Source organism: Scomber scombrus, chromosome 20, assembly GCF_963691925.1.
Source record: "Scomber scombrus chromosome 20, fScoSco1.1, whole genome shotgun sequence".
NCBI classification, from domain to species: domain Eukaryota; kingdom Metazoa; phylum Chordata; class Actinopteri; order Scombriformes; family Scombridae; genus Scomber; species Scomber scombrus.
In genome coordinates this window covers 16,097,585-16,348,716 of record NC_084989.1, presented here as the reverse complement: position 1 = coordinate 16,348,716, position 251,132 = coordinate 16,097,585, and the positions used below count along the sequence as shown (strand labels likewise).

At 38.8% G+C, this 251,132-nt stretch overlaps 6 protein-coding genes across 6 annotated transcripts; 5 read left to right on the top strand and 1 right to left on the bottom strand.

Moving 5' to 3' along the window:
• Positions 1-29,744: 29,744 nt before the first annotated feature.
• On the top strand, positions 29,745-30,601 carry LOC134002117 (programmed cell death 1 ligand 1-like). The gene is made up of 2 exons (XM_062441399.1): positions 29,745-29,979; positions 30,303-30,601. The coding sequence occupies exons 1-2, from the start codon at positions 29,745-29,747 to the stop codon at positions 30,599-30,601; spliced, it is 534 nt and encodes a 177-aa protein (XP_062297383.1).
• Positions 30,602-37,401: 6,800 nt separating this feature from the next.
• si:ch73-174h16.4 (leucine-rich repeat-containing protein 14) lies at positions 37,402-41,665 on the top strand. Its single transcript, XM_062441626.1, has 3 exons — positions 37,402-37,967; positions 38,847-39,707; positions 39,974-41,665. Exons 1-3 carry the CDS (start codon positions 37,690-37,692, stop codon positions 40,539-40,541), a joined length of 1,707 nt encoding a protein of 568 aa, XP_062297610.1. The 5' UTR covers positions 37,402-37,689; the 3' UTR covers positions 40,542-41,665.
• Positions 41,666-50,114: 8,449 nt separating this feature from the next.
• On the bottom strand, positions 50,115-57,229 carry dync2i1 (dynein 2 intermediate chain 1). The gene is given in 21 exon segments (XM_062441531.1): positions 50,115-50,342; positions 50,690-50,821; positions 50,929-51,028; positions 51,334-51,394; positions 51,474-51,525; positions 51,634-51,695; positions 51,849-51,962; positions 52,467-52,629; positions 52,907-53,079; positions 53,267-53,396; positions 53,485-53,772; positions 53,891-54,020; positions 54,175-54,277; positions 54,376-54,607; positions 54,929-54,979; positions 55,413-55,478; positions 55,587-55,799; positions 55,911-55,978; positions 56,070-56,763; positions 56,852-56,905; positions 57,143-57,229. Coding segments are annotated over 21 exon segments (3,129 nt in total). The 5' UTR covers positions 57,158-57,229.
• Positions 57,230-58,233: 1,004 nt separating this feature from the next.
• Positions 58,234-88,152, top strand: esyt2b (extended synaptotagmin-like protein 2b). The gene is made up of 23 exons (XM_062441541.1): positions 58,234-58,641; positions 62,224-62,265; positions 62,860-62,994; positions 63,268-63,344; positions 64,622-64,694; positions 69,135-69,224; positions 71,959-72,014; positions 76,117-76,237; positions 77,247-77,423; positions 77,573-77,655; positions 78,115-78,163; positions 78,862-78,951; positions 79,080-79,175; positions 79,816-79,917; positions 81,848-81,922; positions 82,970-83,056; positions 83,171-83,320; positions 85,725-86,077; positions 86,415-86,513; positions 86,791-86,922; positions 87,710-87,815; positions 87,924-87,973; positions 88,083-88,152. Exons 1-23 carry the CDS (start codon positions 58,234-58,236, stop codon positions 88,150-88,152), a joined length of 2,721 nt encoding a protein of 906 aa, XP_062297525.1.
• A 2,376-nt stretch (positions 88,153-90,528) lies between these two features.
• On the top strand, positions 90,529-100,780 carry ncapg2 (non-SMC condensin II complex, subunit G2). The gene is made up of 27 exons (XM_062441684.1): positions 90,529-90,584; positions 90,751-90,872; positions 91,785-91,976; positions 92,100-92,214; positions 92,308-92,465; positions 92,639-92,773; positions 92,899-92,993; positions 93,071-93,227; positions 93,316-93,408; positions 93,503-93,628; positions 93,786-93,965; positions 94,189-94,341; positions 94,625-94,847; positions 94,974-95,071; positions 95,261-95,431; positions 95,534-95,604; positions 95,724-95,877; positions 95,992-96,165; positions 97,155-97,271; positions 97,830-97,979; positions 98,996-99,095; positions 99,417-99,622; positions 99,755-99,889; positions 100,046-100,149; positions 100,288-100,388; positions 100,487-100,586; positions 100,704-100,780. Exons 2-27 carry the CDS (start codon positions 90,795-90,797, stop codon positions 100,753-100,755), a joined length of 3,438 nt encoding a protein of 1,145 aa, XP_062297668.1. The 5' UTR covers positions 90,529-90,584; positions 90,751-90,794; the 3' UTR covers positions 100,756-100,780.
• A 2,018-nt stretch (positions 100,781-102,798) lies between these two features.
• On the top strand, positions 102,799-226,869 carry ptprn2 (protein tyrosine phosphatase receptor type N2). The gene is made up of 22 exons (XM_062441614.1): positions 102,799-102,883; positions 118,080-118,130; positions 128,540-128,653; positions 136,481-136,734; positions 138,399-138,852; positions 139,001-139,303; positions 139,576-139,616; positions 140,177-140,607; positions 143,939-144,025; positions 149,950-150,029; positions 178,103-178,167; positions 201,068-201,283; positions 203,660-203,863; positions 209,135-209,282; positions 210,447-210,520; positions 214,293-214,370; positions 217,266-217,385; positions 218,389-218,555; positions 220,806-220,859; positions 221,935-221,999; positions 224,253-224,326; positions 226,798-226,869. The coding sequence occupies exons 1-22, from the start codon at positions 102,799-102,801 to the stop codon at positions 226,867-226,869; spliced, it is 3,237 nt and encodes a 1,078-aa protein (XP_062297598.1).
• The last annotated feature ends 24,263 nt before the right edge of the window (positions 226,870-251,132 follow it).

Sequence of the window (251,132 nt, the reverse complement as noted above, 5' to 3'; positions counted from 1 at the left end):
CCCCCGCCTTTGGAACTCTCTCCCACCAGACATTTGCACTTCGGACTCTGTTTCCACCTTTAAATCCCGCCTGAAAACGCACCTATTCAGAGTGGCATACTCTGTCTCACACTAACTATGCAATCATGTTCTTGCTTATTTGTTGCACTGATGCACTTTATAGTCACATTCATATTTATTTCTTTATCTTTGCACTAAAATTTACCTGATTTTATTGTTTGATGTACTGTTGTCGTGTTTTTGTGCCTTGTAAGGTGTCCTTGAGTGCTTTGAAAGGCGCCTTTAAATAAAATGCATTATTATTATTATTATTATTATTATTATTATTATTATTATTATTATTATTATTATTATTATTATTATTATTATTATTATGTGTGACTATCAATGATAGCTTTTTTTAGGAATAAAATTCAATCGCTGCACATCTGCTACATGTACAATTATATTATTTACTTCTTTTTAGTACATTTCTTAATTTTGAACGTGTTTTGGGCCAGTTGTTGTTGATTGGGGCAGCCAAGTAATTTGACGTATTTGAACAATTTTTTAAAAAGTAACGTAATAGTTACTTTTCCTGGTAATTAATTACTTTGACATTGATGTAATTCAGGTACTAACTCAGTTACTTTTTTGGAGAAGTAATGAGTAACTATAATTAATTACTTTATCAAAGTAACTTGCCCAACACTGTACCCTATACATATGAGTATATATAGTAAATTATTTCTTTCAGGTCAGTTTCATGGCTAAGGAGCAACTCAGCCTAAGCCTGATAATTAGCCTGGTCCAGACCAGGTCAGTTTGCCAGCATAAATTGCTGTGGTAACAGAGCTTGAACTACGCTGAGCTTGCTTTATGGAACCGGAACTGCTGGAAAATGAGCCAGACTAATGAAATAAGCCTGGTTTATTTGGTAATCCTGCTTTATGGAACAGGGGCCAGATATTTCCCTCAGGTGTTGATAAAGAGCACAAACAGAGCTAAAAGAGAGTAAATATTGGACTTACATTCAGCAGGTGGACAGAAACACCACTCCAAATGAATGATAATGTTACTCCATAACTTTGCCAACAAGGTCAGCATATCAGTTGAAAACGTGATAAGTCAAACTTTTTTTTCTTCTGACATAAATGGTAAAAAAAAAAAAAAACAGTTAGCTTGTTGCAGGTTTAAGGAATATGTTGGTAGTATTTTATATTTATCTTGTATGACTATGTTACAGTGTCCAGTATCAATACTCTGAAACTCCACCTTTATCACACACACACACACACACTCACACTCACACAGACACATACAGTACACTCCTAAAAGTAGCTCTGGGTTTAGCCAATCATTGCTCTGTTACTGGTGCATGTGTGTGTCACTCCCTCTGACTCTGAAGTGTTTTTTCATTCCAGTACACAGAACATTTTTGACAGGAAATGTTAACGTAGAATGCTTGGGGTTAATTATGCCGTGTTTTTGGTGGCCATGACCTTTCTGTTGACCCCTGCCAGGGGAGGTGAGTCTGATCTTTTTCTAGTCTAAAAATAGATCCAATATTTTTAAACTTACTGTCATGGTTTCTTTTAGAGACAGCATGAATACCAGGATCATTTATTTTAAAGGGCAAATCCACCAAACATCACCAGAAAACATGTTTTCTTATGTACCTCAGTGACATTCAGATAGTTTCAGTGTTTTAAGGATTCAGATTTGATCTTTTTAGCCAACACAACAAAACTATAGTTGTGACCTAAATTTATTTTGTGGCACTCAAAGCTTTGAAAAGTAACTTTAAAGAAATAAAAGCTTATGTTAAGATTTGGCACTAAACAAATGAAAATGACATGTACTGTACAAGACAAGTCAACCATCAAAAATGTGTCCAAGCTTTTTATAACCTTGTAGTGTACAGTTAACCCTATTCATTGTAAAATGTATTCTAACTATCAAAGAACACTAAGCTAATCATTTAACAATGAGTCCTGAGTCACACTGAACTTTAGTCAGGTGTCCAAGTCCATATGTTCAATCAGAAAAACAAACTTTGATTTAAAGTGGAACATATTTACTTTTATGTAAAGTGGTGAAACAGTTGTATGGATGAAGTAGAAAAAGATGTAGAGCTTGTTGTTATAACTTGCAAAACCTGTTGGGATGCATTGCTATGAGTGATTAAACGAAAGATAAATGCTTTCGTTTTTTGTTTTTACATTCCTAAAGTTGTACGTGACGTGTTACTAAGAATATCTGATGCCCTGTAATGGGAATATGAATGTTTGAATCCATCTGAAGGTTGTTGAAATAATTTTGGCCAGAAAACGTGGTGGATGGACAGTCATTGCCACACAGACATTAGAATGACTCTAAAAATGAACCTTCACCCTTCACATCCCAATGACTGTTATGATTTTGCCAACCTTTGACTTTTGTGTTACTTTCTACATTTTCCAATTTCTAAGCTACTCTAATATATATTTTTATTTTAACAGTAGATCAAATTAAAATGTATAATGTGAGCGGGGACCCTCCAAAAGAGCATTTTCACCAACTCTGCAGCTTTAAGGAACATTTTATCCTATGTTAGCTACAGTTTATTTTTTCCATGTGACACACACATGGTTCTCAGCAAAAATAGACAGTGAAAATGATCTGTTTATACAAACATCATTATACAAACTACCAGTAACACTACACCTTTCAACCTACAACCTGACCACATGCTGCTTAACCTTATTCTGTCTCAGCTAAATACACTATCACCCATAAAGTTGGAATAATTTAGTTTTCAGACAGAATCCTCTGTTTAATCCTATTTAAAATTTCATTGTGATATGTTTGGAAGAGATTGATTAATAAAGTTTTGAGAAGACATACACTTTATCTGTCAAGAACGAATCACATTTCATGGAAAGAGGTAAAAAAATATTTTATTCCAACTTTATGGGCGACAGTGTATATCAAAGTCAAACTAAAATATAGGTGCTGCAGCAGCAATGCTAGCTGCGTCGATACCAAAAGCATGCAAGCCGCAGCAGTTCAGCAACGATTACGCACCACTGTGGTAGAGGTAGGCTGAGTGGCCCAAATATCAGCTGGTAGCAGCCCTAAGTTATTGCTCTGTTGTTATGCAAATGATACACAGTTATACATGTCAGTACAAGACAATGACTCTCATGTCTCCACTGTCCTCAGCTTGATTTCTTGCATCTTGCATTTAGGTCCACGACACACAGTTATCTTCAGCTCAATGATCTAAAAGTCAGATCTGTTCAATTCAGTTGTGTCTGTATAAAACTTTTATTGTGACTTATATGGTCAAAGAAGTTCAGATCAGACCTTTACAGTAAGCACACTTGAATTAAACTGTTTTCCCTGAACTGAGCTTTGATGGATGTCTCATTTAATGTTGCTTTTCAGATCATGAGGTCACCTGTTCTTTCATGGGAAGCTGCATCTTGCCATGCAAATTTCAAGCTGGTGCTGACGTCGTCATCCACTGGATTCAGGTGACAGGAAATGCTCCGGTCCACTCTTACTACCACAACCAAGACCAGCTCTCACACCAGAACCTGCACTTCAAAGACAGGACATCGCTGTTCAAGAACGAAATCTCCACAGGAAACGCCTCGCTCCAGCTGAGAGGGGTGGAGGTTCGAGACGGTGGCAAATACAAGTGTTACACCAGCACCATCTCTGGCAACAAGGAGTCATTTATCATCCTAAACGTCAATGGTATGGAAACTTAAATTATTTCCAGTAACACTATTAGCAGTGCATTTCATCATATTAGAATTAAGTGTAATCGACCAATTGTTCATTACAAATGAATGATAATGTTTGTCTGTAACTGCTGGATATGGAAATAATCAACTGTTTGATACCAAATACAAAATATCAATTTAAAAGTGTCAGTGTTGTGTTTGCTACTCGTCTAAGCTGAAAACAAACAAGTAGCAGTAACTGTGATCAGTAAGCAGTAAAATAAAGTTGAACGAACAAGAACTTATGAGTGTGTACGTATGAGTGAGTAACTTAAAAAAAAATCCCACAGTGATTCACTCATTTAGTTAGAATCAGTGTTTTTTCAGATGTGGATCACACTTAGTGGCATATGAATGAACACTACAAAAACTAAAGAGCAGAGAACACTTTCTTAGGGAAGCAGGAAGCAAGTATATTTTTAATATTATATATATATATATATATATATATATATATATATATATATATATATATATATAAGTTTTTATTAGTTATATTATTAGTTTATATTAAGTTTGCATTGTTAAATCTGTGAAAATACACACACATTTCTTCTTTTGCTTCCTCATATTTTAGTGAGTTGAGCTCTCTCAGATACAGCACACAGACATCTGGCTGACAACATTTCAGTCTCAGGAAGTTAATTTTGAAATATTCAAGGCTGTATGAATGAAGGTCATGCAGTAGATAAGAACACACAATAATCCTAGTGTCCATTTTGGAAGAAACGTACAGTGCTGATAGCAAGAAATACAATATAATAAAATGTAATTTGTGGTGAAAAATGTGAGACTATAAAGGTTCAGAGGCTTGAGAAAGTTGTGAGTTTCTTAAAAAGTTAATAGACTTTTGGTACTTTCTACCTGTTTGTCAGTACCTCTTAAATCCATTTGTTAGTGGTAATGAACCAAACCTTTTTTTTTTAAACTGAAATTAAGTTATATTTTTCTGTAAATTAATGTTTTTATTTCTCCTGCTACAATCAAACAAAATATATAAAGTTGGAACATTTCTCATAAAAATAAAGATCAAAATAAAGAAGATAAATGTTACATTTCTGCTTTGTCTGGAGAAACACAGTTTATGAACATAGTAGTTAAGTGATAATCACGGCTGAACAAAGAGCACCAAACTTTTACTTAAATGACTTTATGTGAAGAATGCATCTTTTGATGTTGAAAGTATCTTTCTGTACTCTCATTTGTGGGGTCAAAATAACTATTTAATAAAGTTAATTTAATTAAGTTAATTAATCAAAATACTTGAGGAATGATAGATTATCCTGCAATAAAAACTTTTGGTAGTGTGAATTTCCTAAACCTAATGTTCAGTTCTCCTACTTTACCACTTTAGAATCATGTTCCTGTAAATTGAATCATCTCTTTTTTTTCTCCTTTTTACAGCTCCAGTCCATGTAGTCAACATTCAGCAGGTAGAAAATAAGATCACCTGCAGTTCAGATGGGATCTACCCTAAGCCTGAACTCACCTGGTCCATCAGTCCTGATTCTGTCGTGACTCCCGAGAACAAAACTGATGTCCAGGAGGCTGAGAAGCAACTCTACAACATCAAAAGTTCTCGGACGCTTTTAGACAATGCTGGTGATTTCACTTCTATCTGCACTGTCAGCACTCAGAGAAGCGGCAGGAAAGCCACTCTGAGCACAAAGAGTAAGTATCTGTTTGTATGAAAACAGTTTTGATAGATGGCACAAAAACTATGTTTACACTGTATTACACTGTAATCTCGTCTTTGTAATCTCCTATTATTTATATACTTTTGTGATGCCAGATGTTAAATATGTCAAAGTTCCAAAACTTGAGGTGAATGTATGTGTGTAGAAATGCTGTCTGGTCAAAAGTCTAGGCTTCAGTCTGCTCTGAATGCTCCATTTGCAAAGTTCTCTCATATCTTGGATCAGATTTCAACTCAATCATGCAAGGATGTTTTTGAGAAATTTATAAAATACTTAAGTGGAAATCTGCATGATACGTCCTCTTAAAGAGTCTTGCTGAAGGACAATTAAGTATGTAGGCTGGAGGAGCTGGAGATTGCAACATCAGCTGCCTCTTTGTTACACATAGAATTATTTACAACGCCAGATGCCAAAGTCTGAAATGTGTCTAATCCGTTACTTGGGTTCCACCAATGAATCAGGTTAATTACCGTCTATTATTATTCTATTATTATTATTGCAGTTTTATTTTTAAAATTTTGTCTTTTGTATGTTGTTTCAATTTAGCTGAAAAAAGTGAGGACACTAAAATCACCTGCACTGCTCTAAGCACTCCATGGACGGACCTCGTCTGGACATTCAACCACAGTCAAATCATCCTGACTCAGAACGGGTCCAACAACCAATACACAGTTTTGGAGGAGTGGGAGTCACGGGTGAAGGATGTTTCTCAGTCAGGTGACCTCACACTAAAAGACTTGTCTTCAAAAGACGACGGGACATACACGTGTAAACTTAGTAATTCTGATGAGACACGCATAAAAAACATCATTCTGACGATTAAAGGTAAGATCAAGTCAACTTATAGAATATCTATCTGAGCTAAAACTGTTTATATATGCAATTTAAACTATTCACATAAAATCACTGTTTTAATATTTGGATATGGTTTGGACTCTTTCTATACTAAACCATGACGGAAGCTTAGCAAAATTATTCAATACAATCAAGTGCATCATTAAAACATACAACTATAGAAATACATGACAGGAATCACACACTGTACTTTCAATAGACATGTTGCATGCCTATCTAATTTGCTGACTTATTTGCCAAATCATAATATAGGGGACAACATGAATCACAAATAATGTAGTTTTAAAAACTCCTGTGTGCTTTATAGAGTATAATCTTGATGTTCACATTGAGAGGTACAGACTGGGAATAATGTCCTGGTGTATATGTAGCAGATTAACTGACCACGAGATAATGATGTGAAATTTTGCCACAACCTGACCGTAATTACAAGTTTGTGTTCACATCTTCATCTTAAGTTGAGGAAGACCATCTCTGATTGAAATGATTTCAACCGGCATTTTGATGCTACAGTAGTAGTCAATGTACTTGTTGAAGTTTGGTTGGTTGACAGTTTAATTCACTGACTTTCTTTCTGCTACAGAAATTCATTCAGGAAAAATTGTTGGAGGTGTGATTGGAGGAGTAATTGGATTGGCTGCAGTAGTATGCCTGATAGTTTTCTGTAGACGTACAAAGGTAAAATAATAATTTTATAATAATTTAAAACATTTAGACCTTAAAGAAAGGGTCTGACATGACTGCAAATTTGTTTTCTCTATTGAACACAGGATAGTATAATATAACACAACAGAGTCGTGACCTGAAACTTCAAACTGGCCAAAGGTAAATATATCTTATGTATTTAATATAATTAAATGACCAATATGTAATATGTTTACAGAGAGAATAAGGACACATGCTAAGATGAAATATTGTCTTCTGTGTAATTCAGCCAACTGTCCATTCAACCTGATCATCCTCCTGGCACATAATTTTAACACATCGCATGCCACAAGCAAGTAATGCGATGTTAAGAGGTCGTGGTCATTTCATGTATTTCTGTGATATCCAGTTGATATCTATTTTTGGAGAAGATGTCTTTTTTTTCCATTTTGGGGTCAGGTTGATCGGACTAGAAGCAATGAAATAAAGATAAGACAAAAAATAAATGTATTTATGTTTGATGCCATATTTTATCCTCATCTGCAGAAGTTATTTATAATTAAGAAGAAGAATTATTTCTTGTGATTTTAAACTTCATGTGTTTAAGGACTTTAAATTATTTTCCATTTTGTTTGCAGGCAGAAAGAACAAGAAAATAGTGAACACATGAAGAGGAAATGAAAAGAAAGCTCTCCACCGGGATTGAAGGATTAAATGACTCAGATGCACTAACACATGCTTTGGGTCATCTGCAGTCAGGAAAAGATGATTTTACTTGTTTCTTCTTCACTGGAAAATCCAAATGGATTAATGAAGGATACTCAGCACTTTGACCGCAAAGCTCTGCACCACACAGTACAGTTTCTACAGTGCTTTGAAGGGCTATGAAGTACACTATGCTGTTCCTCCTCTACCTCATCTCCTGGTGCTCCACGCTCAGACAAAAAGATGATATTAAAGAAGGAAAAAAACAAAACAAAAAACAGACCAATAAAGTGACTGTCACAACCTAACTCGTGAGCCATGACAAATATGGCAATGAGGAAGTATATTTTTATCCATTTATTTGAGCTTTTTAAGTGTGCCAAAGTTCTGGTTTGCCAATAAAAAGTACAAATTAGATGAGTATGGTCTTAAAGGAAAGTTGCACAGTTTTTCGAGTGAGGTATTCCTCGCTGTAATCGCTCCTCCTGTTCATACTGGTCATTAAAAGATCCCCTTCAAAAGTCCTTTAAATGTAAGTGATGGGGGCCAAAATCCACAGTGTGTCCACACAGTCATTTAGAGCAAAAATGCATTTAAAAGTTGAGTTATTAATATCATGTATATTTGCCACATTTACAGTCTGTTTAGCACCAAATCTCCTCATTGTGTTTCCTCTGACAGTGTGTCCCTGTTGAGCTGTTGTGGAAGTATAGTAACAAAAAGAGGAAGAGACAACTGAAGCTTCTTATTAGCTTCAGATAAACTTTTAAATACATTTTTGCACATAAGGAGGCTTCTGGATTTTGTCCCTCATTACTTACATTGTAAGTTCATTATGAAAGGATCTTCTAATGGTCAGTATGAACAGGAGGAATGATTACAGCTAGAAAAACATGGGTCATACTTAATTTTACAAAAACTAATAAGATGTAATTACACTTACTTTTAATCAAATTAGACAAAAACTTGATGATAAAAACTTTGATTTATTGCATTGCACTAAACAAGAAGGTTGTGGTGCTGTTTTTTTTTACACTGTACATGGTTTTGATTGTTGTTGTTATTTCTCTCTTAGGTACAGATGGATAACTTGTAATTGTATGTATGTACGTAATTATTTTTATCAATTGTATTGAAAATATTCGGTTCCACTACAGCCCTTTCAGAACTGCTATGATTAGTCTATAAACACACAATTAATCAGTTCATAATCGATTGATTCTTTAGTGAGTAATTTTTAACTGTTTTATGACATTTTACAGAACAAACATTAATAATTATTAGGTAACAAAAAAAACAACCTGAAGCTAAACAATGAGACTGTCATTGTTTAGCTTCAGGTTGTTGTTTTTTTGCACTATACATAAAAATAAACCAGCAAGTATCTGAGCCTTGTGTTTGCTTGAGCAGCAGGATGATTTTAACATAATATTGTTTACAGTTGCAAGAAATAAATCAGACTACGAGCCACTTTACACAAGTCTGGGTATTAAAACAAACCTGTTGTTTAACTGATCAAGCCTGTCACACCTTTGATGACACCCAGCAGTGATTTCAGTGAGTTCAGGTCTGCGTGACTGCAGCGAGGTCGCAACATCGACCACTGGAGGTAAAAGCAGAACAAATAGCATCGAAAGAGCAGCTAGAGATGTTTAATGAATTGTAAAAGAACAACAACTTTTGATTAATATTGAATTGAGTATTTTAATAAATTATTTTTAATAAATTATGTGTAAAGTCTTCTTTGTGTTTAATATAAAGGATTTGTATAATTCATGAAAAGATTTGATCCTCTATTAGGATAAAATGTTGTCAGTCAGCTGAAGTAAAAACTGGAGCTGTGAGGCCGTCACACAATAATTGTTAAAATAAAATGTCATATTGTGAGAGAGAAACTGAAGCTTTTACTCTTTGTGTGTTTCAAATATTGTATTTCAAATCTTTACCGATACTTCAGTCCAAGAGTATTTTCACAACTTCTCAATCACAGTTTTCACACCCTTTTCTCAGTGTTTAGTAAGGGTGTGTTCATTTCCAGTAAATACAACTGATTCATTTTGACTCATCGTCATGCGGCTCTTATCAATGAGAACCAAATGTAGTCTCAGGGATCCCTATCATATAAGATTTAGTCATTCTGTAAGTGTCTGTACTGTAGATTAGTAGAGTAACAGTGAAGAGTGTGCAGCCTACAAACAGAATAACCCTTCCTATACATGATTGGGCTAATTTCTAGTTAATATAATAATAGTTCATTTAAAATATTCTTAAGTTTTCTGGGGAACCCCTGGAACCTAATCAAAGACCCTTGAGGGTCATATTGAAAACTGTTATGGAGAATGTATTTGTCAATGGTTAACTCATCAGTGTACAAAGTGCACAGGAATCCAGTCCCATCTGTGGGTGTATGGAGTCATATCCTTAAAGGTAACTCCTGCATTCTCCAAAACATCACAGACAGTTGCCTTCACTGTCTCAAGTAGAGAGGCAGTACGTCTTTCTGCTAAGATGATATTGTGGCTTTTAGTGTGGACTCAAGGCCCATGCTTGAACCTAAATATGGGAAATTCCCTAAGAAGAACCACTGTTGTAGCCCACTGTAGTGACAAAATCCTGAATATACAACATGGAGATAGAGTTGTAATTTTTTTTTAAAACAACACACAGAAGCAACATGAAACAAACCAGAAAAACTACATAAAAATAAACAATCCTGATTAAATGTGGGGCAGTAGGAAACTTCCCTCTAGCACCATCATGTGGTCAACACTTGTCATGTTTTCAGAAATACTGTCACTGACTGTTGCTTCATAGATTTTCTTATGATAATGTCTATTCTATGTTTGAACCTATCTTCTATTTTTTGATATTGAGTTTATTTTGTTTGTTTTTGCATTGTTGTGTTTCATTGTTGTGTTTTTGTCTCTTTAAAAACAAGACCTCTCGAGGTTTTCATCCTGATTTGTTTTCTTTAATTTTTTTTTACACACAGTATCTATGAAGGAAACTGCTTTAGCTTATTAACATGAACAACTCATCAGGACTGTAACTCACTAAATGTTCTTGCTTCAGACAATCCGGGTCGATTGTCTGAAGCAAGAACATTTAGTGAGTTACAGTACCTGTGAAACACTGTGCAATACCACATAATTAATCTATCTATGCCTTTATTGGTGACTGAACAATAAACAATACACTATGCTGATTAAAATTAACCGAAGTCACGTAATCTACACACAGGATACTTGCTATCCAAAGAGGAGACCAGTCTGACTGTCTGCACAAAGCCAAGAATATCCCCTCCAGCCTTATTAAAGTGGTGCAGATCTCAGCCAACCTCAGTAGGCAGAATGATGAACCACTCTGAAATAGACAAGTCCTGACTTACTGCTCCCAGGATAGAAAATGAACACAGATATTTCCCCCACTGTCTCTTCTGTGGCTTTATAGGCCTTAATTGTATTCACTGTCTGTGATACCAGAGGATATAGAGGGAGTTTTTCTAATATATGTCTTGGGTGTTATTTTGAAGATTACTGTTTCATTAAGTGGGTATTATGGTGTAAACAGGTTTTTGATTGGCAAGTGTCTCAGCCTGTCATGCCAACATTTAAACAGGGAGACGTACACTTCACATGTTATTATCTGATTACGGTGACAACAGTAGCAGACAGACCAGCTACAGTAGCACCCTTTGCCTCACGAAAAACAAGGAAGAGAATATCTGACAGGTGCAACTTCTTTATTTCATTCAGCACCGTGAAACTAAACAACACAACACAAATACAAGCCTTTAATAACAACAGTTGTCACTTACTCAAATGATTTAAAATTATTTAAATTTAAATTTAAACAAACCTCACAATAGTCATTTCGTTTTCTCAAATACAAATATGACTGTACTCTAGCCTAAAATAATAAAAGCAATACAAAACACATAGCATTGAATAGAGGTTTTTTTTTTTAAAGAAAAAAAGATCTTCCCTATTCAACTTTTCTAATTAACAAAATAAGCCCCGCACAAAATATCCATCAAAGGCATCTCACAAATACGATTTCAATTATTCAAAGAAAATAATTTTCACACCTCGCTCTGCTAACCAAGTGTGCAAACTCAAACACCGGTTACCGGTCTGATAAAGCAGCAACAGGATTTATCTGCTAAACGGTAAGCACGAAGATACATTGTACATATAAACAAAACTAATTTAAGACACCTGTGATTGTCATGCAGGGTCCAGGGCTTGCCACTTCATAGCTATTCCAGCATGTAAATACACAGCTTCCAGAGGCAGCCTGTAACCACCCATGAATCACAGCTCTCACTGAATTACACTCCCATTTCATTTTTTTTTTTTCTAGTACAATACAACATAAACGGGTATCAGAGGAAGTTAAACAGCAGAATGGCTGGAGTCAAATGTGTCGTGTTTTTAATGGTCGTCAACTTTCTTTGGAGTCTCGTCAGAGGAGGTGAGTGAGGCATTCACAGCCTGATTTTATTATAGTTCAGATATGTTTAAACTTGGTGTATTGTACTGTATGTATTGTATGTCATAGTGTATGAAAACAGATCTACATTCAAATTTACATTAAAAGGTTAAAAAAAAAGTCCAGAAAGCTTGTTGTAATAGGCTCTACTCTTTGTAAACTTAACTGTAACGTAACTGTTTGTTATTGATTGTTAATAACGTGTGTATCTTCTGACATATGCAAATGTATCTGTACAAAAGACAAAACATTTGACATTTGTGACCATTTTCAGCTGAAGCTTGTTTTGTGTAACACAGATTTTACCGAGTAAAGTTAACACAACTTTGTACTGGTGATATATCAACCCAAACCAAAATGATTTTTAGCCTGTAGCCAGTCGGGCAGATTTGTTGTTATGTGCCAATGTTTGTCCCAAAACAGTGAAGGAGAACTAAACACGACTACTCTATTCTACCACTCAGTGAAAACTATCGGAAGTAGATTGTTTTTAGATAGATAGATAGATCTGCCGTTGAGAAACAGTAAACTGTCATTGCACCGGGGCGAAAGCAGAAATCTCAATATGTTGGCACATACAGTAAAACTGACACTATACGCACATCTTCAAGAGTTAGTCAGATTACACATGAATACAACAGACTCATAATGCAATTGCATGAATTTTAAGCTTTGTGTATCTGACCAATAAACTACTTGAGTTAGTCAGACTAGAAGAATGCAGCTTGTGCGTTGCGTCTACAGCTGTCTTTTAATTCAGGTTAAAGGTCGAGTGGTAATCTTCAAATGGAGGTTTTTGTTGGGTAAAAACTAAATCTTTTAACATTTCTGCAAACCGTAAAATTCTGTTTTATTTCTTAATTTTAATATGTTTTCAGTGTCTTCTGTTATCAATTATTTTATGTTTTCGTATAAAGTTAATTAATATAAGAACTTTTATAAGAACAAATATTAGTACTAATATGTGTGATTAATTATTAATTATCATTCATTATTATTTGTATTAATGTGTTAATGCTACTTGTAATTAACACATTAATAATTTATATTAAATATGCATATTGGTGTACATATGTATGGTGTGTATCTCTTGGTTTTTCATGCGAGATATAAATACATGCAGGCTTTGATGACAAAAAGTGTATTTGCAATTTAATTCCGTTTTACACTTTAAAGATAGTTCTTAGATTATTTTCATTATTACAAGTAGTATATCTGGAAGTAGTGTTATCACATTTATTTAGATGTTAAACTTTGCTTTAAGATAAACACATTTATGTTTAAGTAACTGTTGTTTCCGTGTCTCATCTGTTTTATTAAAAATCACAGTCCATAATCCACAAAGATGATTTCACACAATCAGAATTTCAAACTGACCGGTTGACAGGCTTCTTGATACATTTGATACATTGATTTCAGGAAGAAGAATGTTTATTATGTTTATTCATTTATTTATTTTTACTTTCCATTATGGACAAAAAGCTCACATAGATTTAGCTGCTGTGTCTTCTGGACTGAACCTCTATGTTTTCCTGATGTGTTGCAGATACTGAGGTGTCCTGTATTGTCATGGAAAGCTGCGTCTTACCGTGCAGTTTCCGGGGTGGAGATGAAGTAATAATCCACTGGGTGAACGCGACAGCAGTAAACACTAAAGAAAGTGTACATTCATACTACAGCGACGCAGACCAGCTCACACACCAGGACCAGCGCTTCAGAGGCAGGACTTCTCTGTTCAGGGATCAGATCTCCAGAGGAAACACCTCGCTTCAGCTGACAGAGGTGGAGGTTCAGGACGAGGGCAGATACAAATGCTACACCAGCACCATAAGTGGATACGAGGAGTCATTTATAAACCTCAGAGTGGACGGTATGAGAAACACACTGTAATACAGGACATTTTTTCAATTGTCAGTCTCAAAGTTTTTGTGACAAACATGATGTTGATTTTAAAGACAAAAGTTTGAAAACAGCATAACAAAGTTAGATGGCAGTTTGTTTTTATCACAGAGTAAGGCTGGATGGAGGGTTATGTACATATACGAATACATATGTTTCTTTCAGTTGATGTACATCATTGAAAATGTTAGTTACTTTTTTAATCTCCCACATGACCACTTCAAATGTACTCGTATATATAAAGTTTAAATAAAAAATTTAAATATCATTTGCAGCTCCAGTACGTAAAGTCAACTTTCAGCAGGTAGAAAACAGGATCACCTGCAGCTCAGATGGGATCTACCCTGAGACAAAGATCACCTGGTCCACCAACCCTCCATCCAGTCTGACTCTCCACAAAACAACTGAAGTCCAGCGGACTGAGCAGCAGCTATACAACATCAGCAGCTCTCTGACTCTCTCAGACAACGTGACTGATCTGGACTACATCTGTACCATCAGCACTCGCACAAACAGCAGGAGAGCCTCTTTGATTAAACAGAGTAAGTATTATGAAAAAGACCTGCAGCCATAATGCAACACTCAAGAAAAACAGTCAAAATGTACTAAATTGAATTGTTACAAATCTACTCTAGCTCTTTTTAAGCTTACATGTCACTAGTTGTTCCTGATTGTTAATAATATGTATATCCTCTGTAGTTCTGAATGTCATTTTGTACAACAAACATTACATGTGTCAAAGTTATAAGGTAAACCTTGTTTTAAGGTCAAAACAACCCATGTACATCAAAATATTACTTGATTACTTTTTCATGTTTGCATTTTTTCATTTTAGCTTCTATGAATGGTGCCAGCAGTGAAACAACAATCCCCTGCACTTCCTCCAACATTTCCCTAACAACTCTGATCTGGAGATTCAACGGTCAGACCATCCTGACCCAAACTGGGTCCAACATTCCGTACAATGCTTCAGAAGAGTGGATCCAGCAGGTGAAGGATGTGTCCAAGACAGGCAGTCTCACACTAAAGGGCTTGTCTTCAAAACATGACGGGACATATACATGTGAACTCAGTAATGCTGAGGAGACATACATAACAAACACCTTTCTGAAGGTTATAGAAGGTAAGATCATGTCAAGCAATTAAGTAATAACAGTAATTAATAAATCAATTAATAAAATGGGTACTGGTTGTTGAGAGAACATGGATTAAAACACAAGTGATGACTCTGTATGAGCAGTAAATATTAACATAAGCAGTCAAGTCGTAATATATACAGTATAATAAAAACCAGCAGGGATTCAATAAGGAGGTCATCATTTGGCAAAGCACAAAACACAAATATTTTTTTCCTGACTTAAAGTTGTAATACATGACATTCAGCCACTAGATGTCACAGTGTAGCACCAATGTGTTCCAGGCCTGCCCATAAATTAGTGATCATAGAGAAACTTTCAGCAGGTGAATGTGAAAACTGGAAGTAGACAATTGCATGAGAAATATCATGAACAACAACAAAGTAGTACCACAATGAGCAACGTGATGAAATGTTAAAGGGGCTCACATGTTGAGACTCATTATTCTGTATCATAACTTTATGATTCAATACTGTAATTGAAAGGATTGCAAAAATGTGTTAATAGAAAATATATGTAATGACTTTTATCTGGAAACAATGAAAACATTTTAATACATGTCACATGTGAACATTTGATGCAACAATGTTTGTCACTGCACTTGTGGAAGTTTGGTTTGTAGAAAGTTCAATTAACACCCTTTCTCTGTTTCAGACTCTTCAACTAATGGTCCAGTAATTGTAGGTGTGGTGGTTGCAGTGGTTTTTTGCATAGTAGTAGCAGTAGTCCTTGTATGGTGGAAACAGAACCGAGAACAACCCAACAATGACCAACCGTAAGTATATCCTCTGTACTGAATACAAAAATATTGTCATTTAGTTTCATTACTAAGGTCATGTCAAGTCACATGTCTTCACATCATTTTACATTTTAACATGATGTAATTCATTTATGCAATCAATAACTTTGCACATGTATGAGTGTATGACTGATGATTTGTGATGCAAATTGTATTTATTATTTATATCATGTTCTGCTCATTCATTGCACTGGTTTTATTGTTTTTATTAATTAGACAAGAAATATTCCTGCCCTTTGTGCAATTACAAGAAGAAGAAACTTTTATTTGTGCAGTTTTTTTTCTTAGATTTACAAACTGCTTAGCAAAAAACAGGAAAGAATTAAAAATGAATCAGTTGACCGTTGTGATGATGATGATTCAAACTGAAGACAAATATATTAGAGATTATTATAGGTTTGGTTATTTTAGGTTTTATCTTGGCGTGTCTCATCACTGAATTTTATTCTATTTTGTTTTCAGTCCACCAGAGAGGATTCCATTCAGAGGAAATAAAGACTAATACATATCCAGCTGCTCAGTTGATATGAAGCCTCCAGTCACACGCTGCACTGAAGTGTGACTGTATTAAATGAACATGAACGACCTGAGACATGAATGTAAAAAAGTATTATATATTATGCCAGGTTCCCCCTGGGACCCGGTCTTTATGGGTCAGTCCTGTGGTGTGTGTTTGTGTGTTGCCTTGTATGAGTGGAGCTGAGGTGCCATTGAGTACTTTCTGGGAACATTTGGGCAGTGCCTGACATGAACCAAGCTTTGTTTGTTTTGCATTACCCTTTTTACCTCACATTAGTCAGCTCATTCACATAGTTTCAAAAATCACTGATACTGATTTTTCACATTTCATTGCATTTCATTTTGTTACTTATTTTAATAGCCAGTCATAGCAACAGGAAGTGGATACTCTGGATAAAGAGACATGAAGACAAACGAAGGGACAAACCCCTCCTCTGGGGAATGAAGGATTAATTAATACACTGTTTCACTTGAGGGGAGTTCGGCTCATGCAGTACAGCAGGCCTGTTCCTCCTCTACCTCATGTCCTGATACTCCACTCAGACAAAACAGTAGAGTGACAAGAAACACAAGTTAGGTAAGAAGACGACATAAAGCTAGAAACTAAATGTTTGTAGGTGTTTTTCTTAGGTGTTAAGAAATATAAATGAAGGCTAAATATATATTTTTTGCAGCTAAATCATCAAAATTGTATTAAAGGGTCAGACATTTAACTTACACATTGTTGTTTGTTTTCTTGTTTATGAGTGTCATTGAGTATGTTTCATTTTTGTAATTGTTTATGTGTTTCTGTCCTCATTTGTTTGTTGTTGCTGTGATTTTAACTTGTCTGCCCTGTGCTGTTTGTGTGATTGATTTTTTTTAATGTTGCTTTGATAACCTATTTTTCATTATGTAAAGCTGATGATTTTGTATATGTGGAAGGTACTGTACAAGTAAATGTACTTACGTATTCCTTGCATGTCTCACACAATAAAACCTCAATAAACTTCAGCTGATTCATACCAGCTCTAATAGAAGACAATACATTACCCTGGTTTTAAATCTCCTCACTGGATATTGGTGCACCTTAACTAAAAGTTCCATAACAATTTTGATAAAAGCATCAATGCATCTACAGTAATGGAGTGTGTCTATTGGTTCATAATTCTTCAAACAAGGAAACACAGTTACCAATCTGTGGGGTTAGGGAGTCAGACAGTTATATTCTCTGACTTTGGGTACCATAGCAATGCTGTGCCAGTGCCACCATTATCAAAGTGACTCCTGCATTCCCCAAAACACCACAGACAGTTGCCTTCACTGTCTCAAGGAGAGTGTGGCCTTTACTAGTTCCAGATCTTAAGGGTCAACTAAAGATGGAAAATTCCCTAACACATGTCATATAATGAAATGTTATGTTTTCTTACGGAAGCTTATTACTGCCATACCAGAAAAAGAAAAAAAGGATCAGTGTAACATTATAAATGTGATACTTATTACATTATACCGTGAAACTCATATTTAAATAAGGAAACAGAATATGACTCATTTTCATAGTTTCATTAAGTTATACTTCATGCTTATAGGCTTCATTTTTCACATAAGTGTAATACAGTTAGACCAGGTTTGGCTCTGAACTAGATGTCACAAAGCATACTAGTAGACCATCACCTTAAACTCAAATTTTCAGTGAACTCGGCAAAACTTTCCTCCTCCAGCAGATGAAAGTGAAAACAAACGGACCACTTTGCTCAGGGAAGCTCAAGCAACAAAGTGAACAAGAAGTAAAACACACTTTTTAGTGGAGGGAGACTTTAAGGTAATGGTGAAACAACAAAATACAATCCTGGAAGCAGCCCAGGCACCAGAATGAAATGTTGGCATTGTACGTTTCTGCAAACCACAGATACCTCGAATCTCTACATTTAAATATCAACATTTCTACAATATGTAGAGAAAATGATGTAGTTCTGATCACATCTATCTGAGCTTGCTTTCTTTTTTGGAAGGAGGTGGTTGCTAAAGCAGTAGAGATCACAGTTCAAGACAACCTCAAGACCACTGCTTGAAATCCAGTTGGAGCTACATATTAATGCATGTTGAGATTTATCATACACCAAAACACCACAAAGCAGATTGATAACTTTGCAGAGTTGTACAATTCTGCCTGTGAGTATTACAAAGTGGCAGCTGTTTTATCTTTTTTTGTGATGATTGTGACATAAACAGCAGAAACACAGTGTTCATGTTACAAAGTAAACTAACAGGAATGTGTTTGCTGAATGATGTTGCATTGCATTGAAGCAAAAATCAAACCTAGTTCATCATCTGAGCTCTCTGCATTGGCATCCACCCTGCGTCACCATACAGCCTCCATTCAAACGAATGGGGCGGCTCTTTCATGCAGAGCTGATGATTGTCTGAATGCAGCTTTAATTCAAACAAATTCAGAAATCTGAAAAACTACAATCTCTTAAGATTGTATCTAGAAACATGGGATAAGTACTCTCATTGGTTCCCAAATGACTGAGTCCGACTCCCAACTGTGTATTAATTCTGCCCTCATATACGACTGAATTGAAACACTCTGATGAAGTGTTTTTCTATTGTGAGTCGAATTAACAAGTGAAATGTTAGTACTTTGTACTCCTTGACTATAACATTTTAGATCTGCCACCAACCATCCTCAGGGTGTCTTGATAAACAATGAATCAATTTAAAAAAACTTGCAAATAAAAAAACAACACACAGAAGCAACATGAAACGCATCAGAAAAACTACATAAAAGTAGACAATCCTGAATAAATATGGGGCAGTAGGAAACACTTTTTCTAGCACCATCATGTGGTCAAAATGACAATTTGTCAAATACTTTGTTTCATGATCAACGTGCAGACCTCATTGAATTCTACCCAGACTCATATGTGCTTGTACAGCCTTATCACGACCGCTGCATATCCCAACCTCAGTAGACAGAATGATGAAGTCCTGACCTACTGCTCCCAGGACAGAAAATGACCAGATAATGACCCGTGGAACACAAATATTTCCCCCAACAGTCTCTTCTGTGGCTTTATAGGCCTTTATTTTATACACTGCCTGTGATACCAACAAGCAGCTAAAGGTTATATAGGGAGTTCCTTCTTCTAATTCTTTCATTAAGTGTTGGTATTTAAATAGTTAAGTATTATAGTTTGTAAACAGGATTTTGATTGGCAAGTGTCTCAGCCTGTCTCACCCACATTTAAACAGGGAGCCAAATACTTCAGATAGCTCACATATTATTATCTGATTATAGTGGCAACAGTAGCAGACAGACCAGTTGGCACTGTGACACTCCCACATCCATTTGTTTTCCTAGTACAGTGCAACATTAATGGGTATCAGAGGAAGTTTAAATACAAGATGGCTGGAGTCAAGTGTGTTGTGTTTTTAATGGTCATCAACTTTCTATGGAGTCTCAGTGGAGGAGGTGAGTGAGGCATTCACAGCTTGATATTATTTCACCTTAACCATAAATCACAGATATGTTTAAACTTTGTATATTGTACTGTATGTATTGTATGTCATAGTGTATGAAAACAGATTTACATTAAAACTTAAAAGGTCCAAAAAAGTACAAAAAGCTTGTTATAATCTCTACTCTTTGTAAACGTACATGTCACTGGTTTGTTATTGATTGTTAATTACCTGTGTACCTTTTGAGTGTCGTGCAAATGTATCTGTACAAGAAACAAAACATTTGACATAGATAGATAGATAGATAGATAGATATATAGATAGATAGATAGATAGATAGATAGATAGATAGATAGATAGATAGATAGATAGATAGATAGATAGATAGATAGATAGATAGATAGATAGATAGATAGATAGATAGATAGATAGATAGATAGATAGATAGATAGATAGATAGATAGATAGATAGATAGATAGATAGATAGATAGATAGAAATGTAAGTAATGAATACAACAAGCTCAGACTGTAATGCTTTGTTTGAAGTGTCTAATATCTAAAAATACATTCAAGAAATACAGATGTCTTTAATTCAGGTCAAAGGTCAAGTTGTAACCTTCAAATGGAGGTTTTTGTTGGGTAAATAATCTTGGATTAAGAAGTGAGTTACATTAAATTAAATCTATTGGAGGATAAGAAGAAAATATGGAGAGTTTTAACTAATCCTGCAGAACCTGCCAGGCTGCACAAACCCACACAGTGAAACCTGAACACTTTCGTTTCCACTTCATTTAAAAAGCGTAAACAATGTAGTCGAGCCTGTAGTACAACCTGAAGCTGCAGGTAGTTGTTTGGTGAAACTTGTATCATTCTCATCTCACAGCATTTTAACATTTCTGCCAACCTTAAAATCCTGTTTTATAATATGATTTCATTGTATACAAATAAGGGTACTTACAGGTCTTCAAATCAGCAAGACCTAGTGTTATTATCCAATTGTATTTTTTAGGATTGTCTCTTAACTTACCAAGAGTGTATTTGCAATTTAATTCAGTTTTACACTTACACAAAGATAGTACTTATATTATTGTACTATTATAAGTAGTATATCTGGTAGCAGTGTTACCAGATTGTATTTAATTATTGAACTTTGCTTTAAGATAAACATATTTATGTTTATGTAACTGTTGTTTCCATGTCTCATCTGTTTTATTAAAAGTCACAGTCCATAATCCACAAAGATGATTTCACCAAAATTTCAAATTGACGGACTGACAGGCTTTTTGATACATTTGATACATTAATTTCAGAAAGAAAAATACATTTTTTATTTTTATTTTCTATTATGGTCAAAAAACTCACATGGATTTAGCTGCTGTTTACTCTGAACTGACCCTTGCTGGATGTCTGTTTTCCTGATGTGTTACAGATACTGTGTCCTGTATTTTCATGGAAAGCTGCGTCTTACCGTGCAGTTTCCAGGCCGGAGATGACATCATCATCCACTGGTTGAAAGTGACAGAAGTGAACACTGAAGAAAAAGGACATTCATACTACACCAACACAGACTAGCTCACACACCAGGTCCAGCGCTTCAGAGGCAGGACTTCTCTGTTCAGGGATCAGATCTCCAGAGGAAACGCATCGCTCAAGCTGACAGAGGTGGAGGTTCAGGACGAGGGCAGATACAAATGCTACACCAGCACCATAAGTGGATACGAGGAGTCATTTATAAACCTCAGAGTAGACGGTATGAGAAACACACTGTAATACAGGAAATTGTTTCTAATTTTTTTAAATTGTCTATATTTGCAATCTGCATATATTCACTCAAGTGCCGAGATTGTTTCAAATTGGTGAATGTTTTAACTATTTTTAGTTTCCTCTAAAGCTAGTATGAGCAGTGATACACAAAACCTGTAGAACATCAAGCTTATGGAGTTCAGCAGATATAAATGTTTCCCTCAGTCTGTGTACAGCATTGAAAACATCTCCAGTTACTATATCACTTCAAATGCATTTTTATATGAAATAAACTTTTTTTTAAATGATTATTATAATTTGCAGTTCCAGTGCATGAAGTCAAGTTTCAGAAGGTAGAAAACAGGATCATCTGTGGCTCAGATGGGATCTACCCTGAGCCTGAGCTCACCTGGTCCATCAACCCATCATCCAGTCTGACTCTCCAGAGCACAACTAAAGTCCAGCGGACTGAGCAGCAGCTCTACAACATCAGCAGCTCTCTGATGCTCTCAGACAACGTGACTGATCTGGACTACATCTGTACCGTCAGCACTCGCACAAACAGTAGGAGAGCCTCTTTGATTAGACAGAGTAAGTATTATGAACAAGACCTGCAGTCATAATGCAACTCCATGTGGTGGCTTAAACAGCAGCTATTGTTATGGAGATTTCCTTAGTTAAGGGTGAGAGAGAAAATCATGAGTCCAGTAAACAAATTTAAATTACAAACTAGTATTTTAATATATATATTGTACAAGATGAGTTCAGGACACAGTACACGTATGGCATTGTACAGAGAACAGAACTGCCTGTATAAAGAAACAGAACCAAAGTTATAATTTCTTTTGGGCTCATCCCACACTTCTCTGAGAATCAGCCCATTCTTCTAAGACATAACAAGGCCTCACAGGTGGTGTCTTATCAGTGCCTTAGTGGGAGCCCAGTCCACAGCACTTTCACACACACTATGAGAGAGATACACAAGGACATGCTAACAAGGCCTAACACAGGTTAACAGAATACTAAAATGCATATGTATATAATGAATATTATTTCTCTACTACACTATAAAACTTTCATAGTGCTAATAATATAAATTAGTTTTTCTGCTAATACACTCAAAATAAAATTGATTACATTTGATAGTTACAAATCTAATCTAGCTCTTTTTAAGCTTACATGTCACTATTTGTCTCTGATTGATAATAGTATGTCCCCTGCAGTTCTGAATGTCAAATGCATGTTGTTTGGTAAAACAAAGAGTACATGCCTCAAAGTTTAAGGTAAAACTTGAGCTTGTTGTGTCTTAATCTTTGTCAAAACAATCCATGTGCATCAAAATATTACTTGATTACTTTTTCATATTTGCATTTTTTCATTTTAGCTTCTATGAATGATGCCATCAGTGAAATAACAATCCCCTGCACTTCCTCCAACATTTCCCTAACAACTCTGATCTGGAGATTCAACTCCAATCAGACCATCCTGACCCAAACTGGGTCCAACATCCCGTACAAAGCTTCAGAAAAGTGGATCCAGCAGGTGAAGGATGTGTCCAAGACAGGCAGTCTCACACTAAAGGGCTTGTCTTCGAAACATGACGGGACATACACATGTGAACTCAATAATGCTGAGGAGACATACATAACAAACACCTTTCTGAAGGTTATAGAAGGTAAGGAAATAATAATACCAGTAATTAATAAATCAATTCACAATATGGATTCTGGTTGTTGAGAGAACATGGATTAAAACACAAGTGATGACTCAACATAAGCAGTCAAGTCGTAATATATACAGTAAAAAAAACCCAGCAGGGATTCAATAAATACAGTGTGATTGTCTTTTCCTGACTTGTTGTAATACATGATATTCAGCCACTAGATGTCTCAGTGTAGCACTAACGTGATCCATGCCTGCCTATGAATCAGATTTTCAGTGAACACAAAGAAACTTTCAGCAGATGAATGTGAAAACTCTGCATATACGTCATTCTGCACAGAGACTGCAGAAACAAGAAGAAAAGAAAAACAGATTTTTGAGTGGAGGGGTACATTAAGTTAGTAGGTAAGAAATGACTAGAAGTAGACATGAGAAATGTGATTAACAATAAGAAAGTAGTGCCACAATGAGTAATGTGCTGAAAGGGGTTCAAGTGTTGAGGCGTTCCTTTTAAAATGTGTGATAATGCTCTTTCCAAGGAGGAAAATGATCAGTTTGAGCCACACATATAGTCTGATGTGTCATGCCGACAAAATAAGTAAAAGGACAGTCTCACTAATTAAACCTTTTATCTCTCCTCACTTTTTTTCATTGGCAAAGAACAATGAAAAGCATAAACTATACTGTAGGCAGCAGACGCCAACCATCTCTGTCACTGGTTAAAATGACAGACATGACTATCAGTAGATCAGATCAGCTTTGGCTAATTAACATTAAATCTATGATCAAATAAAAAGTATGGCTTTTAATGTGCTCTTTGCAGCTGCTGTCTGTATTCAGACAAACTGTGAGTGAAAACACTCAACTCTCCATATCATCACTCACTGTATGGCCACCAAATAAGGGATATGATTCAGATTAAATTAGTCGATTAAATCCTGTATTTAATATTGAAAAGATTTCATAAAATGTATTGATGGAAAAAAGATGTAATGACTTTTACCTGGAAAAAAGAAAACATTTTAATACATGTCACACATCAACATTTGATGCAATACTGTTTGTCATTGCACTTGTGGAAGTTTGGTTTGTAGAAGGTTCAATTAACACACTTTCTCTGTTTCAGACAGTTCAACCAGCTTGATTGGAACTATACTCGGGGTCGTTGTACCCATTTTGTGTGTAGCAGGTGTTGGTTTGGGAGTTTACTGTAGAAATCGAAGGATCACACAGGACGGACAGATGCATCAGGCAGACAGCGACTCACAGAATCAACAAAAACCCGATAGTGTCTCAGAGGTGTCTCGGTAAGTATATTCTGTATATGAAACAAAAACTCTGACCTGTGACTGTGTTTAAGGAGAATCATGTCATTTAATTTTATTACTGAGGTCATGTCTAGTTACATTTCATTACATCATTTTAGGGTTTAACATGCTGTAATTCATTCGATCAATAACTTTTGCACATGTGACAGTATGACAGTATTAATGCAACTTTTCTTAACAAAGTTTTTAAAAAGTGCATAACATAAAAAAGGAAAGAATTAACAAATAGCAGATTCAGACAAATAAAACCAAACAATGAAAAAATATAATATGACAAGAGTTGGATGATATAACAGCAACACATTAAATATTTATAAATTCTTATCTTAAAAGAATGTTTAATATATCCATTAAGCTTTACATTTATTTCCCAGCTCAAAAGATGTTTCATTCGACACAGTTGTGATGATGATTCAATGTAGGTTTGATCTGGACATGTCTAATAAATTAATTTTATTCTATTTTATTTTTAGTCCACACGAGGAGATTCCATTGAGAGAAAATGAAGGACAATAAAGATGAAGGAAAACTTATCCAACTGCTCCGTTGACATGAAGCTTTGGGTCACACGGTGCTGCTCTGAAGTGTGACTTTATTCAACCTATGTGAACAACTTGAGACATGAATGTAAAAATGTATTATATATTTTAATATTTAGTTATATTGGAGAGAGACCCATAAAGATGGGGTCCCACTGGTCAGTCAGGTCAGTCCTGTGTTTGTGTGTTTCCTTGTATGAGTGGACCTGAGGTGCCATCTGGCCAGTGTCCCAGAACTTCCTTAAGCCCGCCTGCCTTGCTGCCAGTTTTCTGATCTCTTTCCCATTAACCAAGCCTTGTTGGTTCAGCACATTCACACACTTTCAAACATCACTGATACTGATTTTCATATTTCATTGCATTTAATGTTCTTACTAAACAGTCATAACAACAGGAAGTGGATACTTTACTTTTAAATGATGCACTGTTTCTACACTGCAATTAACTTTTATTTATTTATTTATTTTATTTTTATTTTTATTTTTATTTTTATTTTTATTTTTATTTTTATTTTTATTTTTATTTTTATTTTTATTTTTATTTTTATTTTTATTTTTATTTTTATTTTTATTTTTATTTTTATTTTTATTTTTATTTGGGGGTGGGAACCTCCAGCTCATGCAGTACAGCAGGACTGCCCCTCCTCTACCCCGTGCCCATGGAGTGACACAAATTATTTCAATCAGGTTTTCTTGAACTGCATTCAACAGAAATGGCTCTTGGTAAAGTTAGTGATGACAGTGCAGATAATGACAAATGCGTATTATTAGTGTTATTTGACCTCAGTTCTGCTTTTGTTACTGTAGATCATGGTATTCTACTAAATAGGTTAAACCAGCTCGATACTTCTGGGTCTGCCTTGGGTTCGTTCACATCCTATCTTACTGATAGGAGCTTTTCATCAGACACAGCACCTCTGTCATGTGGTGTCCCTCAGGGTTCTATACTGGGTCTCTTCATATGCTACCTCTTGGATAGATTACTAGTCGTTTTAGAGGCATATCTTATCATTTTTATGCTGATGATATTCAGTTTTATTTCTTTTTTAAATCTGAAGAAAATAACTAATAGTTCATTGTATATGAATATTTGGTTGTCATCAAGATTTGGATGGTTGAAAATTACTTAGTTAAATGCAAATAAGACAGAGGCTCTTATAATTGCTCAAGAAAATGTTCTTCCAAATATAAAGCAGTATATAAGGGATCGTTCAGCTTAACCTTCGAAATGTAGGTGTCTTCTTTGAATCAGTGTCCCTGGATAATCATGCCAACCAGTTTATGTGCTCATATTTTTTTTCCAATTGAGGAACATTGCTAAATTAAGAACTGTTGTGACCAAGGTTGAGATGAAGATGATTATTTGGACTTTTCATTTAGATTATTGTAATGCTTCTTTTATCTCATTAAATCAAACTTCTCTGAGATCACACATATCAGGTTTCTCTCTGCACTGGCTCTCAATAAAAAATTGCATCGACTTTAAAATACTGAAGCTAACCTATAGAGCATTACATGGTCAAACCTCTCAGTATACTGCTGACCTCCTTCTCCCTTAACAAAAAAATCCTGCCTATGCCTTAAACCAACTACAAAACTCAGGGTTAAAGCTAAGGCTTTTTTCTGAATAGTGGCTGCACTTTATTCATTGCTTTTTCTTTTTTGCATACGCTCTCGTCTGCGTCTTGGAATTTTTGTAATTGTTTATGTGTTTCTGTCCTCATTTGTTTGTTGTTGATGTGATTTTAACTTGTCTGCCCTGTGCTATTTGTGTGATTGATATTTTTAAGGTTGCCTTTAATAACCTATTTTTTGTCATGATTTTGTATATGTTGAAGGTGCCATACATATGAACTTTACTTGCTTATTCCTTGCATGCCTCACAAAACAACACCTCAATAAACTTCAGTTGATTCAAACAAGCCTCACTGGCTATTGGTGCACCTTAACAAAAATATATATAACAATTTTGATAAAAGCATATAATTTGGTACACTCATAGCCAGAAATTTAAAAAAAATCCAGATATTAGGCCAACCCTTTTTCCAGTGGCAGGAGACAAGTTCATAGCTGGACTTTCTTGCATCTGTATGTCCAGAAATGTTCATACTGTAGTAACCCTTTAGATGTCTTTGACCTTCTACACAGTGAAGGTGGTTCTGGTGTGTCTGCTCTCTTAACAGGCTCCTCTGGGGCAGCCTTTGTTGGAGGGATTGACCCTAAATTGTCCTTTGGTTGGCATTTGGAACTAGAAAGAGTTTTTGATACCTAGTAGGCCTTGAAAGTGCAGCAAGGCTACAGCCTGAGGAGACACATGCACATTCAGGGATCTCTGCATTAAAGGGGCTGTGAAACTGTATCAAACTTTGTTGATTGCAGGAAAAAGACTGTGTGGGCTGTCCACCCAAAGCTCACACATGCCCTGTTGAAACTATGTCACTCCCCAGATAACCATAGAAGGACAGAGAAATGTATTGTCCTGCTTGTTAGATTTAAAATCTAGTGGATAGTGATAGACTGCATGTATTAAAGAGAAACCCATAGAGCATAATAAATAAATACAACGTCACACCTTTTATTAAGACTAGATATTAGATGAAGTCTAAGATTAACTTATGTCTGTTGCTTCAACCATCCTCTTCTGTTTTTGTGTAAATCGAATTATATTTCAGAAAATTAAGAAAGAAACAAATAGTCAGCCATTATTTGCTTTACTTGTCAACTACATGATTTTTGTTCCTTTACCTTCTTATCCAGAAACTGTATATATGGTATAAACCTCCTCTGTATAGGCCTTTATACACAGTTTGTGCAGGTGACGTTAGAGAAGGTAAAAAGTAAATTACAGTTATTCTAATGTTCTATGATTTTGAAAATTACTGTCCAATTGAATGAATGTTAATGATCATAAACTAGAAATGATTGACTGTTACAGCCAGACTGAAACAGGGTGCAAAGGTGGATTTCTTTCCTTTTCAGCACTATGCATGATATCAACAGAGGAAGTTTAAAAGCAGGATGGCTGCAGTCAAGTGTGTCGTGTTTTTAATGGTTGTCAACTTTCTTGGGAGTCTCGTCAGAGGAGGTGAGTGAGGCGTTCACAGCCTGATCTTATTCTAATTTAAACATAAATCACAAATATGCTTAAACTTGGCATATTGTACTGTATGTATCGTGTATCATAGTGAGTGAAAACAGATCTACATTAAAATGTAAAAAGTACAAAAAAGCTTGTTATAATCTACTCTAGTCTTTGTAAAAGTATATGTCACTGTTTGCTATTGATTATTAATACCTTGTGTATCTTCTGAGTGTCATATGCACATTTATTTGTACAAAAAACTAAAGATTTGACACGTGACAGATTTTAGCTGAAGCTTGTTGTCTAACACTGGGTGAAAATCACAGATTTAACTGAGTTAAGTTAAGACAATCTTGTACTGGTGCTATATTGACCCAAACCAAAATCATTTTTAGTCTGTTCAGGCAGTTTTATTACCAATGTGCAAAGAAAACACATTGTTTGTGTTACTCAGTGAAAACTGTAGGAAGTAGGTTGTTTGAGGAGATAGAGTCTGCTGTTTGAGTAACATAAACTGTCATTGTACAGGAGTGAAGGCAGAAATCCTAAAAAGAAAAAGGTCTGAATATATTGGCACATACAATAAAACAGAAACTATACGTACAGCTAAATACCTTCTACTGTATCTTGTTTATATCACCTTCAGCATGAACGAGTCACTCACTGTACCTTGAACTCTAAACGTCAGACAAGCATGCCTCTGATCCTTTATCTTTTATTCCTTAATCTTACCAGGTGTAAGATGATCTCAAAGTTCCTAAAGTACATTTTACAGCACATTGCATTTTATGCTTTGTGTATGTGACCAATTAAGTTCTTGAGTTATCATTATTTTATGTGTTTGCATTAATTAACTTATATTAAAATAAATATTTGTATTATTAACAAATGAATGGCGTATATTAAATATATGTGTATGACAAAATATGTGTATCTTGTTTATTCATGGGAGACACAAATATATGCAGGCTTTGAAAACAATTTGCTTCAGTTTTACACTTTGAAGAGATTATTATTAAGTAGTATATCTGGTAGTAGTGTTACCAGATTTGCTTAAGTTGTTAAACTTTGCTTTTAGACAAAAACATGTTTAAGTAATTGTGGATTATGGAGTGTGCCTTTTAATAAAAAGATGACAAACAAAAACAACAAAGATGATTTCACACATACTAAAAACAGGCTTCTTGATACATTAAGTGCACAAAAAAGAAGAACATGGGTTTTTTTTTAATTTGTTTAGTTTAGTATAGTTTTTTGTTTTACTTATTCATTTGTTATTATTTTGTATTGTTATTTAGCAATTAGCTGCTGTTTTCTCTGGACCCAACCTTGCTGAATGTCTGTTTTTCTAATGTGTCACAGATACAGAGGTGTCCTGTATTTTCATGGAAAGCTGCATCTTACCGTGCAGTTTCCCAGTTGGAGATGGATTGGTCATCCATTGGCTGAGCATGACAGCAGTTAACAATAGAGAAAGTGTACACTCATACTACAGGACCAAAAACTGGCTCACTCACCAGGACCAGCGCTTCAGAGGCAGGACTTCTCTGTTCAGGGATCAGATCTCCAGAGGAAACGCATCGCTCCAGCTGACAGAGGTGGAGGTTCGGGACGAGGGCAGATACAAGTGCTACGCCAGCACTAGGACTGGATACAATGAGTCATTTATAAATCTCAGAGTGAACGGTATGAAAAACACACTGTAATCAAGAAAATTGTTTTGTAGTTTTTTCAATTTTTCTATATTTGCAGTTCATTCATTCAACATTGAACATATTTCTATCAAATTGAATACATTTCTGTATAAAATAATATCTGTTTTGTGGTTTAAAGCTAGTATGAGCAGTGATACACAAAACCTGCAGAACATCAAGCTTATGGAGTACAGCAGATATAAATGTTTCCCTCAGTCTATGTACAGCATTGAAAACATCACCAGTTACTATATCACTTCAAATGCATTTTTATATGAAATAAACTTTTTTTTAAATGATTATTATAATTTGCAGTTCCAGTGCATGAAGTCAAGTTTCAGAAGGTAGAAAACAGGATCATCTGTAGCTCAGATGGGATCTACCCTGAGCCTGAGCTCACCTGGTCCATCAACCCATCATCCAGTCTGACTCTCCAGAGCACAACTAAAGTCCAGCGGACTGAGCAGCAGCTCTACAACATCAGCAGCTCTCTGATGCTCTCAGACAACGTGACTGATCTGGACTACATCTGTACCGTCAGCACTCGCACAAACAGCAGGAGAGCCTCTTTGATTAGACAGAGTAAGTATTATGAAAAAGACCTGCAGCCATAATTCAACTCCATGTGGTGGCTTAATACAACTTATTTTTTTAACATAAATAAATAAGTTTAATAAAACATATACTGGATGTTGAGAGAAGCTGCTAACATGGATTAAGACATGAGTATGAGTGACAACTGTGTGAAAAAGAAAACATATCTAACATCTAACATAACCAGTATGAATGTTTCTATAAAAGCACAGCAGGAATACAATTAGGAGGACATCATTCACACAAAAGACAAGTATGACAAAATAGTCAAAGGTTTTAGACATTTTTTAATTGAAATTCATATATTTAATGTCTCAATGTGCAAACAATTGGAGATTATATATATATATAATGAAATATTTTTGTCTCATAAGTATCTGTTAAGAAATTACAATAAAATGAATCTTTCTTTGTTTCAGAGAGTTCAAAATTTTCAGTTTGGGTTGTTGGAGCCATTTTGTGTGTAGTTGTTGGCGTGGGAGTATATATAGTATACTGGAATAAGGTGAGAAAGGACAGACAGACGAACCAGGCAGAAAAAGGAGCCCCACAGACAAAAGGAGCGCCCGACGGTGTCTCACAGTAAGTACATATTCTCTGTATTGAATACAAAAACACTGCTGCACTGTAATGAACTTTGAGCTGTGATTGTGTTTAAGGAGAATAATGTCATTTAGTTGTATTACTGAAGTCATGTCTGGTTACATTTCCTCACATAATTTTAGGGTTTAACATGCTGTAATTCATTTATTCAATAACTCTTGCATGCAACTTTTAGCAACTTTTGCTAAAATTGAGCTACGCAAAAATATAGACTGGCAAGAGTTGGATGATACAACAGCAACATATTAAATATTCATAAATTATTTCCTTAAAAAAGTATTTTATTAATCCTTTAAGTGGTTCAGTTCAATTTTAGCTTTAAATACATTTCTCAGCTTACAAGATGAATCGACAAAGTTGGTGATTAAAACTGAAGACAAATATATTAGAGATTATTTTAGGTTAGGTTAACGTAGGTTTGATGTTGATGTGTCTCATCGCTGAATTTGTTGAATTTCGTTTGCAGGTCATCAAAGCATGGAGATGAAGGAATATAGATTGAACTGCTCCATTGACAAGAAGATTCTAGTCACACAATGCTGCTCTGAAGTGAGACTGTAAATAAATGTGAACAAACTGAGACATGAATGTAAAAATGTACAGGATGTGGAAACTCTGGACAAAGAGACGTGAAGACAAATGAAAGGACAAACCTCTCCACTGGGGACTGAAGGGTTAAATGATGTCCTGTTTCTACACTACAATTAGCTTTTCAAGGAGACTCCGGCTCATGTAGCACAGCATGCTCTTCCTCCTCCTACCTCATGTCCTGATGCTCCACTTGGACAAAATGGTACAGAAGAAATAACAACAAACTCAAACTGACAGACACTGTTGGCCAGACAATGAACTCATCAGCCAGAGATTACATGTTTGGAGTTCTTATTGCAGTGGCTAAATTATTTAAAAAAAAAATTCCTTCCTTGTGTACATTTAAAAAAAAAAAAAAAAACATATTTAAAGTACCCGGATTGGTTTCTTGATTGAAATACAGTTTTTTATTCGATTGGCCTGAAGTTACAAGACCATATACCATCCATCTGTGTACTGTAGATGCCCCATCATTTGACACATTTGAATGTACATGGTTATCTTTTGTAATTTTATTTTTTAGATTTTTATATATTTTTTCCTGCTTCATACAACCCTGTGTAATGTTGTTTGTAATGTGTTTGATGATGACCCTGGTGAAGGCCACAAACTGAAATGCGTTGGTCTGACAATGAAGTTGTATATATACTACAAGTGTTGCTGGAGCTTTGACCTTTTTCTGTTTTGGAAACTTGAAACATAATAATGTAATTTATTTTCCATTTGACGGCCCCTGCCTGGCCTACCTTAAGCGTATTGATGCTGGTGTGATTTTGTGTTATTATTATATTATTTTATGTTCATTAGGGTGTCTGATTGTGAAAAACTACAAAATGTGCATTTTCACCTGCCAAAAATTGATTGTAGGCCACATACAGTTACTGAATGATTATTTCTGCCTAAATAGGACTTGATCTCATTCATAAGCTTCATAATATAAAGATCTGAGCTCACAGGACAGCTTGGAATTCTTTTAAAGGACCATTACAACACAAAATGGGCTTTTCCACCTGCCAAAAATTGATTACGGCCATTAATTTGATACTGAAAAGTGTTTTCTTGCTCAAAATTACTTCCTATTACTCAACAGAGCAATATTTAGCTCATTATAGATTAACCTGTACTTTGTACCCTCTGGAAATGGTGTAAAGGGCCAATGCTACGCATAAAATGCATTTTTTTACTTGCCAAAAATTGATCCCTGCCCTTAATTTGATTCTGAAAGAGTTTTTCTGCCTCAAAATGACTTCATATCACTTACCACAGTAATATGAAGTAATTTTGAGCAAGAAAACACTTTTCAGTATCAAATTAATGGCCGTAATCAATTTTTGGCAGGTGGAAAAGCCCATTTTGTGTTGTAATGGTCCTTTAAAAGAGTTCCAAACTGTCCTGTGAGCTCTAGTGTTTATATTATGAAGCTCAAGAATGAGATCAAGTCCTATTTAGGCAGAAATAACCATTCAGTAAATGCATTTGGCCTCCAATCATTTTTTTGGCAGGTGAAAACTGTTTGTTATTTTAATAGTAGGCATAAACAATAATATTAGATATACAAAACACATCCAAACATGGGAAGCAAATACTACGTAGGGCCCAGATCAGATAAAAAACAATGCAGAGTCACGAGGATCATTGCAAAAGTGATCATTTCTTTATTGAAAACACACCCATAAATCAAACATACTGTAGAGACATGTCTATCACGTAATTGCCATGCCTTATTTCGCTACAAACTACACTTCTTTTGGCCACAGTTGTGATAATGTGTGATAATTGTTTGTATATGCATATTATGACCGTTTAATCAAAAGGAAATTAGACGTTTTATAGCGCTACCGCTCAACGGGCTGCTGTGTGCGCTCCCGTGGACACAAATCAGATTCTGGCAGACGATCACTTTTTGGCACGACACCTGTCCAAGGCATAAGCGAACTAAGCAGCTGCTTAGGGCCCCGTGACCACTAGGGGGCCCCCAAGAGCAACTAATTAAAAAAAGTAAAGTAATACTTGTTTTTCTCCCATGTGTGAGTGGTGATGATTCATGTATTATCAAATGTACGTTCTTGTACAAAAAAACCCCAACAATAGTATGTTAGCAGAGAGGCAGTAGGAAACTACTTCCTACTGCCTCTCTGCTTGAAATGTCAGAGCTCCGACAGTAACGTGTGCAGTGCGCAATGAGCATCCAGGAGCTAGGAGCAGGTGAATAATGTTGTAAAAAAGGATCTACCCTTCAGGGCCAGAAAAAAAGAAAAAGGAAGAGGAGGAAAACAACAAGATAAAGGTATGTCTTGGTAATGTAACATTTGGTGTCAAGGAGAGTTTGAAAAGTTTCCTCAAATTAGGAAAGTCCCTAATCATTGTTGACATTTTGTTCCAACTACGTTAGCCTATAATATCAAATTAGCTAGCTAACGTTTTTGTGTTTGTGTAATACTTTGAATAAGTTGATTCTCAGTTTTATTCTGGGCCGTTTTTTGGCATCAAAACAACGTTTTTGATAACAACGTTTGATAGCAAATGTTTAATAACTAACGTTAATTACAAACGCGGTGACGTTTGCTAGCAATATGGTTTTGCATTAATGAATTAACTTAGTTAACTTATAGTTTGAGGTATGTTGTTTGCAATTGTTTGCTGCAGAGCACAGTAATTTATGTGAGTAAATAAACATATTCCTTTTACATCAACTCCCTATTATGCTCATACGTTATATAAATCTTCCCCAAAGTATTTTGCAGGAGGCACTGACTCAGGGGCAATCCACCTCCTCAGGAGCAGAATCAGATGATCGAAAAACTGTCACCATATATATTTAATTTCTAGTCAAATTATCTCATTAACATGTAATAATATAAGATATAATCATATGACAAGGGACATGTTTTTAGACAAATGCATATTATTTCAAAACTTCTCAAGCAATTTTCAGTTGTTCCACTGGCAGTTTGTTTTCTTATTACAAGCTATAGCTGTACTTTTTTATTTAGAAAATAAGCAGCATAATTTTCAAGTGTAATATGACTATAACATGGCTAGCTTTTTATGTTGTTGTTTTTCATCTTAGGTCCATCTCTATCCTCTGCTCCATCCACTGTGCCCACTGTCCTCTCTGCAACCTCAGCTGTACCTGGTAAGTTAACAATAAAACAGCCTTTATAATTGCTCAGTGTACTGCAGAATATTCTGAGATGAATACTTTTGTCCAAAAATATTAATTTAATTTCCCTAGAGGTCGTTCATCTTTGGTCATCGAGACTGATGTTTCATCTACTTCTCCAGCATCCAGTTTGCAGCAGGGATCAGCAGCTCCGCCAGTAGACCCAGCTGAGTGTCCCTCTTTCCTGTCAGACTACTTTATATTTTATTTATAAACCATTTGTGTTTCCCTGTTTCGGGTGCCTCTGTCGATTTACATCATTATTTAAGTATTTGTCTGATATTTTTTTAATTTATTTTATTTAATACTGTCTGTTTTGTACATTTGCTGTTGCAGTTTCTTTAAAACAAAAAATAAAAAATCAGATTGTGTTTACAGTAAATGATTGGTTTATTTTGTTACTTTTAGTTGGCCTAGATGACATTTGGTATCCCACTTAGTACTATATCACTTTGAATATTAAGTGTAAATCAACCCCAGGCTGCTCTTGTAGCTGAATTTACTACCATTTCAGATTAAAAACCATAGATGGGTAAAACATGCCGGGCTCCTCTTTGAGGTTTTATGTATTGATTCTCTGTGTGGCCAGTAGGGGGAGTTGCTGACTTTGCCAAATATTAATTGAAAGATTTTTCTGTAAATTTGCAAATCTGGTGTCTGCTTCCATGGCATTAATCACTGTGGATTACAATCTAACTACAACAAAAAGTTCTCACATTTAGTGTATGCGTAATGACAGAGTAGAATAAGTAGAATATGTTTATAGTAGGTGTGTGAATGATCAATAATCATTATTATTGGCAGTAATAGAGGGCCCCAAAATCAAATTTTGCTTAGGGCCCCATGGAGGCTTGGGCCGGCCCTGATAACCAGCATAGTCCTAATGTTGTCAGTCAAAGCATAATAACCATGCTGAAATCTGCTGTAGGTTAAGGTTTGTTCCGCTAAACTTGGCAGCGTTGACAGTGTCTGATAAGTTGGGTTAAACCCCATGTTCACATTGTTGCATAAGTCAACAGCACTTCCTAGTATTGCCTCCCTAAATAGATGCACCATCAGGAAGGATGCAGAGCTCGGTTCTTAGTATTGTAAAGCTTCGAATATGCAGATTATCTACAGAGCGTTACTGGGTGTAAAAAAAAAAAAAAAAAAAGATGAATAAAAGTTTTATACAGAAAAATATATGAAGTGGAGAATAAAATAACACAAACTAAAGGCTGTAATGAATGAAATAGTTAAATAAATGTCTTGCAAAGCTTACAGGAGTTGTTTTGTTTGTACATGCAGATATAGGAAAGGTGTATTGTTTAATAAGCTACATTTTTCCAGAATTATGTAAAGTGAGGGTAGATATGATTAGTAAATAATCGTGACTTTTTACTTGTTATGTATGCAGACAAAGACCAAAATAAATGTACCAGCATTTCTCTGAGCTCCCCACAAAAAGTGTAATTTATATGCTTGTAACAGGAAATACTACATAAACAATGACAAAGACATTAACAGTAAAATAAATATCGATAGATGATTATAATAATAGATTTTACATATATTCTTTTTGTTTTGAAGAAGTTTAAAATTAAATCACGAAGGAACAGAAAAATAATGTCGACATCTTTGTGAATAAAAAAACAGATAGGTTAGATAAGTTCTTGAGCCATTTTTTCTAACTAGTAATGTTTATATAAGATGTATGTTTGATATTTGTGATGTTTTTGGTGTATTTTGTAGTGTGGAATGTGGCTTTTGTATTTTTTTCCTGTGCACTTTATTGAATCACAAAGTTTGTCAGCCTATTGGTGTGCATGAAGTGTGTGTGTGTGTGTGTTCAATTTTTTAAGCATTCAGACCTGTCAATTGAAACAGTGGTCACTCACCAGGTAGGATCGAAACATTATCATTATTAAACCTTTGTGGCTTAGTGCAAGTGTGCAGTGGTTAACTTTTTTCATTTCATATGATAGAAATGACAACAAACATTTAATTTTTGCAAAAAGTACAGTTAGTATCTTATTTAAGCCCATTTCCATCAATGTGATGAAAAAAAAGCCCATGTCAATATAATGAGAAACTATCTCAAAATGACTTATCTCAAAATAATGATTTATGATCTCAAAGTAATGACTTAGTAACGCAAAGTAATGACTTAGTAACGCAAAGTAATGACTTAGTATCTCAAAATAATAACTTAGTATCTCCAAAATAAAGTCTTTATTTTGAGAAGGTTTCTCATGACAATGACTTGCATATTTCTTTCATCACATTGGTGGAAATGGGTTTCCATAGGATCTACATAAACAAAAACATTAGTGGCAATTCCCAAGTTGTATTCTTATTAATATTCTCAATTAAGTGATTTCAAAGACATTTTGTGAAGGACCCACTCTGCTTTAAAAAACTCTACACTCGTGACGTTACCCCAATACGTGCTACGTCACGGGCGTGCGTCAGTCTAAAATGTAAACACAGGAGCAGCTTCCTCAGTTTGTTGGTTAGCTCCCACCAAGTGCCAGCGTTTAATGTTTCAACCGCGAAAGGTTTCCAGGCGTCGCCACGTTGACTATCAGTTTTAATTACAATCCAAGCGGTATCAGACGGTGTGATAAACTCTTTTTTTAAGCTTTACAACAACGCATCGAGTTGCTACCATAAAGCTAATCTGGGCTATAGCTAATAACACTCAGATGTGTTGAGTTACTGTGCGGAGGAGTTAGACGCGGCATCACCTCGGCTATTGAACTACACGCTTCAATGGTGCTTTCTTTGGTGAGCCTGTGTGCCAGGGAGGTGGTGAGTGACCACAGCTCATCGCCCTGCTGGCTGAGGTGGGTGCCCAGGGAACTGTACAGACCACTGCTGGAGGCCTCCTTCACCAGCAGCAGACCGCTGGCTGTGGGCGAGCTGGTGCAGAGATGGCCTGAACGCATCCTGCGTGTCGGAGGACGAAGGAAACGGGGGCAAAAATCCCCAAACCGACTCTGCATCCAGGCTCTGTTACTCGCAGTTGTCAGAGGACTCTCGGATCAAGGGTGAGGAGTAGTTTAGCTATCTGTTGTCCTTTTGTTGTTTGTGTTTTATAATCACAATCAGACTTATTCGCCAAGTAGCAAGTACAAGGAACTCAATGTGGTCAAAATATCAACAGGAAAAGTGTATTAACAGAATGTACAGTTTATGTTCATTTAATGAAAAAAATCAAATCTATATACAGGGTTGGGAAGGTTACTTTAGAAATGTAATAGGTTACAGATTACTAGTTACCTTATTTGAAGTAGTAATGTAACTAGTTTGATTACTTAATTAAAGTAATGTAACTTATTTGATTACTTTTTGACTACTTTTCTAACGGATGTTTTCAGCTGTTAGGGTAAGCTTACCCATTAAGCCCACCAAAGTTCGGGTGTTTTTCATGGATACTGACATGATTTATAAGGGAGATCATTTCTTATAAAGCCAAATCTATCTCTCATTTGAAAATGTATTTATTAGTTCATGTAGATTTTGGAATATAAAATCAAGATATTTAATGAAAATAGTCAGAAGTCTAGCATGGGCTTTATTGCTACTGTGACACCATTTAAGCCCATGTGTTCTCCAAATAAGCCCACTTCATGATTTTATTTACATAATATTAAAACAATATATTGATGTTAAAGAAATAATAACAGCAATATGTGTATTCAGTTACACGTTACAATTAAAAAAAAAAAAAGCAAATCTTAAAGGTCTGACTTCAGATGTAACCCCCTTTGGTATGTTTACACACTGTTACTGTCCTTGTTAAAGATAGCTACTGCCTGAGGAGAGAGGCTGTGGAGGTGGCGGTTAATCCTGGTTCTTGCTGCTTTCAGTCTGTTTTCCTCTGAGAAGGAGGTTTGTAACATCTCAGGCCTATTTCTCTTTCCTAGGTGTGCACTGCAAGCTCTGGACCTCTCTGGACTGCAAGGAGACGAGGGAGGGATGGGAGACCCGATGGGTGGCTGGTCTCTGACTGTAGCTCTCTGCACCATGGTTGTCCAGGCCAGAGCTGGAGCACAGAGGGCACAGAGGAGAGAAGGAGAGCGGGATAGGAAAAGGATTTCGGCTCTGGAGAGAGAAAAAGATGTGAAAAGAGAGAGAGGGGATAGGAAGAGGGGAAAGGAACCAAATGGCGAAGAGGCAAACACAGACAATAGGGAGCTGGTCGTAAGTGACAGGGAGAGGATGCAATCATCTGGGGTTCTTAGTGAGGAGGAGTTGATTAAAGGAGTAAGGAGGAGGATGGAGGTAGAGAGGAAAAGAGGGAGCATAGTGATGGGTGTAGCAGGCAGCAGAAAGGACAGTGAAGAAAAAGATGTGGATAGTGATGTGTTGGTGCATGTGAGAGCCGATCTTTTTGTCAACGCTCGCTCTTGGGAGCGTGTCCGCGCGGCTCTGACCACAGCGGGACCCCTCAAGCTTCAGTGCAGGTACCTCCGCGTGGAGGAGATTTCAGTTTCAAGCATCAAGAGCCTGCTAGAGCTTCTACCTCAGCAGGGTCTTCTGGGGATCGATATTCGCTACAGCAGTCTCGGGGTGGCTGGTTTGGCTGAGCTGCTGCCTATGATCTCTACCTTCCCTGCACTGAACTCCCTCCGCCTGCACTACTGTAATTTGGATTTTCGCAGAGACCACCCTGGCCAAGAAGAGGCATTGAGGGACCTGTCACAGGGTTTGACACAGCTGCAACAACTGCAACGGCTCAGTCTCACTGCACTCCGCTTACCTGGACAACTTCGTGTGATACTCAGGTACAGCATTAAATCCCCATTACATGAAGACTACGTTAAACTCTGTACCACTCTTACTCATTTTCTCCTGGTTCTGATATATGAAGCCAGTACCAATAAGTTGCTGTTGGTCGTAAAAACAGAAAATTTGGAGATGCCACCATATTTAAAATTACGAGTTTAAAGACAGAACGCTAACAATCAGACAATCAGCATTTAAAATTAAAACTTGAATTGAATATTAATTATAACTTAAATATTCTTCCTGTTCTTGTATTTCATTACAGCTCACTGCCTCAGCCTCTAGAGATACTGGAGCTGCCGTATTTGAGCCTGAGTCCAGCCGACCTTGCCTATCTGTCCGGCAGCCATCATGCTTCCACGCTGCAGCAGCTGGATCTGAGTGAAAACCGTCTGGATGAAATCACCCTGCCCTCTATTCGCCGCCTCCTCTCCCAGGCCTCTAGCAGCCTGCAGCACCTCACTTTGAGTGGCTGTGGCCTGACTGACGGCCTGCTGGGGCTCTTGCTGCCTTCACTGGGGATGTGCTCGTCCCTCAAGAGCTTAGCTTTCGCCCTGAATCCGCTCTCCATGGCTGGCCTCTTGGACCTGTTGAGGACAGCAGTGAGAATGCCCTCCCTCCGACATTTGCTGTATCCCAACCCCCTGGAGGACTACCAACCGGGCCTTCCTGTCCTGCCCTCTAGCGCCCAACTCTTAGACTGGCCGCTGGATGAAGCCACAGACCTCAACACAACGAGCAGCCAGCTCAACAAGGTGCTGCTGGACAGCGGACGCTCTGACCTCTTCCTGACCTGTGACCTGCTCAATTATGATAAAGACTTGTTGGACTAGAGCAGAGGCCAAAACAATGACACAGGTGCTTCGTGAGTTTGCTCATGGACAAAGAGCAGAGCAATGTTCTTTAGCCTGACAGTCAAATTCTGATGCTAAATATGGTGTATTCTTTTAAAAATACTTATCCTTTTTTTGTTAGTTTTTTACCTTTTCTTTATCACCATCCGTCTCATGAAATTATTTTTTTATTTATGCTTTTTCTTTTAAAAACGTGAATGAAACAAGACAGCAAGGCAGTACTCTACAATACAGACATCAGCCAAAACTGATATGATGAACTGATAAACCAATATCCCGTTACTGTGGCATTACGGAAAAGAAAAGATCATTGGGTCACCAAATTGACGGGTTTGTTCTTGGTGGGAGCATGTTATCAGCAGAAAATGGATTTCAAAGTTTGGCTTAGTGGGCTGATAGAAGAGCACAAGATAAGGTTTCTTCCTTTTTTTGGAATACGGGAATCTGCAGTTTTTAAGATTTATTGGTCTCACACTTACACTCAGACCACATAACCTCTACTTTTTGGCAAAGACAATACAGGAATTCAACACTCCAATCAAAAGGTGCCAAACTACAATAACTTCACTTGATGACTGTATGAATTAAACTTCTGCACATGAATCACTTCTGGTTTTGTACCAAAAACGAGTTCATGCTTTATAATCAGTTTAGTAAGTTAGTAAGTTAGTTGGGAAGTTATAGTCTACTTTTCTATACACGAGGCAATTATCCAAATATCTGCTAGGCTACTGCGTGTGCGTACTGCACAGTAACCATTGCTGCAGTATGTTTGACTTTATAATGAATGTTTGCTTAATATTTGTACAAGTTTCCTTAAATAGGAACTGATTGTTACTGCAAAATATTTAGGTTAATCTGACTTCTGTACCAAATGACTGCGTTTTTTTTTTTCCACTGAGTAATGTAATAATGTTCATGCTGTTTTATATAACAAATTTGTCATGCTATATTTCTTCAATATTTGTTTAAAATGGTCAGGATTGTGATTTTTGTATTCATTCAGCTTGTTTACTGAATCCTACGTATCACTAACATCAGGAAATGAATGTACCAAATCACCCTTGTACCACATGAATGCATTTATATGCTGTGAGTCACGCAATAAATCAATCCTAAAGGCGAAGTCTTCAGAGTCATTTTAATGATCAAAAATGGGAATGTTAAGGCAACAGAAGGTAAAAGGCATCATCTGTAGTACTCCACATAAGACTGCTGTTGAATGAAGAAGCGGTGCGGTAAGGCCTTCAGCCAGTCCTCTGAGCAGATGTGAAAGGGGTACAGAGTGACTCGGGGTAACGGCAAAGAAATGAAGTTGGGAAAGTGCATGAGAAAGGGCCGACTTCGCAGGGGAGGCAAAATTATACCTACAAGACATAAATATATTTGACCTTATAAAACATATTTATTCCACAAGCAAACTGATATATAATTAGTAGTCTTTGCCAAACGTGAAGTGAAATCTTACCCGAGGATCTGCGTATCCTGGCCATGCTGTAAGTCTCTCCTAGACGAAGGATTGGCTGGTAGCTACTACACAAATAGACACAACAGTAAAAGATTTGTAGCATCTACTGTATACAGAAGAAACTTATATATAAGACTTTCACATACCAGTCATATAAGGGCAGAAGCACTGTGTTTTTCTTTCCGGTGGGTGCAACACATCGGGCCTTTTTGAACTTCTCTTTTTGGACACAGCAGAAGTAATTCAGCACGTCCGCAATGGTGAAGGTTGAGGACTCACATGTTGCTTCACACCTGAGGGGCCGATCCTGGTTATGTCCCTGGTGGCATGGTGGTGAGAGAGCAAAGAGAGAGTGGAGACCAAAGGGAAAGCAGTTAATCACTTACAGTAGAAAGTCAAAACCAGTCAACAACACTGCCTGTGACAAGCTGTCATGTACTCATATTTACAGGAGTTAATGTCACAGTAAAGGACATCAGATAGCGGGAAAGCCTCTCAGTTTTCAACACCTGTTCCAACTTTTTGTCACAATCAAAAATACCCTAATGGATGGTGATAATGAATAGGGAATATGTTTTTTCCAGATGTTAAACAAAACATTAAGATTGAGAGATTAGGAATTCATTGATTACTTTGTATTTGGAGGTCCATAACTTCAGCCAACAATCTGCTTTGCCATGGAGGCCCTTCCAGATGTTAGACTTGTCCTGCAGCTTGGAGTCCCAGCTCTCCAGCTCTGGCCACAGCCACTCCTCAGCTTCATCCACACCTAATGCCGTAAGCATGCGCAGGATTGTTTTTCTATTGATGAGAAAATACAATGAGACAAACTTCCAGTTACACTAAAGAAGTGCTGGTATCGTCAATAACTGTTATTTTGACATTGACAGACTCACTGGAGACGTAGTTCTTTATAGGCCAGGAGAGTCAGAAGCTTCATCACAAGACTGTGGCTGATAGATGTTAGGTTCACCAACAGATTCAACATTTCACAAAGTGTGGCCCGCTCCATAGGTGACTTAAACACACAAGGAAAAAAATAGGTCACAACATACTCTAATACAGCATCTTTTAGAATAAACTGACAATCTTGGACATACGTTACCATGTTAGGTCTCGCAAATTTTGGCACCAGGTCAATGATGCTTTGGTAAAGCTTGTCTGTTGGTATGAGACCCTGGCTGTGCAATGTCTGCAGCGCAGCAAGGATCTTAGTCTTGGATGGAGCACTGGAGGTCTTTAGATACTGGAGAAGTTGCAAGGAGAAATCCTCTGGAGACAGGCTGCTTGGGACACTCTACACATACACACACATATAAAAACATTAAGATGAAACCTAACCACTGTGTATTATGGTGAACTGCAGATATAATTGTCACAGGTTACCTTATTATCAGGGTAGAAATCTTTAAACCAGCCCGCCTCTGAAAACTGTTTGAGGAACGCCGGGACCTCAGGGGTTATTGGAGGACGAGGAGGTGGAGTAGGAGTAGGAGGCTTTAGGATGGGTTTAGGTTTCTCTTTGGGAAGAATAATCTCCTGAGGCTACAGGGACAAGTTACATGAAAGTGCAGATGTACGCATATATAACTGCACACATATTACGTCTTCTTTTGTCTTGTGTGAAATTAAAACAATACATGATCTTACCTCTTCCTCCTTCTCCACTATGACAGGTTTCTCTGGGATAACTTCAACTTCAACTTCAACCACTAACACAGGCCGTGGCTTGACTTTTATCGGGGTCTTTGGTTTGGAGTGTATTACTGGAACTTTTTTCTCCTGCGGTGGTGGAGACTGACTGACTTGTATATTTTCACATTCTTGTTCCTAGACAATAGGAGACACATGCAAAGTAATAAGAGAAAGCAAGAATACAACATGAAATGGTATTTATAACACTGCATTTTTCGAACTGAGAGGCACTGATTTGCTTATTATGCTGACACACTTTACCTCGCACTTCTTTTCCACTTTAACTGGAATGTTCAATTTAGGGATGACGACCTCTAATGCAGGTGGTTTGCATGTAGGTGGTTTGCTGGGCTCCTTACGGTATGGTTTAGGAACAAATGGCAGTTTATTTATGTCAAATGTGTCCTCCAACTCAACCTGAAAAAACATAGCAACATACCATGATTGATATGGCTCCCTCTCTGACAGATAAAATGTGCAAAATTCATATGTAAAATAGTTGATTTCTGAAAGCTGAGGTAGAATTTTAAGCACATTCCTAAATGCAGATCATCATTTAAGATATGTGCAGATTTTTGGACAACAAAGCTTTTACATTAATGTTGTGTCTCCAGAAATGTGTTTCCTATAAGAAAAGAAAAATAAGTTTATGGAGTGGTAGGAACCTGAACATTGGGAGGCAGCCGATATATTATTTTCATGTAGCAATCAAAGGCTTCTCTCCTGGTTTCTTTTGTACTGGCAGGCTTTTCTTTTTTGCACTTTACTGTGCCAAGTAGGAGTGATGTGAGATCCATGTTGGAGGTCACTACGCTCTCATCCTCCTAGAACGAGACAAACAGAAAGATATTCACATAGCTGTTGAGGTACATTTTTCAGTGTGTCAATGATGTGCTGTTTCACACACCTTCTCTCTGCTGATGTCTTCAGTCATTAATAGATTGCTGGCAACTGCTTCCTCTTCCTCATCTGTGTCTCTGCAAGCAGTCCTGTTTGTACCGATACTGTTCAGAGCTTATTAAGTCACGACTATGGTTTATTCTTTGCAAGTAATATGAATTAATCTTACTTTCTTTTATTGTCTTTCTCTTCATTCTTGAGGATAGGAATGTTAGGAAGAGGCTCGGCACTGTAGGTGTAAAGCAGCTGTAAATGTAAAATGAGAACATTTTGTTTACATTTTGCAGCTTCAATAAATGTTCCAACCAACCATCCATACATCCATCGGCCACACAGACAACTGACAAGCCACCCTGTCGAACTGACTAAGTCACCATTTGTTGGTAGTAGTGTGGCAGAAATTTTGCACAGCTCATCCTGTACAGGTCCCCTCTGATGCCCAGGAACATTTCTGCTCCAAACCCGCTGTAAGCCACACACTCGGGCATTGCATTCAGCTGGAACGTCCTGGAAGGGTCACAAAAAGAGAATTACACTATTTGCACATACTATATATATCACATTATACTGGACGTGCCCTGAAGGGCTACTTTTGACATCTGTAGTAGACAGCAACACTGCCAGTAAAAAGTACTGTCTGTATAAACTATTACATACTGTACATATATACACTGTGTAAATTATTCAATTATCAGTACACTTAATTCTAAAATCGATGAACAGTGAGAACAATCTATCTATCTATCTATCTATCTATCTATCTATCTATCTATCTATCTATCTATCTATCTATCTATCTATCTATCTATCTATCTATCTATCTATCTATCTATCTATCTATCTATCTATCTATCTATCAAGCTCCAACCTGATGAGGCGATTCTCCTCGTTCCACATTCGCACTGTCCTATCTACACTGCTGGACACAAACACCTCCAGATCTGGACACACACACAGTCCTGCAAGAAAACACACAAAGAGTTCACTCACACACATGAAAACAACACATCATCATCCACAGCAGATAATCAGTTCATGTTGGATACAAACACTGTAGCTAGTTGTCTCTCAGACCTGTGATGTGATCTAAATGTCCTTCCCTGGGCGGTTGCTCAGTCCAGCTCTGGTTGAGCAGGTTGAAGTGTGTCAGGCTGTAGGTGCCATTGTCTGGCTCTTGAAATGTCAGGGCCAGCTGGGGCCCCAGTGCTGCCAGGTAGAATTGAGGCTGGCCACAGTGCACGCTCTGTTGTTTGCTGAGACACTCCTCGACGTAGGGGTTCACCTTCCACACTGTCACTGTCCAGTCTTCACCTTGGGGATGTGTGTGTGGATAAAGTTAAATGAACACTGACATGCATAAAAAGCCATACATTTACACTGGAACATACCTGAGGAGAGTAGGCAACCATTCTCAGGGTATACCTTCAGTGTGGTGACTCTCTGGCCACTGTGTGCTGGTGTTCTGTACAATACCTTCCCGTCATCCAGTTTCAGAACACTCACACAGCCTCCACTTTGGCCAAGGATTATCAAAAACCTGTCTCAAGTGCAGAAATACAATTAAATTCACTGACACACCATGCAATATTTACTTTGAAATGTACTGAAAACTGAAAAAAAGCACACTTATTCTTGGCATCGTCTGGAGCTGCCTTGTTTCTGTGACTGAATCCTCTTTTCTCCTGCAAACTCCTCCACTCATCGAGGGCTCCCTCTGTTTCAGCCACATTACTGTAGAGCACCAGGCAGCAAGCCAGACCAGGGACTGGCAGATTCTGGGCATCAATTTGTGTCACATTGTCCCTCCGCTGCCAGGGGCCCTTGCCTCTCCCCCGCCACTCTTGCATCAATGTTATTGGATTAGTTAGTGTGTTGCCTTGGAGCACTGTACCTGCCTCAGTCAGGACCAACAGAATCTCTTTGTGCAGGCAGTAGTCAGCACACAAAATCCTCTGCTCTGTCTTGAAAGAAGTTAACACTGCTCCTGTTTCTGCAGCCACCAGAGCGATATCACTGTCACCGCTGACACAGAGGACTCGTGTAGGGAAAGGAGCAGGGAAGTGTGAGACACAGATTTGCCTCAATAGGACTCCTTTATCACTTCCCAGTTTACAGTGGAGGTAATACAAGCTTCTGATGTTCCAGAAGTCCAATCCCTGCTTAGAGAAGGAGAAGAAGGTGTCTCCCTTTCTAGTGCCGCCAATGCTCAGTGGAGGGTTGTTCTGCTCTGTGTGTACACATTCGACCACATCCTCCTTCTCCAAATCCCAGCAACGAATTGTGCAATCCACAGAGGCCGATAGCAGCATTTTTAATTCAGAGCAGTAGTACAGTGAGTTCACCACACCTGGACACCAAAAAGAAACAGAAATCAGAAAAAAATCAACATTGACATTAATGTGGACAGGAATATGGAGTACTATTACCATTATGCCCTACAAAAGCCACGCGTAAATCCCAGTTTGGACCCCAGACTCTGATGGACAGCTCTTGAGATGCAATGATCAAATAGTCCAAGTGAGAGCAATACACCATTGCAGTAATATCCCTGCAAAATGCAATTTGTTAATGCTCAAATATTTAAATTCCACCACTCACAATCTGAAAAGTAACATCCTTTATTAATTATATCACATGCACCATTACACACACCTTGAGGAAAGATCCTCCTTGTGCTCCAAAACCTTCCCTGCATCAAGATCCACCACTGTCACGACTCGCCCACTCACAACGAAGGCTCTGTGTGGTCTGTCAGATCGAGGGGTAGCCAGGGCCATTTGAGTGAAGGTGCTGTGCTGCAGCCCCTCTGTTATCTTCACCTTACACCTCATGAGCATCACCGACCACACACACACGTTCCCCACACCTGCTGTCACCAGATCTGTAGAGTGCGCCGCAGCCTGACACACGCGTATGTCCAGGGCATCATAAGCAGTATCAAGGGGGCCTAAATCCTTATCCAGAAATGTGAAGACTGGCCCCGGGCCCCAGCCCACCAGACAGCCACACACTTTTGTAGCGGTCAGGCCCATGAATGAGAAACGTGCTGAGTGGAGTAAAGGAGTCTGCTTGTGGCCATCAGCTTTGTAGAGGCAGACTGTGTTGTCTGTGTGAAGGCTAATGAATGCTGCTGTTGACTCAGAGTACATCATGTAACGAACAGGGCTGCCACAAGAGAAATGCTGAAAGCGGTGGAAGCCGTGAGTGAACACATGCTGCTTGCTCTTGTGTATTACCTAAAGAGAGACAGACCATGAGAGCACACAGTATGAGAATTCTGAAAGTGCACAGAGCTGATCAGCATATAATCAACTACAGCCACAACTTTACTTTGCCTGTAGCTTCCTTCAGTTCACAGCTGAGCGAATTCGGTTTTCCAAGCTTCCTCCCATTTGATGTCCCACTCCCTTGAGACGGCAGCCTCAGGGTGAGACTGGGTAGGAGTACTGTAGTTGTTCTGCTCTCTTCTCTTGGCATCAACATATCCACAAATTCCTACAAAGGACTCGGCTGCATCCACTGACCTTTTTGCAATGAAAATGTGCCCTTTGCTTGTGGCTGCTGTATGTTACATTTACTTGTCCATGGCACTATGGAAAAAACAACAACAACAACAACAAAATGTAACAACAGGTGCCTATACAATTAAATGTATTGTTACAAAGCACTCTCAATCTGAAGACAAATTATATATGACTGCATGGTGGTTGTTTCATGTTATTTTTTGGCTGCTTTAAACATATTTAAAAAGTATCTTAATAAAAGCAAGGATGAAATCTAAGCTAAGCTAATTAATAGCTGAAAAGTTTCATGTAATAATAATAAGACAACTAAATCACTCACCTTTTAGCTACTTCTTGGGCTAACAATACGCATACTTAAGTAAATCACTACTATGAAGATTTATACTGCAGGTATCAGTCTAAAACTGAGTTAAACTTTCTGTTTACCTTCCATTAACTAGTAGCTATTAAGCCCGGATGCAGCAGCTGGTCTATATTTTATATAAAGAAAGGTAATTTAGCTAAAAACATTGAACTAAGCTAACATAAAGTTTAGTTTTCTCAGCTGTAGCGTCGTAGAAGTCAGTCACGGCTTTGTTGCCTGGTAACGGGTTGCTAGGCTATATCCATGGCTGCAGGTCGCACAAGATTTACTTCAAGCTGCACAATGGTGTCTCTGAAAGTCTTTTCTCACTTTATTTTAAATGAAATTACATTTTAAAAAGTGTATCTGTGCTTCAAAACAGGATCGTAGGTATCCTTGAGTCAGTGCTCTAGGAATTTGGGGGTTTTAGGTGTGGGGGCTCTTAAAACCACTTAACTGGTTATAAAATACAATATTTTATTGGCTGATTATAATATATATTTCACACTCGAAACATTACATTTTGACGATGACTACAAGGTTGATAATAAAATATTTGTATTCCTGACAGTGTGCATGTACTGTATGTTCAGTGAAATGTGTCTTCAAATTATTTATTATAAACTTTTTCGTTCATGTTTCATTAATACTCAACTAAAACATAAAAACAATAAACAGCTGAGGACAAAGCAGAGACCTTCATATTTGGTTAATAAAAGTTATAGACAATATAACTTAACCGTAGACTCACTAAATCAAATTCCAAATAATCAAAACATGTTGAGACTTTACTTTGTGTATCAGATCTGGGGCAGGACACTATTTCTAAAATCCTGGCTATGGCCCTGGTTAAACATACTGTAAACTTGGTTAGGTATGTTGTTTTAAAACTTGTATAATTGATATTTAACAATTCAGAAATGTATGCAAAATCAACACAAGTGAAAAGTGAAACTGATTAAATTTAACAACATAATGACAAATATGCTCAGTTTATTATATAAAAATTGCTAACACTGTATAAATATATCTAATTTGTCAAAAAGTATACATATTTACATCTCACACATCTACATTTATTTACTTATTACAAACTATTTATGCTTGGTATTAAAAGTATTGTGGCCCCTTTGGTATTTAGCCATGTTCTTGAGATATGAATGCCATGTGTTATCAAATTAGAAGATAAATGAGAAAAACAACAACACATAAACATTAAATATAACATAGAAATTGACAGACATCATTAGACTTTCACAAAAAACGATTCATAAATTGATCTTGATGCTCATCGAGAGTTTAAATACACTTTAAATTTGGAGATTAGATACATTTTGGAGATAACAGTCTAAATGCTTTTAGAAGGCCTCAGTCATCATTCTCTCCAACTTTTCCTCTTCTGCAGAACTTGGTACAGTAAAAGTCCTTGTGAAATACTGCATTTCTATTTTTCCTGACTCATGTGCCAGTGCTATTCCTGAATATTGTTGTCCTGAGTCTCCAAACACAGCCATGGCTGTCACCCTAAGAAAGGAAAAGAAAATGTATGCCACATATGAATAAAACTATGTTAAAAAGTATTAAATAGTAAAGATAAATTCATCATTCATTTGTGTCTTGTGTCACCTGTCGGTTATCACCCTTTCAGTGACCACAGGCTCGGTGTCATTTTTCAGCAGGTCCCATATGTGGAGGTTAGAAGTCGCATCCAGCACACAGAAGACTGTCGGCCTGGTTTGGGCCCACTGCAGTGAGACCACCGGTTCACCAGCCGTGCCGTTCTTCCACTCGGCCACAGGTTGCTCGCGGCTGACCGCATGTAGCCTGATGCTGCCATCTCCACAACCCACCTGCCACAGAGGAAAAATTGGACTCAATACACGTATTACCTTTTACATTTATGGTGCATTGTGTATTTTCATGTTTTTATTCCATCTATATATGGTTTTATCAGTGTGTTGTGTTGAATGTTATCCTGTCTGTCCTGCACTATGAGCTTACAGAGGCAAGTTCCTGACATTTATTGTACTGGCAATGACATTTAACTCAAATAACATTACTGCAATGGATCATATTTAAAGCACCCTGAGAAACACCAGCAGTTTCTGTACCTTTGTGCATTAAATCCTGGCAGGATACTGCTTGTGTAGGAAGATAACACAAAAATAATTTTAATGTCAAAAAGCTGCACTCTCACCAGGAAAAAGTCTTGGCTGAAGGGAGAGAAATGAATTGCGCTGACATCAGCAGGTCGGGCTCCAACCTCCTGAAAGCTGTAGAACTTCGGAGGAGCCTTCAAACCGTGACTGGTTCCATGATTGACCAGACCCTAGGACAGAAATGATATTAGCATTAGCATTTTTTAGACATTTAGGGTGTGTAATTGTTTGAAAAACAAAAAAGCACCATACTGTGGGAGAAAAATAATATCCTCACCATATTGGTGCCAATAAAGAAATGATTGGAGTCAGTTGGGAGGAATTTTAAATGAAGTGTCTGTAACGGCCCTGTTTTCACTGCATCTCGTGGGGAGACCCTGAGAGGCAGAGCAGAATCAGGAGAGGGAGAAAACGCCAAAACCAAGATGTCAAAGGTTACAAATTTCCCATCCAAAAACAAACCAACCGGTGGAACATGACACTGCATTACATTTACACCGCACACATATGTTTCCCATCGAATGTTGAGGTGACAAAAACAACAGCGCATGGTATATAACACACAAGATCCTATGACCATGACAGAGCAGCTGTGTTCCATCAGGCAAAGACATTGTGAGGTATTTTGAGCCCACTTGCTGGCAGTGATGGATGATCATCGTAAGCTGTTTATCAATCTCACCTCTCAGCAGTGACAAGGGAGGCGCTGTGAAGCAACTTTACTTTGCCACCGGGTCTGAGCCCTGCAAGAGAGAAAGATGTGTGAGAAAGACGAGCATGTTCCTGGAAAAGGAGTGTTCTCAAACATGACTGCTGACTTACCAAGATCTGTTTGAGAGCCTGCTTCGTTGGTTTTTGGGAGCTCCACCACCACCTAAAGGACACAGATAGAAAATCATGCAAATCCATTATGGCATAACTTTGCTATTTGTGTAGAGAAAAAAAAAATCTAGAATCAGCTTATTTTAAAAATCCAACCTACCCAGAAATTTAAAACCCCGCTTTCATCCAGAGAAGCCAGCTGGAATGACAAACCTGAGGACTCTGGATTTTGAAACAAGAATAACCATAAACCACAACCATAAATTCAAAACCAACTGTGAACTGTAAATTGATACAGCACATTTATACACAAGATCTTCAATTGAAGTGTTAACCATCAATCAAAGTGTTAACTATCCCTATACCATTCCATACCTTCCTCAGATGCCAGAAGTAGGACCTCTGGCCTCAGCCTTCCTGCTATTGCGGAGGGTACAACTTCCACAGACGTGACAGATGAGAAATGGCCAGAGCCGACCATCACCGCATCTATGTTGACAAGGTGACAACGAAGAAGATATCAGCACACACTCATTCATCACTGCTCTTATATAAGAAGAACGACCTCTGAACTTTAAGAGAGGGAAGATATGTGAGGTAAATAAGGATGTTTGCTACTTATTGCCTGCAGATATTCATGAAGAGGGGAGAATGCAACAAACAACAAGACTGTGTGAAAGATCAAGGTGCTTTATAATCTCAAAGACAGATAAAAAACATATGTAAACACATGCTTGGTGCAGAGTTGTGGAAATCAGCATGACAGATGACATGGTATATTTTCAGGTAAATCAGCGCATTCTTCATATAACGTTTAAACTTGATGTATAACAGAAGAGAATGCAGAGAAAAGGCACACAAAGTGTCATATAAAATAATTGAATTGGAACAGCTTCGCCTGGACAGAAATCATTCAGTGGTATTATCCTCAAAATCTCCCAACCAGTCTGAGAACAAATTAAATTCTGATGTAGCCTGTCATCTGTCACACACCAGTGGAGAATGTAGGCTGTCTGAAGGTCCACTCCTCATCCCCTATCTTCAGGTGGTAGTGATTACGAGCATGCTCCCTCAGGTCCCACAACACCACAGAGCCAACTGAAGTGCCTGCAAACACCAATATGGCCTTTCCAGGGCTGAAACAGCAACACTGCACCTGAGACAGAGAGCACCAAAAGGAATGACTGTCTGAATTTTTGTAAATGATAAAGATGAAGTAACTTTGTTCTCACTGGCTGTTATTGTCAATTTTATTCTTTATTCAATTTTTGTTTAAAATGTTAATATTTGACTATGTTTTATTTATATCATGAACTATGAGTTCTACTATGAGTATTACAATGTAATTTTCTTTGAAGCAATACATCAATTTCAGTGTCTTTACATTATTAAATATCCATTAAACCCATTTTGCTAGAACTTGAAAATATCACCTCAGATTCATAAACAAGGATCTTCTGAGGTCTGGACGGCTCCCAAATGTTCCAGATGCAGATGAGGGTACAACTGTCGAGACGAACAGCGCTGGGCTTAATTGTAGGCTTGTGGACTGACATCATGGTGTGTCCCTGGACCTGAGAGAAGTGCACCAGGCTGATTTGGCGACCTGCAATTGACGAAAAATTTTAAAAGTGGAGGAACCCGTTAGAAGGATTTTCTGAGTAGTGAAGTCGCATGCACGTACTGGTTTAAACAGCATATTCAGAGCAACAATTGCTATAGTTAGATGAGAATACAGTGGTTTGGACAATAATTAATGTAAGTGCAAAATGAATTTCTTCCCGGTTGTGTACCATAAAGAAAAGGCAACTTAGTGTTCAGCTGTAGGCTTCCATCACTGAAAGACAGTGTGTCCTTTTGAGTCCTCGGCTTCCTCAGGGATTTCCTCTCAGCTTCATCCTCTTCCAAAAGTACAACCATGACCTTTGAGCCACAACAGACAATAGGAGTCAGAACAGGTGGCAGCCCCACAAAAGACATGCAGAAAGTCAACATTGATGAAAAAGATAACCTGTGAGGCTGATAGAAGAAATGCTGTCAGGCGCTGTGAATCAAAATTCATTTCACTGACGGTTTTGTCTCGTGTTTCATAAGACAGGTTTGGATCTGTAAAATCATGGGACACGTCATTGTTGAAATCTGCATACAGACACTATTGGTCACAGAATGCACTTGGTGTTTTCTTACCGCCACATGCTCCATTGTGCTCGGGAGGATGCTGCGTCCACTTCTCACACACTTCTATCTCCTCTGTCTGGATGTCTCGGTCTGTATTATCTTCATTACACTGAACATAAGCCTGAACAGAAAAAAAAATTCTCATGTTATTTAAACAAAGACTACAGCTAAGAAAAGATCATTGTGTTTTAATTGTATTTCATAATTTGGTTTGAACTGATCACACTATGAACACTGACCTGTTTGGTGTTTGCAGTGCCAAAGTTTCTAATATACATGTCATATTCATTAACAGGTGGCAGATCCAAAAGGGAGACTGTCATTGAGAAATCCAGATCAATTAAGCGTAGTAGCTCTGTGCTGCGTTTCCTGTAATCAGGAAAGACACAAAAGATTATGTACTGTAGCCTGTATTACACTACTTTTCTAAAATGATTACCCAGCAAACATGCTCTAATCCATTTCATGTTTCCAATATGAATTGTTCCACTACAAGATTCAATTCTAAATGCTGTTAACCTACTTTTGTTTTGAGGCAACTTTCTTGCTGACTTCACGCTGCTTTGCTGCCACAAAGTCAATAAACTTCCCACGCGGGGAGCTTCTTCTCTGGTTCTTTTCAGCACCTGTAAACAGTACAAATAGAAGAAGCATTATGTCCCTTAACAGCATTAACTGATTTTCTATCAAGCCTATATGAAATAACAGAGGGTACAAACTCTACCTCTGGACCATTTTGCCCTGTCTTCCTCCTCTCTGCTCATACTTTCTCTGGACTGAGCTGTTCCAATTCGTTCATTCTCTTCATCCATGGCTCTCCGAATTGCCTTAATCTCCTCTTTTCTTTGTGGTGTAAGTTCCTCAATCTCTTCTCCCACCTCTGGATGATCTGGCTCCTCCTGCTCCTCACCTTCATTTGCACTCTCATCCATCTCCTCAAAATCGTCCTCATAATCCTTTGAACAGAGAAATCACATCTGTTATTTATTACATACAATATGATTGCAAACTTTCCCATTGTGGGACTAATAAAGCATGATCATATCTTATTTTAACACAAAATAACAAACAGTTGAAAATGATATTTCACACAAAGTTCACGTTATGAAAGCTCTAAATACTCACAGCTTTCTTGGAAGGTAAATCGATTACAGCATGCAAAAGTAACATAAACATAAATAAACGTTAAATCAAAAGAATGTAAACAACATATTTGTTTTATTAACTAACAGAAAAAGGACCACAGCGTGTATAATTAGAGAGCTGTATTATTTTACCTCAAAGTCATCTTCATATTCCTGGTCTGCCAAATGTTCATCATTGACAACCTGCAAATATTATTGAAATGTAGGAAATACTTAAGTTAAGCATGCAGATACTTCTTGAGTTGGTGCTGCACTCTAGTGGAGTTCATGCTGAACATAGAGGAAAAAGACTGAGCTTGACATGCAGTACACAACAAACAAAGAGATAGACTTCCCCAAAACTGAAATAAAAACAAGCTTGAATTTTATTTTTAAACTTTTTTTGTCTAAAGCAGCTGCAGCAGGAGCTGAAACATGCTTAGCTTTCACACAAGCAGAGGAAAGTGTAGCAAGGAGACCAAACTCTGCATTGTAACTGGCATGATGTTAAATTGTCTGCCAGTTATCAATGAGAATAAGAAAAAGCACATCGCCAAGCAAAGAAAAAAAGAGTCTACTGAAACGCAAAAATGGATTTGTTAGTTAGGTTTCACAGTAACCAAATTTAACATCTTACAGGCTCTTCTGTGTCTCCTACATCTATCGCACTAGCTATCCAGTGCTCAGATAGCATGTCTACGTCCTGGATCACAAAAAAATGAAAGTCATACATTTCCATAATAGAAATATCAACAGACAGTAATGGACAAGTGTTGCAAAGGCTGTAAAGGGAAGTTATGGTTCTACTAACATGTGTTTTCATCGTCTTCGTTTCATGGCTTTTGTCGGAGGATGATTTGTTGGAGCTGGTCCTGTCTCTGTGATTTCTCTCTGGGTCTTCATCCTGTCTGTGCCTTCTCTCTTTGTGTTTGTCCCCTTCTGCTAGCTGATGCCTGACCTCTTCATCTAACCCCTTCAAGGCCTGATGCCCCCTGGAGTCACTGTCACGCATCCGTTTTTCATCCTAGAAAAATCCACGTGAGAAATGCCACATGAGAAATACAACTGCAAAACACACACATTTATCCCAAATATCCCCAAAATGCAAGCATTATTACTGCAGATGCTTACTTACATGATATCCTCTCTCTCTGTGTCTCCTTTCTCTATCTTCTTTATGTTTTCTATGCTCTTCTTTGGATGCTGAAATCAGAAATATTGAAATTATGACTCCAAGTGGAAGCTGTTATCCTGCGAATATGGAAAGCAAGAATATAGGAAGCTGTTGCATTACCTCTTTCCTCCTTCAGCTCTGAATGCTTTCTATCTTCATGTCTCTCTCGTCTTTCTTTGTCATTCCTCGTTACTTCATATTCATCTTTGTATCTGTCTCTTTCCCGATGTTGATCTCTGCGCTCTCTGTCGGGCTTTTCTACCCGATGTCTTTCACCTTCTCCACTCTCTTCATGTCTCCTTCTCTCCCTCTCAGTCCTGTGTTCTCTGTCCCGTTCTTCTCTCCTTCTTTCCTTGTCTCTATCTTCTCTCCTTTTATTCCTGTACTCCTCGCTGTGTCTCTGTCCATCCCTATCCCTATTCTTCTCTTTATCCCTGTCCCTTTCCTTATCTCTTTCCCTCTCATGCTTTTCCTCTTTATCCCGCCGCCTGTCTCTGTTCTCTCTGGAATCATAACTGTATTTGTTTGCATCTTCCAATCTCTCTCTTTCCCTTCTTTTTTCTCTATCCTCTCTTCTATCCCTTTCCTTATCACCTCTCCTGTCACGTGAGCCCTCTTTCCTGCGGTCTATATATCTGTCTTTTTCCTCTTCACCTCGTCTATCTCTTGTACTCTCCCTTTCCCCATGCTCGCCCCTCTCCCTTCTGGACTCCCTCTCTGGGTCCCTACGGTGTCTCTCTGTGGATTCTCCACCCCGGTGCTTTCTCCCAGTCTCATCTCGCCTCCTGTCATAGTCATCACCATGTCCTTCCTCCTAAAAAAATAAAAAAAATCAGTGGTATTATTTTCTGTGTGTGATAGAAATCCATCCACTCACTGCTTTTGTGAACTAAAAAACTCACCCTAAGATGTCTTCTCAGGTCAGCTGGTTTCCATGTGTCTTCCTTTGTTATTTTCTAGATAAACAGATGTGTCTAAGTTCACTGAATGGCCATTATAACGTACATTCAAAGACAACATAAATATATATTTATGACAAAAGACTAACCCCTCCGAAAGTCAGGAAAGCAACCTTCATTTGCTATGATAACGTTTTACAACTAACTGTTACCACCACGACACGACATTTCCTACGGACAAAACATCCCTAAGCTTTAGTCAGCATGCGGTAAAGATAAAGCCGAAACACTTACTTTATCACTGTACATGGTCTCATTTGATTTTCTTGTAATTTGGAAGTTTTTCAACAGCAGAAAACGAGCTTATACTCCTGTTGTGACGCCGCCATCATGGCAAATCTCTAGTGCGCAGGCGCAGTTAGCTGAAACCAAGGAGAGCGCGTCACTTCGGCTTGACAACAGGCGTACTAACCGATTAGCAGAGCAATCTGTGGTATCAACAGCCAGTTGCCGTGGCAACCGTATATAGCGATAAATATATGTACTCTTTTATTAATATTAATTGTCTCGTTTTACACAATTACAGCGACTAAAACAAATGAGTTAGCAATTTAGTTTTGAGGTTCACTCTGACGTCTTCTATGTATAAAACCTTGTTGTCTGTTGATCGATGTCTCTGTGCTCGTCACTTTAACGTCAATAATAGCTTGTGATAAAACTATAAAACTTATAAATTCAAAATCACTCTAGTGGTAATTTTCGATTTTTTGCAATGTTTTCTAATGAAAGTGCTTTGACGTTAACCTAATCACATTGAAATCTCTTCTAAAGACTGGATGTTTTGCTGTTTTTATTTTATTTGTTTTGTTTGTTTCTTTTTCTCTGCATTGCTTTTATTGATTGTGTTTTAATTAATTCTGTATGCTTTTATTGTTATAATTGTCGTTGATTTTGTAAAGCTTCTTTGAGTATTAAAGCGCTCTATAAAATGTATTATTATTATTATTAGGCAATTATTATTGTCATTATTATTATTATAGCTTACTGTGTGCAGCTCAATTAAGATGTGCTTAGCAGTAGTGAGCAGTAGATGGCGGTATTTTTTACTTTTTTGTTAATGGCTGCACTGGGAGCGCAGTGTTCAGGGTCCCCGTGCACTGGAAATGATCATTCCCAACCTGTGTACAGACAGTGTGAGTGGAGGTGTGGACTGGACTGTCTCTGAACACTAATTCATTCAAGGGAATGCAGTCCGCAGCTATTGGCGTAAACTGAAGTGGTCAATGCCAGCGACTCCTCTGAAGGCGATGGGCTGGTGTGCAGGTGAGCCAACGTGAGAATATCCGCGTTTTCCAATTTGCAGACGGACTCCGGGGCTCAGAGACATGTCCAGAGACAGCATGACAGCTGTACGAGGAGCCCATTCACACAACGCGAGCCCCACAGCGCCCAAGGAGAACGGACACACGGCGCCGATCCCCGCTCCACCCTGCGACAGCTTCACCCATCCCTCAGCGGGGAACACACCCGATGACACCCCGGTGTCCGCGACCAGCGAGCTGACCCACACCTGGGTGCACTTCGCTAAAACATTTGTGCTCATTTTCCCCATTTATGCACTGGGATATTTTGAGTTCAGCTTCAGCTGGCTGTTGATTGGACTTGTTGTGTTTTTCTGGTGGAGGAGAAACACAGGAGGGAAGTACAGTCGACTGAGCCGAGCACTGGCTTTCTTTGACCAAGAGGAGAGAAGTGTCAAGCAAAGTCTTACGACCTCTGATTTGCCATCATGGGTAAGACAAAAATACAGGTGATGAAATAATGTACTGAGCTGTTTCTTTGAAGTGCATGTGGTGTATTTTCGTAAACAATATTTTTGAGTTTCCAGGAAAACAGTCAGCTGACAAGAGCAGGAGTTGAGCTGTAAAGCTGTGATGGAGCAGCTGTCCCCCCACCAGCAGTGACATTAGACCGAGCCCCAGTCTAAATACAGCAGGGTACAATGGTAAACCAGACACCACGCTGGAAAGGAAACATGCCCACAGGGTCCCTGTTATTTTGGGATCCAGACTGCTATCTCTCCTGTAGTAATTCACTCTGTTACTTTGTCTCAGTAAAAGTGTTAGATAACACTGGGGTTCTTGACTTTCTCCCTGTCAGGGTTAGCAGTTTAGTGGTTAGAGTTTTGTTGGGAATCCCCTGAAGCCTCCTCAAGGATCCTCAGAAAGCCCCAGTGTGAAAATCATTAACATAACTTGGACTGTATCTTATCAAGTGCTATCCAAACACATAATATGTCTCAGATGAACATCAAATTGAGGCATTCTGCCATTTGATTGTTTTATATCCAAAGACAAGATTTGTGAGTCTATATGACTAAATAATAACGCTTTAAGAGTCTGCGGGCACACGTGTCTTTTGAAGACGGTGTGTAAAACAGTGTTATTCATTTTGTTAACTGGTGTCTGGGGGAGTCTGATGATGGCAGGAAGAAGGGGAAACAATCCAGAGTGGGTCGGCTTCTTTTTAGTGTGTAATAACTCATACTGTTATTTTCCTTAATGAATGTTATACAGGGCTGATATAGTAGTCGTATTCTATATCCATTGATTCAGCTTTAGGCTACCTGCAGGCTCATGCATCATAACATATCCATAACTTTAGACTGACATAAACTTACTTTAGAATTTATCTCCTGTTGTAAAACTAACAGAGCAATTTAGAGATTTCTGTTTGCTAAAGCATCTTTATAGGGCAGATATGTTTTCTCGGGTTGGATTTGGGGATCAGTGAGAAAACAAATTAGACAGTATTGAACCGAGTTCTACCCAAGCACAAAATACAACTTAACTGAATTGCAAACCGGATCCGAGAGTCACAGCTCAACCAGTTTGTAGTGTCTACAATCTATATCATGTTTCGAGAACAGTTAAAGACCAGTTCTGCTGACACATGCCTGAGAATGCATTGAGGCCATTAAACAGGGATGGAGGAGTGAGATGGGGCACAGTGAGAGCATCCAAGCACATACAGTATATGCGACCCTTGATCATACCTGGGCAAGTCAAATTACACCTTCCAGGGCTTTACAGTAATTGATTAACATGCTCCAGACTGACGAGCTGAGCACATCTCAATGCATTAATACTGTGCTGTGATACGAGGTGGCTCTTAAATCTGAGCAAGAGCCAGTTTCTCCCCACTAGACAGAACTGAATCTTAATTGAGATGGCATTGCTTTCTCCAAACCCTTTTTAGCGGAGTGGCCCCATTCCCAAACGTCTATCACTAAAATGCACTCCTCCTTACTCCAGTTTATATCCTCAGCTGTATTCATCCAGGGTGAGTCATTTTTTGGCTGGTGTTGCAGCTTTTAACACTGCAAGTAACATGCTTGGTTTAATGTCACATGGGCAAACAGCAGCAAAGACCAGAAACTCAGCTCAAGTTCAGTTGCCTGATAGGTGTGCTATTTATAGGAAATCTAGTAGACCTTTAGTAGATGCTCTTGTGTCAGCGTGACTTATAAGAGGTAAGCATTATGTGGGTGACACCAATAGGAGATAAAACTGTTCTGTATATGTCAGCTGAATCTAATAGCTTGTCTTCTGTATCCTGAATGTGGTGCTTTTTTGTATCTTTTCGGGACCCCTAAATAAGATGTCTCATCAATTATTTAATGTGTAATTAATAACAGGTTTGTATTTTGACTTTGTGCTCAGGTTCTGAGCATCTCCTAGACCCTGTGTTTTAATTTTTGGCAGTTTAAATCCATGAAGAAAAACATTAGATGTCTTTTAAGTCAATTACACTTTCAAGATATAAACCCTGATGACTTTTCAGTTTACACCAACTCAGCCTCTGTCGAGTCCCCTCTGCCAGCGCTCAAAAACACATGTCCCTGATTCAATTAACTATTGCTTCACCCAGATTTTCTGAATAAGGTCTTTGTGTCAGGTGTAATAATGAAGCCTTGCCAGTGCCTCTTCAAAGGATTGTATTATTTCCACCTCCTAACAAAACAGCATGCCTGAATCTGTCATTATAGACCAGAACTTTCTGTTCCCCGCCTTCTTGTCACTGCTTTATCCAACTTTGACGTAAACGCTGGATAAGCACTTATGCTGCCGCCATGAGGAATAGTGCTATTCATTGTAGCTGTCGCACCGTATTTCATATCTCACCAGCACTCTGGCCAGTAGCATCAGTTCATCTTGCTCTTCATCTTGCTATTGCGATTAGGGAATAAACACCTTAGATTCAGTGTGATGGAGCTTCTTTTAGCCATGGCAAAGTGGTTTATCTGTTATTTATAAAGATGGTGTGTGCATCGTTGCACACCTTTGTGCACAATAGGCATTTCTTTTACCCTATGTTAAATCAATGTCTTATTTACTCTGGTCTTTCAAGAAGATTAGTCAAACTGGCTCAGGCTCAAAGCACAGATGCAGTATGGAAATGTGAGACTCAGTAAGGCCTTGTGCAGGATTAAGTGCTATTAAATACAGTATTGGATTTTCTTTTGATGCTTCGTATAATTACACATGCACAGTATTATGGTATTCTTAATTCTGTTTTCTAATTCACCTCTAAATCTAACACATTATCTATCTATAATGTTGGTGTTGGTCTTTTAACACAAACAGCTTAAATGCACTTTTCACTATGAGGGAAGAGATGTGTTCTAAGGTTTGCAGTGATTACAGTATATTCATCTCACACCAGCACAAAAGATGATAAAAGAAAGGCCATACAATCCACCCACTCCTGAAGTACAAATGAAAACTGGGGGTAACTTGACACTGGCAAATCAAAAAGTCCCAGCATCAAGCTCTCATGCATTTTCTCAATTAATTGTTCGGTCTACATATCAGGAAATAGTGGAAAAAATGTCTATCTCAATTACCTAGACCCCAAGGTAATGTCATCAAATGTCTAGTTTTATCCGAACAGCAATTCACAACCCAAATATATTTAATTTTCTACAATGTCAGTCAAGGAAAAGCAGCAAATTCTCACATTTGAAAACATTTACATTTAGACATTTGGCAGACGATTTTGTCCAAAGCCAAAGGCAAGATGAGGTTGGGGAAGCTGGATTAAGGGGTTGCTTGTCATTTTTGCTTGAAAAATTAGCTAAAGGATAAATGGTTATCAAAATAATAGATTCATCGCCTAATTGTTATAGCTCTAAATTTAATATTGAAAAACCCCATAATTGTCAAACAAGTCATGCTCACTTCATTTAAAAGTCAGGTTTTCAGTGGTACAAATCTGTCCCTTGAGCTGAATGTGGATTCTGCCTTCAAAACATTGTATTAGCAGGTTTATTGAGACCAACCAAGAGATTATCTGCTCTGTTTTCTCCATTGTAGGTCCATTTCCCAGATGTGGAGCGAGTGGAGTGGCTAAACAAGGTAACGAATTGAGCGGCTGTCTCTTGCATTTGTTTGCTTGAGTGAAGCCGGCCCTCCTGCTTTGTGCAAACCCAGAGTAAATGGGATGTCTGTCGATCTTCTGCACTCTCCCCTTCCCACTGGGCCAGTGAATGTTGCCACACTGTACACTGCAGCACATTGGACTTAACATGCAGCCCTGGTTATATGGCACTGTGAAATGCATTAACCCCAGTGAATCCCCATGGCAACAACCTGGATGTAAATTTAAAAAAAAAAGCACTCATGAATATACATTAAAATGATCTAGATGCAGCCATCAAAATTTCATTTGTTGGTGTCCCTGCTTGATGTGTATGACGCTGACAAGACTCCTAAATAGAATTACAGTTTGAATAATTTAAAGTAACTATATCATTCACTATATGAGCCATTTATCTGAATGAGGTAGCAAGAACAGCCTAAAGATCAAGTTAATCTAATGAACATAATATCCCACAATGTCGCACAGCATATACATGTCTTTTTAGGATTAAAATGTGATGGAGAAAAGACTCAATTTTTAAATTTTGTCCAATCAAGTTCATTCCCTATTTTCTCCCTCTACCCTGTCAGACGGTGAAACAGATGTGGCCCTACATCTGCCAATTCGTGGAGAAACTGTTCCGCGAGACAATCGAGCCAGCGGTGAAGGAGTCCAACGCCCATCTCAGCACCTTCTGCTTCAGCAAGATCGACATCGGAGACAAAGTGAGTGTCACTCAGAGTTCAGGCGTGCTTCTCAGACTGATCATGCTGTGTTGCAGCAGTGACACAACAGGCCTTTAGCAGCAGGTGCCATTGGGACATACATGCATGTCACTGACACATGTGGGCATGCTTGTTTTAAATAGTTTCCATGTAGGGGTCAGGAGAGGGTTGACCTTGTGCTAACCACGTGGAGGTTGGGAAGGGTGTTGGTGTAATATTGATTGGCTGGAGTGTTGCAGTGGTCATAATGGTTTTCCTTCCATTGCGGTGTAGCCACTGAGGGTCAACGGGGTCAAGGTTTACACAGAGAATGTGGATAAGCGTCAGATCATCATGGACCTACAGATCAGGTGAGTCAATCAGATCTGTTCACATCTTTATTCTTTTAAATTTGCAGCTTCTTTCAGTTTCACAGACCTTGAAAATTCTTAAAGGATTGCCGGTGTGAGAGAAATAAAGTAATACAGTTAAAGTTGTAATCCTTAAAGATCCTCTGCAGACATGGATCAAGAAGACATAAAAATACTCCTTCTTCCTCATTAAAAATTCCTATGAATATACAAATAAATCTATTTCAGAAGTTGCTGGACATAAGATGTCTCCTACTTCACTGTAAAGTCCATTCTCAATGTATTTACACTCGAGGTTTCAAGCTTCCACATCACACTTGTGTAAGTTATATACTCGATGACCGCCATGATTGGCTCCAAACTGGTTGTGATGTCACAAATCATGCTTGGAGGTCCACCCCTTAAAATCTGATTTTTGACTCTCCACTTTCAGCAGATGAATGTGAAAACAACCTTCCAACGTTAAACTCTGCACATACATCATTCTGCACAGTAGAATAAACATCCAACTCAGGAACAAAAACAAGTTGAAATTTTTGTCCTGATTGATTTGGTGACACCTTTGGTTGTTTATGGTAATATGGGAAAGGTTCTAACAGTCAGTATGAACAGGAGGAATTATTATGGCAAGGAAAGCATATTTCAGTGTTCATTTGGGCACATGACAGCTGTAAGACTCGAAAAATTGTGAATCTTTCCTTTAACATTATAGCAAATACGCTTTTAACTGAATACAACTGTGTACAGTGCAGACAAACACACGTGTTGTTTTGTGAAAGAAGTCAGCCAGTAAATTACCTCTTACATCCCGCCATGAGCATCAATCAGCAACGCTGGATTACCTGCTGCATCGTTTCCTGTTAATCCCTAGTGTGTAGCTAGGCAATTTGAATTCAGTGTGGCCACTAATGGAAACTACAGTATGGAGAGGTGAGGCTGACCATGAAAAACAGGGTTTGATTTCCTCAACATCTTAAGAATTCTAATGCTACAGTCCCGGAAAATAACAGGCTTTTAAAAATCTAAATATAACTCATTGAGCTCAATAACTTCAGTCATGTCACATTTTTACAAGTAAAACACTCAGCAGGAGTTTCAAAAACAACACCATGAAGTGAATTAATAAAACATGGGAATCTGCATGAGGTCTAAATTTCACCAGTGTCATGTCCTATTCCATCTATCCATTTGAGACTGAAAGGGAAAAAAAGTGAAAGAACCTTCCTGGTACCATCCTGATACAGGATTTTTACCAGACATACTGTTGTTTGTTTCAGCTTTGTAGGCAATACGGAGATTGACGTGGACATCAAACGCTACTACTGCAAAGCTGGTATCAAGAGCATCCAGGTGAGGAAACTCCTTTTCTAGAATAGAATAGAATTTTAGAAGATAATGGAATTGATTAGAATAGAATGGAATTCATTAGAATAGAATGGAATTGATTAGAATAGAATGGATTGGAATGGAATTGATTAGAATAGAATGGATTGGAATGGAATTGATTAGAATAGAATGGAATGGATTAGAATAGAATGTATAGGAATAGAATGGGGAATAGAAAATAATAGAATCGAAAACATAATTCCTAAAAAATCCTAAAACATAATTTAATATTACACACACATACACGCAAACACCTACCCGTACAGATAAATAAAATTAATAAAAGAATGAATTAAAAAAGCAATATAAATAGAAGTAGCATATCAAAACTACTAGTGTACTTTGTACCAGATGCTTTTGCATCTTCTACAAATATTATCAAACCTAATATACAGATATTAACAGTTATTATTGCGCATTTCCTCATTGTAAGGAAATGCTATTCTGGTTGTTAGTCCTGTGCTGTTATGATGATGTTGGGGTGTAGTGGTGGTGGTCGTTTTTGTGGGGTTCAGTTCAGTGATAGCTCTTTGGGCTAAAAAGCTGTTTCTGAGCCTGGAAGTATGGGTTTTTTAAGCTCTGTTGCACCTTCCAGAGGACAGCAGAGAGAAGAGATGATGACAGGGTTGAGTTGCATCCTTCAGAATTCTGCTGGCTCTGTGGAAACAGTGTAATCTGAAGGTGTCTAACAGTGAGGGCAGGGGAAGTCCAAAATAAAGTGACTCAGTGACTTGAGGTAAAGGTCTGCGCTGTCGGCTCTAATTTGAGAGGCTTCTCCAGTGCTGGATGAACAGTCACAGAATAACTTTCTTCTGTGTATAGCTGATAGAAAAATTTAATACAAGACTGAGGCAAAGACCAAGTTCAAAAGTCAAGTTACTTTTAATTCTTGCAAGAAGGAGCAGATCAACAATACACAACCATCCCCGATGGGTCATATAGAAAAATGCTCACCAGGGCAGTCCTGACGAGCCGGTTTTATACTTAACAAAAGTAACAAATCATTCTTGTAAACAATGTTATCAGGGCACCAGGTGCTGGGCTGTTTCTTCTCTGGACCCTCCCGTTCCTTCTCTCCGCGACCTTCACATACTCTTAGTCAAAACAGTTCACAAACACAGGCTTGGAAATTTACTGCTTCTTAACCTTTTAACTTGTGGCCTTTACTCTGTTAATCCTTTAAAAGCAAGAGTGTAGGACAGGCACTTTCAATCTTTATTACATGTCATAAAAATAGTCACGCTAATCATTCTAAACACCTTAAAAGTACGATCAATCAATATAAGACATTAGTATTACTGGTTATAGAGACATAAAATGAATAAGACATTTGTATTTTCCCATCAATAGCATATAAGAACATGATGCTTAAGATATCTGGACAGTAGCCCTTTCCTTTTCAGGTGAAAGTTATTTCTGTGCAGTGACTTTTAAATGTGAACATACAGAAAGCCTCAAAGTCTTATCTTCAGTGGCGAGAAATGTGTGCACTCATACTGATGATGATGCATAAGTACAAGCACAACGACAGAATAATAATGTGTTGTATTTGTAAACAGACATTATGAAATGCTGCACAAGACTGGTTCTCCACTTTTTTTGGGCTTGAAAAATGAAATGAAGCAGTATTTACTTGTGACCTGTTTGTTACAGACATCAGTTAAACCAACAAGTGATTTACTCCTCTCAGATTGTCCTTGCAGGAATGTGTATTGTTATTACTTCCCCATCCCATTTATTGACCCCTCAGATTTATTATGCAGGTTTATTATGAGGTTATATAGGTTATTTTATAAGGTTGTGTTTTGTTTTACTTCTCTACAGAACTGTTAAGGTGATAAAATAGTACAGAGAGGTAAAAGTAAGAGTGTAGATAAGGTATAAGACTTTACCTTACGTTATAATGATGTTTAATCTGAAATATTAACATAATTTAAAAAAAAATAGCTTATTTATATATGACACTTAAAAAGATTTCCTTTCTCTGTAGTGCCTGAATCTGTGCTTTGTTGTTCTTATATGTCCTTGACCCCTTTGTGTGTTGCCGCAGTGGAACGCGGCAGGCAGAAAAAACAATCAGTGTGCTTCCTTGGAGACCGAGTGCTGTTAAGTCTTTCCTCTGGAGACGTTTGTTTCTCCCTGCCCCTATTATGTAACTCAGGCAGACCTACATATCTCTCCAGCTCATTATCATCCGCTAATACATTAGTCCCATCGCTCCTTGAGGTGGTTTACATTACACAGAGCAGGTGCGTTTGACTCAATGATAACACTGAGATTACTGATGGCTTTGTGAAGAGTAGGGTTCAACGCTGGCTGATATCTTTTATTTAGCAAACTGTCATGTGGTACCATCACTGTGATAGAGGTCCTCTTTGCTACAGCTATTGTAAATAACAGGTTTGTTAAATCTGTCAATAAATGACAGATTTACACATACAATCATTTTTAGCTATGCTAGTGGTCGGTCAGTCAACCATGACAGCTGCTGAATGTATCGCCATGCAATTTGGTACAGACATTTCTTGTTCCCAGATGATGAATCATAGTAACATACATACATTCTTCATTTATTCTAGGGAAATGAAAATGCCACAGCAGTCACCCGACATTAATCAAATCAAATCAAAAGTAAAGAGGCAAAAAAGGCAAAAGAAACACATGTAATTAAAGGGTAATTTATATGCATTCAAATATAAATATGAAGATATTATGAATACAACAAATGTTACACATTAATACTACAAACGAATGCATAAATTATATACACTCAAATGTAGATGTGACTGTAAATGTCTCTAAAACTATTGAATAGGTTGCAATAGAATTTGGTAATTACCTATGAATTTAAGCATTATTCATTTAGGGACATTAACAGTTTAAAGTTTTAATTTGTTCAATACTTTGATTAATGACCAAAAACCTGCTAAACTAACACTTTGGGCTTAGTGCTTTTATCAAGTTTTACCTATTGCGCTAAACTAAGATGATAAACATGGTAAACACTATACTGTACTGTATGTGCTAAACATCAGCATGTTCAGCATTGCCATTGGGTATAAGTGTGTTAGTATGCTGATGTCAGCGTTTGACTCAAATCCCAGCAGTGCCTATCTCTTTATACATCCATTGTGTCTAAATGGTGATTAAAGCCAGACAGAGCTGCTAGCATGACTGTAGCGTCTTACTCTTGTTCTTTTATAATTGAATCCATATTTTAAGCTCTGTCTATCTTGGTGTTTGCCTGGTAGCCAGTTGCTGATACTATCATCCTTCAAGACACATTTAAGATGAAATCTTCAGATGTGCTCATTGTTAAGTGCTAATTAGTGTTAGACTAAGTAAACATGGTCAACATTATACCTGCTAAATGTTTTATTGTTTATCAGTGTTTTACTGTTTTATCACTTTGTAAAACACTTTGACTTACTTCTGTACTATACTGTGCTTTATAAATAAAGTTGACTTGATTAAACATCAGCATGTTAGCATTAAGCTCAAATTACAGCTGAGGCTTAATGGCAGCCTCACAGCATGGCTATAGACTCTTAGTCTTGTTCTTTTATAAGTGAATCAATTATTTAAGATCTAATCATTCTTGTGTTTGACTGTGGGTCACCTTCCTCATTAAGACATTATTATTTCTGAAGACAGTTAAGTCAATACTGCAATAAATATACAATGTACCACTATTTTCTAAAGCTAGAAACAAGAAAAATGACACACGATGGAACTTCTTGTGCAAATTCTTGCACCCAAATGAAATGTGAAGGCTGTCATTGTCCAAGGACCAGATTTTATCTTGCAGATGACAAACTGAAGGATCATTTTTTTCCTCTTTTTTTATTTTCAGTGTAATAATGTTTTTAAAAAATCACTAATTGAACTTTCCTTGGCCCCAGAAATAATTCAAGATGTTAAAATTATTGTGGTGGCAATAAAAGCTCCATCCAAACACTAAAAGAGTTTTATTAATATTGTCACATCAGATGCTATTCTACAAGCTACATTCAGGATCCACTTACATTTATTCCTGAAAATACAAATATAGCTTTAAAATTAATGCATTGGTGCTAGAATTTAAACATCCTATGATGCCTGGTTTGGATTAGAGCAGCTGGTAAGATCCACATGACAGGTCTAAAGCATATAATCCTTGTAATTGTCATAATATGTTATGGAGAAGGTGGAGGATGACACAGGCAGGTGTGAAGTCAGGCTGCGATCGAGTTTCCAACCTGTCATGTGCTACAGCAAACAGCTCCACCGCTAAGGAATGTCAAGGGCCAGCAGGGTGTGAGCTCCGTTTAGCTCTCTCTTTTTGTACTGAAGTGTGTATGTGTATGTGTGTGTGTGTGTGTGTGTGTGTGTGTGTGTTAATGTGTTCCTCTTTTGTTTCCATAGATCCACGGTGTGTTGAGAGTGGTGATGGAACCGTTGCTGGGCGATATGCCTCTTGTTGGAGCTCTGTCTCTGTTCTTCCTCAAGAAACCAGTAAGTCCAGATAATATGACATTGATGAATTCAATTAAACCTGTTTAATAAAGAAGGTATCTCCTTAATCTTTTTCAGCATGGTGCAGCACAATACCTTCTCAGCTCTGTGCTGTTATTTGACCTGATATTTGAAAAGAAAACCTTTACACTTTATGATTTCTTTCTCTTGTTCTCTGTAGCTGCTTGCTATTTTTGGCAAGGCTGGCCTCATTCAGTGAATATCACAAATGCCAGTGTCTGTCCTGATTATCTGTTGTCCAGCAGTTTGGTTCTCAGTGTATTTTATATCCTCAATAAATGTTGTAATATGCTAATAATGCACAACATAAAATGAACAGGTTTCTGATTTCAGGCTGGATTTTAAATGATGATAGCTTTAGTTAGATAATGATTTTCTTACATTTCACAGTGTCAAAATCCTGTTTAATTTCAGTCTGCTCTTTAATTGCATACATCACTTTACATCATTTGCGTTTAACATTTCCACTTGCTTGCATATCCAATATTTCCAGTGCACACATCAATCTCCCCCTCAACCCCTGTGCAGAGCCACTGCTGCACAGTTAAAAAATATTTGACCGATTTATACTAAATGGGAGGACCCAGTGGAACCATAGCAGCGCTTTAAATAGCTGCAGATCAAGCCAGCCCTACTTGTGCAGATTTCTGTACCCTAGGCACTCAGTTAAAGCTCAAGGTGGATATACTGGGAGGCTGAAGGGTGAAGGCAGCAGCTCAGTTTGTAAATCTTGGTGTTGTCCCACACACACACACACACACACACACACACACACACACACACACACACACACACTTATCCATCTCGATAGCTCACTCTTGCTTGTAGATGAAGGATTTTATATTAGTAAACTGAAGGAGAGCGAAAATAAATTGCAAAAGCAATTTTGTTCAAAACATTTTTTTAAAAACCCAAACAAAAATGAATGACATTATGTACCCTGAACAAATAACTCATCGTTCTTCTCACAGTGCATCATAAAAGGCCTGATCCTGAGTGCCAAATGAAATAGAAACATTTCCAGACCATAAGAGGTCTTGGCCATGTCAGGCTGTACTGAATGATCACATCAATATGACTCAGAGCAGCGTAGTATAAATAACAAAGATGCATCACATTCTGCAGTGAGACCTCTAAAGAGATTTTATTGCTCTGTCTAACAAACACTTCATGAATTGACTTATGAAACAACATAATTCCAAAAGTGGAGAGTATCTATTTTCACTGGTTATAGGCTACTGTGATATAATGAGTCTTTACATTGTTTCCTAATGAATCTATAGATAAAGCTATTTTTCTTTAATCAATTAATCTTTAGGCTGTAAATTGTTCAAAATAAGTTCCCATAGTCATAACTGATTGATGTCACTCTCATGTCTGTCCATTAAATATGACTGGAAACAGCTAGCGCAACTAAGATAAGCAGTGGCAGTAGCTTCATATTTATCATGACATCAATCTTTAATTATGACTCTAGAAACTAATTAGTCATAATATTTGACATTTTATAGCCTAAAGATCAATTTATTAATCGTTTTTTAAGATTAACTATTTATCAAATGTATCATCAGTTAGTTTTTGTTTGGCTGATTGATTTAGTGAGCTTTAGTTGCAACTGGCTATTTTCTTAGAGAACCAAATACAACAAGAGTCTTTTAGCCACCGAAGTGAATGGTAGTACAGGCAGGAGTGTGTTCACCATGTTCCCACGACACACAGACAGCTAGCCACGTAATTCACAGCCCTGCAGTGCTCCTCTCTTCTTTGCAGCGATCAGTGCATCTGCTGCATTGTGAGCAACTCAGGGAGGAAAGTAGGGTGGGAACAGCTCATTAAGAAAACGCATCGAGACCAGGTCCCTCAGCTTGGAGGCAGAAACAGATCAAAGGAAACTGAGAGGCAGTGTCAGTCTGCCTGTATCTCAGGTCTCAGCTGACATCTCTTTGACTTATTGTCTTTTATCATGTCTTCCTTGATCCAAATTTCACATCTCAGGTGCCAGTTTTTTTAAATCAGAAACAGAAAGAAGCAGGTGTATAATTGTTTCAGTTTTTTAAGTCATTAATGTTTTTTGTAAAGACTGCTACTTAAGAAGAAAATAAAAAAAGCAGATTGCATATGACCTCATTAAAACCTGAAAACTAATGAGATCCTAGAGGGCAGTTGCTGCTTTTATAAATATTTCAGTAAGCCAGGTGTTTTTGTCTTTTCCATGCATGGATCTGTGTTTTCAGTCCTCTTGCTGTGGCTCATAAACGGTTGCTAAATGGGACAAACTGAAATGGAAAAAATAAAAACATAAAAAACAATGAACATACACATCTGATGCCACAATGTTTATTCTTTTTATATACAGTATTAGAACTGGTGTGCAGTCTAAAGCCTTTATTAAAGTGACATAACCTCCAGCTGGATAAGTCACATTTTTTCTTATATAATTAATAGTGCATATAAACATACAGTAGGTACGGTAGTGCTTTGTATTTCAAATGGACCATAACTGTAGTTAGTTACCCACAAAACTTTTGATTTATTTTTGTTTTGCTGCAACTTGTGTCAGACTCTGTGTCTCTGCTGTTATTAATCTACACTGTTTGTTGGCCAGAAAACAAGTAGCCAAGTGGTAAGTGTGGCTCAGGGGGCATGAAACAATACAGCCATTCTTACATTCTGAATAACTGGTATGCTCTCCCTTTCTTTTTCTTCTTTTTAGCTTCTAGACATTAACTGGACAGGCCTCACCAACATTCTGGACATTCCTGGTCTCAAGTAAGTCAGTCTAAAACTTGCTTGTCTTGCTGCTTGTGAAGATGTCTTTGTCTGTAAGAGAGGAAAGTAAATGAAAGTTGAGATTGCAGCTAGATTTGCAGTGTTTAGTTGCAGGAAACTGGACACACGTCTACTGTTCTTCTGATCTATATATATACTCATCTTACAGTACTGTATAACTGTGACTGTGATGTGACATGCTATGGACGGATGCGTCTTTTTTCCTGTGAATCACTTTGCAAGTAAGCTAGCAATAATGTAAGCACACATTTCTGTGAATAGCCAGATTAAGATAATGATCTAACTGGACAGAAACAGGTCATAGCAGGAAATGTTCCTGTTCACTGTTTGTGGACTGTTTCTCATCTCATTCTTTCCTATCTTGTCTCGCTAATATTAAATGTCTTTCCCCTCTGAGCTGTGTGAGACGAGCAGAGAGGAAGTGGATGTCTATTAAGAGTCGCTAACAGCCCGACACATCTACTCACTGCTTTCTCAAGCGGTTCATGCATCATTTACACCCCTAAATAAAGTGACGCATGTACTGTATGCTGCATGTGATTTTCCTGGATTACAGCTGCTTGTTATATACCCTGGTGATGTGGACAGACATGTTGACACAGGCGGAGCTCAGTGGCCGGTGTCTTTTTGCCCTTCTGTTGGGTCTTCAGTGGGGGGTGAAATGGATCCACGTAGCTTGTGCAATGCAATATGTGTGTGTGGGTGTGTTGGTGAGGGTTGGGGGTGGGGGGCACGTGACAAGAATGGTTAGCTGGTGGTGTATGAGAGCCCCAGATGGTGAAATCATAGTGGCAGCTACAGAGTTCCTGGCAGTGTCAGACAGACAGTGTCAGCTGCCTGCTTGAGGGTTTGCCCAGTGTGTCGCTCTTAAACCCTGTTGTTATTATTACTTTTTTTATTATTATTGTTATTATGCAACAAATGTCTTACTCTTACTAATTGAAGTTGGTTTTTAGAATAGGAATCAAAACAGGACTGAGTCTACAGCCATGCTAGCCGCTCTGTGAGGCTTTACATACACATAAGTTATGCATGTATTTTGTCATTAATAATACAGTAATGGTTGTATATTGTATATGGTTGTAAATGAAGGGATCACCACAGTGATTACAATTTATCTTTAGGCGGGCATGGATGTCTGTACCAAACTATATGGCGATCAGTCCAGTTGTTGTTGAGATATTTAACTCAAAACCACAATATCAACCTCATGGTGGCGCTAAAGGAAAAGTTAGGGGATCATCAAGAGTATTAGGGCTCCTTGTCTAGATCATGAATCTATCCACCAGATGTCGAGATATTTGAGCTGCTGGTAGTCCTAGTGCTGTGTAAAATCTTGTGGCAATCCATCAAATAGTTGTTAAGATATTTCTGTCTGGACCCACCAACACTGTCACCATGCCACTAGTGTTGTTAAAAACATTGTGTATCAAACAGTGATGGAAATTTGTCTTAGACAGAGCACATGAGTGAGTAAAAAAGAGTGTCATACTGCACGTTGTATGGTATCACTGTGCATGCGCAGTCAGCAGTGCTGCCATAAAATAATTAAACAATGTACTTTCATTAGCATGCATGCACAGACACAAGCAGGTACATGGCAGCGTCTCATTTGTTATGCCAGGGGAACAACAGAAACGCAGCAATAAGCACTGGTGCAGCAGGGATCCCTTTACGCTCTCAGTCCTCAGCTGGAGAGTAGCTCTGCCCGTGATCAGCCCCCCTCTAGAGAATCATGATGTCTCTTATCGGCTCACGGAGAAGAGCTGTAGCCTGCCGTTTCATTGGAAGATAAACTGAGGATTGATCAAATGACTGTTTCCCCTGGCTCCAGAGAAACACAGCCAGTTGTATTGAGTTTATTTCATTGGAGTTTTTGTCAACCCTCTGTGCTGCTTCAGTATTGCTTAACAGTTTATTTTTTAAAGCAATTTAACTTGTTTTGCAGGACAGTGCTGAAGGAAATTGTGTAATAAAGTTATGGCCTCTTTTACTTTTTTCAGATTTCTGAGGAGATTTTGACATATTAACAAAGTTACCTTTATTTCAGGTTGCATTGTTGTAATTAACTGCAGGTATTTATAAAATTGCACTTAGTTTGGGATTTGGCAACTGATTCACAACTGATTCTGTAATCTTGATCATTATCTATTAAATAAAGCCAATTTAGCACCACTGTTTGCTATGAAATGTCTAATAGCTGCTAGCAATTGATTAATTACTGACATTTTGGTGGTTTGACATTTGGAAATTAATTAGAATTTAAATTCTTTCACAAATTGATGCCTGGTTTTTAAAAAAAAAAAGAAGAAGAAGAAAAACAGGTTTACACATTAAGATCATGTTCGGTGAATGAGCTGCTTTCAGCCTTAAGGATCAGATTATATTTAGCCTGTATTTGTGAGGATCAGGAGTGCTATGCTGGATGTGTAGAGCCGTTGTGAGCATAGTAATTATGTGAATAAAAGTCAAAATCAACTACAGAAACAGTGAAGTTGAAAAAACAGTTTCAGAGATCAAAGGCTCTTAACCTTACAGCATTTATACATTGCAGTGTACATTGTAAGGCCTCAATTTCATATCTTTTTCATATTTTTAGAGCCAGAAGTGACCATATTTGGACAAAGGGGTGGAGCTGACCCTAGCTGCTAGCTTCTAGTTTGGTTAGCATGGTTAACACAGTACATTTACACTCTATGGTTAACTTTGATAATGCTAATGGTAATGCTAATTTACACTTGTGGAAAATAGGCTTAAAACCAGTGAAGCTAAATGTACTTACCAGAGAAACTGAACAGTCGACTCTAGAGGCTTCATTAATACAAACAAGACTTTTTTAGTTGACCAAAATGTTACAATTAACTTTCATGAACTGAAAACACTGCCTATACTCTGTGACTCTAGAGTTATGGCATGGTTATGTTACATTATCAACATTGTCGTGATGGTAGCGACTTGTCAATCAAAAGGTAGTCACACCCTAAAGCATACCCTGCTTTATCGTCTGTTGTACTCTGTTGTAAATGGAAACATAACTTACAAAATAACATCATGCTGTATTGAAGAAGGCTTGAAACTAGCGAGTGAGACCATTTTCTCATAGACTTCCATAGATTCAGATTTATTTTTGCCACCAGTGAGATGCCCCTTGCTGGCCATTACAGAGAATGCAGGTTTAAGGCACTTACTGTAGGCATTGGTTTTACTTATCAGATCGGGAGCTACCTGCTTTTTTGGAAGTAAATATTCTTGTTTTGGGCTGAGACTCTCAGCGACTATTAAGTTATCTGAAAGCATCCTGGGCCTAATTCAACAAGACATACAGGATGGGAGTTCTCTTTATTTGTAACATCAATTACATGTGGGCTTTCAGGGCTGCTTTACGTTGCTACATTGGTGGGCAACTAGAAGGCACAGGGGAAAGGTACATCTGCTCTTGTATAATGCTAAATGTCCAATTTATTAGGCTACCTAATCAACCAACTATGTTGTTGTATCTCACATGGTGACATCAGTGTTTTCTGCAGCTCATTTTAAATGAGTTAATTTTTTTAATTTAGCCTGTGTGTTTTAGAGTCCAAATTTCAAGAACACTTCCCAGGAGTAACTCAGAAGGTTTTATTAGAGATATGTAATACACACTATGGTGTATGGACAGTTGTTCTGTAATCACAGCTGTTTGTCTTTAAGAGACAACCTGAGCAGTAACACAATTTTTTGCAATTCCATTTTTTCTAATCATGATTTGACTGCAATTTTACAACTGTTCTGCAGCAGCTGAATCATGGTGGTTATGCCATTCGCTACCCTCAGTGTTATTGATGTCACGCAGCATTGAATCATTAGTGGATCAGATAGACATTCAGAGGTTTGGCTAGCAGCAGCAACATGCTTGAATTGACTCCAATTTTCCAACTATCTTCAACATGTGAAGCAGAAATGTACTAAGCTGAGATTAAAGGAGAATATTTATAACCCAAGGGCACCCTTACTGTCGTTTAAATAATTCATTGCTTCATTCTGTTTATCGTCCTTTTCCCCTTTCTCTCAACCCCATCCTCCCTTCTTCCTGTCCCTACAGTGGCTTCTCTGACAGTCTGATTCAAGACGTTATCTACAGTTATTTGGTATTACCCAACCGTATCACTATCCCACTGGTTGGGGATATGGAACTGGCCCAACTACGCTTCCCCATGCCAAAGGTACCAGCGCAGCTTGAAACCACATCAATTACAACATGAACTGGTTTAATACGCGTCTTCAAACTGAATGCTTTATAGTCAGTAGATGAATGTCTGTGATAGTCACACGTCTCATGGGATGTTGTGTGAGATGTGTTTCACAATTCTGTTTGTAATAAAATCAAGTAGTAAACAGGGTTTTATAAAAGGAGAATGAAACAGAAACAACCAAAGCTGCTTTCAAGGGTTTGTGTCTTGTACTGATAAACTTGTTTCTCTGCAAGCAGCAACTTTGTTAAGGTTTTACTGCTTTGTTTATATTTAATTATATTTTAGGTTACATGTATTGTATAGATAGAAACTCCTTACTCAAAGTGATATGGAGTGACATTAGTTGATTGATTGATTAGCAGATTGGAAGAAAATGTATCAACAATCTCTTATCTCTGTTTTGTATCACTGTAATTTCAATGCATTTGAGTTTTAAACTGTTGGTCAGATAAAACTGATGACTGAAAATCAACAGATCAATTTAGAAAAATTGATATTTGCAGCCCTGGCTGAAAGCACTGTTTACGTAAACGCACACAGCCTGGTTTTTGACTGTGTCATAGTCTGGTCAAGAAAAAGTTTTTAAAAAGGAAAGTGGAAGTTGTTTGATTAAATGTTCTCTACTTCCAGTTTGCATGCAAACAAATATTGACACACACATTCACATTTTATTATGATGTACAACACGTATTACCATAGAGATTGCATTTTGCATTTCTTTGTCCTGCAATCATTAAATTAAATTAAATGACTACTATAGGAAATCCAATAAAATGTGAATAAAATATGCAGTCAATACAAATATTTTGTTACGCACTAGCTCTGGGAAGAAGCCACAGGTTTCTCTTGCAGTGACTAGTAAATAACAAGTAGTCACATCTCATCTCATCTACTCTAAGTCCACTGTGGCCTTGAAGTGTCAAACACTGCTATGTCAGAGCTGATCCCCCTTAACACTCTGATCTGCCTGTCTTCACAGGGAGTCCTGAGGATTCATTTCTTGGAGGCTCAGGATCTGGAAGGGAAAGATAAATTTCTCGGTGGGCTGATCAAGGGAAAATCTGACCCCTATGGCATCCTGCAGATCGGCAACCAACTGTTCCAGAGCAAAACGGTCAAAGAGAGCCTCCATCCCAAATGGAATGAAGTTTACGAGGTGACACGTTTGGGGATGCCTATGGGGGGTTTGAATGTTTACAACACTAGCATTGTAAATAATGAAAATTAGTCAGTCTCATTAACAAAGGTATGTGCCTATTGATTGGCCTGTTTGAACAAGCATCAATATGTCCATGTCTTCATCAGGCATTGGTGTATGAGCACTCAGGTCAACACCTTGAGATTGAACTGTTTGATGAGGATCCAGACAAGGATGATTTCCTGGGGAGGTGAGCCTTTCTCATTTCCTGCTCTGCTCTGATCTTATCACACAAACAACTTCTGTTTTACCTCAGCAGTGTGACTGATAGTTTGGAACAAGCTTTTTATGAAACTGGCAAGCTACGTATACACATTAATCTCAAACTGCAGGGATCTGGTTTGGTATTGCATATTGTATCTTAGACACAATGTTAAAACCTGGGGAAATGATGTGAAGAAAATGATCTGAGCTAATAGACATCAGTTGAAGTGAAGAGAAGGTTGTATCTCATATTTCTGAGCCCAAGGGTGAAGTCCATTGATTTTGTCCCAAGGCTGTAACACTACAGCTCCACGCTGACACCACACAGCAGCCGGTCAATAACTGGACCCCCTCTGATCAGATTAATTGGTGTGATTTCTCTGCTTGTTGTTTGCTGACTAAATTTGGGTAATTAATTTGGGTAATTAATTGTCATTATTGGCAGCCTGATGATAGACATGACTGAGCTGCACAAAGAACAAAAGGTTGATGAGGTAAGACATATGTATGCTTATTACCTTTATCCATTTAATTAGACGTTTATACATGACATATCATGAAGGATTACTTCAACAATATTGAGAAATGGCCTTATTTGTGTTCTTGTTAAGAGTTAGATGAGGAGATTGATTACAGGGGGATTGATTACACAATAAATATTAACATATTTAATTAAAGTATCAACTACATCAAAACACTAAAAAACAGACTTTTATAGGGTTTTATAGCTTTTCTGTTTCTACTGTAAGTAACAATTGCCATAATTATTTTAAAGTTTATCAGGTGAAATGTGTCATTGCTGCTGTGGTCAATAACACCAAATAAAATGAAATAAAGAATGATAGATCCTGTAATTCACCTAGGCACATACATCCTGCCAAAAGCTTTCACAATGTGAACAGTCCCAAAATAAATGAGTGGCAGCTTTATTTGAGTCCATAGCTGCTTATTTACAGTATAGTCATGAGATAAGTATTGATCTTCTCATGTAACTATCACCAAGACAGTGAGTAAGCATTTTTCCAAAAATGTCTAACTATTCCTTTAAAACAAATTGTATCTAGGCTACTCTTTTAGGGCTTTCAGATCCTACAGGTTTTTGAAATCATTTTTTAAAGTCACTAATTGCAAAAATTAGTAATTAGCCCTTAATGACTCAACTTAACCTTAATGTTTTGGCATGTTGTTGCAGTGGTTTGACCTGGAGGAGGCTCCAACTGGGAAACTTCACTTAAAACTCGAGTGGCTGTCTCTGCTCTCTACTCCCACAAAGCTGGATCAGGTACATGACTAAAAAATAAGAACCACAAAAGCAATAACAATGTTTATGTACTGGCTGTTGTCAGCGGAGGTTTGATACTTTTCAGTCATGTTTTCTGACTGGTCTTGGTATCTCTTCTGTCCAATCAGGTACTGCGGAGCGTGCGTGCAGACAGAAGCCTGGCCAATGATGGGCTATCGTCAGCGCTGCTGGTGGTGTATCTGGATTCAGCAAAGAACCTGCCAGTAGGATACTGCAATGTTTACTTAATAAATGATGCTGGCAATGCTATTGTTCTGTTGCTAAAATATAGCATCAAGGAGGCTTCTTTTTTTCCAGCCAAAGCATACACACCACATTAAGCAACACTCTGAACCAGTTTTGAAAGAGATGCCAGTGCAGCACTCTTCTTTAAATGTTCTTATTATTGGTTCAGTGTGCAGCAATGCTCCACTTGTCTGTTACCATAAGGCTTAATGCTTTGTGACACTTGAATGACTCCTTCAATTTGCTTTCCATGTTTTTTGAAATTTGAAACTAATAGCCATGGCAGGTTTTTTTTTTATTATCCAAAATTATGCGTATTACTCAAAACCTGGCCATGAAAAACATAACTTTACATTATGGATTCAGCCTACAGCTCCACGTGAGTCAACATGTCAGCAAGTTGTATGACATAAATCATACTGCTCGGAAACTCTGTCTTACAAACAAAAAGATGTTGAGCCTCCAGAATTCAGAAGCCCAGTAATACATATAAAGATGCTAGAGTTCTCCACTCTAACTTCAAACATCTAAATTCAGTTACAATATGATAGTTGTCTTTTTAGCCATCTCAGTCATAACTCCACCTTCTTCCCTTCATTGTCTCTCCTGTTTACCAAGAGCGTCTTCACAGGCAGCTTAGGCTGTGGAAACTTAAGTGAGAGGAGAGCATCTGGCCTAGTCTTTTGTGAGAGCAATGCCTCAGAGTATAAGACAATATGTGTGAGTCCACCTGAATTTTGCATCCTGAAAGTGTTAGCATTAGCAGTGTGCAATGATGTGGGTTGAACAGTAACAGGAGCCTTTAAATCCTGCATCTTAAAGCATGACAGGTGTGCACGGTTTCATCGTAATGACTAATGAAATTTATTCAGAGTGCATAATAACCATTAACATGAAGAAGACACTTCAAAACAGAGGACTCAACCAAGCAAGCAGCAGTATGGTAGAATATATATTCAGTAAAAAGGGCTTGCTGGCAGAGCTCATCATAATCTCTGCCAGTATTAGTGAGCCAATTAGTGTGTAACTGTACAGAGACCGATAGACTGGCTTGTTAAAAAAGTTGCAGTGTCTCAAACCAGTTCCCTGTAGGAAATTCTCTCATTATCCTGATTTGTGTTTTCATTGCTAGCTCCCTGTAGTGGCTGCAATAGCAGCTTTTTTTGCTAATTTTATGGTTCATTTCATTCATGTATCGGTACATACTTTAATTCCATTTTTCTGGGTTTTTCTCTTGCCTCACAACCATACTGAATCACTCACGTTCTACTAACTGTGGGTGTGATTTTCTCCCCCAAATCTCCTTGTGGTTGAAAGAGCAACCTGTCAGATTTCACCTATGATGGGTTGAAGCAAGTCTCAGTCTTTAAGGCCCTGAAGGTAAAGTGGGAAAAATGGATTTGCATGTACAGATCACACCACGTGTCCCAAGTGCACCATCCAACATCATGTGTTTGTGCTGGATATTAAACAAGCAGAGTGACCTGGGTTTTTAAAAGAATGTGCATGGAGATGGATTCTGTCTTGGATTGTGCTGTACACTTTTTTCTTATTATTTTTGTAATGATAAAGTAATTTTTCACGTTCCTGAACTCGTGATCTTGCATGCAAGTCTAATATTGTGAAAGAAAAGATGTTGCCGCTCTTTCAGCATTCATATTGAAATAGAAATTGTCATTCTTGTGCCAATCCAATAATCCCCACATACACTTGTTTTTGGCATTGCAATATAATTGAGCACAAGGTTTTTCAACAGAAAACCTACTGAGCAACGCAGTTTGGGGAGCCAGCCACATATTGCCTCTGTGTAACCTGATCAGGAAGCTTAACATGACTAACTTATGATCAGAATCTCAGGACAAGGAACTTAGAAAATTATCAAAAAACACAAAATTCTACAATACCCACCCATGCCTTGCGGCCACCCCAGGTGCAGATGTGAAATTAAATCAAGTTAGTTTTATTTAAATAGCTCACGATCACAGATTAGTTTCAGAGGACTTGACACTCTCCATTCACTGATTTTAGATAAGAAAAAATGTATATACTTTATATAAATGTAATTAATATATGGATGAAAAAATCGATTATTAATTTAAATATATATTATGAAGAAAAGAAATAACAAACATATTATTCATATGAAAACTGGGGTTTATTCTGTCAAGCAACTTCTCAGATCAAGTCATAGCTTATTAACATGTGAGATTATGTTTATCAGTCTGCATGCACAATGTGCAGTTTAATACTGTTGAGAAACACAGTAGCTGTTAAATTTAAGCACCATCCTCGAGAGAAAAGATGGGTTAACGATTAAGCCCTCAGCTTGTAGATACAGAGTGTAGGGTATTATTATTCTGTAAGGAATACTGAATAATACTAGCTGTCACAATCCAGCATGCTAAAATTAGAGTGCAGAGGAGACAAAGCTTGGCAGTCTCCTTGGTAGCCTCTCTGCCTGCAGCCCTGCTTGTCAAAACGTATCTTCCCTTCTGAACTACAGACTTTCTCACCATTGTGTGCCGAATACAGACTCTCAAGTAACTAATTATTCAAATTTGGGTGTAATTACTGTGTGTTGACATTTGTGCATTGTGTGTAACAAAGTCCAGAGAATTATCTATCGCCCTTCTCCCTGTTTCTTTAATAGTCTGCAAAGAAGAGCAGCAGTGAGCCCAGTCCTTATGTCCAATTGACAGTTGGACACAAAACACTTGAGAGTAAGGTGAGTCATAAGTATCCACTAGTGGGTGTATGTTGGCTGATTTTGTCCTGGCCTTATTTTCCTAAAATTATGCATCAATTTGTGATTTAAGATTTAATTCTGTAAATGAAGAAAAATATTACCTTTTGCAAAAGTGACCGGCAGAAACCTACAACCCAAAGACATTAGCAGACAATTGGGATGTTCCCTGATAGGCCGGCACTGCAGCCATCTTCAATTCTTGCTTTATGTCTTCAGTCTGGTCTTACTTAAGACTTAAGAGAAACAGTATATGTTCAGGCCCAAGTCCTGTGTCCTTGCATCATTTTGTTTAATTATGCTCCATCATTGCTTAGGTAGCTGGAGTCCTTATTTAAATACAGCAAATGAAATCTTGGATAAAACACTAGCGTAGTGTTCTGTCATAGAGCAGAGCAGATGGTCACACTGAGCCTGATAGCATCCTGCTACACATCACAAACGCCAGAGACTCTGAGCATCAACCCACATTAGCTTTCCTGCCAACGTCTCCTTCTTATCTAACTTACAAGCATGAACACGTGTCCTGTCCTGTATCTGAGCTTGTTGAATGAGCCACCAGACAAACATTCACAGAGGAAAAGTGCACCGCTAATGTCATTTAGCAGGCTAGATAGCCAAATAGTCGCTCAGTTGCAGCACATTAAACATACCATATGTTAACATACCTGAAAATGTGACTTCGGACCCGTTAGATGCTAGTTTGGTCAGCTAATGTCAATTAAACAAACCTCTGATAGAAAGGAGCATTTCTGATATTTGCTAAGAAGGTGTAAATAGCCATCTTGTGCAATATTAAATATATACTGTCTGTCTGAAGTGATAAACACATCAAGACATATGCTAATCTTGAATTAATAGTATTATTGTCCATAGTAGTTGTATTTTATTGATGATGTTAGGATTCTAAGCTGAAAAAGAAAACGACACCAATGTACAGATTTCTCCAGGAGAAGAATGTGTTAATTAACTACTTTCAAGTGTTTTTTAATTACCAACTGACAAACGACTACCTGTCTACTCATAAAGATCCGATACAAGACCAAGGAGCCAATGTGGGAAGATTCTTTCTCATTCCTTGTTCACAATCCCAGGAGGCAGGAGCTGGAGGTGGAGGTAACGACCTATTAAAGATTTCCCCTCATAACATCTATTTTTTATACGTTTATGCACTAAATGGTGCAAGTAGCTGACATGTCCTAAAAGCAGACCTTCTTTCTCCATACACAGGTGAAAGATGACAAGCGGAAATGCACCCTGGGTAATCTGATGGTGCCTTTGAGCAGCCTGTTGGCGGAGGAGGACATGACGCTGACTCAGTGCTTTCCTCTCAAGAACTCCGGACCCAGCTCCACCATCAAACTTAAGATGGCCCTGAGGGTAAAATGGACTACATCATTTCTCACTGGTCCTGTATGCTATTAGTTATATAACGGTTATTCATTTCACGCTTAGAAACAGGAATAGATGTTGAAAACCTGCTGATTCAAACAGAAAAGCTGTTTATTGAACGATATGGTGCATCTGAATTGATCTTGTATAGCAAAGAAAGTATTGCAATGTCAGCAATTAACAAAAAATGTATGATAACTGTAACATTTAATTTAAATGTTAACGTTTGCTAAGCCCCAACCCTGTTAGTTATTGCTGCTATTTACATGTGCACTTACATCCTGGAAATGATTAGATTTTTGGAGTATCCTGGTTATGTTTTGCACATAAAAACACCTCATCCCAGTTTTGAAGACCTTGAGGCTTTCTGGAGTACTCCAGTAGAAACCAGGATATTGTTGCACGTAAACACCTTTTCAGCGGACACATTTTAAAAAATGAAAATCTTATAAAAGGGGTTTGAAATATGCCCTTGATGGTTACATCCATTATATTTTGTTAAAAGACTGAGACTAAACATGCACGTCCTTGGCAAAAAGTCTGATTCTTCAACAGCTGATAAATTCCATGTAGACATGGAAATAAATGAATAAAGAAAGAAAGAAAGAAAGAAAGAAAGAAAGAAAGAAAGAGTTAGCTCCCATACATCTTCATGTATCCAGTGTGTTTTCACTTTTAATATGGAGAAAAGGCAATAATTTTACAGATTTTAAAGGTGCATTGTGTACAATTTAGTGATGTCTTGTGGGACAGACTTGGCAGGAATGGAATATAATATTCATGAATGTTTAATGAATGTTTTAATAAGTCTGAAATCTCCTGATAATAAGAATTGTTGTTTTACTAACACTATTTAGCTTTTGACTGTATAAAACATCTCTTTGTGACCATCTCGTTTGAACAACGCATTTCAGTGCTACAAATTTATTTTGACAAAGATAATAGTTTACCTACTAACTAATAGCCAGTATTTTATGAAGCTTTAGAGCAGACACAGAACAATGAACATACATGACAACAATAGTAGGTATAAGCAAATCACATATACCATACAGAATGACATAAGAGAAGAAAAAGAAAAAAACCCCAACAAAAACAAAAGTATTGCAACATTATATTGGACCTTACATGGACAGTTCTTAGAAAGTTCACAGTTTAGAAATTACACATGAATCAGGGAATATACAGCTAAGGCAATGAAACTAACAATAGCAAAGGACAACAAGCTAACACTAATTTATTTTGAATTACTTGTGTGTTATAGTGAGGGGCTGCATGTAGTAGGTAGAGTTAAATATGAATAAAAACATACTGTACTAGAAAGGATCATTAAGAACACTTATTGTTAAAATGGAAGACAGAAGCTGCTTACATTACCGTATCACACATGGTGGAAATACTACACAGTGAATCTGCTAATAGGGAACATAACCTGTATTTAATGATGTGTAACACTCAGTAACTACGTTGTTGTAAACAGACAAACATGTTTAAAGGTTGAGCAGATTAACACATTGTTTAAACTATTTCTTACACCTTTTACACAATGCTTTTGGTTGTAGACATGCAATAAAAAATATATTTCCTCTGCCCCATGCTCCATGCTCCATCATGTGGAGAAATCCGCAGCAGGCTCCTATCTACTGTGCCTGGTTACAGTTGCTAAGATATGATTAGACAATCGATTTTCGGGGGAAGGGTTTAGAGAACAACCAAGTGGGCTGTATTTTTGTATTTTTGGGAAGTTAAAATGTATATTTTTTAACACTAATTTATGTGGTATGCTAATAGTGACATTTATTTTCATACCATGATCATTTCAACTACTCTAAAATCAATAAACTAAAAAAAAAAAAGAGTACACCAGAGCAAGTAAATTGCATTGCTCCTAACGACTCTGAAACAAATTGCATCATTGTTATTGAATCAAACCTTATCCAATAACAAAACGTGTGCAGCTGTATCAAAATATTGACCTGTTCTGAAATCGTTTTTAAATTTGATCACAAACAACCTATCAAGATTCATCATGGATATTCAAAGAGGGGAAAGGTTACACAGGCTCATATCAGAGTGGGGATCTTTGTAAAAAGATAGATAGCACCATAAAGACAAATTTGATCAAGGTGACATAAAACACCACAATGTTTCTTTCAAATGAGCAAGTTTAAGACCGCTTTACAAGAAAGGATTAGTTAGTTTGAATATAAAGTTTTTATAACAAATCAAAGGTTGTGTATTTCACAAACAAACTAAACAAATCCCCTTTTTTTTAAAACACCTAATTTTTCATTTGCACAACTAGGTGAAGAAGGTATTTTGCTTTAATAAAGCACAATAACTTGAGCTGTCATTTATTATCCAGTAACGTCCCTCTCCTGTCTTGCTGTAGATCCTGTCCCTGGAGAAGCAGGGATCCTCAGACCAGCCCTCCTCCGTCCGGGTCAGGAAGTCCAGTGTGCCGCAGTCAGCCACTGCCCCCTCCCTGAGAGCGTCGATATCAGAATCCCCGCTGCCTTCGCCCACACCCCCGCCACCTATAGACGCCTCCACTCTCACCCTCCAACAAAGAGACGGCGAGCCGTACTCGGCCAGCCCTCTCCGCAGTATCTCCAACCTGAGCTCCTGCATCACCAGCTCCCAGAAACACCTGTCTCATAAGGAGTCCACACCCAGCCTGGCCTCGGATATCTCCTTGCCCTTCGCCACCTTGGAGCTTCAGCAGAGGCTACGACAGCTGCAGAAGTAAGTGGCAGATATATGATTATTTTTATATTTGCTTCCCACCTACTCTTCCTGTCTCAGTTGATGTATTGCTCACCATTTCTTAATTACTTCCCCTACTTCTGAGTTTCCTTTCCTCTCATTTCAGGGACCTTATTGTTTCTTCCTCCATTTAAATTCTGCTCTTGCATCTGATACATTTGCATCTTTAATTTCGACTATTTATCTCAATAAATATTTTATCAGTCTGCCTGTCAAGCCGTGTCCATCTATCCTCCTCTCATCGACATACATGTGCGGTATAACTTCTGCCGCAGCCTCTAAGAAGTGACACTGACTGACTCTGGCTTGTTTATAGTGGCTCGGCCCCCAGCCAATACCCCCTGGGCGAGGTCCAGCTGACTGTTCGACACAGCTCGCAGAGAAACAAACTCATTGTGGTGGTGCACGCCTGCCGGTGAGATACACAGCTGCCATCATCCACTGCATTTTAATGTTTTTTTTGCTGTGAAAGATACATTAGAAAAAGTCTTGTTCCACACACATTTGTCTATGTTTTTTTTTTTTTTTGGCTCAAGTCTCTGTCATTAATTGTAATTTGTGGCCAGAGATTCTTTAGTATGCAGATCCTCTTGCTTCCTGTGAAACAGTTCAAAGTGAATAGGCACCAGTAACATAAGCAACATGTGCCTGGCAACATGTGAGTGAAACTATTTTGTCCTGTGTGTCCTCAGTAACTTGATAGCCTTCACCAAAGATGGCTCAGATCCCTTCATCCGTCTCTATTTGCTGCCTGACAAGAGTCGGACGGGGAGAAGGAAGACCGGCACAATAAAACGGACCCTGAATCCTGTTTATGATCAAACGTTAGTGCAGATATTATTAGTATCTGATGCTTGAAATGCCAGTCAGTGTCATGTTTATAATCTACTATGGTTTATAGGTGCTTAATGTGCCAACCTTTAATTTAACCTAATTGTTATATCATTATCATAGTAATGTGATAGCTGACTCTTTTAGCAGTCCTTTGGAGTTATTTGTATGGCTAGTTTTCATTATTCCCTGGGTTTTCTTGGATCAATCTGGAGCCAAATTAAGGTAGAATGATGTCTCATGTTTTAAAAGTTAGTAAGGGCGTGTGCATAAATGAACATTGACAGGTTTTTCTTGCTGTATCATTTCTCCTGTTCATACTGATTATTAGAAAACATAATCTGCTGTCCTCGTTTTGAGCAAAAATGTATTTAAAAGTTTATGTGAAGGTAGTGACTTCATTTGTCTGAGTTTGTCAAATAAAATCTTCCACAGTTTTTCTGTTCAGTTACAGTGAAAGGATTGAACAAAATGAGGGAATTTAGCACTTAAAAGACTGTAATGGTGAAAGATGTCTACTCATTTGGAAGGCTGAAGCTTCATATTAGCTCCAGATAAACTTTGAAATACATTTTACAGAAGGAAAGCTGATTTTGTTCTCTATCACTTAAATTGAAAGTGTATCATGAGGGGATCTTCTAATGGATAGTATGAACAGGAGGAATGATAATGGCAAGAAAAACGTGTGCCAATGTTTAGAATTGTTGAGAATTTGAATTTGACTAATTCTTCCATCGTAGATCTGAATCATAAAATGTGTTTTCATGTGTGTGTTTGTAGGTTTGAATTTAGTGTATCTATGGTGGAGCTCCACAGGAGAACTCTGGATGTAGCAGTGAAGAATGGAGGGAGCATCCTGTCCAAACACAAAGGGCTCTTGGGAAAGGTAACTGTTTTGTTTCTGGCTGAGTATTTTCCAATGTCAACTCCAGTCTCAAGTACTCTATCGATTTAAAGACTGAAGTTCCTCTTTGCTTTTTGTTCAAAATTGCAGGTGCTGGTAGATTTAAGTGGAGATGATATATCAAAAGGATGGACACAATGGTAAACCTGCAATTCCTCTTTGCTCTTTGCGTTGTTTAATGATTTCTGGAGAGGGGGGACGCCACGTTTTAGTGCTTAAATATACATATTTTGTCATTTTCTCTTACAGGTATGATCTGAGTGAAGATGGTTTGTCGTCTCAGTGCATGAGAAGTATTCAAGACCCCCTCCTCACATAGTGACACCACCTCTGCTGTAATATAGTGATCTTGTTAATCTGAGGGCACATCATTCTGTTGTATTCATGTACATTTGTCATATAGTTTACAGCAGTAATTTCAGCATGTTTTTTCAAACATTTCCTTTCATTTCATTAATGATCATGATCATGATTGGAAGATATTGTAACATATTGTAATTGTAATAAAACACACCAACTGCCTTGTCTCTGTTTTCAGTGTTTTATGTAAATATCAAGTTGGTAGTTACACTAATTTGCAGGGGTTTTCATGGTATTATGTTTCCTTAAAGGAACTTATATTGATATTCTGTCAGAACTGTTATTGCTTTCTGTCAAGTTTGTTAAAATGTGACAGATTCTGTTTTGTCATCTGAGAAAAATTTTACCAAAGGGGCAGATAAAATCACAAGAGTAGACTTAAGTAGCAGTTTTGACTTTGATATTTATGTTGTCATGCGGTGTTATTTGACTGTTTACCTCTTATTGTTCCTTATGCTCAGTTACAAACATGGAATGCACATATGCAAAGAATAAAATGATTGCTCTGTATATTTTAGGAGGACTTTGTGCAATATTGGTTGTTCTGAACATTGGCTCAGATACTGAAGACCTTGGACACATTTTAGGGCTATGAATAAGTGCTGTGTAACATGAACAATGTAAAGGATAATTGAATAAGGGTTCAAACTAAATGTGAGTTGAAAAAGTTGAATAATGTGAACTGACACAAGAATTATTGCATTTTATGAGCAGGGGCTCTCAGAATGTGTTGTTAAGAGGACACAGCTTGTACATGTTTTCCCAAGCAGTTATAACTGTTGGAGCTTTTAAGTACTTTTCTTGTTATCTATCCTGTGCCTTAAAAAAACTCACTATGTAATTTTGCCTTCATAATGTTATAATTTTGAATGACAAGATGCCTCTTCTTGGCTTTTGATGAATAAATGGTTTCTCTTGTGAAAATTGTCTGGCTTGTTTTTAAAATGAGTCGCTGTGTCCAGTAACAAAGGATGAACTGATAGTTTATAATTTATAAGTCTGTCTTAATTAAGGTGTTCATACTCACTAAAAAGACTAACGTTGTAAGATACCTTTGACTCATGTGGATGACTGAAGCTTCACATTAGCTTCAGATAAACCTTTAAATACATTTTTGCTCAGCAGCACTGTGGATTTTAGTCCCCATTGCCTACATAAGTTAAATAAGAAGGGATCTTCTAATGGCCAGTATGAACAGGAGGAATGATTATCGCAAGAAAAAACTATTTCAATGTTGATTTGGGCATGTGACTGTTGTTTTAAGAGAGTATTGAAAAAGTGTTAATCTATTCTTTGGATAACTTTGGACGAAATATTATAATATGATATGTGCATACGTAGATGGTTGTGTGTAGTAGATAACAATCCTCCTATTTGACCTTGCAATATGATTTCCCTGAAGTATTTAAGTGATAAGAGAGATTTCCTAATGAAATCACGTGTGCAACTAACCAATGTTGGGGAGTTTAATTACAAAATAATTATAACTATAGCTAATCCTTTACAGTTACTGAGAAAAAAAATGTGGAATTAAATTACAGTTACTTATGAAAATATTGATTATTACAAAGGGGGTTGAATCTGAAGTCAGACCTTTAAGATTTTTCTCAGGAGGGTTTTTTCCTCGTTTTTTCCTTGTTTTTAGATATTTAACATTTTACAGGATACATATATGTTTTTAATTCTCTGAAATCAATTTTCTTTTTTTTCTTTTTTTTTTTTGATATTTTGTAAATAAATCCTGACTTGGTCTTATTTGGTACACAGATGGGCTTAAATGGTGTCACAGTACCAATTAAGTCCCTGTCAGACTTTTGACTTAAAAAAATATTTTTTCTTATTCTTCTTATTATACATATTTTGAACTAATGAATATATTTTCAAATGAGGTGATGAATCTTGATTTATAGGAATGATCTCCCTTATCAATCATGTCAGTATCCTTGAAAAACACATGAACTTTTGAGATTTTGGTGGGCTTAATGTGTACACTTACCTCAGCAGTTGAAAACATTCATTAGAAAACTAGAAAAATAATCAAAAAGTAATAAAATGTAATAAGTTACAGTATTTCGATTAAGTAATTGAAGCAGTTACATTACTTATCACATATTTTAAATAAGGTAATTAGTCATCTATAACCTATTACATTTCCAAAGTAACCTTCCCAACCATGGATACAACCACGGTGTTGAGATTCCACAGAGGCTACACACTACGCTGTAGTTTGTCGCCATCAAGTGGCAGAAGATGAAAACTACAAATATACGTAGGCGTCCAAGTTGACGCACTACGTCATGACGCAGCCTATCCAAATTTGCGCGGGTTTACTGTTGTTATGGCACCGCTGTCACTCGGCTCCTACTAGTTCGCGAAATTATATATAAAAAGGTAACAACGGGAGCATTTTTTGCACATTTTCATATTTTTAATGATTACAAGGCTTTGTACTACTCGAACCAACCGACAGAGGTGGATTAATGTTTATTAATAACACTTTTAACACATGCATTTTTTGTCAGCTACACTAACACTAAACTAAACTTAACAATTGCAGGTTTTTCTGGAAATCTTCACATCGCCTCTGAAAAAACTGAAAACATGTCAAAGCGTGAGGCGTTTTTAAATGCCGCCTGTAAAGAAAATGTGGAGGACTTCCTCCGTTTTATCCAGCTTCATGTAAGTAACTTCTCACAAAGTAAACCTAACACCTAACTTTATCAGGAAACATCTCACACCCTTCAGAAATAAAGATGCAGGATTCATCTAATGTTTTTCATATGTCATTTATACCTTTTGAATATATTGTGGCTCTAAATAATAATAATGATGTCTGAATGTTACATATTGTCAAAGTTACTGCAGTAAATGTTGTCTCAAAAATGTGCATTTGTCACACAGCTGTAGGTAAAGTAGTTAAAATAACCAACATCTGGCAACGGTTGCTTTTATAATGTATCTATTTTATATTTATTTATTATTTCGCATTAGCATTAATCTGACTTTTCAGTATTTGGTTGAGTAAGTTTATAAATACAAACACTAATGCAACCATATCACAAAGTTATCGTTTGATTTACTTACTCTGGCATGAAAATAAAGCATTTAATTAATTAATTATGTAAGGCTGCAACTAACGATTGCTCTCATTAATATATATGTGGATTATTTTCTTGATTGATTGTTTGAACTATAAAACATCAAAAAATAGTACAAAAAAAGGACATAGTTTCCCAAACCCTAAGATACAACCTAAAATATATTTCTTTCTGACCAATAATTCACAACCAAAACGTACTTAGTCAGTTTACTATCATAAATAACTAAAGAAGCGAAAAATATTCTTATATAATAAGCTGGAACCAGAAAATTAATCCACACAATTAATCCATTATTGAAATAGTTGTTGATTTATTTTCTGTCCATCGACTAATCGTTGCAGCTCTAGAAATACAGAGAGACAAGCAAAATTGTGCATTTGTTAGGTACTTTATTTAATAACTAGTTATCACAAGTGAATTTGTAGCTTTCAGAAGTGCTCTGTGTGCAGTCTGTCTCAAATTCACTCCTGTCTCCTATGTTGCTGAGCAGAAGGACAAAACTGAGCCTTTCGATGTGGAGGAGGTGGTGCAGGAGATGCCCAGGAACCAGAGAGGGGCTCTGTGGGAGAAACTAGCCTTACTCCTTCAGGACGTCCTGCTGGAGTTACCTCCTGATCGCTGGGAGCAGGGAGCGGAGGAGGGCAGGGAGGAGGGCATGGAAGTAGAGTCAAATGCAGACCCTGTGAGTTGACCAGTAGTCATATTTAGACTATGTACATGGAAAAAAAACCAAGTGCTTTCAAATTTGTGTTTGTTGTTGTGCTATAGGATATTATTATTCTAAACATACTTACTTTTCCTTCAGAAACATGTCATGGCTGTTGTGGACGGCGTGACACTAGTGGCTATAGTGTCTATAAAGGTCCTAGAAGATGGTGACACCTACAAAGCTCTTCTGGAAATTGCCAATCAGCTTCATGGTGAGTGTACTTGCCAATTTTTTTTCTCTCTGTTAAATTAATGTCAGTTTTAAAATGACTGATGTCTGATTTCTTGTTGCATCTTTCCCTCAGACGTTCTGGCGTCGCTGCCTGTCTCAGAGGCTCCTCTGCACATCCATATTCATGCACTCTTTGAATCCTGGTGGAAAAAAGGACTGCAGGAGAGAGAAAAGTTTGGTCGCTCTGCTTTTCTCATCTCTCTGCAGAAGAGCTTCATTTTGAAGAAACCAGTCAGTATATGAACTCAGTTATATGTCAAATCAATCAATACTGTGACGCTTACTGTGGCTATATGGTTATATTTTCATTGTTAAGCTCTGTTTTTAATTCTAGTAGTTTTGTTGAATTATTTATATAATTGTAACACATTCTCATCGTGTCTCTCTGTTGTATATGTTGTCAGGGTGCTGAGATTCAAAGAGTTTGGAATCTCCATGATGTGCTTTTGAGTCTGGACTACACATCAGAGGACAACAAGCAGATAATCGACTTGTTGCTTCAATGCTTTCACCGTCCTACTTACTTTAGAAGCGACGATGTGAGTAGAGTGATATCCAGAAGCTGTGTGTGTGTGTTTGCATAAGTCACTGTGTGGTTTTTTTGCACTTATTGTTTTTTCTTTGTCTTCAAGCTGTCAGCTTCATAATGTGTATATTGTTGCAGGGAAAGCGATTCCTGGTGTTTCTTTTCAGCTGGAATGTCAACTTCATCTGGGTTATTCATGGCACCATCAAAAATCAGCTGGAGTTCACCAGCAAGTAAGCCTTTTTCACTCTAATGAACATTAGTCACTTTTATTTTTCATATTACTGACTGTTAATTTGTTTCGTTACAGGACCATGACAGCTAATATTACGGAGGTGTACTTCAGAGCATGGAAGAAGGCGAGCGGGGAATTCTTGGAGACGATTGAGAGCTCATGTATACAGGATTTTATGCAGAATGCAATCTTGCTCCAAAGAGCATCTCCTGTCCACACCAAAGTCAGACAGGTAGACTTATTATGACTTATGTGGCTTCAGCTGCTCAGAGTTTCTACAGTGTATGTTTATTCTCTGATCTCCTTATGTTCATTTGCAGATTGTGAGCTATTTCCACACAAGGAAGGGCTGCAATCAAGTGGACAAGATGCTCTATAACCTCTACAAGCCCATTCTTTGGAAAGCTCTGAGTGTATGCATACGGATTTATTTTTGAATGTCATACTTAATTTGTATTTAGGTACTTTCTCTATATTGTCTAATGTTTTCCCGCTTGGTTTCCCCAGGCTCCTAACTTTGAGGTTCGTGCCAATGCCACTTTGCTTTTCACTGAGGCCTTCCCCATCCATGACCCGGAGCAAAACATTCAGCATATAGATGAGACCATTCAAATGCAGCTCGACAAAGCAATGGTGAGAACTGTTAACATTTTTTCAATCAGTTTTTGTTTTGCTTTTGATAAATTGATTGGCAACAATAATCTAAAATCATCTGTTATGTTGTTATCTATGTGCTTAATAATGGTCCAAATATGGGCCACACTAACAACCACCTGTCTGTCATCATCAGGCCCTTCTGGATGACCCTCACCCCACTGTGCGCTCCAATGCTATCCTTGGGGTCTGTAAGATCATGGCCAAGTGCTGGGAACTCCTCCCTCCAATAGTCATCACAGACTTCATGAAGAAGGTAATGATGGAGTTAGCGTTTGACTCCAGCTCCCCGGATGTCCGTTGCTCAGTCTTCAAGGTGAGCATAGCAGTTTCTCTCTTTTTCCTGGCAAGCTATGCTATCCAGGATGCATTGTGAGCTGCAAGTATGTTTTTAAAAAACTGGCAGTATGATATAGGAATTAAAATAATCACATTCTTGTCCAAAGATTTTGTGCTGCCAAATGGAATCAGGTTCTTGTCACTGCAGAGTGAATAAGCATTAATAAGATGACTTGGAGTTTGTATAATGTTTTCCTCAGTGTCTGAACATCGTCCTGGACAACGCTCTCAGCTATCCACTATTGGAAAAACTCCTACCTTCCGTGAAGAACAGCCTTCATGACACCTCAGAGAAAGTCCGCACAGCTTTCCTTGATATGCTTATTAAAGTGAAAGCAGTTCGTGCTGCCAAGGTACGTGTAGGTTTTTTTTTTTTCATGTTATCCATTTGTTAAAAAGTCAACAGGCTAGTGCTGATTTTATATGTGTGTTATCGAAATGTTTTCTTGAATATAAGAAATAAAATTCAGCAGATTACTGTGCAAATTATTCAGTGACATGCAGTATTTACAAGTTAAGACGCATTTTAGTTTCTGGTACAAATCCAGGTGTAATTTGACCAAATGACACAGACACAAACCAGATACAAGACATGATTTTTCTCCTCATCCTCCCTCCTTGTGAACCACTCCCCAGTTTTGGGACATTTGCAACATGGACCACCTGCTGGCTCGCCTGGCTATTGACTCCCAGTCAGTCTCCAAGCGAATTGTCAATCTGCTCTTCAAGTCCTTCCTCCCTGTCAACGAGTCAGAGAAAGAGTGGTGCTGTAGGTGCATCACCCTCATTCAGATGAACCCCATGGCTGCCAGAAAGTTCTACCAGTTTGCCAATAAACACACAGCCCCCACTAACATCAGTAAGTGCTCTGTAATCCTCATTAAAAATTAGCCAGGAATTAGTAGAAATGCACAGATGTTAACTACTCTAAATGTAATGTCCATATGTAATTTAAAAACTAAGTCATGTTTTTCTCATCTTCCAGTAAAGCTGATGTTGGCCATTCGGCGCGTTCTGAACAACTGCATCCAGAGTGACTGCGATGTGTCCGATCTTAATGAAAGCAACAAGGAGAACAGCGCTGTAAGAGAAAAACTATTTAACATGCATATCAAAAACAACCATAGTTATTTATTTGTTAATCTAAGCCTCTCTTGTTTCTCAATCTAATAAGATATGAAAGTATGTTGACAGTTAAGTGAAGTAAGTTCATTTTATGTACAGTTTCTGTCTGAGTTTTTGGAGATCCATTGTGGACTTTGATCTCTGCAGGCTGAAAATGTTCTGTTGGGAAAAGACATGGCCGTCGTGTCGAGTCTACTGGAGATCGTGGTCATCCTGTGGAGAAGTGTCGAGAAGGCCTTGAAAAACAACGAGGAGGCCCAGAAGTACACGTTTGCCAAGTTTGGCAATGTAATGTCCAAATATTTCAGCACCTTTCAGGTACATCAACCTCCATATGATGTGGTGTTTTTTACTGTGATTCTTTCATGAGATGGTTTTGTCCATTTTTAACTGTAAGACCTTGTTGATTTGTTTTGGTAGGTTGAGCGATGCACCGTCGCACTCATACAGCTGGCCTCATTTATGCCTCCAAGTGCAGTTCTAACATTCAGGTGAGCAATAATGCCTCATTTGTCTTACTCTTGCTGTTTGTGTCCATCTGTTTTGGTAAACTTTTACACCCATCCTGCTTTTCTCTGTTGCTGACTTTCTTGTCTAACCTGTTTCCCAGCTGTGGCGTCTTGTCCAGGCTGAGGAAGATGGAATCAGGAGCTCTGCCAACACAATACACCCAGCTGTTGGAGTGCATGTGCAGCTGGGGCCAGGCTGCTAACATCCTCGAGCTCATCACTGAGTGGCTCACTGAGGCCCTGCCCAAACAAGGGGTCAGTCTGTGCAACCAAAAATAAAAAAAACCCAACAAACTGGAGTTAGACTTGAGAGGTTGAAAATGTATCCAGTTGTTTCTCTTAGTAAATTCATCTTCCTGTCATCTTCAGGACAAGACGGACACCAGTCGAAAGGTGCGTATCCAGGAGACGACGGAGGCCAAACCAGACCTGGCACTGGCTTACTTGGATTATGTGTTAAGCCACACATCATTGCGGGAGAAAGTGCTGGCTCTCGGTCCGGGTCCACTGAAGCAGCTCCATACAGTTCTCGGAAACTGGAAGGTGTGTTGGATGTATATCATTTCAATATTGCTGAGTCATATTTTTATTGAAAAAATAGAGCAAGTTTACAACAGCTTACATTTTGTTCATATTTTGGAAGTTTCTCTTTTTCTTTTACACACAAAACAAAAAAGGAGATAAAGGAATAAGACTCAGTCCCAATTTAGGTAACCGTAGTTGCTGAAATATCGTACATATAATACAGCAGAATACTAAAGTAAGACGAAGGCAAAGACAGGCAAGCAGATCTGTGCTTTTTTTGTATGGAAAATATCAAATCGTTTTATACTTTATACAAAGGCGGGAGAGACTGTAAAAAGGAACCACAGTAAGTCACATTTCTGTGCATTCACATTGTAAAAGGAGAAGGGACAAACTGTTCAGGCAACGGTGGTATCAGTGTACTAGAACAGCCTGTTACACACAGAAGTTTTATGTCAGTCAGAGAAAGAGTCAAAAAATTAGATCATATTTAAGGGTCTAAATTTAAAGTAATTCCATCCATTACTTGGAAAGTCTTTGTAGCATTTGAAATAATCTTTAGAAGGGTTCACATTTTGAGGAGAACTTACTGACTGATCCTCTAATTTTGTATTTTATCTTCCACATCTTAGAGAACAACATGACCTCCTGCAACCTGCTTCTTGGTTGTCAATTTAATGTAATTCTTCAGTGGGCGAGCAGTGAATTAAAGGCAATAATACGTGATTGGTTGCAATTTGTGGGGCAGGTTTTCATTTAGAATGCCAGATAAAACTACCAGGAGGGCAACATAACAGATCAATGTCGAGGATGTCTGTATGTGATTTGAAAACATTCATCCAAAAGCTTTGAAGCAGAGACCTGAGTCAAAACAAACATGAAACACACACCAGTCTGTGTATCCCTGCTTGAATACATTTAGCATGAGTACATGCAGAAGATAGCCAGTATTTGAGATGAGCATGTTTCCCCAGACAGATATTTTTGTGTGATATTTGTCTCAACAGTCGGTGCTGTATATTCATCTCAACTCCACCTCAGAAGATCCTAAAAGTCCCAGTGTGGAGGTTGCACTGAAAGCCTTCATGTACCACGGCCGCCTCGGTGCACACCTGCAACATAATGTGAGTCCATCTGCATTTTTCTTTCATTGTTTCCTTTATCTTTCCCTCTTATTTCACTTTTTTAAAATGTATCCAGGGCATGCTGGTGTTTTCCATCAATGCTTAGCTTTGTATTGTAATTAATAAGGGTGGGAATCAGCAGATGCTCCATGATACGATATTATCACGATACAATATTATTGCGATTTTAAATATATTGCCATATTCTGTGATATATTGCAATTCATTATTGCATTTTGTCACCTGCAAATTATGTCCCCAAAGGAAAAAAAACTTCCATTTTAATTTGCAAATTTCTATGATACATGTATATCGATACAATATTGTCATGGAAAATATCGCAATACTATGCTGTATCGATTTTTTCCCCCACCACTAGTAATTAATAGTGTTCACATCTGTAATCTGTTGAGAGCAAAGACAGTCTTTATTTAGTTTTTGCTACACATATTTTCAAAACTAGTAACCCGAGTCCGGGTGGTATAATTTGTTTTGTGTGTCCAAATTTAAACATTTTTCCTTAAACTACAAAAAGAAAATTCTACTATTTGCTTCTAGTCGTCTGAAGGCCGTGACTACATGCTCTCTACGGAACATGTGGCAGCGTGGGTCGCTGAGAGGGTGCTGCCCTTCTTGGCAAAAAGTACTGACGGAGACGCCGAGGATTCGCAAGAGAAGACGCAACCACTGGCCGCGCAAATAGCTGAGGTGAACTCTCCTACTGATGACTTATGTAACACAGCCTACATCTCATGAGCTCATATCAACATTCTCTGATTGAGCCCATCGAGATGAGCGTTGGATGTATTATATGTACATTTTCAGCAATGACAGATCACATTAAGTGAGGTGAAAATGGCTGGCTGGATTTGCAGTAAACACCAGTGTCTCATTTGGGTAAATAGAGACAAATCTCTGTAGTCTCTCGTGATTTCAGCTCAAAATTGTATGTTTGCAGCTCTACCTGAAAGTGCATTTTATGTTTTGATCAAGTGCATGAATGTTTGATCATGATGCTCTCAGTGTTGAAGCCTGTTGATGCCAAACGTAATCGCAGGTGTCAGGCGAATTGTGCGGATAGATTATATTTGAGTGCATCTGGATTTTTCCAAAAATATTTCTGCTGTAAGATCATTTATGCATGTCGTAAAGTCGGTCCAAGCAAGATGATTTATCTGCAGGCAAATCTAGGCTTTTGGCAAATTAAATCACATCTCCTTTTTAATAAATTGCCTGTTCAGATCTGTGTCTTGTACTTGCAAAAGCTAATTTTCAGCTTGACACACCCTGTACCGAGGCTATCGATGAAAATACACAGTTCAGTTGTTATCCAGAACATTAAGTTTTGTGGAGCCTTTTTAGCCTCCCGCTTTCAGGACTTTCAGTTCTGCTCGGTAAATTTAGACTCCTCCATAGATTGTTCTGCTCATACTGCCACACTCAAATGGGCTTATTTCCCTATTTGTGCAATTACTCTCCAGCCTGTCACCACACGGCTGCTGCAAACAGATACTGGAAACACTCCCTGTGTTTGTGTCAGTACTCTCCTCATCAGCTTTTACGACATACCAGTTACTTTACACAAAAAAACGAAAAGATATCTATTTCCAATAAGACTGGGCATTACCACAATTTGTGCACTTTTGTTGATTTTAATGTGTCCTTTTTTTTTTCTTGGGTCTGAAATGTTCTCTCTGCAATGTGTTGGGGATGCATTTTATCAGAGCTTCCTGACTGTATGCAGAGATGTTTTGCTCGTGGGTTTGGGTGACGAGGCGTTCAAGGGTCAAATCCTCCACCTGTGCTCGCTCATCCTCCTTTCAGGTAAGTGTTTCAAACAGTGCTTTCAATCTAACAATTATTTTCTCGGTTAATTGTTTTGTCTGAAAATGTCAATAACATGAAAAATGGCTGTTTCAGTTTCCCACAACCCAAAGGTAACTTCTTTAAATGTATTTTTTCGATTATCAAAATAGTTTCTAATCAACTACATTTAAGGGAGAGGAAGTAATTTGAAATAGCTGTAAAAAAAAAAACAACACTTTTTAAATGAATTTTACAGAAACATGCAAAGTAGTCCTGTTGAATCATGTTGCTTTACTTGACCTGAGGCCTTTAGGTCATAGAACGTGTTTTCCTTTGCAGAGGCCGGCTATCTGTGTATTCCCACGCTCCTGCCGATTTTGAAGGAGGTGGCAGAGAGTTACACACCTGACGACGACAACAAACAGGCTGAGGAAGGCCAGGAGGATGCAACCACCGTCATTCTGGGTGTGGTGTCCAACATCTTCCAGAAGATTATAGAGCTCTTAGCTCGCCGACTGAGGAAGGAACCAGAGGAGGGGAAACTGGTATGCAGACATTTTTATTGATCTACATCAACTTTGCTTGTTTATAACTTTCCTTGATAATGGACTTTTAGTTTATATACGGCTGTTTTCTTACCCTTTTTTTGTTGTCCTGTGTTATCTTCCTCTACTTAGCTGTGTCAGTCAGCTATCCCCGGCCTGTCAGAATTCCTCCAAGTGGCACAAGCCTGGAAAGTATCCCCTCTCAGCGGGGTCTACTCTACACTTTTTGCCATCATTATCGTGGAGAAGAGACACATGATCCAGAAGGTGAGCTGAAAAAGTTATGAAAAAGACACAAGATTTGTCTTTTACCAGTATCCCGCCATGCCCTGGACATGCTAAGGGACTTGATTGATTACATTTTTGAGTAATTTTGACTAGTTAAGTAAATGATTAATGCTGCTGTGCTGTGGTTCTCTTAAGATTACCCATCCTGTAGAGGTGATCACCCCTGACTCGGTGGAGGAGATGCCTCCTTTGTCCAGTGTCCTGCTTTCTGTCATCCTCAAATCACCTTCTGTTACCAGGTAAATCCCTTTTTAATATGGGCCAAAGTCAAACTGGGTCAACTGAAGAAAGCTGCCATCTTTTGTACTCATTTTAAAATGGTTGGCTTATTCACTTCCTCGCCTATCCTCACCTTTTAATTAACATGTTTATTTTAGAGCTTTTTTGACAGAGGTCTGCTCATCTTTGAACTCCGAGGCCATCAGCAGTCTGACTGAACTGGCTGCCGTGCTGCACGTCTTGGCTGTTGTCAGACACAGTAAGTTTACAAGATGAGAATTTGAGTTAAAGCAGACCAGAAAAAAGACTAAGGAAGATTGCTGATAAAGACACATTAACGTTTTAATGTTTTTGTAGCGGGGCAGTCTAAAGCAGGCTTGAAGAGTGCAGCCATATCTGTCCAGCAGCACCTTCACAAACACGCCGTCAGATCTGTAGACAGCGAAGACATCCAGAGGTAGGCGGAGGGAAATGAGATGGTGGAGATAATCTGTAGATAAATAAACAGTGAATTGTAAAGCGGTGTTTGGTTTGTGAACTGTAACGACTTAATACTTTATCCTTTTCTCCACAGGGTTGTTTATGAATCCTCTGTGAAGACCTTGAATGAAATTTTGGATTTATAAGTTTTCTTCTTTTAGAAAAGAAAATAAAATGGGGCTAGGACATTTGTAGTTTTTGCTCTACATTACAATTTGCTCTACATTACAATTACACAATATATTTTTCATCTTCACTTTAAAAAAAAAAAAAGTGCTGATCTGCTACCATGTATTTCCAGACCGGCCCCACTCATCTGTGTTTATTTATTTCTTGATGACATCATTGCTGAAGCCTTATGTGACCAGCTTCTCGCAATTTTTTAAGCCCCTTCTTATGAAATGCATATATTTTTTCATGTTTCAGTATCTTTGTTTTTCTATCTGTTGATCTGTCAGCTGTGGCGTTGCGGTGAGCTAATAAGAATAAAACATACTGTATCAATCAACATGAACGTGAACGTTTATTTCCTATATGACACTTTTTCATCATTTTATGTCAGAATTAGGAGATTGTTGGTTATTTCACATGAGAGATTTCTGTATTTTAGTTGTTTTCTCTGTTTCCTCTCTGATGTGATGTACTTCTGAGCACCTATCAGGATTTAGCACATTTTTACTTAAAACTTTGATTGTCGTACACTGATGATAAATATTTCACAATTTGGAGACAAACTTAACATGTGACACCAAGCTTTCAGTGGCTTTTATTTAATTTATCTCCAAATGTTTAGATGGATTGCTATTCTTATTTTAACTTTTACTACAATTAGTCTTTTTTTTTTTGGTTTCTTTTTTGTGAAGGCATTGGCTTGGAGGCACTTGCACTCTAAAAATCAATTCAATAGTTTTAAAGGGGCAGTTATGAGTTTATTGAGACTTTATAATGATTTATGTATTTTTGTGGCTAATGGTATCAGTCATATATTTATTAAATGTCCTTTTGCTTCGATGTGTCGCTCATTAATCTAAATTTGGAAAAGTGTTTTTTTATCTTTTTGCTTTATCACTTTTCATGTTGTCTTTATTCAGTAGTTCTTTCTCATCCATCCATCCTTCCACCCATTCTTCCATCTGTCCATCTTTCTCTCCTTCCATCTACCATCCATTCATCCATCTATCAATTCTTTCACCCAGTCATCCATCCATCTATCCCTCCACCTATTCATTTTTGTCCATCCATCCATTCACCCATCTATCCATCCACCCATACATCCATCCATCCCTCCATCAGTGCCTCCTTCCCACCATCAATCTATCCCCACATCCATACATCCATTCACCCATGTTATCTCTCCATTCATCAAACCCTCCCTCCATCTATCTAGCCCTCCACCCATTCATTCATCCATTCATCATCTCTCCCTCCATCCACCCATTCACCCATCTATTCATCCTTTAACCCAGTCATCCATCCATCCCTCCATCAATGCCTCCCTTCCACCATCCATCTATCCCCACATCCATACATCCATTCACTCATGTTATCTCTCCATTCATCGAACCCTCCCTCCATCTATCTAGCCCTCCACCCGTTCATTCGTCCATCCATCATCTCTCCCTCCATCCACCCATTCACCCATCTATTCATCCTTTAACCCAGTCATCCATCCATCCATCTATCCCTCCACCCATTTATACATTTCTCCCTCCATCCATCCATTCACCCATCTATCCATCCTTTAACCCAGTCATCCATCCACCTAGCCCTCCACCCATTTATTCCTCTCCATCCACCCACCATCCATTCACGCATCTGTCCATCCTTCGACCCATACTTCTATCTCTCCCTCCCTCCATCCATCCCTCCATCAAAAGCGCTGTTGCATGCTGCGCGCGTCCCTCCTCACCATGTGTGTGTTTGACGTCAGAAACTTAGGAGGGGCTCCTCGGTGAAGCTGGTCGCTGTTTGTGGTGCTGAAACAACCTCTATGTTGTGTGCCGTTTAGCGAAAATACCTTTTGTACCTTCTTTTTTTCCTCTCGCTGAGCTGCATTTCTCCTCGCCTCTCCTTCGACTCCAACATGCCTCTTTAGTGTCACATCTCATCCTAGCAGCTCACACCTGAGTTGGCATTAAACATGCTGTTTTAGCGGTAGGTGTGCGATGGATTAGTAGTTCAGTCCAGGCATGGATCCACGGTGGTGTCCCGTCCTCTTCTCTGCATTGGCTGTCAGCCTCTGCTCCTCACCTGCCGTCGCTGACAGAAAATTTGGTAAGCTGACCTGGTTTTGTTATTATTTTTCTTCATAATAGCTTCAGCTTTTTTCGGTTTATTGCGTTTCAGGCTCTGTCCGTGGTGCTAAAGCCACCTGACTGTCTCGGTTTGTCTCGCTCCAATCAATCACCAATAATATTTGCAAAAGTTGAGAAAATGCCTCTATTGAGCCTGATATTGTAGCATTTGCAAATACTCACAGCTTTCTTGCAATGTACAAAACTTATGTTTAATAGTTTGGTGTGACAGGTTGAAATCAAAAAATCTCCTACAGTACATGAAATGTTACATAATCTATCAGGCCCAGTGGATAACATGTGAGACTTGTTTGGCATGATACTGCTAGGCTTATTTAAAAAACAAAACACACAACCATGTAATTAACACAGAGTAACAATTACAACAAAAAAGAAGGCCAACAATACAAGCCAGCTTGATACAAGCACAACTGTAATAATGCACTAAATGTCATATGGGTTTAGTGGCTTCTGTGCTCACGAGAATTCCCCTTAAGGAGCATGCAATTTTAAATCTAGTTAAATATTTAATAATATCTCATATCTCCTCAGGAAAGGGCATCTTTCATATATCCCTGTTTCATTTTTATATTTTCATTATCCTTGATTTGCTCCTCCAGCCATGTCTCAGACACTACACTGTCATTTTCATGGCACATGTCCAAAGTATGATATATTACCGAAGCCATCAGGCTGCTTGTGTCCCTTTTGGTTAAAACAGAATACGCAGATTGGAGGATGTTTATAGACTCATCGGACTGTTTCCTCACTTTGCCCGCCTGCTATTTACACCTCTAATCACACCCACCGATCCAGCATCAGCAGCCAGAGCATCATGACGGAATCAACTTTATTATGAGCAAAGACGCATATATAGGTCTCAAGGCTGGCACTCCTGCTCAGTGATGATTCATAGAGGCATCGAAACTGCATCATATTCTGTATATTTAGAACAGGAGAGGGTCCATCCTTTTTTTATTTTTTCTAAATACTGTGTAATCTGTACGTAAACACCATCCAGCACACAGTTATTTTATTCTTTTATTAGATGAGTCTTTGCTTTTGCAGGTTATTAGATTGGCAACAAATAATATAGGAACTTGCCATTTGCTGCAAGTTGGTTAATTTATGCTTTAGAGTACTTGTGAATGAGTCTGTGCTTATTCGCCGAGTGCGTTTCTCATTGAATTCTCAGTATGTTTTTCTCTCTGTGTGTGCAAGAGGTCTCCATTGTCAGAGTGTGGCTGGGAGTTAGAGATGGTTATTGTTTTTAATGAGTCCCACTGCGGATTACGCTGTGTCATTGGAAAGCTTTGGATCAAGGTGATGTTGGCTGCCTATATATATCTATACATGCAGTATAATAAACTGCATGTGCATATGTGTGTGTATATATATATGGGTGGGTGTGTTTGTGTGGGAGAGACAGAAAGAGAGTGCGTGCTGTGCGTGGGTGTGTGCGTCCTCCACGTCTGAGAGTACATGAAATCCAGACGGGGTTTGAAAAAAATTAATCTGCTGCTGCACGCTCTGATTATAGAATTAAGTGCTGTAAAATGTTAGGAGTGGTGCAGATTTGATCCTGTGCATGAGACTAAAAACATTAACTTTTCAAATTCATACAAAGTAGTGTCAACTGTATGGAAATTGCTGGAGCACTTAATGCACAACCTCATAATGAGTTCACAGAATTTGACTTTTTAAAGCATGAGGTCTTATGAATACAAACAGCAAAATTACAGATAACAATTACTTATAAGAGAAGCTCTTCTATAGTGTAATTTACATCTTCCTTGCATGGGTTACATTCACCCAAGCCCTTAGAGGATGATATAAACAGCAATAAAACACTAAGACATGCTGTTTAGCCACCTTGATCCCATCTTGACGTCTGAGCGGTCTCCTCCAGGATGAGGCTCTGGTCTTCCAGAGAACAGCCAGAGGTCATGGACTGGTTAACATAATGTACTTTTCCTGTGTTTCTCCATTGAGGTGACTCTCTATTCAGCTTCCAGTCCGCTGCCTTCAAGCAATTCATGCTTGAGAGTTAATCCAAGGTTGTTATTGGCACCAGTGGAGGGCTTTTGACAAACTTTACAACACTGTTGTATATTAATTACATCATAAATGACACCCTGGGAGGCTTCTAAAAGAGAAACAAGTTGGGATTTTATTGCGGATTGGCATCTTAGATTCAGACATCCTAAGTAATCTTTATTTTAGGAGTGAAGATAGGTATATTCCGTGTTTACAGTCAAGAATAGCTTAATTTGAATAATGAGTTCATTGACTACTGAGGGAAGTCCCATCAGTGGAAAATGTGCAGAAATTGATTGTGTTGCCTCACAATCAGCTCACGTGTTGCTACAATGCCTCTTGTTGAGATTCTGCTCAGCATCTCGTTTCTGTTTGCAGTGGTTCGCCAGTGTCCTGCATCCCAATAACAACCACTGAAAATCCCATATTAACTAGACAGTGGTCCTGCAGCCGCAAGGTCATTTTTTGTTAGCATGAAAAATGTATTCTCTGCATCTTTTTCTGAAGAGACTCTGAATCACTTAAATAGAGAAATATTAAAACGAAGGCAAGATTGAATGAAATACAAACATACACCAAAGCGTTAGCCCTATTCTGACGATGCTTTCAGATATCTAGCAGGTACATGGAGATCAGACTGAGTGAGGAGTTTCACATTTCAAAAAAGTGAGAAAGCATGAAAAAAAAATCACTAGTTAATCACAGCTTATCAGTTGTATCCACCTTTAATGCCTTGTGTTGTATTTGCAATGAACTCTCTGTCCATTTTACAGAGCTAACGGTCCTTTATATCCAAGCAAATGAGTGTTACAGTATGTATTGATGGACTGAGATATGAGTCAGGGGTCGCTTATCTCGGGCATGTACATGTAGACATTCTCCTTCGAGGCTGTGCTGCTGGATCTTTTCATTACGGCTGGCTATCAGCAGCCATCGCCTAATATACCCAGACAAGTTAGATTTGATTCATAGGCTGCTGAGCTCTATCTATTTCGCCATGGGCCTATGTCATCCCATAGATATCAGGACTGAGTGGTGATATCAAATATCTTATAGTGGTTGTAAATCATCTGGGAGGATTGTAATGTGCTGTATTTACTACAGCGTGGATGGGTATGGTATATATATCCATGTGAGGCCGCGCAGCTTGCTTCATTGGAAGTGGTTTGTTTTCATTCTGTATGTTTGTGTTGTCTTATTATTTCCTGCGTTGCTAGGACACTCCATGGATCTCCCGAGGGAACAGTTATTATAAACGTGGTTTATCCTGGGAGCAAACATACCTCACAGAAAACATTACACTGAGCTTTTTCAACCATTTTAAGTAAATTAAAATACATTTTTATGAAATGAAGGAAATAAAAAAGGGAAAATACAACTCTCTTTCTAATCCAAGATAAATAAATCATGAATAAGTCTCATATTTTGTCTTTTGATGCCATTACAACAGCATTAATATGGAGTATATGACAGCTAGAGGCTTTCTGAGGCTGCTCCGAGTGACAATGCCAACATTCACTTTCCTTTAGCTCTGGTTTTGGTCTATCGCCTCCTGAGGGAAATATCTGGCACTTAAGCAGCTAAATGCTCCACTATGTTCACCAGATAGTTACCAACCGTGCTTGTTTGCTGTTTGGTGCTGAGCAGGTAGTGCACAGCAGGTTTTTGGAGCTTTTTCTCTGAAAACAGCTGCCTGCTTCAGCCAGAAATGACACTGTGAACTGTGACAGTGAACTGAAACAGTAAAGTTGCGGCTAGAAAGCTAAACAATGAGCCGGAACTCACTATAAAGCTCCATAAAGCTGGTGGGAGCTGCAGTCAGGTGATAATCCTCATCGCTATAAATGACATCATTTGATACATTATTGTTATAAAAACTAACAATTATAGCTGCTTTAAGGGATCACCAAACTTGTTACAATTCATCCAAAGTTCCATGGCAAATTCATCTAAAAATTGAGATGATTACCTGAAAAACAAAATTGCCAACCTCATGGTGGCGCTAGAGGAAAAGTCAGGGGATTACCAAAGTCAGTGCTATTCATCTTCTAGAGACCACAAACATTTCTACAAAATTTCATGGCAATCCTTCGAGTAGTTTTTGAGATATTTATATCTGAATCAAAGCACTGTACTGAATGACTAATACACCAACATTGCTGCTAGTGTTGCTAAAAACCTTCAATCAGCTGTCATAACACATAATACATTAATCTAGACATCATATCAGTATGCTTTCACAGCCAACACCAGCACTGCACTCCTCACAGTGGCTCATATTAGATTTTGAAAAAAAAAAAAATTTTCTGAATAATGAAAACTCCATTTCCAAAACGCTGCCTGTGATTGCCGCCTGAAACCAAATCATAATTAAAATGAAAATTGAACCAAGGATAATAGGACTGCCAAAACTAATATAACCCTGCAGTGATGTGTCTCACAATCTCAGTCAAGGTTCTGATCTCTCAGGATGTCTGAGTCATCTCAGCTGAACTGGTTAAGGGTCAGCTTCAGTTCAGACTTTATTGACACTTTGTATATGGAGCCTTTTTAGAATTCACTAAAGGCTTTAACTCATCCAGTAAATGACAAACCATTTATTGGATGAAGTTTTATTGTAGCCTACAATACATTTCTTCTTTGCACATTGGCTGTGTGTGCAGGATGGCTAAATGAACATTTGGTGTGTTATTTGGAAAGCCTGTTTTTCTAAATTAATAATCTCAACAGCTGCAGCATTCAATATGAGCATAATTGATCTTACATTAAGCGTTTCTGCGATCATCTGTTGTTGAATGTAATATATGCCCATTGATTCAATATGAGCCTAATGGATCTAACATTAAGATTTTTACTATCATCTGTTGTTAAATACATGCCTATTGATTCCAAGTAATAAACAGCAAACAGTTACTACTGAAGAGCTGCACCGATCCAACATACAGCTGCTGAAATTGTGTTTTGGGGGGTTCAGGAAGTCAAACTGATAAACCATTCATTGCAGTTTTTTTTATTTTTTTTTAGTTAATTTCAAAGTTGCTGCCTTCAAAGTGTAAGCACAGCATTTCAGGAAAAAAACGACACAAAGCAGGCTGTATATCCCTGGCTTGGGATGTAGCCACGGCTGGTGTGATAACAGGCGGAGTGCGATGTTTCTTTGACTCAACAGATGCTCGGAGGAGTGTGTTGGCTTTGAGTGGTTATTGAGACAAGGGAGTGGGAGCAAAGCGGCTGGCTGCGCGTCTGTGTCTTCTCTGAGAAATGTCAGCGGCTCTTGAGAGGAAGGAAGTCAGAATTGTGTCAAACAGACGTGTCAGGGCAATCCATCTTGTTATTCTCTTTGCAGCTTTGGTTCAGGGTGAAACCAGAAGACATTCTAGGTCAAGGAGGAAGTGTGCCACCAGAGAGGCAAGGAAGGTTATGTTACAAATTTACTGTGAAGGACTGCTCTTCTTTTACACTCTAAAATTAAATTACATTTCAATAGAATCTTTTTAATCTTTTGAGACTTGTGAGGTGTTAAAATATGACGTATTCACACTACTATGTTGGCAAAACTGTTTCCTCACTTGCATCTTTGTCTGTGCCTCAAAGGAGAAAGTGCAAAGAGCATCCTTCTTATTGTACTTTCTCACCTCGCCATATATGTGAACTGTTGAGCCTTGTGACACAGAGAGTGTGAAAACATCCCCAGGTATTAAAAGGAAGTATTGGATGGCTTTGTTATACCTTTTCACAAGCATTTCATCTGGTTCAAATTAAATGGTGTCAGTGAAGGGGTCAGTCTGAAGGTGACCCCTGTGTTGCAGAGCCAAGATTTATAATGAGGACAATAACACAGTAATGAGGATTCTGAAGGAAGCAAGTTAAGCAGAGGAATAAATCTATAGTATCTCAGCTGTGATTAAAGCAGTGATGTGTCTGCTTCGTCTTAGGGTGATGCTGATTAATACTCCAAACCATTTTTCAGTGCAGCAGGGAAACGAAGGCAAGACAAGGGTAACGCAAGTGAGAGACATTTCTAGATGCAGTTGCAAACCTGAAGGGGGGATATTTTGACAAATTGACATGACTATTGTGAGGTACAATTGTGACATTTTTCCACCACATTTGGCTGTAATCCATCAACATTTATTTGTTTTGCAGCTCCTCACACCAAGCTGTAATTAAACAGGATGTTTGCAGCATTATTATATGACAATACTGCTAGACCCTTCCCCATCCCTTATTTTTTCCTGCTGTAACATTAAATTGGTGAACAGCTCAGCATGGCTTGTTGAAAAGGTGCAATTTCATCACATCAGTTGGTTAAGCTGTTCCAGAAATGTCTTCTCTAAACCACTGAGGAGCACCAGCTTCATGTTTTAATGAACTTTTTAAGCTGCACTAATCAATATTTTGGATCAAATGACTGTGGGTCCGAGGTGAAAGGTCTTGCGTGTAGTGATGAACCATCAGATAGTTATCACCCAACTCTGCAGTTCAGTACTCCTAGGCTATATGGAGTTTTTTTTAGCATCTTTCAGCTCATTATCTTGTTTTAAATCAGTCTAGCTTTTTTTCATCAACCACATTTGAGCAGAAAACACACTCATAAACCCACTGTATGCTAACTGCTTAGTACTATACTGCAGACCGGCAATTGGTGACAGTAGCTGGCCATGATAAAGGAGCTTTTATCAGTTTAACAGACAGATTTGTCCCTCAGGAGTTCGTGGAAAACAACATTAAGCTAAAAGGAGAGCACATTTTTGACTTCAAAATGATACTGATATTCATCAGGTGGCCAGAAACATGAATCGAAATTCATGCTAATATTACTCTGTCTGTGGCAACATATTCAACATGTTAACTTTATATGGTATATATGTTAATGCTGTATTTTCAATTTGTTCCACTGCCTCAATGTGTCCACAAAGCTCAACTAATGCAGGTTTCTGTAACTGCAAAATCTATCCCAAGACTACACAATATTCTATCATTTTCTGTAATGCCTCCTTTGTACGATGTATTTAGTACTGTAACTACTCTTTAGTTTACCCTAATAAATGATTACCATTTGTCAGAAAAATACTTAAATCAAGTAAGTTAATATGAATGCAGACGCTTGATTTGATAGAGTTGATGACTGGTGTTGACCCCATTGATTAGATGGATGTCCAAGGATAGAGTCCTATAAATAGCAGCCAAATGACCCCCCCACCCCCACCCCCACCCCCATTCCCCCAAGGGAGCCACAGATGAGGCCTTGAGATGGGATGGAGATGGGATGATGGAGGGCAATGACAGCAGAGAGAGACAAAACTGGTAAGGTGGTTTAGATGTTTTTGAGCCAAGATGATCATTGGAAGATAGGAAAGTCCTCTCACAGAACCAGGTTAAATGGATGGAAAGGATGATATTTGAAAGATGGAGCTGAGGGCGCTGATGAAATAGGCTGACAGTTGTCTTCCTGTTTGAATACTGAACAAAAATCTCAGTAGACTATAAAGTCAATACTTTTCCAGACATCCAGTTATGTAGATTTTAAAAAAGGATGAGGGAAGAATTGGGTTGAAGATTAACAATTGTGCCAGTTAGAGTTTGGACAGATTTAATCAGCTGAACAGAAGGTCTTTATACATGCAATGGTGGATGACTTTAATGGTAAGAACCCCCCATAAATCTCATTCAGCATGAACCAGCCATATATAAAAAATATATATACTTCATGAAAACAGGTGCGATTTGATCCTATAGATTTGTGTTATCTCCTTCACTGACTGAAGCCACAAAAAATACCCTTCTCTTAGTGATGAGAGGTTGTCTAAGTGGGTGAAAAATGTGGATACCAAAAATTGGGCCTTGATCTGCGTGGAAAAACTCCCTACTTATCTTATGACAGCTCTTTATGCAGCCCTTCAGTTCAGCCTTTGTTTGAAACAGGTCGTTTTATCTACAGGCAGTAGCAGTAGGACTTCACTTCTTTTTCTGGTTTGTTTCTGAAAACGAAAACAAAGGCTGCGTAACTGATGGCCATTTGTAGGCATGCATGAACAATCTGAAGTCATCATGAGGACGAAGTAGAGGTAACATCGCAAATAAAGCCTTCAGAGCAGGTTGAAGCCCTGACTGTTGACTTGCAGGAAGCATTTTTCATACATTGACCTTAAGTTTTGGGACTGTGACGATGTTTTACGAAGTCACAAAAACATGATATTATCCCCTTTAGTACAATGCAACTCCTCAGGTGGTACAGCTGAAAAGTTTCATTTGGAGCTATGAAAGTACCAAGACTGTAGTGCTGTGATGACCTGCTTCAAATGAACAAGGTTCAACTCGTACTCATAAGAGTTAAACCTTTACTTCATCTGAATGACTGAGATTTCCTTTGAGGCCAGGTTGTGTTGGTTCACTGTGAACTCCTCGGCAAATGAGATGGAGGACTCTTAGCTGTTTTACTTGCTCAGTTTCTGCACTTCAACACCCAATCACACCTCAGAAGAGGAGAGAAAATCAAATGTCTGAATCATTCAGTGTGGGTCAGGGAAAAAGGTCAAGCCGGCCTATTTCTGGGTCCTCTGTTGCCGCAGCGATGCTGCCATCTTTAATTCATGGCTGCTGTCGCCTGGAGCTGGCAGCTGAGTGACTGAGAGTGACCTGTCTGTCTGGGAATTTGAGAGAAATTCTCTTGAAAGTCAGTGGGAAATGTGTTTTGTTACACTCTTCTGGATGTCAGGTGGTTTCACGTCAGGTTACCTCTTCAATCAAAGTGACATCCAAGCCCCTTATCTCCCTCCTCCTACCTCCGCCTAATTATTTAGGTAGTTAAATAACTGTAGATTTATTCTCCAATGTGAAAGAGACATTGTACTGATGGTATTTTTGTACATTTATATAGCGCCTTTCAATCTTAACGGTCAAAGCGCTTTCCAATTTTTGCCTCTAATTCACACACACATGACCTAACCATCAGGAGCAACCTGGGGTTCAGTGTCTTGCTTAATGGCACTTTGACACATGGATAGGAAGAGCCGCAGTCGAACCACCAACCCTGCGGTTAGTGGACGACCTGCTCTACTTCCTGAGCCACAGCCACCCCTTGTGCCCCCTTGTGGTGTAAAAACAAATTGTTCACAGTGTGATTCACCACAGGAAAAAAAAAAAAGTTTGCTCATGAAATATAGATGCACAGAGTGTCATAGTATTATCCAAACAACTGTTTTAACACAGTCTTGTCATGTGGAGTATGACAATGTTGTGGATAATGATAACTCACCACAGCTGAATTGCTGACATGTGACACGCAGCTTCTGACAAGAACAGACCTTCCAAAGAAAGGCTTGGGGCTTGGAGCCATCTTTAATTTTAGCAAGAGAATGCCTTAATGACACAAGCTGTTTGAATCTGCGGACATGGTGTCAAGCTGATGCTAATTTGCTTGCAGGTGATGTTCTTCTGTGCTGTCCCTGCTCCAGCCAACACTCTCTTTTCAATTCACTTGCACTTTTATTGCTGCTGCCATGCTGCACTGTTCTAAAATGGCTTTTTTGGCTGACAGTACAGGTGTTCGTGTGTGTGTGTGTGTGTGTGTGTGTGTGTGTGCAAGTAAAAATGAGTCCGGTGTCCTTGGTTGAAGCCTATAATTATAATAAAAGATATGTTGGTGGCCCCAGAGAGTGAATGAAATATGTCCTAAACTGCAGCAGGCTATGGGAGTGGCTGTCCTCACTGCCAGATTCCCAGCATCCTCCTTGGCCCTTCAGACATCACAGATGGTATCCCGGCACCGGTCAACCACCTGTGAAGGCAAGCGTACGTTCAAATCGCTGACTTCCTGTTCGGCCTTGGGTTTGGCCTCGTAGGGATACGTTTAACGTTCCCGGCAAGGTCAGCTCAGTCTCGGCCAAATGCTTGAGACGCAGTTCCTCCACACATGCTCAGAGATCTGTAATAATTGTCTTATTTGAATGCACATAATGACACAGATGAAGATTAGTTTGGAAATTAATTTGATTGTATTATTTTCTGATGAGAATTTCTCAGTCATTCTTATGTAATTGCTTTCCTTCAAATGACCTTAAATGAGCTTTCCTGATTTCATGCCCAGCTGAGTTTTTATCTGAAGGTGAATTGTGAAGGTGAACTTTGTATTTGTGTGTTGCTCCTTGTTTACCTATACAGAAGAGGCACTCAATGCCTGTAAAAGCAGTTAGTTGTAATAAGGCAGGCAGAGGGGAATCACGGGACAGTGTCTCTCTGCTACACAGAGGTGGAGGACATAGATAATTCCCTTTTCTGCATGCTAACATCAGATCCAGGAAGAGCTTTTACGCAAAACCTATTAAATATTGCATGTACTATCTTGTAATATGTTTAAGAACTGTGAACTGACTCACAGCCTCCACTGACCTCCTGGATTCTCCTTGCACACTGTATTCGTAAATTAGGTCACACAGTGTCTATTTTCAGGGGGGAAGCTTCTGCACATTTAGAGCACCTGTAGTTCTCTCTACTGTGTAGTGCTGCTGTTAATGATTATTTTCATAATTGATTCACGTGGCAATTATTTTAAGGATTAATTAATTGTTTATACTGTGAAAGATCACAATTTCCCTGAGCTCAACGTGGCATCTAGAAATCCAAAAGAGCCAAGAATATTCAATTTACAATGATATGAATTGTCATGTATTGTCATTGTAGTGTTTTATAAACCATGAATTAAATAAATTTTAAAAAATAAAGATAATGTTAAGCAGTTTGAGGTTTGTAAATAAGTTACAATATCAGAAAATAAAACATTTGCATTTGTTTAAGTCATAAACAAAGTAAAAATAAAGTAAATCATCTCCGTCGATCCTCTGAATCCCACTGAGGCTCCACTTGACTGACAGTCAGTTTCTAGTTGATGAGCTACAGAGACTAATCTGTGATGAGGTTGATATGGCAACAGAGCATCGTCACTCAATAGCAAGCGTAGCGCTTTTTTGGAAAGGTCATTTTGTTCGTGAAATTATCTTGTACGCCTGGAGTTACAATAGACTCTGGCCATTTTTTGTCAGGATGCTTCATTAAGATATAGCCAGGACACCTTTTTTCCCCCCACCTGCTTTCTTCCTCAGCTATGAGTCGCATCCTTTTTTTTCCGCCTGAGGTTATCAGCATCATCCACTGTGATTGCATTTTAATTAAAAGGCACCATTTTAATCATCTCTGGCATGGTGTCGGAGAAAGGGGGTGCGGCGTTATCAGTCCTATGTCCCTGCCTATCACACACACACGCGCAGACACGCAATGTCTGACAAACCATGCTCGGCTGGATGCTTCATTAAATGGAAGGTTGTAATTAATATTGAGAGCTGACAAGGCCTCCCAGAGAACCCAATGAATTAAGCAGGGAAGTGATGAGGAGGTAAAGTTGAATGGACTGACACTAATTGCACAGCGGTGAGATGCATGGTCAAGAGGGATTGTGTGGCTCCTCCATCTCCAAGTGACTCCTCTTTGTTTATAATAGTTTGGTCTCAGATATTTTTGCATCCCTCTTCAAACTCTAAATTCTTGGTAAAATGTGAGGACAAAGGGAAAATAAAACACACTTAAAGGTTGTGGGGTCAGAGAAGGTAAAGAGACTGTTAGTAATTACAGCTTCAGGAAATACACCAAAATCAATTCATCGAGAAAATAAGCTGAAATTCAGTTAAATCATTGTTGGTAACAGCCTTGTTATTACCATTTTTCTTTGGAAAGTCAAGCATGCCTGTCAAAAGAAAGACCCCATTTTTTTGCCATTACCTTAAAGTCCATTCCCTGAAAGAAATAAGAAAGTCTCTATTTATTTATTTATTTATTTTATATTTGTGTTTATTGCTTCTATTTAGTTCAGCTGCATTGTCCATACTAATACTACAGTGAGCATGCAGAGATTATTTGGGTCACTGTGGGGCAGCGCAACAAGCTGTCAACACAACACTGACATATTATCACTTTACAAAGCTGATATGGCTAACGTGTGAGAAAACAATTGCCCCTTTACACACACAATAGGAGCAACACTGAAGTTGTGTTTCTTCTCACTTGGAGAACGTAAATCCACCATTCAGTATGCTTTCAGCTTTGTTTTTGGTCTCCACCAACTCTGATGGAAATACGTGGGCCTTTGCTGCTAAATACTTCACTGTGTTCACCAGCTAGTTGCTAACTTTGTCTTGTCTGCCGTTTGATTCTTGGCAGGCAGTGTGCAGTGAGTTTATCCAAGCTTTTTTTACTTAAAACAGCTACCATGAGATTAGTGAGAGTGGTGAGAGGGAACCAACAAAGTTGCGAGCCACAAATACAAAACAATGAGCCGAAAGACGCTTAAACCCAAGGAGACTGGCAGAGTCAGGTGATAATTATCTGTGGGCTCGGATTACACTTTGAAATTTAATCGATTGCTGATAGAAAAATATTGATTATTACAGCTTTAAGACTTTACAAAGGAGTTAGATGAGATTAAAAAGGAAATACTGAAGTTCAGATACAGTTTTCAACCTATAACAGCACTTTAGAGGTGTGGTAACAGTTTGACCTACAAAATATAGCTGTCTGCTTCCTCATAATCCTTCCATTAAAATTAATGATATATTAGGAGATGTATTCTGCATAATAGGCAGGTATGAGTTGTTGGAATACCCATTTGTGGTGTTTCCAAGTTGTTTCTCTTCAGTTCAAGACATTCTGCCTTATTGTCTTGTTGTAGACAACTGAACATCCTTTCAGTTCTATAATGATAATAACGCCTCGCTCTTTACATCATTAAATAATCATTTTGCTGACATATGGGAGCCATTACCTCTAAAAGGTGTAATTTCATAAAATGTGCCTTCAATTCTCACACAAAATAGCTGCATATTTTGTATATAATCAAGTTTTCACCCAGATTAGTAATGATCCTAATGATGGATCTGAATCAAAGAAACTTGGAACAAGTGATGCCTGAAAACTTCTTCTCATGATTATCTTCCCTTTCTGTGTGAATTGATTAACAGACTTCCCGCACCTATCTCTTCTCATTATTGAAGAAGGCCTCTCCTCCTACTCAGCCTGTTCTTTATTCACGGTCACAAGCTGCTCGTTGATGTCCATCAAGGCCACCAGGCCAAAAGGGCGCATCCAATTTCTCTCACTCCTACTGATGAGCAGAAGGAGGGAAATAACAAAGATAAAAGACTTGAAGGAAGAGGGCTGAGGCATAGCCTAGTTGCTTACAGATTATCTCTGTGTTGCAAACAGTACAAATGCCATAAACTCTGTAATAAAACACTGTAATATAAGACTTTTAGGAGCTTATTGGATCTGTATTATTGTCTGTGCTCTTTTTGACACAGAGTGGGTCACTGCAGTCAGCTTCCAAAAAGAAAATAAGGGGTTTTCACACAATCATTCCTCTGCTCGCTGCAACTCCCACGTGTGAAATATGAACACAGGGAACAGCTACCCATAATGCCTCTGCCATCTGTTCATTTATTAGTCTGGAACACCTAGCCCTAGTCCAAGCGTTAAAGTTCATTAATATTCATACAACATTCATATGTGGAAATGTTGCCCATGGAGTTGGGGTATTAGTGTCAGAGACAGGATAGGACACGTCGCACTAATTGATGATTGATGGCTCCGCCATTAGCAGCGAGGCCCGCGGCCAGCGTTAATGCAGTACTAAGCTTTACTTTTATAGAGCAGTAACATATTTAAAAACTTCTGACAATGGGCTAATTTTGTTCTGCAATTCTATGTACATCTAATCCTCTTTTGCATATTCATGTTTTCCAGCTCCATTTATATGCAATATTAAGGCATTTGTTATGTTTTTTTTGTAACCTGAATCATCAAGTGTTCTTGCTAGAGCTATTTACAATTTCCTCCTTCTCCCATTTTAAGTTGATTTATATTATTAAATTAAGGCTGCAGCTCATTTCTGATTCACAGTTAAACATTTTGGGGAACATGCTAATTCACTTTCTTTCAGAGAGTTTCATGAAAAGATTGATACCTCTCCTGTGCTTGTTGGCTTAACTTAGCAGGGGGAAACCTGGCTCTATCTGAAGATAACAAAATCCCACATTTTTATGCTTTAGTACAGATTAAACAATAATATAATAATGTAATATTCTGTTAATTATTGAGGTTTAGAGGTACTGATTGGTGGATTTTGTTATCTATGGACAAGCTATTCTTAACAGTCAAATACTATAAGAAAGTGGTGTTGGTCCTCTCTGCAAGAACTCTTTCATTTGTTAACAGCCCTTTTGCTTAGCATACAGACCAGAAACAGAGGTAAACGGCTAGTCTGTGTCAGCCCAGGGATAATAAAATATACTCACCAGCACTTCTAAAACTCACCAATTAACATGTTATCTTGTTTGTTTAATCCATACAACAATGGAAGTGTAAAAAACTACAATAGTTAAGGGGGGTTATGTACGGGACTATTTCTTGGGTGGGAGCCGTGACCTCCTGTATACTGTTCTGGTTGCTTGGCAACTGCTTAAAGCCAAGAAATATAAATGTGAGAGTGGTATTGATCCTCCCGTTCGCAAGAATGGGAATACTTCCCAAAATGTTGAACTACTTCTTAAGTGTGTAGGATTTAGTGGCATCTAGTGGCTACTGTATGAACATGGCGTTACAACATTGTGGGCTCTGTGAAAGAGGACCAACTCTAGATATAAAGGGCTCCTTCTGAGGCAATGAAAACATAATGAGACTTATTTTTGTGGGATTATACACTAATTGAAACATACTCATGACTGTTATATTCCATTTCTACCAAGTCTATTGCCACTAAATTCTACAAACTGGTCCTTTAAGAATGTTAAGAGATTTTTCTTTTTCCAATTGATGTAATCATCTTCCAGACTATAACATATTTTTAATAAATAGTGACCAAAGAAACCAGAATATATATTTTTTTAAATGACTTGAAATGATCATCAAACTAAACTGTTAAATCTACTAACTGTTTCAGCACTAGACAAAATTCATTTACCAGAAGAAACATGAATAAAGTAATCCATGTTGAAATTGTTGTATTGGGACTTCTTATATGTTATGCTGTATATTTACTTGTGTCTCTTCTTCTTCTTCTCTTCTCTTCATATTTCACCTTCTATTAACCCCAGGCTGCCTGTTTGAAGACGAGCTCTGCATGTCGTATGAGTTCTGCGTCAATGGTAAGTCAGGCTTAGACAGTCATGTCTGCACATCATTATTTCATATTATACATCATCCCTGGTTTCCATGCTGCCCTGGCTATTTCTAATCATTCAGGGATGTATATATAGGTAGATGGTGACTGGAGAGCATATGCTCCTGCTAAGTTTAGACATATGAGTCATATATATTATTAAAACAGCTGGCAGCTAAGATGAGACACAATAGCATACAATCATGCATCACAGCGGTTGTGTCATCGTATTCGTCTAACTAACTACTCTGGAAGTTAGCATGTTTTCCCTGTTATATGCCGAGTTTTCCCCAAAACACAAACGGTCACGACCTCACACAAAACCATCTTATCATGCAGGATGCCTGTGTTTTTGTCAGCAGTTACCGTGACAACGTGTCACCTAATGAATGGAGGGGAAATTTCGGGGGATTTTTCATTCAGCACAGCAATCACACAGCGGGTTTTAATTTTAAAGAGGATTGATAGCGCATCTAGGATCATCATGAAAGGTTAATGTATTCTCCCATATTGGAAGGTTTAGACAGAGCAAGCAACGGGTCAGGATATGGAATCGCTCTTACATGTGTACCAGGGAACTACGCCTTATCCTAGTGAAGGTTTGGTTTTGTCCTTTCAAGCATAATGATTAAATGCTTCGATTTTGTTGTTTTGTTTCACTGAGTTTTGCTCACTTCATTTACGTTCTGTGGATTCATCATAAAATCAATTTCATCAATAAAGAGACGAAGCCAGCACAGGGAACACTTGCTCGCTGACAGACAATAGAGGTACACACAAAACATAATGTGACCTATAGGAGAGTGCACTCAGTAACACACAGGAGAAAACACCACAGTTTGAATATTAATATGTTGATCAGAGGAGGAGGAGGAGGAGGAGAATGAGAATGAGAATGAGCAAAGGTAACATGAGGTTTTGTGGCTGTTAATTAGCTCCTGATTGTGTGGATGATTTTGTATAAATGTCTGTTTTTAAGCTGATTTCTTTATTACTCTTCCCTGTCCTACAAATTCAAACTTTTTATTATCAATAACTATCTGGATGAATTGATTAATCATTTTATTTATAAGATGCCAGATTAATTGATTAATTGACCAATCATTGCAGTAATACAATATGTTTTGCAAATAGAGAGGACACAAAGATTGAAATAAAAACACTAAAACAATAATGAAAATCAATCAAAAAATGAATAAATTAATGCATGAAAATCAGTAAGTTATGGATGAAAGTATGAGAGCACTGTCTTCATAATGGCTATTTGCCTTATTGCCAAGAGTTAGATGAGAAAATTGATTCATGTCTGTATGCTAAATCAGCACATTTGGTGCCCTAGGCGAGCTTCATCCTGGGAGCATGTTAACCGCACCTCGTTCTGGTACATAGTGAAATTGGCTTGTTATATCGGCGCCCCCCATTATATGGCGCCCTAGGCAGTTGCCTCATGGATGTATAAAGAGAACTAAATATGACGTGGGAGGCGGGGCACCGTTCATTCCTATGAAAGTTGCTCAGTGGCGCATGCAGCTAACAAAAAGGTAATTTATTGCTGTAAAGAAATACCTGGATGAAAACATACTGTGTGCGCCCTGTGGGCCCAGCATGCTCACACAGACTTCCACTGATAACTTCCAGTTAAGCCCTCCGGCTAACTTGAATGAGGATAAAATGATTCAATTTTGTGACTCTTATTGACTTTCGAAACATGGTCAGACTGAATGGAGCTAATTCTGATACCGACATGACTCATTTTCAGAGCGATACAAAAAAATGTATCCGTTGATTTACAGACACCTCTTCCAAAATGTAAGTCTATGGGAAGAAGTATTTTTGGGCCCAGTAGCATTACATGACGTTGCAGTTAAAGGGCTTGGCCACCGTTCGCTCTTTTTTTCCCTATTGCTAGGATTAAACCCTGCACTAAACGTGAAGCTACACCTAGAAGCCACTTAGCTTATGTTAGCGGGACACAGTCAGCCAAGTTCTGTCCAAAGGCTAAAAAAATAATCCTCCACCATACCACATAACCCTCTGTAAAACCACATAACGTCATCTTTTTGTATAAATTCGACAAACAATATTGAATAAGATGTTAATTAATGCACTTTAGAGGTGCTGTTAGGATGGTTTTTTTTTGCTTTGGACAGAGCTAGGTTGCACTGTGAATTATTTCCAGGATTTCACAAGCTTAACTATAATATTAATAAAAATGTAATACAGTCTGAAATCTGTTAGCTGTTTCTATGCTAAGCTTATCTGCTCCTAGCTGTAGCCATATGTGTATCGTACAGACATGAGAGAGATATCAGTATTCATATCTAACATACTCCAAGACATTGAATAAGCCAAAAATGTTAAACTACTGTTCAAAGATGGGCTTTAAAGATATCTGTAGAAGGGGAAGATCTGATAGTGAGTGGGAGTCGGTAATCTTTGGGTTTGCTGTATCTTAGAGAAGCAAATTTGGAGATCCTTATTTCCATATTAACCCAGTTTTGGAGGGAACAGAGAAGGAGATGGTAATACAGTGAAGAAAAGGGAATATAAAAAACTGACTTTAATTACACAGACTGCATTGGTACAGAGGGGAGCTACATGTAGCCTAATAGAAGGAAATTGCTGACACCTCGATAGAAAAATACCCAGAGGCAGAGAGGAGGGTCGTAGAGGCTTCGTATTACATTAAAGAATACCATGCGATGATATTTTTTGGATGGTCATTCTTTTGAACTTTGATGTGTCTTTTCTATTACATGTTTCTTCTTCTTCAGCGTCTCTTTTATCTTTTACTGCCCTTTGGCCATACAGAGCCGCACTCACATTGAGAAAACTCATTCCTCTCACATTTAAATGTAATTACAGGCTCGCCAAAGGCAAATATATACAGGCAAAAAAGACTAATGTTGAATTAATGTTGCACCTAATATGCAAATAATGAGACATTATTTAGTTGCCTCATAACCCTATATGCATACTCAATCTTCGTCACTCTCCATTGGACTCCTGATAAGCAGCAGCCACTGCACAGACAGAGGATGAGTGGGAGTAACTAGGTCTGCCACTTCAACTCTTTCCCAGGTCCCTGAAGGAGTAACCTGGTTTATTCTGGGCTGGGTCAGCCATGCTCTTCCTCACCCGAGCTGTTGCCATGCATGGTAGCTGAGGAGAGGGAAGGGTTGCGAGAAGGAGCGGCTTTGTGATGTCATTCAGCGCCATTTTATACATGGCTGACTCTCATTTACGGTGCCTATAGAAGTAGTTATTGTTTTACATTCATAAGACAAGCACACAACCTAGTAGTATTCACCACCTGTGGAAGTTTTCATGTTTTTTTGTTTTATAACATTGAATTAAAGTAGATTAAATGTGGCTTTTTTACACAGATCAACACAAAAAGACCCTTTTATGTCAAAGTGAAAAGAGAATGATACATAGGGGTGTTTTTCTAGTCTAGTACCTCTATCAGTAGAAATAAACAGGACAAGATACATTTAGCTGTGATTTCTGAAGCCGTTACAAAACCACTGTTTTGTAAAAAATAATGATTTGACTTATGATTTATTTTACAACACTGTGGTCAAAGTCAGGTTAGAGTTAGGCACAAAAAACACTTGATAGGGTCCTGGGAGAGATTGTGGTTTCTGTCAGAGAAATGCTGGGTATGAGTTAAAGTTACTAATACTACTACTACTACTACTACTACTACTACTACTAAAGTTAGGCAAAGTCCAATGTTGGGTTGTAGCCTGTTTCCACCTCTCGTGCCCCAAATAAGGAAAATTGTCCATTTATATAGACGTCATCTCAACTGCACCACAGCTTCACATCAGGTATCTGTCACTCTGACATAACTATATGTTGTTTTTGGGTAGCTGACAGTATGGTCTTATGTTTCTATTTCTTGGTAAGACAGTCTCAGATCTCTATAGAGCAATTAAAATCACTGGTTCCCAAACTGGTGGTCCTGACCCCCACAAGGGGTCACCAAAGTTTCACTGAAGTTTACAAGGCCCTCTTGGTATTAAGGATTTTTTTTTAATTTATATGTCTCAGCATTCATTTCTGTGATGACAACTACTCAATTTAACCGTTATATTTAAAGTTTATATCTTTATTTTTTCAGAAAGATAAATAGAAATACTCCAAGAAACTGTGAGAAAACCACGTCAGAGAATGGATACAAGAACATTTCCAAGTCACTGAACATAGCTTGGAGTCCAGTTAAATCAATTGTTCAGAGATATAATAGAATATGGCACAGCTGTAAATCTGAGTTCATCCACAGAGGCAGTGCAAGAAGGAGGTATTTGGGAGACAAAACGGTTTTAATGATGCATGTGGATTTAATATTTGCAGTTAATTTAGATAACTGACGGGTCATTTTTGTTGTTTTTTGTGTCAAAAAGGCTGCATTAAATCTACCTCAGAGTCAGTGTTGTTAACCCTTAGATGCATGACCTACCGATACCTACACTCTTCCATGAGTGGGGTCAAAAATGACCCCAATTAGAATGAATGCGTTTTATGCTGTAAACTTAAGAAATTTATTTCATTTTGGTTAAAGATGATGATTTGTATTATATTTTGGTCAACAAAAGGATTATTTCATGTTTGACAAGCTCATTTATCACTTTTTTATAACATTTTTATCCCAGCTTTTAAAAAGGTCAAAAACGGTTAACATCCAAAAAGTATCCCAATTAGAATCAATGCATTTAATGCAATATTATAACACAAGAATGATTTCATGTTTTCCATGCTAACACAACTTCAACATTCATTGTTTGTGTATCCGTCTGTATGTCTATGCATGTACACACACACGTCTTCTTTCTTCTCACTGTGAGCAGCTGTTACAAACTACTTGTTTCTGGCTGTGAGCACTGCACACAGAGTCACTGCATTTCCAGCAACTATTGGTGGCTTTGCACACATCTTACACCTCTTTCTCTTCTGTTGGCTCTGTCATAACCCTAACCATCATAGTGAGAGTCTGCTTCTCTACACAACAAATGCAGTAATGTTAGCTATCTAGTTAGCTAGTGTTAGCTTACTAGAAAGTAATTTGATAATAATAATTATAATAATAATAAAAATAGGTTCGATTAATATAGCACCTTTCACATATCCAAGGACGCTTTACAATTTGATGATGATAACACAACACTATATCACACAAAAATCATGTATGTGGAAATTAAGTTCATATTTTATAACAGCATATATATAGGTATAAAAATGATGATAATACTTGTACTAATAATACATGTATGTTGCTGTGAAAAAATAATCTTTAGGGGTGGTGAGACTGCTGGCATTAGATGTATGGATCGACAGTAAATATACCTGACAGTCACAGTTGATAAAAATCAAAGGTTCCTAGGGTTAACCCTTGAAATTCCATAGAAAATGATTGGGGTCATTTTTGACCCCACGTATGGAAGAGTGTGGTACTGATACAAAAAATGCAATTACTTAAAAAATATAACAATTAGATACAAATCCAAATGGCCTCGTGTCAAAGACAACCTATTTGAGGAATACATGGAAGATTAAACGATACAAATTTAAAATTACAAAGATATCGCAAAAAAACAACTGCTGGGGTCATTTTTGACCCCACTTATGCATCTAAGGGTTAATCAATAAAACCATTGTTTTACAATAGAATCTACACACACAAAAAAATCTACAGTATATGTCATTGGGTCAGTGATTAAATAGGTCAGTTACCACCCTCCATTATATTATTTGATTTTGTGCTGTTGTGTCTCACTTGTTCAAATCTTTATATGCATCTTCAGGGGATTAGGCCCGAGAGGGTCTTCTAAAAGGATATGTGATTAATCTGAACACCGGAAATGCATTTTAATTTGATGCAGCTCCCCAGAGTCTTTGGCTTACTGGTATGATAAGCTAAGCTAAAGTATGGTGGATAAGTGCTACATGTTTCCCTGAGGGCACTGGTTGGCTCTTATTAAACACTTAACCAACAGTATTTTATTGATTGGTGGTTATCTTGCCTCCACTTGGGCCAATATTGTCTGAAAGTTCCACACTGTATTTTAGATTTAAACGATGGGTGATGCTTCTATCGATTGAACAATTGCAATTGCAGCATAAGCACTGACACTTTAAGTAACCACTAAAAAAAATCTCTAATCCTAAACAATCTACATGGGCCACAGAAACATCACCAAGACAGTATGTGCAGATCCAAGAGTAATCAAACATGAATACATTTAGAAACAGTTAAGGATAAAAGAGTATACTGTAACATGTTGATAAAAAAGGATGTATAAATCAAATGTGTACTCCACAGCCAAATTCACGTGTTTTGATGTTGGGCTGAGAATCTGGTTTATCTTTATTATTTTTTTTAATTTACATGTGGATTACAGAGCATGCATAAATGAAATCATCATTTCAAGGACACATTAAAAACAGCACTGAATAATCTGTAAACACTTCATTAATCATATCCTCATCACTTTAGCTTTTCTCTCTCACTGTTCTTTACTTTATTAGCAGACTACATCTGGCCGGTCTCGCTGTATTGATTTGGGCCCATTCATTTTCATGACACAGGAGTTGCACAGCTAATACACCTGTTCCAATACGTCTTAATTTGTCTCCTGGGTCTGTCCTCCCCTCCTTCCGTCTTTTTTGGAAATGCTTTGCTGACTGTCAGCTTTAGTGTTTGCTCCTGTTATCCCAAAGCATTAGCTTTCACAGTTTAAATAGCTTTAGCAGCAGCCGGGTTTCGCGCTGTCTGTCACAGTGGGAGAAGAGACAGCGTCTGGATTTAGAGCTCTTTACCTTTTTTGGCTGAAAATCTTCTCCTTTATTCCCTGTCAACATGCTACTTATCCAGACATAGCCGCTCTGTAGAAAGAAATGTCACAGATTAGTAGGATTGTGCATCTAAGGATTGATTGATTCATTGATTCTGTGGTCTGTTTTATGCATGGGCTCTATTGATGAAGGTTCATTTGCATTGTTTTTGTCAATCACATTGACAGTTTTAGCCTTGTCTCGAAAAAAGGCACAAATTGATCTATTGTGAGCTTAATATTTCCAGACAGACAGATGATCATTAGAAAATCACTGTCTTCTACTCTGCTTGATAGACTTTGCTGCACTCCCAAATGGATTTGAATGTGTTAGGCGTACATAGATCTCTTGCTCTAACGCTGCCTGTTATGTCCTGAAATATTCTAGGAAGATATTTGATTCCACTGCGTTGTTGTGTGTTTTTTTCTGTTTTGGAAAACCTTGCACACACATACAACAACATACGATTTGCTCCTTTAAGCCTGAAATTGAAACCTTCTTTTAAACTGTCAAAAATGTTCAACCCCCCCCCAAAAAAACAAACAAACAAAAACAAAACAAAGCGACAGTGTTTCCTGCAAACTGTCAACTACAATAAACCATTGTAGCTTGTTTTGATAATCTCAGTATTTTGAATATCACAATAAAGTGACAGCATGTTTCGCTGAGAGTTGCAGCTCAAATACCTGATCAAATGTTATATTTGCCAAACAAGGATTTTTTTTGTTGTAAAATACCTCCATACTATTCTTAATGTACTAAATCCCTTTTGTGTGTGTGTGTGTGTGTGTGTGTGTGTGTGTGTGTGTGTGTGTGTGTGTCCTCCTGTCTATCTGTGTATGTGGTTGCTACCGGGAATATCCCTGACAACAGAGAAGTGTTTAATAGTGGCTACTGCCATGGAAACCAATGAGGGATGTGGTGCAACAGACATTTAACAGTTTACCCGTCACTTGTTATGTCACCAGCTTCTCTTCATTTCTTACATAATAATGCCAAACTTTATTTATACAGCATCTTTCAAACGTAAAATGCAGCTCAAAGTGCTTTATAGGAGAAAATAAAATCAAAGACAGGTATTAAAAAGAATATATGAGGAGCAATTGAATAAATGAAAAGAGCAATAAAAAGAACAAAACAACTAAAAAAACAAAAAAGCATAACACCATAAAGATTAAAAGAAGAATTAAACAGAACAGTGATGCTAAAAAAATAAAATTAATTAAAAGTAAAACAATAAAAAATAGTAATTGAGCTGTTTCTTACATTAAAACTGTCAACAGAAGTTGTTTGTCTAATTCCAAACCTGGTACATAAAAACAGAAAGCTGCTTCAATAAACTTTATGTAGTTCATTTTTGGAACATTTAGCAAGTCTGCACTACACGGCCTGAGGGGACGGTTTGGAACATACTCGGATAAGCAATCAGAAATGTATGAAGATGTTGAACCATTAAGAGCCTTATAAACAAGTAAAAGAATTTTAAAAATCAGTCCTCAGCGGCACAGGCAGTCAGTGTAATGATGCTAAAACTGGAGTAATGTGATATATTTTCCTGGTTCTTGTTAAAACTCTGACTGCTGAATTATGGACAAGCGGCAGCCTGTCAACAGTTTTTCAGATAATCCTGAATAAATTGCAATCAAATAATCCAGACGAGAATATACAAAAGCGTGAGTCATCTTTTTGGCATCTTCCAGTGTAACTCAGTGTCTAACTCTAGCAATATTTCTTAGGTGATAAAAGCAATATTTGTAATATTGTTTACATGTGGATTAAAATCCGGTTCATCAATCAAGAATTACACCCAGGTTTTTTTAGAGAGTAATTTACAATGTCTAATAGATTAGGAATAAAACTATCTAAAAACTCTTTGAACAAAGTACTGCATCCAGGGAGCAAGCGGAATACTTCAGTTGCATAATGATTTTTGAAGTTCCCCTTCACTAATTTTACAAAATCAATTGAGATTTAATATGTGTTGTTAGTGTCTTACTGGGAAAATAAATCATTCTAGAAGAATGACCTTGTAGAGAATGAAACATTATTTTGTCATTATATAAACCATCATCAGTGTTAATTTCATTCTTTAGAGGTGATGGCTCGATGGCAACTAAGGAGACAATTGACGTCTTGTGATTCAGACTCTACTGTGATGATATGTGTGTCTGCAGGTGGGAAGTTTTCCACTGCGCGATTTGAGATCTCAAAATAACTCCTGATTGTTGTGCTGTGTTGTCTATGCTAATTCACCACCTCCCACAGGCTTCTTCCTGTACAGAGCTGTCATTTAACGGGCCACAGACAAGGGACAGGGGGATGAGGGCTGGTGGGGGGGGGGAGTCAGAAAAACACCCACTTCTCATTTAGAATAAGAATTCAATTTAGAGCCTCATCTGACATCACATTATTATCTTTGTAATTATCATTCACACTGAACATGGCCGTGTAATTATTTTAATTTTTTTATGGAATGTGAAAAATGATGCTTGGTTTAGAAATAGAAAAAAGGGAACATTTCAATGTATTCTTGATTAAAATCTGCAGCTCCTCCCTGTGTCAAAATCTTACACCACCATAGATGCTTTCTTGCTGTTTTATAGTGAGATATTATTGATCATATATCCTTGGATTTGTGCTTATCTATTTGATCTCCTTAGTGTTAAAATAGCACTGGAGGAAATACAGAAAATTGAAGCATGTAATGGACATCAGTGTTTGTTTGTTGTACTGTGCCTGACATGTCAGTGAGCATCAATCGTACCATTGATGATTGCTGTCATTGTCCGACATCTTGGGGCTAATTAATGAGGAGCTGCGGTGCATGACAAAGTGTTGATTCACATCATTAGATCCCATCTAATCATAGTGGCATCCTTGCACATGCTCTCACATGGTAGAGCGCATGATTGCACACACACAGACACACACTCACACACACACACTGAAGAGATGGCTCTGATCGAATCTGCACGATTCATCTCCTGAGATCATCTGTGAGGTGGACTTTCATTTAGTGAGTATAGCCAACAAGATGCATGGATTTATCTCCCCAGCTGAGAGAAGGTGACAACAGGGGTCATTCATATTCCAGACATTACATCTACACACTGCATCCTGACCCCCTGAGCCTCAACATCCTTTAAAGGTCTAGACCAGTCATTGAATTATGGGGCTGATAGGGACTCTGTGGCGTGGGTTGCCTAGCAACCTGTATTGAGGCCTGCTGATAGGGAGATTACCAGAGCCCCTGATAAAGTCCTTCCTGCCATGAACGGCTGCTTATCGTAGCGCTGTCAGAGGAAAAATGTCAGCTATTAGCTCCCTGAAAACAGGAAGTCAGAGGTACGGACACACTGCAGGTACCACACACCATCACAGCTTCCCTGCTGGCCTGGTAGACATTACTTTGTCAGAGCCCCAATCCATGTGTGGGAAATGTTGTTAAATCTGTCTTGTGTTTGTTGCTCACTCTGAGCTATTAAAAGCATTTCCCTTATGAATGTGTGAGCAACCTGTTTTCACCATTTTTCTTCTCTTTTTTCTCTTTTTTTGTAGACGGAGTGTTTGGAAAGTGCCAGGAGTTGGCCGGTGCAGACCTGTACACATACGATATTTCTTCCTCTGCGCTGCAACACCTCAGAATCCTCCTACAGAAATTGGCTCACAGAGGTACACACTGCCTGTTTGCCTGTCTGTTTTTGTCCGAGTGTCTTTTCTTTATCAGTCATGTTCAGGGCTTACAGCAAACGTTTGTCAACTGCCATTGTGTGAACCAAGCCAAATAAGCCAAGCTGTCTCTTTGGCTAGTATAGCACAACGCCATTCAGCTCAAGCAGGTCATTTGACTCATATCAGGCCATTGTTTTGCCATCATTGCCTAACTCCAGCAGCCAATCTAATTGGCTTGTATGCCTTTAGGACATTAAGAGCTAATTTTGTGGATGAATAACTGTGAGGTGTGCAGTATAATCACATTAGAGAGTCTCTCCTACTCAATCAATGGCAGCAGCTAATGTGCTCATTATAACAGGTTACATCTTTTGGGGAGACAGTGCATTTACAAAAAGAAGCAGGGATTTAGTGGTTCCAGTTTTTCCCAGCCTGGAACCATGCTGAGTTTCAGATTTTAAGACACATTTCATCAATTCTGTCATGTTATTTTGCCATATTTGATATTAATGTCATGATCTTGTTGTGGGGAAAAGAGCTTTCTTCCGCAGATAGTGTGAACGACAACCCTTCAGGCAGCCCACTATCATGGATCCATCACAGTAACTGCTACACAAATGTCTCAAGTGCTTATACAGTAGCATGGCATTTTCTGGCTATGAGATGGCACCAATTCAGTAAATAAAACAGCTTTGATTTCTGCATGTATTTTGGAATATATGAAGTTTCCTTGTGAGATAATTCTGTGATTTCTTTCAACATATTTTGTGCAGCCTGTATCTGCAATTATATCCCACCAGGGGGCAGTAGACACCTTTACCACGGACCGTGACCACAAACATCAGCCTTCCAAACATAATTGGCTTTGCAGGCCACTCTGAGCTTAATATCTTTTAACAGGCGTGAACCAGTGTTGAAAATCATTAAGAGCAAGCAGTTGGCCAGAAAAATTAAAAAAAATAAAAAAAGAGGGGAGAAAAAAAATGCAGTGATGAATATTAAGCCAGGCGAGACCGCACATTTATACTAATTACTGCTTAGAAATAAACAAATGAGAGTGAGGAGGATGAGAAGAGATCCGGTGTGTAATTTTCCCCTGCTTCGTTTTAAGAGGTGTTTAATTCTTTAGATGCTTTTTTTCATCATGAGACTAGTTCTCTGACCTTGTGTTTTTTAGACACCCGTTTACCGACGCTGCAGACATGACATCATCACTTTGAATCATGTTCCCCTCTCTGTCTTGTAGAATCACATCCACAGACACAGAGCTTTATCTTCGGATGAGTGCCACCGTTAATGCTCGGCAGCACGTTATTCTTATCAGCTCAACAGCTATTGAAGTGTCATCTTTTGAGACATGGGGGACCTTTTTTTTTTTTTGAGTCCAGACAGGGTTATTGAGACCATTGTACTGTAACCTAAATTGAAGAGATGAAGCAGGGGGGAAAAACAGGGAGGAACATCAATGGAATCGATTTACAATCCTCTTTATCTTGCATCAGAGATGCAGGTTGAAATCGCACAAATCTCTACTCACTGCACAACACCAATGTCATTCAGATCAATAGAAATTGACCCTTATACAAAAGGGCTTGGTTTGTCTGGATGTGTCCCTGTTGGCAGGGCACACTGTCTGGTATTACATTTTCAACACAATACCTTTTGAATGCAAGGCACTGTCACCCAACTGGAAATGACTTTTATATTACACAGCATCCAAAGCTGAGAAACTTCAGTATTCACCGTGTGCAGCCACAGTGTGTCTACACATTTCATAGTCAGGTTGCTGTCTTTATGCAGGCCTGAAGTGTGTGAAGATACATGCAGAAACTGCATTGTAGAGCTGCAATGATTAATTGATCAACAGAGAATTAATCTGCAACGATATTGATAATCAACAACGAAAACAATAAACATTTACTTGATTTAGCTTCTAGGATGTGATGGTTTGAAGCTTTTCTGTGCCATCAATGATAGTAAACTGAATATTTTTGGATTTTGGACTGCTGATCAGACATAATTAGACAACAGAAGACATCACTATGTTCTCTAAGAAATTGTAACAGGCATTTTCTCTCTTTTTTTACATTTTACAGAATCAAGAAAATCGTTGCATTAATTGATCATTACAGTAAATGATAGTTGCAGCCCAACCACAGTGTAATAATCAATGTATTTAATGTTAATGGTATACGGACAAGTTTAGTGCAAACTAATGACACATATTACGGCATTTATAGCATAAGGTAGTTTGCAGTGCCCATTTTTATATGGGTGTTTGTACTACATAAAACTCACAATAAAATACATATAGGACTGCAAAAGACATAAAACTCAGCAACACATATACACACATTAAAGCACAGAACACACAACTCAAATTACATACAGAACAGCACAAGATGACAACAAAAGTATCATAAGTTTAAAATCAGTTGAGGGGGTAAGGAGTTCTACATTTGATCTTTTGAACACAAAAAGAGGATTTATAGAAGGACACCTTAAAATTCCCAGTTATTTGATGTACAATATATTAAAATGCATTTTCAAACTGATGTATGTCATATTTGTCTATTACAGGTGAGTATTAATACTGTTAAGCTCACAAGATCAAATGTTAAAAAACTACTAAGCTGACTACCTACTCAAATCAACATGTTTCAGCGCAGGTGATTTTTTTCAGAATGTGTAAAAACAGCTTATATATACTCTACAGGAGGGCTGAGTCTATCAGTTATCCAATGAAAGAGAAACACGCAGATGGCCTCTCACACAGAAACTTCAAATAAAATTACACAACAAAATGAAACAGCAAAAAAACAAATCATAGTCACAAAATACCATCATGAAAATAAAGATGGAACCTTGGTGCTAATAGAGTTTGAAAGAGCTACAAAACCTGTATTAAATAGCTGTAAAACAAGTATAAAAATTGTCTAATGCTAAAATCTTCATTCATTCTCTTTGGAGTTAATCCAGAAAGACTCTTTATGTCTTTTTGGGAAGGTAATGTCACCCCCTCTGTGTCCCAAATTAACCATATCAATACCAATGAAAGAAAAATCCATCAATGTTTGGCCTCCAAGGAATGTCTGGCTACCGTATGTTTTTACAAGAAGTCAGTAAAGGTTCTTCCAGTTAGTCAGCTCGTGTTTTAGTAGTATTTTACACATTTCATCCTTTGTTACTTGAGCACCTTGTTAGCTGTGCACTCCTAGAAGCTCACAAGATCACAAAGAATCATGTCAGAGTGCAGTGCCGCTGCTGTTGGAACAAGACGTTAAACTACACTAATCTGCAGTCGATTGACCTCCTGACCCTGCGCAGAGTGGTGGATACTCTCATAGTGCAGGGAAGTGAAACAAGATGATGCATTATGACATTTGCATTAACTCCATTGACAGGAGTAGTCAGTCAGGGAAAGCCAGTTAGCATAAACTGGCATGATGTCACCTCCAGCACTACTGAAACCACATGTTAGCCATGGTCCTACAATACTTTGTGCACAAATATGTTTTCTTTGACAGACAAGCAACAAAAGCTGTTGTTCCTCCTCATATTCTGCTCTGTCTGTTCCTTGACAACCTTACTGCATGGTACCGTTGAGAACAGATACACTCACACACACTAACGTGCCATGTGAAAACTGAGTTGTTACAAGGGAAAACAAGAGTGCTTTTATTGAATCACTCAGTGTGAGTCCATGGCTGTGTACAGTAGAGTGGCAGGATCATTTTTAAAGAAACCTGCTGCAGATACAGTATGAGCAAAATGATTTCCTTAAATGTTCATGGAAGGGCAAATAACTGTTTTGCAGTACCGGCAATATGAAATGACCTCAGTCTAGGTGGTCAGTTACATAATAATGCGTATCAGCACGGCCTCAGTAGACCTTCACTGGCATTAAACAGAGAATATAATAATTATCTAAATTACCGTACGTAATGCTGGCTGAATTACATTTTCTCTCAACATAATGATATGATTCTGTTAATTAACATATTTGGCAATTTGCAAAAAGGTACTCATACTGAATGTGTGAGGGAAATGTCAGAGACAGACACACCCAGTTGTTTCTTTCCCCCCACCAAAATATCTCATCCTGCAGTAGAAACTACAGCAATATAAAGCTTTTTATGGTTGATTAAAGTTCTTGGTTTGATAAAGAAAAAAGTCAGCAGTAACTTGAAGCAGAAGCATTTATTAACATTTAGGTGACACCAGAATCTTTCATTAACCTTAACTGAAGTGCTTCTGTTGCCTAAACCTAATTACACACGGGACATGTAATTAGGGAAACAATTTAGTTGTATATGAATGTAAATTCTATGAGTCAGGGTTGGCTCTGCAGTCAAACATTGTTCACTGAACTTTATTTTAAATTCCAGTGAAGCTCACAAAGTTTCCAAAGATACCAAATATGTCAAGCTAAATCTTGGTGAGTTTTGTATAAAATGATGTACAAGACATGCAAGATATTTCCCCATTGATGAAATGGTGCAGCCATAAAAACACAGAATATCTAGTCTGAGTTTGTCTCTCAGTATAAACATAATTTAGCTCCACAAAGAGTTGGAACAAGCTGCTACAAGCTGGTAGATGGGTATGAAATGAGAACACTGTGTATTAAAAGGATAACAAGACTGAGTGATGCAGAGTCTGGATTCGTGTGTCTTTGCATGTTTTGTTAAAAATGTCGACATAAAACACACAAAAAAATGAAATGGTACACACAAACAAATTCATATCTTTGGTTTTGGCACAGCGGTACATTCTTGGTTCCATGTATGTGTCAAATTTAGATTGACATATTTCATTTTGACTAATTAGGTAGAACTTGCTGCTAAATTATTCACGCTCTCTTCCATTAATGCCTTTAAAATCAGTCGGTGGACAGAAGTAAAGGAAAGGGGAAAATCTGCATTTCAAAAAACACCAGATGAAACAACAAGACATGTAGACAGGATCCCATCTAATAGGCTTTGAATATTTAGAAGCGCCCCCCTCTCTCTCCCTCTTTCTCTCTGTCACACAGAAAACAGACAGGAGGCCAACAGAAATATCTTGCTTGTTTGAAAGCTGTTGCGCTAATGGCGTGGCGTTAATTAACCAAGGCATTTGCCTGAGACGGCATGTTATCCTTAACAGGCAAAAACCGGCAGCACTTGGTGACGGAACCTGCTCTTTCTCTGGACTTCCAGATGAATTTGCATGACATTTAGCTCCTCAGTGCCAGGATAATCAGCTGAGAGGTTGATTGAGAGGAATCCAAGCGTAAAGGCCCCACCACTTTTCTTCCTGACTTTTTTCTTTTCACAAAATGACTCATTTTGATTCTGTAATTTGTGCCGGCATACCCTTTCCCTCAAGTGTGCCCATCACAGACACACAAAACATGCTATGTATGGAAATGAGTGCATCCCCCAGGAGACAGAGGGGATAGAGGTGTCACAGTCAATGAAGCCAGCGTCAGCCTCATCCTGTTGTGGCGCCATCACACTCTGAACCCATTTAACCAGCTGCAGTTAACTGCAGGTACCATATGGATCTTTTAGGGTGCAAGCCAGCCCTTATTTCCACATCACGACTGATGATAGCATAAATGATCATCACCGCGTTAATATATAGCAAGTAGTGTATACACCACATCCGGTAAGCCACGGATAGTTAACTGTCATTGTTGTACGGATGGATGGCTGAGCTGCGTTCCAGAAGAGTGACAACATACGCTGCTTTGTGCTCCATTCAGAGCTGCCAAGAATGACTGGAGGCATCTGTAGCTGCTCTGCATTGCTCAGATCCTCATCTGGTGCTTATGAATATCTATGAGAATATCCAGTGTCTATGGGTGAGAAACCAGGCTAATGAAGACATTCTGTGGTGTCGATACCTTCATTTTTTCGTGCATTCCCACCCGGGGTGTTTAGGAGTTTATTGCTATTAAATATGTCCACATTACTGAGAGGGGGCATTGTTTCTTTTAGCTGAGATTGGTAAAAGGTTAGGTATGTGGCAGCTAGGAATCTAAGCCCATGCCACAATATAATTACTTCTCTGTCATTAAAAAATGCTTCTGAACTGGAATGGAAGTGTCATCAGTCAACATTTTGGCACCTTTAAAAGAATTATAATATCTTTGGTATTTCTACGCTCTTTGCCGAAGGAATGCTGTGCCTCTTGGCTCATTGTGAATGGGGCCATGTTTTGAGTATCTTTTTTGCTTGGGTAGCTCCATCTGGTCCTGGCACCACTGCGCTTTGCCCCTGCCCAGGAGTTCTGCATCCCAACTATGTGTTGGCAATTAGCAGAGATGTTGGCAAAGTGTCAGGCCGCAGTGTGACATTCTCCCCGGGCTCGTTGACTGGCTGTGGTGTGAGTGTGTGTAGATGTCTGTGTATACATCTGTCCGTACATGTGTGCACCAATGTGTAGTCATGGTTTTCCTTTTTGTGTGTCATCATTTTATTCTGATTTGTCTTCATTGGTTTATTTTGTACTCTGATCCAATGTTTCCAATGTAGGGGGTGGGAGATTGTTCTTTAAAGGATAAGGCTGGCAATTTTCTATATTTTTCTTATTGTCAACAGATCTCATGTACAGAGCCAAACCAAAAATTGAATTAATCTACTTACAAGTATTGTGTATGCATCCAAAGCCTGATATAGCTTATTCCTTTGTGCAGTAGACCTCCAATGTTGTCCTAAAACTATTAAAAATACGCCAGTGAGCCACAACGCTGCACTGGGTGACATGCTCTTTCATAATGAGGAGTTTGGTCATAGTCGTTTATAAAAGGCTCCAAAGAAACAGAGATCATGTTTTCAGTCTTTGGAGAATAGTTTCATGTAAGAACGCCACTGCAAATTCGTGGGAGTCCTGCACAGATTTCTGTGTGATGGCTTTCTTGCTAGCAACTGGAGGACATATTGATCCTGTGCCACAGGTTTACCCAGGATTTTAGCCCTGGTATAATGTAGCAATGATCATGATCTCTTAAGCAATTTCTTGTCAATAGGAAAAGCCCAGAAAATGGAGTCACAAAATATGATCATTTTCTACAAACAGAACTCTTTACAGGACTTTGAGTTGGTAATCTTATTCTAATTTTGCCATATTTTATTCCAACTCTCCTCAGTTATCTCCTAATTTTCCGTCTCACTTCTGTTGACATGGACAGTCAACACATTTTGGAGTTTTATTTTCTATGGTATATTCATGATATTAGATGTTTGATTTCTTTAATCTTACATGCATCAATTAATATGTTGAACAGATTAGGTTTGCTGTCCTCTGCTTATTTCATTTCTTTACTAAACTTATATCTGATCTGGGGAAAATTGTAGAAATCTTTTTTTGGACAAGAATTCAAGTTATAATAACATGTTATAAAGAAGTGAGCCACAGATATTGACTTGAATTTCATGTGAATTTCAATCAAATTAATGCTGTAACTAAGACATTATTTTCATTATCCATTAATCTGTAGATTATTTTTTGATCAATAAATAAATTGTTAGTCTATAAGTCTATAAAATGTCAGAAAATGTCGCAGAAATTTCAGTCCCTTTCCCCCAAAGCTCAAGCTAATGTTCTTAAATTTCTTTTTTTGTCTCGACCTACAGTCCACAACTCAAAGATATTCAGTTTACTATCACAGAAACCACAAAATATTCACATTTCAGAAACTGGAACAAGAGAATTTGTACATTTTTCTTTTAAAGTATGACTCCAAACATTTAATTGATTATCAAAATAATTGGAATTTAATTTAACGGTTGGCGACTAATCAGATTAATCAAGCTCTAAATGTAACCTCTTTGTTACCAGGTTTGACTTGGCGGGATGACATCACCCAACAAGTCATCTCTAGAGAGCTCTCCAAATTGAGGAACATCCCCCTCCGCCATGAGATAACGCCCCTGAGTCCCCTGACCTCCTACAGCAGCAGAGACAGGAAACAGAGGCCTGTGCATGCAGAGCTGAGCAGAAACCTTCAGCAGTACCTGACCGGTCTGGGCTTCCTGCCACAATTGGAGGTAGCTGGACACCCAGGAGTCCAACAAGTAGGAGCCAGTGTTCAGGTAAGACTCCCACAGACTGTAGACTGTAGCATCAGTTGATGACATGTCAGTGGATTGGACACGTGTGACCAATAAACAATTCAATCGTGGAAAATACTTTTCTCAAGTAGTACCAGTTTTGAGGTACTTAATGTTGCTCAAGTATTTGATATCGCTTTATACTTCTATTCCACTGCAAGCATATCGTGCGTCGTACTCCATTACATTTATTTAACAGATATAATTCTGTTCAGATTAAGATTTACATTACAAATTGTGGCCCTTAAAAATATGGTGCTATTAAAACAAAAAAGTGTGTTACAGAGGCCACTTCATCTGTACACTTTTCTGTTTGTGACCACAAGAGATAAAATTGAAAAACATGAATGCAAAATATGTGTTTTGTGCCCCATTAATCATGTCAACAGTATTACTTTTGAAACTTACTTTTTTGCTTCATCCGTACATTTATTTTTTAAAATTTTGAATCCTTCCACCACTGAAAATCATACAGGCTGTAGCAAAAATGGCTTTTAACAAGCTGAACTGACTGGAAGAGCTTCTTCCTAAGAGCCAGTATCCATCTTTACTGCGTGTCACCCTCTCGTCCCTTCGCTGCTTTTGTTTCTTGCTTTCTGTCCTCTCACCCGACTCCCACTGAGCAAGGACCCTTTTACACAAAGCTCTTCCATCACCTCTTTACATTATTCAGCCCTCATATTTAGGGTGGAACCCCAGCTTTGTGTGAAATGTGCTTGGCACCCTTCATAGCCGAGCTGCTTCCTGCTGCTGTGTCAGTACAGCCATAATGCAAAGTTGAAGAGTTCAGGACCTTCCTTATTGATGAGATGAGCTCTTTTGTTGTGTAGTGTGATGGAAAAAGGCAAACATGGTTAGCATGAATGGCAGAGCACCCCCGCCTTGCTGTGCTAATGCCATTATGGTCTCTCAGTATGCTCGGCTTTGAGAGACTGACATTTTCTCTATATGCATTTGAAGGACAGAAAATGGCACCAGGGGAGATAGCTAGTATTAGTGCAGCTGCAACATGGATAATAATGCTGCTCAGTGGATCGGATACACTATATGCTGTAGAGAATTCCTCTTCTACACAAAGCAAAGAAAAGGACAAAATCGCACATTTTGAGGCCGATATTACAACACCATGACACCACATGGTTTAGAGGCCTCTAAATGTCCATCAGTGTGTCACAGTGTAAACACATAGTTCATCATGTGTCAAATATAAACTCATATGGCTAACTTTAAAATAAGATGACTAATCATTTTCATTCTCAGATAAGAGATTGCCCGTACTTCTATGACAGAGGGGATGTGCTTTTAAAGTTTGTTGTGCTTTGTGGAAATGCATGAAATTACATTTGAGTGACACTATCTCATCTGTGATTTCCATAATGCAATTTCCAAGGGCAGTTGTCTTTGATCTGGAATCCCTAGTCATATCCTATTCTGTCTAGTCGAGCCTGGGTTGCTTTTCTTTTTATACTAAAAGCTGTCACAACAATGCTGACCCCGTACAACCCATCCCATGTTCTCATGTGGGGAAAAAATGACAGAGCTGAAGCCAGGTTGAGGATTTATCATATAAATGTTGTCACTTTAGCTTTACAGAAATTGTGTTTGACTTTTTTTTTTAATGCTCTTAATGTGCATGTTTGTTGCAGAATGAAGACATTAAGTCTGATGGTCTTTTGGAGCCAATCCGACCAAAATCCAAGCCGGACTGGAAGGAGACCACCGTCTACAGCCTTAAGAATGGAGCTGGCCAAACTCCAGTCACCAAAGTCTTTACTCAGAGTGGCGAGGGCAGGCACCCCAAGCTTAGTACAACCTATCCTAACCGAGACACAGGGAAGAGGAAGCTCCTTTCCAGTCACCTGGACTGGCTTCTTGCAGGGGCACCAGGCACTCAGCAGGGTGCCCCAGTTGGCGAAGCTGTATGGCCCAAAGGAAAGGTCCACTACCTCAGCTACCTCTGGCCAGATCCCAGTGGCAATGCAGAGCCACAGTCTCAGATGGCTTTTGGCTCCAAAACCTCAAGGCCTAATCTGGATAGACTGCTGTTCAAGGCCGGCTCAAACCGACTGAACGCCAAAGAGCCTCTTAGTGTCATGGATGGTAAGATACATTTTATCATAGCCCCACATTATTCATCATATTTTAGTTAGCTACTTGCTTTTAGGGAGAATTTGTGTTTCTGTGTTTTTTAAAATACATTATTATACACTTAAATTTTTCTGTACTCAGTTTACTCTCTTTCCTTCAGAGCAATTCATCCAGAATGTGGTAAACCAGCTGGGAAGGCACAGCATCAACATGGACGCTTTCATGGGCAAAGACCAGGACCACTTGGCAGGGGTCATCACCGGAGCTCTGAAGGAGGTGGATGAAAAGCAGCCAGTAGCTGGGGCCCAGCCAGGACCAGGAGCCGCTGACCCCAGTGAGGTCATGAAGGGTAACATGCTGCCATCGGCCAACATTGAACTAAATCAAGACCAGGACCCAAAGACAGACCACCACCAAGTGCAAGATCTAAACCATAAAGATACATTGAGATTGAAACAGCAAGGTAGGTGTTAATTATGCTGAGAAAAAGGATTAAAGCAGACGATGTTCTGAATGTATTTATTTTCTGTCATAGATAGTAGAGTGTATGGCACTAAAGACACTTATGACTTCATAAACACTTTAATAAGGCATTGTTTATATAGTTATCACAGAAAGTACTGCCAAATGTATTTTCCTTCAGTATAAGTCATAATTGTTTTTTTTCATTGCTAAATACAAAAGAAATCTTCCGTTTTCACACAACCTGCTCACATACATTGTGTTTGTTTTCAGGCCAACAAATGGATGGTGCAGACAGGGAGCCTGTTGACAAGGTGAATTTAAAATTACTCACCTCAACCAACAAATTGGTTTCTGAGGGAGCGAGACATGTCCAAAATCAGACTTTTTTTACTTTTTGAATTCTGCTTCAAGCATGGATCATTCAAAAGTTGTGCAGACTTGCATTTACTATTAGTATTAGTATTTGAAGGCAAAACTGCTAGATGTATAGTGTGTGTGTGTGTAATCTGTCTAACCTTAACATTTTCTATAAGCTTAGCTTTGAAAATAATATGAACTAAAATTGTTTTGCATAATGCCGTCCATCTTTTGTTTAACCTTTAGTAAGTAAACCTACTGAAAACATCCTTCAATAATTTGTGAGGAGGGAGGACACTAGACCTTGGACCAGCACTCAGACATAGAAACGTCAGTGAATGCAACACAGATTCACACATTTTCATTGATTGACATTTATAATAGAAACGACTCCATTCAGGGTGGTAATCATTTTTTCTTCAGAACTTTCCTCAGAACAGAAACTGTGAAATGTGTGGGTGAAATTAAATAGAAAATGCCTTTACTATTCTAAATCTCCCTTGATTCAACACAGCATGCAGCTTTCTTCTCCAAGCTGCTTGACTACCTAAACCTGGAGCCCTTTGGTGATGGTACAGAAGTCAAAAGTGGTCCACCAGCTCCCAGTGGTCTCCAAAAACTGGTTGGACTGGAGAACGTCCAGAGCCGGACAACACAAGGCCAAGTTCCTGTAGCCAACCGCTGGGAGGAGAAAACCATGACCCTGCCTGCGAAGGAAAGTTCAACCCTGCGTTTAACCAGCGGTGCACAGGGGCCTGACACACAGGTGGACTCAGAGATTGAGAGGCTGATGCAGGGGATTCAGATCCCGGCGGGGAAGAAACAGCTGGAGGAGCCACAGAAGAAGGACATGAGAGTCAAAACTCAGTTGGTCCATGTGGGGGTGAAGGAGTTTTCCAGCAGAGGGAAGGACAGACACTTTGGCTACATTATAACCGGCTCAGAGTGAGTATGACCGAGATCATGATATGATATCTTAATCAGAAGAGTTGCTATATAAGTATAGCTTATGAAAAATAAGATTAGAAATAGAAGAGTTAGTATATAGGAGTCTTAATATGGTCTCTTAATATATATTATAATATGATTTTTGATTTAAAGAAAAGTATTAATATTTATTAATATTGGAACATTTCTATATGAGCCTGATTGATTGTAAATGGGAATCTGGAATTCATTAAAGGAATAGTTCAACATAAAAACATGAAGCTACCACCAGCAGTCTGTTATCTTAGCTTAGCATAAAGACTGGAGACAGTCTGGCTTTGTCCTAAAGTAACAAAATCCACCTACCAGCACCTCTAAATCTCACAAATCAACATAATAAATCTCATTTGTTTTAATCCATACAAAAAAATATGAAAATGACATGGTGTGGTTTTACAGGGAGTTATGGACTATTTCTTGGCCACGAGCAGCAACTTTCGGGTTGCCTGGCAACCTCACGGTGTTGTGAAGTTGCTGCATCCAAAAAACACAATTTGTTGTTTTTAGACTTCAGAATGTGTACATATTAAACAAATGAGATATACCCTTTCATAGTTTTTAAAGAGGCATCAAGCTAGTAGTCGTGATTGATCACGTGTCTTTTAATCAGGATTCTAAGATAATTGTATTACCTTATTACTGTTTGTGTTTTTTGTACTATGTGGCAAGTGTAATTCCTGTTTGTGTGTGTGTGTGTGTGTGTGTGTGTGTGTGTGTGTGTGTGTGTGTGTGTGTGTGTGTGTGTGTGTGTGTGTGGTCAGTGACATCTACTTGTTTCTACAAAAATAAACCTGAAATAAACAAAAAAGTAGAACATTTAGAGTGTGTAACAGGGATACACTGAAGCAGCTGTCCTTCATAGTAATATAGATGTAAACTAACAGTATATGTCAGGAAATTGCATTTATTTTAACTGTATTTATTTATTATGCTGTTGACATCGGTACAAATAGTTTAAATATAGTAGTCTTCTCTGAATGTCAGTTACCTTGGTTGCCTTAGTTGTTGTACTCAATAAATATATCCATAAAGTAACACCAGCAACTTATACCACTTTCTTTGTTAAGTGATTCTTATCAACTGACTTGATAGTACAGCTCACAGCTTCATATGATTGTTTATTGCTCCACTCACCAGTTGTTACCGAACTGCTGGACCTGTTTCAAGGCAGTCTCATTTTACATACCTTAACACCACGCTTTGTTCTGTTACTTAAAACTGCCTGTAAAAGACGCAATTTCTGTCAAAGCCGCCCACACGCTCACATCTTAATGGAAAAGGATACAGTAGTTTGAAATCCTGAGTGTATGCTGTACCTGATTACAATAGCAGAGATGATAAATCCCTCAGTGTGTGGGTATTACTGTGCTGTATTACGGCTTTAATGATGATACTTTGTCAGGAAGGGTTGCCAAGTTCTCCCTCTCTCCTCTCTCACCTCTCACTCAACTCAGGCTCAGCAAAGATAAGTTCCTATCGACTGTCTTCGCCCCTAGCCCTCTCTCAAATCCCTTTATGGCGTTATCAAGTCCAGTGTCAGTGGGTTGTCCTTCACCTGTTCAACAGACGTGGGCTCATATCTTTTCGATCTTTGTCACCTTATTGCTGCACATATAGAAACACAGATTAAGATGTAAACACAATATAGCTCAGTATGTGCCAGTGAGGAAAAAACAGGTCACCTTCCGAGTGAAATATCTTCACCTCTTCCAACTGTTCGTCCCCACCTATCCCCAGCCCACCTACAGTTGGCCTATAGAGGCGTCTGCATTTGCTGCAGACCTCATGATTGCACGGTTGTTATCCCGAGCTCCTTCGCACCCTGCAGTGAGGCTACGCAAACCTGCTTATCTGAAAGCTCCTGACATTGTGGTGGTGGTAGTGGGGGGTTTAGGGAATTGGAGGCAGGTGGGGTGGTATGTGAAGCGGGGTGGGGAGTGAGTGGAAGGTATGGATAGAAGAGAAAGAGACAGAGAGAAACCCAAGGGGAAAAGTGCTAGCATCAACAACCAAGTCACTCCTGGAGCTCTCCAGTTGCTAGAATTACCGCAGAGGGATGCAAACGTGTCTGGAATTGCTTCTGCGAATCTTTAACTTTCAAAACCCCCTCAAAAAAAGTGGAGGAAAAAAAAAAGAGCCACCCACTCTCTCAAAGGTGGAGTGAATCAACCACTCGTGTACAGTACTCCGCTCTGTGTTCTGCCGTCGTTAAAAAAGAAAAGCTATACTGTAATGTGGTGTCAAATGCAGGTTAAACTAAACAGTATATCAGCAGGATTTTTAGGTTGAATATGTCTAATAATTGTAAAAATATATTTGAACTGTTGAGTATCTAAAATCCTCTGTATGACAAAAATAAAAATACTCAGGGTTACATGAAATTTGTTCACATTTCTCTGCAATGGAGTGGTAACAAAAGCCGAAATTTTGCCGCTGCCTGCATTGTTGGGTCATTATGACCCATGACTTTTTGGTGCATGTCACTTGGCAGTCACAGTGATTCCAGGTTAAGCTGTCAGCAATAAAGTAGCTTTCTGTGTTTCTGTGTGCATGCCCTTCTCATTTCCTCCATCCAGCGCGTTGGCCTGCAGATTGCCTTTGTTTGGTCTATTTCCTTGGCGATTTACTCTCCGAGTGAGAGAGCAGCCGCGGTCTGAGCTGAGATGAGGCATGGCTTTATCAGACCACCATTACACTTCACCTCCATTCCATTTGCACCTTATTATTCTCATCTCACCGTGAGGGCGCGTGCGTGCCCAGGGTGTTTGTGTACTCTGCGTTATCATGTTTTACTTTGAGTGTACGTGCGCGCAAGGGGAAGAAAGTGAATGTAGGCGAAGAAAAAGAAAGATGAGAGAAGGGAAGGGAGAGAGAGGCGCGTCCATATGATACAGCCATTACACCTCATGCAGGTTCCATTTGCACCTTATTGTTTGTCTCATTGCTGGAAAAAAGCAGGTGATTTACCAAGCCTGAAGAGGCAGCTGATCCCTTTTCCCTTGGCATGGCGCTTTGTGTGTGTGTGTGTGTGTGTGTGTGTGTGTGTGTGTGTGTGTGTGTTTGTGTTTGTGCTTGCCTGTGTGTCTGTCTTCGGTTGTGTACATGTGTGCAGTACATTCATTCAGACAACCGTAGCTTTTGCTTGTGTGCAATGACCCATTTGTGGGTATGAATTGTTGCAGTATCTCCCTAAAAAAATAGCATTTTAACGGCTGAATGGCCGCATGTATCTTGTATTGGTATGGACCTCCAAACGTGACGCTCTGCTGTCTGTGTGTTTCTCCACCAGCTCCCTCTCCACTGACCAGGGCTTGGACCTGATGGAGCGACTGACGCAGAGGCTGAATCTCCACGCCGCAGATCTCACTCAGCTCTCGTACGTACAGACACACATATCCTGCCCACACCCACATTGTCACAAATAATGATTTACCTCGCAGTTTACAAGCCATACATAACACACAGGATAATTGGCCACATTTAAAGCTTTTGTTTTGTGCCTTTGAGCCTGAGGAAAGAGAGTGAAGATTGTCCAGACGCTGCGAAGACTGTTTGTGTGAAAATACTGTGCCACACTGCCAGCGACTGTAGGTGTTTGTTGTTTTTCTGACCTTTTGGAGTGTTTGACTTCTCGCAGGGGGAGAAATCAGGCCTAATTACCTCCAGGCACATACTGATGTCTCCATTGTATTCAAAACAGTGCCTCGGCACTATTGTCACTGTACACTCTGTCAGAAAGAGAGCAGTCAAGATATCAAACGGAAAGAGAAAAAGCAAGAGAAAGGGAAGCAGCGGAGGATGCACAGTGGATAGTGAGCTAGAAAGAGAGAAAGTAGTCCTGCAGGAGGCGGTTAATATATTAATGAGTGGGCGAACTGTCCTTGAACCCGGACTGTTTTGTGCTTGTACCGTGGTTCTGCTGTACATTTGGTGTCAGACCATGTAGGAGGTAGAGATGTGTTCGCCTAAGATCTGACAAGCCTTTCAAGATGCTCCTGCAGGAGAAGTGAAGTCTGGGTGGTTCAGTAACACCCGCAGCATATGAACACCAAAGCCAATGCACTGCAGTCTGCGGCTGCACTGCACTGTAGATACAGAGTATGACGGCTTGGATATTAGGTACTGACAGGGAAAACTGTCAGGCGGTATTCTGTATCAGGTATTCAACACTGAAAATATGCACTATGACCTCAGAATAAATGCAACCAAGGAGACATTCTGATTTCCATCTTTACATTTGAGCTCTGGATTCAGTTTTGATGAGCAAGAATACCAGGATATGTCATCATGCTGCCGCTGATTGAGTTAATCTTGTTATTACACCTGTCATTTCATATCATTCATAATCAACTCCTGATCCACATGATTATGAATGTCGTTATCTAGGTGCTGATGAATAGCCAGTGACATTATAGCACTGTCCAATCAGTCAGATATCCTTGATCACAGTGCATTAAAGCTGTTAAGCCAGTGTAAAAGCCACAGATAGATGCCTCAAATGAAGCTTCCACACTGTATTACGCCTCATATTGATAACAGTATTCTATACAGAGGACAAATAGAGAAAATGTCCTCTTTGTCAGGCTTGTTTATCCTCATTCTTCTTCCTTTTACAAAGTAATGAAAGCGCTTTCGTGTAGAAATAGCCGAGACGGAGGATGTGACAAAAGTTCATTGTGCCTCTTGCTGTGCGACCACGGCAGGTGAGTGTTTGAAAGCCTCTGTCTGAATATGAGTCGGCTCGAGTACGAGAGCCGGGTCAGAGCACGCCGCCCTGCTTCGGGCCGCTCTTTCTCGCTCGCTCTGATGAGCCCTGATAGGAAGACGGGGAGAAGAGATACTCAAATATGACAACAGTCAGGCAGAGAAGGATTTTCAGACAGAGAGCATTAGAAGAGGAGGTTTCAGTGTTACTAAAATTTTCAGACACTGAACACAATTATCTTTGAGCCTGCTACTACAGTAATCAGCAGAAAATCAGCCCGTTTTCAAAAGTGATTTGAAATAGTAGCTTTGAATGATGATGGACTGTTGGCAGACAAACTAGTGACATGTTACATAATTAAATAAATGTAATTATAATTCGTTATAGTTACTGAGAAAAAATGTAATTAAAATTAAATTGAAATACAGTTACTAGTCAAAATATTGGTGATTATAAAGAGGTTGCATCCAAATATAGTCTTTTTGGTTTAAAGCCATGTGTAATTTAATATTCATTCTGTTGCCTTGCAAATTTTTTGCCATGCAGACATACCCTCTTTTTGCAGATTTCCAGGCAACGCAGGTTTGCAAAGCCGTTGGGACAAATTTGAGTGCAACACAATCAAGGGTAGCTTGGCTTGAAAGGAGTAGTCTCTACTAGACAGGCTCCATTCATTTGGCAGTCTGCGCTCAAATTTCGAGCGTTGTTTTTGATTGGCTCTCTTGTTTGAATTTGCACCACTTCTTGTCTGCCAATCAAATCATCGCACATTAGTCTGTGCAACCTGAGTCTGCCAAGCCTGCGACCAGCCGACCACGTCAAGGCGGGCGGCCGAGTCGTTTGATAAGAACGGCTTTCAGTGCTGAAAAATGAGGTTAACAGTGAGGTTGATGATGTCTGGTTTGACTGTACGTTTCAGGGTTTTTCAGCTTTAATGCCCAGTTTAAAACATTTATTAGTGAAATTATCAAAAAGTATTCAAATGTAATAAGTTACATAACTTTAATGAAGTACAGTTTTAACAGGATAAGCAGTAATCTGTAACCTTTTACATTTCCAAAGTAACCTTCTCAACACTGGCTGTGGGGATAATATGTGCCTTTTTCAGATGACGTAAGTGTTTTACTCATCAGAGGCACTAGGGGGAGTGGGACACACACTCACAGGTCGATCTTCACACACAGCCTGCGGAGACACACATGCACCCTCTGCCAATATCCCGCCAACCCATCTGCACACACACACCCATCATGTCCCACCAGCAGAGCTAATATGAAGTCCAAGCTTACACATCCGATAACACAGGAGACAGTGTGAAGTCCTCTAGATAGCTTATCTACCATAACTTCATCTCACTACTGCAGTAGTGTTTTTCTCTGAGTGTATTTAAATAGGGTTCGGGGGAGAAAAAAAATCATGTCAATTCAATTTGAGATGCATCGAGATCTCTGGCAGAATTCCTTCGGACAGGGAGAACGGAAGCAGGATTAAAGATTGTGGAAATATTGACATTTACGAAAGCAAACAGAGCCCAGGTGAAGGCATTAGAGAAGGACATATTTCTTTTAGAGCCGTGTGGGTGTATGTGTGCGTCTGAGCATGTGTGTGATCATGTTCACAAATGCATCGGTGCATGGCTGGGTCCGTCTGTCCGGCAGTATGGGCTCATATATTGCTCCCGGCCGAGCGAACGTGCCTGCCTCTGTGGCGGGCTGAGTGATGGTGAGTGGGTCTGGGTCACAGCACTCTGGCAGTCGGATGAATCTCACTCACTGTCACACAGTCTGTCAGAAAGCACACTAAAAATGTACGTATACTTTCCGGGACACAGCAGGGGAGATATGATTATGTACCGTAATGGCTTAGTGATTTAGAGCTGGCAGAAGGACATCTCAACTTGCTATGTGTGTTCACAGTCACATATTGTCTGCTGTTAAAAAATACAGTGTTACAAGTTTAGACTTGTAACACATCTATAGGTTTGCTATTGTATCCATTAAATACAACATTTCAGCAGCCACTGTTATACTGTGTTAAACTACACCAGTGTTTGAGCAAAAAGGAAAACAATAACAAATTATTGTCAGAATCCCTCACAGGTACAGCATTTAGCTTTTTAAAAATGAGCTCAAATCATAACTTATGGTAGACTGAAGCTCAACAGGAAACAAATGGGCACATTGGCTAAATGTTCTATTACTTTAGTACTCATTAAAGATCAGTTCACTGATGCCTCACTTCAAAAGTAAATCACACAATGTAATCTGTGTCCAACCTCACGTGGGAAAAACAAAAGGTCACAAAAATAAAAACTTGTGCTATCAGGATTAAAAGAGGATCATACAAACTACAATAAACAACAAATACAGTCAGCAGGAAACAATGGAGATAGAGTATATGAAAGTAAATTTTTTTCACTCTTTGGTCATCATACAGGTTGTGTGTCTTTGATATGCCAGTGGCTCTCGATTGGCTTTTCAAGTGCAGTCGTTAGATGCGATCTGAATTTCCTCCACAATGTTAACTGGCCTGCAGGCTGGAGCCACACTGCTGCTTGTAGGTTTGGTCATGGGTTTCTCTCACATAATATCCAGCATGGTTTGCTGCAACAAATGGTATTTGAGACTAGATGTACTCTCTTGGTCACTCCGTTTACATCGACAGGAACTACATAATAACTTTGGTTGACGACCCTGTCTGACAGAGCTTTGAAGAAAATGCCTTTCTTTATCTATGTTGTACTTGCTAGTTGCCATCCAAATTATTGCTAGAGATGAGTGAAGAACTGAAGAACCTTCTTCCTCCTCTTCTCCTTCTCCTTCTCCTCCTTCTCCTCCTCCACCTCCTCCTCCTCCTCCTCCTCCTCCTTCTTCTTCTTCTTCTTCTTCTTCTTCTTCTTCTTCTTCTTCTTCTTCTTCTTCTTCTTCTTCTTCTTCTTCTTCTTCTTCTTCTTCTTCTTCTTCTTCTTCTTCTTCTTCTTCTTCTTCTTCTTTTTCTTTTTTTTCTCCTTCTCCTTCGGCTTCTTCTCCTTCTCCTTCTTCTCCTCCTTTTATCGCAGTTGGTATACAACTTCTTAGTTCATTACTGCCATCTTCTGCTCCAGAGAGTGGATCAGACTCTAGACTTAAAATCTAAATCCCTGTAACAAAACCTGTGTTAAGGGCATCAAAAAAATAATTAGTGGCTCTAATATTTACAAACGTGTGCAATACAGTTTTATAATTTTATGATTTTGTTTTCCTTTGTTCCAACTGCTGGTTTCCAATAATTTCTCTGATGTGTGAAAATCACTTAGCAGACTCTCGAAGCTTATTTGAGTGATGCAATACATAACAATCCACACTTATATTTATTATAAGAGTTACATTATCATTGCATCTCAGATAATGTAAGATGCAGTGCACCTTTTTTAAAACAGAGAAACATTTACAATGTATTTCCAAGCTTTAAAAAATGTAATTTAAGTTTGAAGAGCCTGCTAATTTAATGTTGTACTGTGCAGAGATGAATGGAGGTCAGTGGCTGCCCGCAGTGTTTGGAAATCAAGTAGAAAATCTCAAACATAGCAGGTTGTTAAATAGTTAGCTGTTTTGTGAAGCATATTTTATTTTATTTTGTAGTAAATGGAGTAAAACATGTAAGACGTACTCAATTTTGTTGACTAATACTTGTCAGTGGCATAACATTATGTACAATATCAAATTAGTTTTCAATAAATCAGTGACTGCTTGAATGAAAACAGAATATTTATAATATATATGTATTTGAGAAAGGTTAAGATTATCTCACCACAATGGCAGATTAGTTCACCTCTTTTAAGACATTTAAGAGTAAATAATAGATGAAAAGTACTTGATAAGATGTGAATTCTTAAATTGAGTGAGTTTTGTTTCGATTTTCCCAGAACCTGGGAGAATAATGCATCTGATCCCTGATTTAACTTTGACTATGACAAAACTTGAAGAACGGGAGCTCACTGCCACTTTCCAACATTGAGAATTACACTGATTGTCCCATTGGGGAACGACAATTACAGCTCAAAACAAGATGCCATATTTGTTACTGATTGGCCCAGACGGGGTCTTCATCATTCGTGCGGGTTGTCATGCTAATTGCTGACTTGTTCAACCCTGTTTTGAAAGACAGCCCTGAAGTCACAGATTATTTGTTCTTCTAGCGGTTAAATAGACTCTGTTTTTAGCCTCTTTGAAAATGTGCTTTCATTTGGGATTTTAAGAAGTCTCAATAGAAATGAGTATGATTTTTTATCTTTACTCACTGCTTCAAAATACACCTTTTTTCTCTGACCACAGCTCTTACAGAGCCTGGTGGGATTGTTAGATTTTATTTCATGGCCAACCTCAGGGACCTAAAATAAGGTGCTCAGCTGATGACTATACTTTGGTCTTTGGCCAAATCAAACTGAAAAAGAAAGCAAGATTTGTGATGATTCACTTCTTTTTCAGATATACAGCATTTGCTCCTTTTTACACTGTCTCTCTTCTCATCATTGACACCTTTTATGTGTGACGTAAATGTGATGAAAACTCAAATACAAATGTAGATTTTCTTCATTTTTTGCTGTTTTTCTGCAGTGTCCTGGGCCCTGCGTTGACTTTCAGAGTTGGCCCCAACCCGAAGAATGTGACCACTGCAGATCTGGTTCAAGCTGCAGGTAAGAACTGTCGATATATATTTTCTTATATCACACACACACACACACACACACACACACACACACACACACACACACACACACACACACACACACACACACACACACACACACACACATACACACACACACACACACACACAATAGTCCTGTTGACAGCCTTCATTGTGATTCATCTCATTTTTACCAGCCAGACCACTCTGTCACCATGTGTGCTTCAGTAAATGAGAACACAGATTAGTCTCTTCAGATACAGTAGATAGGCTGGTGTTCATCTTGTTCAGACAAACCCCTGTCCCAAAGAAGATTATCAACACTGTGCAATGACAGATGACCATCAATTACAGAGATGATGAGTTTGGCGTGCACCACGTCCTTACACACACACACACACACACACACACACACACACACACACACACACACACACACACACACACACACACACACACACACACACACACACACACACACACACACACACACACACACACACAGTGTACAGGAGAGTTCATTTGGTCTTCTGTTATGTCCAATAGGCTTGACAGGTTGAAACAGGCTTTCACCAGCCAATCAGTTTGAATACAGTATGTGCTCCTGTGTGTGTGTGTGTGTGTGTGTGTGTGTGTGCGTGTGTGCGTGTGTGCGTGCCTGTATATATGCACTTAGAAGTAGGCTGATGGAGAGCTGTCACCCGTAGAAAGGAGGTTGTCAGTATGCGCTACCTCCGTTCCCCCCCCCTGCACTGGAACAGCCCGGCGTCGGTGTTCGTCTGCACGTGTGTCGGATGTGTGGCGATGTCCTTGCTTTGGTCGGAAATGACTTTGAGAAGCACAGCAATACTCCCAACAGTCAATATCATCCAATATCACCCCACTGGAATCAACATGGTGGTGTTGTTATTGGCTGAAATGTGTTGCTGCTCCAGTTTTCCTGCGCCGCAACATTTTTTGGCACCAACTCGTTTCCTATTAGGGTTGTGCTGGATGATGGCTGATGATACAGATTTACCGCAAGAAAGGTTGTGCCGGAGGTTGAGTTTTGCTTCAGTGGTTTAGAGTGTGTGTTTTTGTACATTCGTGTATCTGCTGGATTACAGTGTGTATCTGTATTTATCCCTCACTGTTATCCCACTTTTGTGTTGTTTGTTGAACAAAATGATCAAATGAGCAAACATTGCAACCGCTGTTCATCTCTTCCGCATGAGGTGTAATAATTATACTGTATCATAACATCCTGTATTATTTCCCCCCACATTTTTTCCCTTTTTTACTTCTTCTTCTCCATTTTTTCCCCTCCTCCTCTTGTGTGACTGACTTTGATGAGGTGGCGTGTGGCGAGAGCTAATGACAGGCGTGAGCATGGCTGAAATGTCAGACCAAATGTTAAGTCAACATGATCATCAGCCTGACCCATGTTGATGAATTATGAATACAGCCCACCTGAATAGTGATTAGTGAAGAGTGAGACAGATGGAGCTTATCACACTACTTATGTTTGGAGGGTTTGGATGCATCGTCTTCATTACTCATCCCGACTGACCGTGAGTTGCAGCTCTGAGAAGTATTAAAAATGTTCAAATTGCAGTCAGAGATATAGCTGAGTGGTTAAAACATCTGTCTTTGGAGCAACACGTGTGCCCCCACTGACCTTAGATCAAATCCTGCTAGAGCTTTATCTCCTGTGACCCCCTCCTACCTTGTTGCCCCCCTCGATTTCCACCACAGTGTGAAGTGGAGTGGACTTCCCACTCGCTCTCTGATATTAAAAACAATGTGAAGTGGGTGCAGAAACTGTTAATGACCCCTTTAGTGTTTCAAATCCTTTTTTCAGTTGCATCACAGCTCCGAATATCTACATGACACTGACTTCAATACAATATGGCAATGCCATGGTGATTTCAAAGTGGTTACTAGGTTGTGGAGCAACAGCATGGTTTAAGTGGAATCTGAAAATCAAACTGACACCCACATGCAGTTGCCACCTGGGTAATCCTAGGTGACCTTTGCCTTATGTGTGACTGTGCATAAACGACGTGGCCTCCTAATGAACTCATCAAAACCCCTGCTGTATTCTACACTCAACCTGCTGCTGAGAGCCTGCACAGCATGTTTTATGGCAGCTCATGAAACTAGAGAACCAAAAAAATATAGAAGGCTGCAGCAGAGTGATGCAACAAACCTATTCTTCTTTATAGCTGCTTAATAACCCTTCAAACAGATATAATCCGTCATTTCTCATAAGCAAGAGTATACACAGTCATGCTCAACCTGTATTGTACTTCTTATTCTTGGGATACAACTTACAATTATGACAACTGACAATTTTGAGTCCAATGTGACTTTTTCAAGATTGCTTGTTTTGTTTCTGACCAAATTTGCACAAATGAGAAGCTGGAAGCAACAAATATTCAGAATGTCTGCTTGAACAGATTATAAGAATTGTAGTTTTCCTTTTGGCGAAATGACTGAATGTTTTAGCACTACTTGGCATATTATATTTATACTGTTAGTGCTACAAGTAATGATTATTTTCATTATCGCTTGGTCTTCTGAGAGCCTGAGGTAACATTTTGAAACATCTTGTTTTGTCTGACCAACAGCCCAAAACCCAAAGATATTCAACCTAAATGTATATAAAACACAGCAAATCTTCCTATTTGAGATGCTCAAACTAGAGCTATTTGCTATTTTTGCTTGATTAAACAACAATGTTTTTAAATATGGCTGCTAATTAATGTTCTGCTGCTCGACTAATCGGTTCATTGACTCTTGAGCTTTATTTACTGTAAATTGATGCATTTACATCTTATATGTTATACTACGTGTACATTCAAATGCGACAACATATTTTATCAGTGTAAACCTTTTACAGGCGTTACCTTGACTGTAATCTGCAGTGTCTGAAGGAGGTTAATATGGCTCCGCTACATTCTGCTGTCCATCTATCTGCCCATCAGTTCTATTTGATGTGTTCAATGCTCCATTGAAAAGAATAGACAAAGAGACTTGGTTGAAAGGCATGGACAGTATAGAGGAGATTTGATAACTCATTGAAAAGCATCTTTTGGGCAGCAGGTTCTTAGCGGCTGTGTGGTGAAAGGCCTGCTGGGAGGTCTGACTGTATTAGTGGAGGTAGAAGCTCTTGTGTTCTGCTCAACTGGAAAACCGCAGGACAAAGACCTGCACTGCCTAATCCCTGCTCGGCTGCAAAACAAAAGAGAAAGCTGCTGCTTTATCAAAACTACAAGGGATTCTGTGTGTCCGTGTGTTTGTGTGTGTGTGTGCGTGTGTGGATGTGTGCGTGCCTATGTGTTTGTGTGTGGGTTTTTTGGGGGGTTTTTTGCAGCTGTGTTCATACTGTGCCAAGAAAATGATTTATTCAATATTTGATGAAGTGGCAGCCAAGCTGTTAAAACCAATGTTGGAATGTGTTGTTTAGGACTCCACTTTTTGCCTTCTTGCCTCCTCTCAATCTCACTCTGATTTCTAAACATGTAAATCACCTTCAGTTGGGGAAATTGGATCTGCCAGGATTGCTTTTACTCACTGTAAAGTAACATTTTGTAGCTGATGATGGATTTGATCCACTCCCTGTTTTCACTGACATGTTTGTGCTCTGCACAGTGAGTAGGTGGATTTATGTGTAGGATGGGTGTTTTTCCCCTCATGAAGTGTCTATAATTGTGTTTTTTGACTTATAATTGATGATGTAGATGTGTTTTAATGGATCATCTTCCATATTGTACAGCTTTTGTTATGATTGCACTTTATTTCAGAGCCTCTTGTTAAATATATTTAACTGGTCAGCAAGTTCTGTTGGTGTTTGATATAAAAATGAATGGCTGGTGACTCGGCCACTGTCGACCAACTGTGGTCAAGGATAATCAGGCCAAATATCAGGGTGTGTGAGTGGATATCTGTGTGTTAAGAAAGGCTGGTAGGTGGTGGGTGGGAGCTGGGTGAGGACACTCCTATTGTCTCGGCTGTCACGGCTGGGCGACCCCAGAGCCCCTCGGAGGCCCCAAAGGCCCCAGAGGCCAGGCCACAGCAATGAGTCAACGGGCCCCCAGGCCGTGAGAACCCCGGCCCTGGTCAATGAGCGCTGGGAGCCTGGGGACACTGAGAGCAACTGGCTGGGCCATCTGGAGCAGAGAGCAGAGACCCTGACACACGGCTGTCACCCCAGGGAGACATGCAGAGACATGGACGTAGACAATGTCTGCGCCCATGTTTCTGCCTCTTGCACACGCACACACACATACACACGTGCACACACACACTCACACGTAAGTGACAGCAGAAAGGAGATCGGGGAAGAGTGAGAAAGAAAATGTTGGTGAGAAAATTCCTGAGTATTTCCAGGCGGAAAGACAATGAGAAGTTTGCCTAAAAGCCAAGAGGAGAGACTTTTAGACTTTCTGGGCGGATGTAAAATGTACTCCACCCACATGTATGTCTATTGTGTTGTTCTAAAAACATAAGAGAACCAGTCTATATATAACTGGGTTTCTTTTCTATCTTACTCCATATGTCTGTGTCTGTCTGCCTGATTCTGTCTATCTGTGTCTTCTCTCTTCTCTGTGGGAAGGCCTGCTACTCTCTGTGATCCGCTCGCAGGCACACTAACGCAGACACACACACATACCGTTGCAGACAGTAAAGTGAAAACGCGTTAGCTGTGGCTGCATAATGGTGGTAGCTACCATTTGAGTGGTGAGTGGTGGTCTTTTCCAGCTGAGCAGATTAGCATAGATCTCCCACGCAGACAGAGTTGACCTTCACTCTGGCAAACACTTGTCAAAATGCCAATGATAATTAACTGCTCTCTTCGCAAACAGCACAATGGTTTATCCACCTGCATCTCAGGCGTGGAGGAAGGCTCTGCGGCTCTCTATAGCTGCCTGTTTTTGGACATACACTGTTTGTAAAGGTAATATAAGCCGCTGGATTCAAATGTGACGCAGGTGCGCGGCTGTGTCTGCAGCTTCTGCTAGATACTGTAATATTTACCATTCCGAAGCCAGCAAGCCGCCAGAGGCTAAAGAAATAAGTGTGAATTAAATTTTTCTGAATGTTGTTTTCAATATGCTCCGGTCCAGACAAAGTGTTCATACGGCTGAAATGAAATTAGTTTTGTCAGCATGGGATCAGGAAACTTGTCAAGAAAACCTGTAGTATGTGTGTTTTTTTTAAATAACGGACCTCAGCAGTGTCTGTGTCGGATGCCTGATTGTCTGTGTGTTCATGCTTTAACATCTGTATCAATGAGCATAGAGGTCAGAAAACAATCCGAATCCTCTCCCTTTCCTCCCTCTTTCCCTCTCTCCCTGGGCACTCTCCTCCTCTCCTGCTCATCACTGACTGCCCTCTCTGGTTGAGTGCTTGAATGTGCTCAGTTCGGTGATCAAAGTCTTCCTCGGTCTCTTCTCCTCCATTGCCCCTGGCTGTGTATGTGTGAGAAAGTGTATGTGTGTGTGTCATCCAGCTTCAAACCCGGCTCTCAGTCGTCGAAACTGTCAGTCTCACTATCTTCTTTCAGTCTCAGTAGTACCCTGCCAGGCTCCCTTGCATCATCTTCCCGTCTGCTAGAGGGCACACACACACACACACACACACACACACACACACACACACACACACACACACACACACACACACACACACACACACACACACACACACACACACACATTATATATATATCTACACACACACAAGCATAAACGCACAATGACGCTTATGTGATATGACACATCTCACTTTTCTGTCTTCCTTTAACGTTTATGCATTGTTGATCTCAGAAACTTCTGCTGTCTGTTGCAATAGGTAAACCGCAATTTATTTACTCCACACATGTATGCATTTGTGTGCGTGTGTGTGTGTGCGTGTGTGTGTGTGTCGTGCATGTTTGCTTGCTGCAGGGTGCTAGATAACCAGAGTTGTATGAGTAGACTGCTAAATATTTTTGCTTTGTTTTGTTGGAAACTTTTCCTTTTTATCAGGGCGTCAGATGTCTTTTTAATTCCAAGGTCATTATGCTTCATCCTCATTGGATTTTAATTTTTTCTTTGCTCCTCTTGAATGTTTGAGTGCCTCCAGGAACAGCAATATCTCAATCAGTTAAAGACAGTTATTAACAATTCTTTTACAGGGCATAATGGCATTTAAAAATCAGTCTGAAACATTGAGTTTTTATCCTTGTCCCTGGCCCAGAGAGCAAGCTGTCGTCAGCCACATAAAAGGTGTCATGTGGAAACGTTTTTCTATTGTGTTGAGAAGCCAAGAATGCTCCAACCAATGAATTGGGCTGGGTCTTAAATTCCTTTTTATCCTGTTTATCCTTGTCAGTCGTGGTCTTTGCCGTGCTTGCTCTTTCTCTATGCTCTCCTGCTCTTAGTTATTCCACTCTCTTTTGCTTCAGTATTATCCCTGCTGCACCTCAGTGTGGGGTCAGGGCTACACTGCTCCTGTAAACATATTTACTGTGTCAACATTGCTGTTGCGAAGCAGCTGAAGACAGTAACAGGTGCCTGTCAACAGCCGGCCAGATCTCCAGTGCATTAAAGGATCTTTGCTGTAGACGAGGATTAGTGTCGCCTGGCATTGTTTGTTTGCTAATTCCATCTCCAAGGTATTTGTGGAAAATAGGCATGAATAATTGAAAGCGATTTCTAGTGGACGAAAACGAAGCTATCAGCGAATGGAGGGAGATTAATGAGTAGGGGGTGAAACACAACGCAAATTGGAACAGCGGAGCAACCTTTCTCAGACACCCGGAGAGACCCTGAGTTCGTAAACAAAAATTGAATATGCATTGTTTCATTGGAAGTAAAAAAAAAAAAGAAAAAGAAATGAGAAGTACACGGATCAAGAAATGAATACAGCAATATGTTGAAATCTGGAGTGTGTCAAAGCATGATGCTGAGGTATTAACATACCTCTCAAAAAAACAATAATTTTTAAATTGAAGTTGTTTGATAAGTCTGTCCTACAGTAAAATGCGTTTTGATAAAAATCCAGTTCTGTGACAAGGTTATGAATACATTTACACTGATAGAGGCGCTAAAGTAATATATGCTTGTAAGAGAATTACAACTAGAACTCAAAGTCTCACTTTTAACTTGAGTGGTGGAACGGACTTGGCAGAAAAGGAATATAATAAGTATGTTTTAACTAGTAATAACAATAACGGTAATAACATTAGTTGTAATAACTGTTGGTATTTAGTTGGTTCAGTGTTCAGTGTTTCCTCGGATATTTTACCTCCTATATATTTTATTTTATTACAACCGTGTTTTACTATATTGTCATTCATTACCTTTTATACACCAGCCTAAACTACATTGGACATTGCAACTTTAACAAACACTTATATCTGGTTACAACTACATTATAGTGAGTTATACACCAATTATTATATGTTTATATGTTTATTAATGCTAATTAGGGTGTGTTACCTTCAATTCTATACATCCAGGATAGAGACATGTTTCTCTGCTATTATGGTATTTCATTTTTTTAATTTCTACTTATAATTCCCTGTTTAAAAGATATTAGACTCAAAAGTTTCTGCACTGTCTTGCTGAGTTTTCAAGTCTGTATTTGTTTGGTACAAACAGGGACTCGTCATTATGCAACTCCAAATTTTGTAATTGATATTCTCTGGATTTGAGCCAGAGCGTTGATGATGCAATCTCTATCTGACCAAGGACTTTTACCATGATATAATTTCCAGCTGAGCCATGCAGGACGGCTGGCAACAACACATTTCCTCACACATGGTGGTGAACTTAATAACAGAACGGCTCACTAGCTTCAAGTTTTCATGAACTGATACAACTGCACATTTTGCCACAAAAACATAATGATGATTAGTGTCTGAATCACACATCAGAGTTTTTCTTTGCATCTGCTCAAACAATGTTGTTCAAAAAGGCCAGAAAATATCTCCAGAAGTCTGTATCTGAAACCTCTTTTGGGGCCTCTGTGTTTTGTATTCTCTTGGAGGTTTGTTTGTCACTTCTTGGAGATTTTGTCTGACCACAGAGATGGTGGATAGGTGTCCAATGCTACGGGTTTAAGCACCAACCTCCTCTTCAGTCCTGCCACTACCAGTTCCCTCTTATTCTTTTTTTGCTCGCCCCTCATGTCTATATTCCCTCGACCCTTCATCTTCCATGCCTGCACCAGCAGCGAACGCTACTCCAAGTGGGAGACCATGTGCTGATGGCTCTCATGATGTCCAGAACAGCAGGTACTCGTACATCGTGTTTGTTGTATGCACTGTTGTATGCACCGGGGTGCACTCGATGGGTGCTACTTTATGAGGCAGCTGATACAAACATCTATGTAAATGAGCTTCCTTCCATCTCCTGCTATAAGTCATGATTCAATAAAAGGAAATCAAAGTTTGAAACATTCCCCATTAGACTCCGCTGTCGACTTTAGCAGTAGGCTTTATGTTCCTGTTTGTCAGTCCATGATGCGTTCATCATAGTAGGAGGGACAGTGATGCTGACCAAAACGGAAACACCCACCGGGAGCTACACTATGACACTTTATACATTACACTGCCAAAATGAGTCATCTTAAGTCATTTAGTCGTACACTCAACCTTCAAACCTGATTTTTTATCCCTTCCTGCACTAGAGATTATGTTACATCTAACCAGTGCATGTGTTCTTGCTTCACGAAATGAATGTTAGTTATTTAGAAAAAGATAAATTAATGCAGGTGACTGTAATATATAAAACGTTAAGATTTATTTTTATATATACAGAACACATGAACTTGTCACCCCACTACCAAATTGCTTGCTTAAGAAAATCAGAATTTTCTGACACATTAATAGCCCAAAGTGAGGCTTAATAATATGTTGCACAGGCAAAACCTCATACTTTTCTATATGTGCTACTTTTCAGGGTCATTAAAGCCACTATGTGTAGAATTTGAAACATTTCCAAGGTCCATTTTCAGGTAATTTTCATATATTTTTCATTAGGGTTTCTACAAGCAAATTTGAAAGTCTACACACTGGGCCTGGTAGTACATTTATAGTGCTTTTACTAAACTATCACAACCAAGAAACCTTGGGCTACGGCAGCCTGTACTGTATGTTGACGCAATGAATTAAACCACATTAACAAAACAAGAAAGCTGGTTAGTAATAGCCAAAATCCAAAAGAAAAAACAACCGAAGAAAACCCTGATTATAAGATGCCCCCTCCCCTTTTCACACTTTTTTTTTTTAATACCAGGTTCCTACAGTTTTGAGCTCCTTATCATCTGTAACAGTGATATTTGGTAGCTTCACATATTACGTTGCATGTCACGACATGTCATAGAAATGTCAGAAGATACTTTGGACTTGTTTTCACTAATCATCAAAATCCCATCATAAAACACTCCATGTAGGAGTCTGTTTTACAGCTGTACTTGTTCGACATTTTTCCAGGAAAAAAGAAACATCTTATATTCAGACCGATATAGTAAACTTTTCGAATGCATTTATCCCTGTAGTAGTCTATCCTTTATAGCCTTTATAGTCTAAATGTCTGTCTTTATGCCAGCATTGTTGTAATGAGGCCAACATTGCAGTAGGAACATTGGTCAGCATTCGACGGATACTTCATTCTCTATGTCAAGCCTCAGAGAATAACTATTGTGCCATCACTTGAGCCGATCGCTCAGCGCTGATCAGCTTGACTCTGCGGTGGGCGTGACTTGATTGTGTTAATGTAATAACTATGACCGCTCTAATTACAACCTCTGTCATTCTACTTAAGCCAGCTGTTAAACATTCAAAACTGAATCAAGAGTGACAAATCCATAGTCACAACAACCTAAATATAGACGTTAAGGATATATGCTGAAGATATACGTATTGTTTGTCGTTGTTCAATATGACCGTTACTAGACAACCACGCTGCATGTTTGTATCAAAGAGGCACCAGATGACACTGGGCGCTTTAAACCACAAAGGGTTGGTACAAAACAAAGGGAGATGGCCTTACATTTACCGCACAATGTAGCCTTTTCAGGTACGTGTGTGTTTGTGTGGGCTTGTTTGTATTTTTTACACTATATCACTGTCTGAGCTCATGAGCATGTGTTTGTATGTGTGTGTTTTTTCTCTTAATGGTGCATCCGCACTAAATTGGCCCCTGAATGCAGTGTGCTCTGCCAGTGGTTTTGTGAGCTACAAGTGTAGAGAAACAAAGAGAGCCAGGGAGCTTCAAAGCGGGTGGGTGACATTTCGGGCTTTCCATCTTCAAAGCGCTATTTGCTTTTGTAGTTCCTCTTTGAGTATAATTATATATTTGTTTCTAAAGGATTACAACTGTCTGAAAACATAGTGTTGAATTTTAGGGCCATTTCATAACATTTTCAATAAAGGAGGCACAATGAGATGTCTGTTTTTATGTCATTATCTTGAAATATATTTACTCCACTGTTATTTGCCATCACACACAATTTAATATCACTTTTTATGCAGTATATAGCACACTGTGTCACAGTTGTATTCCTTATTGGCAGCTATTGGCACTGCATTGATCATTGACCCAATAGAAACCCCATCAGTGAGTGTCTCCAGATGGGGGAGACGTGAAATCTACCCTGTCCCCTCATTTTCATTCACCTCTCTTCCTCTTCTCTTTTTCTTCCATCCCCCTCATCCAAGTGCCTCTCTATAATTCATGTCCAGGTGCAGCACCAGCTTTCTTTGGCACAGGGCTTGAAAGGAAAAAAAGACAGATGTTCAATTTTCACTTCCTTTGTGCATCTCTCTCTATTTGTGTGTGTGTGTGTGTGTGTGTGTGTGTGTGTGTGTGTGTGTGTGTGTGTGTGTGTGTGTGTGTGTGTGTGTGTGTGTGTGTGTGTGTGTGTGTGTGTGTGTGTGTGTGGACCACTCTTGCCCCCTTTTTACCTGTGATGCAGCTTGTGGCGTTCCAGTAGTTTAGTGTAAGCAGTAATTAAGGCGAGTCACGGCCATGACTAACCGCTGGCTCCTTCATGTGGATTTAGATGTTATGGTTTGCATATGGTCAGAGGGATGTGTTAGCTGTTGCCTTTGGAGTTGATAAAACTTTTATCCAAGATTAAAAGGCACACAAACACAGTAAAAAATGACAGATTATGATGTTTGTTTTCTTGATGTTGGTTGTAAAGACCTGATTCTTCAGTCCCGTGGTCTTCATGAAAAGCAGGAGAAGCGTGGATGCCAAGATATGCCCACGGCACAGCTGTATTACATGGGGCTTCCGTACATCTTGTCATACAAAACGTATGAACCCCCCGCTGTCTGCAAAGCTGTGGGAGTGACTGAGCTGCAGGTGGATTGCAAAGTGACATGAACAGTATAATGCACAGTTGCACCCTGGAGAGGTCCTTGACTGAACTGAATGATTTATTTAAGGATAAATGTACAAAGTCATCAACATCTTTACCTTTATTAGATGAAACATGCTGCGTATTTTAATAGATTTATCTCATCTTTGATTTGGGTTGTAATTTTTTTATTTATTTTTTTGGTATTTCTTTATTTCAGTCCCCACTATTAAGCATTTATAAGCACTATATATGTGATTTCAACAAGGGAACCATACATACCACTCTCTATCTAACCAAACAAGATCAAAATGAAACAGCATGGTGCTTCTTCTTCTTATTTCAGAGACAACAGCAACAAGATTTGTTTGCCTACTAAAACTTTAACTGCTTATTGTTTACGACATTAATATTGTAATTTAAATGCAGCTCATTCAGTTTGAAATTGTTCTCATTTAAATTGTGAATTTAATATAAAAATAATATATCATTCAGCTTTAATTACAGCTATGTTTTACTGTTATTTATTTATTTATTTTTAATATAGTCATTATGGCTGCTTCGTATTTTTTTCCGAAATAGATTAATTTTAAATAAACACTGCTGTTATATATGCTTAAAGCCGCATAATAGTGTCTTATAAACTATTAATTATTTTCTATACACTGGTAAGTTCCTAAATGGAGGTTACAATAACATTTATACAACTTTCTTATTTTCAGTTTAAAATGGTTTACCAGTTTCCTGATCAACATCACAAGAACATCAATACTGGATTCAGCAAAACTCCTGATTACATTAAGTAATGACATGTCTAATGTTTTTTAAACTCTGTTGTTTTTAAAAGCAACTACAATATAGGTCTGGTCAAACAAAGTATCAGTTATTGGAAATAAACTTTTGGTAAGGCACAGTAAAGTACACACCAGTTCCTGCATTTAAGCCAAGTGACTTCAACAGATTTTATATTGTGAAGTGTGAAATCATCCTCTATAGATGTGCATCTTAGGGAAAATAGTTATTACTGTGTTAACATAGGTTGAAAATATGTGGTTGCAATGTTGCATTGTAAAGCATCTGTTTTTTCACACCTCCACAAAGAAAAAGAATAATGTGTTTTTCTTTCTTTTACGGTGCTTAATGGAGTTATCATGTACATTTTCACAAGTGAGATGCCTTTTTAAGACCACATCTGCGTAAAGAAGCAAAAGTGACAAAGTTGTTTAAAGTTCATCACCTCCTGCTGCACAGAAACAGCTTCATTTTCAGAGGCACCACTGATTAACATTCCTATTAGCCATTTGTCTGTTATTATCATCATTATTGTTATACGCATATTTTTTTTTACATTATAAACACTAAAACCTGTAATAATGGCTTCACTTTATTATAATTTCAAATAGCAAGAAACTCAAAATAAAATATTCTCTGACATCTAGATGGTTCTTGTTGGGCACATTTCCATCTTTCCCGCTATAGGACTGCAGGTGTACATTCCTGGTGTGTGTGTGTGTATGTGCGCATCCTTATGTTTGTGTGTTTGTGTGTGTGCGTGTGTGTGTGTGTGCGTGCGTGCGTGTGTGTTTATGTGTGGGAAACGAGTACCACAGGGATGCATTTCAAACTAGATTGCTGCTAATCCCCCTGCCCTGCACCCATCTGAAAGAGAAAGAAAGTACAGAAGAAAGAAAGAAATAGAAGATGATGAATTATGGATACGTTTTAAGAGGGATATTGCTCCCTGGCCTCCTTACTGTTTTTCTTTTTTTCCCACCTCCTCTCTCCTCCCTTATTCTCTGTCTCTGACTCTTTTCCCCTATGTCCTCTGCCTCCTCTTAAATCGATACGGGCTGACTGTCATGGGTCAGTGGCCTGTATGCATCAGACCAGACTGCTACAGAGGAGCACTGTGTCTCTCAGGGCTCTCTGTGGAGGCGATAACTCGTTCCTATCTCAAAACTCTCTTTAAGGGACACCCGCTTTCAATTTAACTGCAATATCCACCTCAGATTGACTTGGGATGGCACAAAGGAAAGGAATATATATATCATCACCATTTATCCAGGAATAGAGATGGGTATCGTCATGATTTTATAGATACTGCTGTTCTTGTCGATACTCTTTATCGGATCGGCTCTTTATTGATGCTCTTATCGGTTGTTTTTCATTAATAAAGAATTGTTTTAAAAAAAATATCTTTTAAAAAAAGAATAAATTCAGAACAGGAATAAAATTGATTTATATTTTACAGCTGAATACTGTTTCTAGAGCAGCATTGGTAATGTTTACAACAGCAAAGTCGGTAAATAAACTTAAAGAATATCTCACTGGAAACCTATCTAAAATGTCAGTAAAATAAATCATCAACAGCAATATACTGAGTGAAGTTTAGAAAGAAGACCTGCCTGCAAGTACCACTTGTAGAGGCAGGAGGGGCTTTGTCTCTGCCAGCAGATACGTTTAAAAGACTTTTCATAGTTTTAATATAAGTTACAAATCAAGATAAACAGTTTGAAAACTTATTTTCTAAGTGTTACCTTGACTTGATGAGGTTGAGACAGTCACATTGGAGCATCATATTATAACCAGGAGTTAATCAATCTATTTTTAAAGATTCTAATTGGCTTGTTTTTGTCTTGTCTTAAAAATGCTTTAAAAAGACATTTACATGATATTGTGCTGAAAGACTTAGCTAAAGCTACATATGACCCAAAAAAGTCAGCAGCCTCACCAGCTGATGATCAATGTAGATGACATAAATAAAACATTTTTCTTCTATATTTACGAGAACTGCTGCATTCAGAGTTTTTTGTTTTTAATATCGTTATTTGGAGATCACAAGTTAATGATTTAGTTACCTTGAGAACAAAAGTTTTGGTATCTCAACATAACAAGATAATCAACCCATTATCACAAGAAAACAAAAAGTTGTTTCCTCTTATTACTGCATATAGATGGTGTCTTGACAACTGCAGCAACTGATTTAATCTGAAAATGTTGGTCATGGAGTACCGATTATTATTAACGGCACCTTTATTAATGACATCTGTGTCATGGCCAAATAGGTTGATTAACTCCTGGTTATAATATGATGGGATGTTTCATGTAGGAGAAGTACCAAAAAATATCTTTCAAGCATTCTCATTTTATAAGAGTTAAGGACAGAAAGTGATGTGGAGAAAGTGAATAAGAGCCAACATATGACAGATTTGAACCCATGTCCTTAAGAGCCACCTAAAGGCTTCTTGTGTTTGAATTAAATAGTTGTGCAATCCATTTGAGGGAGACATGGAGAGAAGTCAGGAATGAACAAATGAGAATGATCTCCAACTGGGATAAATCTCGTTATAAATTAGCTTGTGATCTAGAGATAATGCCATTAAAAAAAAGCAAGCACAGTCGTTCTCAGCTTCTGTATAGTAGTTAGTCCTATAAGTATGATAAGGAAAAATGTAAGATCACACTGTTATTTTTTTCTACCATGACCCTGCTAACTGTTAGCTTACATTCCAGCTTCTAGACAAGCAGCATTTTAACAGCATGTTTCACCTTTTTCATTACAAGAGAAACAGCTTTTAAAGGATGAGGACTAACTGATGTGTTTGGTGAACATAACACTATCTCCAATAATGAGTTTGGCTGGGGGTGCGGGAGTGTAACTGCTAGAGCAGGACAGAGCCACTTATGTTAGCTTACAATCTGATGTAGTGAAATACTACAATGCTGGGTTAAAACCATAGACTATTTAAAGATTGATGGAGCAAGGTGGAGCCGGTTTAACATGGGAGTCAATTGGAGCCAGGGATGTTTTAGAGCCATTGGTGGCATTGCACTTGGCAGTACTTGGACTTCTGCATTAGCTTCAGTCTCAAGCCGTGATAGTTGATGCTTGGATATAACTATAAGTAGTAATCTAGTTATCATTTGAAGCCTATAGTAGAGTAGACAAACACACATGGATCGTAGTCAATGTGTCTAAAATCACAAACAGTGCAGCTTTACTTCATAAACAAAATGAAAGTGACCTCCTATCTTTCTTGAGAATACGAGCAATTCTTTTCTTATTCACAGTCTGTGTGTTTCACAGTGGTGTGTGTGTGTGTCTAGCCACAGGCTTCCTCACACTCCAAGTCCAATTACCTGTGTTAAGGCCACATCTGAGACGGGGGATTACAGCATATTATTCTAGCACAAACAACAGTCTCTCTACCCACCAACCTGCAGGCAGCCAGACCAAGGCACCGGAGGAAGGTGTGAGAAGTGTTACATTAGCACCTGGATGTGTGAACAGCAGACTAATGACCTTTTACCGGTGACTGATACACTACCTGAGAAACTTGTCCGCCTCCTGTAGATTCTTCCTTTGTCCTTAACTCTTCTCAATATCTCCCCCTCTCCGCCTCTCACTTTTTTACCCTTCTTCTCTTGCCCTTCATGGTGTCTTTTTTTCTGTCTTAAATCGTGTGTTTATTCCGTTCTCCATTTTTTCTTCTGATGTACTATTCTCTACAGAACCATAGCCTGTCTCAATTTTTCTCTCATTTCATGAAGGTTGATACTATTTACCAGAGGATGTTAGTCAAGATGTCACCTCTTTCTCTTGACTTGTCACCACTCAAAATGTCCTTAAAAAAAAAAAGTGTGATACCAAATAATCCATAAAACCGCCTGAAGGCACCTCCTATTCCCCAGAAAGGCCCTGACAATATATCTCCCACAAAAACATTTACTAAGAGTGATCTGTCGCCACAATTCTCAAGCCATCATTTTATATTCTTCATTTACGATTGCATTTGTGTCTCGTCTTCTCCTGTGTAACATGGAACAGCTATCATGCCAGTACAAATCGCTATGCCTGAACATCCGTGAGACACACAACTTCCTTCAAGTCACCTGCCAGGGGCTCTAATTAGACTGATAAGCAGTGCAACTGGAATCAGCTCTTCCTGGTAATCAGCCCCACGGAGCCCAGACAGACGGCTAAATGAGGAGGAGATGAGCCATGCAGCCCAACAGGTGTCCTTAAAAAGACAGGGAAGTGTGCTTACACAGTGTTTCCCCTCTCTAACTGCTTGAGACTTCAATCACAGGAGAGATTGGAACATATAGCGAGACTCTGCAGTTATTTGGGAAATTGTCTGTGGTGTATAGGCTTAATCATCGAATTGCTGCCTCACTTTTTAAAAGGTATTGTTTGAGAAAGGATGATTGATTCAGAGTGGTGGGACTTGTACAATAGCAAACACGCCAGTCAAACTGTTTATTTTGATTTAGAGTTTTCGAATTGCAACCCTTCCTGAATACATTTCTTGCTTTTCTCTTTGCAGCCGCAGCTGCTCTGCTTTAGACATATAATAATGATTATCACATTTTGTCCTGGAGCAAAATAGTAATAAAAAAAGAGCCCAGTGACACATCAGGCAGGCAGAATACAAAATGATATCAGAACTAATAAAGTCTCAGAAGGGAAATGTCATATTTCTCATTTTGACACCTACGTGAGACTGTTGTGTTACACTTTCATTTTACACCCACCACTCCCAGCTGTACACAGGAAAGCAACGCAGCGAGATTAACACTGTGATCTGAGGAGCAGCCAGGATGCTTCACAGAGACGCAGAGAGGAAGGCAGATAGGACGCAGCCACGGGTTACTTGATCCACTTTCTCTGGGAAAACTGTCCACTGTACTTACATCTGTAGACGTGGTTGGAGGTTCAGTGGTAAGGATAGGCTTTGCTCAAGACTGCTGACAGCAAATGTGCTTGCTTTGACGTTAACCTCCTTTAACCGAAAGCATCGTGAATACCTCAGTGCAAAAAAAAAAAAAATACTTGGAGATTTAATCTAGATGCTGAGACGGTGCATTAGGTGGAAGTGGGAGACTGAAAATGTTTGAAATGGGACAAATCAAGAGCTTTACAATCAATGCAAGTGTGTTTTTATACTTTTTCTCTGATAAATGTATACTCTACCACAGGTTTTGATTTAGGAGGATCCATTTTGGATTGTTGCTGTTTTCCTTTCAAGACTAAATTCCCTCTAACTTTGTTATAAAATGATGGCATCTTTCTGATTCATACTGTTACATTTATTCAATAAGCCTCCCGTCTTTTGTCTTTCAATGAAGCAAGACTAGCAATTTCAGACAAAACTGAAATTATTTATCGACGAATGAATTAGTTTTACAGAAAATTAATCAGCTACCAGTTTGTAAATCCAGTAACACTTTGATGCAAACATACCACTTACTTAAGTCTCAACTTCTCAAATGAAAGGATTTGCTGTATTTCTTTGTCTTTTGTGACAGTGAACTGAATCTCTCTTTGGGTTTTGGGCCGTTGGTTGATCAAAACAAGCAATTTGAAGACGTTACCTTGGACTTGTGATGGGTATTTCTCGCTATTGTCTGACATTTTATTGACCAAGTAATTCATCAAGAACAATAATCACTCATTTCAAACACTTTAATGACAATGGTGGCAAATATGTAAATATGTTTTTTTTACTAATTTGTGATGACAGCAGACTTGATGATGTTTGATAAGGTTTGAGCCACTTTATATTAAAAGTATTCCTGACTGTTGTCCTGATCATAGTTATCACATCTAAACTTCTAAAAGGTCATTTTATTTATTTTCCTATGCTTTTTAAATGTACATATCTTAACTACATATCTATGCTAAAATGACGAGTTACTAATTATTTCACAAGAAATCCAATCTGAACACAGTTATTAGAAACAAAAGTCCTGATTTTTGCTTTATAGATTAAATGGTTTCTACTTATGTTATGGTCATTTGAATTGTATGGGCTTACATCTACAGAGTTTGTATTTAAGCATCCAAATTTCCTAATTTCCCTGTGGGGAACTGATATGTAACTGTATAGTGTTACGTGTTAAGTTTGATTTTAATGAAGGTTTGTGTTTGTGGTTTATGACTAATAACGCAAATAACGTAAGCAGTTGTGAAGAAGTTGCCAATCACTGTAGTATCATCTTTGTTTGTAATTTGCTTTGGTTAAACAGCTTGAGATCCTGTTTTGGTAGCTTCAGCATATTAATGATTTAATGTGTGATGGTGATAATTGCCAGCCAAGAGTTTTCTTAGGAAAACATGCTGCATATGTACATGTTCTCCATGTCCACTGTTCTGTTTGATAAAAGATCTTGTTTTCAGATCAAAATACTTGATTACTGTCAGAGGCCCAGCCAACCCCTCCCAATCCTGCTTACTCCATCCCGTCTCTCATCCTCTCCCTCATATTCCTGACTTGAGTGATGACGTTAGTGATTACTAATGACAGTCGGAACAAATCTACAGTAATGAGGTCACATTGGACTCTTTTTTTTCCCTTTCTCTGAAATCACCCTTCACAGCTCCGTACAATCAACCTGTTTCTGAAACTCGGAGTGGGTTCTGGATCCAAGCTCCAGTGAACCAGCGTGAAACAGATAAATTCCTTCCTCGAGAAGACCTTCCTGCAGCCAAAATGGAAACCCTGTCCCTCTGAGCATGTCTGTTTTTTTTTCAGTATCCAAGACTTATTATCTCTTGACTCACTGGAGCTCATATCCTGGTCTCATGTTAATGCTTCCTGCTACGTTTCCAAACTCTGCCTTATGACAGCTTTAGCATATTTATTGATTTATTTAGAGTTTCTATTGTGTGTATTTGCAGACTTCTTAGCTGTCTCATCTATGATAATGCATTTATCTATAACAGAAGAGGTATGTGTGCATGCTTGCATGAGCACTCGCATCCTCATAATGATGTGTGTTTCTCCTGGCTTGAGCAGGATGTCTGCACCAACACATCATTACGATTCGTTCAAGCCATTAGCTTGTGGAGAGCGAATTGTGGATGAAAAGCACATCCACGCTTGAAGGCTTGTGTGTGTGTGTGTGTGTGTGTGTGTGTGTGTGTGTGTGTGTGTGTGTGTGTGTGTTGTGTGTGTGTGTGTGTGTGTGTGTGTGTGTGTGTGTGTGTGTGTGTGTCTGTGAATATGTACAGTATGTGTACTTGTGGGTGTGTAGTGTGTGCCCTCCTGTGCGTCAGTGTGCATACTCAGTATGTGTGTGCTCAGTGATGTGGTTAGTAATGTGGAGACCTGCAGGAGGCGGTCTGTGGAGAGAGCCTGCAGGATAATTGCTGCCACAGTGACAGGTAGGGCTGCCTCTGTCAGAGTTCCCTCAGTGGGGAAGCAGTGGAAGAGTGTGTGTGTGCAGCTCTGTGTGTCAGCCTTGCCATCCTTTCCTCCAGTAAGCATTTCCCTAGTAGGCTCCCTTCAGACGGTGGCAGGCTTCCAGATGTTTTCATCCTGTATCACACACACATCCCAGGAAAGAAATGAAGCATTTTATACACAGAGCAAGAATGTTTAAATGTTTGGATATACATTTTATTCAAGAATATATAGAGTAATAATAGAGTAGTATTTTTCAGCTAACTTTTGATTGTCATGATACTGTACATGACTTCAGATCTGGATGCATGAAGACTTGTTGAAGTTTCCCTGAGGACGGCTGTAAATGTTTTTTTTATCTCAAAAACATGGAGTCTGCTCTGTAATGTTCTACTGACAACAAAGCTGTCAGCTTGTGTTATTGGAAAAGGTCACCCAAAGATGCAGCAGCATGGCCCTGCATCATACTGGACTCCTGACGAGCATGATCATTTAAGATGTGCATTGTTTACTTCATCACTCACTGAAATCCGCAAACCTGTCCGTTCTTTTTGAGTGATTGTCAGATGTTATTCACATCGCATATGTCACACATCTGCAGATTGTCATCTCTGAAAAGGGAGCGTAAACCATGTAAACGTGTCCCGGTGAGAATGCAGAGTGACATCCATGGGGTTTCTCCCACATCTGGAGGTGCCTGCCTTCCAAGTCATTTGCCGTTGCGTCTTCTGTTCCCCCAATCTCCTGCAGTCCGTGAAGAATTGGTGTCAGCACCTATCAAAGGCAAAATGCCTATTCTACACAGAGTGTCAGAGCAGCCACAATCTATTAATCAACCAGGCGGGAAAGAAACAGATACTGTGTGTGTGTGTCTGAATCAGTGTTTGTGTGTGTGTGCACTTTTGCATCTGCACATGTGCGGCAGAGGCAAGAAGTCATCCAGGTGTATTATTCAGCCATGTTTGAAAAGGCCATCTAATAAGGGGAGGATGCAATTATAAAAGCGTCATGTAGGCTCTGTTTGAAAAAGGAAGGGGTCTGTAATGTGTTTGATACCTCAGGCCGTGACAGGTTCTGCACGCACAGGTTCGGACACAAGGCGCATGCTGATTGCATGACTACAGCCATTACAGGAGATGAAACCAGGCAATAGACTTCATATCCTACCTGCTTCCTCTGCTTTGTTGTCTTTAACACTGTCTGTAATGTGTCAGACAGAAAATAGTCACACCAAAAAAAACATCTTAAAAGAGACATTTTGAAGCAGAGTTTAGGAGCTGCATTCAGTCAGATAGCAAAGGTGAGTGTGAGCGTTGATTTAGGCTGAATAACAGCAGTTGGTTTGTTGGGGAGCACTGTTGGCTTATCCACAGGAAACGATCGATCAGGGTGAATAAACAGTGAGCCAGCCAGGACCCCTGCTGTTAACAGCATGGTCCAGCCATGTGACAGACATGGTGGTGTATGATTGGCACTGCTGATTGGACATTAGAGCATAATGATGTCATGGGTATCGTCATGTTGGGTATACTGAGAGAGAGAACAGGGCTTGTTTTCTATTCGGTTGATTAGGTTGGTTTATTGTAACCCCCTATTTAGTTTTCAGGGATTAAGTTCAATTATGTCTAATCATATTAGATTTCTAGATAATCAGTATTATAACCAAGCAGTATTAAAGAGTTCATGAATAAAGAGCCACTGTAATATATATTAATCAGTGTAGAAATTATAAACAATTGATAGAAATGAACCAAAATTTGCTGAATGACTCATCTTTTAAAATTATTTATCAATGAAAAATGGGAAACATTTGCTGGTTCCAGCTTCTTAATGTGGTGGTTTGTTGCATTTCTGTTTCATATAATTGAGTTGATTATCATAGAAGACTAGAAACTGACAAATATTGTTATAAAAAATTGCTTCACAGATTACATAACCAAATAAACAATTACCAAAATAGTTGCTGATGAATTGTTTTTCAGTTGATAAATGGAATAATTTGGGGTTTTGGACTGTTGGTCAGAAAAAGCAAGCTGTTTTAATAAAACAGGAAATAATTAACTGATTAGTCTGTAATTAAAATAATCCTTAGTTGCAATTGTTAGTTGTTATTTATTTTCCGTTTTTTACCTGCGGGATCGGCAATGTTTGATTTAGTATTCAGTTTGGACATGATATTGATAGTGTCTTCATCCCATATTAGTAAAAAATGATGTCACGTCAAAGAGGTGTTATTGGTGGTGAAGGAGTATGTTAAAGCATCTTGTTTTCACCTTTACACTGTTTGATTCTCCTGCGGCTCAGCTCCACCTTGCCCCTCCGTTTCATTTGTAGGTTTTCTCAGAGGTTCAGGTCCTTTGATTTATATAAGCAAATGAGCAGAATAACAATTGATACGCAGGAACATGAAGAGACAGAGGAGAGAGGAGGTCTGTAGGATTGTCTCGGGAACGACGTGTGTGCATGTGCGTGAGCTCAAACAGTAGAATACATTAATTTATTTACAAGATGTTTGTTTGAGCTCATGTGAAAGTCATTTTACATTTGCGTCTCCTGCAGAATATCCTTTCTCCATTGAATTTCCCAGAAGCTATACTGAGCACGAACAAATAAGCCTTATAAAAGTGACAACAATATCTGTAAACTGATTTACATTTTGATAAGCTTCAGCCTGCAGAAGTCAGATCTAAAGGGGTCACATCCATGTTATATATCATACATGTAATGAATATGCTGCTGCAGTGTTACGATGCTCGGAAGTCAGCGCTGTGGTTCCTTATACGCAGAACTATGAAGGAATATTATTGTTTTTGTTTCCCGCCCAGGATTTTGACTGAAAAATGAGTTGCCGTGCATCTTATCTGTCAGGGGGATCAGGTGCATCTCCCTCTCTTTCCTCCCCCTTCCCTCCCTCCTCCTCTCTCCACTCTGATAGGTAGAGACAGCCATCATATGTGCAAGGGGAAAGTGATGGGCGGAATGGCAGCTTTAATATCGGAGCGATTGCCTGCTGATAAGCCTAACGGCTGTGGAGAGGCGTGAGCGTCAGCCCTCCTCCGCAATAAACACTTTCATTTTGTTTGGTTGGAGTGACGGATGGAGAGATGGAAGTGGTGAATAGACGACCTGAGGATCCGGGGAGGGAGGGGGGAGAGAGATAGATGGAATGGATGTGGATGTTATTCAATATTAACAGATCAATCAGAGGATGGTGAAATATGCATTTTGTCAACTATATACCCCCATTTGGCCAAAGAGGCAACATTACGATCATGTGACAGCACTGGCTGCTGTGCCATGTTGAAATACAAAATACTTACAGCCTACAGTAGGCGATTTGTCTCCCAATACTGAATTTATATTGCCTCTAACAATAACAACCCTGTGTCGTATATCAGAAAAATGAATATATATATTCATGACTTTAAGCTCTGAAGACTTCATGATAATCATTTCTGAATCGCTGTTAGAATCCATGATGAGCAGTGCACAATTGCCTCAGTTTGCAGCATATGGTGGCGAAAAAGTAACATTTTAATCAAATTATATTTTGCCACTAGATAATTTGCAGCGAGCACATATGCTACAGAGGAATTTAAAGGTCACATAAAATCAAGCTTAAATGTGTGTTTTTGATGGTTTTTATGGTATTTTTTTACTCATTAGTGTGCATGTCAAAGAATCATTCCTCAGACTGATGATTGAAATGGCCTTTTCTTCTTCTTCAACAAGTCTTTGATGAGTTTTTGGAGTATTCTTCAGTTCTTTTTTGTTTACCTGGCTGAGCAGAGACGGGGTGATTATGGTTTATTATAGTCTAGTCAGTGCAATCATGATGATAACACAAGTATACAGTCTACACTCAGGAAGCAATTTATTAGGAACAGCTCTGCCATAAATTCTACTTTTACAAAGCTCATATATTTTCAGTTTTTATTGATGTTGTCATGAGATAATTGTTCTTGTTTATTATTAAAGTCTTCGCGGGTTTTGTTGTTCTGGAGTGCATTATATTGAAAAGTTTTGTCCTCCCCATTAACAAACACACACAAATATTGGGAACACTTTTCATATTCGACAGTGTAGGTTGCAATATATTGTGGTGGGTTTAACTGTTTTTGAGCAGCAATGAATGCGACGAGGCCAACTTTGAAAATCAAATGTGATAGTTGGAAATTTAGGGAAATATTCTAATTTCTTGCTGAGTGTTAGATGAGAGGAATACCTGTAAGGAGAATACAAAGCTAAATCCAACAGCCCATTAGCTAGCTTAGCATAAAGACTGAAAGCTGATGGAAGCAGCTAGTCTGACTCTGTCCTAAAACAAAACTTACTAACGAACACACCATATTTTGTTCGTTCAAACCAAAGTAAATGAATGAAAGGTTTATGTTAGGTTACTGTATCGGTCAGATTATTTCTTCTTCACAATATTTCTGGTCTTTATGCGAAGCTAAACTAATCAGCTGTTTTGTGTAGTTTCTCAACATACAGACATGAGAGTGGTATCAATCTACTCATCTGGGAAAGAAAGCATATTGTTTTTTGATAATATTAGTTCTATTTTTTATTTGTTTATGTTTTTTAATGAAAAAACCTTCCAGGTCCAACTTATGCTGTTGTCCATATTAACACCTTCATTCACACATGCACATCCATTAAATTTGGATTGAATGGTCCCATGTCCTTCAGGCTATTTTCACTGTTATTTTCTCCAGTAAAACTGTTGCACGTGTATGTTATTTCAATTGAAAGCACATAAAAAAGGAGCGCGATTGAACACAAATGGAAAACCTTTTGGCTTTTACTGTGCTTTTTTTGACTGCCGAACATCAGATGATTTGGCTCAATATGACTCGGAAACTGAAAAGATCAAATGAGCAGCAGGGATCAGATTTCGATATTAGAGATCAGACTAGATAGATTCAGACAATGCCTATTAAAATGGCTGGAGGAGTTCCTTTGAAATGAGACCTGACATCTCTGTTTCACAGTCCGTCAGGAGTATTTGGTGGCTAATTTGAAGCTTATAAAATCTGTGTGTGTGTTTGTGTGTGTGTGTGTGTGTGTGTGTGTGTGTGTGTGTGTGTGTGTGTGTGTGTGTGTGTGTGTGTGTGTGTGTGTGTGTGTGTGTGTGTGTGTGTGTGTGTGTGTGTGTGTGTGTGTGTCTTTGGGAAAAAGAGAAAGAGAGTGTGCTCCAGTGGGAGGTTAATATAAGGGGTGACCAAAAAGAGATGCTGTAGGCTGTTATCTGTACAGTCAGTAACAGTAAGCAATCCATTGGCTGGATTCTCACTGAAGCCCAGATCCATCACATTGCCAGCTAATGAGCTCTGCAAGTACATTGTATTTACATTGAAAGTGGCTGTTGGGTGACTGTCCTCTCGCTCAGGTTGATTGGAGAGTCCTCAGCTTTGATTCAGTAAGTAAATACTGACCTTCAGGCTTCTTTGGTTTCGCTATAAGACGGTTAATGTCAGCTTGTCAGTCAAACCCAGAGCAGCAGTCACCATAACGCGCATGTGTGTGTGTGTCGATTTCAGGCTAATCTTTCGTAGTTTGACTCATGATGTGGTGCCACCCCAGAGGGGTCCTCATTAGGACCAAAACGTCGTGTGACCTTTTAGCAGCTTCGCTCCCCCCACCACCTACGCCCTTGCCCAGCTGGGTCCAATTACCTTGCTCATTACCCCCCTCCTAAATAGCACCAGGACCAAGCAGGTACTGTAGCTATCTATGGAGAGGCAATATGTCTGTGACTAAATACAGGGGTGGTAACATGAAATGAAAATGAGTTTCATTTTGGAGACATGCCATTTGAAGATTTTTCTCCTCTCACTAATGGCAGATCTTTTTCTCTCCACTTCTCTTATGTGCCATACTAATTTAGCTGTACAACAGACTTTAAAATGTATACTGTATTTGACCTTTCCTGCTCTCTCACAGCCTCTTTTATCCTCCTTTTAGCCATCCTTTAGAGACCCCTGGCTGACACCTAAAATATATGATGTCCCTTTTTGCTGCCATGTTGATGGGATGATAGGATGATCAATGTTTCCTTAATAACCAGAAAGAGAAAAGGGGAGAGAGGAAGAGAAAGGGAGATGGATGATTATCCTAAAAGTAGCGTGCTTAATTAGATGGAATGCTGCATACATTGTGGACTGAGTGGAATCATTGGGATAGATTAAAACACTAATTAAACAGGCCCTTGCCGAATTGTGTGAGGTGGGGTTCAGCTCTTCAGGGTCATTTGCATAACCTTCATCTGGGGAAATGGGATTTAAAGGACCTACTCTCTTTCTCTTTCTCTTTCTCTCTTTAACTCTCAATTTTTTTTCCTTTTCCCCATTACCAATCACATTCACATGCTAACAAACCCAATTAAAATTATGCTCCATTTTTTCCTTTCACTCTATAATTTGGCATAATCTATTAAGGCCCCTTTGATTTTGTTTTCAATATAAATGTTTCCATCAAAGTGAGGAAGGAGCATTAAGCACAGGAGGTGGAAAAAAGTCGGCAAAATGTGTGATCTTGGACGATGGATATTTAACATTGCCTCACTTTGGTATGATTTGCATAAGAATATCTATCGTGAACAAAGCTTTGGAAATAGCATGCCATATTTGATTAGATCAATAGATCTGAGGATCAAACTCGGGTGGTGTATTAATTACTGCAAGAACAAAGGCAGGAACTCAAGTTATTGTGTGCTCTGAATCTACAAGCACTTTATCTGCTTTCTGGTAATCTTCAGTAGGCCTCAACGTGGAGGAGGGCATCAATGAATTTTTATTGGTAAACCTTTTTTTGCATGTTCTAGGTTTGGCAATGCCAGTCTGTCAGTCAGCCTCTTTGTTCCAGACTGAAATATTTTATCAAGTATTTGATGGATTGCAATGAAATTTCACACAAACAATCAAGTTACCCAGACAATGAAGCCTGATCATTTTGGTGATCCCCTGACTTCTCCTCTAGTCTCTCAACAACTATTAAATGGATTGCTATAAACATCCTAATATGATAAAATACGATGGTGATCATGGTGAAAATCATATCTGCTAAATTTTCACCTAAATGTATGTGTTAAGCAGGTACAGCATACTTGCAGTAAGGTATACCACAAATGCATAGGCACCATGGCTGATGACCTCCTTTAAAATGTAACTAGACATGGGGGCTATGGCTTATAAGGAAATATCCAACAAGTCTTCCCTAATTAATGGACAAAATACATCATTGTCCATCTAATTCAGAACAACACAGAAGCTTTTTCTGATCTGGTGCCTCTTCTTTGTACCATATAAATCACTACTGAAAAATGTTTTGTGATGTGACAGTGCTAATAATAATGTTGTGTTAGGTTTAGGCACAAAAACAGCTTGACTAGGTTTAGTCAAGATTTTTTTAAACCAATGTTTACTTGCGGTTGAAAATGGGAAACAAGCAGAGATCCCCTTTATTAGAATCAGATGTCTTGTTGACTCTGAACTCATCCTTATTACGGACTTACCACTAACTATTAATGTCACTTGATTTCCTCCTTTGAACCAGTCATAATTACTTTGACTACTGGAGGACTTCTGTCACTATAATATATGTTATTTTGGGGCATTTGCATAAATGACTGACCATTAGGTTTTTCTTGAGTGGACCATCTAGAAATACTGCATGGCCACCACAAGAACTGTAACTAGTCAACATGGACTGCTTTTGCTGTCTCCTACAGATGTCTGCTGCTGGTACAGATTGCTGGTGGTGAAAACTATTCAGTTATCTTTTCTTTTTTAGTCACACACATCTAACAAAACCCCTACCCATACCCTCTATCACATTAAATGAAACATAAATCCAGATATAATTCCCTTATTAGACCGTGAAACAAGACGGTTCTTCCCACTGTCACTTGATGTCACAAAATAAAACAAAAAAAAACAGTGAAGTGTTGGGAGTATAACTACCGCATGACGTGATCATGTAGGGTACATCTGTCAGCTGTTGATATCAACTGCTAAAATCCAACAATGAGCTATAAGTCAAAACTTGTATATTTTGCTGTGAGTATCTGCAAAGGGACTAGTGTTGACCCTTGTGTAAAGCATAGACAGCTTAAATATCAGCATATTAGCACTGTCATTGCAAGCATGTTAGCATTGAGCTCAAAGCACTGCTCTGCCTTCCAGACAGCATATCTTTCTTCCAAGTGTCATGACAGACTCCTGTCAACTAGCAATCTGCTGTCTGACCGTGAAGATTGTTTTGCTTCTCTTCTTGATTTTTTTCTGTGTGTGTGTGTGTGTGTGTGTGTGTGTGTGTGTGTGTGTGTGTGTGTGTGTGTGTGTGTATGTGTGTGTGTGTGTGTGTGTGTGTGTGTGTGTGTGTGGGCGCCGGTCATTCTCTATGACCAGTTTGATATCTGACTCATGCCATTACATCCATTGCATCATTCTCAGTTTCAGTGACCACTTGTTCTGCCTCAGGAACTGACAAATCTGCTACTTTGTCATCCACTGCTCATACTCAACACCTCCTCTGCTTTTGTCTCCCCATGCAGTCCAACAGAAGCAGCAGCTGGAGAAGGAGTCAGGCCTGAAGATAGTGGAGGCTGGAGTTAGTGATGTAAGTTATACTCACCAAAAATACCCGTTATTCTGCTGTGTGTCTAAAAAAAAAAGAGGAAAAACAAGAGTGAGAGTGGGCATGCTTGCGATTGTGTGCGTCATCTGTGTTTGGGCTTATGGGACAAGAATAACTGAGTGAGTTCAACTTGGCATCCGTATCACACCTGCAGCTTCAGTTGGGCAGCCAAACACTAATCTTTAGCAGCAATGAATTCCAAAAGACATATCCATGAGCGTAGATTTGAGTATGTCCCTACCAATAACAAGGTGTTGCTGTCCCTACAAGTAATTTTATTGATCTCAAATAATGCCACAATGCTAAGTTTGTGTGTTTTCTGCAAAAATGTGTGCTATAATGATAAAGAGTGAAAGAGAAGGATATGGGGGACATGTAGCAACCCTTCAAGCTGTACACATGGTTGACTAGCAGCAGCAGCATCAATAGTAGAGTCGGTGAGGTAAGGAATCTGAAGTGGTTAGTATTTATAGTTGTTTTAAAAGTTTCAGAATTTATAAAAATAAAAAACTTCACTGGACATAACTAAGATCATTTTAAATTCTGTATTTGCAGGCAGTAGGTGTTGTTAGCTTATTCGTAATTGTTGCTCAGACATGCTGTTTATTTAAACAACTTCATTAGCCTACTGTTGGAGAAAATTCTTCACAAATCAATTTGAGACATCTGGTACATTTTAAAGAATAACCTTTTTAAGTAGCAGTCAGTATCAGCTTAGCTTATATAATGAGAACGTTCTGTCATCAATCCAAACATTAACTGTTTGACATAGTGAGAAAAATGAGTGTTTAATGCCATCTCTCCCCTTTCCAATGACTGGATCAAGAGCAGAGTTATTGTTTAATATGTATCATTAAGACATGAACATTATTTACAAGCTAAATTAGCCATAGCTTGTCCAACTGATTTGTTTGTGACTGTCGGGCACCATGTCATCCTGAATATTCTGTCAGCAGCAGTCTAAGCAGCACAGAGACACACAGACAAGTGATCCGCGGCCTCTCAGGTGAGCTTTGATGTCACAGAGACAGATCTAGCCGTAAGTTCAGGAGTTGAATGAAAAATAATACCAATAGAAGTTTTTGAGATGATTTATAGATAGCTCTTAGCATCATTGTGGCTCTGTCTGTTCAGTCGCCCAAATCCACAAACTGAAGGAAGGACAGAATCTCAGGTTTCTATACATTTATGGTATTGTAATATTTATTGTCATAGTCTGTGATAGGTTATTTAAATACAAATTTTGGTCCAATATCAATTAAAAAAAAAGTCAAAATCAGAGAAAAATATTATGATACGAGTCCGGTTTCAGGCAAGTCAGCAAATGCATATTCAGTAAAGTAACCATTTTGTAGAGACAGACTCTTTATGCGTGTATGTGTGTGTGCCTATTTAAGAGAAAAGAGTTTAAGAGAGCAAGTACACATACACAATTATTTTGGCATAAAATGTCCTTATCAAAGTAAAAACCAAACCTACATCCTCACACAATTCCTTTTAAGTGTTTTGCTTTGATTACCATCCCCCTTCATTCATTTTTCGTTAGGTCTCTAATAGCTCTTGTCACCATGGCAAATAAAACACAACAAGACAAAAGCCTGGTGCATTTTGTAAAACTTAAAGCAAGTGTTGATCATCGCCGCTGAGCAGCAATAAGCAGATTATCTTGAGTGCTGTCACTTTGTAGGGGAGCACTGATGCTCTTGTGACATATTCATTGGAAAAAATTAAGAGGAGAACAGGAGGACACTCAGGATGATCTAGATGAAAGGAGAGTAAATGTGTATTCATTCAACACTGATAAATATTCATATGTATCAGAGGTAAGGATCTAATCAAGCACCCATTGATGCGTCATAGCCCTCCATGCTTGCCTGGTAAATGAGTTTCTGTATGGAAATGAGACAGACAGCCTTAGACCCCTGAGCTGCCCTGATCATGAGGCATGCTGGGAGCTAAATGGATGTGGCCTGTGCATCGTAGGACAGTTGCCATTGGCAACAACCGTCATACACTGTATAGACAAGATCATTTTCCTGTGTTAGTCCCGTTGCTGTCTGTGCTGTCTCCTTTTTGGTGTCACTGCCTTTCTTCGCCCATCTGCCTCTCACTTATATCTTTTTTAACACCACATTTTCTCTCATCTTACTCCACATTGTGTCTTTATCACGTTCTTCTTAATTATCTCTGATTCACGTTTTCCCCTTTTTCTCTTCACAGTGACTTTTGTCCTGTTCTTTGTCTGCCTCTCCTTGCCTCCTTTTCATTCTTTTATTCCCACTCAGACTGATTCCTGCGCTTAGCCAGCACTGGTACAGGGCTGTGTTTGTCATATTGGGCCTATTTGTAGATAATTAGCTGCAATAATAGCCTCTCTGCAGGAGCCAGGGTGAGGGAGGGATGGATGGAAAGAGGGAGGGAGGAAAGGAAGAAACTGTCTTCCACCTCATGGGGAGAAAATCTGCGCCAGACTGTTTGTAGAAATGCATGTTAAGGAAGCACAGCGTTTACTTTACTACAAAGAGAGAGTTGGCGAAGTATAAGCCCTGAAAACTCTCCGAGCACATTTATTAGCAACAGCTTTAATGTAGATGTGTTGATCTCACCAGTTTGTATCCAAGAAGTGGAGAGTTGAGGGTAAGTTGGGGAAAATAGAAGCTTTTGACAGGAGAGCCTGTGGAGTGGGCTCTCCAAATACATTAGTTTAAAAGGTGTTAAACCAAAAGCCTGCTTTCAGTAAATTTGCAGTAAATTGACCACAGTTATGAGTGACTACATACTGGAGGTTGCAGAATGGGTCGTCTTTACCCTGCTTATTAGTGGCAAAAATAGAAATATGCTGGGTAAATTGTTCAGTGGATCCATAAGAGGTATAAAGTGAAAAATTAAGCAAAGCACGGTAGGTACTATGCCTCAGTGCAGACAGGATACTTTCCCCAAGCATGAATAAAACCATCAATGTGGTTGGTATCATTAAGTCTTATCACTGACGACAACCCCCCCCCCCCCCCCCCCCCCCCCCCCTTCTCCATTTTTATTTAAGAGGTGACAAATGACAAAACAGCTTAGGAAGATGTCCAGATAGAGTGAACGTCAATAGCAGTAGATGCAGGCGAGGATAAGCAAATGTCAAAGTGGGGGGAAGGAGACATCAATCAATAGGCTGAGCAATATCTACTCCATTATAGATCGCCAGGAAGTCGGCTTCCTAAGAGGGAACAAAACAACAAAAAATGTCTACTTTGTTTTTTCGTAAGTAGTGTATATGTGGGGCATAAACTGTGTTTTTTTTCTGGGCATCATTGTTATTAACAGCTGAGTCCCAAGTGGGAATTGCACTCTTGTGGAGACCCAGAAGGCAAATGGAGGTCTTCTCACAGCAATTTATAAGTCCTGTAAATGTGTGAAAAACTGTGAGGTGGGGGGGGGGGAAGGGAAGCGAAGTGGAAAGAAATTCATGGTTGACATGGCCTCTTTGCAGATTTAGCAGTCACTGGCCCCACTCACTGTTCCTCTCTGTCTGTATTCATAGTGCATTGAGACCATACATAGATTACATATATCCATGCTATTATCAGACACTTAAAGTGTGGAAAATAGGAGGGGGTCGGTGTCAGTCACCCTCCATGCTGGAGACTAGCGACGAGGCACTAGGCGAAAGGGTTGCTTTTGCTGGCAGCCATAGACAGAGCGTAGCTGGTACCAGTAGGGAGCATGGAGAGGAGGAACAAGGGAATAAAAGCAGGCTCAAAAAGATATTTTTGAAAGGGAGGGGCTTGTCGGTCAGATGTTTTTTGGTAGCGCTTGCTGTGGTTAGAACTGACAGAATACACACAGAATATTATAAAAACCTCTGACAATCCTCATGGAGCCTGAGGAGAGAAATATTGCATATTTAAAGCTTGGAAATAGTAGCTTCCAGTGCACTGCAATTTTGAGTTATCCACTTGTTAATGACCTTTAAATATTACTTCATACTTGCATGGTGATATTTAATCTCAAAATTATTTTATGAGGTTAAACATTTCTCTGCCAATATTGCCCTGATTAAGGTCTTAATGACCAAAAGCAGCAAAGATTCACACTGATATGAGTATGCAGAACATTTCCTCTAGATTAGAAATAAAATATAAAATAAAAAAAAGAAAGTATACAAGAGTTCTGACAGCTGAGACGACAAAACTCCACCTTCACTGAAGCTGAGAAAATATTGCCTTATGTAGCACAGGCTCTATATCAACATTTTCCTCACCAAACTAGTTTTGAATACACCTACTGATAGAATCAGCTTTGAATAGTTAGCATTAATGCTTAATGACTCATAAAACATTTTAAGATGTAAATGTGTGTAAATGAGTCATGTTTTCCCAGTTTTCTGTTTTCTTCATGCTGATATTTTCAAATGCGTCGACACATTTGGCCCCCCTTTTTGAGATGGACCCTATGTGATTAAGTTGGTTGTTAAATTGAGATTCATTGACAGTTTGACAGCGGTCTCATGTTCGAGATATCTCTGGCAAACTGCTTATGTGAAGAGGCACTCATTAAGCACAGAATTCCCTGAGCTGCATGTCAACTGATAATTCAACCACTAAATGTAAATCATATATGGCTGGCAGGGAGTCTCTGCACTGTTCATGAGTGTGTTGTCTGTGTCTATGCATGCATAAATGTAAAGTAAATGTGCCAAGTGTGAATGTTTGACTGTCCTTCACACATAATTTATATTAATAAGGGTTAAGTGTGCATTTTTCTTGCTTTTTGCATGCCCATAAGGTGTGACTATATGTGTGGGAGCTTGTTTTCTTCCCAAAGTTGCTGCAGCAAAACGGCCATATCACAAATATCCCAGTTGAGTCCTGTAGCTACATAACTGAAGTGGATGCAGGTGAAATAAACATTAGTTAATAATCTTGTCATGCGTCAAGTTTTGAGAAGCTGTTGGAGAATGCCAACATATTATGACGGTCAAAAGCTCATGTTATACTTCTAATCAAAGAAGTAAGTGCAGAGGCACAGAGGCATAACTCATCTCGGAGAAAGGTCACATGTAATGATGACCCCTCACAATGGATTTGAAGGCTTTCTTTCCAATATCCTGTGTCATAATTAATGCAGAAGCACATCTATTTGAAGATGTTGTGATAGGCTTTCTCAGGAAAATACGAGTGCACATTAGGTTTGAATTTATTAGTATGTATTTTACAATTCAAATTATTAAATATACAATTTCATGTTCACAGTAGGCCAACTTGTTTTGCACTGATTTCAAGTTATCAGCCAAAAACAGCTGTACAGTAAGAGTATTAATATGTTTTTTTCTGAAAAGTTAATTGAGTTTGCATATGCTAAATCCTAAATAAAGACCTTGTGAAATTGCGATGGCATGTCTCTCAAGTGATATGGACATAACTGTGCTACCTTTTATTTTTATTTGTTTGTTAGTTTTGTTTGTTGATGCTTGTGTTTAAAAAAAAGAAGGACATTTAAATGTAATGTGTGTTGGATTTAATATCCCTTCATTTTACCATCATCCGTCATTTTTATGTTAGGATAAAATACAACTGAAACTTGAGCAACACAAACTAAATGTGTGCTTCATCCTCAATGAGCTCAATAGGATTCAACAACACATTAAGTTTGTTTTTCATTTTGTTTTTCACATGAATATTTATTTCCACATTTTTTATATTATGCGTATGATTATTAGGCAATATCAGTGCATTTTGCTTTCCTTTAATCCAACAAAGCCTGAATATTGTAGCATATACCACCTAATAACAAATACCATGTGCAACCATCAGCGGATGCAATTCCTCCGAGCGAATGGGACAAATAATTTCAGTGGGGACTTCAAAGGAAAACCACATTGACCGTTTCCTACTACAGAGAACAGACAGAAATAAATTAATAACTGTGATAACAGTTGTGCAAATTGATCTTGTAACGGCATGGGTATATGCTTTACTTCAAAACATATTTCCCCATGTTGATTTTTCAAGCTGTTTTTTTTTAAGAATTGGAAGATGAGAAAAATACATTTTTATGTAAATTTCTAGATCGCTTATTGTCATTTAATCGTGAGAGTGTTGTTGAATGTAGCTCCTCAGTGGAAATGAGAGTGGCTTGGAAGCACTGGAGGGTGTAGCATATTCTACCCATCCTTATGTTGTTTACAACAGTATGTGCATGTGTTCTTTATTTATACTATGTGTGTATTTATCAGCCAATCAATTCCACATTGGCCCTCAATTACGTTCTCCACATTGACAACCTATCCAATCTCCTTGAGACACTGTAATAAACCGAAACAATAAAAAAATTGCCACCTATAAAATTTCAACAGTGCAGGAAGGCCAATCTGGCTGTTTTAAAAGTGGCTAAAATGCCATTACTGTGGCAGATCTGGATGTGAAATGTCATATTGGAGCAGCCCCACTGTGCCTGCAGCCCCGAGTAACACTGCCTCTTTGGAGACTCCAGCTGCCTCCCACTGATGAAAGACCGTCCAGCAGTTCCGTTTCTCAGCAACCTTTTACCATCACCTGACCTTTGGACTGCAGAAATGCCTTTGATACCATGCCATGCAGTTTGGTATTTGCCTCTCTCTATATCATGACGTGTGCTCTCCCCCGGGTAAGGGTGGACTTGTCTGTTTTTAATGAGTGCCAGATTGTAAAGTGTTTACTCTCCTACCTTTTGCTTCTTTTATGTTCTGCTGCCTTTGTTAAAGTTAGGTACGGTTACTGTGTATAGTTGACAGTGGTATTTTTACTCAATTCGTTGAAGGGCATTTCTTCCGCCTAGGTATTAAATAAGCAATTTTTTTCTTTGGGTGTACTCATCTCTTCCTGGAAAAAAACCCCATCATGGCCAAGGTGGCCTTGGATATAGTATGAAGGTTTAGATCAAATTAAAGCAAAAACCCACTGATGAAAACTCTTACATTGTTTTAAATCATTAATCTGTGATGTTCAGAGCTTTTAAACATGTATTTTAGGAATTCTTCCTCAGTTAGTGATTTCCTGCATTTCCCACAAATACTCAGGGTAGATCAGTGGTTGGCAGCGTTGCCTCACAGATAGATGTAATGAGGGAGAAACCTTGTCCTTTATAATTATACACTACTGTTAAATTAATTTAGTACTTAGTAGGCTACAGTTTAAAACCCTACATTGAAAACGAAGCATATGGAATAAGTGAAAATCTATCAGATATGGACTTGTATTTGTGGGTGGGAACTGCTATCTAAATTATTCTGTTACAACTTATGGTGTCATAACACAATAATGCTACAATCAATCATTTAGTACTGCAGACGTGTTGCAGACAAACAATTGATGGTTGAGATTTTGTTCTTGTGTTTTTGTATACTTCCACGTTCTTTGCCGACAATTCAAAGTAACTTAGATCTGCGGGTACGGTCCAAAATGCTGTGGTACATCTGGTCTTCAACCAGGCGTGAACATCTCATATTACTCCATTTTACATCACTTTTTACCACTTTCTCATTTAGGTTGATAAGGTTTCTTGTTCACTACAATCTGTAAATCAACAATGACAAGCCCAGAAATCTCAATCCAAATTCTTCTCTTGTGTGGTCCCTCGATGGTCGAACGAGTTAACTCACACTGACACAGTTCAGTCAGTGAAATCCCTCTCTGTCTTGCAAATCACTTAAGGACATACTTCACCTTCATATGCTCTTTCCCCCTCTATCTCTACATCCTTCTCTATCCATCTCTCTCTCTCTCAAAAAATGCAATTTGGTATGCACTTATGTGTTACTTTATGCACCTGCAACCTTGTGGCATTTATGTCAAGTGGAAGATGGAACTGACAGTTGCGTAATTCAAAGGTTTCTCTTTGATCTATCACTGCTTGGACTGTGCCTCATTTGTACGTCGCTTTGTACAGAAGCATCTACCAAATGAATACATGTTAAAGGACACCTATTACGCACATTTCTAGGTCTATATTAATATTCCAGGGCTCTGCTGGGATATCTTTGAATGCTTAATAGTTCAAAAAAACGTGTTATTTAAGTCATATTGGCCTTTTAAACATCTGCTCAGTTCAGCCTCTATCTGAAACAGGCTGTTTTAGCTTGTCTCTTTAAGGCACCCTCCCAATGAGCCTACTATGTAAACATACAATAGTAGTCAGATTTCATTTATTTTTCTCGCTCTCTATTTGAAATGGAAACTTCTCAAATACAGCTGTAATTGTTGGAGGTTGAGTGGACAATGTGAACAAGCCATGGAACAACCTTAGCAGCAAAGTCTCGGAACAGACGCCATTTGTGGGCATGTGTGAACAATCTGGCTTCATCATGAGGAGGAAGTATACCTAACACTGCAAATGAAGCGTTCAGAGCAGACTGAAGGTCTGGCTTTGACTTGCATGGAACATTTTACATACATTCACCTCATGTTTTGGAATATTGTCTATGTTTAACATAGACATCCAACATCATAACAGTATAAAAATAACAAAAAGCATATGTCCCCTTTAATGAAAAGGTATGTCCTGCACTTTCTTTATAAACGATGCATTGTCATGCATGTTTGAACAAAATTGCTGGCTGTTTATGGTAATTTGTTGACTTGTGTCTGGCAGTGGCAGCAGTGGGTTACAACTGGATAGCATGGCAGAGGTTTTAAATGTCAGCGTTGAAGGGGGATACGGCTGCCATTTGGCCTGACAAGCTGCATGCCAAGGGACTGGCAGCGGGATGCAGGGGCAGGGTGCTCCCAGCCCCGGCCACGGAGCGCTCACCTTCTGCCATTTATCATGCAGCTACTTGCCTAGCATATCTGGCACTTTACCACTGACAGCAGCAGGAAAAGCCCTTGCTGCAGGCTAACCAGTGGCCCATGTTACTCTTGTTGACATCCCAACAAAATTAGGGCAGTTGCATTTGTTTGACTAAATTGAGCTTTGCTTTTCTTATAGTTTAGTAGTCAGAAAAGCATTTATCCTTTGAAGTTCATTTAAGAAGTGCTGTCAGTGAATGTACACCCAAAATTATTATTTCTGAATACTTCCATGATCATTTTATTCCAGTAATAAGGCAAAGGTAGTAAAACAGCATGTAATCGTAAGTACTATGGAACAGACGGCTAAGTACTAATCAATTATCAGCATGGGTTTGATATTTAATTACATATCTAAGAATATAGTCGCTTTCATCTTGATGTTTAAATTAGTCATAACTGAACACCTTTTTAGCAAACACCACATTTAGAATTTGTGGCTGATTCGAAACAGTAGATTATTGTTCAGTGAGCATACAGTACAAACAGCACTTTGCTCTCAGTAAATTAAATGTAATAAACTGTCATATCATCTTTTATTGACTTTAATTGACTGTAATTGTGAATCCTGCTTTAACTGCTAGTTACTTTCTGCATTGCAAGGTCAACTAAATTGCTTGATGAGCTGTTTTGTTTTTTATATGATGACCTTGACTTGGGAGGTTGTGTGAATATCTTCCATCTGTGGTGATAAAGCATGAAATGAAACTAGACCAGTCTGCTGCTAAGTGGCTTCACTACATCTGTGGTTGTGTTGCTTGAAATATTATTTAGTGATGGCTTGGCAGCGTCTGCAGTCTTAATACATTCAATTTACATTTTAAATGGCAAATATATTCTATGTGTTATGCCTGGTATGTCAGTTTAGACTCATCTACCAAATGTCCTCAGATGATATCTTTCTCAAAACAGGTGTTTAGATAAATATATGTCAAAGTTTATATTGAAATTAAATAAAAAAACATTTAGTAAACTTGAAATGTGATCTTGATTTAACTAATGACCATTAGTCTGACAGAATTCAATAACTAAGACTAATTACCCCCTTTAGCCATGAACTGAAGACATTTCTTTAATGTGTTTGCTGTAATATATGTTTTTCTTTGATCCTAATATATGATGCAATCATTGCAAATGTGACATACATGAGAAGGTAAAAGATCAGACACTGATAGAATGTTGTAAACCTGCTGTAATGGGATTCTCACTTTAAACATTACAGTCATGTCTGTGTGTACATGGTTGCCATCATGCCTATTTACATTCACAGGCATGCCCGTCATGTTAGCGGCAAATGCACAGATGCAGCCAACACCCGATGCGGCGCAGGTGGATACCTGTAAAAAATGGGATTATCTGCTCATGAAAAGAAAGCTGAACTGCACCAAGCCTGCAACATACAGACAGGAAAAGCAGAGTATAGTTGCATGTATGCAGGTTAAAATCATACACAACAGTTATTTCAGTCAGATATGATTATAATTGTAATTGTATCATCTTGATTTGTCTCCTCCAGATTCCTTTTATCTAGAACATACATAAATCAACCAATCTGTGTAATATTGAGGGGAAAGAATACATGTTTTTTTTATAGTTTCATCAACATCAAGAACTAATAGATGGAATTACATTCGATTGTTGAAGACAACAAAAGGCAAAAAGATCGTGGCAAGCCGTGTCTATGAACACATGCAATCACATGTCAGTCACAATTCATTACATTATTCACTTTGAAGAAGGAGAAAAAAAGACATCATCATCACAGCTCCACAAAAAGGCATACAGTGTAATTATGTTTGTGGGTGAAAATAGGCTAGATTGATTATATGCATTTACAATAATGAGCCGTCAATGTATTATTATGTTACAGAGCCATCAAAATCTTGACATAAATCATATTAAATTCTGCCTGCAGAATTTCTGATCAGCCATACTTTGTATTGGTGTCAGAGGTTGTGGTGTGAAGCAATTGGAGATGTGAGCGGCAAACGGGCGGCTGATACCGTACTATAGATGTGGCAGCAGTCTCATTAGGGATTCACAGAGGTTTCTCTCTACGAGCTGCTTGGTTTGGCTCGGGGGCAGACCACTGTTATAAAGCTGGAGCTGTGAGACAGACAGACAGCGAGACACGCAGGGAGGCTGCGGCGCTGGGCAGGCAGAGTGTCAGTTCGTGTTCGTGCAGTGGATTGTTTTGCAGCGCGAGGCCCCTGACTCTCCCCCAGCTGACTGGTGTGGCTTCATTAGCATGGGCTGCGGCTCCTCCGATTAGCAGTAATTAAAGAGAGAAATCAGAGCGCTTGCCTCCAGTCCAGACACAGCCAGTGCCTGTCAAGTGAGATCGCCATGGAACAGATCTAGCGTTCCTGGCCGCCTGCCACTTCACTAAGAGTGAGTCTGGAGGAGAGGTATGGGGTGTCTGCGCCTGTGCCAAGTTACCCCCTAAGTAACCCCCTGGGTTACACAGGCACACACGCCTCTCCCCGCAGGCGCACGCTGGGCCGGCGTTGTCATGGTGATAACAGGGGAAAATGTTTAATGAAGACACTGATGAGAATTTATGAGGCTGTGGCTGTGTGCATTTACAGGGATATGACCCTTAGCCTATCATACACTGCCTCCTGTGGTTCTACATCTATATCTTCACTTACACAAGCCATAGCTGATCATCCGGGCATATGCTCAGGCAGGCGGCCTCAATATGCTCCAAGTCCAGCAACACCCTGGTACAGTTGGAGACACATGGCGTTGGTTGTCCAATTAAGTTAATCAAGTCTTATCAAAAATGTATATTGTATTAATTTAGTCTTAACTGGAAGAATCAGTATCTTCCCATCTCTAGAGAGTCATTCTCATGGGAGCAATTTAAATAAGACTTACATTTCAGAGGCTGTGTACTCCAAACAAAATTGAATTTGTTGTGTTCACACAGGCAAAATAGCAGAAATGTGCCCTTAAAGAAGCTTTCAGTGCTAAAATGTACACAAGCTGGATAGTTGCAAGTGACCAATACTGTCATGTGATTGGTTTTTCACTTCAGGGTGCTTGTATCTAGGTTTGCTTCTTGTTTTTAGGAGCTTTCGAGATGTGTCTGCTTCCATCATGACTTGCAAACCCTTGTTTCAACAATCATTCAACAGTCCAGAATATGCCAGATCTGATTTATTTTAACTGCACTGATGACCGTGTAGATTTTAACAAACATAGTCTCACCTTCAAGGCCACAACTAGCTCTCTACTGACACACTACAGAGAATAAACTGACAAATGGTCACACCCAACTTTCCTTTTTAGTTCCTGACACCCCACATCTGTTGGATCTGACCACTGTCAAGCTGATATCATGTAGTTCCCAGGGCTGCAAGTAACTCATTTTTATTCATTATTATTAGTAGTATTATTGTCATTCTTGATTAATCTGATGAGTATTTGCTTGGTTAATAAAATGTCAAAAAGTGATTAAACATGTCAATCACCATTTCCCAAGGCCCAAGATGCAACCTCAGGAGTCCATAACCTAAAAATATTCAGTGTACCATCATAGAGGACTGAAGAAAGTAGAAAATAATCACATTTGAGGAGCTGGAACAAGACTAAAAACTGCTAAAAAGATGTCTCAAAACTATTAATCAATTATTGAAATAGTCTGGGATTTATGTTCTGTTGATCGCTTAATCAACTAATTGTTGTACCTCTGGTAGTCTCATCCTACTATAACTAAACTCAGTTAAAGTGGTACTCTAACTCGACTGCCTGGATGGTGCTGGGGAAAAGCACTCATCCAACATTAATTCAACTCCCAACAGCAGTGCTTCTGGTTTCGCCCCATCAATCACAATTGTCAGTGGGAGACTGGTGAGGGATCATTTCCCTCTCGCAGCAGTCGCAACTCCTAATTGTTGTTTCGTTATGTCCATTGTTTACAGTTGGTTCTTATTACTTAGGGTACATAATTGTGCTTTTGAATGGAAGCTTACATTGACTTGTAAGGAATTAGTACTAAAGTTTTAGTACTCCAAAACAGCACAATTATTCTCAGCCTCAATCTGGGGGTGCCCTGGATTTGAAGTCTTTGGACATCTTAATTCAGCACTGCTGTGCTATGCTGAAGCAGCCATAAAGAAATACAATGTTCAAGAGGCTTTCAGATGGCATGTAGACCCAGGTGTGGAGAGGACACATCGTATTGAACCCATGAAGTCACTCTCTGCTCTCCTCTGAACATTTCTCTTTGTCCCTTTACTGTCAGTCTCAATATCAGAGTCTCCCAGCCCACTACGTCTCTTGTGACTGGGGTTTCAATTATGAATGCTACCTTTGACTACCTCTGTTATTCTGCAGCAGCCCACATATCCCTGCCTGCCACCACTCATGTGTGACTTGATGTATTGTCTCACTGTTTTCCCCCCTTTCAAAATTAATTGCAGTTTTATCTCTCCCCAAGATAAAAAAGCCAGCTGAGAACATAATAGTCTAAAAGTAGTGTGGATTCTATTCAAACAAAACAATTAAAACCTTGGTGTTTCCTCGCTGTTTGTGACTGTGGACGTGTCGGATGAGATTTTTAGTGGTGCTTCTTCTTTTATCTTTTCACACAATAGAGTGAAGTGTTACCTTCAATTACCTTTCAGATTGGGTTGTGTTTTAGCAAACTGGGATCACGTTCTGGACCTGGCCATCTTATTTGGGGTCTAATGACTTTTCACCAACAGTATCGTAATATCCCTCATCAGAAACTAATTACATCTCGAAAATAATTCTTGTCATTGTGATTAATGCAAATCTGAGTGTAATTTGCACTGTCTCAAGCAACAGTGCAAACATCATCGGTGATATTGAGATGATTTCACTTCAATTTTTAGGCATGAGTGCCATTTGGTAACTTGGTTTAATTAATTTTGGCTGGCATTTTAGCAAACGTGAACATTATCCTTGTCAGACATATTGATATTGTCAACACAGCTGCAGGTAGAAATGATCATTACTGTCAACCAAAACCAGTTGGGAATTAAGGCTGCAGCTTGAGCAAAGAAAAGAAGTTTAAGTAAATTAACGCAACTTTCATAAATGTGGTTGACGGCTTGGTCTTGTCTGGAATTAACCATTTCAGTATAAAAAAGGGACTATCAGAACTTAAATTTAAAGCAGCTCAAATAAACAGTAAATGCTTAGTGTTATTGGCAGGAGATACTTAGAAGACTTGGACAAGATTTGACTGGTGTCTTTTTTCCGCCTTTCCAAAACCGAAACATGAAAGCAAATCTTTTTAAGATTTTAATGCTTTATATGTCTTCTACATAGATCATCAACTGCTGAGGATGCTGACCTTTTGCCTGAAGCATGCAGCTTTAGCTGTTTGCACGATATTGCATATGTAGCAACCAAGTACATATTTAAGACCCCTTTTATGGGTTATCATTTTTAAAAACATGTCAGCTGGAAACATTAGAAAGTCAGCTGAACATCCCACTAATGGAGCTAATTATCGATCCAGAGCTGATAAAATCCACCAGCAACAGTCATCATTTCAACCAGCAAAATCTACGGTCGCTAGCTAGAAAGAAGAAGCTTCATTAATCTACCTCTTTCTGAAATTGTTTCCAATTTTTTCAAAGATAACCAAAAATTTTGATTTGTAAGTTTGCGTATGTGTTACGTGGAAAACTGAAAGCTTCACAGGTGTAGCAACAAAAACTTAAGGAACCAACTGAATTGAGGCTTTGGCTACAGTATATTGCCCACTTATCACCATTACATCCAGATTAGACTTTTATTTGAGCTCTTTTTTTTGGCTTAATTTATATATCATAAATGATCCGTAAAGCTGGAGCACTCACTGTACATGTAGAGCGATTTAAATGAGCACTAAATATGTTGCGCTTTGTTGTCATCCTCATAGATTACAACTACATTTTCTATCATTTTACAGATACGGTGTGATTTCCTACTCCAGGCTATGATACCACAACGCTGTTTCTTTTTGAAGTGCACATTGTTGTGCATGTGTGTGGGTTGCCTCTCTGCTTTAAATATAGTTAAGATGACAGGCATAGCATTTACCTTGATGTTTACTGCTTTGAACTACTTGGCATGGGCAATGCCTGGGCTGGGGTTCACATAAGAAAGAGGCCTATTTGAACAAGCTCATCTGGGGAAAATACCAGAATACCAGAATGACATGGCTGACACACACACAGGCTTTGAATGGTTCCTGAGCGAGTGATGAGCATGAGACACAACAATTCAAGTAAAACCCAGAAATGGGACCTCTTTGTGTCTTTGAACATAATCCATTAGGAAACATGGCATTTCTTTCTCTCCCTCTAACACATACACTGAGACTCTATGCATTTGAGATATTCAGCTCACTGTCAAGTTTTTACACCTTTAGTGATGTTTAAAAGAGAGTTTAGATGGGAGAGCAGAGTGTCACCTTTTATATTTTATCTCTGGATAAGTGCTATTTTATGCCTGGCAGCAAAATGAATTTGCATTGTACCAACTAACAATATACTAAAAGTACATCATTGTAATGTGAATCTAGTCTGTGTCAAACCAAACTCTGGCTTCAAAGCACTGCTTTTGCTTATATGGGAGCTTTGCTTTATTATACATGGTAAAAGATGGAAATAGAGAATTAAAAAAGACTAAAAACACAGATCTTTTTCTCTCACACACATCTTGTAATATAACTTCAGTGTTAACAATAACAGCTGGTGGATCTGATAAAAAAAATTAAAATAAAAAAAAACATGCAAACACCCAAATGTGTTTTGTTTTGCATACATTTCTCTCTGCATTACAGTTCGAGGCTAATCCTCCCAACACCTTCCCGAATGGAGCCGCAGCAACAGTCTTGCTCAGATATTATTATGAATAATTTATTGCACCCTATTTCAAAGAGCCAAGCAGAAATCCCAACTATTTTTGGTGTAACGGTATCACATGTTGGTTGAGTCTGCAGGTACACATTGCAGCTGTTGGTTTCATGTGCAGCACTGTAAATGGCATCAGCCTCTCACTGATATCATTATAGCGTGATTGGTATGTGGGCCACCACAGCTACAGATCGGCATGCCTGCCTCTCCTCTGCAGGCTTGTGTTCTCTTCTGTTTGCTCAAATATATTACAATCTGACTTCTGTGTGTCCTGATCGAAGGTGTCCAGCTAGTGAAAAGCAGCCCTACGTGGATTGTAGATATATATTTTGTAAGTGGTATATATTTTGTGTGCATGTATATTCAGATTGCACACACAGGGATATAGATGTAAATATACTCCAAATCATGCAGCCTGTAGGTGCCAGCAAGCAAGTTATTGTCTCTTTGTCCCTTTTCCCAACTCACAAACAAATGCACCATCTCAGGTAGTGCACTTGATCCTGACATTTGTTTAACATTCCTCTCCCAGCGACATTGAGAAGTGCAGCATACCTCCTTCTGCCGTTGTTTAAACACGCTTGCTGCTTTTCTATCTTTTTTTTTTTCATTAGAAATATGAAATGTGTCATGGAGGCAAACACCAGAGCAACACAGGAGAGGAGGACAGATAAGCCTTGCAGGACTCACAGCGACTGTTCGAACATGTGTTACCCGGAGGAAGTACTTACTGCAGAAACACACAGGCGTGGTAGCGGATAACACCAGTGACCATAAGAGTGACTTCAGTATGTTCCTGAATTTGACCGCTTGTAGGGTTTTTTTTTCCCTCACGAGAGTCAATCGATGCACGTCAAAACTCCCTGGTGTGATAACCATTAGCACTGGCCTCAATGGAGGATGCGACATGAGTTGTGAAATCGTACTGTGCAATGCGTAGTGGTTGAAATGTGTGAAAATTTGTCCATTTACACAGAGTTCAAGTGAAGGAAAATAACAGGTGCAAAAGTCAGGCTTTCCTTCAAAGAGCAGGTAAAGATAGTGTCTGGTTAGACATTTTCTTTACTCATATCGTCTACTGTGCCAAAAAACCTTGTTTGAATGAGTGTGGATTTAGATAGGGCTCACAGGTGGATGATCAGGATATCTTTATGAAAAAAAGTGAACAGTTGACCAATGAACTGGATAGATATGATTGTGTGGTTGACTTGACATGTAGGGACTGATTTGGGGATTAACTTCAGCCACTATTTCTTTCTTTCCAGCAATAAAAAAAACACTCACTGGCAGTCATGATAAAAGTCTCCCACCACGCATTACTCTCGCATCCATCCTGAATTAGCGCTACAGCGAGCTCTGCAGAAAGAATTCTCTCTTTTGCTCGAACTGAACGCTGCAAGATAAAAATTTGCCCCTTGAATGACGGGTGGCCGGACCGTTTCTGTGCCCTCTGGCAGGCAGAGTGAAAACAGAATTTGGGTTCTGAATAATTCCTGATAAATGAGGATGCAAGTGTGCAGAGAGCATGACGTGAAAAATGTCTCGCCTGGGGAGACTAGATGGCATATATGGAAAGAAACAAAGTTTACTGGTTATTTTTAAGAACATGTTATTGTATGCTGTAACAGATTTTGATGTGATGATGCATTTTACAGCCTAAAATAACAAATTTCACTGATAATTTTTTTGCAGCAGCATCATATATTAGATTTAGTATTTAAGGATGTTGAGGATGCTTTAAAAAATGTGTTGAGTCAGTTTGATAGTGTTCTAGTAGAGATTTTGTCCCTGTGGGCCGCCTGGTTGGCTCTGCGTTTGAAGGTGGGTTGGCGTCCGACGCGGCCACGGACCCAGGCTGGACAGCGAGCTCGTTTTTGTTCTCCCCTTCACATTGCCAACTCCAGCTGTCACGCAGAGGGACAATAGAAAAGAGGAGGGGGTGCTCTCTGAATGGAAAAAATAAACTGTAGAGCCCCCCGTCACACAGCCCCCCTCCCCAAGACTCGTCATCTGCATTTGACAGGACCCCCGTTCTCCTCTCTTCACCGCCCCTTTTCTTTTTCTTTCTCCTTTTCTCTCCCAGTGCTCTCCATAATCCCCCTTTCTCTCTCTCTCTGCTAAGTGCAGCTGTTGCTCTCCATTGGATTTTTTTTTTCAAACTGATTGCTAATTAGGATAGCATTTTAGTGAGTTTTATCTTTAAAACTTGTTAAACTTGCAATTTTCCTCTCTTTTTTTCTTTATTCTGGCAGATCTTTGAGCAGAGCAGAGAAAAGACTTAGCCAATTATGCACAATTTACTTTAGGCTGAGCGTTTTTAGACAGAACCCAATCTCCCATGCAGCATTCATATAGTTTACAACTACTGTACTGTGCGGTAGCCTCTTATTATAGTGCTCACTTCAGCTTTGAATGCAAAAGCCTACTTTGAAGAATAGACTGCCCCATCTCCCTTATTCTGCTCACATAACTGAATCCCTGGGAGAGGCAGCAGAGGAAAAGGAGAGCCTGAGAAAACAGCAATTCACACACCAAACACAGAGACCCCTAGTAGCTCAACAAATGAGTGACTAGCCCTATGTCCATTCATATCGCCCCTCGGCCCGCAAGCCTATTAGCCAGGCATCGCTCCTTGAACATTCACTGTCGACAACATGTGGAGGCATCGCTATAGCAACCAGTGGATATGACATGTGCAATGGACGGGGACTCCTGAGCTGCTGAATATAAGGAGGGGCTCAGCCTTAACTAAATGATCGCAAAAAACCCAACCCCACCACCTCCCCATCTCTTTTCATTGGCACAGAGGCGCTGAAAGGACTCACTAGTAGGGCTTCTGCACATTCTTCCGAGGCTCGGAAAATCAGGCGGGCATATCCCACATTCTTCTCCCTTTTCTTATTCTCTCCGACTCTCCCTTTTTTTTCTCCTCCTTCTTTTTCTTCATCTTCGTGTTGAAGCCGCGGTCTTTTGTTGGCGCTGGGGGACGCATGAGACCCTCGCAGGGGAACTTTTTTTGGAGAAGCGGAATCAGTGGGCGGCCGGGACGCACAAACGCTTCTTGGAGCTGCGGCGGGCGTCAGTGGTTAACCATGCTCTCTGGAATACAAGACACAGCCTCCTCCGTTTACTGCAAAGTGTGCGCTCTGCCCCGCGACATGGATTTAGGTAATTATCTCCTGGCTTTAACGTGTATCCGTCCTGTTTTGTGCCTTATTCAAGTTTTAATGCGTTAAAATGCGTAAATTGCGCCTCAAAGGACCGGCCTTGAAAACTTGTGAGCATCACGTAGAAAGCTGTTATTTTGTAGCCAATGTGAATGATTTAGTGTGTGTGTGTGTGTGTGTGTGTGTGTGTGTGTGTGTGTGTGTGTGTATGTTGCAGAATATTTTTAGCGTCATTTTGTTAGTATTATCCTCTTCTACGGTAAAGGGCTGCTGTAGATCGAGTCTAATGGGAAAATAATGATCCATCATGGGAAAATTACGCAAGCAAAATATATTTATATATTTATATATCTCAATGTAAGCTGATCGATGTATTCATGGTTTGCTGTAAGCACATCTGGCTACAGGGGACAAAGTTTCTGTTCATCCTGCAACTCATCAACCCTGAGAATTGAGCTCTGCTTTACTTGCTCTGTGTTCCCATGATTTAGACTATTTTAAATCATGCTTATAGTTCAAAGATTTGCGAAATTGTCATTATTTAAAATTAAAATATAATGCAGAAGCTCTTTATTTCCTATGCTGCTGTTTAATAAAGGAAATCTAGAGTATGCTGACTGAATAGAAATTAAAATGTAATGTTACAGTTTTAATGGTAATATGAGTTGGCCTGTATCAAATTGCTTTTTTCTATTTCAAATTAATTATTATTTCCCAGTGTTTAGAGGCAGATTTCTCTCTCTAAATATAAGGCTTAACATTTCCCAAAATTCCCAAAAAGTGTTTTCACAAAATTCAGTATTATAGAGCACTGGGTGTAGCTAGTATTTTCTTATATCAAAAAATATATAGCATCCTTGAAAAATGTTGCAGCAAGGCTCAATTTTGCATTTCATGTCTAATCTTTTTTTGTTAATCGCAGGACTATCAGTCCCATTTTATTGCAAGGAAACCATAACTGGATTTAGGGCTGGTGAGGTTTGGCAATTGTGTGTTTAGGAGGATTTTCCTCTTGTACTTCCTAAAGGTATTGTTATGTGAGTGAATGGATAGCCAGCCGCCCCAACAACACCTCTCTGCCTGACCTTTCCTCTATCATTTGAATAATCCAGAGCACCGAAATCCATCTGCCCCTTGTCTCCTCTCAGATTGGCTAATTCACCAGACCGGGGCAGCATGAATAGAAGAGAGAAACAGAAGGGGAAAGTCTGTTAGAGGCAGAGAGTAATAACTTCACTGAGTTTGGATATATACTCACAAGAGACATGAGCAGACATGTTGAATATGATCAGGAAGGAATCAACAAAAATACTTTTTTTAAGTCAATTTTGATTAGAAGAAGAATTCAGGGGCTGAAAAATCTGATTTGTTGAAATGCCGATGTTAAAATTTATAGCAAACATTTTAGCACGAGGAAAGAATCAGGTTAAATAGTAAAAATGGTATTTTTGAAATTCTTAATTATCGTACTAATTAATCTGGTGTATGTAGGTTTTTATATATTCATATTTGAAATTTCAGGAATTTTCAGTCAAAATGATTAAATTTAGCTTAAAGTGTTTTTGACTACTTAATTGCTACTATTACATGCTGAATGTAGTCTAGTTAAATATGGGGGGTTTTAAGGCAGACACTAAAAATAATGAATAAAAAAAAACCTAACAGAACTCTAAAGGCCAACAATGGTAATTCTTATCCTCACATCTCTTCTTTTCTCTCTCTTTCTGTATCTCCTCTAGTTTCTTCCTCCCAACAACATAACACGATTACCGCCTTCAAACACTCTTTTATGCTTGCAGTGCATTTCAAGCCTGTTTTCTCCCACAGTGGAAATGCTGTTCATTCATTTTAAGGTTTTAACCTAAATATTTTTAAGAGTAGCCATAGATTGTACAGGATGACATTTCTGATTAACTAGATAAGATTGGGGTTTTTTTTTTTTTTGGGGGGGGGATTTAGAAAACATTGGATGAAAAAGGAATATCTTAGGACTGTCAGCACTGGAAATAGATTGAAGCAGGTTTGAACCAATAGGTCCGTAGGGGGCACTTTGGTTTCAGAGGCAACAGACTTGAATCACCACTCCGATGTCACATGCTGTGTTGACCGCATTAAATATGTTGAATACTATGTGAGTTTTTCAGGTGCTATATGTCTTCTATTGTGTTGGAGAGAATAATACCACATAGATAATTTGCATTCTCAACAAGTACTCCAGCAAAGGAAAGTTAGTAATATTATATCTAAATCCCATTCCTGCTGTCTGTATGTTTAGCTGATCACTCAACAGCACAGACGAGTCATTGGATCGAGGCCATTTCTCCCCTCTGCACCGTATATGAGACTCTTCAAAGCTCTCAGTTGTTGTCTAACCTCTTAATGGTTGATTGAAACTACATGCTCAAGCCACAGCAATTGCAATCAACAGCAACTGTCGTCGGGCCCAACACACTAATCGAAAATACTTGGGCATCCAACACAACCGATAAAAACATTTGCAATTACGAGCCACAAGGTCAGACCACATTGTTACTGGTCTGAGGTGAAGTGTCTTGTTTTGAAAATGGTATAACAAGATGTAGCCATCCTTCAGCTGAGCCCATTAGATCCCTCAGGCTAAATGTCAGAGCTCTGCCATTTATTATTATTAGATATTTTTTTCCATGTTGTAGATTTGATTCAATTCAACCATCAATCTTTCAATATTGCATGCAGACAATTAGGAGCCTGAGGATGTATTTGTGCACTGTTATTGATATTGCCCTTTAACAGATATTGGCATGTATGAAGTGGATAAAAGTAGACCAAAATCTGTGGAGAGCTGCCTTTAAAAAAATAAAAAATAAAATAAAAAGAATATGCTTTGTGTCCAATCAGACAGCAATGATGTTTATCTGCTCTCTGTTTTTAAATACAAAACCCACATTGGTAAGATGTCTATATTTTATGCAATCAGCAAAGGAAATCTACAACAGTACATTTCAGGTATCATTAATTATCCCTCCCAATTATTGCTCCTAATTATCGCTGTTATGCTCTCAAAATATTCTGTATCATTGGGGCCCATGGGGAATTTATCATTAGAGTAAATGGCCATGAGTGGACCAATCAGGGTGCGAAATTAGTACCAGCCACCAGCCTAATGCTGGCAAAAAATGAAAGTGGCTAGTATATTTCAGACACAAAATAATGGTTTACTATTGAGCGTCCGTTGAATTTGAACATTTATCTGTCAGTGGCTTCTACATGTTCACATTTTTAAAAAGTTAATTTCCCACCCTGGGACCAATTATCAACATATAGGCCAGTTCTTCAACCTACACTAACAGTATATGTTAGTTGATATTACAGCACATTAAAAACAAACCTGCTGTACTGAGACAAATGCTATATCTCCCTGTTTGAATTAGCGTGGGTGTGAATATTTGAAAAGGCCTTTTGTATTCAACTGGTGGTGGATGAAGGTCCAGTCTGAGCCCGCCTGTGTCTCTCCAGTCCTGGTAGCCATTAGCTGTGCGGCTTGGGCCAGGGCCTAATCCAGCCAAACTCAGGACCAGAGGAGCTAATTAAGCACAAGCTTTTAGTATCCCAACCTCCTGTAGCTGCACAGTGCCAGCCCACACCATGCCAGCACTAAATGGGGTTGTAAATATCTATAGTGGGGCTCAGTGTGGATACAGCACTGGACAGGCTGGTAATGGGGGTTGACTGAGTCTGAATGCATTATAAGGGAAGTATTAGAGCTGGCTAATGAGTGGGGCTGGTGAGACAGTGGTAATGGGTGTAAAGAGCAGGGGAGGAGGGGAGGCAGGTGAGGAAGCACTCGCACCGCTTTTTTTTTTTTTTTTTTTTTTTCCTGTCGAAGGCCAAGACAAGCTTTCAAGTGAAAATTGATGTAGTGCAGACTTGATATGGCGGTTGCTGTAAATCAAAAACCACGACATCAATCAGGAAAAAGACAGAGTGGCATCATTTACTGCTCTGACAGTGTGTTCTCTCCCTGTTTGTTTGTGTCCTCCAGAGGGGCAGCCTGACCCAGATCCCCATGGTGAAGGAGACCAGGGTGGAGTCGGGCCAGTTCCTGCTGCTTTCCGTCCTCTGCATGCTCTTCATCCTGGTGGCGCTGGCTGTGTCCACCACTTTCTTCTGCGTGCGCCAGCGCTCCCACCTCCACATGAAGGAGAAGCTGGCCAGCCTGGGTACTGACACCAGTACTGATGCTACTGCAACCTATCAGGTTAGACCAACCCCTTTGCTATGAGCCAATCAAGAGCCAGGACACTTAGCCTGCACTCTGCTATTGGGAGAACACGCATTCTGTTCAGATGCACTTGATTATCTGATTGGTTTGTGAATGTGTATGTTTGACTGATTTTCTTCTACTTCCTCTTATGATCGGTTTTGGCTGTTGTAAGATAGTGACTAGCTTTTCTTTTTTGTGCAATGCAGTGATTAAATACCAAAGTCACAGTTTGAGTGTACTTCATCATTTTTAAGCTTTTTGTTTCTTGCATTATATACTGATTGCTGCAATAGATATTCGATGCTTCCAATTATTCACTGCTCACCCTTGCCTTGTGTGTGTGTGTGTGTGTGTGTGTGTGTGTGTGTGTGTGTGTGTGTGTGTGTGTGTGTGTGTGTGTGTGTGTGTGTGTGTGTGTGTGTGTGTGTGTGTGCGTGCGTGCGTCTGTCTGTCTGTCTGTCTCTCTGTGTGTGAGACAGGGGAATGGGCCGCCACTGTGACCTATTCCCTCTGTTCCTCCAGGGCCACAGGCAGCCTGGGCTGTATTGATTTTCAGCGTTGGGGCTCAGCTGTGCCCAGCATGGCACTCAGAACACATTTATCTGCATGTCGCGTTAACATTTTCAATATTTAATCAGGTTTTCATAGGGCTGCTTTGCTGTCAGAAGCTGAAGGGTGTTACGGTGTCATAACGATGGTCACAGAGAAGCAATAATAAGCAAAAATGCTAAATGAATTGCATTTTTTTCTTAAATATTAAAACTACATCCATTAGCTTTTATATTATTTTGTTTCTTTTCAAAATCTTTTCATCATGTTGTACTACGGTGCAAATTTAATGTTATATATGACACCTGTTCTCTCTCAGTATACCTTTAGGGATCGGATAACTGCTTTGTCAGACGTTCATGTGGGTGTGTTCTCTATGTTTGACAGATATTGTGGGAGAGCTGCGTGCTGTGAGAGAGAGATATACTGTATTAGATGGCAGCACACACTGTAGACATTTCCTCTCGGTTTGTTTTCATTCTTATTATCCGTAGTCTGAAAGAGGGAGCACAGACTGACACGACTTGTGCTTTAAGTCTCCATGTGTCTCTCCTCTGGCCCCTTCTGATGCTAACTGCATCACCCTGCCTGCCTCTGGAACAATTTCGCAGCTCCAGTACAGGGTGGTTCTTTCCAGAGATGTTGAAAAGTAGGATGAATTATGAGGTGGACCTAGATATTGCCCCGAGGCCAAGGCCCAGGGCACTGCTTCATGGCTCAAATCATTAAAGTCTGATGGCGGTAAAGCTGATCCAAGACCAGGGCTTAGAGGGTCCTGCACTCCAGAGGGAAATATCACTATGATAGATCATGAGATAGCATGTGCTTTCACAAGGCATTTTCCCTGGCCTGCTCTGCCGTCGCTGTTATTAATTGAGTATGGTAATGAATTCGGTAGAAATGACTGGCTTTGCCTCCCAAAATCAAACATAATGGGGTTTACAGATTATGTTGAAATTAACAGAGAAAACTAGAGATAAGAATGACCACACCTCATAGGGGTGAATCAGGTAAAGTGTGTGACTGTTACCATATATTTGTTTGGTTATACATGTATAAGATCACACAACTTAGGCAATATGGGTTTTTTCCTTCACTTTTTCAATTTTTTTTCCATTTTGTATAAAATTATATTAGAGTAGATACTTTCTGGTCCTCGAATTTTTGATGCACTGAGGCATGATAGAAGAAAAGCTGAGTCATTGGGAGAGGTTTAATCTTTTTAGCAAGTCTCAGAAACCTGGAGATATCAATCAAAATATAAAATTATATTTCACAACTGGGTAAATGCAATTGGTAAGTTGAGTGATGGATACTCTTGTGTTCTATTTTTGGGAAGCAGTCCCAAATTCTTCTCTTATAGCATATTTTTTGCTCTATAGGTTGTGTGGTGATTTTGTGCAGGATTTTAATGTAAAAGATGTTTTTTTCTCAACTAAGAGATCTTCTCTTAAACAATGAAGACAGTGGCTGTATGGCAACCAGGTGTGACAATAGTGAATTTATTCTGTAAATCGTGTAGGGTTTCTCAACCATGTATTTTTGACATAATTAGTATAAGCTCCATAATCCACCAGGATAAGCCATTAATCTACAGACGAGTAAGGACAGATCAAGTCAGCCGAGATACAGGATTTTATAAGGTGCATTTACAGAACTCAACCCCTAACAGCAGGGATAAGCACATATCATACATAAAACTATTGTTATCTGCATAAAAAGAAGATAAATACATGAAACCTTTTAAGGGGGCCTGTGTAAAAAAAATACCCTGCATATATGATGACCCAGGGCTTCACCATCATCTCCTGTAATCCCCAGGAGCTGTGTCGCCAGCGTATGGCGATCCGCACATCAGAACGTGTCGAGCGGCCGGAGACACTGCGCCACTCGCGGCTCAACAGTGTGTCATCACAGTTCAGTGATGGTCCTGCAGCCAGCCCGTCAACCCGCAGCAGCACCTCCTCCTGGTGTGAGGAGCCAGTGCCGTCCAACATGGACATCTCAACTGGTCACATGATACTGGTAAGGAACACAAGAAACAATGTGTGGTGATGATTTATGTGGTAGAAAAAGTGTCAAGAGAGGAGAGAAGATGAATAAATGGAAGTGGGTTAAGGTGTGGTTTGTTTTCACGCCCTCAGAGAGCATTTGTGGTTCGTAGCATCTGATTGTTACATCAGACAACCACAACATTTCATCATCTGTTTCTCACTATGGATAGGTTCATTGTTGTTTGAGACAATGCACTGTTGTGTTGCAGTAGTGAGTGTGTGTAAACTACTTAGGAAGTAAGCAAAGACGTTGAAACAGTTGGCTAAAAATTACAAAAACATGTTCAAATATTTACCTAAAAGTCAATGAATTAAATGACCAGTGTGTAGAATTTAGTGGTATCTAGTGGTGAGGTTGCAGATTGCAACAAACTGAATATCTCCATTCAAGTTTTTAGGGACAACCTACAATGACCACAACACTCGCAAAAAAAAGGTGAAAGGCCCTTTCTGTGTTTGGTTTGTCCATTCTTGGCTACGTACTTGTGAATATTTTATTACATTTTTGCCAAGTCAATTAAGATAGATGTCACTAAATACTACACACTGCATGTTTAACAGATGAAATCATTTGCTAAAAGTAATGAATTAACAGTTGAAACATCTTAAAGTAATGGATAGACAGTTGAAATAGCTAGCTAGTGCAAAGTAATGGCAAAAAGTTTGGAATTTTTAGCATAAAATAATGAATAAACATTTGAAAAAGTTGAAATAGTTATGTATGAACAACTGAAATAGCTATATAGCTTAAAGTAACGGATGGTTTAAAAAGTTAATCGCTAAAAGTAATGATAAACAGTTGAAACAGATAGCTAAAAATATTGGATGACTAAAACTTGAAATTGATAACTAAGGTAAAGATAAATGGATAAACACTTTAAATGGATAACGCTATCTAAAAGTAATGAATAAATAGTTGAAAGGTCCAGCTACAGCTACTATGAATGGAAATAATTTGTCAAAAGCAACCTAACATTTACTGTTCAAAAAACATTCTAAAAGTATACACTTTTATATAATTAACACGTTAACATCCAGCTTAAAATATTTTTCAATTCAAATTAACACATTAGGAACATGATGGGTCATGTAGGGGTACATGTAGCAAAGCTACAAGAAAATACTAGGCAAATATTTCAGCTGACCTCACATTACTGTGTATGCTTTAATAACTCCCTGTGTCTATGGATATGTTGAGTCCTGAAAACCAGCAGCTTGATTTCTCTCTGTTTATCAGGATGTGGCTCTTTTTCATCCCTCTCTCACCTCTTTCCCTTCAGAACCCTGTTATCTTTGGTGTTTATTCCACCATTCTCCCGCTGTTTTCTCTCTCTTGCTTCATTTTGACTGTGTGTGTTTTCTTCATTTTTTCCTCCAACTTTTTCCTCAATCTACTGTGTCATTTTCTATCTTTATCATTCCTTCCTGAATCTCTCTCCTCTGTCATTTTCATCTTTTACCCCCTCTGTTTCTTTTACTGCTGCTGCAAAATAAGGCAGACATTGTTTTGTTTGATGAGAGTTGCTGAAAAGTGAAATATCATTACCCATCTGATTATCATTTGGATGTTTTAGAAATTTTGTTAGGGTTTTTTTTTTCAGGGGGAGGGTTGAAAAAAGCTTTTGGTTCCTTCTACACACAAATACACAATGGATTGTTTTAATTTTGCACAACTTTCGCTTCATTCATTTGAGACAAGCTTGATAAAAGAGATGGATATATGCCTTGCAGTGTTTCCATTAATGGAGAGAGCATTCATCACACTGCATGTCTAGCTTTTATATTGGGAGGCTATAATGAATGAGAGTGAATCTGAGTAATGCCTTGTATTGGTGGTAATAGATGGGTTTTGTTGCACTCGTCAAGGCTTGTTTGTGAAGCCCCTTTTGAAAACATTGACAATAGAAAAGCATTTAGCCCTGCAATAACAAAAGAGGCACAGTGAATCATTTCTAGGAGCTGTTATTATTAGCCCTAGTTTCTTCACAGCAGCAATGCAGGCATTACAATGTAGAAAGGTAAAACACACAGGGACCTTTACTTCTCTTTCATGCCGTGATTGACATGGAGATGTCCTATAGGGGTTCTTCTTTAAAATTCCAATGCCATCTCACATGAAACCATGTGTGAGATTGCCTTGTTATCACTGATCTCAGACCTATATTTTCCCATCTCTGCTCTCCTCTCCTCTCATCTCCCCTCTTTCGCTCTTTGGAGCTCACACCGTGTGGAGAAGGATGATGAATACCCGGCTTTCCAAAGCACACATGCTGGGGGTCCCTTTTCTTTTTTTTTTGCGCGGCCCGATCACCTTACACACACTCACTCACACTCACACAGACACTACGCTACGGTAAGAGTTTGGTGCTGTCAGGATAAATGAACTACAATGTTGCACCCCACCGTGCAGCCCACCTCCAGACTTAAAAAAGTCTTGCATAACGACTTCCAACTTCAAAATCTGAAATTAGATGACTCCATATGCTGAGTCATCGGCTGTTTTTCTTTTTTCAGAGCCTTGACACACCTCTGCTGTCTTATATTTCCCATCCCCTCTCTTCGCCATATTCAGCTGCAGTATGGTACTACACCCTGCAAACGTTACCCACCAAATGATAAAAAACGTCAAAAATGATTACCAGATATAATGCAGAAACGTGCTGCTTATGTGGCCATATTTCTGTGCTTATTACTGCAGTGCTGTGTCCTTTCAGCACCATGGACAGCACTGTACAGTCACCAAACTTGTGCTTTTCCTCACAAACACAGCACAATATCTTCAGTCTGTGCTCTCCTGCAGAAACAGGGTCAAAATGATGACACAGTTGCAGTTGTTGTAGTGCTGCTTTAGCTTAATCACCTCTCCCCTGAAAAAAACAAAGAAAAATCAATAATTATGTAGCTTGAGGCACTTTTTCATAATGTTGAGTAGTTATTGTTCAATTTTAGAAATGATTAATTATGTTCTCAAATGGAAGAGAAAAAAAGACTCAGGTGAAGGAAAATAGCCATGCAGCATGTACCCTCAGTGACTTTCTCTAACAATTTTAAAGTGTGTGAGCACAAAAGCAGTGTTGCCCCATTTAAAGCAAAACAATATGTTCTTTTCATTTAGCTATTATTAGTCACACAAAAACATACATATTAATACCTTTTTTTTCCACCTCTTGCAGCTGTTTATCATATCATAAAGCTCCCTGTACAAACTGTTACCAGTATTGTTCCTTTTAATTTGACAGTGGAGCTTGACAGTAATGTGTTACCTGTTTTGTCTGGCTCCCCTGGTTGTCCCTTCATCCTGATTTCACCCAGCACCCTCTGCTGCCGAGGAGACTGCTTAGGAAGGATTAGACATTGTTTCCCTGACACCCAGGCCTCCCATCCCAACCCCCTGATTGGCAGACATAATCCCCCCATTCACTAAACCTTCGTTACCCTGTCTCTGGAATACGCCATGGTCCACTGCCTCCCCCTAGAAACGGGAGGGCTTGATAAGGCACTGCTGGCTGCATTGTATTAAGCAGCGAAAATATGAATTTGGAATGCAATCGATTCAGGGCATCGTTTGAATAGAATGGGATGCAATTCAGAGTGGATGTATCAAGTACATGGAGATGTAATATTTGTAGGGGAGGTGGAATGCTGTCAGCCTGGCAAGCAGAGAGTACTTGTACAGGGTGACAAGAGCACAGTGGTGACAGGCTCTGTCAAGTGGCCATAATGGCATGCTGTCATTTTCCTGGGAAGACAGCGATGTGTGTTTGCGTAGGCGATGCACAACAACACACATGCAAATACATGTCTGTTTCCTGCTATTAGAACTGACATGAACTATTTTTTTCTTCTTTTTTGGGGGGGGGATAATTGAGATTTTTACATGCATAAAATTAAAAGTCCCTGACAGAGAGTACAACAGCAGACGTTATATTTCAGAAATATCACTTTGTCATTAACAGTACAGGCAGAACTATCTCATTATGCAGCTGAATTTATCACAGGAGTTGCCTCTTCTGTTGTCACCGTGGCTTTTAAAGACCTGAGTGGTACCTTTGGTACCATATCTAACAATAAACTTTGATTCCCATCGTCGGTTGGATTTCTAACATTCTAATAAGTCTCCTAATATCCTTCGCGTGCATGCAGGAGACATCTGAATTCATGAACCACCAAAGGGTAATTGCCTATTATGCGTCGGACAAGCTTATTTGTGATTATCATCTAAGTAGGAATTGTATATATTGTGCAAAGACTTGGACTTCCCTTTTGACAGACAGCAGTGAATAACTCGGATGTAACAATAGAGTGTCACCTCTCCGCTCAGTCTACCTATACTACCTTTAATATGGGATAAAACCCGGCACATCTGGGTATCACTTTCATTGTATTAGCCAGCTGATCCCTGACATCAGTTTATGAGTCTGTAATCTTCTGCCTCGCACAATAGCGGACTAAACCATTTAACCCCGTTGGGAGGGGAGCCATGATACAGGACAGAAAGCGAAACACAGCACTCGCTTAAAAAAGACTCGTCTTGCCAGCTACAACCTCTAAGCTCCCTAAGACTTGCCCTGGTTTGGGAGAATACACACATACACACACACACGCACACACACATACACGGGCCTCTACCCCTCCCCCTTTTCTTTTTCCATCTTTGTCTCTCTAGCGAATTCAATTTTGTCTTCTCCAAGTGACGGCTTAAATGCAGACAATCTTATCAGTGGCTGTGCAAGCAGTGAGGGACATGATTGAAACACCCCTGAAGTATTTCCAATGCAGACAAACCTTTCAGGAGTTTTAATTGTGGATTTACCCCCCTTCCTTTCAGTCAAACGCACATGCACAAACACACAAAGAGCCAAACATTAGCACACCTTCCCCACCTAGATCTTCAGCAGCCTCCTCCTCACCCAGTTGTTACGCTACACAGCAGCTTAGGACAATAATGCTCCATGACACCTGATCATAGCTTTAAAAGGAAAGGTTGTCAAGGCTGCACTGTTATGCTCCAGTTTATTTATTGGCTGACTGTCGGAGAGGAAAATACAATGAAAAAAAAACAGCTATCTCTAAGTAGCTCTGATATAATAAAGCTTTGTGTTCAGTTAATCCAAATTTGCTGCAAAAAACAAACATGGAGTTTTGTTTTACAACCATATTTTGCCACAAATGCAGTTTTCCTCCACATGATTTTGGCTTGTTGTGTAAAATGGCAGCTAAGGTGGTGTCTGTTTTCCTCCAGTCATACATGGAGGACCACTTGAAGAACAAGAACCGTCTGGAGCGTGAGTGGGAGGCCCTGTGCTCCTACCAGGCAGAGCCTGGCGCCTGCAGCGTGGGCCACGGCGAGCAGAACTCCAAGAGGAACCGCTCAGATGCCATCGTCGTATGTGAGTCCATTCAAACAAATGTTTTACCCGGTTTGTTTCTGAGTTGTGTTTGGAAAATAAAAGTAGTTGGATATCCAAGCCAAAAGAACACTAAAAATATATGTAGGACAAAGAGTTCCACTTGATTGATTTTTTTTTAAAGCTTTTCAGCCATACCTCACAGTCCTCATCAACAAATCATGTTATTATACGGTATACTTACATATATACAGACTGTATGTAAGAATTGGCTTATGTACTCATGAAACCTGAGGCTTAGTGTTGTTATTCTTTTTGAAAACCAGTGAAAAGTCTGTCATTATGGTGAGAAAATGTTCTTTTCAATCTGAATCAACTTGTTCTGAGGCTTCTCTTGGATCAAATGACTTAATCTTTATACTACAAGAGTAATAACTCTTAAAGGACCCTGAAAACTAATTTCTCAATCAGTCTTGTCTCATGAGTACATTATTATCTGGTCAAAGTTGGACAATGTTGGTTATTTTATATGAGACATTTCTGTATTTGTGTTTTTTCTCTGAGCTCCTCTCACTGGTTTGTAGTGGGCGGGGCTCAGTTAGAAAACGTCACATATCCCCATGCGTGAATCAGTATTCAGCATCATTCTAATTACAATCTAATGACAGTTGATGGGTTGTTTGGTCATTATCAACCACATCTGATCACAAAACACCCACACGGTCCTGAAGTTTTGACTTTTAAACTCTTGATTAATATCACCTGGAGATATATATTTTTAAGCTTTAATTTCTGCTTGCTTACACTGAACAATCCTTAACATTTGAAGCAGAGTTTTCTGGGGCTTTAACATAAAGCAAAAGCGTTTAAGTGGGTTCAACTTCACTGGCAACAGATCATATGAATCTGGCAAGAAAAGCAGGATTTGAAGACTCAGACTTCTTAAGATAACATTTTCTTATGATTATTTTACTTGGAACATTCCTTATTGAAGGTGGAGTAATTCAGCAGGACTTCAGAGTTGTGTGTATGTATGTGTGTATGTGTGTGTGTGTGTGTATATGATGAAAGTCTGATGAAATTGCAGTCCCCCCCTAGCCTTTTCAGTTTCATATTCCTCCGTTGCTGCTCAAAATTCTGTTGTTATTGTGCAGAGAGAAAAAACAGTGGAAAAGTGCATTGATGAATTATGCATCTCTATTACAGATGATCATTCCAGGATCACCTTGAAAGCAGAGAATAACCACGGCAACTCAGATTACATCAATGCCAGTCCAATTGTGAGTAATGTTTATTCATTATGGCTCTACGTTATGGTTAATATCTGTTGTCTCTGAAGGTTCTTTTGTTTTTTTTTGTTCAAGGAGCACCTGTTGTGGTTTGGATTTTACTTTGAGATAAAAGATGTTTCAAAGGACTTGTCATCGATCCAAGTGCATTGATCTTTTTTTTTTTAAAACTTTGTTCTCCATGCTGGGAGCCTCGGTGGATTCGTTGTGTCTCGTTGAATCACATTGTTACTGTCACTGCTTTCAAAATGGCCGCACCCACCCCTCCCCCCCTTTTTTTCATCTGCACTAAAAAAAATTATACATTATTTTTTTGGCTAAACAAATGTATCTCCCACAAATCCAGAAACACCTCAGTGTTGTAGAGGGCTAAGGTTGTTTTTTGTTTTTTTTACTATTTACTACTATTTTCCCCCAAAAACATTGCCAGTCATGATTTCCCCTGAGGCCGCTGAAAAGGGATTACATCAAAGGGAACAGGAAACTATGCATTTCAAATACAGTGCCAAAATTTCTGTGGAGATAGATGAGGGGGGCACACACAGCTGCACTAAAAGCCTATTACTCTTCAGAAACAAACAATGGAGACTTTTAGATGCTCTATTTATGCCTCAATTTTCTCTAATGGCATATTCATAGAGGTTTTTAGCTCATTTAAACAGTGCTGTAGTGTGGCATTTGCCATCTTACAGCATAAGTTTATAACACTAACTTAAGTTAATTTATCAAGGGAAGAAAAAATTGTTTTTGGTGCAATCAAGAGAGGAATAATGTAATCCAAGACTGCAGTTTTTTTTTAATGGATCTAGAAACACAAATGGATGTTGAAGATGGGTGAAGTAATGGCAGATGCAGTGGTGTGCAGATGAAAGGACAGTAATTACACCACAAAAGGGACCCCTGGCTGGGCGCAGCAAAACTGTGATAATTATGTCTGTCAATGCTGCTTCTTCCTCCTCATTAGCTTCAGGGCATTGGCCTACGAGTAAATAATCTGTCGCTTCTTTCTGGGTATCCTGGGTCAAAAAAGCAAAGAGAAGGGGCGATCTGAGCTCCCTGCAAACAGAGGGGTGACATGCACACAGGAAAACGCTTGGATGGTGGTTTAAGCTTGACCACAAGTGATGCAAGCCCTCCCAGACATACAGCATCATTAGTGTGAGGAGTGGTTCAGAGGAATGTGCAAAATGTGGTCAAAGCCTTGTTGTCTTTGTGTTGTCTAGCCTTATTACAAAATCAAACCCTGTGTGTCTATTTTCTATTTCCCCACCTGTTCAGACTATGTGGGTTGAGCTCAACCTGCCATTTAGCTTCCGAGGTCTCTTTCTTATATAAACACAGGATAAAGGTGCTACAGCGAGGTGTTGAAAGTTGAGATGTTTCTCCGGGAGCAGATATTTGTGCAAGCTATTTTAGTACAAGCTATTTTACTTCAAACCAAAGGGTGTTTCTTTGCCTCTTTTCTTTTTTTCTTTTTTTTCTTGTAGTCTATCTTCTCCCCACAATGGCAAGGGGAGGACAGCTGAAATGCAGGACTACTCTTTCATGTTTGCGCTTTAGTATTCATGCAGGGATGTCAGCACACAGCTACAGCATGTCTGTGTCCTTGAGATTGGCTAAACGGAGTGGCAGCACTAGCATTCGGCACCATCCTTTCATTTCAGTGGGAGGGATTTTTTTTTCTTCTTCTTCTTTCAAAAACCACGTGAGGAATTTCAACCAGGAAGGATGAAGAGAAAATTGAACAGCATGGTTATACCTAACTGAAGTGTAACACAGGGCAATGAACATAACCTTTTCTGCATTTATGATATAATTGCTGTGAAGATCATTTAAAGTAGGAACCTCAAGGAATCCGTATCATTACATTTTTCACTGCTAAACACTCAAAGAAAAAATCTCTAAAGGATCAAAATGACCCCTTTGAGACCAACCAACACTAGCTTTGTATTACTTGTTGGAAGTAGATTTCTAGGAGAAAACAATTTGACACTTTTTAATTCACTATAATGAAAATAAATTCCAAGCACAGACATGAGAGGAGTAATAATTAAAAAATATATTTTTTAATTTGTCATTTAGGATTGAAGTTCCTCGTGGCTGTAGCAGCCATTTAAAGCATTAAGAATTAATCCTGTTGTTGAGGATATTAAACATGAGGAGAGAAAAGTATTATGGTAATATTAAAGCCATGCAGAGATGCTTCGTAATTATTTTCCTTTTAAGGGTGAATGTCAAAGTCCATGAGCACAAGACAAAAGAGTCTATGTGGTTAAAGAAGAAAAATCAGAATACAAATACATACAAATACAAAGAAAGAAATACATGGAGAAAAGCTAGATGTTTAACTTATTAGCTCATGTTAGGTGTCCTTGACATATTGCTCTTTATCATAAAAACTCAAGTACATAAAGAAAGTCATTAAATTTGACCCTGTGACTTGCTGTCGTGGTGTTTCTTGATGTTATGCTCTGTGATGTCTCCCTAAAATGACTCTCTTTTATAATTGGACTGCAAAAATGCCTCAATTTCTATTGTGGATGTCCCTCAATGGAAGGTTAACATGCCAAAAATGACACAAGCACACCTTAAGTCTTATACATATTCTTCCTATATCAGTCTATTTATTGTAGTTCTTCCATGAATAATGTTAAAGGTGCAGTATCCCCAAACTAACACAACTAATGCACTCCCTTGGTGTGTCATTATATGTCAAAAATATATCAATAACACTGCTACTTTATACCATTACTATATATTCAGCCATTTGTCATCAACATCCCTTCACTGATGCATCTCGCACTCGAGGGTGTGCATAAAAATTCATTCAATAAAATGTGATCATTGATTTTGGAGGCGACCCAGCCAACACCTACTCAATCAAGTCTCAATCACATCCCTCAAATCGAGTCGGCCCATGTCATTATGTCCCACCTCTCTCACGTCAAGTGCCTCCAGGCTTTAAGTCCCACCACAATCTCATGTTTCATGCAAAAACATGTCCAACCATTAAAAAAAAGAGAGAGAGAGCGAGAGAAAGAGAGATGTGAAGGCAATTTGAAGAAGCATATTGGTAGGAAGATGCCTGAACGATGAGATGATGAATGGGCAAGTTGAGTTATTGAAGGTTTATTTTGAATATTCAATAGGTTAGATGCTTAGTCTCTATGGTCCAACTAGGTGCCGGCACAAGACTATTTTCATTGTCAAACAACTACAGTGTCCTTTAAAGAGAGACATTCATCTTTTCATTTGTAATGTGAGGTATGAATATGAGATGGCTGTGTGGCATTCTTCTCATAAAACACCAGAGGTTCTTCTTTGCTTAACTTTTACTAGATAGAAAATACAGCACAGTTCAAGGTCCTCTCCAGTCTTTTTATGCAGCATTGTGCTAAAAGCGACTGATCTTTAACATTAACAAATGAAATACTGGCCTTGTAATTCATGTTCAACCCCTACTGTGGGTCTGCATAACATTCACAGTTTACCAACAAATAGTGTGCAGTTTCTTTTATATCCAATTTACTCCAAACAGATCCATTAAAACCTAATTTTGAGGACAGGAAGGAAGGAAGACTAGAAGAAAGACGATTTTGGAGAGAGTGAATGAATGAATGCCACTCAGCAGAGAAAAGAAGAGACAAGTTTGTTTTCTCCATCCAGATATGGAGGCTTTGATGGAAGTTGTATCCAGGCAATGTGTTTTCATCCACCTGTCCCCGCCTATATACTCTGTCACACTCTGTTCTCTCTCTCCCAGATGGACCATGACCCTCGCAACCCTACTTACATCGCTTCGCAGGGCCCACTTCCTTCCACCGTGACGGACTTCTGGCAGGTAAAGCTCATCCTCATTCCCTGTCCGTCTTTCATCTTTTGCTGTTTTGTTTCTACAGCGATGAATGTTTGGAAAAACCACAGTAGAGCTTCACCTACTGTCTGCTTTTCTGCGATTTACTCATTCCTAAATGATTTTGATGTCTCCTTCTTGGTCCAAGAAACAAGAGTCTAGATTACTCTCTCTCTTTGGTGGAATGACTCAAAGTGGAAGTAATATAGCTCAAGTCTGTGCCTCTCATTTATTACCATTACTCTTTATTATTTGGGACACAGAGTGAAGCATCTTATTTTATAAAACATATTTACCCAGTTATGTTTGAAAAACCAAGAAGCTTGTTTAACAATACTTATCACTGCATATCACAGAAGGTATTTTCAGAATCATCAAAGATTCTTCTAACCATCCGGATAAAAAGATATTTTATTTGTAGAATGAAAAAATGATTTCCTCAAAGTGTATGTCCTAATTTATGTCCTAGCTGTGCTCTTTCTCAAAACACAAGCAAAATATCAATGTTCTTCTGTATGAAAATATTAGATATTCAAAAGAATCATCAATATATACCAATATATATGATAATATTTCATTTCGGTTCACATTGTACAAGGCAACTATTTTTGTATGCATTAGAAAAAAATGCACAACTTTAGAAGCTGGTCAAAATATCTTGTTTAGAGGCGCAACAATGAACTATTATTTCAGAACAGCTGTACATGTTGTTAAATGACCTTTTGGGTTTTTCAAAGATCACTGGGTTTTTATTTTTAGGAAAAAGTGATGCTCAAGCTCTGTGACGCAAATGTAATGATAAAACAGCTGAATACATACTACAACCCAGCAGCTTTTCATTGTGTATATAGTATTCTAGTTAAAACACCCACAGGAAGTCTAATATTATGTATAATAATGCTGATGTTTGCTCATATTTGCATTTTCTCAGCACTATTTTCATTCCTTCTATTGTCCATAAATGTCAGACAAGCTCGCCATTAATCACTGGATATAGGCTATTGTAAAACATGGCGACTTGCGTGGAGGTATGCCTTAAATGATGCATGGTTGCCAAATGGCGTTCTTATGTGTTAATAGGACAGCACTGTAGTAATTAGTGGGCCCATAACCTCCATATGGTGAAGTAACTTCGCTAGCCGTGACCAGGATGTAGAAGTGTGAAGCATAAATCCTCGCAGACCAGCTGGCCCAGCACTCTGCACTCTGTATCTTGTACTGAACGGGTACTCATTTCAAATCATTATGATAGTGCTGACTTTGTGTTAGCACAGACGTCGGAGCCCATTTGTGACTAGGGGAGGATGGTACAGCCAAGTTTGGCTTGTAATGCTGTTTTTGTTATAAATTGCTTTTAAAACTCAACCTACAGTCCTCACATGGTGTCCCAATTAATTAAAAACACGAAAACTCAGTAGCTATTATCTGAAAGTGTGTGTTAATTGAGTACATCAGTTCAAATAGGAATGAAAGGTGCCATGTTTTCTGTATTTAATTTGTAAATTTGAAAGTGCCTCAAATGAAACATTTGATAATTATCTCCTTTAATCTCTTTCTTTATTTTGGTTATTTGTTTGTTTGTCTGCCATTTTTTCCAGTGCCAGGTGAATAAATGCATATCCATTATCTAATGAAATGGGCTATTTAACTAGGAACTCAACTCTAAGTCTTTCCAATTAAGCAGAAAATTATGGAAAATGAGACACAGATTGACTGACACACTGAACATCAGTTCTGTGCCTGGAAATAAGTAGTAGCCATTCATTATTCAATATGGTTAACCTTGGATTGTGGCAGTGGGAAAAACACACTCTTTCCCCCCATTAAAAGTAAACAAACAGGGGAAACACTGGCACTCTCATGCAAATGGCCGTGCAGGAGGCAAATCTTTTTGCTCTGTCCTATCTAATCCACACCGGCCCCAGGCAGCGCTCTGAAATGCAGCTCTGCTCTAATCCTCCACTTCTCATTCCTCCATCCCTTCATCCTTCACTACTCCATCCAACTTCCCTTCCCTCCCTCTATCACTGGCTATTACCTTGCTTCCTTCTCCTCAGAATTCAATGCAAAAAAAAAAAAAGTCAATCAGCATGAGTTCACAGAGCAGCAACCTCTGTCATTTCAGGCTTTTTGTATTCAGCCTTCCTGTTATGTACAAGTGATGGATAGTAGGTGTTTGTTTTTAGAGCCTGGAAATAGTTTTTTTTTTTTTTTTAAAGAGCAGATGGCTGCCTTTTTCACTAGTTGAAGACTGAAAATAGGAACACAGCATTGTCACACTACCTACAAATATTTGTCAAACCTTACAAGACTAAATGGATAATATTCCCCCACATTATCACCTTGCCTAATCTCATCACATCCTGGCACAGTTGGCACAGTTAGCGTGTAATGTGTCCACTGGGCTGGATCACAGAAGCTTGTGATTAGTGTATAGTCAAGGCCATTGAGTTTTTATAGCAATCATAAAACCTGCGTTTCCTCCTCATTTTCCTAATGGCTGCCGTGAGCCTGTATTTTTTCCCAAGGACACATTAGATCGTGATAAGATGAAATGGAGCAGCAGTGCTGTAGATGTTGTGATGTAGCTCAGACAACTGAGAGAGGGTGACACATGACTCGCCCTCCTGCTGGTCGACCCAACATTTATCATTTGTCTCACGCAGAGAGGTGACATTTATTCATACTTCCTGGACCGAGATTAAGAAATCAATTTCACTCTAATACAAAGCTGCCTGTAATGCTAATGTGCAATATGCTGCTCCTAGTGGCATAGTTCAGCCACATATTAGTGATTCCTTCGTAATGTCATACAGACGCATATGAGTGCTGTCTCGGGGTGTGTTGGAGGGTTTTCTGACATCTCTGCACCGCCGTGTCTAGATGGTATGGGAGAGCGGCTGCGTTGTCATCGTGATGCTGACCCCACTCTCTGAAAATGGAGTGAAGCAGTGTCACCACTACTGGCCAGATGAAGGATCTGATGTCTACCACATCTACGAGGTACGTAAGCGATTAAGCAGAAGTCACAAAGCTTGGATGCTTCAAAGTTTGAAGAATCAGTTCACGTGAATTACAGAATAGTCATATTTCTCAGTTAGCTCTTATGGTATGTAGCCCTGTAGATATGTCTGCCTTCACCCCAATACAACAAAGGTTAATTTAGTTTGTGGTGCTAACATCATTGAATAATTACGGTTAAAAGATTCAACAGCAACATGTGTCTCCAGAAATACTGTCTCTGAATGATTTACAGATCTCACTGTGAATGGTTTTTCAGTGGAACTACATTATACTGAATAAAAAAGTCCCTTATGAAAAGTGTTTTGTAGCAAGGGCACTGTTTTTGAAAAGATTTTTTCAAATGTCATTTTTCAATGCTTTGGGCAACACAAATGAAATTCATTCACTGCTACTTTTATTCGAGTGACGGAAGAAATCTCAGACACATACCTGGGTGAAGACGATATCAAGGCTTTTGGAAAAATAGGCAGCCATTTATTTGCAATCTTTAAAAATATGGAAAAAAGAAAAACCTGTAGGGAAAACCTTTTAGTGTGACTAAAAAAAAAAAGAGTGAGAAAAACATCTCAATGCTGTTTTGGTGTAGTCCAGTTTTATAATATGCTGCCTGACTCCATTGTACAAGTGTATGACTTCAATTTGAAGTTTGCATGGAAACTAAAAACTGTATCCACCTTTTTCTCTGCAGTTTCTTTCTAAACAGAAAGTCCTATTATGTGGATATAAAGGCAAAGCAAGGTATAAACACAATGAAACAAAAAATATAATTACACATGGCTTCATTAAACTGAAACTATCTACCTACATGGCTATACAGTATATCACAACAGGTGAACCAAAACTTTCAGGCATTTGGGTTTTTTTGGCCAACGTGCACATTAAAGCTACATCAGTTTATTCCCCTTGGTTACGATTGTTGATATGAAGATTTAATTAAATAAACTGAACATCATCCTTTGCATATTTTATGGTCTATATTTAGGTGAACTTGGTGTCTGAGCACATCTGGTGTGAGGACTTCCTGGTGCGGAGTTTCTACCTGAAGAACCTGCAGACTAATGAGACCCGCACTGTCACACAATTCCACTTCCTGTCATGGATGGACCGTGGGATCCCCAACTCGGCCAGGACCCTGTTAGACTTCCGCAGGTATAGTGAAGATCCCTGTCTGTTGGCCTCAGACACTGACGCTCAACAGATTTCACAGACAGACCACCCTTTATGACTGACCTTTAATCCAAGCTTGTTCTTAATCACCTTCCCCTTATATCCCATATTCTGTCAGCGCCTTTCTGGTCCATCTCCCTTTTGCCCCTCTGCCTTTTGGTGTCCTAGCGAATGGTTGTTCTAATAAGGACTGTGTTTCTGTACTATCCCTTTCATCCTGGGCCTATTTCCCTCACCTCCCTCCAGCACATGTGATGCAGCAAATTAACAGTCCCGCACTGCCTGGCTTGGCTTGGGAAGAAAAGAAAAGAAAAAAAAAAAACATCTAATTCAAACACCCAATTAAATGAGAGCTGTCTCACTAAAAACATGGGAGAGGGGGAACGCTAGTGACTGAATAACCTCACTCTGTTCTTCATATAATGTGTTCTGGCAGAAGAGCAGCAATAGCCCCTCTGGGAAAACCCAGGAGGGATAGGAAAAGCCCTCCAAATGAGAATAGATGCATCTGATTTGTGGATGGAAGTCTGTCCCACTGGTTTGTAATGCAGATGAGAGAAAAAAAGAGGATGTACAGTGTTATCATGTCATCCTTTGGTGCTATTTTTTCAAATTAAACTGGATGTAGCGTGTAGTCAGTAATATTTATCTATGATATTGCTGTGCAAGTTTGTCCCGTGTTTTTTGATTACATACTAAAGGTTTGCTCTGCTGTTGCAATCCTCCGAACTGTTGTTAAAACATCCACATTGCCACGCTGTAATTTTATAGGGAATGTAATGCTCCAAAGCTCTCTGACCACCATTACGTGATTCAGAGGTCTCAGATCCACAAGATGAACTGTACACTCACGGTTTCATGGTTTCGGCCAACTCGGTATTTTGCGGTTGCCAGTGTCATTTTTGTGATGTTGCAGCTAGTAATATGAGCCCAGTTGCATAGTCACAAAAGTGATCATTGGAAACTGTGTCTCCTCAGCCAGGCCTGTGCACAAACTGTCTTTCTCTCACTCCTGACTCTCTTTCTCCCTCCTCCTCTCACTGCTCCTTCCTCTGGCTTGCATGGGAACTCCAACCATCTCTGTATGCACTTTGACTGAGAACACATCCTGATTTTTACTCGTGCATTTGACATTTAACAACCTTGAAATATAAAAATGTAATGAAGTTGAGGTAAAAAGGAACATGAATGCAAAATACACAAAAAAGGAAACATTTGTACAGCAAAATAAGCTTTACTTTATCATAAGATAATCAAATAAAAGCTGCTTGTTGTATCATATTTTATAGTTTAGAGATAAATAAAGAAGATAAAAAAGATCAAAATAGAGGAAATGGAAAATACAGCAGAAATAATGAAAACAAAGAAAATATTTCACAAACTGGCAATATTTAATATAAAATATTTGTAAAAGTAGTATATACTTTAGTATATTTTGCAATATAATCATAATAATAAAATGTAATTGTAAGATAAAACACATTATTATTGCTTTCAGTAGTAGGAGTGTATTAGCACTAGCAAAGCAAATTGACACTCATTTATATCATACTATATTATAGTATACTGTTATATTCTGTATAGCAAGTATATATTATTTTATTTGCCTATTCCTAATAATAAGGAATACGTATTGGTGATTGATGAAAAATGTATAGAGAAACAAACCAGATAAACCAGAGATATGATGAGATATTTTAACATGGATTTTCATTTTGTCATTGAAAGGTAAAGAACGAAGGAATGGAAAGACGCGGAAGCTCTCAGTGTAGTCAGTTTCCATGGTAACAGTGGGGTGTGAAAAGGCTTGTTGGCCTTCACCGTGCCTGTGGTGTATAACATTCATAATTGGCCGGGGTTAATGCGTCGGCGGTCGGCAATCACAACATCACACCACCACATCCATCACCCACATGTCACAATAATGCTGTTTGAAATGATACTCAATTTATTTAGGTGCTGTGACACGGATTTCTCCCTCCATCCTCAAATTAAAGTGATTGATTGACGGGTGGGGGGCATCTCTCAGAATCGTGTTTGTTCCTTTGATTATTGCAGCCATTAATTTCATCTAGACCTCAGCGGTGAAGTCCCTCATTTGCTTTAATTGCCGCTGTTGTTATTATTCAGCTAAAAGAACCATGTCTTGTTTTCAGATCATGATTTAGCAGCATTTGCATTTAAGACAGTCAAGCTAACAATAACATCCAATCTTCTCTTTTCTTATTTCAGAAAGGTTAACAAGTGCTACCGGGGTCGATCTTGCCCAATAATTGTTCACTGCAGGCAAGTATAACTGTTTGAACCTTGTGACAGTGGCTCGCCCTGCTGAATTGGGAGAGCGAGTGTTTGTCGTGGCCTGTGTGTTGGAGGGGAGAGGCTGTTTATTTAAACCTGCTCAGTCCATTTACTCTATCTGGGTCCAGTGGAGCTGCTGTTTATTCCACTGGCTGTGTCCTTATGGAAATAGTGTGGCACAAAGACACTCAGCCAAAGACACTTCCATTTCCCATTTGGTTGAGTTAGTTAACTGGCCTTGATTGGTTTGCATTAAACACCAGGTATCTGTCTGACCACTTTTAATAGTCACATCCTGTTAAGTCATGCGTGGGGCCAGGCAGCCCGCTCCCCCTCTGAGGGAGCTGTACGGACTGAGTGTCTAGCAGTGGATTAATGAAGCAGTGGTGCTCAGGCCGCTCTCCTGTTTTATTGGCCTTGCCTTTATTAGAGAGATGTGCACGCCTTGTTTGCAATTAACATGCAGAGCCGTTGAATGGCCGTCGGGCACAAAGGGAGGCTTTTCATAAGACTATCTCAGGAGTAATGGAAAAGCAAGGCTCTCCAAAAGCTGTTCTCGAACCGCCCATGGCCTCTCAACCTCTCCTCTGCTCCTGAGGTGCATGCATTTAAAAGCCTTTGTCCCCAGTGTGCCTCAGAAACCATTCCCCTCTCCCCAATAGCCGAGCAAGTCTCAAGACCACACATGCACTCGTGTGCAAAGGCTTAACATAATCACATTTATTGGAGCATCAAATATTCAGATCTGTTCAGGTATTTTTGCAAGAATAGTAAAGATTAATATTGATTTTTTGATTATTTTGTATTTTATTTTATTTTTGCTATTTAAGTATTCTGTCTTATCTGTAATGTCAGGTTTTAAGCAGATGGAGCAGTGTGTATCTGTCTGCATAGACTAATTTGTGTTTAAATATACTCCACAGTCTCTCAGCAGATGCAGATGTAAATGAGCAATTTGTTTCCTTATAAGAAAAACACTCTCAGATTAAAGCATCTAGAGCTTCACTCTGCCACCTTAATGATCTCTCTCTCTCTCTCTCTCTGTCTCTCTGACTCTCGGCAGTGATGGAGCTGGCAGGAGTGGGACTTACATTCTGATTGACATGGTCCTCAATAGGATGGCTAAAGGTAACGATCAATGGCTTCCCTTTCACTCTTTCTGCTTGTGTTGAAGGGTTGCCTTGGCAACACTAAAGCCTCTCATTTTCCACAGAGGGTCTTGGGGATGCATTAGAGGGTGACTTCTCTGAGGCCTGGAAAGGCGGCAAAGACAGAGACAGACATGGAGGGAACTGCTAGGAGTGCAGAGAGAGTGGAACAAAGCGAAAACAGAGCAGAGAAAATGAAAAAGAAACCTACACCAACATTAGTAATTATCTATTTAAGCTACCGTCACGCTATATTGACCTGAATCACAATTGCAACATGAATTTAGATAGCACATGCATGGAAATGAAATGTTTAAAGGGAAAATCCATTCAAAATCTGAATTTGCAGAAGTTGCTCCAATGCTTTTCAACACTTGAATCAATATTTAATGTTTAATGGAAGAAATGTGTTTATTTTATTTTATTATTGATTTATTCTTAATAGACCACAGTTAGAATCCTACCGTCACACTGAATATTGTCTTTGGCTTTTCCAATTTTACGCAAATATAAACTACCAGACTGCCAGATCACAAGTATGATAAAAATCAGAACTTTCAGGTGAATTTGCAGTGTTTTCTGCAATTTTGAGTTGAGTTGGTCCCTAGTTAGCATCCTATAAAAAAACACAGTCAAAGATGGCAATATGCAGTTAGTCCCAAATCATAGTAACTTGGCACCATCACAGAGGTCTGTTTGGAGAAATTATTATACACAAGTCAAAATATATTTAAAACAACTGCACAGAAAAAGCAACTTGCCTTACAGGATCTTGTAGACTTGTTTGTATCATTACATGCAAAACAGAAACCATTTGAAGATGTGTTTATTTCTAAATTTTAGGTTCCTTTTAGGAGGATAAACCCCTGTTTTTGCCCATATATCCGCTCCAACAAAGCAGGGGTTGTAGCTTGGAAGAGGTGTTTATTTTTTTTGTTAGCTGGCTTACAAAATTATAGTTTGTCTATTGAAAGATTTTTTAGATTTGCACAGCTATTGTTACACAGGAGCTGGTGTTCTTACACAGTGGCCACCAAAGGCTGCCTTACATCACGTTAAAACCCTGCATAGCTTAGCCTACACTCTGCCCTCTGCCCTTTGACCCCTGCCCTTTGCTCCACACTCTCTGCATGCCCTCCTCCTGCAATCCCAGCCCATCAGAGCAGGTTAGGAAGCTCTGATGCAGACCTTACCTTCACTGTCTGCAAAACAGTAATAAGATTGACCCATCCTGATGGAGTTCATCCAGTTCAGTGACAAATGCAGTGTTGCCCGCAGTGATGAAAGGTGCTGCCCTCTCTCTTTTTAACTTTTGTTTTCTGCTCCAGAGTAGAATGTATAAAATGAACATAATCTCACTCTCCAAAGCTTTTTTCTTTGGTTGAAGAGCCTCTCTTCAGCTTAACTTTGGAATCCAGCCCTTCTGAGACATGAAAGTCTTGTCGGAGCACTGGAGTACTTTGAGTACTAAGTCCAGCTGCATTAAATCCCCCCTTTTCTCTCTCTCACCCACACACACACACACACACACACACACATGCTCTATCTCTTTTGCTTCCTTTCTCTGCCTCACTTTCAAAAACATCTTGAGAGTCCAGGGGCTCGCTCTCTGTCTGGTTTTCTCCCTTCTTTATACTTTTCTCAAATGAGCTCTGGCATGCTGCTTGAAACCCGTAAATCTGAAAGTAGAATAAGATTTCCAGATTAACATCACACACTTTCGAAGCCAAAACAGATTTAACTCAACAGCAGTTGATCACTGTTGAAGGCGAGCAACTGTTGCATAGGTTAATCATCAGTATGGCTTCTGGAAAGGCTATAAATCATTTTAATTAGAGTTTGTTGATTCTCTGCACATTACACACATACACACACACACACACACACACACACACACACACACACAGTCAGATATCGTTGTATCAAAAAGCTCTTAGCAGACTTTATAGTTGGACATAATCTAAACCAATTTTTGAACAAGATTCTCACAGAGAAACCAGCGCTTAGCATTTTTGAATGCATTATTGCACATTTCCCAGATCCCAAAAATATCCTCTTGCATATTTTATCGAGAAACAGTCTGTGGCTCTCGTCCAAGTCTTTCGAGGGATGAATGTAATAATTTTCAATCGCTGCGCTGTTCCAAAGGGAGCCCAGCATAAAGAGAGATTGACAGATGTGAGCTGGATTACTCTGCTGCTTTGAACTCAGTCCAATTTTCGGTCTGTTGCAGGTGCTAAAGAGATTGATATTGCCGCTACCCTGGAGCACTTGAGAGACCAGAGAGCTGGCATGGTCCAGACAAAGGTAAGGTCCCTGGCTTTGAGTTAGAGAGGTGGGGGAGATGGGGGCGGGGGAGCAGAGGGGGTGCAGGCTGGGAGGAGGGGCTGCAGTCATTCAAACAGACGATTGTCTACTTCATGTGCACAGGATCAGGGGAAATGATGTGGTAATTGATAACTGCTTCAGGATTAGAAAAACATTGTCTTGGAAGATAATAACTCACTGTTCCACATTTATCACAAGACAGAGACACTGACCATGATCCTTGCCTTTGATCCTGCAGTGTTATAACATTTTCTCTTAATTTCTATCCCATAAACACATTTTTATAGACAGATTTTAATCAACATAAAGTGTAATGGCACCATTCTTGTTTAAAACAAAGTAAATTACATCAACAAGTGCATTAAGTAGATGTAATTTGGGCTGCAACTAACAGATATTTTCATTATCAGTTAATCTATCTATTATTCCCTCCATTAATCCTTTAGTCCATGGAAGTAGAGTCGATTAATCGATTAGTTGATCGACAGAAAATTAATTATCACCTGTTTTGATGAACAATTCCTTTTTTTAATCAATTTCTTAAGCAAATATACCAAAAATATTGATGCTTTTACCTCCACATGTGATTATTTATTTGTCAAATAATGCTCACAATTTCTCAGGGCCAAATGTGATGCCTTTAAATTTTTCTCATGTTGTCCAATTTACACTTTGAAACCCAAATATTTTCAATCTATATGGAATACAAAAGCTTCAAATACTCACATTTGAGAAGCTAAAACCAAAAATGTTTTTGACATATTTACTTTAAAAAGAACCAAATATCAAAAATGATTTTATTAAAGTTTTTTCCCTTTCATCTTTATACATATTGTCATACTTCTGTCTTATCCATGCCGGTACTTTCTTTACTCTCAACAGTTTATATCACAGCAGGCCCTCCGCCTCATACCATTTTGGAAAATTGTTTAGAGTGCGCACAAAGCATTTCCTCTCACTGACTAATGCAAATAGGTAGGAAGTCTCTTTTGTTTCACTCTTGTAAACGGAAGGAACAATAATAATAATAATAAAGGAAACCCTCACGCAGGGTTGGGTGATAATATTTATGGAAGTTTGCTTGCTAATAGACTCCAGGGTTTCTAGCTGGTTCATTAATGCTGCTTTTATAGCCCGGCTTCTGTTCGGCGGGGAAAAGCTTTTCAAGCAGACTCTTTTTCTTTTTGACAAGTCTAAGTGAAATTATATTGAAATATTGTTGATTCCACTTTTCGGCTCCATGCTGGGAATACACAAAAATTTGATTGTAATGAGGTATAAAATTTAGAGTTTGGGTTCAAGAAGTGGACAAGTAATCATGTTGGGTTTTTTTTACCTCATGATTTTACCACTTTAGACATAGCTTGTAAAAAAAACAAAAAACATCTATTTCCCTCTTTTTCTGGTTACTCTTTTTGACAGACATCAATATGCAGTAATTACAGCATGTGTGACCATTTTTCTTCCTTATACTAATCATCCATCTCTGATCTGTTGAACAGAGATTGATCTCCCCCCAGTGGTGTAAATGTGTACAGCATGGCTCACTTTGCTCCTCAGCATGCCAAAGCTGATTTTAAAAGTATTTGTTTTTAATACAAAGAACTTGAGACCCAACTTTGGATTAGATATAGGCACATATAACCACTGCACAGATACAGATGGATGCGCTCACATATTTTCTGGCTTTATCACAACATCAGAAGACATAAAAATAGAAAACCTGAACACTCCAGGTAATCTCCACTGCAAAGAGAAAGGCACGGCCACCAGTGACTCCTCAGTATTGATTTAGCTTATCCTCAGGCCAGACTATGGCAGGCTGTGTGTTGACACATCTAAAGACTGTTCCCTCCAAACTCCTACGTACCTTTTTCTCTGTGAGTGGACCCCGTGGCCTGCAGCCTAGGGAGAGGAGAGGAATATAAAACCACCAGGTCCAGGGGGCAAACATCAATCTGCCCCTTTTGCGCTCCACAGGGAAAACTATGAGTCAGATTCACAAACAAATGCACAGACACACACACACACACACACACATACACACACACACACACACACACACACACACACACACGCACGCACACACACAAACACACAGAGCTGAGAGACAGCTTGACTCAAAAGCTCCATTTTAAGACACACCTGGTTGGATCGATGGTGGTGTCGGCTGTGTACCCTGAGTTGAAAGCCCAGAGAGTGGTTCACCTTCACCTGGACTTTGTGGCCGAACACATACTAGGCAGGGTCAGGAGAGATGGAGGAAGAAGAGGAGGTGGAAGAATTGCCAATCATTCATAAATAGCATTAGTGAGCCACTTGTAGACACGTACACACACACTTACACACACACACACAGGGTGCTGTAACCTCAAAGCTAACCAGTTAAAACTTTCTCCCTTCTTCCCTTCCTTCTCTCCCTGCATCCTCCTCCTCCTCTACCTCCTCAGGAGCAGTTTGAGTTTGCGCTGACAGCCGTGGCAGAGGAGGTGAACGCCATCCTGAAAGCGCTTCCTCAGTGAAGGCGTCGTACCCCTCCCCCCCTCCCTTCTCCCTCCACCTTCTTCTCGCTCGCTGAACACCGGTTCCTCTGCCCACTCAAGACTGACATCTCTCTTCTTGCCCTTCCTTCTCCTCCTCGCTCTGTTTCTCTCCTCTGTCTCTCCCTCCTCTTCAGCTCTATATATACTGTATACTTATGAATGTTGTGCCAGATATCTCACCTGGATCCATAATCGCCAATTTTGCCTTAGAGTACGACTGTTGATCTAGGATGCGTGTCGTTTCGAGAGATTCAGGAGACTGTGCAGACAAGCGGAGCCTGATCTGATCTGATGTGGGAACTTAGATCAGCACTCCTACTATGAGACCCTTTTGTCGATATGAACCCTGGTCCTTTATAACTGTGACGTACGAAGTTGTCCCTGAACCTACCATTGTAGTGCCACTACTGACAAGCTGTTTACGTGATGTCAAGTGAAGATTTTTGTTCCAAAATGTTGAAAAAAAAAAGATTATTGGCACATTTAAAACAAACTTTAAGATTAACAATATGTAAAGTAAATTAACATCTTGCCTGTATAAATCATAATATTGTACAGATTATATCCCCTAAATGAATTGATGTGTTCAAATGAAATATATAGCATTTTGGAAATAAACTCCTCACATGTTTTTCCTTCTCTGTGATCTGAATCAACTACTATATGCTCAGCATCACATGTATAGATGTCTAAACGTGTATGCATATTGTATTTTAGGATCCAGACATCTCACTCCTGTATTAAAACCTGCAGATGCTCTGACTCTTAAAATGCTTCACAGATCATGATACTTACATCAACATATCAGGTGTTTTCTATTCCTCATTGCATTGATGATTTTCACACTATGACTTGTTTGTTACATCTCTGTTAATATTAAATCTAATAGAAATATACCAACTGAGATACTTATGATTCTATATGAGAGATACTGTCATGTCATCCCATATCGATAGTATGATATATTGAAATGGAAATAATATTGGAATTGTTGCTACATTTGTTTGTCCATTCATCACTGGTATATTGTGATATTTTGTGCAACATGACAGATTATTCCCTCTGTGTATAGACAATGAATGACTTTATGAATCCCAATATAGTACTATCTGAAATGTATACTGAGAGCCTCAACGAGAACTATATATTTTGTGTGAACAAAGTAACACTCAGATTGATAATAAACCAAAACAGATTATACTGCTTTGCTATCTGGCGTTTAATGTTATTTCTGACACACTTGCACACACACACACACACACACACACAAACACACACGCCTACACACACACACACACACACAAAAGGTAGAAGTCTGCTATTACATTGGATGACATTTGATTGAATGTTAGCCTTAGTAAAGTCACAAAGAAAAGCTGATTCACACTCCCTGAGGGTTTGTATCTGGCAGAGACTTGCAGGTTTGAACAGATGAAATGGTTGGTTCACCAGCTCTGTCAGTGGAGAAAGTGGCTGGGATTTGAAATGAGATCAGTCATGTATTTCACCCACTGAGGTCTTTTCACAATATTAAAGAGAGACAAGGAATCTGTCACTCTTAAAATTCAGAGTCCTATTCGATTATGTTAAAAATAAGCCACTTCCAAATCAGGCACCCATTCTTAATGTTTTATGAATTGTAGCTAATGATTAATAAATAACTTACTAATGTTTTATAGACCATTTACAAGCCTTTTTTTTTTTTTTGCATTTGCATTTGCATTTGCTCCTGCATGACATTTGCTTTTTACATTTATAAGTCTTTCATGAAAAATAATGGGTCTCATTTTCTAATACACCTGAAGTCCAAAATAATAAATGTTAATATCTCATTAATAAAAGTTCCTCACAATAATCTATCAAGTTATGATCCAAAAAGCAATAAGCACCAGCCAGTTTTTTACAACCTGGAAATGTTGTTCTCACTGATGGTTTATAGCTGATCTATGAAGCATATTGTTCAATTATTTATTAAACATTAATAAAGCTATTACTCACAGCCATTATAATCATTATTGTATATGAGATTCACATTTAGTATTCTTAGCACTTATGTTGTGAAACTTGGCAATAAATGAGAGTTGTTTGTCAGCATGTGGCTTATTAATTTTATGTTTTCGTGTGATTGTTTTTGTAGCCGTTTGCCTTGTGTATGTGTTCTTGTGTCATTACTTTATTCCTTTTTGATGTGTGTTTGTCTCTTAATCTACAAAACATGTAAAAGACTATTACTCAAAATGATAAATCATTTATAAAGGATGCCTTATTGAAAAATTCAACTAAAAGGATCCTCATTGGTATTAGTAGTGACGATATATCAGCTGATAAGGTGTATTAGTCACAACTAATGATATAACTAGTTATCAGTAAGGATTTAAATATGATGCATCCCTAATTGAAAGTAAAATAAACTGCATGATTGGATGAATTTTACAGAAATTCTGTCGCTAGAGAATAAAGAAGTCCAAACACTTGAACATGAAGTCACATGAAATATGTGTAGAGAATATATAATTTCCTACCTTTTAACAATGTGTATGTGCTTCTTGTGTGAATGCATATTCATGTGTGTGAGCTGCCCGTTGACATGTCCCTCCCTCCCCTGACAGTTCTAATAGCCGGGAATGAAGCTTCATGCACTTCCTGAGGCCTCATTTGCATATGATTCACTGATGAGCTGCCACCGCTAACCAGCAACACCAAACCAAAGCCCTATTAATATTCTCCCATTCAGGTTGTAAAGCACACAAACCTAATCAGCTTAGAAATTACTGTATGGAAACCATAATTACGCATGTTTAATTGCTTATCATCTGATGGGTACAAGTTTATTAGAAAATGTATTCATGGTAATTGCTTCCTGAGGTATCTGGTGTGCTACAACGCCATGTGATATCCTGTCAGCTCCCATTTGGGAGGATTAATGCGTTCTGAAAAAGTCACAAAATTAGATACTGTGTATTGCCTCTTTGGATGCTTGGTTTAACTTAAGGTGATTTTTAATTTAGGGATTTCTAAATTACTGCTTAAGCTTGAATAAGTCTTTGGAGTGAGATCCGTCAAAATCAGCATATCTTGCTGAGTGCTGGCGTATCACAGGGATGTAAATGATTGTAAAGTAGGCAAATGACTGTGTAATCATGATGCCACCAGAAAAATACTCACAAATCTGTCTGCCATCGTGGAGACTAAGTTTCTACCTCCAAAAAAGCTGCGAGAACAGGAAAAAATACAGGAGCTACACAAGAGTGAAAAGTCACTGCCATGAAATGAGGAAACAGGCCTTACAAAGAAAGAGTTTTGAAGTAAAACCGTCTCAAAGCCGATGAATCATTCAGTCCTGAAACAAGCAGATTAAAACACACAGAGTTCAGGTCCCTCAGAGGGTCCTCCACGAAGCCAAGAACGTCGAGTGGGCCTTTTCAGACATGGACCTCAGTGAGTCTTACAGCTCCTGCCCACTCTTTGATGAGCTCTCCATGGTTTATTGTAATCACTGTTGGCTCTCAGTGCCTCTGACACACTTGTAAATTCATAAGATCTTATAAGAAAATGCATTGCATGTCCAGCCAAGAGTTCCTCTATGAATAACACTTTCTTTAGTTTAAAGCTTGTTCCTATCTAATAGTTTCACGACTGCTTAGCTTCACACAAAATACATAGTTTGATCTTAAGCTTGTAAAAAATGTTTAAATGAATATCTGAATATCTTTAATACTTTTTAACGTTTGAATTAGAATTGTTATTTAGGCAGCATTTTATGTATGTTTGATCTGTTTTCTTAATTCAAGTTTATTTTTAATTATTAAATGTCCAATTAAATTTTATACAATAAAGTTCATTATTAAACTGTAAAATATGCCTCCAATGCATATGTTTGTCACAAGTGCCATGGATCATTGCAAAAAATGTGTGTTTATATATTCTGTATATATAAGATTATCAGCCGATATATATCACTATTAGTTTTTTTAATCACTAATATCGGTATCTTCTCCAAAATTCCTGCATTGCACAGGACCCACTGTTTACCAAATTTTGTCATTAATAGTTTATGAAAAGTAGTTAGCTAACTGAAATGTTGAAATGGATTTTTACCACATCACAGAAAAGGATGTGAACCTCTGCATTAAACTTGCTTCGATTGGCTTCAGCCAAAGTTTGGACTTGTGAAGTATTCATGGATGATATATCTCCCTAAAATCAAAAAATAAGAAGAAAAACAACACAGCTTCTTTTCAAGTCACGTACACTTTTGGTTCCTAGTCCGAAAAGTGTTTTAAAAAAACACCTGCGGATCACTCAACTTTTGAATGATAATACACAACATGCTGACAACATGTCATTTCCCCGTGGAGAGGGTTGGGAGATCCCAGAGTGTTTGCTTGTTGGAAAAACTGTCTCGGATGCTTTCCAGGATTTCCCAAAGAGAAAAGCCTTGTTTTTCTTTGCTGGTGTTGTTGGGAGTGAATGGAGAGCAGATTGCAGAGGCTGTGCCTCTCATGTCTGTCCAAGGCCTTGATCTTCTTAAGAAACAAACAAGCTTTTAAACTTGGCACTCCCGGCATGTGTCTCTCTTCTTCTTCTTATGTCTCTGTTTGTCAAAATGCTGATCCTGAGAAAATTGATCTCATCTGAATATTTAAAGCGCACCCATGCTTACGCAATGACTTGCTCTTTAAAATGTGGACTCCCACCATGTTGTCACAAAAACTTTGCACATTTTTAAGTCGGAACATGAAAGCCAGATCAAATGTGATGTGTGACTGTACTGCAGTACACACAAAGTGAGCTACTTAGTTAAGATAAAAAATGATGTGATTTTACTATATCTTAATGCAACACTGGAAAAAATCATTGCAAAAGCTTGTATTTTTTTCTTATCTTTGATCAAACTCATGAATTCACAACCAAAACAGTTTAAGTCGGCTTCAAACAATGTTTTAAAAACTAGATTTTGCCTCTCCAAAATGTGTTTTGCTTTTTATAAAGGACATTAAAATTATGCCATGAAACTTTGATACAGTTTTGAGAAAATAGGTTTGATCCCTAGTTACACCATACATATTTTGTATTGCAAGGTATTCTGGGTATGCTGGTTCAGCATCTAGTCTGTCCCCATCATGGGTCTGGTTTGTCTCTGTTCGTATGAAGCCTCCCTACAGTCAGCTGAGACAAAAAAGATCAGTGTGTAAATCTGTAGTTTATGTTTAGAAATCTGTGCACACAGTTTATAAACTGCCCACAAATTACATTTTGTTTGTCAGTTTTGGATAGTGGAGAGCTACATAACCCATGATCCTCAGATCCTGGGGAGACAAAGCCAGTCTGCTTTGTATTACCAATTACAAAACCATACTTTAAGTTTGCACAACTATCCCTTTTGGGACATTGCATGGAACTTCGATTCATTGTGAACAAAGTAACCCAAACCCTAACCCTAACCGTAACATCAATTCACACCTTACCCCTAACTTTAACCAGGACCTCAGAGATGACATTTTGCCTCAGTAGGAGTGGGCTTTATTCCCTATGAGGACTACTGGTCCTGAAAAGGTCAGTGTTAGTACCAGAAAAGGTCCCCAAGAAGTAACAAACACACAGACACAGCTTGGCCCTGCTGTTGTGGTCTAGCCAAAAATCTAATTATTATCCTTTGCTTGCAATTGTTCTCAATTCCTGTGATTATACCTCTCTGAGTACATAAAACATTTCAAATTTTATTCAAATTTTTGAGAAAAGCTGTAAAATGAAGCCATTTTGGCTGCAATAATCACAACAAAACTACTGGAGGGACTGAGTAATAGCCTATTGATTACTTGTGGGTTGAAGTTAAAACCACTGACGCTAAAGTCACTTTAAATAGGGGAAATTTTGAGACAAAATAAAAACACTAGCAATTTCTAAAGTCATTCAATCACAAATATTTGAGGTGACATAAGCCTCCCTCATCCTCAAGATGAACCAAGAAGTTGTGTGTTACTAAGGATGCACTCACTTAATTGATTAAGGGATTGAATATCTGTTCCAACCCAATCCAGATGTTGAACTAGGGTCAGGTGTAAATTTTGGTATTGAATTACTCATGGGATTTAAGAACCAGCCATGACAGTTGGATAATTGTATAGTTTTGGTCAAATGTTTCGAGATGTTGAGCAGCTGAGGTCCAACATCTGGCTGAGCAGAAAAGCCAAAGCCTTCAATCATAAAACAAGTCTCCTCTCATTACCCTCCTTTACTTCCTCCTCTCTGGTTATTAATGAGTGCACAGCAGTCACAATGACATTTTACACCGTCTCATCCCTGGCCCAGCATACATCTGGGGATACCCTGGCATTTGGCTGCAGTGTTTTTATCAGTGTCTGCGGCGGCACTGACCAGCACAACTTCAATCCTGCTCACTGTCACTCATCATAAGTGAGTTTATCAACACATATCTAATTGCCACACTCCTCGGGGACCATAACCATTTGCATACTAAGATTGCTTTCTTTTGCTCGGCTGAGAACGCAACTCCTTTGCATAATTATTAATGATAAAGAGCCGGTGAACAAATGTGTCAGGAGGTATTAGCATCGGGTATACAACTAGATTCTAAAGGATCCATTTAGTGACGTGCTAGGAGGAAAGATGAGGGCAAAGGGTAGGAAAATTTAGTCTGGGGAGAGAGGATGCACTTTTGCATTAAAAGTAGGGGTTAATTAAAGGGCCAGAGATGGAAAACTGAGAAGTATGATACATATATATATTTATTTATTTTTCAAATCATTGTTTACTCAGGAAGCCCCATTGAGATTAATAAATGTCTGTCAAAAAGGACACAAAACCAAGAAAAATCAAAACTGTTGCAGACAAACAGCAGAAATATTAATCAAAAAAGTAAAAATCACATAAGCACTCAAAGGACTTAAGTGGAGTAGAAGAACAGCAGGATGTAGGATAAGGAGCCAAGCCTGAAATATAACATGTAATTACATCAAATATTGCTCCAGTAGAAGGAAAACCCACAGTGGTGAACAACACAAGATGTTTACATACAGCATAGTCACTGTAGCTGCTCATTTCAGTATTTCTGCTGTGTACCATTAAAGCAGCAGGCCCATATTGTCTGTCATCTGTTGTCGGTAATTACCACTTTTTACACTGTCTTACCCTCTGTGGATGATGTTCAGCGTCTATACGAGAAGTGTTTCGTATGAATAGTTTAACTGTTTGCCACTTTATATGAAACAGCTGCACTCTTTTTACAGGACAGGAATAAATAAGTCATGCACACTATGGCTCAATTGGGGGTTGAAATGCCCTCCCCGTGTTCTCTCTCTGTGTCTGCTAAACACAGGCCTGTATAGCCATGCGCAGTATAATAGCATGATATTAAAAATGCCCACAGCGATTGTTAAGTCACGGCGGCACATTTGCACCACGATGGATGACCTTTTGTGATTCCTAATGAGGCTTTTTCATGAGTTTCAAAAGCAAAACATACTGTAGCATGCAGAATAATAACAGCTGTGTGTAAACTCTCTGCAGTTAAATGCTTTTGTGAGCAGCAGAAAATTAAATCACAGTTTTCTCTAATAGTGTAGGGTACACACATCTTGCACAGACATCTATTAGCTTTCCTCTTTCTTGTTTAAGTTTATCTAAAAGTTGCCTTTTATAAATTATAGTTAAAATTTCAGCTGTAGTCTGCATGTATCTCCCCCTTTAGGAGGTGTGAGGCTGTCCGAACTTCACAAATCACATGATTAAGAATAATCTCAAGGGTCAGGAGGGGTCATCGCCAGGCTCCTTCTGGCTCTCCTTCAACAAATAACTGATAATGACCTTTTCACCTCCTCATTTTTGCATGAGAATTGACTTCAGTATTTCACCCCCCCCTCTTTCGCGACCCCAGGACCATTTGAAATGCCAAACCTCCAAATCCAAACTTGAATTTTTTTATGAACCCATCCAGAGGTGGGGGTGGGTGTGTTGCATTTGGGAGGAGGAGGATGAGGAGAAGGAGGAGGAGGGGGAGGAGGAGGGTGGAGACGGGGGAGGCGAGCTTTGAGCTCATCTGCATCACAGATTAGGGTGCTTGGAGAAAAATCAACCATCCATGATTCATTACATGTTTCCTGCTGAGCCTCTGAGATGGCAACCATCCTAGCAACAGGATCCTAGCAACAGCAACAACTCTCCACTGCAGCAGCAGCCTATCAGAAACTTTGATGCCTGATCAAAATTTAGCCAATCAAGAAGGAAGGGACATTTGGAAAACGTGATGACGCGTTTCCTCATGCAATTGGTCAGCATGGGGTGTGTTTAGTGCTCTCAACTCAGAGGAATCACAAGTCTGAATCCATCTGTATGTGTGCTTGTGTGTCAATCTAAAATGTATTTTGTATTTTTCCTTCTCTTTATGAAAGCAATGTACAATTTATGATCCTTTTTTGCTGTGTAGTAAAGAGTACAATGTGGCATTTTTAATGAAATGCTGCATTATATTACATTTATGATGGCATCATATCTAGGGCAGTATTTTCAATAAATGGTAATGTTTTACCTATTTTAGAAATATATACTAATAGAGATAAAAGCAACATAAAAATCTGTGACAACATCACGATGTAAAGTCTATGGGCAGAGCAGATACTTGCGGGTGGGGCTAGCAGAGGAAACACTACTGCACTTATTCAGTGGGCCACACAACACAGTGAACCTGGAAGCTAGAAACTTTCTTTGGCATATGCGCAAGCTGGGCAATTCTTATTGGACTGAATGGGCGCCATTTTTGGTCTGCTATCCAGCTCTTATAATGCATCCATGCTTCAGTCTTAGCGGGTATATTGCTGAAGACCAAAGGAAGTGCAGTATTGAGTGTGAAGTTGTATTTTCATCATAGTATTTTACATGTTATAATACTCTTTTATCACTGTTAAAAAAAGGTTATCGCTGTCTTGCTGTCTGGACTATGCGTGCTCTCTCTCTCTCTCTCTCTCTCTCTCTCTCTCTCTCTCTCTCTCTCTCTCTCTCTCTCTCTCTCTTCTCTCTCTCTCTCTCTCTCTCTCTCTCTCTCCCTCTCTCTCTCTCTCTTTCTCTCTCTGTATTGTCTACCTCTCCACCTCAGCCGACAGCCAATATTCGATTTTCTCAACAATCGTTCATCCCATCGACTTCACACTTTGTAACTGTATTGCTGAGAAACAAAGGAAGTGCAGTGTTGAGTGTGAGCTCATGAGAGGCTACAGTCGGAGAAATAAGCGAGTTAGAGAAAAGTAATTTCACATAAGGTGCTCTAAAAAAGAAAAAAGGCAGACAGCGAGAACTGAACTTTTAATCAAGAATGGACAGACTCTTACATGTTCATTCTTCCCACGGGCAATTCAAAACCAGTATGTGTCATATATTCCGACACCGTGCTGAGTGAGAAGCACCACTACGAGACAAAGCACAAATCTTTTGAGTTAACATATATGGTCAAATCCAAACAGACAGAAAATAAACGATCCACTTTATTTTAGTTTTCTTTCAAACCTCTGTTATCTATTGTGTTTTTAAATGAAGCCATAATTTTAGTTTTTAGTTAACTTCACTCAAACAGGAGTAAATAGTGTTAGTCTTTTGGGGACTTTTTTAAAACAGTGGATGCATACACATTTTGTGCACTAGTGAGTGCAAAACAGTGTATTTGGGATTGATTCAAAATAAGCTACAGTGCCCATGTTCATTATAATGAAGGAACATGTCACCCAGTGCAGTGGTATTGATTATTCATACGTTTTTGAACAACAATGGAGTTCTTTGGCACAGAGGAATAAGATACACTCACTGAGCACTTTATTAAAAACACACAATCTAATGCAATCCAATACAACAGCTCTGCAATAAATTCTTACTTTTCAGTTTTTGTTGACATAGTCTGAAAAGTGATAATACTATCTAGAATAATAATACTATTAATAATAATAATACTTATATTACTTCATGTTAATAATTGAGATCCTAGTGGGTGGTGGCGGTGTACTGGAGCGCACTATAATGAAATGCTTTCCCAATATTTTGCCCACCACATTAACATACATGAGGGGAGCAAAATTGTCAAAATGATTGTCATATCAATAGCAGATGCAGATGGTGGACACAGTATACTTCAGTTTGATGTAGCAGTGCTGTATCACATACAAATTGCTACTGTGGTGGCACTGCACCACAAAGATATTGAATAAAAGTGCAAATTAACTGTGATATAATGAGTTATATACTCATACATTAAGTTGAAATCATCAAAACACAGAAATATCTCAATTCTAATTCATGCTGTACTTCCTCTCTGGGGAACAAATTATGAGAATTTTTCATTTCTTTGGTTAAATTGTATTTGATTTTAAACTTCATTACTTTACAAAATTTGAATATGCCACAGAATATGTAGTCTGGCAATGCAGCACTATGAGGCAACTTTATATCCATTTAACCGATGAATGCATATTTTCTCAAGACAGACTTTCTGTACGTTCTGTTCTTTAGTGTGTTCCTCAGCAGCCTACATACAGCATAATGATGATAATGCTGGTTTACATCATCCTCCTCTCACATGTAAATGATCCAAAAAGTGTAGGATGTTTGTTCACCTGCGTCTCTGTAATCATACATCATTATTCAAAGAGCGCTTTGACCGTCATCTGATGTCAGACAGGCCTGATCTTCACTTCAAAGGGATACCATGTTCTGTGCCGGTGCAAATGGTCTGATAATATTGTGTGATGTATTATCAGACTATCTTTCTCTGCACTTTGGAGTAATCTTGCTCTTCAGCTGTGTGGAGCACAAAGGCACAAATCTCCATGCACAATCCGAAAATGAAGAAAAGTACTCATAACTGCAGTTCAAAATGTACATGCACATTTTTGTCATGTCATTTTGGATTCAGGGGTGAGTAAAGAGTTAAACTTCAAGATGAATGTAAGTAAACTTTATATACTTCTTCTATACAGTAAGATAATAGATTTACATATTGTCAAACATCCCTAAAATGCAGATATAAATCACTGTTTAATGCTCTGTTCAAACACAACTTCATATAACAATAGTTGTTTTTAAATCATGTTAAGGGCTGGAAAAAGTCATTAAAGTACAATATTATTACTTGTTCTTCTAAAGTTTAAAAAAAAAATGAAATACTGGAAAGATTTCATTTAAATATTATTTAAGAATAAGTCTAGTGATATCTTTTCTTTTTTTCCCCCCTCATTGTCATCAAATCCCATAAAAAATACAGAATATCAGAGAGTCAGTTCATTTAAATGACAAAAGAATAATAATTTTTTTTAAAACTCCAGTGTTTCATGTCCCGGTTTTGAGATGTGTACCTCAACAACAGTACAACTGAGGTAAACAGGAATTAGCTTGTGGTGTTAACAGCCTTGAATAACTGAATAATGATTTAACAGGAACATCTTTTCCTAGAGACAGTGTCCCAATTACTGCAGAGAATAGTGAGAATGCTGTTAACAGTTTTCATATGGAGTAAAAACTGTTGAAGGAAGCCTGGTTTAGGTGCACACTCACCTCACTGTCTGGCAAAGCAACAAACAAATCTATAAAATTCAGAAAAAAAAAATGAAGTCAACAATGGTAATGTTATGTGTTTTTTTTCTTTTGGACTTTTAAAAAGCAGCTGCCTTGAATTTACAAAAGTCTGTTTTCTTTGTTGTAGACAGAGACACGATTCTAGTAATTCTTACATGCTGTCTGATAAACTAGCAATTTAAAGGAGCTTAGCTTAAGTTCAGTCAGGAAGACTGGTCTGTAGTTTAAGTTCTCAAACCATCAGTCATTCATTTCTCAAATCATCAGTCATTCTGATCCCTCACACATGCTCACTCATATTTTCCTTGCTGTTATTCCCCTGAGTGTCAATTAAGACGTCAGCGGTTCACATCAGCTGGTCACATCTAACCAATAGCACAATGATACACCTTCATTGTCAGCCTATCATGTTGCAGCTGACTTTTTAAATATGTATTCTCCTTCTCTGCTTTTAGTGCTTTAATGGTGCTGTTTTGTGTGTCCCATCACCGCCCAGTCTCCACAGATTCATCAGTGCATCACTTCTTCAACCTCATCAGTCTTATCAGTCTCAGCAGAAGTCATCAGCCACCACCTGTGTGGACTCCATGGGGGGGGGGGGGGGGGGGGGGGGGGGGGGGGGGGGGATTTATCTCGTCCTCGATTACAAAAATCTCCTGTAGAGTCTAAGCGCCAAAGGACTTCTGCCAACATTTTATCTTCAGTATCATCTTTGTAATAAACAATTATTTTTGCTTCATTCATTTGTCTCCCCTGATTGAACTAACACTATCTGCTTACAGCCTGTCTGTTGCTGTTTAATGCAAGAACATCTTCTTCAACACATTCTTGTTTATTATAAGAACTACAAGCCACAACCACAAATAACTCCACAAAAGGTTTTTCATTTTACTTCACAATAACTCCAACAAAAGCTTCCACAGCTTTTTTTCAGTAGGTAAACAATATTTTTTAAGCATTGTTTTCCCCTCATTTGTATGTATGATGTTGTTCTTACAAGTGTGTACTGATTGCACACAGCAGGAGAGAGCTGTGTTTGTCATTAAAGCTGCCTGTAGATTATTCCTCTGTTTTTTATTTTCCTTTTTGAAGCTATACTTTTTTGGCAAAGGGACTCAGCTCAATCAGGAGACTGTTGTTTCACTTGTAGATTGTCTGCTCTGAAAAACACATTCCAGATCGTTTTATTCCAAAATAACATCCAACATTTTGAGAAAAGTGACTGCTTCTCTTTGCTGGCATGACAGTAAAAGCAACTCGAGCTGCATCAGCTCTTAAGATTTTGACTGTATTTCCTTTTTGAATGACTTTTTCTCATACCTTGAGCTGCAGGATTTCATTTTTAAGCTGCCACACTTCTCTTGTGATGGCCTAGAGTGAAACGTTCTGGAAATCCATCAAACAAGAACTGATAGACGTGAGGTAAAGGAGAAAAAGAGGTGGAGATGACTTGAGGGGGGGGGGGGGGGTCACACGCTAGGAAAAGACCGAACAATGTCATCACCAAACAGACGCTATCATGCAGCCCCTGGGGAAACAGAAAGGTTGATACATCCAAGACAAGCTGAAGAAGTAACACGCAAAATAAAATAAAACACCCTGAAAGCTGAAAGAGATGTTCTGCAACAATATAAAAAGCAAACGTGAGTAATAATTTGATTTACTGATGAGACTGAAATATCTAATAATATATAATGGATTGTCTTGAAATCTTCTACATATATATATATAAAGGACTCTAGGACATGCATTGCAATAATGTTGGTAATTTCCTGACTTTTTCTTCCACTATCAAGTTGACATTTTTAGTTAAAAATGAAATGTCTCGACAACTATTTGATCGATTGCTTTGGCATATGCCACAAATATCCAAGGTCCCTACAGCAGACATTCAAAAAACCTGAAATATACCAGGGTTTTTTTTAGGTTACGTTATCATCAGGTGGTTCATTTGTCCACTACTTTAGTCTATGACTTAAAACTGCAAATGTAAGGACACTTTGTAACCTTACACTAAGTAACCTTAGTTCTTACAAGACATCCATGGTCCTGGCTCCAAATGGAAAAGATGGTGCCGACCATAAGCAACAACTCTGGGCTTCAAACTGGCTCCAGGACATTGTAGGCTAGCCTAGCAGTAGCCTAAATGTTACCTGTTTAAATTTAGCATAGTAGCATTGTCACTGCACATACTGTATATCCTGCTCCTGTCAGAAAACAACCACCAGTCTCTTATTGTCACCAAGCTCCTATCTGTTTGTTGCATCGCAGTCATGAAACAGTCTTAACCACACTGGATCTGTAGGTTTTGTGCTTATGATCCAACTTGTACACAAATACAAAACTTGACACTTTTGTTCAGACTCACATAATTCCTTTCTCCATCCCTAGGACAAAGCAGCATTATAACCTCTAACAAATTAATAAGCAGAACACGCAAATACACAAACAGGGCACGAGGAATCAATCACTGAAGAATTTGGAGATTTACTATGTTTTAGTTGGATAAGAGTCAAGAACAAGCAACTTGTCAAAATGCACTCCTAAAGAAACCCAACAAATGTCGAAAGATTTATGTTGAATTATTTTTCACAGTTATTCATTTGACATTTAGAGAAATGGTTTCATGCTTAACTTATTGTGTGCAAAGCCATTATTTGTAGGTGAAGGTGTGAATTTCTCTGCTCCCTTTGCCTGTTTGAAAAGGGAACTTGCTATGATGGCTCATCTGCTTGAGTGCACCCCTTGACAAATCTTGCTCCAATTTACAGTAGCTCCACCTAAATCCCTGTCTGATAGCTGTCCTGTAATAAATCACACCCAGGTGGCTCTTTGTTTCACTTTTTATGTCCTGGTTTACCTCCTTTCAACGCCATTAGGTAGAACAATATGCAAAAACATTTCCTAAAAATCTTGCAAGCTTGTTTGACTCTAACTTATTCAGTGAAAGTCTTAAGTCCTTGAGCGCAACAAAAAGCCCTCTGACGAACGGATGAGTAACAAATTCTCTCTGCAGTGACGACTGTTCAAAGCTTGTTTGATATACAAGGGATTTATGAGCAATTTCTGCACAAAACCAATTAGGAGCTGCTGGTGGGAAGAAAAAAAAAACATCCGTGTTTCGGGGCTTGTTCTGTTTCATGTTGATTTAATCCAATCAGGAGAAGATATAAACGTAATTATGTTTATTAATTTCAACAGAACTATACATTTGTTTCGGTCATGACCTCCTGTTTGAATGGCTGCAGCACTTTTGATTATAGTAACAATCAAGAGGCTGTCTGTGTTGATCTGGCTGAACTACACCATTTTTGCATGATATGAATAAAACGCAATGAAATTTGTGACATTATAGAGAACAAAGTTGGGCTTTTCAGGCCTTTGTCCCATCCAAGCTGGCCTCCAGGTATTTCACACCTGGCTGTTAACTCCACCCATTGATCCAATGTCCAGCTAACCACGGCTGGCCACGGTTTAGAGTAAGATTCAACTTGTTCAATACTTGATTTTTACTGCAAATCAAGCAAATCAGCTTTTTTCTCTTTTTAATTAAAGGGTTATTCCTTTAAGCTCTTCTTTTCAACATCAACAACTCTGATCTTCCTCCATTGTTGGACACGGTAGGCTCGCAGACTGGCCAATTTTCAAATTCTCACACCTTCTCGTCATTTCCTTTTGATTTCCTCACTTCCACACACACGCAGTCCCCTTTCTGCCATTTTGGAGCTGAGGCCACCATTTTCCCTTTGTCTACTTGGTCACACATGGTTTTGTCTGCCATTTTAGGTCTGAGCCCGCTGTTTTTCTTTTGTTTCCCTTTTTACACACACATATCAGATCATGGACCCTTTTGGGGACATTAAATAGACTTACATTCATTTCCTGGAGAGTTAACCTAACATTAGCCATAACCATTACATATCTAACCCTGAACCCAACTGAGATGTATCCCTTTTGCCTTGTGTTTTTTATATTTAAATAGCATTGTAGAGCTGTAGAGTTACTTCTGTTAAGTATAATAAACCCTCTTATATTATAATAAGACATTGTAATACTGGTGCTTGCCTGAATATTCTTTTTCTAAGTCGGCCTCTGCTGTACAAAGTACTTCAAATTTCCTCTATTGTGTTTGTTATTTCATTGGTGCTACAAATCCAGCTGCAACAAGGTTATAGCTGGATTTGGGTGTTAATCATTTAACCAGATTTCATCCTTTATTGTAATCATTTTAATTATTAATTGGAATACCAAAATTTTGGATGAATCACTTGATGAGACTGAGTCAGTGAACTGGTTATCATTTCCCTGTCTTCCAGGGTGGATTTTGTGGAATGTAAATTAAATCCTACTGTTCTAATTAATTATAATTATTTCTGATAACCAAATTTAATCTGAATAACCCTGTGATCCCTACGCTGCTATCAAGCGGTGTCCTCAAAACTGCCTACTGTGCTTATTTGTGCATTTTCTGTTGCTTTTTGTGTATACACAAACACATATTAGACTGTTGTTTTGTACATTGCTCATTATATTGAAATTGTTTTTGCTGAATGCACTCATTTACATATACTGTTTCCACTTCTCTCTCTTGTTACAAAATATCTCCTGTGCTTTGAAACATTAATTCTTTGGGTGAACATTACGTTTCACTGTTTTTAATATCAAGGCGCTCCTCAGCATTATTAATATTTTCCTTGCACCCAACAACAAAAATTGCAACAGACTCTCTGTAATATCTTTAAAAATATAACAGTTTAAAATGCTGTAATCCAACAACACAATAGGAGCAGAATTACCACAAAATGAAGCGTCCTGTTTATTGAATATTCCAGCCTTTTTTTTTTAGCTAAGAACAATCACTATGATTTTATGTGACACGTTTACATGTTTTTAATGCATTTTTTTTTACTTGCAGTTGTGCTTTCTGTTAAAATGCTAAATAAAGTGAAGGTGGGAGCTATACTGACAAAGGACATTCTCTCTGGAAAGATTAAAGACCCTCCCTCTCTCTCCCAAAATATTTAGAATACCCTCCCTTCAGCAAAAATAAAAACACATAACCTTTCCCCCTAATAATTTTCATACCATCCCTAACTTTTAATATTTTTATTCTATCATTCTAGTTCTTTGTATAACATCTAATTTGTCTTGTATGCTGTTTATTGTTTGTTTTTTCTCTTTCTTCTTTTCAGACAGAGTTGTGTCTTTCTTTCTACTCTCCTTGTTCACTCAATATTGAGCGTATATGCTTACATTTAACATCATTTCTCCCCATGTGGTGATGGGTGTCAATAGGTGCTGTGATTCATTCGTGTGAAAGTGGGTGATTTTTCTTTTAAAAGGAGGCAGACAGGCTGACAGGGCGCTTGACAGTGAGCTGTCGCTCTGCTCTTCACTCCTCAGGAGGTAGATGTCCTCAGAGTGGAAGTCAATAGGAGGATTTCAGTTTTTTTCACCCAGTCAGAAACAGTTGTGTAATGACTTTGGGAGGAGCAGGGCTGTAGAAAAAAAAAAAAAAAGTAAAGCAATGGAGGGAGATGGGCCACTGCCTCGACACTGTTTAATTAAACCCTTAGAGACTACTGGCTGCATTGGAACAAGAGCCAAATGAGTTGCTGGGTCATGTGCATGCGTTCTGCCACATGAATAATACAAAACACTGCAGGCTCATTGAAAATAATCTGAGAATTACTGTGTTTAGGAGAGCAGCTGGTGAGGAAACACAAATAGAGAGGCAAAGTATCTCAGGTGTCCTGGCTATATGGTGACCAATTGTTTATGATGCTTGTATTTATTGTTGTAACAAGACTTTTACCTGGTTAAATAGAAGAAGAAGAAGAAGAAGAAGAAGAAGAAGAAGAAGAAGAAGAAGAAGAAGAAGAAGAAGAAGAAGAAGAAGAAGAAGAAGAAGAAGAAGAAGAAATGTGAATTAATTAAAGATATTGTGTTGCTGTGTTTATATTTTGTGTAAGAAGTATTTTTTATATTGTAGCTAGAGAGCAGTTGGGTTAAAGCTGCTAGTCAGTAGTTTTAATTTAACAATGGATCAAGTGACTATGTGTGATGTGACAGGTACTTCTAGCATTTTTAGCTCATTGTTTTGGTTTTACAGCAAATAGCTTTAACATTTTGATTCACAGCATCATTTTCAGGCACAGCGGGCAGCTGGGAAACATTATGGGTACATTATCTGGTTGGGACTAAACAACACAGTAAAGTTATGAACCAGCTGGTGGAGCATTTAGCAGCTAAAAGACAGACTTTTCCCTGAGGAGTTGTTTGAGAATAAAACAGAGGTAAAAGAAGAGAGAATAGTGGGACTTTCCGGGTGTTTAAATGTATTCTTTGGGTAAGAGAAGAAAATCAATGTTAGAAAAGGAAATTTACAAGGCTGGTTTCAGTAATTGGTTTGACTTGTGATTTATTTGAAAAGGTTCTGGTTGAAAGGAGGAGAGTTGGAACTATACTGCAGTTTGAAGGTCAGCAGTGTCTTTGGTGTTTTTAGTTGTCTAACAGTATGTCGAGTTAACATTTCACTGATGCTCAGATGCTCCACAGAATTATTTAGAAGCTCTTTTAGGCCACAGCCTACAATTCTTTAAGATTTAATTTGATGATGTGTGGCCTAATTTATTCATGTTGCTTTTAGGTGCATGAATTAAAATCGGCATTTTATACATTATTTGATTAATTGTACTTACATAGTTTTTTGTCTAGTGGCCTGAGCGCTAATGTCCTCTTATGTATATGTGGTGATTTGTTAGTGTAATGGCTGTATGTCTGCTGTGATTGGCTTGATATTGTATTTGAGGATCAATAAAGTTCTTTAATATAGATTTGATATCATTAGATAGGATTAAAAATGGCAACCCATGAGGATTAGTTTTCCTTTAAGCATTTATTGGTAGGAGTCCATAAAAAATGAACATTTCTTGAATGTCTACATGTCCACATTCCCACATAATCATGAGAACAAATTGTCAAGGACAAATCAGCTGAGGGAAACTGACATTTTGTTTAAGAAATCAGTTAAACACACTGAAGGTTAACATATTGCTGAATCCACTCTGTACAAAGAATCCTACAAAAAAAGGAAATAATGACTCTGAGAGGGGTTAACAGTTATTTTTCACCCTTTGGGAGTAGTGGGAAAAGAGTGGATAATGTTACTGGCAGAGTGTTGATTGTCAGTTTTCATGTATGATGGAGGACATGTTTATGTTATGCTCCTCACTCTTCACTACTGTCATTTTGTCTCCAGATATCCCTCTCTTTCCTTCTCTCTATTGAAAAAAAAAAGATTCACTGAATAGACTGACCTTCACTTATTCTCACATGCTATACAGCATTAGTGCAGTAATAGTCACGCTCATCACAAACAAGGCTGCTACTGTAATTCTCCTTCCACCTGCACACTTTCAAACCCAACAACACTTTTAAAACACGTGCTGAAAAAAAGGGGAAATGTCCAATCACTGGAGATTAATTACGGTTCTGAATTCTCACTGTACAGTACATCCGCAGGGCCCACCCACAATAAATACAGAATTAGCAGAAGCTTCACTAAAATAAAAATGTATCTTGGATAAAAGAAAACATTGAAGTGAGATCTCAGCAGGCTACCAATTGTCTGATGAAAGCGGGGCTTCTGATACAAGGCAAAGATGAACTAATGCCACGTATGATTGATGGCACTTCTGCCAACAAATATAGATACTGTAGGTGTGTGTGCGTGTAAGTATGTGTCTGAGGGTGTTTAAAAAAAGGCACCAAGTCCACCGAATCGGGGGAAGAGTCGAGCCGCTCTTTTCTTTTTGGACTCAGCCTCCTTTAGCCACGGTTTCTTCCTCTTGTTGTCCATGTGTCCTGCAAAGGAAGAACAAAAAATAGCAATAGTTAGATATTTATTATTTTTGTTACCACTTTCTAATAGGATTCTGTATCTATATTAATGGCTTTATTAATTCAATAATGGTATATAATAACGTAATAACGATTTAGAGATCAGTTATAAGCCATTAAGAAGAATCACTTATAATTAGTCTGATTGTGAAAAATCTCTCTGACTGTTGAGTCATTAATAAAGTCGAGTTATGGTTTGATCCTTTTGTATATTGTTCATATTGTAGTTGTTGACCACCGTGAAGTCAGAAAGGTTAGTTAAATGCTTTAAAGTCCCCCTCCACTCAATAATGTGTTTTTCTTTCATTTCATTCTCATTCATCTGCTGAAGGGAAGTGTTTCTCTGTGCACACTGAAAATATCACTGTGTACCTACGAGAAGGGTTTGAGACATCACAACTAGCGTGGAGACAATAGTGGCCCAGTATGCAACTTATACAGGTGTGATGTGGAAACCTGAAGCCTTCAGTGCACGTACACTGAAGATGGAGATATCTTGTGTCCTTTGGTGGAGGGGAAGGGAGAGCGGGGGTGGGACATAGGAGGGAGGAGGGGTTGTTGCTGTTCAAGTTTTTTCAAAGTGCTGTGTAAAATGCAAGAAAGGTAAGAGTAGCTTTAAGTAATACCTGAGTGAAAGTTTGTTCTTGCATTTCATCAATTCTGTTATAGCTTAATTATATTATTGTCAGTCCATAGTTACTGTCAGTTTCACAGATGTCACTGATGAGTTGGATTGGTGTTATGTAATGAGCTGTCATTCAGTATTTAACACATTCACAATTCTAATAATATACATTTTAGTACAGGTTTTTTTTAGGTTAATTTAAAAAAAAAAACATCGTAAATCTTGACTGCAATTATTCACACAAAATATTTCTTCACTCTGGAAAAAGAGAATATCTTTTCGAGAGGGTCAGAGGTCAAACAATACACTGTAGGGATCCTGATAATGAATTTAAGAGCTAAAAAAGACAAACGAGTGTTGTGAGGGAAATAGATAAAACTGGCCACCAAAAACGTTGCTCTTAAAACTACATGATAAAGGATTAGTAAACTTTATCAGCCATTAAAAGCACTTAAAAACGGTGAATTATTAGAAAGTGGTGGTGATTTTTGTCACATTCAAAAATATAAATTTTAGTTGTTAAAAACTCTTTGAGTCGTTTCTGTCATTATCTCAGACAGAGAATTGGGCCTTTGTTTGCATCTCAGCAGGGACTATGCACAGTGAAATTAAAGGTTCCCTACTTAACTAATGAAGCCGCTATTATAAAACACTGTGCACTGCAGATAATTGCTCTGCTTTTGTGTCTGACTTCCTTACCCCCTGAAGGAAAACAGGGGGTGACCTCTGACCTCTGGTGGATACTGCAATGTAGAACAGAGCTGGCTAATGAACACCTCTGTTCTCAGTGTTTACATCTGCCAATCAAGCATGCCACTCTTCGTCATCATCCATTGTGTGGCCATCAGACACAAAAGCAGACAATTAGCTGCATTTATTTAGACCCTGCTATTTAAAGGAGAGCTCTGTCTGCTGGTAATTAATCAGCCCTGCAGTGGCGGGTGGGCAGACCTCTCGTTAGTCCCAGGCTCTGTAGGCCGTGCTCATCCTCTTCCTCTAAGGGGTTTTGGGCGGAGTTCCTCAGGTAGCGCTGGTGCAAGCCGAGGCCGGGGAGTGCGTTCTGTCTGCGGCGACGAAACTCGTCCTCGTGCTCTTCGGCTGCTACGTCTGTGGGTGTGGGCAGAGCAGAGAGGGAATGAATCACACCTAAAACCTTGTCTTCTTGCTGTCTGGATGGATGGCCTGAGGTGTTTCATCCAGCATTAGATCTTTTCTTTTTTTTCTGTGTAGCTTCTGTGAGTCTCAACCCTCTGACATGAGATGTGCGGTACAAAAATTACCTTGTGATGCCCTTGGCAGTGTGAATACAATCAGGCAGAAGAAGAAAAAAATAGACACACACATCTATTACAGCAAGTGGAGCACAAGTGCAAAAAGGTACATTGATGTAACCAACATGAAACAACAAAGATGATATAAAACAAGAAGTTCAAAGAGTCCCCAAGGCAATACAAGCCCCCTCCTTTCTTCTCAAACGCCAACCATATATTTCATTCATATTTCATCTGCCTGACTTTATTGTGATTAGTCATGTAAATAAAATGAGATTTGGTTATTCTTTTCTCTAGGTAATTTACATTTATATTGAATTAGTGACAGGCAGGGTATAGCAGGGGGGGAGAGGGGGAGACTTATTATGCTGCGAGATTACAGGCAGATCTCATCGCCATTGTGTTGTGTAATTAAGGCAGTGGAGAGGAGAAGAAAGGAGGCCAGATGCTCGCCATGCTGAACCTAGTCCTATTTAGAGGAGGGTCTGCACCAGCATTTCAAATCCCCTGCACGGTGTGTAAGAGCCTGGCCTTAAACAAATCACAAGTCATTTGAGACGTGGCAGCTTTTTTTGACATATTGCTGTATACCTGTGGGAGCAAGAGCCACCTCAATGAAAACATATAGTCATTTCAATGTAGACTGTAAAACTACACAGGACATTTTGACTACATTCTTGATGTTTCTTTCTTTTATGTGCCATAGATGTGTATTACATAGGGATGGGGGGAGTAGAGATTTTTCCATTCTTTCAAGAGAAGCTCAAGGGTTTTGAGGCAATCAGGGCCTAAACAGAGACAAAGTCGTCACCGGATTTCAATTCTACTCGAAAAAGGCTTCTTATTACTGCAGGTCATCCATTTTGACCCAAGTCGGCCTATTTGTCACAAATGCTTTGTGAGTGTGTTAAGGTCAGATTGGCTGCATTATTTTAGAGAATTTAGGTAATTCTCCAGCTAAACACACCTAAACTTTAAAGGTGGTTTGTGTTGTTTTAATCCCAGACTTACTTTATTTCAAAGTTTGCAAATCAGCCTTTTTTTTTTTTTTAAACTGAGCATACTCTGAGTTGACCCTACATGTAGAGACCAGCTCCCACTGGAGTGAACAGAAACAGGACAATTGGTGGCTTTACTCTCAAGGCTGCAGCTACTATAGCTAATCTCAGCCTGCATTGCCTTCTTTGTGAGATGTCTGGTGATCCTATCAGTCTTTCAGTGGTGGGGTAGACAGCTGGATTAAGCGCCAACATACATGTGACTTTTATGGTTGTGCGCTTCATTACAGAATCTTTTTGCTCCAGAGGATCAATATTTCCGTCTATCATGGCCCGGTTACCTAGATGATAAGATTCTTTCCGCTATCAAGCCGCATAATCCATCATCATTTAATTAATTTGAACAAAACAATATCAAAGAGCATCGATGATAATGAGATCTTTTAATGCTCAAGAAAAAAAAAAGGCCTTTTGTTTTCTGGATCAAGGACTTAATTTGAAAAGCAGCGTGAACACAGTCGAGTTCCTGGATGCTTTCATTTGCAGCTATTGTCTTCAGAGTGCCTGTCATTAGTCTCCAGGACAAACAATGCAAACGTGTGTGTCTGTAAAGGCTAGTTTGGTGTACACTTTAACAACTGAAACACAGGCACAAATACTCAGGTTAATGCTTGAACACACACACACACACACAAAAATCTTTAAGTCTATCTATATGTGTTGCTGCAAAGTGACAGACAAAACCAGCCTTACTGCAGCCGGCTTGAGGATTGAAGGAGCCTAAAATAAAACACTGTTCAGGAGGAGGCTAACCCTACATGACAACTAAACTGTGGACCAGATTATTTTCAACAGTCCACCTTCCCCCCCGGTTCAAGAAGTCTGCTGTCGTGCTGATGTGACTCCACTGCTAAAGAGAGATACTGTCCCTGTCCTTGTTCAGACACGGCCAAAAAGAACCTGGCAGTTTATCTTTCCCATCATTCATAAAGAGGCCAGTGGCCCAGGGCCCGGCCAAGGTTTCATGTTTAGCTGTCAAGAAGATGAGGTGGAGTGGGATTAAAACCAAATACTGGTTCCAGCCAACAGGAAGAAACCTTTCATAACACACGGAAAGTGTGGGACAGGAAATCAAAGCATTAGGTGTCATATTGGAAAGGATGGATGGAGGAAAAGGCTGCAAGTGGAATGAGAGAATGAGAGGAAACTCTGCAATGGCCAATTTGATCAAATCATAACTGGGGGGAAAAAAGCAGTTGAAAATATGAAAAATGATTGAACTGTTTGATGATTAATCTGAGTACATTTAAGTTTTTACATTTAAAATATCAAAAATCTCATGTCATGTGTTGCTCCAGTCCAGTGTCTTCAGGATTTATGGTTCTCGCTGTGGAAACTGTGATGTCATGCTGTCTTTTGTACACAAACAGTGTCATCTAGTGGCCACATGAAGGTCTAGCTTAAAATCCAAATGTCTGATTAAAAAAAAGGCAGCAATCTTTTTTTTCTTAGGGAAATTTCAAAGTGAATTATGGTCTAAAGATTGTACTTGCTGCATGTTTTTTGTTTGTTTGCTTGGTGTTGAGGTTTTTTTTTTAAAGAAACTTCCCTAAATTCTAGCATGAAGTCTCTGTTAATCCAGGAGATGGAGCTATTGCACCATAAATATAATCCCTGCTCTTGCAACACCTATTCTGTTCTATAATTATCTTTATAACAATTTAATCACGTGATTTAATCTGTCTTCTATAGATTCCAGGTGGTTAAATATAAAATTGAAATAAATGAAAATAAAATACTGACATCTGTGCAATTCCAAAGATGCAGACCATGTGATACAAGTACTACAGTACTTCACTGTCATTGTTAGTT

Coding starts and splice junctions, on each gene's coding strand:
- LOC134002117 (XM_062441399.1), top strand. CDS start 29,745: ATGACAGCAGTTAACAATAGAGAAAGTGTACACTCATACTACAGGACC. Junction 29,980..30,302: donor TATAAATCTCAGAGTGAACG/GTATGAAAAACA, acceptor TATAATTTGCAG/TTCCAGTGCATGAAGTCAAG.
- si:ch73-174h16.4 (XM_062441626.1), top strand. CDS start 37,690: ATGGTGCTTTCTTTGGTGAGCCTGTGTGCCAGGGAGGTGGTGAGTGAC. Junction 37,968..38,846: donor AGAGGACTCTCGGATCAAGG/GTGAGGAGTAGT, acceptor TCTCTTTCCTAG/GTGTGCACTGCAAGCTCTGG. Junction 39,708..39,973: donor CAACTTCGTGTGATACTCAG/GTACAGCATTAA, acceptor ATTTCATTACAG/CTCACTGCCTCAGCCTCTAG.
- esyt2b (XM_062441541.1), top strand. CDS start 58,234: ATGTCCAGAGACAGCATGACAGCTGTACGAGGAGCCCATTCACACAAC. Junction 77,424..77,572: donor AATGGAATGAAGTTTACGAG/GTGACACGTTTG, acceptor TGTCTTCATCAG/GCATTGGTGTATGAGCACTC. Junction 81,923..82,969: donor ACAAAACACTTGAGAGTAAG/GTGAGTCATAAG, acceptor CTACTCATAAAG/ATCCGATACAAGACCAAGGA.
- ncapg2 (XM_062441684.1), top strand. CDS start 90,795: ATGTCAAAGCGTGAGGCGTTTTTAAATGCCGCCTGTAAAGAAAATGTG. Junction 95,432..95,533: donor AATATTTCAGCACCTTTCAG/GTACATCAACCT, acceptor TTGTTTTGGTAG/GTTGAGCGATGCACCGTCGC. Junction 100,587..100,703: donor GACAGCGAAGACATCCAGAG/GTAGGCGGAGGG, acceptor TTTTCTCCACAG/GGTTGTTTATGAATCCTCTG.
- ptprn2 (XM_062441614.1), top strand. CDS start 102,799: ATGGATCCACGGTGGTGTCCCGTCCTCTTCTCTGCATTGGCTGTCAGC. Junction 140,608..143,938: donor TACATTATAACCGGCTCAGA/GTGAGTATGACC, acceptor TTTCTCCACCAG/CTCCCTCTCCACTGACCAGG. Junction 209,283..210,446: donor CTCAGATGCCATCGTCGTAT/GTGAGTCCATTC, acceptor TCTCTATTACAG/ATGATCATTCCAGGATCACC.